This window comes from Balearica regulorum, chromosome 4 (assembly GCF_011004875.1).
Source record: "Balearica regulorum gibbericeps isolate bBalReg1 chromosome 4, bBalReg1.pri, whole genome shotgun sequence".
Lineage (NCBI taxonomy): Eukaryota > Metazoa > Chordata > Aves > Gruiformes > Gruidae > Balearica > Balearica regulorum.
Window position 1 is genome coordinate 80,275,598 of NC_046187.1, and position 234,268 is coordinate 80,509,865.

At 47.2% G+C, this 234,268-nt stretch overlaps 3 protein-coding genes across 10 annotated transcripts; 1 reads left to right on the top strand and 2 right to left on the bottom strand.

The window, feature by feature from the left end:
• Positions 1-84,644: 84,644 nt before the first annotated feature.
• ADAM33 (ADAM metallopeptidase domain 33) lies at positions 84,645-115,294 on the bottom strand. 2 transcript variants are annotated; one of them, XM_075752835.1, is made up of 24 exons: positions 114,955-115,294; positions 112,060-112,142; positions 104,836-104,912; positions 101,208-101,283; positions 100,657-100,733; positions 99,922-100,108; positions 99,435-99,500; positions 99,250-99,321; positions 98,586-98,752; positions 98,388-98,472; positions 97,555-97,697; positions 95,138-95,315; positions 94,680-94,769; positions 94,122-94,317; positions 92,911-93,019; positions 92,164-92,368; positions 91,138-91,215; positions 90,573-90,681; positions 90,082-90,232; positions 89,390-89,480; positions 88,394-88,639; positions 87,929-88,092; positions 87,131-87,148; positions 85,630-85,833 (listed from the first exon to the last, which is right to left on the bottom strand). In XM_075752835.1, exons 1-24 carry the CDS (start codon positions 115,082-115,084, stop codon positions 85,782-85,784), a joined length of 2,850 nt encoding a protein of 949 aa, XP_075608950.1. In that variant the 5' UTR covers positions 115,085-115,294; the 3' UTR covers positions 85,630-85,781. The 2 variants fall into 2 exon arrangements, with proteins under 2 accessions (XP_075608951.1, XP_075608950.1); XM_075752836.1 differs by lacking the exon at positions 87,131-87,148 and having other exon boundaries at positions 84,645-85,833.
• Positions 115,295-122,216: 6,922 nt separating this feature from the next.
• ALMS1 (ALMS1 centrosome and basal body associated protein) lies at positions 122,217-200,705 on the bottom strand. Of its 7 annotated transcripts, none has more exons than XM_075752854.1 (19): positions 200,537-200,705; positions 184,949-185,083; positions 183,203-183,398; positions 172,551-172,668; positions 168,012-170,238; positions 164,670-164,829; positions 160,093-161,328; positions 159,338-159,468; positions 149,730-151,476; positions 148,519-148,644; positions 146,593-146,763; positions 141,238-142,433; positions 137,630-137,744; positions 136,170-136,424; positions 134,223-134,467; positions 132,941-133,124; positions 132,640-132,703; positions 128,895-128,994; positions 122,217-122,708 (listed from the first exon to the last, which is right to left on the bottom strand). In XM_075752854.1, the coding sequence occupies exons 1-19, from the start codon at positions 200,588-200,590 to the stop codon at positions 122,664-122,666; spliced, it is 8,505 nt and encodes a 2,834-aa protein (XP_075608969.1). In that variant the 5' UTR covers positions 200,591-200,705; the 3' UTR covers positions 122,217-122,663. The 7 variants fall into 7 exon arrangements, with proteins under 7 accessions (XP_075608969.1, XP_075608972.1, XP_075608971.1 ...); XM_075752857.1 differs by lacking the exon at positions 122,217-122,708 and adding an exon at positions 123,546-124,004 and having other exon boundaries at positions 149,994-151,476; XM_075752856.1 differs by lacking the exon at positions 122,217-122,708 and adding an exon at positions 123,547-124,004 and having other exon boundaries at positions 141,454-142,433.
• Positions 200,706-229,379: 28,674 nt separating this feature from the next.
• EGR4 (early growth response 4) lies at positions 229,380-232,127 on the top strand. The gene is made up of 2 exons (XM_075750764.1): positions 229,380-229,884; positions 230,219-232,127. The coding sequence occupies exons 1-2, from the start codon at positions 229,746-229,748 to the stop codon at positions 231,544-231,546; spliced, it is 1,467 nt and encodes a 488-aa protein (XP_075606879.1). The 5' UTR covers positions 229,380-229,745; the 3' UTR covers positions 231,547-232,127.
• The last annotated feature ends 2,141 nt before the right edge of the window (positions 232,128-234,268 follow it).

Consider the following 234,268-nt stretch of genomic DNA (forward strand, 5'->3'; position numbering starts at 1 on the left):
AGTTCTCTACCTTAAAAATAGGTCCTTTGCTTTGGTTTTAAAAGTTTGAAACCCTAAAAAAAAAAGTTTCCTAAATGAGGAGTCAATCTTTACTTTGTCTTCAGCAAAGTGCTCCTTTCCTGTACATGGTAGTCCCTGTGCTGCAGCTGCTGGGACGGAAACTTATGAATGCTTCTAGCCTTGCCCATGCAAAATCAACCTTTCTAATGCAAGCTGGCACTGGAGATGGTTCAAATCAATACGGCTGGTCTTCCACCAAGGCAGGCAGGGCCATGACACACACTGCTGGTGCCCAGCTCCCTCCCTCTGAATCACGGTGTTCAGCCATTGAGCAGAGAGATTTACTGAGCAGCTCTACGTCTCTCTCTCTTACTGTAGAAAAGGATGCTTTCACGCCAGCCTGCCACTTCTCTGCTCGTTGGCCAATTGAGCCAGGGATCATTTTTTTCAGCCATAATGTTTTTGCAGCATGGGAGGGCCACAGGAACTATGTAGCATCCTAGCCGTAGCAAATGGCATGAAGCTGGGTTTGTGTTAGCTAATGAGAGATCTTCCTGATGTTGGACACGCTCCATTTCTGACTGGGCAACTCATTCTGGCTCCCAACAGTGATCTGTCAGGGCTGCCTCTTCCTGTACTCACAGCTGGCTACTGTCATGGAGGGAAAATGCCCTCCAGTCTCATTTCATTCAGTTCCACCTTGTTTGCTGTAGTCACAGGCCCTAGTCTTCCTCTTCCAAAGCAGCAACTGAGCTGTACTCTTCCAAAAACACAAAGCAGCTGCACAGCTGAAACCTCCCTGAGGGTGCCAGTTCCCCACTTGCTAGCAGAAGGGCTCTGCTCCTGACTGCAGTGGGCTGTTTCTTTGCTTTCCCACATGCCTTGGTCCCAAGTCTTTGTTTTGAGATTGATCAGATGGAAATCAGTAATTAATTGTCTATCTTCTGCTGAAGATGGAGTTACATGAGTCCAGGAACAGGATACCGGCTTGTACCAAGGGGGTAATTTGAAGTGAGAGGAGGGGACTGCACATGTCAGCTGCAGAGCTGATTTATCTCCAGTCCTTTCTGCACTACATGAACTCCTTTCTGCTTTCCAGAGGTTGTTCTTCCCCTTGGACCGGGGATTTGGAAAGCCAAGTCAGAAGATGGAGATTATATTGAAGCCATTTATATATACTGCTTCCCTCTGGCTTTGCGCTTCTTTTGTGTTTACTCCATTCTTCTCAGGGATGAGCCTGGGGCCCTCACCTTGGTGATATCTCACCCCACAGAGACGAGGTCGTAGGCATTTCACAAAGTGATTTATAAGAGTGCACCTCGCGCAGTGTTTTAATACAGCCAGATCCGGGGTAGAGCACGTGTTTGGCAGCACCAGGGTATCAGGAAAGGACAGCAGTGAAGAAGGTGCCACATGCCTGTTTGTTTGTTAACAGTAGTGCTGGCTTATTTCTTTGCTTTCCTGACCTAGTTACTCTATCCTTCTCTGCATCATCCTACAAAAATATTTTGGAAGGGGCCTCATGTTGAACTGCCAAGTAAAGATCTGGCTCAGAGCATCGCCTTGGAGCCTGCTAAGTGGGCAGAAGCAGGAGTGGGGCAGCACGTGCAGGAGTGAAAGGAAGAAGCAGGGAGCTTTGCAGAGGAGAGAGGGAAGGCAGGCATCCCCTAATCCAGTATCCCTCCATGGACCATGTACTATCAACAACCACCTGAGAAAGGTACAAACATGGTGTTACTAGCGTACGATTTGGGCGAAGGGGCACTGCCATTAACCCACTGTGCAGGACCAGGTGTTATTGCAAGGCAACAGAACATATGGCCAGACTGATGTGAGAAAAGATCTGGTTTAAATAACCTATTGTTTCCCTTTCCTTTTTCAAGACTACTTTATATATACATGTTAAATCATCTTACAGATCTGGTTTAGAGCACAGGGCCCTAAGAGTTCAGCCAGTGCTGCTGGGGTGTAGCCATGGAGAGGGGAAGGATGGGCAGTGGTGGCAGGGTGGAGAAGGAGTGAAGATAAATCTCAAGCCATTTCCATCCTCACAATATGACTGCAACTGTAGTTCCCCATGGCAGACATGGGAGGAAAAAAGTGGTTTAGCTTAAGCTTTTAAAAACAATTCTCCCACAAACAAAATATGCAAAAAAAAATTTAAAAGGCATTAAATTGTGGGTTGAACCAAACCTGGAATAAACCCTTTGTTTCCTTGTTTCAGCTTTTTCCAAAAATAAAGGCTAACAGAGGTCAATTTTGAAACATCACTTCAAACCTCCAAAAAGGAAGTATTTTCTGCTGAAATTGGCAATCAAAAACCATTTCACATCCTCCAAAAAAAAAATCCCAAACTCTTTGTTATGTGCTTTTAACCAAAATGTTTTGCTAAGTCCAGCCAGAATGCACAAGCATTTCTGGTCAGCCTGAATAGATTAATTTTTTTTTTTTTTTTTCCAGGGAGATAAAATAGTCTACCAAATGTATGCATTTATTTATTATGCATTTTGGCTGTAAATACAAATACCGCTTTATGCCCACAAAATGCACAAGCTATCATTTAAAAAAATGTTTATATTAACACTGGAAGTTGGGCGTACTGCCTAGCAGAGAAAATAATGTCAATTACCCACACAAATAGCTTTCCAAATCTCTCAGTGCCTGCTTTCTGCATGAGCAGTTAGATTCATAGAAATTAGAGATGGGAAAAGATCTTATTAGCGTATCTCATCTACCTCACTGCTAGCAAAGGTTTGTCCCCCACTGTGTGTTTTCTAGTTAGGTTTGCCCAGCCTAGATTTAAAATGACGGGGGTCTCTAGGGCAGCCTGGCTTTTTATATATATATATATCTTCATTAGCAAGCAGAAATATTGAAATTCTGCTGTAGAAAACAGTGACTTGGAGTGTGGTGGCTGTATAAAAGTCTCTCATCTGTAGTCAACATGGAAGAACCAAGAGCGAGCACTCCCCTGGGCTTAGCTTTGCAGAGGTAATGGACCCTGGAGATGATGTTTCCATCACCCCTTGATGGCCTGGCAGCACTGTGATGGACAGGGATGGAAGCTTGGTTAGACAGGGTTGCTCCTCTTCCTCCAGCCTTTGCTCCCCCTGCACTGCTCCAGTACTGACAAATCTTTTTCCTCGTGGGAACCTGCAGAGCAGTTTCCATCCATGGGCTCTCTGACCATGTCCCTGCTCAGCCATTCTCTTGCAGCCCAGTGGGATTTGTAGGCAGACGGGTGCTCTCTGTCAGAAGCTGCTTTGGCATGGGCTGGACTCTGTGACCTGCTGAGTTCCCCAGCTGAGCTGTTCTCTTGGTGCATTGGCATCCATGGGCACTGCATCCAGACAGAAAGGAAAAATATCCAGAACAGGGCACGCAACCTCCACCAGCGCACAGGCAATCTTCAACACGAGAGCCACATGCAGTTTCCTGGGGTCGTCTGAGATCTGCACTATCCATAGCTCCCTGAGCTCCTCTGCACTGAAAGGCACTTGCTAACATGGACAAGAACAGCTCAAGGAGACTGCAAAACTCCGGGAAGTCCCAGGTCAATCTCTTGGGCTACTTATGCAGTTGCTCAGCAAAAGGGGACAATACATCTCACTTGTCCTCCTCCCATAGTAACCTTTGGTTGTTCCATGGGTTGGTTTCTGGTGTAACTCCCTTGCTGACATTCAGCCTAGAGCAGGGGAGCTTTATACATGTAGAAGTATGGTCACTGCTGAGACTGGACTTGCAGGAAGGTCCCAAATCTGGGATGTGGCTGCAGCGGCTGCTGAAGGCTGCTCCACGCTGCATGTGGCGCTGATTCTGCACACCCAGATGGACACAGCCCACTGCCTCTAGCAGCCCTGTTCCTTTTCCACCTTGGAGTAGCCCTGCCATCCCTGCAAGCAAGACACTGCAGGTTGCAACACTGGAGAGAAGAAAAACACAAGATGATGGTGCGGTCTCCAGTTCTGGGACTTTCTTGTCCAAGCTCAGCTCGATGGGTGCCAAGTGGAGAAGAGGGGAAATGTGCTAAAGCTTTGTTTACCCGCCAGCTCTCTCCAGATCTCAGCAATCAGCTTTTGAATTTGATAGCAACTGCATGCCTGTGGCTCACATCCAGCCAAAACAATTTTGACAGTGAAACCCTGTCATATTCTTTTTAAAGGTCACCGTAAGCAAGCTGGGCTCTTTCTATCAACTTATCAATTCTTTACTTAAACCAGCTTAAAGAGAAACTTCCCATGGTGAATTATAGTTTAACAGCATGCTATTCTGTGATAAGCACAATCCATGGGACCCGAGACACTCTCTACTCTGGAAATGGCTGATTAACAACACGCCTCTTTGGTGAGGTACGACGTTATCTGCCATAATCATAATGCACCTTCTCCTCCATCTAGACACTGGGCACATAAGTGACTGCTGGGGCAAACAAGATTTCCTGGGCTGGATTTCTAGTTTTTGCCAAAAAATTAGCTAATTCATTGCTGCTTTTAGGCAGTACCTTTAGCAATACCCATGTATTCTTCAAAGCCTGTCTTGTTATCTCAGTCCTGACGATGCTCTGATCTGTCTGTGTGCACCTGACTCTGTGTCCTCCAAGCTCAGCATCAACACATGTCATGTATGTGTCATCTCTCCTGTCCCACAGACCAGGCGTGGGTCAGTTCAGCTATTAGCAGCAGTAAACCCCCAGCAGAATTAAACTTTCCTGGAAGTTGTTCTTCCAAGCTTGTGCTTTCAGTGGTTGCAGACATTGCCAAACTCGAACAGTTCAGCCTGAAATTTTTGGCATATTGGGTATCCAGCCCAGGCTGTGTGGTCTTGGAAAGCTTTAACTGATATATGGCAGATATCTCTGATTAGAGAAAATTTGTGTTGTTAAAAACAAAATTATAACAACAGTGATCCTTCCCACATGGTGTGGGTAGGGGTTCCCAGCATGCTTTTTCTGAGAAGCAAGAAATTGGGTTGCACCAGTACCAAAGGTGAAAATACTTTGAAAGCTTGTAGACTATGCTTTGCTGGCGGCTCTCAGTGCGATTGAAACAGCTGGCTTCAGAGACGGATCTGCTACTCAGAAAGTGAACTATCTCTTACCCTTCCCTCCCACTCCTGTCCCCAGGGCAACTCAGTGCCAGCCAGAAATGACAGAACAGATTTCCAAGACACATCAGTAATGTAAGCAAGATGGTGACTTGCACCCAGCTTGGAACAGGGGGCTGACCCATGGCTCCCTGAGGGGACAACAGTCTTTGCCTCTTTCTGCTGCTAAATCTGGGTCCCCACCAGTGGTACCCTCATAGGAGGGTGGAAGTTAGTAAAACCACTTCTGATATCATTTGTGCTAGATAGATAGACCACATGTACATGGTGGTTGGGAGCGCGATGGGATGATGCCCCCTTTTCCTTAGTGCATTGCTGGAAATTCTCTAGGACACAACCATGCCTGCACTCCATGGTTCAAGTGACCGTCCTCTTCCCAGACATCAGGCTATTCACACAAGTGGGGGTTTGTGCCTTTAGGTGTATAAAGGCATCCTGAAGACCCTGTCCATGCCAGGCAGTGTTTCATCCTAGAGACATAAGAAGGGACCAGCTGTCCCCAGCTCAGTTTCAGGACTGCTGCAAGCTGGGTTAGATGTCAGTCTGAGACCATCCAACTACAAGGTTTGTGCAATTGAAAATCATAACTGGTCACAGAGATGCCGTCTGCTCCAGGTTGAACCTCAAAAGCTGGGTATTGGAGCAGTGGCATGCCTGATGGAGAGTAAGTGGGATCTTTTGCCAGACTGGGAAGCCTGAATCCAACCACAATAAAGGGGCAATAACATGGTTCCTGGGAGGTAATAATTTGTCATGTCCCTCAGAACTTCACCTCAAGCTTGCTCCTTCCCCTATCTTTTGCAAGTGCATGTCCAAAAGGCATTCTCAGATCTCACACAACCACTCTTAGTTTGGACTAATACTGATGGTTCTAATAACTTTAATCAAGTTCAAATTCAGTGCAAGCAAGTCTTGCATGTCCTGCCTCCTGCACTTGGATGGGGCTGGCTAGGAGTGCAGGACACCCACCCTGGCAATGGTGCTCCTCTCAGCCTCTCTGAAACCATCTCACCAACACTCACAAGATTACACGTTGTCTATACAAAGACTTTCACGCAGTATCACTGGCTAATTCTCTGTTAAAGCGATGCAGATTTCCATCATGTTAGTGTAAGTATAGAGCAACAGTACTGGTCCAGTCACTCCAGATTTTGTGGATGCAGCAGGGGCAAAATTCATCCCTTCACTGGTTTGGCTGGACCTCACCTGATCTACGCTCGGTCCATAACATGCACAGGCTATTGGAGGTGTCATTTGGCTTCTTCCATATCACACATCTCATTAACCCTCACACTTCTACGGACTGCTGCTCGTGGTCCTATATTACCCAGCCATGCACAATGCTGCACCAGAAGTTCATAACTGACCTTCACCACAGGGAATGTTACAGCTCCTGTCAAATGAGTCATCTGTTCTTAAAGCTTTTGTTACCAAAACATGGTGCAAGAATGATTGACAGGGAGCTGGAGTCCTTCCCTGGCCCCTTCACATGGTTGTAGTGTGCTTCATCTCCTGCTGTCAGGAAGCATCTCTGGGGCCAAAGGACTGTTCAGTCTCCAGGAGCATTTATTTCTTAACCTTGCTGTAGACACAGATCCATGGGGCTTTAGTTGCCCCATCAGCAGGAAGGTGTTGGATCACCAGGGAGCAGAACCTGTGTAGATCTGACAACTGTGATATTTTTTTAAAAAAACAAACCAAACTGGCTCAGTTCCCTAAAGCTCCAGCTCCCCTGCCCTGATCCTAAGTCCTTGTAGCACCAACAGTGCCCACTCAGCAAGGGCAATATGTGTCCCTTCCTCCACATCACAGGCTTGGCTTAACCATCATCCAGCTCTTCTCAGAAGAATTAAAAGCCTGAACAGCGCCTGTACTTCAGAGGCAGAAATAAATACAGCATATCTAATCCTAGGACCTATTCCAAGCTCTCTTTGTCACTTCTCTGCTGCGAAACCTTGGGGAAATCAGTCCTTTCCTCTTCTCCCCTCAGCATCTACTATAATACAGATAAAACTTGGTTGAGGTTTTGGGGCTCTTTTGTAGGTAAATGGTGATTCTCAGGCGCCTCAAAAATATTGATGAATTTAGCATGACCCTGAGGAAGATTTACACAGTGGTGGGGCAGATATTGCAACCAGCTGCCCTTGACTCAAAACTGGCATCTCCTCTACAAGGTCACTTTTAACCTCTTGAATGTCTCTAAATACCCCACGTCCCTTTGACACCTTGGCAAGGTTGGAGAAGCAAGCGTGTCTCTTCCCACCTCCTGATCATCTTTCCCTAACCACTCATTTACCATTGTTTATATTGCTCTCCAATTAATTCCTATCCTTCACTTGGTTTCACTTTTTAATTCTCTTCTTCCTTTGTAATAACTTATAGTCTTACTATAGCAACAGTAATTGACCAAGGAATTCAGGGATAGAAGCATTTTTCTTGAATAATTCATTTTATTACTGCTCTTCATTTCCTATGGTCTTGCATACTGCCTCTCTGATGTAACCCAGGAGTGGATTTTCTCATTTCCAATCCCCTGCTTGCAGCCAAGTTTCACAAGTATGAGAAGGAAAATTAAAATTGTAATAATAATAGTAGTAATAATAATAATAATAACAACAGCAGTGGATAAGGATGAAACTGTTGCAGTCTAAAGGCAGATAAGTGGTCATTAACCCTAGCTAGCCCTGAAGGATGATGTCATGCCATGGATTGATCCAGAGGTTCATAAACATGAACATGCTCCATTGGACTCTGGAGGAGTCTTTAGTAAAGCCTCTAAATTTTAGGCACCTGACCTCGTCTGCATAGACAACGCCCCCAGTACCTGATGGGAGAGATTTGGGCCAGCATCCAAGCATCTGTTTCAAGACTTGGAAACCAGGGGCATGCCATCAGGCTTCACACTGTAGAGGGGAACTGATGACCCCCAACCACCCAGTCCTTCTCCACTGCATCATCTTCCTTCAAAACACCTCCTAAATGTCTACGCTGACCTACAAGTCAAGGGACAAACTTCCAGCATGGAAATGTTTGCCATCAACCCACAAATGGAGTGAAATCCAGACCCAAGAGGCTTCTTGCATCTGACCACAATGCAGAATAACCCTGACCACTGCTCCCTCCAGATGCAGTGCCTTTAAACACCTTTCTGCAGCTGTGTTCGAGCGTTGTTGGACATCTTTTTCCCTGCTTCTTCCTGCGAGAGCTGCTAACAGGGTTAATGCCTGGGTGGAAAGGAGCCTGGGAACATTTCTGAGAATATCACAGGTACCTCTGTTTTTTATGACTTCTATTATTATGCCCATTATTCTGCTCAAATATGGTTATTGGCTCATTAGTATTTAAATCAGCTGATAATACGTGGAGAGATATTCCTTCTGACACAGGCTTTACAGCTGGTCTCTGTAGTGTGGAGGTTATAACGGTGCCAGTTGATGCCATTTATGTCAAACAAGCTTTGATTTTTAGCCTGCAGTAGTGATAGAGCAGGGCCATGCAATTTGGTAAGATTAGCATTTTGCCGTCCACAAAGGGAGGATTACGGAGCTTATTGTGGACTGCGAAAATGAGTTGTGAGGGAGCAACACCCGGTGGTTTGCTTTCTTTATGGACAATATAGCCCTGTGGCAGTGTCGAGGGAGTAGCAGAGGGGATGCGTTTTAAGCAGCTTTGATGGCTGCAGCATTCCAGTTGCTGCCACTATGTAGGCTGGATAATGAACCAAATCTCACAACTCACCTGGTAAAAAAAGGGGCGAAAGAGGCAGGATGGGGAGAGAAGAGCAGAAAGCGGGGAGATGGGGCTGTTTAGCAAGGGAAGGATGAGAGTTGGGGCAGACAGAGAAGGTGGTTGTCCTCTCCCTCCCCACACATATGTGTCCTCTATTTAGACGCTTGTTTTGGCCCCTTGCAAGGAGAAAAGAAAATAGCACAATTACAGACTTCTATGTCCTTGGAGATCTTGCTTGTAATTTTGCCACCTTTTGCATGGACTTGGGAACTTTCAGATCTTTGCTTTGGAAATAAAAAATTAGCCTAGTTTTCTCTACCTGGCAGGTAGTTGCAGCCCAAGTGGTTTCTTATTTAAGCAATGAATGCATACATGCATGTTGGAGGTGCCTAAATGTACATAAATGGCTCTGAGCAAGTCTGTCAGATACATGGGTTAGTGTGAGGATCCTTCTGGGGAAGATGGAGACCCTGTCGACTTCGCCTGGGGGACATCTCTTGTTGAATGCCCCAACTCCAAATCCCATATTCGTGGTACACTAAGGGGGGGTCAGCACTGCTCCCTGTCTACCCTTCCCCAAAGGACTTGGGAGTTTACCTGGTTTCCAGCTGGATATTCGACACAGGAGCCCCAAACGTCCAGAGACTGGATGACACAAAAATTCTGGAACTCAGCCCAGAACTGGAGATCTTCATGGGTCCTCACTGAGAAGAAGACCCCAAAGAGCACAAGCCCTCCTGTGCCCTCTGACACACAGCAGGGTTGTTCCCACACATTGGAACAGCTGCTGGGACTAATTGGACTTGGGACTTCTTGGGTTAGGAAACAAGAAATGCCTTCAGCAGTGTTGGTGTCCCTCATGAAGGCCACTCAGATGATTAAATGCTTGTGCACAGGAGCTCAGGCATGTTCCTCATATTTTTTCCATTGCAAGTGGGAGAGAAGCAGTGAGTGAGAGTCCTAAACAGAGCCCTAATTTCACCCAGCCGCTACCCAAAATTGCTAGTACGCATTTCCTCTCCTGCACTAGGAAGGTAAACCATCTCTTCCTACACCATGCACAGGGCTGGGGCTGAAAACCCAACACCAATCCTGTGTGGGAGGAAGGTACATAATCATGGAGGTGCTTGTGTGCACGGCGTGCAAGAAAAAAACGCCCCTGGGAAGTGGCCAGGATCCCACTTGTTGCAGCTGTTGAACTATCCACCTGCCTCTCCAGCTAACGAATCTACTTCGTTATTTATGTCACATCCCAGCCACTATCTGTAAGCACTTTAACAGGTTCCCTAAAAGGAGCACACACGTTCTTGGATTCCTCCTCTCTCCCAGCTGGGGAAAAGAGATGCGCGTGTGTGTAGGGTTAACAGAGGAAAACTGCTCTCTGTTTTCTCCAGTGGTGTGGCCCCATGAAGGAAAAAAGAAAACCAGCAACAACAAAAAATTAGCAAAAAAAAAAAAAAAAAAGAAAAAAATAACCTCCCAGAAATCCCAACCTCAAACCCTCTGTGCAATTCTTCATGACAAAACACAAGCTCATCGTTTTCTTGTGCACTGTGATAACACAACTTTATTTCACCTATGCCAGGACAGTGAAGAGCAGCAGTCTGAATGAGCTATCTCCTCCCAAAAAAAAGCGCCACTAATAAAATTAGTATTAAGGAAAGAGGACTATTTTGCTGCTGCAGTCAGAGCCTGGAGGCATCGTGCTTTTCCAGGCCTTGACGGCAGAGAGCTGTGCTGCTGCAGTCACAGAGCCACTTGCATGTCATTATTTTATTCTTGCAAGGAAAGCAGTTGTCACAACTAATTATAACTGTGGTGGAGGAGGTGTTCTCCAGCTATTGAAAGCACTTCTGGAAAGAGCTTCCACACCGAGAAGGATGGTCAGGTGTCTGGGCATCTGCCTGAGGACTTTCATGTCCCAGACAGCCTACAGCTTTCTTGGGCAACCTTAGCCAAGACGGGTGCAGCCTGCCGATGGTGCTGAGCGAGGTGATTCCTCTTGACAACCCAGTCTGCGGCCCCTCAGCACCTTACTTACCTGTTTGTGAAATGGGGAGGGTGGTCTTCTGGTCCCCCAGGGCAGGAGATTTCCCATTTACTGCCAAAGAGACTTCCCACCCACCCTCTACCTCTCTGCTCTTTGGTGGCCCTGCCCCAGGGGACGTAAAGGACAGTGGGGACAGCAGTGGAAAAAGCCAGACCAAAGGGATGATCAACCTCTTCTCTTGCACCTGAAGCCTGTCTAAAGCAGGGATGGCACAGCAGGGAGTCTTCACCTCTCGATGATGCTTGAGAGGGAAACAAGCACAGCCTCTTCCCAGCCCCGGAGCGGCAGAGGGATGGTACCAACCTCGCGCATTCAGCAGCTGTTTTTCCTGAGGCTGGAAGGCAGCTATCAGTCAAAATTAACACTGCACGAATGCCTGTGGTAAGGGTTTTTCACTGCCGAACGGTAACAGGACAGGAAAGGAGAAAAGTTAGCTGGAGAGAACAGCCTCATGCAGGGGATGAGGGCAAAGGGGGAATTTCACCTCTCTTCTTAGTTGGGGTTTGGGAACATCTGTGTTTAAAACCCTGCTCTGCCATAGGTTTACTGTATTAGCATGGACCAGAGTCTTACAGCTAGATTGAGGTTTCGTCGCTTCTGTTCCAGAGCATGAGACCCATACGCTACGCCAGCCGATGTGGGACATTTGTCCATCCACGTCACAGAAATAGCTGGGAGCAGGTCTTGCAAAGAGTTCTTCTGAGCGTGGATGCACCCATGCCACTTCTCTCCTGCTTCCTGGCTCCAGGTTGAAATAATTGTCAGGTACGTCATTCCAGTTCAGAGATAGTTTGTCCTGCAAGGGAGCCCTACACCCTGAGGTGGGTCCACTGTCTCTCCCCTCCTACCAGCATAAGTACACATTGCTCCCTATCTACCTGTGTTGGTTTTGCGTGGCAAGGTTTTGGTAGCGGGGGGGGCTACAGGGGTGGCTTCTGTGAGAAGCTGCTAGAAGCTTCCCCTGTGTCTGACAGAGCCAATGCCAGCCGGCTCCAAGACGGACCCGCCGCTGGCCAAGGCCAAGCCAATCAGCGCCTCTGTGATAACATATTTAAGAAAGACAAAAACAGTTAGAGGGAGCTTTTGCAGCCAGAGAGAGGAGTGAGAAGATGTAAGAACATCTGCAGACACCAAGGTCAGTGAAGAAGGAGGGGGAGGAGGTGCTCCAGGCGCCGGAGCAAGATTCCCCTGCAGCCCGTGGTGAAGACCGTGGTGAAGCAGGCTGTCCCCCTGCAGCCCATGGAGGGAGGATGAGGGGGTGTAGCGATTCCACCTGCAGCCCGTGGAGGACCCCATGCCGGAGCAGGTGGAGACACCTGAAGGAGGCTGTGACCCCGTGGGAAGCCCGCGCTGGAGCAAGTTCCTGGCAGGACCTGTGGAGCCGTGGAGAGAGGAGCCCACGCCAGAGCAGGTTTGCTGACAGGACTTGTGACCCCGTGGGGGACCCACGCTGGAGCAGTTTGCTCCTGAAGGTCTGCACCCCGTGGAGGAGACTCACGTTGGAGAAGGCCGTGAAGGACTGTCTCCCGTGAGAGGGACTCCATGCTGGAGCAGGGGAATGATAAGAGGAGTCCTCCCCCTGAGGAAGATGAAGCGGCAGAAACACCGCATGATGAACTGACCGTAACCCCCACTCCCCGTCCCCCTGTGCCGCTGGGGGGGGCGGAGGTTGAAGCCGGGAGTGAAGTTGAGCCCGGGAAGATGGGAGGGGTGGGGGGAGGTGTTTTTAAGATTTGGTTTTATTTCTCATTCCTCTACTCTGTTTTGCTTAGTAATAAATAAGATGAATTCCCTCTCTAAGTTTGGTCTGTTTTGCTCATGATGATAATTAGAGAATGATCTCTCCCTGTCCTTATCTCGACCCGTAAGTTTTTTTTTTTTTCATTGTACCTTTTCTCCCCTGTCTAATGAAAGAGGGGAGTGATAGAGCGGCTCTGGTGGGCACCTGGCCCTCAGCCAGGGTCAACCCACCACAGTCTTTTTTGGCGCCCAACGTGGGGCACGAGAAAATCGAGATAAGGATAGTAATGGGAAGAGGTAACGGGCAAAACATTGACTGAACGTAACTTGAGAGTGATACAGTGGTGAAGGGATTAGAGGTAGATTTTGTGTGTAGATTGTCCACTCCTGTTTGGTGTTGTGATAGTGTTGTTTTGATGTTGGTGTGTGGAATTCTTTTTTCTTTTCCTTTGTTGATGTGATTAGTGTTTGTGAAGTTTTGTGTTGAATGTATATTTTAATGGTAATTCTTAAATATGTGATTCACAGAGGCGAGGGGTGGAATGTGTTGGTTTTGCGTGGCAAGGTTTTGGTAGCGGGGGGGGCTACAGGGGTGGCTTCTGTGAGAAGCTGCTAGAAGCTTCCCCTGTGTCTGACAGAGCCAATGCCAGCCGGCTCCAAGACGGACCCGCCGCTGGCCAAGGCCAAGCCAATCAGCGCCTCTGTGATAACATATTTAAGAAAGACAAAAACAGTTAGAGGGAGCTTTTGCAGCCAGAGAGAGGAGTGAGAAGATGTAAGAACATCTGCAGACACCAAGGTCAGTGAAGAAGGAGGGGGAGGAGGTGCTCCAGGCGCCGGAGCAAGATTCCCCTGCAGCCCGTGGTGAAGACCGTGGTGAAGCAGGCTGTCCCCCTGCAGCCCATGGAGGGAGGATGAGGGGGTGTAGCGATTCCACCTGCAGCCCGTGGAGGACCCCATGCCGGAGCAGGTGGAGACACCTGAAGGAGGCTGTGACCCCGTGGGAAGCCCGCGCTGGAGCAAGTTCCTGGCAGGACCTGTGGAGCCGTGGAGAGAGGAGCCCACGCCAGAGCAGGTTTGCTGACAGGACTTGTGACCCCGTGGGGGACCCACGCTGGAGCAGTTTGCTCCTGAAGGTCTGCACCCCGTGGAGGAGACTCACGTTGGAGAAGGCCGTGAAGGACTGTCTCCCGTGAGAGGGACTCCATGCTGGAGCAGGGGAATGATAAGAGGAGTCCTCCCCCTGAGGAAGATGAAGCGGCAGAAACACCGCATGATGAACTGACCGTAACCCCCACTCCCCGTCCCCCTGTGCCGCTGGGGGGGGCGGAGGTTGAAGCCGGGAGTGAAGTTGAGCCCGGGAAGATGGGAGGGGTGGGGGGAGGTGTTTTTAAGATTTGGTTTTATTTCTCATTCCTCTACTCTGTTTTGCTTAGTAATAAATAAGATGAATTCCCTCTCTAAGTTTGGTCTGTTTTGCTCATGATGATAATTAGAGAATGATCTCTCCCTGTCCTTATCTCGACCCGTAAGTTTTTTTTTTTTTCATTGTACCTTTTCTCCCCTGTCTAATGAAAGAGGGGAGTGATAGAGCGGCTCTGGTGGGCACCTGGCCCTCAGCCAGGGTCAACCCACCACACTACCCTATCACGCAACCAGCATGAGCACATAGGAGTTTTTGCTCCAGCAGGCTTTTCACCTCTTGCACCTCCTTTGGACCAGCACATCTCAAAACCCCTTACTGATCTCCCCTGTGGGCAGCCACCCCATGCCAACCTGAGGTTGGGGACAAGGTGCTCTGCCAGGTAAGGAAACAAGGGGAAACTCTCTTTCCCTCATGAAGGAGTTGAATCTGAATCACGATTTATGGTCCTGCATTATTGTCAAAAAAAAAAAAAAAAAGACAGTGTTTCCACCACAAACAGACCCTGTTCTTTTCCACAGCGGGTCTGATGCTATACCCTCTTTTTTGGGGCATTGCAAGGGTCACATCATTCAGGGTCTGGCTGACTCCGGATCCACCAGGAGAGGCCCTAGAGAAAGAAAATGGATGTCCTGCAGGGTGACCGATGTGACAAGAGTTGGCTAGCTTCACTGCTGTTCCCCGCAAAGAGACATTCCTCACCTCTTTGCCATCCCCAGACTAATGCTGTAATGAGCACACATCGTCCTCAAGGTGCCACAAAATCTGTGTGAACCCTGCAGCTATGCTGCTTTGCTACGACAGGGAGGGGACAGAGACATGTCTGATGCTTTGGGCTCCACAGAAAATCAGAGCAAGAGAGTTTCTCTGTGTTCTCTTCTTCAGACTAATGCCTGAGTCTGAATCTCCTTTTTTTTCCATTTTAATGTGGTGATATTTTTTTCCCTTCTGAACTCAGCAGAACAAGCTCCCCGCTTTGCTTCACTGCAGGATCTCAGCCCAACATTTCAAAGCTCTTTCCTCTCTCTGGACAGAGCCTTAGCAAACAATATTGATGATCTAAGTTTCTCTCCAAAACGAAAGAGGAATATGCTCCCTGGTGCTCTTGTGTACGGTGTGAAAGCGATCCCCACAGAGAAGAGTTTGCAAATGAAAAGTGACAGTCACTTCCCACGATGGTATCGCTTCCCTAATCGCCTTTGGCAGCGCGGGCTGCAGCCCCCCTTCTGCTTCCTCTACTTATTCTGCTAGGACCGATGTGGCCCCACAGTCCTCCCATTTCCAGGGCTGGAAGAGGCCAGCAGTATTTTGGGGTCTGAGACAGTATTTTGTGAATAGCCAATTTTCCTCAGTAAAACCCGAGCCCAGTGATGCTCAGCTTGCTGTCCCCTGCACAGTAAGGGGAACCCCCCTCATCCGGAAAGGGAGTCACTGCTGGGTGATGTCCTCCACCATGCCCACTCCTCCCATCTTCTCCACAGGGCTCTCTCGTCGAACCACGCTGTGCATGGTGTGAAAGGCTCGTGTCAAATATGATAACAGGGATTTGGATGAGCAAAATCAATGGCTTAGAAAGTGCTTTCACATCTCAACATGAGACTGGATGTGCCTCCATCACCAGGCAGCAGAGACCTTTCTTCTGCCATGGATGGTGGCAGTTCTGGGCACACAAAGGGTAGAGGCCACAGCCACAGACCATGGTGCATCCCCCTAAGGAGCCCCATAGGTGAATCACACTCTCCCTGCAGAGTGAAATATCACTGCATCAGTCAAAATGAAAAAAAAAAAAAAAAATTAAAAACGACCATGCCCAAAGCAAATCAGCAATCAGCTTTCAGGCTGGAAACCTATGCATTTTCATAAGAAAGGCTCCTGTTCCTCCTAATTCCTCGTGATTCTATTTGCAGCCTTTTCTATGCTGTGGGAAATAAGCTGTTTCATTTTAATTGGGAGAATTGCAGCAATAGCTTGTTTAAATGCATTTTGGGCCCACCCAGAATAAAACCCAAAGAATAGAACAAAATTAAAAATGCAGCTTTACCCCTGCCCCTCCCTTTAACTCAGAGAAAAAAAAAATAATAATTTACGGATGCATGGTGATAGGATATTATTTTTTTCCCATCTCAAAGGAAAGGTTTCAGTTTGTTGCTCTCCCCCCTCATTTTACTTGTAGAGTAATCACTGCATTTTGCTAAATTTTGAAATGGGGCAGCACTGGAAAATGAAAAATCAAAACATTCCATGTGACAAAATTATTAAAATTGAACTGCTGCGACTGTTCTCCAGCAGAAAAATTTTTAAAAGCAACTCCCCCCCCAAAAAAGCCTATAAGTGGCTTTTGACCAAATGACTGGAAAATTAGTTCACTGAGAGTTTCGCTCAAGCCAAATTTGCATTTTCCAGCATAATAAACTATTTGACCAAACATCATTTCATGTGCTAGAGTGGCCTCTCTGCTACACATCAATACGAAGGCTTTAAGAAAGAGTATGCCCAGCTGGATGCACTGTTAATGGGTCAATTTGCTGCTCATTTTCCATTATCATATGGTATGGGAGACAAGCTGCTCCGTGTTAACTGGGAACCCTGCAGGGACAATGGGTTTCAACAGGTTTTATTCCCCTCACCATCCCTGAACTTGCCTTTGCCTCCCGTTGTTCCAAGAAATCTTTCTGAGCTCACATTGCGTGCGCTGATGTTCTCACAGGAGTGTGCGGTGGAGTGGGTTGGTGCATCAGGTCCGAGGGTCTGCAACCTCACTTAACCTCACAACCAGCCCATCCACGACCCACCACCCTGCAGCATCCAAGACCTTCCATGCAATCGACTCATTCCTGCAAGGACATCTTGCAGGAAGAAACATCTATGGCCATAGAGATTTTTTCCCATAAAAGGGCCAAGGAGCACACTGAAGACTTGATGAACCTGGGGACAGGAGGTGAGATGCTGGCCAGAGGGAGGGATGGTGCAGCAGAGCTGCAGAGTGGGGTAGGGAGCTTCCCTTCAAGGAGGCACAAGCAGCTCTGGCCTCCAGACTCCCACCCAGAGCAGGCAGGGTGGGTGGGATGCAGTAAACGAGCTCGTTTGCCAACAAGAAGGAGCCTTTGATTGCCCACATTCCTACAGAAAGATAAAGTGGATAAAGTAATGGGTATTTACTCTTCTCCGCCTGTGTACACAACAGAATTGTGTTTCTTTTAATGGGAGTACTATTCTAATTGCAGTCATTATCGAAGTGAGACTTTAAGCTCAACACCATCTTTCTATTACCTCTGTGTGCGATGTGCTGCATTTCTGGTCTGCTCTCTTAAATATCCCCCTCCTTTGACATGATCTGAGCCACGGTCCAGAAAACCCTCCCAAAATTTTTTTTTGTTTTTTTTGGCATCCCTTCTGAAGTGTCCCCAGAGCCAGACATGTTCACAGCTCCGCAGGATCCAAAAGATCCTGGTGACGTTTCATTAATGGAGCTCGTCTACCCGCAGATCCAATTTTGTCTGCTCATCAATGCAGTCGGCATGTCGTGTGAACAGCATATGCCACAGCAGATGGCACGGACTCAATTCCAGTGAACAGCACTGGAGTGAAATCACTCATCTGCTCTCCCCTGCTTTGGATAGGCCAGGGGTGTTGCTGGGAGACAGGTTTGAGCTGAAAGGGGAGAAGGAGCAATGATGGAAAATTAGCTGAACTCTGGGTCAGTATCTCCATCGCCTGGATCCTGGGAAGGACTCACAGCTGAGCAGTCCCTGATTTTGCTCTGCAGCAGGTCACCAGCTGCTGCACCACTCCCGGCAGCCAGCAACAATGCATTTTCTCCTGGTCAGCCCCACAGAGGAGGATCTTGAGGGCTCACGTAGGAGGTGAGGACATATTTAAACCCCAGCACTGGGCACAACAAGTTGTGCGCATCTCAAGGTGCTTCTGTGTTGCCTTCCTTACTTGCTAATCTCTGCTCCTACCTGCCCATGCCATGTTGTTTGGATGCTCCTTGGTGCTTGGGTTGTGCTTTCTCCTGATTCTGCCTATGTTACACTTCCTGTAGAATTAAAGACGCCCTTGATCATGAGTCCTACCTGAGAGCAGACATTTCAAGAGACATCCCAGTTTCTCTCCCTCTTCTGCTTGTTGACTGGGTACCTGTGGGGTAACTTGGGCTTATTGTTCTTCCACACTAGATCTTTAAACGCAAGCACAGTCCTGTCCAGAGCCTCAACAGCAGTCATGTACCCTTGACCATCTGGCTTTCTTGGTCATCAGGAAGGAAGTTGGGAAGATGGACTTTGAAAACAAACTAATGAGCAAAATGGACCGGGCCATTGAATTCTGTAAGTGTCCTACTTGGGTGACGGTGTGTGGCTTAGTCCAGCCACCTCCTACGATCCAAAGTCATTGTCTGAATAAAAGTGGTGTCTTTGGTGTAGCCATCGATGACCTGCCTCTGAGCACCTCAGAGCTTCCTCAGCCTTCATTTTTATCAGTGCTTTGCCTCCAGTGCTGAATTGTTAAGCTGGTTTGGGCTGCATACCTATATATTGCCATCCTGGGCTTTCTGCTTTCCCAAGTGGATGGTCTTCATTTCCAATATAGTTTCCCAAGCAGAGTTTTCCCATGAACTTTCTCCAATCATCCATTGATTAAAGAGCTTGGTCACAGCTCCTACCCAGGCCTCCAAGTGTTTCCTGCACTAGAGCACTCCATCCCCAGCAGGGATATGTACTGCCACATGAAGCACAAATTCATCCCTGCATCCCATTTTCCACCGTGGCTGTTTTGTCTTCATGAAATTCGATGGTGGGAGAGATTACCTTGATTCCTGAGAGCATTAAGGCTGCAACAGCATAGAATTCAGACCTATCCCACCCTGCATATTAATTGGGTCAATTAATTTGGAAAGTTTCTGTGCTCCTGGTTTGAGTCTGTGTCCCGGTGACTTCCACACCTCTGCACTCTGCAAAGAGCAGAAGAAGCCTGGTTTTGCACAAGGTTTTCCTTGGCCCTTCTTCACTCACAATCATGCAGGAGATTGCACCACCTCTTACACCCCCAGCTGGTACCTCCACATGTCAACTGAGCGAGGAGTAAGGATCTTGCTCCTGAAACAAAGCCTACAACAAAGCAAAACATAGTTCTTGAGTGAGGTCTGCAGATAAGCTTTTCTCTGGTTCCTGGGGTTTGTAGATCAGATCATTAACATTCTCTACCATTCTGGTCAAAGATTTGGATGGTGATCAGACAATAGTTCAATGCATTCAATTTACAATGCAATTACATTTTAATAAGTTGTGACCCTTGAGGCAGGACCTGCCACCTGTCAGCTGAGATCCAGCAGCTGACCTAATCCAACCACGGATGGATGTGCTGCAGCTGAGTAGGTGGCAGTGTAGTAAAATATAATCTGTGGTAATTGTCCAGCCAGACCCTTGCTGTCTGACCTTGGCAAACACTGGGAACCAGATGCCTCAATTTTCCTTTTGGTATAATAGAGGTCTTATTTCTGGCCTCATGAAGATGCTACAGAGCCTTGGAAAGTCCTTTGGCTCCCCTCCCACCAGCCTGGCAGGGAAGACTCTTTGGGGGAAGGGGAAAGTGAGCAAAAGCAAAATGTTATGTACCCTCACCTCCCCCTTGCACTGAGCTGGGCTGAGAGCAGCCCCAAATGGGCATCACCCAGCTCTGACCGCAACTAAAAGACTGTCACTGGCTGCAACCATTAAAAAAAAAAAAAAATCATCCATAATCCCAGATGACAAATTCCAGAGAGGGTCAAATTCCTTTATGAGGATGAGATGAGAGGTTTTATGATCACACTGCCTTATTATATCCGGCTCCCTGTAGTGTCATATGCATCCTAAGAACCAATTTACTATGTGTCTCCCTCTCTCTCCAGCAACATTAGGAACAAAACAACTTCTAAATATCCTTCCACAGCCATAGGTGTTGTTTTTTCAGTAAACATTTGCTTAGTGGTATTCAGGGACCCAATCCTTGCAGAAGGGCCACAGCATCCAAGCATTGCTGAGGAGATAAATGGGTTTTTGTGGTCCTTCCCTGGGAATAAAGGCTGAATGGCTCATTTTCTTTGTGACAGAAAAGGGTACAGAGTCTCCTGAGCATGCTGGCTACAGCAAGGATTACATGAGGTTTTTACCTTACTTTTCTCAAGTGACTTCCATCAGCAGAAGTGAAGAGTCTCTGGCTTAAAGGGAGAGAGCCAATCGAGGAGTCACAAGAGAATGATAATCTGGAGAGAACCCTCTCATGCCTTTTTTTCTAGAATATGAGGGGTTTGGGTATTTAGGGTTGTTTTTTTCTTAAACATGCATGGTACGTTATCCGTTCCTTGAGACAGAGGAATTAATATCACCTGGAAGAATAACAGTGAGACTCAATTTAGGCACTGTACTTTGGGTGCTGCTGCAGTTGAGAGATGCTGGGCTGCAATGACAGTGGCAGCTTCTGCATTCAGTTAGATGCTTCAGTGTCTTTATGGGTGACAGCAGCATTCAGACATCCCTGTGATAGCTGGATCCATGTTGTTTAAGCACTGCACCCAAGGTAACAACCCCACTGAGGACCTGGCTAATCAGCATGAACACAGCATCCTGCAAATCAGGGGGCTCTGCCTCGTTACAGAGCTCATGGCTCCACTCCACATCTCCACGTTGGTGCTTTCCAAGGGAGCTGAGAACTGCAAATCAGTGGAAAGTCTGTCTCTGAAGGTCACAATAGCCTGTGCTTAAGAGAGAGCTTTAAGAAGAGGGGGTGTGTGGAATGATACCTTTTTGCATAAAAACCCCTTCCATTTAGGGACTTTCTGAGCCAGATTATATTCGCTGTGCTGCTTTTCATTGCTTTTGTGCATTACTCTTCCTTGTCTTCAGCCCATAGGAAGCAGCAGTGCTGAGCTGTTTAGACACTGGAAACTGCTATGTCAGAATATCTTTGATGTAATCCCTGACTATGGATGTGTAGAGGGTTGTTACAACGGGCTCCAGGGGACTATGTGGTGGAAGGTAACGAGGAGGTTTTTCCTCTCCTGGCTCTTAAGGAGAGGATAGGTCACCTGGCGTCAAACGCGAATGTCGCAAAGCACTTCAGTGCAGCAAATTCAGTTCATCTGTGAACAAGTCACAAAGTCAATGCTGAGAAATGAAGGGAGCACCAGCAAAACCCAGAGCCGGGTGGAAGAGCACTGGAACACCTTTCATCCCAGTGACCTTTATTTCAATCATGCAGCCTGTCATGGTTTAATCCCAGCCAGCAACTAAGCACCACATGGCCGCTCGCTCACTCCCATCTGGTGGGATGGGGGGGAGAGAATCAGGAGGGTAAAAGTGAGAAAACTTGTGGGCTGAGACAAAGACAGTTTAATAGGTAAAGCAAAAGCCGTGCACAAGCAAAGCAAACCAAGGAATTCATTCCCCACTTCCCATGGCAGGCAGGTGTTTGGCCATCCCCAGGAAAGCAGGGCCCCATCACGCGTAACGGTGACTTGGGAAGACAAACGCCATCACTCCGAACATCCCTCCCTTCCTCCTCCTTCCCCCTAGTTTTATTGCTGAGCATGGTGCCATATGGTATGGAATATCCCTTTGGTCCCGGCTGTGCCCCCTCCCAACTCTTTGTGCACCCCCAGCCCACTCGCTGGTGGGGTGGTGTGAGGAGCAGAACAGCCCTTGGCTCTGGGTGAGCACTGCTCAGCAGGAACGAAAACACCCCTGTGTTACCAGCACTGTTTCCAGCACAAATCCAACACACAGCCCCGTACCAGCTACTGTGAAGAAAAACATCCCAGCCAAAACATACTTGGAGCTTGAAATTTTTCTTGAAAGAAGGACAAACGATATATAGGGAAAGAGGATTCTTCCCGGGATCTCTCTGGCCAGGAGAGAGCTTCAAGCAGTAAACTCTGAGCTCTTAAACCATCCTGGAAGGACACATTTCACTTGCCTTTTGTATTCCCTCCCTTTGGCTTTATTTATTTGTTTTATCTCCCCTTCTCCTTTCTTGTAGTGCTCCCAGTCTCCTCTTTCTTCCTTTTCTTCCTTCTTTTCTAATTCTTGCTTTCAAAGACATCCTTGGCAGAAAGGAGGGGGAGAGCGGAGAAAACCAACCCCATGGAAACTTTCCTCTACTTTATTTTCAAGCTTGTTCAGAAGAGAAACGGATGGGGGAGAAAGAAGAAAACACACGGTGTTAAAAACCCTGGAAATATGCTCCTGCTGCTTTCCTGAATGTCAGGGGAGCGTTATCTGGCCTTGCACGCAAGGAAGGAGAACTTGCACCTTGTGAAGTGTAATAAGGAACGCAGAGCCTAATGGAAAAATCATTTGCTTGTGGCATTTAATTAAATATGTAAATTTATGAACGGCCCTGAAATCATCAAATGAAAAGGCAGAGCTGTCGTGAATTTTGATTTGATTTCCTCCACGGGCTTTCCCTGCATCCTCCCCCACTCCCCTTCCCTTTAATCAAAGAGGTGGCACGTGGGGATGGCTGGGTTGCTGCCAGGCCTGTCCTTAGGGTTTCCCCAGGAGTGACGCACACACGAGGTGGTTTTATTCCCTTCACATCAGCCTCTGGTCCAAGAAGATGGCAGATGGGTATGTAGCTTTTGGCTGCAGGGGATCCAGGGTGCAGACCGTGAAGACACACGTGGTTCTCACCACCTGGTCCTGGAGCTCGGTGGGGTGGTATCACATCCCTGGAGATCTGATACAACAACTGGTCCCTTACAATTTCAACGTCCGCAAACATGCCCATCCACAAACCCACTCTGCATCTGGAGGACTGGCATTGCCTTGTGCCCTCTGCTATCCCTTGCAGACAGCACAGTCACATCACCTCTTACCTGATGCACAACCCCCAGCGCTGCCATCAGAAGAAAACCCTCCAGCAAAGGAGCTTCAGTCCCTTGCTGTGCTCCAAAATCTACTCTGGACTTGAAGGTACCATGGTTCACATCATTTAGTGCTACTGTGGCATCAGGACTTCTGATGTGATGAACTCACAGCTTCAATCTTTTCCCACAGACTCAGACATTTGGGACATTGGGACCGGTGGCATAGCATGCATTTCTCTAGGGGCCCATCCTTGCTCAGTGTGAATCGCTGGCCACCTTCTAAGAAGCCACCATCCGTCTTCAGAGCTGAGATGCCCAGGGAGGTGACTTTGTCAGACCCAAGCTACTAAATTGGCCCTTTTGACTTGCAGCGGGCCAGGCAGAATCTGGAGCTGCCTCCACCTTCCCATGCCCAGCTCAGCTTTTGGGTCTGATGCATGGGCTATAGGGTTTAGGGTGAACAGTTTCTGCTGATCCTTTTACCCTTGTGCAGTCCCAGTTGTTGTGGTGCATCAAAGACTCTTTCTCAGTGCAAACTTCATGACAACTCGCGTTTATTTCTGACCTGTTATCTGCCAAGCAGCTGCAATGGGTGTTCAGCTGACAGAGCAGAATTGCTTTTCCTCAGCTCACCGTGGTCACCAGCCTGCTTCGTAGGGTCCATCCAGGCAGGAGTGCAGAACTCAATGGGCTTGTGTGGGTAACACCAGCCAAAAACAGAGAGGGCAGAGAGCAGCAGGGAAGGTTAGAGACATCACAGGGACAGCAGAGCCCCATGGCAGCCAAAAATGAGTATTGAGCTCCAGAGGAAAGAATAGCATGGAAAAGGAAAAAATCGGGTAAGAGAAGGTGGAGTTTGTGATGAAAAGGCCATTACTTGATGGTTGCACAAGCCAGCAGTAAGACTGAAGCTATGTCCATGATGGCATAGCCATGGCTTTCTCCATCACAGCAAATCTTGCGGGGGGGCATGGAGGTCTGACCCTTTCTATGATATTTTTCCTGAATGCTCTCAGCTGGAGTGGCAGATGTGCCTGTAAGGTGGCCTCATTCCCCCAACCACCCTGAAGCCACCTGTGCCACCACAGCAGTGCCACCTCTGCCTGTGGATTGTGAGCCAGCAGCCAGAAAAATACTGAGATTTGAGCAAGTTTCTTTTAAAAGACCCCAGTGTTTAATTAAAATACGTTGCCTTTTCACTGAGTGGCCACAGGATATCCCTGCAACAGGTTCATCAGCACTCCCACCAGCTTCATGCTTTCCCCTCTCGGGATGCAATGACAAACCCAAACCATGGGGTCACTTCACAGGGACCACCCAGGTTTCCAGGGATTAGGATTGAGCTCCTTATTTGCATACGTGTTTAGGAAAGGTTGGACATCTTTTGCTACCTTCCCAGGCTGCTTTAGATGTGGGGTGAACAGGTCTTGAGGTGCAAAATCTGTCTTGATTTGGCACCGACAGCTGCGACATTATGCGAGCACAACCCCCAGAGTAAGCGATGCACCTCGCTTTCCACTTACAGCTTCTAGCAGGAGATGCTGAGAGTGGATTGTCGACTCCCCAGGTACGCCACCCATTATCCGTTCAGTTTATTTATACGTCTGTCTGAAGTGAGGAGAAGAAATCTATCGTGTGTCATGCAGGGACACATTTATCCTGCCGAGATGCTGCGCTGATACACTTGGAAAACAGCAAGCAGTGAAGGTGTGTCCTTTCTCTCAGCCCACTCCTATTGCTGGTTCTCTGAAGAGATCAGGGACAGCTCCAGCTGTGCAAATGAAATTCAAGAGATTTAATAACATTTTAATGCATGCTCTTAGCATTGAGGGTTGGGGTTTTTTTCCCCCTTCTTGCTTTCCCTTTGATGGTTATAAATGGAGGGGATGTCATTTGCTTGTACAGCTGCAAGGCCAGGTCTTTGGAGAAGGTAGGGAGGAGGAGGGAGATGATTTTATCAGGAACTTGAAAGAAGGCATAAAACAGTAATATGCAGGTGTGCTGATTTCCCAGAGAGCTCTAATCAGCTAATAATCTAATCTGTCAGCCTGTCTCAGCAGTGATAAAAGTCTTCACGGCTCCTGGGATGAAACTGCACTGCCCATTATCCCAGTCCCAACACTGAGCCATTTGGGTTATTGCTGGAGAAGACAGAAATGTGGTCATGAGCATCTGCCCGGGAGCTTCCAGTGGGAATTGTCCACCCAAGGCCTTTACCTTCACATGGTCATGATCTCCAGGAGAGGTGAAGGACTGTTGAGGCTATAGGAGATGGTTGTGAAGCATAGCTTGCTATTCTTTTGTCTACAGAACAGCCAACATCCACCGCCCAAATATTCCCAGGGAGTTGCAATACCTCTGAATTTGTGGTCAGGACTGAAAACCCCAGCCTGTGGGGTTCAAAGTTTGTCCAGGTGGTACCTTCCTGTGGTGGCTGATGGTTAGTGGTACAATGGTCCTTACTGTTGTCCTGTCCCATAGAAGTACTTTTGGGAACTCCAAGACGCGCGCTACACTCTTGATGGAACATTGCCATTGAGGATGTACAGGTTTTGCAGTCTTCCTGTTAGTGAGCATAGAATCACAGAAGGGTTGAATTCACCAGTAATATATCCACAGGCGTTCATGCTACATCAGATTCATTATCACCTTTTGGATATCAGGGTGACATCGCTCAGAGCTAGTTGTCTTTGTTGGGATGAAGAATGTGTTCTTAGTCTGCTAGCCAAGGTACAGCATTGTTTACCATGGTTTTTTCCCCTATGACGTGTTCATTCCCCATGGAAGACGAAGGGTAGACAGAGCTGGCAATGGACAAATGACATATAGGAAAATTCCTGGATGCACCTATAGCTGTGGCATCCATGTCTGCTCTCCTCTGTACCACCCTGGGCAGACAAACCCACAGCTCACAGGGTGGTGCTGAGCTTCTGTCCTTTCCACCCAGGGCACCTGAGGCCCTGATACCTGCACAGCCTCTCTGATCCAGACACGGAGCAGTGAGAGACAGGAGCTGGAGGTTTGCTGTGCTCTCCTTCCCCTCCTGGCCCATCAGCAGAGATTGTCCATTTCTTCACCCTCCTGGCTGGGACAGAAAGAAGGGAAGTCTTCCCAGTATCCTCAAATATCTGGGCTAAACACAGCAAAAACAACACAAGCAAAGAAGCCATTTCTTCCTACATGTCGAGGAATGGAGCAGACACAGGTGACCATGACGAACATCCTGGGACTCACCATGCCCATACTGAGCTTGGCCTATCCACAGACAATGGACAACAGTTTGGAGTGATGTTAAGGCAGAAAATGCTGGATTTGTGCAATCCACAGTTAGGTTCCTGCTGCAACTCTCTTGGGGGGCATGCTGCACCCTCCCAGTGGAGCGAGCTCTCTGGAGGTGGCATGTCTATGAAAACACAGCCATGCTGGAGATGTTGCACAGCTGGCTGAAATGGGGTCTGACTGACTACAGGGGGGGAATAACTGCTGCAGGAATTATCATGGAATGGCCTGTTGGCATAATGAGCACATCTTTCTCTTTAATAAATCAGTAGAATTACTGTTCGGAAATCTGTCATGACTAAAAAAATATCTGCTGTCAAGAAAATGTTTGCTTTTGCAGCACGGGGCTGGAGACAAAGGTATCGTGTTAGGAGCAGCATACAGTGAGGCAAGGAGCCATGGCACAGGAGACAAGGGGAAAGTGGTTGGGTCCGTCTTAGTCTGGAGTCGAGCAAAACCTCTGGTACACCCATGCGCACAGACATAGAATGTAGCCCAAATGCCACCAGACTTTTCCCAAGCCATCTTCACTCATCTTCTCATCAGAGAAATGGAACCAAATGGGTTGCAAACATTTTTCATGCCCAGAACCAACCAATCTGTTCAGGCTAGGGCACAGGTTCCCTGCCCTAAACATCACCCTCCAGCCCTCAGCAAAAAGTCAGTGCTACGTCCAGGTCATTCTGCTAAGCAAAGATTTGCAAAAGCTCCCAGGAATGATGGGAAGAATGTTTCTCTGATTCAGGGGGATCACAGGAGTAGTCCACATCCTGGGCATGAGCCTCACTGCCTTTGGCATCCCTCAGCCTATCTTTGAACAGACTGAGGACAGCAGAGCGTAACCAAGACACCTGTCAGCTCTCTGGGGATCTCTGATCAAGAAAGACAGCAAAGTTTTACAGACAAATTGAATTTCTCTCCAAAATACAGACCAGGCCCTTCGAACTAAACTAAATGGAGTGTCTCTGTGGGTCTGTATCTAGAACATCATGCTAGAAAAATTTCTCTGTCCTTTAGATACCATTGACCCCCACGCAAACACACGTTTTCCCCTGCATGGGGCTCTCGGAGAGCACATGTTATGCATTAATATATCCCCCCCTCCAAACAAAATGTCTTCTCTCAGTCAGGCTCTGCACAGTTCATTTTCTAGAGCTCTTGCTGGTTTTGTTTGTTTGGGGCATTGCTGGATGGTGCCATCAGGGAAAAATGACACCGCCCACATCCCATGAACTCAGTAGCAGCACTTTGAAAATGCGAACAGTCAGGACAGTCTGCCAGGAAGGGCCTTTGTTTGACTTTGCAGCCAGATCTCTGAATTTCTCTAAGTTCAGCCCAGGAACTGGCTCACAACATTCCTGTATGTAACTACTTTGCTGCTGTTGCATTGCTCTTCTCACATTTGGGAGCTGCTGCACCAAATGTGTGGGTCTGGCCCCAGAGCAATTCTGTAGGATGTGTTGAAGATGCAAAAATGCTCAGAATTTGACTAAAGCAAGGTGTGAACATGTAGAGCATGTTCATTTCTCTGTTTGGAGCAGACTCTCACATCAAAAAGTGCAGGACCTTTGAGAAATGCTAGTGCGTTACAATCAGGGGCTCTCCTAGGATCCACCCCAGCCTGTAAAACCCAGCCTGGTTTTCACACCCTTGCAGTGTGATGCTGCATGCTGAGCTGCTGAAAACTAGTCCTTTCTTCCTCCTGGACTGGCTTCCTCCTAGCTAAGCTAAGCTTAATGGCTACTAAATGTGATAGATGCTCCCCTAAGAGTTTTGGGAAACGAAGCCCTACCCATGCTCTGGGAATTAGGGCAATAAATGTTAAAACTCTGAACAGTTTCCTAATTCCTGAGGGTGTTTGCTGCCACTCTTACCCACTGTGCTTCTAAACTCGCTTCTGAAGCTACCCAGATCTGTAGATTTTCAAGGTGGTCTCCTAATTTTGGAACACGAGCTACACTGGAATGCAAAAAAAAAAAAAAAAAAAATTTCTTTTTTTTATCTCTCTCTCCAAAAAAAGCTTTCATTGCTTCCAGCAAAGAGAAGGTGGCAGAGGGTTTCTAATTCTAAAGCTGTCAGCTCATTTATTTCTGTGGCAGCTGGAACAAGCCAAAATGACGAGGATCTGGAAATCGGTGTGTCTGAAAGCTGTGCCTGAGCCAGCAGTTTCTATCTGGCTAATAATATTTATAATTGGTTGACTTTTATTAGAGGGAGGGGGAAAAAAATCAGAAGCTTGAAAATCTTCTCTGGAGATTTTAACTCTGTCAGGTACCAGGGTTTTTTTCTCCATGGCCAGCATCCCAAATTTTACTGTGTCTTTCTTGAGTGGAGTTGTCTAGTGAAATCAGTGTTTGTCTTTCACTAGGGCACATGGGCACTGGCTGGCTCTTGCAATGGCTGTTGTTATTTTCACTGATGCTGAGACAGGACCACATCAAAGTGGTTGCTTGGGAAGGAGGAACCCACCTTTCATCATTCCCTAGGGCTAGAAGTGTTCATCAGACCTGGTGTCCCCCCACTTCAGTCATGGACCTGGACATCTGGTGAGTGGGGGAGCACAGACCTAGTGGCTAGGAAGACCAAGGCTGTATCTCGGTGCAACCTTTGTAGAGAATGGACTGTGGACAGAAGTCTTGAGACCCTCTCAAGGATCCAAATCCTCTCATTTGGACCTCATTCTGCCATCCATGAAAAGGAGATGAACTCATAGCATGCTATGAGAGCTTGAGCTTTAGTCCTCCTAACTGCATCTCCCCATAAAACCTGCACATGGCAGCCAGTTCGCCTTTTCCTTTCATTGGTGATGCCTGGATTCCCAGCACTGGGAGAGGTCACCAAAGGCCTGGAGGTCTCAGGGGACATGATGCTCAGACCACATCCAGTATTCCCAGAGCCTGAGGCATACCCTGCTCAAGGTCAGGCTGGTGGCTGGCTCTCTAGGCAGGACATTGAGCAGCTTGGGGGATTGGTCGGCAAAACCCAAAGGACAGACAGATCAGGGACGGACGGCCACAGCCAACTGGTAACAGCTCCACATCCTGGTAGCTCAAGACCCTACAGGTCAGCAAACCAAAGCCCAACTTCTCCTGTGACTGAAAAAATAAATTTAAAAAAATTGGCCTTTCAGAGTAACTCAAGTTTCTAAGACAACTCAGTGCAACAAGGGTTTCCTCTCTTTTTGTAAAGTTTGCTCCTTGAAGTTTTCATGCAGAAGTGTGGAAGCTTGCAAGGGACGTGCAGCCCAGAGAGGAGAGGAGCTGGCGGGTGAGACTGGCAGGGTTCACCCTTCAAACTCCTCGCCCTGCTTTTCAGCAGCCTGCGCTTGGCAGGTCAGTTCAAAGCCCACAGCATCTGCACCGCGCATGATCAGCTGCGGGAGTCCCCACTCGCCGTCCCAGGAATTGCAGCGCATTGTCACGCGGGGGAACGGGGCCAGCGCTGCCCGAGGTGGGTCAGGGACGAACGGGAATCAAAGGGAGCTGTGCAGCGGGGAGCCTGGCAGGCATGAAAGCCTCCCTTTGAAGAGTATATTTAGGACTTCAAGGATACCCAGTGTGCTGGTCTCCTTAGCAACAAAGCATCCTTTGCCCCCAAAGCGGACAAAGCTGAGGACATACCCCACATGCCTTCCTGTGTGCTGTGCACAAGATGGAAGGAGGGGTGACCTTGTCCCTGCCTGACTCATGGCAGCCATGGAGGTGCCTTCTCTCCCTATATGCCAAACTGCAAGTGACACTGGAAAAACAGAATGGCCACAGTGAAGTACTGGGGATGGCTAAAAATTTTCTTGAGCCAAACCACTGGAAAGGGAGTGGAGAGCCCACGTCCAAACCGAAAGGATCTTCACCCCATATTCCAGTTAGTGAACAACAGTTCTGCAACTCTTTTCCACCCTTCTGCTTCCCTGGTGGGTCACTCAGGAGACATAGAGCAAAGCTCACCTCTAGCCTATCTCAGGTCTGCTGCAGGCAGGGAGATCACTGGGCTTGCTGGGCCACTGGACAGGCTTTACCTGGGCAAGCCCGAAGTCTTAAGAGCTGGTCTTGCCTTAGCTGGCAACCAGGAGGCTCAGAGCATGGTAGGTGACAATTTGCAGCAGCCTGGACCCCTTTCTGTCTCAGGTTTGGGGGCTGTTAATTTGTTCTTTCCCCATAGACACAATTCTTTTGAGGGAGCTGAAAAGGGTTGAGAGACAGAGACTTTTCTTCCCAGAAATGAAATCAAGCTGACAATTGTAGGATGCAGCCTGACCCGGATGATAAGCAGACAGGTTTGCTCCCTATCACCTGGGCAGAAACCCAGACCTATGTCTGTCCATCACAGGCAGACAGATGCTGTCTGACTGTGTGTAATGCTGCCAGGATTGCCAGACCACCAAGAACAGAGTGGAGGAGACAGTTTCTCTGCTTACTGCTTATCCCTATCAATGCAGGGTCTCAGGTCTTTGGCTGGTCATTGATGTCCTTCCTATCTACAAATTTGCTCAGACCAAGGGATACCATGGCTGGTACCTCCCACTGACCCGAAAATAAACCCTCAGAAGAAAATCAATGCCCAAAAAGAGGCATGTTGCCACCATGTAGATCCGGACACCACAGATGACCACAAGGATCAAGTTCATTATGAATCCAAAAGCATCTCCCTCCTGAGACAGAGGAGAAATCCCCTGGTAGATGAAAAACCAACCAAAGGAGGCAACTCTTCACTCATTACCCAACTGAGCTGCAAAACTCCGTGACACAGGAGACTGCAGATGCTATTCCAGGGGTTCAGAAAGGGGCCAGAAGGAGATGCAACAAGAGCTATTAAATACAAAAAGGCCATCTCTGCCTCTGGAGGGAAGGTTGAAGGTGGCTACTTAGCATGACAGGCCTGCGTAATGCTTTCATAGCCAGGAGCTGGGGTGTCTCTGAACACACCCCGTGTCTAATGCAGCAACCCTAAAGGTCATTCTCTGCTTGTTTTAATCTTCCTCCTTATTCAGCTGCTGGTCAGAGACACTACTCTGTCTTAGAGGCACCTTTGATTGACCCCAGAGAGCTATTTCACTTTCTCAGGGCACCCAAAATCAATTAAGTAAGAGGATGAAGGCAGAAGAAGCTCTTAGATGGATCCAGGCTGACCACAAAGCTACCTGGGACGCTGGTCACTGGTGCCTGGGAAAGGCTGCATGTCCTCCACCATGCAGGACCCCTTGCTGCTCATTGTAAAGCCTGTGCTTGCTCCAAGGACTGCTTGCTCTTCTCCAGCCTGGACAAACCCAGGTAGGTATTATGGCAGGAAACAAAGCTCAGCAGAGTCCTTCCATCATCCTGCCTTGCCCCATTCCCACCCCAGCCTCAGTTAGGAACCAGCAGAGACTCACATGGGCTAATTAAACACCAGTTTGTTCTTTATCATCACTTGTCTCTGTCAACGACAGCAACAGCCTTTGATGGCAACGACTGGGTCACTCTTAATTAGCCGTGAGATGAAGTGATAACCTTGAGGGCCATGGCAGACCTAAGCAAGGCTAATACTCCCTGTCAAACCTGCGGCATTTCAAAGGCTGTCAGCTGAGATGTGCACGAACCAGGGAAATCAAACCCGCTCACCTGGGCTCCTGCGTCGTCTCAGAAGCAGGGAGGGACGATGGAAGGGAGAGGAGCGTGTGTCCCGATGCCTGGTTCCCTAAAGCAGGGCAAGCTTTGCCTTTGAGCCATCGCTGTGGACAGATGTGCAAACAGCTGGCACCAGGCTGATAGGATAGCTGGAGGACGGGGAGCAAGGTGGGACCCCCACCGCCCAGCAGTAAATGAAGTCTGTTGCTCCAAGGCTTCGCCTCACTGCAGCTGTAGATAGGGGGAGGTGGGCAATCGCACACGGAGACATGGAAGATAATCACCAACACTCATTTCCTATGGAAAACAAGCTGTCAAGTCTCCCTGAGTCAAGCTGGCTCTGTTTGAGTTCCCACTGCCACAGGAACACAGCCATGTCCCTACCACACTCCCAGCATCCCAAAATCCTTCCATTCCCAGCTCGGCCTCGCACTTTGGAGACAGCAGTTCAGCCAGGGATGTCTCTGCCTCTCTGCCCCCGCGGGCAGTCAAGTGGCCCTTTTGGCCTGAAAGCTTTGTGCAGCAGGAGATGCCTCCATGAGAGCGCTGCTTCAACGCTGTTAAAAAGCATCTGTAAATTTTCATGGAGATTAGCGAGCCTTTTTTGTAGAGGCCTGGGCAGACCTCTTGCTGCCCAGGTTCATGAGACTGGCCATGGAAATTGCAGCCATTTCCAGAGACAGCTGTTGAAACTTGCCTCTGGGCATCCTTCTGCTGCTTCCCTCTGTCCTCACAGCCAAATTGCTTCACTGGCATCTCCTTCTGCTTCTCTCACACTTGCTGGGGACCTGGATACCAGATGTGAGCTGGGGTCCAGCCTGTCACAGCATCCTCACCTCAAAGCCCAGAGTGGAAAGGAGACCGTGTCTGTGTCTTTTTGGCTCCAGAGCTTTTGGCTTGTTTGCTTCTAGCTCCTTCCCCATGATCCTGATTGCATATCCACCCATGACTGTCTAGAGCAGGGATACGTGGCACCTGAAGGAGGAAGTTCTGCCCTGCATGGTGCAGAGCCAGAGTGGGGTCCCCTTGCTCCAGCCCCAAGCTCTTCCCATGAGCCAACACCAGAGATCATAACAAGAAATAACAAACCAGAATCTGGATGAGTCACATCTTCCTTTGCAAGTCATCTTATGTTGGGAGACCCAGTCTCTACAAACGTAGACCTTGACAAAACATCTAATGCAAACAGAGTATTTTCCACCTGACAAGGCTCTGGTGTACAACTATCATTGCTGTTTTAGACTTTAGGAATGCCACCTCTGTACACACACACATGGAGACGCACAGGCAGGCCCATGACACCCTCTCCTTTCTCTTATACCCTGCTCAGCTTTTCCCAGGCAGCTCCAGCTGGTCTCACTCACTGGAAACCAGTGTGATGCAAGTGGTCCTGCCAACCTGGGACACATCAGTCCAAGGTGGGAGGGGAGGAGGGGGGGAGCATAGGGATGTGATGTGCTGCAGACAGCTGAGGTAAGAGACATGTTTCCTTCCCTGCACGGTGCTGGAGAAGAGATCTGGGGCTGGTGACCACGGCTGATCCAATTTGCCAGGCTGGGCCAGCTCCTCCTGCCTCCTGTACAACCAAGGCCCTTAATGAACGGGCAGGTGCCAAATTCTGTTCAGCTTTCATCCTCCAGTTCCACCCTGTCCCTTGCAGCTATGCCCATATGAGGACTTTATAGACTTTTATCCATGGTCATGTATCCAGGAGGAGGCCATGGGAACATGGTTCAGACTGTTAGGATTTTGGGTTGTACCATATAGCACCCTCCCAGACAATGATCTGGCATGACTGAAACTGCCACAGATGTTCCTCCCCATGGAGAAAAAGATTGCAATCTCCTTTCTAAGCCATTTGAGATCCCCTGAAGGAGGAATGCCTTATGAGAGCAAGACCTTATTATCCTTCTGCATTTACAGAGATGCAAACCAGAAATATAGTCATATTAAAGGACTTTTCCAAAGCTGCAAGCTGGATGGTCCTAGGAGAACCAGAAATGAGCCCCAAGCACATGAATTACAGTCCAAATAGTAACTAGTCCTGGTTAATTGGTGCTTTCACTGCTTAAAGCATGCTGTACCCTAGAGAGTCAGACCAGCAGTTCACCTAGCTCAGCGCATTGCCTCCCTTGGCACCAATAACAGACACAGTTTAGCCAGATGATGTGAACCAGGATCCTTTTCGTCAATTCTTCTCCCATACTCCCCCAGCATCCCCATTTGTTCTATTAAGAATATTAAAGGGACATCCCTGCCCCTCTCGTATCTTTGTTTATGGACCTGCTGTCCATGAAATTATCTAATCCCTGGTCGGCTTTGATGTGCCATGTTCTTGACTACCTCGGAAGGAAGTTGGGGCATAAGCTGGGGTTGCAGTGCCAGCCCGGACTAGTCTCTACCCACCATTATAAATAAAGCCAGCAGCACTCCAGGCACTGGGCTCTTTTCACAGCCCATGAGGCAAAGCCCAGAGGCAGCTTTCCCTACACAAGCACCTACAGATTCCTGCTAGCCAGAATCTAGCATTTCAACACGGTATGTTCTACCTAAATCGATGGGTTTTTTTTTTCTTTTTGTGTGCAGTCTTGCACCCCAGCTAGGAGCAAACGCTGCTTATTTAAGACATACTACTTTCCATTTCAAATCACAGATCTTATAAATCACTTGGGAGGAGAGGGACAAGTGAGAGGCAGGGAAGAGGGAATCTCTGCAATTTACTGGCCTCCTCTGATCATCTCAAAAGTAGAGAAGGGAGGGAAACATAACGCCATCCCTCTGTTTGCTGTGCTGCCACTCCAAAGCATTTCCACTGCTTCCTCATCACTGCTAATAACTGTCAGCGATGGCTGTGATTGACAAATGTCACTATCTCTATTCTCACTCCCAAAGCACCAGGACAAACACTGTCTGTCTGTCTTGCAGCTCTGCACATGTTACCATTTCTCCTGGAGCTGTTGTGAAGCCTGGTCCATCTCAGTCACCATAGGCTGTAAGATGGAGCATTGTGCAGCCCTGTCATTAAGGGGCTCAAATGTCTCTATTCATAAAGGTCTTCTAGCAAACAAACTTATGGATGCCGGGATTAACTTAACGAAGGCAATGGACTGAAACAGTTAAGCGAGGCGGGGGGATGTGCCAGGGGTTAATCCATCTGGGGCTCTGACCATTAAAGACATGGTCTCAATATTTAAGATCTTCCAGACACGCCTGGTCAGTGGGGAAAGGCAGCAGCCCCCCATCCCACAGGAATGAACTGAAGTCTGGGAGCTAGCCCTTGCAGCTCCCGGCTCCCAGCACACCACAGTTCTTTAACTCCTGTGAGTCCAAGCACGTCCTGCCACTGTCAGGATGACTGGGTGGTTTCTGATGGAAAACAAGCATGGGAGATGCTTTCTCATGCCTGACTTGCAGGTGTGAGCCCCTTGGCCCTGCAGAGCCACAAACTCTGACTCCTCATCTGTTTTTTGATCCCTATGGATGGGATATGCATGATTCAGCCTCTCCATAGCAGAGGAATAATATCCTATTCCTATTGACAAAGACACAGAGGTATCACATCCAGGCTCCACACTGTCCTGAGTCCAGTCCCTCTGCAGGGTAAGACCCAGTGGCATTTAGCAGTGACAGGGGTTGGCAGGAGGTCGATGTGTGCCCAGGAAGGGCAGGGATGAGACCAGCTGCCTTCCCCAGGAAAGGCGCCAGCCCCTTCTCCTGCAAATATCTGCACAGTCACTGCATGCCTATCTCCAGCCAGAAACCAGAGAGGGATGGTGATCCCCATGGGCATGTCCCACCCTCTGGTAGAATGCTTGGCTTCACATCAGGCAGCTCTCCTAGCCATCTCCAGAATGCTCGCCTCTCCCAGCTGGATCTCCGGAGGGGTGTAGATCTCTTCTGTTTTTCAGCTTCTGTGACCAAGGTCCTTTTTTCCAACAAAACAAATGCACAGCGGGTCTCAGTATCCACTTCCCAAAAACAAACAACACGTGTGAATAGCCAGTGTTCAGCCTGAGCTGTGGCTTTTGTGCAAAACGGGCGCTGGGGCATTTCAATACACCCCACCAACTCCAAATGCTGTAAAAGCAGCAGCTCACATTTCAACAAATCCACAGACTGCCATCTTCCCCATCATCACATTATTATCATTATTGTTGCAATTATTGTAAATAAAACAGTAAACGCCCACTCCAAGTCTTACAGAGGGGAGCAGCAATTTCTTGCACAGGCTGGGGAGGTCATGTAGGAACTGCTGCATATAATAAGAGCCACGATCCTCCCATGCTGTCATCCAGTTCTGAGAACATCTAGTTGGAGATGGTTCAGAGGATGGAAGGAGCCTTTTCTCCCTTCATGGGCAGTTTGCAGCCAGAACAGTCCCTGGGAGGAAATCCATCTGGGAACCCACCTCCCTCCACCTCCCAGCAAACAGCAAGTCTGTGGTGGAGCTGGGAATGGGTTCAAGGTGTTGCAAGGCCAGGTGTCTGGCTCAGCCATGGAGCTTGCGGAGGAAGAGTGCGCCGGGAGGGGACGAAGGGCTGCCTTTGATGGGTGCAGCCACCCGCAGAGCAGCAATGGGGTCTGCTCTCGACAGATGGAGGGGAAGGTCAGCTGGCCTGAGGCAAAGCAATTGAGGGATTCAAATGTTTAAGAGATTTTCTGCAAAGGTTTTCACTTCGATTGAACTTTAAAAGGCCAATTCTGTTGCCTTTGTAGTTAAAGCTGATCAGTGGGGGACATTGTTAGCGCTTACTTACTTTATTTTTTATTTTTTTTACCCATGGTTTTCCAAAATGACAGCAAACTCTCTAATCCCAGCCTTACTTAACCATCTGGAAAAAACAGGTCAGCAAGTCAGAAGTTACTTTTTTTCATGCACGTACTCTTGGTCCAGCTTGCCTCCATCCCCTTGGTCCTGCAGAGCCACAAACACGGACTCCTCAGCCAGTGTCCCTTTCTTACCAGCAGACCACGTGCCAGGCTCATGTCCAGCACCTGCTGGCTCCCAAACCACCCCCATTGAAGCACAAGCCCTCCATGATTCCCCCCCTCCTCACCAGCACCCAAAATCACCATCTTGCCAGACAGGTTCAATACAGTGCCAGGAGCTGTGTCCTGGTGATGGTGGCACTGCTCCTCAGAGGAACGGGTTGTAGGGCAGGAGCAATTGGTGCCTCTCGGTTGAGCATTTAATGTAATTCTTACTTGCAGCACAAGTAAGATGTGATGGCCCAGTATATGGGACCCAGAGACTTTGCTATCTTCTGTGCCAGGGCTTCCCCAAATGAACTTGCTGGTTCCCCCCAACATTTAAGTACAGTGGTAGCATTGGCTGATGTGTTTTGAGATGCAGCAGCAGAACCACATCTTCATCCTCTGCTCTTTCTGCTCTGATAACCACCTGTCGGCCTTGAAACTTTACATCCACATCCCTCACATCCCCTGCCTCTTGCCACATCCTGGTGGCATGAACCATCTCTTAGATGATGGAGGTTTCTCTGAAAAATCCTCCTTGTAGCATCACCCAGCAAGGCTTTGTAGGGCTTAAAACAAAATTGGCAGCAGGGCTCTGGTTGAGCCCTCTGTAGTTGAGGCCTCTGTAGTTGAGGCCAGCTGCACCCTGAGGATGGTGCAAGGCACCTGGCAGCATTGTGGTGTTGATCTGAGCCATGGAAGATGTCAATTCACAGGTATTTCTGAATTTCAGGGGTGTCCAAGCTAAGTTCTTGCCTCACGGCACAAGCCCCTCATCCAGGTGGCTGGAAGTAGTTGATGGTCACAGCTTGGGGACTTGTGTCCCTCTGGCAAGAATTGCATTGGTTTGGTGACAGTACCAGGTCTTGTACCTGGGAAAGGATAAGATGTGGTCTTACTGATGATGAGGGAGGATATACAACAGCAGCAAGATCAAGCCAGATCACAGGCTCACCTGGGCCAGTGGCCACCAGCAGCTGCCAAAAGAAGAGTGTGAAAACCAGCCAGCTCATAGTGATCATTTCCAGATTAATCTTCCTGCTCTTTGCATCTCAGGCTTTCCACAGAAGTAATGCTTTCATTTAATTTATCACATGTGATATCTTTTCTTCCTTGATTTTTTCCCCGGTTACTCCCACGTAACCTCTTGTTATCCACAACATCCTGCAGAAAAGAGTCATCAACTCAACCACCTGTTGCATGGGGCCACATGCTTTGTCTATGTGGAGGCCGTCACCTGTTACATCCTGGTTTTCATCCTGGAGAAGACCCTGAATGGTCAATCTTTTCCATCTTCTCTGTGTGCATCATGATTTTATAGACCACCCTCATGGTCGATACTGTCTGTGTGTATTTGTATATATATTTATACATGAATAGAGGATGAAAATTTCCTTCCTTATAGCCTAAAGTGCTCCACAAATAGCTTCTCCCATCCTACTGGTTTGTTCACATTGTACCTCTGCTAATGAATTAAGGCTTTTATAGATTAAAAGGGCAGAAGTATTGCCACCAAGTAAATTACCTTCTCTTCCCCAGCTGCGAGGCAGTGTAAAGAGAGCACAAAGAACAGGTGAGCTGTGGAAAATCATACAAAAGATGTATTGATTTCTTTTTTTTTTTTTTAATTTCCCTTCCCTCTCCCCACCTCCCAGCTAGTGCCAAAGAGGGGATAAGAGCTACCAGGACTTCTAAGGGGATGAGTCATCTTCTTTCAAGCCCCTGTGACTTGACTTAAAAAAGTCAATGAAAGAAAAGCCTCAGCAAAGCGAAAACTAGAGTCAATGAAAGAAAAGCCTCCACAAAGTCAAAACTGGAAGACCCACCAACCCAGTGCAAAGGAGGAATTGTCCAAGGAAGGTCTGTTAATGGGAGCAGGAAGGGGAGGTAAGGAGTTTTGTGTGCAGTAGTTTAAAACGTGTCTCTGCCCCAGACTGCTGGTCCAACCCTGGGTCAGCCTGGTGGGGTGAGGCATCCCCTTAATACCCTGTAATCTTGTATTTCTGCAGCCTGAAAGGATGGGCCATGAACTAAAGCCCCACACAGCTCAGCCCCTCCTGAGCAGGACACAGGTGTTTTCTGTACTAGCTGCAAATGAAAAATGCACACAGCAGGTTCACGATGGGGAAGCAACCACCCCAGCCCAGGCATCCCCTGCAAGGTGGTAAGAGCCCAGTGCGAGGGTGCTACGTGCCCTTGTGGCAGGAATAAAAAAAGAAGGGAGGTGATAGAGAAATTTTTAAGTCATCTCACCTAACAGGAGGAGCTTGCAATGATTTCCAGGGCAGGGAGCTTGTGAAAAAGGCCGCCAGCAGAGAGGACACAGAAAGGACGTTTGTTCCCTTTGCCTTCATCCTCCATCACTTCAAAGTGTCCCAATCATCAGTTCAGTGGCAGGCCTGACTCACAGGAGGCTTCAAGGAGGTATTTTCCCTCTCTGAGGGCTCTGGTGACTCATGGGGGCCTTTGAGCACACTGGCTCCCTGCCCTGCTTTGCCCCTTGGGAAGGACAAGGGAAGGATGCTGCCTTCAGCCTGCATCCCTCATGCCACCCTGGTCCATGCATTGCACAGTGACCTTGGTTGCTTTGAACCATCCTGTTGCCAGTTCCTCACGAGTCTCATCTCATTTCCTTCAACAGCTGCCCAAAGCAAACTGCTAGACACGATCGATCCTTGCTCAAAATCACCCAGCCCTCTGCTGTACCACTGGTGGCTGGGCCATGGTTCCTTCTCAGCTGTCCTTGGCTTTCCCAGTACCAGGGCTCAGCCCGAAGCTTTCTGGTTTCATGGGGCTCAGCGTGTCTTTGCTGCTGGATTTTTGCCTGTATGTGTATAAGTGTGTACGCCATGACACAGACAGCTACAGGTATAGGATGATGTGACATTTCCACCCCTTCCCAAGAGCTGTGCATCACTTGGAGTAATCAAGCTTCCCAGGTGCTCCCCAAGCAAACTCGATGGCTTCGTCTCCCCTTGTGCAGGATGTAGCACCAGGATTCCTCTACCATACAACTGTACAAACCCTGCTGAGGACACTGAGTCCCAAACCCAGCAGGACAGTTATAGGATATCTGCTGTAAATTAAGAATCTGTCTCATACACAGACATGCCAACATTTTCAGTTATGGTTTCGGGGGAGGCTCTAATCCATTTCCAAAGCACAGTACTGAAATCCCCGTACAGGCAACAGAAAGGGGTGGAAAGCTCACATGGCCTCAGGGACTGATCCCGTCCCCCAGGTTAGCTATCTAAATAAAATACACTGAACCAGAGCCTTAATCACAGATTTCCTAGCAGTGCTCATTATCACAGCATCAGAGTATGTCACAACCCATTAATTAACTAATCTTTGCATCCTTTGAGTACATTATCAGTACTTACAAATGGAGAATTGAGGTTAAGAGAGCTTAAAACCAAAAGTTTCCAGGAATGCTTATTGCTCCATATCATGCATGATGTGGAGCGCTTGCCGGTGCTGGCAGAGAGCTAAGCGATGCACAATGGAGGTGGTGCCTTCTTCCCCCTTTGTTGTACCAATTATTATACTTCCCATTTCTCCACTTTTCCATTTTTCTTTCTGACCCCTTTTTCCATCCACCTCTTTCCCTGCATTAGATCTTTGAGATCTAATACCCCCTGCCTCCCGCATCCTTACAGCATTTGTGGCCCCTAAGTTTGTGTTGAAAGATGGGATGTGGCAGGTCCTGGTTGATCCAGGTCCACCGGTGGTCATAGCTCAGCCCTCACTTCTGGTAAGGTGTTTCACTCTCTTCACATTAAGACTTGCCTTAGCCCTGGGTCAAACACCTCCAATGGTCACTGAAAACCATTGACATTTAAAGCCATTCCCTGATGTGGCAGAGAGAAGGGAAGAGGAGAAGTTTGCAGCCTGCCTCCATGCACAGCGATCAGGAGGGGGGACGCATGCCAGCCCGGGGCAGCCCACGGCCACCCACCCCTCGTAGTGCTGCAGAGCCTCCAACCATTGGTCTGAAACAGCATGAAGCAATGGCCTCCACCATCTCCAGATCTTCCCGCCATTCCTCACCGCTGCCCCTGACATGTCTCTTCAGCAGGCTGGTTTCTGAAAGCCGGAATTGGCCTCATTGCAGACTTCATGGAGAGTTATTTCTAGCTTAGGAAAAGCAGTCTGAGAGACAGTAATGCCATCTCCCGATAAACGCTAAGAATACAAGAGTGAACCTCTTTATGTGTGCTTGTTTGTACATGCCATCTGCCACATTCACAGGTAAGAGAAGTCCTACAGAGGAGTAACGCCTTTGGCTATGAAATGAGACCCCCAACTGCTGCGTATCAACAGAGCTGCTCCAAGCTGCCCCCGTTTATCTGAGCATCCCTTCCCCAGGTGATGTTACATCCCACGAAGGTGGTGTTATCCAATAGCAATCATCAGCTATACAGCTTCAATTGACTAAGAAATGGAGAAATTCCCAAAAGGGAGTGCAATCTGTGAAGCAGTTTTTGATGGATGTTTAATGTGAATATTGACTATCTGGGCTTTTCTGTGTAATAAGTGGAGTGGATTTATGTGAAGGCTCATTGTTCAGCTTTCAGTGTCATCAGGCAGCTCTGTTTTGATTATGGTGATTTATTCTGCTCTGCTGCACTATCTGTAACAGCTTATAACTGATTCAATTCCCTATTACCTCCCCTCCCCAAAAAATCCAGCTGCATTTGGGACTTCACAGATTTTTCAGAAAAGCATGAAAAAATCCATCGCGATAATTTTCTCTGCCCTGCTGGTCAGCCTAGCCCATGAGCTTTGTGCACTAATTCCCACCTCAGATCCAATGACTGTGATCAAATGAGAATCCCTCCTTTTGAAACACAGCCCGCCTCAGTACAAATATCTCTAGTGATAGAGAATGCAACACGGCCTTTGTCTGCTGCTCCTACGATCAATTATCCTCGTCGTTAAAAAAGTTGCATCTTTTTCTGGTCTGATTTGTCTAGTTCGTACTTCCAGTCACTCACTCTTGTTTCACTTTTGTCTGCAGGACCAGAAAGCCTCTGTCATCGATTTCTGTTCTCCATGCAGACATTCATGGACTGGCATAAAGTCACTCCTTAATCCTCTCTTTGTTAAGCTAAACACAGTGAGATCCTGGAGCTTCTCACAATAAGCAGGTTCCCAATCCTTTGAGCATTTTCTTGGCTCTTCTCTGAACCTTCTCCAGTCAACTGTTGATCCCACAGTCTTCCCGCAGGTTTTGCAGTGCTGCCAAAAGCAGAGGTGATACACACAGCCTCCTTTTGCTCACTGAAACATCCGTTGTTTATAAGGCCAAGAATGGCATAAGCCTATTTATCCCCAGGCAGAGAGAGTCCTGTTCAGCTCGCTATCTATTGTGCTTTTTAGGTCTTTTGCAACCTCTGCTTCTCGGAAAACAGTGTGGCAGCCTGTGAGTATGGACAGATCCCAGGACCTGGAGCTCAGATCCTGCCCAGGCCCTCAGCAGGTCTGACACCCAGTGTGTCAATTCATGTTGAGTGGCTGTACTGCGTCTGGTCCCTCTATACATGCTGTGTGGGTTATGTCTGCCAAGACATTTAGCTGGCTTTCCAGATCCAGAGGTGTTTTAAGACGTCCATGTGTCCATATCGCTAAGCCAGAGTCCCACATTCAGGTTCTGCTCCTCCATGACCAGCAGCAAAGACCACAGTCCTGACGCAGCACCCGGTGCTGTGCAGAGAAGCGCACTAGCCCAGAATGTATCCCACGCAGGAGCATCTCCTCATAAAAGTCCATATAAAAGTTAAGTGAGAGGTAGCCACCATTTCATTCCTCTTAGCCAGTAAGTTGAACTGGCTGTAAACGAGCCTTCTCCCCATTTCACCCTTGCCCCCACCACCCCCGCCCTGGCACCACCGTAGACAGTGAGTTAAACCTCTTGCAAAACTGCCTTTCCTTGCCAAGCCTGGATCAACCAGGCAGCTAGTGACAGTGCTCCCATTCAGCTGTCACACACCAGATGAGACCATCTTCTGCAACACTGCCAGAGAGTCTCTTTTTCCTAAGGGTTCGAGTGCTTTAAATCCTTGTTACACTTTTGATATCATCATATTTTAAAAGACCATTAGGAATGTAGGTCAGAGATTCACGATGGATGTAGAGGATGTAGATGTGATGTAGAGCAGTGAATTTGTGATGCAGGAATAGCACTTGTTGTCTGGACTAGCTTAACAAGAAGTCTGGACATCAGTCTATGGTTCATAAAAGGAGGACTCAAACCCACTTGAGAGCAGAAAGAGCGCTCAGCCTACTTTTGCACATCATCGCCTACAGAGGTGGTTCCCAGATTTCCGGTCTGTTACCCTTTATTGATTTCAAAGTCCAGAATCGATGGCAAGCCAGCAGACATCTCGTTACCAGAATCCGTCCATTCGCCACTTTAAAATATTGGTGCTCTTGCTTTCTCCTTGTCTTCCAGAAGCTTCAAGACTTAAGGAAAACCAGCTCAAAAGTGAGGGCTCACTTGATCAATTTTTTGCCACCTCAAAGTCCAGAATACAGTATAAAATAGTGTAAACTCCATCTCTAGTCATCGGAGGGAGATCAGCACCTTCAGGAGAGATGGGTAAGGCTGGATGAGATGAGGTTGGGTCTAGGAAGCATCCTGTCCAGCACCTTCAAAACTCTTCCAGCAAATGTTCCTCACCTGCTAGTGACGTATAAGGTGCCTTCACCAGCAGAAGAGATCTCTTACATACGCCACTTCCCAAGCTACTGCTTGGGCAGGGCCGATTTCCCCATCTATCCCCTTCCCCAAGGTAGTCAGGCCTTTGGAAATCAATCTTCCCGAGGAGACATCTTTTCCTCTCCTTCAGCCATTAGACTTGGGAAGAAGTTTCAAAACTTGGCTCTGTCTCAGGCTGTCCATGTGATTTTTTAACAAGTTAGATCAGGCCAGAGATTTCAAAGAGCTCAGCTCCTGTTAGAAACCAAAAAAAAAAAAAAAAAAAGAAAAAAGCCAGATTTGCTCCTGACCACGAGGCATCTGGCAACTCCCACTGTGACACGAAGAGCCAGATCTTCAAACGGGCTGGTTGAAATACAGCCCTTATTCACCCTGGGGCTTCTCTTTCCTCGTCCAAAAGGAGGATGCTGCCTCAGATCACCGAGGTGTTTCGAGGCCAGACTCGCTAATATCCATGGGCAGCATTTCAGTGAAGGAAGGAAAGGCAGATAAGATATTTGGCTGGACAGATGGAGTGATTTTCCTGTTGCAGTCCTTGTAGAGATGGCAAAAGAATTTTGCTCTGAGCAAGAAATATTCCTCTCAGCATCTTTCCTTTCAAAGTCTGCAGGAACTTGGCAATACCATGACAAGACCTCTCCTGAGCACAATCCCAGTGTCCAGCCCCTTGGGGCTTCCCAAACCAGGCAGAGTTTCCATACATTTAACAACTCTCAGCACATCTCTTCTCAAGGAACATCTCCATTTTTCCTTCCCTGTTAATTTTTATCCAGCACCATGCTGAAAGTAAAGTGAAGGAGGTCCAACGCATTAGGACCTGCTATGTGAAGACCTTCTGCTCTTGGTTGTTGCAAGCCTGTCATGGGCTAGCTGACTCCCAAGCACGATAAACCATCCCTTGGCCACCAAAAGGGCATCCTGCGGCATGTCAAGGCCATTCCTCTCACCAAACAGGATGGGAACAGAAAAGGATCTGTCTTAGGAAACAAAAAATTGCCTTGTAATGCTCCAATTAAGCTAGAGGTTGATGAAGGCAAAAAAAATCACTCAATTTCAAGGATCTGATTATGGATTGTGATTTCACCAGTGAAGAGCTGCTTTAATAAATTCTTAAACAATTGTTGAGGAGGCTGAGAAGTTGATCTATGCTGTGTAAACATGGATTTTATGCACAGAGCAAGCACAAATACCTATAGTTTAGGCTGCCTGACACTTTCCACTATAAGATCTTATTTGCAGTAACATAACTTTGTAAAACCAGATAGTCTAAAATTTTCTACGCAGGATGCTTTAACTCAGATCGACCTCATCTACCGAAATTGTTCATCTGTTTCCAAGAATAAGGTTAAGGGAATATCTACTGGTTTGCCTGTATTCATCAATTTGTGGTAAGGCTTTTGTTCTGGAAATTCTCGTGCTGTGGTACTCTACAATAGGGAGTAAATGGAAAAAGCAGTGTGTGATCAGCAGTTTGTATCGTATGTAGTGGAGGGGGGGGATGCAGACTACACGGCCAGCCTTGCAGGCAGCATTTCCCAGTTTTGTTCTTTACAACCTTAACACTATTTCATCTGGTGCTTATGTCAGGTTTTATTTTTGTCAGGAGAGAGGTGGAAGGGGAAAGGAAGGAGTCCCGTGTAACACTTATAAGCCCTCCTGCTGATGTTGGTGTCATGACCTACAGGGACTGCAATACTCCTGACCTCTAAAGGAGTTTACCTTTTCAGATAAAATCTTAGTGCTTTGTTTTGGCAAGTCTAAAATTACTTGCTGGCTTTAGCTTCTTTGCAGCGTGCTGGGGGTCAGAAAGTTACCCGGCACGGGGAGCCAGGTATCGACCACGGGCTCGGCAGCAGCGCGGGACGGGTTTTTGTGGCAAACCGGGATGTGCATCAGCAACCTGAGCCGAGGAGGATGTGGTTGTCCATGCTGGCAGTACTGCTTGCCCAAAAAGCCTGCCAGCAGTTGGTGCCCGGGAGCCAGTTTTTATCCCTACAGCTGGCCACCTCTGGTCAGAGTGTTGTTTGATGGTGTTTTACCTTCCCTGTCTGCCAGGTCCTAAACACCAGCCCGGTTTTGGGTCTTCCATGCTATCTGCATACAAAAGCCTGGATCTAAAAGCCTGCTGCTGGTTTTCTGCCCCTACACCCTGCTTTTTGACTCATTCTAACTTTCTGCAGCACTTCAACTTTTGGGTTTGCACATCAGCAGCAGTTGCCCAGTCTGCTAAACAGCGATACGAGTTTTGCTGAGGTCTACTGAACATTTCTCCTCAGTATCCTGCCACTCACACCACCGATATTTCTGCTGCAAAGGGGAGAGGCAGGCAGGATTTTAATGGAAACATCCTCTAATCCATCTGCATGAGGATTTCCAGCTCTGTATTATTCGGCAGCCCAGCTCTCCCTACCACGGGCAGCCCAATACTCAGCACCTCCCACGCAGAGGCTGAAAGCCAGAATAACAATCCCAGACAGCCAAATGCCAAGAAACGGGGCATTTGTAATGGGAACAGAGAGGAAAAACTGCTCCTGTCAGAAACAATCCAGCCGCCCTTCCCATCTTCAGTGTAGCAAGGCTTCAACAGCAAAATGAAGGTAGGTGCCCAGAATGAAGTCACCGACGATGCCTTGCCACGAGTAGTTCTCTGTATATTACTCAGGAGTGATAAAGCTCTCAGCAAGGGACAGCAGAGTAGAGCCCAGTGCAAGGAGCTGTGGGTTAATACATGGTGGCTCTGGAGCAAATGGTCCTCCCTGGCGTGGAGGCAGGACAAGGCGCCATGTCGCTGTTACCTCGGTGTACTGGGGAATGGGGATGCTGGTGATGCATGAGATGGATTTTCAGCTGTGAACGTCTGGAATCAGGGGAAGATGTCCAGAAGGATCCACAGGCTACTCACCCTGTATCCCTAATGACATGGGTCCCAAATCCCAAATCCCTTATGCATTCAGCCTCCCAAGAGGAGTTCATCACACCCTCTCTGTCCTCAGAGGTGCCCAGCAGATCAGCTTGGAGTTGGCACACCTTTGCAATGGGCGAGGGGAGATGCCTCCATGGGTCTGACCCAGTCATTTATCCAAAGGCTGTCATACCTACCTGCAGCTACTGAAAAAGTCCCATTAGTTTCCATGGATCAGCCCTAATCAAATATCCTCACAAGTTACTGATGCAGCCTTAAGAAGGCCGTTGGAGATATCTCAGGATCTGCCATCCCTTCTTCCCTTGTTTGAGAGACAAGCTCCCAGAGAGCCACCCAGGTAATAAAACCAGAAAAAAGCCAGAGACATCTCCAGCCACTACTGCCCACTTTTGATTCTCACAGTAACCTGGACTATCTCCACTTTGAATGTCACCAAACTCAGCTAATTCCCTAAATTCCAAATTGCTGGAGGCTGGGACAGCCTTTGAGGGCATACCATTTCATTCTAGACCTGTCCTGCAAGACTTCTCAGTCTTAGCCATCCATTGGGACAGTGGATAGGCAAAGCTATTTGGTCTGACCCAGGACACTTGTTCTCATCAGCACTGAGTTCCTCTTGTGCCAAAAATGCCCAACCAACCCACCTACAGAGGTACCATTGTTACAGGGCAGCTCTACAGGCTTGGACAGATAGCTGAGGATTTTGGATGTTATTCAGAAGAAAGCTTTTTTCCTGGTATCACACATTACAGCTAATTCAGTGGTACTTTTTCCTATGAAGCACTTACAAAAACAGCAATGACAAAAGATATCCCAACCCAGCCATTTCAAAATCCTGCGCTCTCACTGCTATTAAATGAATATCTGAAAGGTCTGAATTGTATAAAGTAAAGAGAATATGGAGACCAGATCCTCAGGTGGTGTAAGAGGGCATCCCACCAAGGGAATCAAACAACTCTTACTGATTTTTAGCCCAACCAAACGCCTTTAAAACTCAGCAGAGAAGATTGCATTGCTATTGATCAGATACCAGCTATCACCAACGCAGGGGGAGATTTGTGCTTCTTGGGATGCAATAGAACAGACTCCCAGGCCCTGCTGAGAGAAACAGCAATTTAATAAGTGTTGAAACATGCTGTCCACTGAAAGGAAATGGAATAATCATGCAGACTGTTGAGAAGCAGAACATGATTCCTACAGAGGGGAGGTTTCTTTGTAAGAAGAGGATTAGCAGCCGGAGTCCAAATCCCAGTGGCTCGGCTTTGGACCAGTAGCCCCTGTCTTTCACAAATCTCCCTGTAATGGAGAAGGAGTCACTTAAAATAACATTAGGGCAGCAGCATCCACACCAATTTGCCTGATAAAGCCTTTATCCTAATCTTAATAGGAGCTGACAATTGTTGTCATCATGAGTTAGCAGCTCTGAGCTGCAGCTCCTGAAGGGTTTTTTTACTGCGTTGGAAGTATGTACAAAATACAGACCGAGGGCTCAATTCATCTCTCCCTTTCTCCAGCGTCTTGCCTTTGTGGACATCCTGGAAGCATGAGAGAGGCTGCAGGTGAGACCAAGCTCATCTCCTCCTGATGCAATGCCTGTGCAGGCAGCATCAAGGCTCCAGCTCTGGTGCAAAGCTTGCTCGTGCAGACCAGGCTGTGAAAAACCAGGAAAACCCTCCAGGAGTCTTCTGGGCCCGCTTCGGCACCAAAATAGCATTCAACAGGCACAGGGAAGGCCTGAGAGAAAGCCAAATCTATGTGGTAGGGCGGTGGATGCAGGTGCATCCATGGGGCCATGGGGACAAAAAGAAAACGCAGGGAAACAGGATGGCTCCTGCTCCGTAAATGAACCTCTCCAGGTGTAATGATGTGAACCACTGATCTGTTCATGTTCTCCTATCACCTCTATTTCTGTCTCGCAGCTCTGATAACTTCAGATATTTACAACACACATATCCATTTGTCTCACCTCTCTTTCCAAGCTGCAGTTCATCTTATTGCAGGTAGACATCTGAAAGTAGGTCATATTAATCTAAATGTGGACAAATGAATCCTACCCTAAGTGACAACTTCTGTCATGAGCAATTCACCCTTCTCCCCTTTTTGTCTCAGACAGAGTAAGTGTGTGGATCCAGACAGTGTTATTCTGTAGGAATTGTTTAATTTTTTTGTTTTGTGGGGGTTTTTTGGCTGTCACTACGGATGTCATAGACAGGGAGCTGCACCAGAAAAGTGTCCTGTCTGATGTTGACAGGCCACAGTAGGCAGACCACAAAAATATCCCACTTCTACAGTATTTTCAGCCAAATTGAAAGCTTGACAACAGAGTGAGGGTGCCTTTCAAAAGACTTAGAGGGTCCTCCAAGCTCCACAGTCTGAGGAGACCACTGCTCTACGCGGTCCTGGCTGTACCTATCTGGTCACTGGTAAGAGACTGGACGTGCCAATGTCTTAGCCGAGAAGACCTAGATCTGTTTGGTTTTACTAATTCTGGCCTGGAAGTCTTATAGGGATTTATCAAGTGTCACACCAGGATTTTTTCCCCCTAAATCCCTGCTGGAAGTGGCAGGAGGGCAGGAATTTGGGAGGTTGTGGTCAGGACCCAGCAAATGGAGAGACCACACACCCTGTCCCACCTCTCATTCACAGCTCTTAGTGGCAGGCTGTCCTGGGGGACACTAAACACAAGAGGGGAATGTTTTTCCCCCATCCCACCCAAGAGAGGTGCTGATTTTTTGAGTCAAAAGCTCCCATGCACGTCTCCCAAGATGACAGGTAACCAGACTGCAAAACTCCTTCCACACCTCATTGCTTCTTGCCTCTGTGCAGAACTGGAAAAATGCACAGGAAAGATGCAACATTATTGCCATCACCCTCTTAAAAAGACCTTTGGTGGCAAATATTTCCACTCTGTTTTGTCTTCTCTTGAAAGATTAACGACTTAATTTTGCAGCTGTCCCAGCCTCTGCCTCCCAACCCTCCCTCTTTTCAGGACAAAAAACGATTGATGTTTTTTTGTTGTGACATTTCCAGGCATTTTCCTGCCTATGAAAACTGAAAACTGACCAGCACAGATTTAATTGTCTTAGTGGGCAGGTCTTATACAAAGGCCTAAACTGTCTTCACACTGTGCTTCAAAAGGCTTTGTGGGGGGCACAGTGAGCTTTGCAAAGGGTACTTAAGGGCTTAGTGCTCACTGCCCTATTACTGTAGCAAGGGGCAACATCTGGCTTCGCATCATGGCGTGCTCAGAAAACTTTTCCAGGTCCATTTTCTTTTTTCTCTGAATTGCTCCCTAAAATCGTTGATGGTAGATGCTGTGCAGGACACAGGTGTTATTGCTCTTCAGGATTTTATGGCAACTGGTTTCTGCCTCTTCCCTGTGCACTTTCTGCTGTCATTAAGGTGTTTCTCTAATTGCAGAAATAAGCCATTATCGCATACATCCTCTTCAAACTGTATAACTGAGACGCAATACTGCTTCAACTCCCTTGTTTCTAAAGCGATGTCTATGAAGTGAAGCAGAGGTGCACTTGGGTCCTAAAAAGGACTTTTCAATAAAAAAGACCCAAGCAGATCATGTGCTGGGGAAGACAGTGCCATCAGCAGTAAAAAAAAAAAGCAGAAGTCTGACCCACCCTCCTCTCCCAAATCACCAGCTTTAGGTTAAACTTCTTTTTTTAGCAAGATCCCGACTGTGTGCTTCTGATCAGCCTGCTCACGTTTCAGGTGCTTGAGGTCTCGCTTTTCAGCTTTCCTCCTTAATGACAAGAGTTTCTACAAATTAGTTTCAGAGTGGGAAGAAAAAAAATAGCATGATCATGTAACTCCTGAAATTGGAACTTTAAAAGTGACCTTTTTAAACGTCTTTTTAAAAAACCTTAGTACATTGCCTCAGTATCTTCCCCCTTTTCATGTGCCTTACAGCATCCATACCTGCCCTTTGGTCAGTACCTGGCCAAGGGGGACAGACACACTCTGTGCTTTCTCCCAGAAGCCAAGTTTTACTCATGTACTTGTATTTTTATATAATTTTTAACTACAGTTTTAAATGAAATTAAGAGTATTGTGGTGTCTGGATGGCTGAGTGGGCTGCTCTTCCCACCTGCCAGGGATGGATGGACATGGGGCTTCAGAAAAGCAGAGCCACTTCCCTGGTGGCTGATGCTCTTTGCACCGCTCCGAGCTTCCCGGCACTGGTGACTTTACCATAATCCTCCTGGCAGAAACCAGGACCTGCAGACATGCCATGGCAGGGGACTGCAGTTCATCGCATCAGATCAGATAAGACATGACTCCACGCCTTCCCATCACATCTCCACCCGGAGACAAGCACACGTACTGCTGTGCAGCAGGGGATGCTAGGTGCTGCAGATTGCTTATCAAAGGCATTTGCCAACCTTTGGAGGGCAAGAGGGAACAACCCAAGGCAGGGAAAGCTGTGCACGCTCAGGGCACGATATGTCAAACACTTTACATTGGGCTGGCAGAGCTTGCAGCCAGGCTGACACACAAGGGAGAAGGAGGAGGGGATATTGGAGAGGCAGCCCTACTCATGAGCAATGCTTTGCTCCAGATTATTCTCTGTTTTGGTAACTGTGTGCAAAAGTCTGGGTGTTAAGGCAGTCTGTAACCAAATTAAAACCAGCTGATGGAGACGTATCTTTTTTGGCAGCTTTCTGCGTATGTATAGGAAAGGTAGGACAGGGCTTGGGAGGCCTCAATTACCACTGTGGTTAAAAGCAATGTTGCTTGTTTAGCATACTCCTGCAAGATATCAGATTTTCCACCCCACAGCCCTTTGATGGACAGGTAGGGTGATCTAAAATGAACATGGCACATGTTAAAGGCATCCAAAGCCCTTGACTGACCTCAGCTTGTGCTGACAGATGGGAAACATTTGCAAGGAAGGTGTGGTGCCCAGGAGATCGGTGGACTCTCTTCATAACTATCAGTGACCCGCAAGGAAACCCCAAGGCCTCACCAGTGAAGTCTACAGAAGAAACAAGACCCTAGAAGAATATATTGCTGATACAAGGCGGCCTAGATGATATGGTGAGAAGGACACGAGCAATCAGTGAGCGTGATGACACCATCCAAAGTATAATCAGTACCAAGGCTCATGTTGTGATGATGAAGATGGTGTGGAGTTTAGATGTATAAGCCACTGATTTTGCAAGGAGAGGTCCAAGTATCACATCCGTATGTAGCAGTAGGGCCACTGTGACTGGGACATTGCATCTTATTCTGGTATTTACATTGAAAGCAAGAGCAGAGAAAGAGATGAATGATTGGAAAGTCTGAGTTAACCTGAGAGGATCCGGGAGTTCAAGTTGTTTTGTTATGAAAGACGAAGGCCAAGGGGTGGATGGAGCACAGTCTGCAAGACCCCTCATTAAGTGCAGAAATCTGGCATCACTTGTCAGTCTGTCAAAGAGATAACAAGATCCTGAGGCTAGATGTTAAAGAAGGACAAAATCAAACAAGAAATTACATCCAGCTGCTCTTTTACTAGGAAGGGTAAATAAAAGTGGAACAACTTATCAATGGCTGTGCTGGATTGCCCATTGCTTGGAAAGACTTTAAAAACGGTCCTCTGTGGGTTTTGTACTTTTCTCCCAAATCTACCCTCATCCCATTAAATAGGAGGGGGACAATGTCTTTCTGACCTAACAAATCTCTGAAGTCTGCATGTGATCTGCAGGGCAGTTTCCACATCCACTGAAAAACCCAGTAGAGCGAGGGAGCTGCAGAAGTTCCTTCTAGGCAAGAAGTTGCAACAGCTCCCTGGGGTCCCTTTGTTTCTTTTGCAGGATGGAGATGCACTGAGCACACATCCTCAGTTCCTGGGCTGCTGTGCACATGTTCATCCTTTCTCCCTTCTGGGGAAGAGTTTCTAACCTTTCCCTGGGGCATTGGCAAATTCAGTTGAAGGCAGTGCCACCTTGGGAATCTGGAGAGCAGAAGGTAAGTAGCTCTTCTTGCCTTGCAGTCCCTACGAGGATCATCAGGTGGTGGAATCACTGTCCTTTCAGGGCCTTTCCCAAATCCCCTTCTGCTTTCCTGAGGTTGGGGGAGTTCATCAATACCTTCTCCTCTCTCTAACAGCAAGGGGGACAACCCAGGAGACCACACAGGGCTCAGCGTAGCAAAGGGAAGCCAGTGTCTGCAGGGAGCAGATGCCTAGGAATCACCCAGTCACAGTCCTGAGCTGTTAGGTGCTATTAGGTGTGTCCTTGATTAGCAATAGTGATGAAAATGTACAGTAAAAAATAATAATAGTAATAATTAGAAAAAAAAAAAAGAGAGAAGAGACAGAGAAAGAAAATACAGCAGCCTTTAAAATCAATGAGCCATTAAACAGGTGATGATCATTTCCAGAGAAGTTTCAAATATTTAATTAGAACAAACCTGGGGGGGAAAGGTAAAAATAAAACACTTGTCTGGCCTCCAGACCAGCCCCCAATGTTGTTGCTCCCCAGCACTGGGGACAAAAATAGCACCTTTCTCTCCAAGGGGTTGGGGATAAAAGGGATGAGCCCAAAAGGAATGAACAGGCCCAACTCCAGCTCCCCGTATTAGCTTCTCTCTGCAGGGAACATGGTAAAGAAGAGACCCCAGAAAGGGTTTCCAGCAAATGATGGTGTGAATTACTTGGGTCAGGACCAAGTCGGTGAGACCAGGACTGCTCTTTGCTCTCTGCAAGGGCACTAGACTGGGTAACACCACCACAGGGGACTGGCCCTGTTCTTCTTCACATAATTGATCCACTGAAGCATTAAAGCCTTTTTGCCATCCTTCTCCTGGCTGTGTTGCCTTTTTCATCTCTCCCAGCTTACCCAGAACAGTACCCAGTCTACGAGATGGCCAAAGGACAGTGTCTGGCTTTTTGCATTGCTCCTTGACCCAAGTTTTGCTCCACTCCAACTAGTCTAGCAAAACCATGCTGCTCACCTGCCTTACACCTCCTTGGACTAGTGGATGGGGTCCTGTCTGGTCCCATCCCACCCTATGAGGAAATTCCTTTCTTGCTGGTGAAGACCAGAACTACCAGGAAAAAGGTGCTGACACAATTTCTGAAGTAATAAAGAACTGGGGGCCTCCAGTAAACCAGCTGCAGTGGGTAGAGGAACTGGTTGCAGTGGGTAGAGTTCCCATCCAGAATGTTTTTCACTGAGCTGGCCTAAGAAGTAGGCCAGGACTTCTCTAAGGACAGATAAACCACCTATCAGAGGTGCCAGTCACTCTCTATTGTCCAACTCTGGAGTCTAGAGGGCCATCCTACATCAGATCCGTGTGTAGACTGTTAACATTAGGCAAGACAAATTGAACCCTAAGGCCTGGAAATGGTTTTAACATCATCCCACAGATGGTGTGAACCGCTGCTCAAATCATAGCCTGTCCCCAGGTCATGATGAATCTTGGCAGCACTGTGATTGGTCATGTCCTGCCTCCTTGCCATGACCCCAGGAGCAATCCCAAGCAAACTGATGCTCCTCCAAGCCTGCTTGCTTTTTAGACCAATAAAAAGCAAAATCTAGGTGTCCGTTATTGGAAGATCATCCCCTGCCCCCACCAGATCACAGTGGTCTGCCTTCTCATTAACAGTTTCAACACCTCCAGAGAGCTTTTTAAGTGCAATTTATTTTCCCTTCAGATGAACACAGGTCTGAATATTGGAACAAGAGGAGGAGGTTGGGAGGGAGCAAGGGGTGTAATCTGCAAGCAAATTCCCATTGGCCCTGTCTGTTATGTTGAATTGGGCTGTATCTCTCACATCTGATTAGATTGTGTTGTCCTTTTTTATCTCCCTGATCTAAGCTATGATTCTTCCGTTTTTATGTGACATTTCCTTGGCAATATAACTGCTTGGATTATATATTCAGAATGTTTCCCAAACCATAAAACATCCAGATTGCAAAGGGTATTTATTTGCACAGTTATGTTTTGCTTTGTTTTTTGTTGTGGTTTTTTTTTTAATGTTGCTTTTTTTGTGTGTGTGCTGATGCTGCTTGTAAAGACGATCCATGAGGCTTTTGCATTAAATAGTATCAATGAGTTAAATTTAGAGCAAAGCTATCTGTATCATACTTGGGCAAGGATGGGACTTCTCAGTTTCAAGAACTGTGTCTCTCTTCTGTTGATCTGGTGTCAGGGCAGAGTAAATCCGTGAAGTCTTTTAGGTCTACAAAGGTTTAGGGGAGGTGACAATCTCACCCAAAATGATCATATCTACACTTGGCTTTGGTGGGAAGACCCTCTACTGTATCATCACTTGTACAAACCATGATTGTTGGGAATAGTGACAAAAATAGGGATCAGGGGCTGACATTTTTCAAGCTGTTATATCTCCAAGACCCATCAGTTGCACAGTGGGCTGAACTAGTAGCAGAGGAGCCAGTATCCCAGCTAAGTCCCTCTCCAGTTATGAATATGCCTGCAAGTCTGGGAGCAGACAGTGACAAACCTAATCCTTCCATGTGCTTAGCTGGAAACAGGTATGATGAGCCCAGGTCCACCATCCAGAAGATCTCAGCCACCGCACAGGTCCATCTAGCCTCATCTGGTGCCTTGCTCATGAGCAATGCCTAAGGAGAAAGCATAAGAAAGAGGACAAGGATGGGGAGATCTTTCTCCTCTCTCCCTCCGGCACAGAGCATCCATCTCTTCTTGTGTATGGCTGAATGTGCTTCAGGTTGTAATGGGATCTTAAAACCACTCTGGCCTGCGAGAACAAGCTGCCCCAGAGGGCTAAAGGATTGTGCCTCTTATCAGAGGGGATTCTTCCACACATATCTTCTTCCCTGATGGGACTGTTTCATCCCCTCCTTCCACTTCCTTAGAATGGGAGTCAGCCCTGAAAGGACACAACTGTACCCAGCTCTGACAATTTCCCGGCCACCCTGGCCCCAACAAGCCCACATGCAAGGTTGTCCCAGCCTTGCACAGCCCTTGCAGTTGGTGGAGGATCAGGCAGGAAAGGTTGTTTTCAGGAGAATGTTGGACCCAAGTAGACCAAGGCACACCACCCCGCTCTCTCAGACTTGTAGACTTCAGGGCCAGATATTGACCTGTGAAAAACATCTGATACAGCTCTCCATCAACCTGGTTCCATCTCACTAAACCTGGTCACATCTTTGTGCCAACATAATCTTTCCTCATTTTCGTCCTTTATCAGCAGGGGCTGAAAGAGTCCTATTAAAAAGCAACTTTGTGCGTGTGTGTGTGTGTGCTCAGAAGATAAATATAATCACTGGGACTGATTGACTAATAAACTCCTTTCTAGAGTCTGCTGATTATTCCTATGGAGGCAAAACCATGCTGATGAATTAGCAATGGATTATTAGAGTAGTCCTGTGTCCTGTCTGCAGGGCTAATTTTCCTGCTGAGGTAACGTGTGTTTACCAAGCCAAATATTCGACTGTCTTATCTTTGTCTCCTTGTTTGCAAGAAAATTATTCAAATCTTCCTCACCAAACTGTGGTCATGGATAGGGGAATGATTGAAAGGCTGAGCTGGTTTGACAGACTGGGAAAAGAGGTTGTGTAAAGAATTGCATCTCAGCTCAAACACTAGACACTTATTAAATAAACCACCAACAAGGATAGACAAACCAGCTCCCACAAAGCTCGAGTGCCAGCTTTGGCTCTTGTGTTTACCGAGGAGACATGTAGGTCAGGGATGTCACCTGGGCATTTGATACACTGGCAAGGAAGCACAGCACCAGAAGGGTGGTTAACTCAGGTGCCAAGGCTGTTGGGAGCTCCATGACACAGCTAAGTGAACCAAGAGAAAGATTCATACGCAGGTGAGACTTTGGGATTAGTGCAAGTAACATTTTCTTCTGAGGACAACAGGCTCATACAACTACATTCCTCTGCTCTAGTTCTTCAAGGATAATGAGATGGATGGACCACAGACAACCAGCCATGAGTGGACAGGAGCAGAATAGCCAGGAGGACAAGGCTGGGTAGGGAAGGAGCTGAAGATCAATTTGGCAGTGTACATTATACTTGTGGGGCCATGGAAAACAACAGGGCAAAGGCCACAGCCACCAAGTTCCTGCTTGCACGCAGGCTTGAAATGGAGTTCCTGCCCCAGGACTGAGCACACCCTGCTCCACCTCCAGAGATGAGCAAATCAAGGGAAATTCAAACACTTTCCATTGGAAAGACCCTTTTTCTGAGCCATGTCTGGCTCTGAGCTCATGATACTGGAACTGTTTAATGGATGTTGTGGGTGAGTCATTGAAGCAATATTTTACAGAAGGTTTTTTTCCCCACTCAACAAATTCTCTGCCTTTGTAAGGTCCTAAATCAATGCTGAAGCCATTCAGTCTCTTTTCTTGTCTTTCCAAAGTATGTTGAAAGCTTTTCAGGCTGTATCCATCTCAATCTCAGTTCTGTCATTGGTGTTGCAATGCTTGAACAGGCTATGCCATGTGTGACCACCTGGACCTATCCTCAGCCAAGCAGTTACACAGGACAGTGATGGGGCCAGACTGAATGGCTCAAATCACCTATGGTGGCCTGGCATGTGTCTAAAAGTGTCAAATTCCCCCTTGGAATTTTTCCGCAGCCCAGTCTCTCAGCTCTGGAGTTAGAGGCGGCTCCCCAAAGCAGGAGGACAAACGAGAAGACAAATTATAGAGAACATGATGTGGGGAATAGCTGTATAATCCCATTCTGGATCTACCTGGGCTGACTGTGTGGAAGGACCAGGATGCCCCAGGCACTGAGCCAGGGTATGCACCATCCCCTCGCTAGCCCATGAACATGACAGTATTTGCATTTAGATGGGAACAGTTATGAACTCAAATGGCCTTTTGTCACCACACAGCTGCTGCACACAGCTGCTCCTTGATGCAAAAAGGTCCCTTATGGTTGTTACACATCGGAGCCCTGCAGTCCTTTGGTGTCTTCCCCCCTTCATCTGAATAAAAACGCTGGGTGGAAATGCTAGAAAGCAGCGAGATTTCCCTGCGGAGTCCTCCCTTGGGTCTGGTAACACACCACACTGCGTTGGAGGGGGAGACTGCTCACAGAGTCAGACACCTAAACGTAAGCATTTCTGTGTCATCTGGGTGCTTGATTCAGTTCCCTAAACTTGACATATAACATGAAAAATGCTGTAGGTTATCCGTAGTGTCACTATCCTACAAAGGTGCAAGTCTCCCATGGCCTGCAAACTCCATGCAGGCATCTCAGACACCCCTGGGCATCTCAAATACTGTTAGGCAGCTGTCTGTAAAAAAATTAGTCAAGCCCCTAATAAATAACCACTTGAGCTTGGAGAGAAACTCAGCTGAGCCTGTGTCTGCTCCAGAGGGAGCAGAACTGCCCTCCAGACTCCTTGGAATATACTTAGTACTTCCACCAAATTACAACACGAGCTCCCATGCCTTGCTCCTAAGAGGCATCTGCAAGTACAGAGCTAAGGCCAGCGTGTGAACCTGGAACTGAATCTCTCCTGGAATGCTTTTGGCATTAAATAAATAAATAAATAAATAAATTATTGGTCTAAAACCATATTGCTTTTATGATATAGCAGCAGAAACAGCCTTTTCTGTAATGTTCTGGGAATTGGAGTGACATTGTGCAGAGAGAAAGCCCCCAGAAAGCGTAGATCTGATCTCCCTAACTATCACATCACTCCCTTGATGTCAGTGGCTGCGATTTCACATTCATCTGCTGCGATGTCCTGAGGTTTCCAACGAGCTCTGTGATTCAACAGGACTTCAGGATTATTGCCCTCACCAAAAAACACTGATTCACTGCAACTGAAGTGTTTTGCTGAAACACGATGGTTTAGGAGAGGTCAGTGACTCATGGGTATGTGGGAGCGCACGCTGTCCACTCTTGGAGATGGGGATGGGATAAAAGTTAAGCATCTAACACAGGACTTTATTAGGGCCCATGAACCCTGTGAGTCCCCAGTGGCTGTAAAACAAATCCTTCTCCTCGTCAATTCACGAGGTGTACATTTCCACCTCAGAAGCAGCAAGGAGGTAGGCTAGACTTAGGAGAGACAGTATTCAAGATATCTGGACTTTGGATGATGAAAATCAGGGGTTAGTTACAAAACTGCAATAAAGATCTCATCTGAATGTTGAGGTTTTTACGTATGCAAGTTCAGCTGAAATCCTTCTGAATCTGGCTGCTTTTCCTTTCTGGAAACTGAACCCTTTGTAATGGAAGATTTCCCCTCTCTAGGAAGTGCCCCCCTGCCCCTTGCAAATGCACTGTCTATTTGTTTACCAACCTTATTTTAGAACTAATATTAACCAGTACTGCTCTCTTGGCAGGGATGTCTTTTTCCCCCTCAATGGTGAAATTGCATGTGAATTCTGAATTTTCCAGTTAATTGAGCAAGATAAGCACTGGCAATGCAACAGGCCCCTGTAACGTACATATGCTTTATTCCACTTTTCCTCAAGGGGTCCATATTAGAATATTCATAAGGAAAAGAAAAGAAAAGAGAAAAAATAAAAAAGACATTCGCTGTAACTTGCAGGGTCATTTCTTGGGGGGTCTCTGAAATCCTTTCCAGCTTATTTTCTCTGCATCTTGGGGGTTATCTCAGGACACCCCAGAAGCAGTGATGCCTTTATGAGTGATTGGTTTGAGGGGAAAAGGGCTCAGAGCTGGCAGGAGCAGAGGTAATTGGAAATGAGACCCTTGTTCAGCAGCAAACACCAGGAAATGGACATTCTGGGATGGAAATTACAGCCTTTCCCAGGAATCTGGAAGTACTGGGTCAGGTTTAGGAGTTAAAGTGCAATGTTGGCAGCTCGGCTATCGGAGGGGTCCATGGCAAGCTCAAGGCTCAGACCTGCAGTGGGTTAACCTGGAAAATCCCTCTCCAGCACAATCAACCTACCGCAAAGCCAACCCCATCCCAAGGAGCACTTCAGTGCTGATGGCTGGGGCTTTCCCACCAGGGAAAGACAGTCCATCAGTTCTACAATACAAAACCCATCAGCTCCAAGGCGAAGTGTAATTGAGGGCCAGTTCCTTTCCTGGTGTAAAGCATTGTGGCTCCACCAACACCCAGCAGCAGAAAGCCGGTGGGACAATGCCAATTTACAGCCAGCAGGAAGCTGGCCCTGTATCCAAACATGCATTAAATCTCCATTTGGGTGATAGGATTTTATTTAACATATGTTCCTCATTGACACAGTTTGGTTTATGTGAAAAAGGGTTCACATTAGGAGCATTGGTGAGAGCAGCAGATGGATGTAAACAGCACGCTCAGCAATGGGTCTGCTCCCCGTGCTGAAGGGGACAAGACGGGTGAGGTCCCTGGGCTGAGTATAGCTCCATATTTTGCAGACAGGGCTTGCTTTCTCCTCCAGGTTTGGGACTGAGTTGCCAGTCAAAATACAAGTCAGCTATGACTTCCACTGCTGGTATTAGTGCAGAAAATTCCTTCCCTTTTCACAAAAACAAAAAAAAATATTATCCCCTGTTTGAATAGGGGCTTTGCAGGAGCTCTTCTTCCAGCAGCTGAAAGCCAGGAATGGAAAGTCCACATGCTCCACCTTCACGGGTTCGGGATGTCCTTGTAACAGAGAGAGACTGATTTCCAGCCCCCTATTTCTAACCTCAATTTTAAGGCCCAAAGAAGAGTTCTTAAATGCTCCACTTAAGTTTCCCAAGACATTTCTTTCTGTCCTTATGGCCACTAGAAACCAAGATTTAGCCATTTCCAGGTCTCCTCAGTTCATTTCCTGCCTCATACTGGAGATTCAGGAAACTAACTCTATTTTACCCCTTCCCCGTCTTCCCTCTCAACCAGCTCTCCCATTGTCTTTTCTTTCACCGCTCCTAGCTCAGACATCCCCTATGATTCTTTTTTTCATCTTCCCTTCCAAGGGTTAAGAATAAACCACCTCCAAGCAGCCCAGCCAGTTACTCCCAGAAACCCATTCAAGTGGGACCTGCTGCCAATGCCGGAACATATTTGTATCCCACTGTTCCCAGCCATGTGGCAGGTGATTCTTAGTCACAACAAATTTTCTTTGCTCCTGCAGGACTGTCATCTAGTGTTTACTCCGGGACCGCAGGAAAAATCGCTGGTCTGAGGCAAGGCTTGAACAAGGGAGCTACTCATTTACCGTCTTGCACAGGGTGTCATAATTTTATTAAAACCCAGACAAGCCTGACACCTTGGTGACAGAATATAATTTCCCTAACCAAATGCCTTGACACCAAAAATTAGGCTAAATGGCATTATTTTAAAGGAGCAGATGGGAATGCTAAACATTTACCCAGGGAAACGCTTAGATTGCCACAGTCCATTACTGCCACAGCACGGCAGGGTACCTAATGGCCTCCATTAGCGAGTGTAGAGCAGAAGCCACAGGTAAAAGTCCATCCCTGGGTGGTCATGTTCCTTCACAAGGAATAGCTTTGCTCCTCTGCAAACACAGCAGGCCTGGAGATGCTGGCGTAGAAGATCAGGTTTATAGTGAGGCTGTGAAAGTAAAAGGATAAGGGGTTAAGGCATGACCCATGGGGTACCTCTCCTTCCCATCCACACAGGTCCTGCAGCTGAAAGTGTCAGAGATGACTGCTTGGCCAGCTACTTCTTCAAAAAACTTGCAATTGCCCTTGACTGAACCCTTCACAAGCGAATCCTCCCTGTGCAGTTCAAGTAGAGGACAACAGCAATGGGACTCCTGACCCACACAGTGTTTGCAGCTTTTGTTCAAGCTGGGGTGACAGCACAGACCCCAGGAGAGAGAATTACCACCTTTCCAAGCTGTATATGGCCAAGCAAGCCAGGAGACATGCTTGTGTCCTTGTCCCAGATGTCAGTAGCAGGTCCTCACTCTGGACCTTATCTTCCCCATCTCCAAAGAGCAGGATCGACACATGGATTTAGAAGCATCTAGATGGATGGGAGATACCTCCTGGAGGCTGGCTGAGCATTTGGGATCTTCAGCTGAGAACAGCTGGTTGCTTGTATTAAACCATGGCATTGACTTTTTGCATGGGAAGCCATCAGAGCTGCCCTTTCATGACTTAGAGCCATCAATACGTCACAGCAAAAGTCATACATCCAGAAAGCAAATCAAGCTTTATGCATAGGGCATTTACCTCTCACAATTTAGCCCCCAGGTAGTTAGCAAAACAACCAAAACTCTACATGTGTGAAGGAGAACTGCTTCATCTCTCACATCCTTGGAATTTCTTGGGTGGAGGTAGAGAAGACGCAGGTCAGTCCAGGCTGTTAATGTCAGGGCTGTACACCATAGCTTCTGTTTCCTATGGTGTTTCTGGAGAGCATGCAGCTCCCTTTGTCCCTAATGACAGATTTGGAGACATATTCATGGAAGAAAACTCCATCAGGTAGATGTCAAGGCCACATTTTGGCTCGGAAAGGTCCTGATCTACAGCCCGCTGGTGACTGGCGACTTGCTGGAGTCTTTTTGGAAAAGTGTCACTGTGTGCTTGTGTTGTCCTTTACCTTCGACATCTACTACCAACCACTCTCAGAGGCAGGATATATGGTGACCTGGTGTAGACAGCCTTCTCTCATGCTGAACATGCCAAGGTGCAAAGAAAGGAGGACTGGTTGGTCCTGAGTTAAGGAACATGAAATGTTGCCTTCAGCTTTGCACAACAGCTTTGCTCCCACAAGAAAAGCAAGCTGTTGTGCAAAGATCTTACCGGTTGTTGTCTTGCTGTTGCTGGACTGAAAACACTTCCAAATGCTGGATGGAGGCATCAAACCAGCCCACAGTTACCCCTGTGCATTGCAAACCTCCAAGAGCTTGCACCGCACAGGCACTTCAGTGGGGTAAAACAGGGGAGGGAGGCAGGACTGCTGCTCCTGTGGGGTCAGCCACATCTGCCCACATTTCTCAGGCAGGCAGTAGCAGAAAGGCAATGTCCCCGGGGAAGGAGATGGAGGAAAGCAAGGAGGAGAGTGTGAGAAATCTTCTTCACCCAGCCCCAGGAGCTGGAGAGGGATCTGCAGATCCCAGCAGAGCCACAGCGTAGGGAAGGCAAGGTCAAGGGCTGGAAGTCCTCTGCCCAGGGCTCTCTGCCACCACTGGCAGACCTGCAGGTTTGGTTTTGTTCTCAAGGCACAGCTGAGCTCATTGTGTCCGTATTCAGCACAGCTGCCCAAGCAAGGTCTGACCCAAGTGATAGCTTGTTTTGAGCACTGCTGAGCTTTGATAACCTGAGAAAGCCATTGTGCTTGCCAAATCTCCTTCATTTCTGCCTCAGAGCTCTCTTGCAATTGGTTCCAACGATGGGCAGAGTGAAATCCATGCTGACATGTTAACCCATGTCTTTCCCTGGAAAGCAAGTTTGCCACAATTCGGACCTTTCTAGTGGTACTTTTCGGAATGCTTTCTGAATGGTCAATGTGCTTTTTGAATCAAGGACTCCATATTCAACTACCTATGTCAACAGTTTTGGAGAAGGATGGACTATTCAACCTTCCGGATTCTCTCGTTACATGTCCCTTAGGACTTGCCTCCCCACCACTGATCTGAAACGCCATTGGCTAGAAGTCTCTGTAAAAATAAAACAACCCAGAAAACCCAGGGCAATTTCTAGAAATGCAAACCCAAGTCCAAATTGGAGTAAAATGGACAATTTCTGCACACTCTTGACGCAGAAATGTAAGGAGTGTTTAAGAAACAGCTGGGGAGAAAGCAATCAAGAGGACAACAACAAGAAAAAAGGGAAGTAGATGTGGGGGAAAGAAAAATCTCCTCGGTGTGCTGGAAACAGCAGTGGTTTAGCTGGAAAGAGACCCCCCCAAGAGAGCAAACAGATGATGTTGGAGGGGAAGAGAGGGGAGGAAGCAGCATCAGAGAAAAAATATAGCAAAGAGACTGAGCTCAGGAAAGAGAGTGAGAGCCACAAAACAAGCAGAGAGAACACAAAGCAGTCATTAATTAGCAGAGGGAAAAGAAATAATGTGCAACAAATTGCAGAGAGCATTGGCAATTAGCGGCAAGGAATCCATTCCCTTCTGCACACAATAGACGCCAGATAAGAACATCCATTTCAGGATGTTTTGCTCAAGTATTGCTGGAGGGCAAGTAGCTAATACCAGTGCGGGCATTTGTGCTGGCACTGCCTGTGCAAAGGGAGGAAAGATTTGTCATGAGAGGGAACAGCTGGCAGGGGAGAACCCAAAGAGATTGAAAAAGTGTGGGTGACAAAGGATTTCAGAAAAGCATTCCTGTTTGATAACTCTGAGTAAGCTGAAGTATGTATTTAAGACCCAGCAACATCAGGCACCTGCTTCCTCAATGGTGACCACACTCAGAGTTGATGCTACATGTCCCTAAACTTGTCTTGACATCTACAGCAGTGACCCTCCTTGCCTTGCACCATGCAGGATGATGCAGGGTTAGCTACCCATATTCCCTCTGGACTCAAGTGACTTCTTAAATAATTTCAGCAAGTGCTTTGTGCTGGAAAGCTCTACAGAGATTGAAGGAACCAGTTCTCCACCCCAGTCTTGAACCAATCCACGGTACTTTTCATAGGCATAGAGGGCTGTCCAGGTCTGTGACTCAGCATGAGCAAACTACCAACACTCCCCAGCAGCTGAAACCAGCACATCCTAAATTAACGTGTGCAAGATCAGTTACCACTGGGTGGTAGCTCTCAAAAGTACAATAGCTCAATTGTTTTTGAGTGTGTAGCAAGACTTGCTTCTGTCCAAGTTTTCTGGAAGACTCCCAGCTCCATTAGTCATTGTGGCCTGCAATGAAAGGCGGAGATGATGGAGAGGGTGTTTCTTCACTTCCCGCCTAGCAAAGGGATTGCCAAGTTACAGGTCAGGATCTGAGTGTGGATGGTCATATACAGCTCATTCCCCACTCACTGCAGGTGGGATTTAATTCAATGATCTCAATGCTCACATTTAGATGTCTCCATGTAGGTACCCAAGGGACTGAGTACCCACTGCAGACTTTGGACACCCAGTCAACACAGTCAAGGGATCCTGGAGAGCCATTCTGTTGACGGTCAACAGTCAGCTCTTGGGGAGGTGAGTGGCTCTGTAGGTCTCCAGTGGTTAGATAGGAGCTTGAATATTTTTTGTTCAGTTGGGCACCTACTAGGCAGGATGCCCTAGGGTATTCAATGGTTGTAGAAATTTTTAGACAACTGAACCGAGCACCACATGAGCTCACTCCCCACCCAGGGCAACCAGTGCCGTTGGAAATGGTGTCCTATCTGCTCTCCAGCAACTCCTCTAAAATGAGTGACTCCTTGTCCCGTGTCATATCAGCCACCCTTGAGCCTTGGAAATCTTAGAGAGTCTGAATGGTGGGAAGTGCCCACATATTGGGAAATGGGGATGACAGGGATGGGGTGGTGGGAGGCATGGAGGAGGAAGAGGAGATGAAATAAAAGAACAGGCAGTGTTGGGGTATGTGGGTTGTACCTGCGGACAGTGGAGGAAGTAGCAAGCATTGATGGCTGAAGAGCTGTCGTGGGGCTCCAGGGGTGACAGGGACATAAGGGATGGGGGAGACGGTAGACAGGTCCTAGATACCCAGAGAGTTTGGTAACCCTGCGGCCAGTAGGAAAGGTTAAACCCATTCTGCTCTCCTCCCAGACCTGTTGTCCTCTCCAGTGTAGACATCATTCTTAAGCGAAATAAATAATCCACCTCCCTCACTTTTCAGAACACACCTCTCAGTTGCGTTCAGCAAGTTAAACACCACTGAAAGCCATGCTGACCCTGGAAAAGCCAGATAAAACCCTGCCCTGACTAAAGACAGCAGACCGAGCACAAGGACGAGAGGTCTCATTTAGGTGATTTGTCAAACTTCTTTGAAGACATCACTGCTGCAGTATTGGAAGAAAATTACTCTCTCAGCCTGTGATTTTTTTCAAAGAGCATCTCAGAAGGTTTCATCTGTGAGATAAATGGTTGAAGCAAAGGGTTGGGGAGTGAGGGGAAGGAAGGAAAAACAGAGTCTGGAGCACGAACCAGTTAGAGAATGGGCAAGAAAGCAATGTGAGAGGCAGAAACCATCTGAGCTTGGAAACACACCGTGGGACAGGCTGCGGGGCCGTTGTGATTTATAATGGGTAGACAGCAAAAGAATGCAACGCAAAAGACTGGGCAAAGCACAGAAATTACCTTAGGAGCCTCAATGTCTTCTTAAAATAGACATAGGCGCCTACAATGTTTTTCCCTTCAAATTTTAAAGACCTTTTTCACTAGCTTTCAACAGTGCAGGCGCATGCCACAGCACAACCTTTAGCTCCTGCAGCGCTGAAGGAAAACAAACCAAACAAATCAAAGTCCCTTTGAAACTCATTGGTTTGGGATATAACCAAGTACAATATTTATCCTCCAAAAGGGGAAAAGGGAAGCGTGAACTGAAGCAAGGGGGAAAGGAGTGGACACAGGATCTGTCCGTTTGGTAGGCCAAAGAGGATTTCAGATCCAAATATGCTGGTGTTCGAAAATTAACATCTCACTGCAATTTTGTTTTCTAGGGAGAGCTCTCTTGTTGCATCTTTTCTTATTCTCATGCTGGGAATTAATGAAATATCCAGGAAAACTCTTGCATTTCAATTATGTGTCTTATGCCTTTCACTTTCCAAAAACACAACTTTTCAACAATTAAAAATTAGGAGAATCCAACTCAAGCCAAACTGAACATTTTATTTTGTTTCTAAAGCCAAACAAAATTTTATTTTGTTTCTAAATTTCTTGGCAAAAAAATCAAGTCTTTCCATTTAAAGTTTAATTCTACTTTTGTATCAGTATTATTCTGGGAGGAGAGTGTTTGGAAACCAGAGTTTTGTCAAACAGCCCCTGCTACTGGGAAATTATTCCTTCTGCGCAGCTAGAGCAGCACGCTGATGCTGAGAAAACCTCCTACATTAGATATTAGAAAATTAACCTCACGCATGTACTAGGTATCTGGTTACCATGCATCTTTTTACCTCTTTTCCTGAATTTTTTTCAACTCCTCTATCAGAGATGCCATTCACTTTTCAGCTAAATATTTCATTCAGGAGCATTGGATTCTTTTTTTGGATAAATATCTGTCACTGCCTCCTATCAGCAGTAATTAAAGTCATATGATGCAGCCTTCAGCGTCACAGGTGATGAGCGGTTCGTGGCTGCTGCTGATGGGTAACAAATTCTTTTGGGGAAGGAGCTGACAGTCACTGTACTGACATAAACCACCACCAGCTCCTGGATCCTCCCAGGATGGAGAGGCAACTGGGACACACCATCACGTTGTTCTTGGGATGCAGCAACTCATTCGCTTCAGCAGGAGACATTGATGCTGGAGCTGGCAACGCAACCTGGCTTACTAAGGTCACCCTCACCCTCAGGGCCGTCTTTCCCCAGCCCCAGCCTCCTTCACTCAGCACTGAGTTCAGAAAAGCTCTGGGTTTTTTTCTTGTTCAAAGGTCCTGTGACCTTCCAGCTCCATCTCGCTGATCTCCCACCCTGACTACCTCATGCACCCCCATCCAACACAACCCATCTCCCTCTGCCCAGATTGCTTATCCCTTGGCTCTAGCTCTGTATTGGACACATATATATCTGTCCTAAATATATATATATAGGGCAGATATAAATAAGCTTAATTGCCATACATATTCATACAGAAGAGAAGGTGGCTGTAACACCCAGGCATTTCACCACAGCTCAGCCCTCTGTTATCCTATAAGTCCCCAAAACACCATGTCCCTGGGACTGCCAAAAAGAAACTTTAGGCCTCAAAAATTCCCACTCCCCCAGTGAGAGGAAAACCTGAATGCAGCTCCATCACTGTTTCTCAGACTGACATCCCATCCCCTCTCCCTCCTGCTGCACCTAAGCTCCTCCAGCACTCAGGAATGGATAGACCTTATCTTCACCCGTATCCTACTCCTGTTGGCAGCATAGACTTGCCTTAGGTATGTCCACAGGTCATGGTAAGGAGGTGGAGAGGGTCCATCTGCTTTTTATCTCAAAGCATGTGAGACTCCCCATCCCCAGGAGACTGAGGGGAAGGGGATGAAGTGGCATTCCTGGGTCACCCTACAAACAGTACATATTAAACTTACAGTGCAGCCAAGGAGACTGGAAGGAGACTGGAAATTTATTACCTGCATTTCCTTCGCTCTGCACCATACACCATCACATGCACCAGACACCCCTCCACCCCCAGACACGCATGCACAAGCCACACAAACCACAGACGCACTCCTGCTCTCTGCCCCCAGCACCGCTAAAGACCCCAGCCCTGCCTCCAGAGCTAAACCGTGCGTCAGAGCGTGGAGGCCAAGCAGCAGGGATGGTAGTTCTCATTTTCATTCCAGTTCACTTCAGCATCCTCAAGAAGCAAAGCCACGCACAGGCACTGATAGTGGATTTCATACAAAGTAATCAGAAGGCAATAATATTCTCCCCAGTAACCGTCCTGGCGAAAGCCTGGGAGATGTTGACATTATTTGCATCTTTATTGTTCCTGAGCACTAGAGCAATGATGTTGCCGTGTTTTGACTAAATAGACGAAGAGAGATGTTTTGTTGCTTCCTTGAGTGTGGAAAGATTAAGCCCAATTACACATTCGCTCCATCTCCCCCCGTTCACACATACAGATTCCGCCTTTGCCGAAATTGCAGAACCGCCCTGCGAGTTATTTAAGGCGGGCATTAACGGAGAACGAGTATCATCTGCACAAAATGGAGAGCAATGCCACCCGCCAAGGAGGTTTATAATGATTTTGTCTAGATGGGCTGAGAGTGGTGGTGCACAGGAGGTTCATGCCATCCCAGGAGGCCCCACGGTCCTGGTCCCAGCCCCAAACAAGTGCAGCGTGCCAGCATTAGCACACCCAACCTGTGGGCAGTCTGGCAGAGGGTGTTTGCATGCCCCATTGCACCCTCTTTTGCACTGTTGGAAAAGAGAGGACACCATCTCGTCCCCAAGCTGCAGGAACATCCAAGCAGGGCTCGCAGGACTCCATGAACCACCTCCCCATGGAGATCACGTGTGGGGCTGCAGCACGGCTGCGTCTGCAGCACCTCCAGGGAGGACATGGCAAAGACAGGGGCAGTACTGGTCACCCAAAGATGAGCATCCATCACCAAATCTGCTGCCTTCCAGTCCGGAGGGAACCACAATCCAGTACAGCCCTTGGGCAGATCAAACCCCTCCTTCCGAAATTTCAGAGAGCTTTACAAGCAAATCCCATCCTCCCTTCCCCCCATTTTTGCCGTGCATGTCCTCAGCCAACCCAGACCGCTGCAGTTCCCTTGCCAAGGAGAAAATTACGATGTCATTTTGGCCGTCAGGATTCTGGCGTGGCATTGGCAAACGGCCGGAGGAGGAGGAGGAGGAGGAGAAGGAGGAAGGGCAGGGGGAGCAGGGAGGGGAGGGTGAAGGGGGAGAAGAGGAAGGCGAGCACAGGTTTGTGCAGTAAAGTGGGCAACAGCTGCTGCTGCGAAATACAAATGGCAAGGGGCCAGCACGAAGGATGGATGTTGTTCTCTGGCCTTCCCACCTGGAGGAAAGAAGGAAATGTTGGTTGAGGATCTGGAAGAGAAAATTAAAGTCCAGGTGTCAAGGCTAACTGAAGGCAGCCTGCATTAACTGGCCAAAGGTGCCACCTAGTCTTCCCCCGCTTCCTAAGAAAACTAACCATCCTTCGTCACCCTTAAACCTAGTTTTGGGGTTGCTGAGCTGTGAAGTCAGCAGCTACACACAGCCTAAAGCTGGGGTTGCAATAGGGTGGGATGGGTGGACTTAGTAGGACCATCCTGGGCTCAGGAAACTGATTACCACCCCGCATGGTACCTTTCCGCCTTTCTCTAACCCTTCAAGATGGGCATTTGTGGCAGGTCGTGCCCCAGGCAGCACTGATTAAGAGCACAACCCTCACATGAACACAGAGAATACCAAGGGATGGTGCAAGGTGGGATGACAGCTCCTCATCCCACCTTTGCAGGGGCTGATGGCGCAGAGGACCTCCCTCGCTAACCTGCTCCTCCATCTCTCTGCTGATGCTCTCCCCAAAGGACCTTTCCTACCGTCCCGGTGAGCTTCCCCTCTGCCAGCTGCAGCTCCCCAGCCTTGCTGGACAGAGATTACTCGACCCGCTGTGTAAACAGCTTTCTCCTGCCCGCGCATCATGAATCTCTCTCACATCGAGCAAGGTAAACCACAGTCCCACTTCTTTCCAGCCTTCCAGGTGATTTATTTAAGCTCCTGTCATCCCACTAGGAAAGGGGCTTTGCTAAGGCTTAATGCATGGCAACAGCTGCTCCTTTTTCCACATTTAGTCTTCTCCTTCCAATTTGCCCTGCAAGTTTCTCTCTGTCCCTCTCTCTGTGTCCTCCAGAGGTTTTCAACCTACAGATTCCCCAGGGACCTGTGGTTTTCTAGGGATCTGGTCAAGAGGCCCAAGAAAAGTAGGTTCAAATGGGAGGGCTTTATGGGTTTGCCTTTTTATTGTAACATATAGGGGATTCACAAAGAAAAGGATGGAAAACTGCAGGTGTAGATGATTCCTTCTTGTCTTCTTTCACATACCTCAAAACCACCAGGTTTTCAGTGAAGCTTCCTAAACCCACTTGTGCACAGACAGGTTTACCTTGTCCTCATCCCTCAGGTATCAGCTTGGCCTCTCTCCCTTCTTTCGCCACTGTGGTAGGCTAGGTAGGAAATAAAATGAAATTCACGTATATTCCCCATGATACTTCCTCCAGAACTTGGTCCTATCTGAGTTGCATCCCACCATTTTTCAAACACCCTGCAAAACAACAAGAAACTCCATTTTCTCAGGGTCAGAACTGCATTTATCTGCTGTGTCCACTCTTTGCTCCACCCTGACATGAGAAGTCAAAGACAATTAAGGGTAGTTAATGGCTCTCCAGGCAGTGTGGCCACATGCTGCCAGGGTTACTTTGGTTTTTTCTCTCTCCACCTTGGAGGAACTGAGCTGTCACCCATTGACACTCATTTTCTCACACTTCCCCCCCAACTTCAGTAAGAGCAGGAACAGATACTGTTGAGTTTGTTTTTCGCATTCAGACAAAGAGTGCTAAACTCTCCCAATCACAGCCACATCCACAGCTTAGCGAGTTGATCTGATTTTCCACAAATGGACAGAAATGTGGCTGAAAGTGAAAAGAGAAGTTTGCCATCACTTAGCAAGGAGGTATAAAGTCAAGGACCAGCTTTAGTTCCCCCTCACATCAGCTTCTTCATAATCCAAAAAAATAACAGTAGGGTGATATTTGCTGGATGGCTTTGGCTTTGGGCCTTCCAAGGGTCTCCATTCATCAAGCAACGTGTTCCCATGTAGGGGAGGAACCCAGCTCCAAACATGAAGCTGGTGAGGAACCTGGAAGTGCAGTGGCGATCACTTGATACAGCCCGGTTGGAATGACTGCAGATAAATCCTCCCACAGCAGAGGGGAAAATCGGGGAGAGGGATGTGTTGCCCTGTAATAACTCACCTGCAGGATGGAAGGATTTGACGAATGGATGGATGGCGAGAAATCCAATTTTTTTGAGCACTGAGCAAATGGGAATCACTACAGAGATGGCCCTGGGGTGCCAGCTTTGGCCATGGGGTACAGCACCTCTGGAGTTAACGGTACCTGGACATTTTCTTCCTTTGGTTCAGTCCCTGAAGAAAAACCGGGAGATGAGCCCTAAGCAAGGAGTGCTGCATTTTCTGCTGCCACCAACACCACCTCCTCCCAGGATTTGAGAAGGCTTTCAAACAGCCCATTTTTGTCATTAGCCACCGAGAAAGAAAGGTTAGTTGCTTCTCTCCCTGGGTTGCCACTGCTTGAAGGCTGCACACGGAGGCAGCAGGCACAAAGCCACCGTTGACAGCAGCTGCTTTCAAGTGCCACCGAAGCTCAGCGGAAAATGGGGAATGAGACTCACTAATTAGAGAGACAGTTAACTTAAAGCCCCACCACAATCCTGCTTTGCCAGGATGCTTTTGTTGCTCTTCTCAGGTGAAGCTCACCCCTGGTGTAAAAGCCTGCATCAGGTCTGTGCACAATTTCAACCAGAATTTGAAGACATAACAAGTGCACCAGCTGTTGTGGATTTCCCTTTCTTATCTCCCAGTTTACCAAGCCCTTTAGACCTCAGCTGAACCTCTTGCCTCTGCCCAACCATTGCACCCCATCCAACAGTGAATTTTTAAATATCTGTCCCTTTTGAATCCAAGGGACAACCACATACTGCCACTCATAAATGTTTTTAAGTGTGCAAAACCCAGGCATAACGTTCCTCTTCTCTGGAGTGGGAGTTCTGTGCTTGTAAATCTTAATCTTACTAAGAGTTTTCAGGCTTCATCAGGTTTTCAGCACCTCTGCTTATGATTTCCCTGCTCTGATCCTCCTGGAGAAGAGCCCCATGCATTCCCCATGCAGACACAGGCATGGGGAGATCTCTCAGACTATCTGTTCACTTGACTTGTCTTCTGCACACTCCAAGGTGGTGCCCATATATCTCTCCAGCTCTGTTTTCTTCAGGGAGCAACTCCAGAAGCAAGTCCAAAGCTAAAATTGGGTCAGACATGCTACCTCTAATATCATAGAATCATAGGATGGTTTGGGTTGAAATGACCTCAAAGCCCATCTAGTTCCATCCTGCCATGGGAAGGGACACCCGCCACTAGACCAGGTTGCTCAAAGCTCCATCCACCTGGCCCTGAACACTTCCAGGCGAGGGGCATCCACAACTTCACTGAGGGCTTACAGTGGTTTCCCAACTCCAGACACTTGGTTTGAGAGATGCACTTGTATCCATGGCTCATGAGTTTGGATTTTTTACTTTTTGAAGCATTTCTTACCAGTAGCAACAACAACAAGGAGACCAGGGACATCTGCCCTGTGGCCCCCTGTGATCCAGAGTGGCCGGACCCCAGCCACCTCCAAACCAGTTACCCTGGCTGGTGTGACAGTTCCCACGGGACACAGCATGGATGTCTGCCCAACCACCCACCTGCCAGCAGGGTTACAGCATTGCAATGTCCTATATTTTAGGCTACTGGTTTCACACAGTCACTGCTGCACCTACTTCACAGCCAGGATAACCTGCTCTGCTTCAGGTATCTGGTGCTTCAATACTTCTGCTGAGCTGCCTGGGCTCCTGGCATCATTACTGAAGAGCACTCAGCACGGTTTAGCTCATGTTTTGGTGGGCTCAAATGAGGAAAAATAACCAGAGACATGCCTGTTTCTCCCCAGTTAAGATTAATGGACTCATGACTCCTTGACCTGCTAGAGACAGCACAAGCAACTGCCCACCCATGATCTTGGGTGAAGACACCCTGGAAGGAAGCCCTCTCCTTGCATTGCAGCTCATCTCCTCCTCAGCTCCAGAGATACATGGCAATAGGAGAACTCACACGGCTGTAACACCACTGGTTTGTGGCACAACCACTTCTGTGCCCACCAGCCACATCTGCATCTCAGTAGGAACCCATAGGATTTAGGTGCATTAGTAAAGTTGCATCCTTTTTCTTTCTGACCAAAGTTGGGGGGTTTACAAAATATTTTCTTCTGATTAGCTTTCAATATGATATTCAAAAATCCATGGGGTCCCTTGGGAAAAGGATGCTGAAACTTGCTGAATTTGAGTATCAAGCACCTTGCCCCAGGGGACTGACCCTGTTCAGGTCTCTAGAAATCTGGCTTAGTTAACACCAAACGGATTAGAAAGTCCTTCCCTGCTCAAACAAGGCTTCAATGGCGGCATTTCTGCACTTCTCAGTGACATCAGGGATGGTGATTGTGGGGCAGGAGGATGGCGAGAAAAGCTCTATGATTAAGTGATTGAACTGAAGAAAAACATTCTTTTGGACCTATCTGAAAGGTATACTTTTCAATTTTTCACTGGCAAATCATTTGAACAAAATAAGCCCATTTTGTTTACTTGGGAACGTCTTTCCATTTAAAATAAATACTTCTGTGTTTTAAGTTGAAGTGAAGCAAGTGAAATATTGTTTCAAACGGAGACATCAAACTGTTTGGGAGAAAAAAAGAAAGTAAATTGAAGCTTTTCTTTTTCAAAATTGTCTGTTTTGGTTATTTCAACCCAAACAACGAACCAAGATTGATATAAAACCACAGCATGTTGCAGATGACCTGAAAGTGTATCTTTCAGAGTAAAAAGTTCCAGGTGAAAATGTTTTCCTGGCTTCAGCAACAATTGATTCATGAGCAGAATTAGGATTTAAAGCTTGGGCCACACAGTTTAATCCACTCCCCCCAAACCCAGTGAAATCTGCTTTGAACATGACCGAGGTGGAGGAGAAGGGGGGGGAGCAGAGAAATCTGCAGGGGAACTACAAGAGCAGCCGTAGCAGGCTCTGGCATCCACTTAACTTGAAAATGAGAAAGCAAGCAGTGTACAACCATGACAATTAGATCCTGAGCAACACAGACCTTTTCCAAAAAATGAAAGACAGCAGGGGGAATTAATGGCATAAATGCAACCCAGTAATTAATTGATAAATGGCATTAGAGAGTTTTCTAAAGAGGAAGACTCCAACGTGACTTATCTTCTCAAAAGCAGAAGACAATTTCTCCCTCCTTTCACCTTGCAGATAAGGACAGAGAACAGGGATCTTTCGGTTTTGAAGCTTAAGAGGAATCTGGAAGTTGAAGACAAAAGAGAAAAGAAAAAGCCTCACGTGGCAGGAGGGAACAACACAGAGGGCTGTTGTTGTTGACTGAGCTGCTGAAGCCGGAGAAGAGCAGTCTGCAACTATTCACCACCGAATAATTCCTCTTGCAAGGGTGGGAGCAAAGTGAGGAGTAAAACGGGAGCAGGAGCAAAGTGAGTCCTGCTGCAAATACCTTGTAGGGAAAAGGGGGACCCAGGGGCTGGGCTGGTCCACAGCTTTCTGCATAAACCCCTTCGCCTTCCCCACTAGGCAACAGGGCAGGTCTGCAGCGTGGGACCACTTCTCTTTGCTGCAGCTGCAACTTCCCAGCCGGTCCCTGAAGCATGTGCATTGCCACCCCTTGGACAAGACAAAGCCCAGCTGTCAGCTCTCCATCTCCTCCCCTTGCTGCCTCCATGCCAGCTGTAAGGTCTCATCTGTGCTGCACTCCAGCGAAGATGCTCAAGCCAATGCCCCCCCACAGCTAATCCTCAGGGTCCACCATCTCCTGAGACATCCTGCAAGCAGCTCCGCCACCGCAGGTGCCCAACAGTGCAGCAGTGATTTTTTTCAAGGCTGAATAGACCTAATGAGACACTTTCCTCCTGCCCTGCTAGACACTTCTTATTAACAACCACATTGAATCCCTAGATGGAATTGATAGATGGAAACACATAAATTTCAGTGTGTAAGTGTAGCTGCCTACACTCTTGTCACAGGCAGTGGAGACCAAAGGTTCACTTACCTGAAGTTAGGCATCTTGTGCCATCCGAGATGCCCAAAGGTATGCAAGACACCTGCATCCTTCTGGAGCAGCACATAGAGGACACGAGTTACACCAGGGCATCAACATAAGACCCAGATGACTAGTCTCAGGAGACTCCAGCTTCTCAATAGAGAATGGCTGTCCCCATTAGTTTTTTTGATGTCTTGCTGAACAGTAATTCTTCTCCATGCCAACAAGGTATGTACACTGTGAATTACCCAGCTTCCTCCAAAAGACAGAGGCCCAGCTTGCTTTAAGAAGGAGAGGCAAAATTTGGGCAGAGCAGCAGAAAAGGAGTCACTCTCGCTCACAGTCAACCCAAATGCAGTGAGGAGGCACAGCTGTCTGATGGATTACTCCCAGCCTTGGGGGCAGGAGGGTAAGAGTATGGTGAGGCCAGGCCAGACGGGTCAGCAGGGATGGGACAAGAGCCAAATTCCCCTGAACAGCTGTCCATACCATGGTCCAGCTCTGTGGTTTGTGCAAAAGCCCACGGAGGCAACTCTGCACCGGTTCATAAACCCACCCATTCAGGCTGGTCCAGGAGCAAAACCATTTGCTGCCATGGTGTCATCCCAGCAGACAACTTGGTCCAGCGATTTCAGCAGAGCAGCCAGGTGAGACCCAAAGACTGGCAATTTCATAGTAGCCTCCAGAACAATCTCCAGGGTATCAGAGACCCTGTCTCTATTTCCCATCCCTTTAAAAGACTCCTTTGCAGGAGGCAAAGCACAAGCATGAGGGGTGCTGTGTGTCTGCAGGGTCTGTTCTGCTCGACTTACTTACACAGTTGAGGTGTCCAGCTGCCCCTGCCCCTAACTGAGGTCCTCCTCTGCCATTCCTGCAGGCTGTACTCACACACGGTTCCCCCCTGAACCAGGCAAGAGGCTTTTCTGTCCTTGGGAAGCAAGCTAGGACTGTGAGGTGGCAGAATGCACGCCCAGGTCTTGTTCCTACATGGACAATAAGATTTATTTAGGACATATTTCTGCTCCTGGGAACTAGGAAGACCTTGGCTTCCCCAACCCAGGCACCATCCCTAGCACCATGAGCTGGTGATGGTGAAGTAAGGTCTATGACTGAAAATGCATCATTTATCTGACACACTGACTCTTCCCAGAGCAGTTCCTCCATTCCCAGTCCTGCTGGGTAGCCTGCAGACAGAACACCTCAACAGCTATTCATTCTTGTCATGAAAATAGGTGTAATCTCCAGCCAACGTGCCAAGCCAATTCAGCAAAAACTTGCACAATTGCCCTGAACTGAATCAATAGCCCCCCCAGCTTCATCACTGGAACAGGTCACCCGCTTATCAAGGGAGAGCTGAAATCATTCATAGAACGCTTGTGGTTTTGCTGTCCTTGTGATGGCTTTCCTGAACTCTGTCCAAAGCAGAGACATGTCATTTAGATTCTATTAAAACAAAGGTACACGTCCGCACACACGGGAAGAGAAGGAGGGAAGAGAAAAGAAGGACGGAGCTGGGTGTCCTTGAGGTCATGTAATCTAACAAATCACGGAGAAGCCATTAGCACCACGAAATGACAGGAGGCAAAACAAGGCAGAACGTTAAGCGCCCGGTGCTACCAAATCCATCAGCTGCCCCTGTTATTCTGATGGTGTGTCGGTGCAGCGTATAATCATCAAAATTGGTATTCTGCTGCAAATCATCCATCCCCTGCTTTCATCCAGGCTGAGTTTTGCTGGTCATTAGGGATCAAGGAGAAAGTACGGAGTCCACCTCACATCAGTTCTTGCACAAAGTCTGCTCGGCCCTCCTTCATCAGCAGAGCGAGCAAGCAGGGTCCTAAATGCAGTAACTAACTCCCGTTGTGTGCTTGTGAGGAGGGGAAATAACTGGGAGAGAGCCTTAATCAGCCCTGGAGTCATGAAGAGGTCAAGTGTGATGTTGTTTTGGAGGTCAATTGTGGCAAAACTAGCAATGTGCTAGATCTTCAAGGCCTTGGGGCTGGGTCTGTGTTTGGCAGAGTCTTTGAGCCATTTGCACAACTGTGGTGGTGAAAAAGTGAATCACCACCATCAGAGCTGGAACAACCCAAACCTAGGAGGTGGTGTAACCCACACACGTGCACATATAGCTGTCACTCAGGGGACAGGGGCTGAAAGGGGTCCTGAGGAGTCTTGCAGGGAGGGACTGGCTCTTACTCGGCATGAGACTTGTCCCTCCAGCATAGATCAGGTTTTATAAGACTCCCTTGTTGAAGCTGGCAAGGATGTTAGCATTGACCTGACACTAAGTGCAATCACTGCTGGCCTTTTCCTGGGAAGAAGAAGAGGAAAGGCTCTGAGCAGACACTGTAGACAGCTGACTGAGGTCCTTTCCAACCATCATCTCTGTGATTCTTGGGAATGGATGAAATTCACGTTCTGCAAACCAAGAGAGGACCTTGTCCCATCTAGAGGGTCACAGAGCTTTGCAGCACCGGGGCATCTCCATCAGAGGCAGCGTTTGTCCTGGGGTGGTTGCCAGCAACCCCATGGTCATTCCCTGGCTCTCAAGGAGAGACCAGCATTGCAAGCTCTACTTGAGCTATGTCCAAGGACCTCTTCTCTCTGCAGAGTTCCAAAGGTCCAGGTAGCAGAGGTCAGACCAAGTGTGAAGCTACCAAGACCATTTCACAGCAAAAAGGGCCAGCAGATCTCAAAGCTCTTCTTACACCTAGCTTTTGCCTGAAAAGTGTTGAAGATCCAGCACATGGGCATCCAAAAGGGCAGTCATGCCACTTTTACCTGTGCCCCTCCATCTTCAAGCCCTACCATGAGACATTCCCCGTGTGCTGCAGGACAACTGAATGGGACAGCATCATCTGGATGTTTGGGATGACCCAGTCTCAGCTCTGCAAGCCCTGGAGAAGATCCTGACCTCCTGATGAAAATACAACAGAGCTTAATTTAGCTATACTCAAAGGCCTATTCTCTAACAAGACAGAGCAGAAAAGAAGAGCAGCCATTTCCCATCCCAGAAAACAATTTGGTTTTTGAAGTTTAATGGAGAAAGTTCTCCAGCCAATTGTCTGGTGTTTTGGGGGTTTTTTTTAAGTATTGTGCATGTCACTCAGTGCCAAGGATTTCAAAGTGTGTCATCACTGATTTTCTTTTGTCATTAACTGCCAGGTTTTGGGGGGTGGTTCAGAGCTGAGCCGGAGGAAGATCGGAGGCAAAGCTGACTTGATTAAGACTGTGTTTTGAAACCTTTCTGCATCTTGTTTAAATTGATTTTCTTCTGCTCTAAAAGGGAAGAAAAAAGAAAAAAAGAAAAAAAAAGTAGCTCCATCCAAGGGAACATCAAAGGGAACTGAGCTATTTTCACTGCTGGTATAAAAACGAAAAACATGCAAAGACCAAACTGCATGACTGATGCTAATACAGTGTCCGAGAACAGAGCCCTGTAGAGACAAGGCGCAAGAAGGGATGATAATACCTTCACTCAGTCCTGAGTTGCTTGCAATACAAAAGCTTCACAAGTGTCAAACCCTCCTGGGAAAGATGCTGTTGAGGAGACAGTGTGGTGAAAAAAATCATGCCAGGAATGATTTGAAACTAAAAGAATGACTAAACTTTGCCTTGCAGTCCTGTTTTTTCTTTCTGGAAAGGGCAGGCAGGGGGAGAAAACCCAACAAAACAAAGCCAAATTTTTAAAAAGTTGAAAAAGCCACCTGTTATTTTTATGCCCAGGAGAAAATTAGGCTGTTTCTCCAAACTGTGACTCATTTTGGATTCACTAAACAGAGCCAGCAGAATGGCTCGGCAGGTTGGACTCTGGCCTTTGGCCACCTCAAGGACTATTAGGTGTATGATGGTTGCTTTAGTTCAGTGGAGACCAGGTACCTCCTGTCACATGTTCCCTGGATGACACCTGCACCTCTGTCCTGCGTGTTTGACCTGATGTATATACCCAGCTCAGGTCCTGCCCCAGCGCTCCTATCTATGGCTGGAGACCTTTGCACAGTGGGAGCAGTCTTGATGGGGACACCATGGGAGAGCAGGTCTCATGCGCTGGAGACCCTCTATGCCAGTCCCACCATGGTAGGTCCTGTCCTGCAGCTGTAAGTTCTGCCTTGCCCTTCCCCTTGTGCTTTCTGCCCTTCTTCACGTTAGCAGAAGCTTGCTGTGAATCCAAAAGGGTGAATTCACACCTTGACAGAAAATTAGTCCAAAAGCTGTATCAAGTTGATCCAGCTGGGAATAGGAAGGTGGCTATTCACAAATGGAAGTGGCCGTGCAAGGGTGCAAACATTTTCTTGTTCCTCATATACACCACTGGCTGCAGGAATAACTGGCCTCTTACAATGAAAGTGGATGTTGGCACCAGGGACTCCTACATTTAGAGGTACCTCTGACATCAGTCCTTTTGCACTAATGTTGTCTGAGATGACTTAAGAACTCTCTTCTTCTGTCTTCAACCATTGCCTACCAATCACAGCCAGAAGCAGGAGGGCAAAAAATGGACCATCCTTGGTTGAGGAGAGCTACAGAGATGAAATATATTCCTTTTAACCTAGTCCCCAAAGCTGTGTCTGTACTCGTGAACTGAACAGTGGACTGAACTCAACCCGCTGAATTGTTAGCCCTTCCTGGCACACGTTTGGCCTTAGCACAAAGCACTGTATGATTCTTGCATGGGTCAGCCACTTATGTGGCCCATGAATCATCCCAGCAGACAGTTTGCTGATGGCCACTTTGTTTTGAAGGTAGGAGAATTTGATAACACAAATGAAGACTGCTCTGTGCCATTGGCCTCAGGACCCTCAAAACTTTCCCAAGCACATTTTAATCTACAGGCAGAGACATGACCAAAGCTCCTCGCTCTGCAAGCCTAGGGATCACAAAGTGCATCAAGTCCCTCAGTCAGAGAAGGCTACCTTGGACTGAAACAGCTTATTCATTTATTTTTATGCAAACCTAATAAAGGTGAAATTTCATCTCATACCTATTTCTTTAAAGCACCTTTGGGTACCAAAGAAGTGGCAGTAATAGCGATAAACAGCCCTCTGTCCCTGGGTGAGTGTCCCATCAGCTTTCCCTGTCCAGGTAGGAAGGCTGGTGAGCAACGTCCTGACCTTCAGCACTTTGCTGCAGGCAAGCACAGTGGAGGTGTGGGCTGGGGGGGTGGCAGCAAACTCAGCCATGCCCCTGGGCACTGTCAGCCCCATTCAGTCCCTGGCTAGTCATGACTGTCCTCTGCAAGCATCTCGTAGCATATCTCAGTGGCCACTGAGTGAAGGAGGCTACAAAAGACCTCTTAGATGTGTTTCTCAAGGCAGTAATTTGGTGCATCTTTGCTAATTAGGGCAGAACAGCTCTTCCTTTGACTTATATATCTCATCTGTTGACAAGAGCTGGACACTCGGGTTTCATGCAGCACATTTGAAGCCACACTGCAGTGTTTCCACCCCCATTTCTGCATTTTTCCAACTTCCTAATTTTACTTTTTTGGAATGGTTTGGTTTGATTATCTCAGTTGAGCATCTGGGACCAAAACAGGCACATTGCGGACGCTCGCTGATATCCAGGTACAGCCCTGCCACTACTCACTAATGCTCTTCAAACGACGGTGGATGGCAGCAGCAGTGTCTTTGCATGGAGATGCCACATCATCGTGAAGCCACAGGGCAGAGCTTCTCCTCAGCTCCAAACAGTGTCCAAACTTGCACTGATTTCTTCATTCTCTGAGTAAGGATTTAAAACATAGAGGAAAGTTGGAGAGGGAGACCTGCATCCTGCTTTGACACTGCTGACACAAAAGTGCTCCATCTCCAAGCTCGCTTTGTACTTCATAGCGCTGGGACTTGAAAGACACTCACTTCTTTAAGAAATACTTGGAAATTAGAGAGATAAGACATCAGCTTTAGGCAACACTTCAGTGACAGCACTCAACAGGACCTCAGTCTTTAGCATGTGTGCGTATAATATTATAAATTTATTTCTCTCCTTCTCTCCGTGTATATAGAAATGTTGACGCAGTGAATTAAAATCAAGCTGTGCTTTATACTTTCATTTTTAATGGGACCGTTCTTGGCTCCAAGGAGAGAGCTATCAGCCCCTGAACGGCAGGAACGGGTGGAGAGAGCAATCGTCTACTGCCAAAGACAAATAAAGTAAAAGGAAAGAAAAGGCACTGGAAGATGATGAATGGTTCAACTTCCTCAGCTGCAGGAGCTCTTCATTAACCGCTTCACCGCCTTTTTTTTTTTTTCTTTTTTTCTTTGTGGTTGTTGTTTCCTCTGTGCTCTGTGCATGTGCCTGTCTGCCTGCAGCTCTGTATGCTCATGAGTGTGTTGCCTGCCAGCAGCTGGTCCCTGTTCAGGTGTCCGTCCCCCTCACCTCTCCCACCTCAGGATGCAGTATTAAATGAGAAAAATAAAAAGAAGATGGTTTTACATTCCACACTAGCAATGTCACCTCGTGCTGCATCCCAGGGGACAGAGCCTGCCTTGTGCCAGGACACTCCAAAAAACTCAGTGCAAACTTGACGTACCTTGAAATTCAGGCTCCAGGGAGCCAAGGAGGGCACTTCTTGTCCCAAAGTGACTTCCCCAGTGTGCTCCAGAAACTGCTCCCCCTATTTCTGAAGCTCACTGGAAGCCATTCAATCCCTGGAGATTCTCCCCTGTGCCCTCCATTGCTTGGTCCTTCCTCTGCATCCCCCTTCAACCCTCAGAAACCCCTGCAGAGACTAAGCAGGCCAGAAGCCCATGGAGCTGCTGTGGGTCAGGATCTGGCCCCTTGCTGTGGCTCTTGCACCCCAGGGTGACCGGGCAGGACAGGGTATAGGTGGGACAGATGAAGGACCAGTGGGTCCATTTCACACCCCAAGGAAAACCAAGGGACAGAGACAGATGCAACAACTTGTCCAAGGGCAAGGAGAGACAAGATACAACAACTTGTCAGCTTCATCACAAGCATGGTGGGTGACAGCACCCCCCTGAAATGGCCAAGGAGGTACAGTCCCAGGTCCTTTTGCAACCTGGGCTGAAGAACATAAGGGCAATTATCTGGGGAAAAAGCAAAGAGCTGGCACCAGGCTCTGTCAGGGTGTCTTTCGGGTTAAAATCTGAAAAGAGCTGGGCTTTGCTCCACCTGTTTTCTGAAATGTCTGGATTTGGTTGCTTTTGGAAATTAGATAATGGACTAGGTGGACCAAGGGGATGGGTCCATCCTGTCTTCCAAGATGTTGCTGGGAATTAAAAGCATGGTTGCTCCCTCCAGCGTGTACAATGTAAGGCTGTAGAAGTTGATACAGAAGCTTTCTTCTCAGCTAGCCAGGAGGTCTTTGTCTTCCTCATTTCAATCTCACAAACACTGCCACATGGTAAGTACAAATACGATTGGATAAATGAGAAATGACTGCTCAAACCACCAGCGAACCATCAGCCTGAGCCTGAGCCTCAGCCCTTGCTCAAGAGCTCACTAGAGGTGGAGAGTTTCAGCACATATCTCCATAATCACAGTCCCGGAGGGGAAATAGTGAGGCCCAACCTCCAGGAGATGCAGCATTTTGTGGGCAATTTTGCCCCAAGAGACAACAAGCTCAATGCCAAAAAAAGCAGATGGGCTAAAGCAGGTTACAGCACTCAGTGTACTCAATGTGGTGCTGGTCTCCACCTCAAAGTACGTACAGGAATAGACGTGATATATGAGTTTGCCTACACAGCAGCAAAGCTGGGACGAGGCCCCACAAACATTGAGGTGATGATGGTAAAAGTGGTCTGATCCTCAATCCCACACCCACTCCTCCAAGCCTTGGGGAGACTGAAAGACATTTAAGCAGGAGATGCGACCGTGATGCACGTCCCAGTGCCCCCAGGTTTCAGTGAAATGACTGAGACAGGAGCTTTGAGCAAGGCTCCATCATCCAAGAAGATGCCTTTGATGCTGAAGACATGGTACGGTAAAGGGCTATGGTTTTTCTGCTCTCCTAACGTCATTTTCTAAAGGTACCCAAACTGGCAGCGGACCCCTTTATAAAGGGGAAAGCTCCATTTAGACGTACTTCCATTCAACGAGTGATCAGAGGCACTTGGCAGCTTTCATGCCCATCTCACACTTTTAAGGGGGTTGCAGATAATGGGACAGGGAAGAAAGAGCAAGGAGAAGGGCTGCACTTGAGGATCTGGTCCCTGGAAATCCCAGCAGCAATTCAGAGGTTAAGGCTGAGCAGACGATTTCATGGTCATCTGCTGCCATCTAGTGTCACCAGGACACCCAAAAGCCCACCCTGGATTCATTAATTTCTCTAACCTGGCCTCAAGTCTTGCCCGTCCCATGGACCACAGGCCACATCTTACATTTGTGGGTGCATCAGGATGGACATCATCCATCTGCACTCCCTGTGAGCATCTCAGGTTAGACAGAACCAGCAAACAGACCAGTGTGCACCATCCTAAATTACACACACACACACACACCCTCAATACCGCTGCTCTTCAGAGGGAAGCCAGCTTGCAGCTCAAGGGCAGAGGAGCTGGTTTGGTCTGGGCACGTGGACCAGGAGGGCTGTTCTCAGCTGCTGCTCTTGCCTGGGGAAAAGGGATGCGATGGGTCATTCTGCATCACGGCACAGCCAGTCTGCCTCAAGAAAAATCTGCTGGTGCATGCAAGAACATCTCCCAGGCAGAGAAAGGGTCTTTGAGAAGGGTAAAAACATCATTGTTGAGTACTTACTGTGCTGCTGAGCAGAGACCTAGACCAGTACATCTTAGCAGGATCCCTGAGATCAGAAATGGGGGTTTCTATCAATTCCTTTCTAGCCTGAATAGCTCTGATTTAGCCCCCAAATGTGCATGTCTTGGCTCTGCACTGTCAGTGAAGTTTGGATAGCTATAGAGGGTGAACTCCCCATTTCTCCCCACTGGCAACAGCAGGAGATGAAGGGAAGTGTGATGGCCAGGTAGGTGACATCAATGGGCAAGAATCCGAGCCCAGGGATATTGCATCAGCTTGACGTGATCATTCAGTTGCTGGCCCCAAAGGTGTTTTTTTGACTGCAGCACTGTCATCCCTCACTTTGCCATTAAGCTAAATGGTCCGACTCATTGGGAAAAGTTTTTCCAAACACTTCATCATTGCAATGACTCCTCCAAACCCTCTCCAACTGTTTAACCCTCTGCTAACACTACACTTGACAGTAGAAGAGAAGGCATTCACAGATGGGGAGCAGGGTTTCCCTGCTCTAGGAGCTCTGTGGGGTCTTCCTCAAGTCTGACCATGCCAGAAGTCCTTGGGAGATCACTGAAAAGAATGTGACCCTGGGAAGGGTTAGAGATAAGTTCATTTATCCTGTCCTCTGGAGGTCATCTGAGGATGATCTCAAGAGGTCCCTTTCAGCCTAACTGATTCTGTGACTTGTTATCAGAGTAAGAGAAAATGCTGGATCCTACATCCACCAACCAAGAAAGATATGGAGGTACGAGAAATGCTTCAGGGAAGACCCACATGCATGAACAAAGACTTCAGAACAAAGCCTGATCATAAGAGAGTAAGGACAGCTTAGGTTAAGTTAGCCTTAGCCACAACCTGCAATTGGCAGCCCTTTTTGCAACACTGGGGATAATGAAACACCAGAACAGTTTCCTGAGGGTTGTCCCTCAGCCTACATCATGAACATCCTTTACATTGGTTGGACACATCTCAAAAAAATTTGTCCTAGGTCAGATGGGATCTGCCCCAGGGTAGTTGACATGTCGCACACAGTTGGATCAAATGATCCCAGGTTTAAGGTCTAACAGAAGGGGCTCCAGGGATCTGCTTGCACCGATGTGGTAGGAGACCCATAGCCCTTGGTGTCTAAAGGCTCAAGGAACTTCTGAGCAAGAAAGGAGTCGGAGCCAGGGGACTGTACAAAGCCTTTGTTCTCATTTCAGACCCTGACAGAGCCGCATGTCAAGTCATAGGAAAGTGGCACGGTATAATACTGTGCAGGTCAACAGCACCTTTCATCTGAGGATTGTAAAGCCCTTTCAAGATATCAGTTTGTTAAACCTCACAACACCCCTGTGAGGTAGGTATTACCCCCCATTTTACAGACGGGGGGAACTGAGGCACAGAGAAATGCAATGGCTTGGCCAAGGCCTTTGGGCAAGCCAATGACACAGGCAGGAGGTGTTCCTGCTCTTGTTCCCGGCTTGTGGCTCCTTCCCCCTTTGGACAGCAGAGTGTTAGCAGCTCACAGAGCCACTGCTGGGCTTGTCCCATGAGCAGGGAACATCCAATGTTTATGGAGGGCTCCTGAGCCCCTTGAACGCACCCTGGTAACCAGTTGCCACCAGCACTTCAGCCATTAAACCGTTTCCCAGACAGCTTCTCCTTCCAGGTAGGACCCCAGGATTGTCACTGTTTTTTCTTGTGCAATCAGGCAGGAGGCCAGGAGGAACCTGAGAACTTGGATCCTTCATGAAAATATCCCAGCACTGTATGGCACAGTCCAAACTGGAAACCATTTTTCTCTGGTGGCAAATGTCTCCCCGGAGACAATGCCCAGCATTGAACTCTGGTGGCAGCGAGTGGTGGGGGGGGGGGGTGTCTCAACAGGCCTGGAGGAGAAGGAGGAGGTAGCTAGAAGGATATTACACGGCTTTCACTGCCACTGTCGTCAGCATCTTTCATAAGTGTTGGATGTTCACTTGACCCCAAGTCACCCCATCCCAGCCCATGTGCAATGTCAAGAAGAAACTAAAGCTGGGGAATAAATTGGCCAGGAAGCGATGCCAGGAGCTGTGGTGGAGTCTCCATCATGGTAACCCCACCACCAACCCACCACAACCCTTAGTTACGTCATGGTACCAATTTCCCCTCTCCTCCCCCCACCACTACAGTTTTTGTGCTGAATACATATTCTGTCTTATAAAAATAGTCCTCTGGTATCAAAAGACAAATAAAACAAGAGAGGAATAAAAGACCCCTGTCGCCAGCAGCAGTGCAAATCAGGAGAGCCAGCTCAGGAAGGATGGGCTTAAGGTGTCCTTGGTTTGTCACTTCTTCAAGGGGAAGGAGGTTGATTGGACTTTGATGGCTGGGACTGGCCTAGAGCAAGAAGAAAGAGAAAGGAGACAACTCATTCAAGTGCGGAGACCAAGCATCCACCACAACCATCCTTCCACAGCTTGGGGAGGACAGACCAGCTGCTGTCCCTGAGACCAGAGGGGACCTGGGACTGTCACGGTCACCCATGTCCTCCCTCAAAGATACACCCCCAAATTGTATTGCTTTGAGGTGTTCTCCTTCAGCGTACCCTCAAAACCCTGATAGGATGCAGAGTCTGCCAAAGCATGTGGTGGCACTGGGCAGTAACCAGCAGTGAGAACTGGGAGCCCACCAGCTGCAGGAGTGACATCCCCCAAGGGGTTACTGCTCTTCGCTTCCCAAAAACAGCCAAGGTGGTTTGTGCACTACCTAGAGACATCACCAAATCAACCAACCCAATATGGAACTTACAGTCCATCCTGGGAATTCATTAAATCTTTCATCTCATCCATCCAGGAAAGACCACAGTTCCCAGTCCCTCTCCTAGCATGCTGGCGGTGTCAAGTAATGAATCTGGACCAGGACACGGGCACATCCTGCACACATCCCGCTCCCTGGCACAAGTCTGGCCCTGCTAGTCAACACTTTCTGACATGGGCACCATTTCAAGAGAAGATGGCCAAGGACTCTCCTGGAGGGCAGCAAGGACTAAACCACACTGTTTGGGAAGTGAGCCAAGTTTGGCTTCCGGGATGTGCCACATCTTTCTCTTTTGGGACCACAGAAAGGCTTGGCTTATCTACTAGAAGAGATGAGCTATAGGGATTGAGTTACACTGAGAAATTTTGGGGCATATTCAGCCTCCTTGCGGTGGTAACAACAAAGACATAGGAACCTAAAATGGTCCAAGACGATCAAAGCAGTAATTAGCAAAGCAGACCATCTGGGGATGAGGGCCAACTTCAATCCAGCATGGTGCCTTCTCTCCATGGCTGGATATGGCCCACAAGCCTGGCTAGCAGGAGCGGATGCAAGCACAGTCCCCTGAGGCCCCACTGACCTATTTCCAGAGGGTTTAGCAATATAGCAAGGGCTGAAAGTAGTGGAGATATTGTAAAGGACTTGGACTGAATCTCCCAGCTCCAAACTGGAAAGCCTGTGTCCTCCATTCCCTTGGACACAGGTGGCCAAGCCCTGCTACGGTTTGGATACACAGAGAGGCTCTGTCCTGCTCATCTAAAAGCCTCTGGGAAGGGTGGCATTTAATCCCCAGTCTCTTGGGTCCCAGCCCAGTGCTTAACCAAAGGCCATGCCCCATATCAGCAAAGACCATCCCTGCACAGTGTCTGCGACTCACCTTTGAGGTGGCATCAGTCTGTAGGGAGGAAAGGTGAAACAGAGCATCAATGTACATCCCTTCGCTCCACTATCCCCCAGCAGCTCACCAACAACCCTCTCTGTCCTCTGGGACGGGGGGTCATATGCACCCCCAAAGGATGGGATCACCCTTAACCCATCAGGACCCTATAAAACCCAAAGTCCCAACCTTGGTCACCGCTGGTCAATGTTGTCCAAACCCTGCGGGCTCCTGCCAGGTGGAGACATGGCTGCAGATCCCAGACACCCACAGGTACCTTGCTCTGGTGGTCAGGCTTTTCTCCTGCACCATCCAAGAGGGAGCATAGGCACAGCGTTCCACAGAATCCCCATCTGGACAAACGCTTCGGTTGTGGTTGTTCCCCAGGTAGCAGGCTTTGGGACATCTTCTGATTTTCTTTCTACCTGTTGCTGCTGCCCCCAGACTCCCCATACCAAAGATCTCCAATGCCCTGCAGGCCAGCTACCTCAGAGACAGTGGGCTTCAGACTCCTGTGTAGCTATAGCAGCAGGTACAGACCCGCACAGCCCAGAGCACAGAGCATTTCTCCTGCTCCTCAGCAGCCTGACCTGTACACACCAGCCATACTGGGGAGGAGGAGAAACCCAGGTCACAGTGAAGACACCACGAGGGGCAGACCAGAGCACACCAGATCAGAGCACACCACAGTGATATTTGGGATGTCCCACCCAGACATGGCCCACAAGACCCCACACTGTGTCCACCTGTAGGACCCCAGCAGTGGTAGGAGATAGCTCAACTCTTCTCTCTACTTACTTTAGTGGCCTTGTGGGGTGGCTTATGGCACTTGTACCCGATGCCTTGAAGTTGGTAGGAGGGACCATGACCAGCAGGGTCTGTCCATGTGCAGGAGGCAGCTCTTTGGCCAGAAGAGGACTTCCAGGCAGAGGCCGACGGGGAGGCTGGAGCTTTGGGACGATCTGGGATCACAAAGTGTATGGAGAGAGATGACATCCTTAGAGGAGCATCCAATGACCTCCTACAAACCGCTGTCCCCTGCCGCAGAGCTGAGATGTTTTAAAGCATAAAACAACCACACCCAAACTACCTTAAAATATTATCTTTATCTAATGAGCTTTCCTCATCATTGCAACAGATTCATCTCTTAGGGTGGCATGACAGCTCCTTAATAGTGCCCAACCCAAAAGAGCCACAGGCAGCCAAAAACCAGGGAATTTTGATGAGTCTGGAAGGAAAGCACAGCCAACCAGCAAAGCTCACCAGCGGGGTCCTCACGGGGCTGCAGGGAAGAGGTTTCTTTGGAGGCGGCAGCTTAGCCTGGGAGACGACCGTTTTGGTGGGGACCATGGGTGATTTGCTGAGTGGCGGAGGTGGCCTGGCAGGCTTGGAATCTCTCGGGCGCGGAGGAATGGAGTGGGGAGCCGGGCGAAGAGGGTGGACAACGTTGACAGGCTGAGAGCCGGGCTGGTGAGTGCTGGGTTTGGGGGGGAACGCAGCCCGCGTTGCCTGCAGGGACGAGAACATCAGAAGTATGGAGAAAATCCTTAGGTGCGTTTTCTTGGGTGCCAATAAGCAGATGTCCCCTCAAGGGCTGGGTGCTAGGGAGTTGCAGGAGAAGCATTGTGTATTTATCCCACTTTCTGGGACCAACACTGTTATCATCCCACCCCAAAGTTGAACATGTTTGCTCCTCGCTAAGCATATGAGAGTACACATGGATGAGAAAGGTGCTGGGCTCAGGAGATGTGGACCAGGGCCACCTCTGGTGAATCCACACCACACTTCCATCAGGCTGAATTACAGAGATGAGAGACATCATCCCTTCTGCCTCAACCTCAGCCACTGTGGCCATGCTCAAAAAGACCATCGGTTTCTGGCTAAATTCAGCCCCAGGCTTACTCATCCCAAGGTCACCAGAGCTGACACAACCGCAGCAGAAGCATCTGCCTCCTCAGAGACCCACCACAAAGTCATCAGCAGCATTGCAGAGCCCCTGCTAAGCTTTGCCATGGTGATGGGCAATTTCCCGGCGGAGGCTCCTGGCAATCACCGGGGTCCTTCTGAGCAGGCAGAGCTCAACAGACTCACTTTAAGGAGGGATGTGTACTATTGACCAAGGGCTGACAGTGTAGACACAGTGCAAAACCAGCAGGGAGTACCAGCTGCGTGCCCATTTGCTAGAGGAAGATGTGCTCACCCACAAGTTTCAAGTCCCGGGGGGAGCAAAGCAAACCTAAAAGGTGAATTATTACTTACTTTATTAGTGTGGCTGGAGGTGGAAATGTTCCGCAAGGTGAAAGCAGCTTTGGGATGGCCACCGGGTGACTTCCGACTGAAGGTTTTGTTCCTGCCCAGGATCACAAACGTAAATCACAGATGGCAAAATAAAGCAACTATTTTTGCAACAGCTGCCTCCCAACATGCTGCACGTCAGCCAGATCCTGTCTCTGTTAACAGACAGTCTTGCAGTGCTGGGTGAGCAAGGATGACAAGTCTGTCTGGAGATAATGAGGGTAATGAAGGAGGTTGGTTGGTTCTGGATTTTTTTCCCAAATTATTGCAGGGGCTCTGAGGTGTATGTGTGTCTGTACCTGTACTGGGAGGGGAAATAATGAGAATATCTAAATTCAGCACTACTTTAGAGCCCTTCCAGCTCTCGCAGCCTGCTAGGAGCAGATGGCAAGAAAGCTCCCTGGTACCAGGCCACCTTCATCATCACTCTCTGGGGCTGTCCTGTCCTCTGCTCATGGGAGAGCTGAGAGGCTCGGATTGTCCCAGGAGAGAGGGCTCTTCGTATCTCAACCAGGTCTCATAGCAGTTTGAAACAGACCCTGTGTACCACCAGCTCCCCCACAACAGCTCCTTCCAGGCTGGATGCTGCAAGGAAACAAGGTTTCAGGGTCTTACTGGGTCCTCAAGAAAGGAGGGATTTAGAACACATCACCCACCTATAAGTCTCCTGGCTCCTCCTCCTCATCTCCTTAATCCATTTATTCAGGAGCGAGTTCTCCCGCCGGTACCAAAGGTAGATGATCATCATCAAGGCCGGGAGGAAGAGCAGGAAGATGAGCAGAAGGGTTATTAAGATGGCTTCATGATCTGGCAGGGAAAGCACAAAGATGAGTATGGGACTGTGAGAGCCAGCAGCCTCCAGCTTCAGTAGATGGAAATGTTGGTCCTGTCTGCCCATTCCCGGCCACCCAGGCTAGAGACATTGCTGATCACATCTCCAAAAAGGGAATGGTACCATCTGGTGGCCTCTGATTAAAACGGGTGGCCATCAAGCAACCAGAGCTGGGCACAGTCTACCTGAACAGACCTGACCCAGCACATCTGGGAGCACAGCTGTCAGCAGCTTTACCGCCCCATCTCCCCCTCTCGTGACATCGCTCCAGCCCCACCAGTGTCACAAGGCACCGGACGAGGAGTTGGGACTCACTGTCGCGCTGCACAGGGCCACTGTCCACGCTGCCGCCCAAGCCTGGTTTTTCGCAGTATGGGGGAGCCCAGCCGGCATCGCAGTGGCAGTTCTTGTTGCTGTTGCAGACCTGCAGAGAGAGAAGGATGGTTGGAGACCACGAGGGATGTATGGAAACGATGGTCTGTACAGTGGGGATGAAGGAGCTTAACCCCTGCCAATATCCACCCCTTGAACATCACTTAGATCATGCCGGTGTTGCCTTCAAATCTGTGATGGCAATGTACAGAGATATTTTCTTGCTGATACTTTTATTTCCCTGCTCTTTGCAGAAACTTTTAAGACAGATATCTTACACCCTCAGTTTTCACACTGCTTCACTAGACAAGCCTGATGCCCTTAATACTTCGCATTAGGCTAGAAGTTTGTTAAACATCTTCCCCTTGATGTTATAAGAGCATGAGAGTGTTATGAAAAGCAGATGCCCACTGCATTGCAAGAGTCATCCCTGTGGGAGACGCTTGGTTTTGCTTAAGAATCTGCGCTCATCTCAGGAGCCTGCTGTAGGTCTCAGGCAATAACTCACCCCATGGCTGTTGCACCGGGAAACGCACTTTTCCAGCTCAAAAAGGGAGGCATTCTGGCACCGGCGATCTTTGCAAACCTGAGAGAGAGCCAAGAAGCCGAGGTTAGGGAAAGGCCCGAGAGAGGAGGGATAGTGATCTTCTGGCTTCACAGATGGGAGTCCTCTGGAACAATGCTGTCCGCTGGAAAATGCAGGTTGGTTAAATTGTGTTGTTCCAGGTCAACACATTTCACTCCAATTTTCAGCACAGCCCAGGAAACCTCTGCCATTCCCCCATCCAGAACAGCTCAGCAGAGACCAGCCACCTCCACTCCCACTCCCCTCCCCTGACAACCCACCTGGCAGCTCCTGGAGATGGCATTTCTCATCTGGTCCTAAAAGGCAGGCACCAGCCAAGAAAACCAACACTGGATTTCAAATTCAGCCATCCTTTCTCATGAAAATGTTGACATTCTGGCCTTCCATCCCAAACGGGGATGAAAATTTCACAATTAAAATGCCAAATAGCAAAGGCTGTATCTCCCCAGCCAGCTCTGTCTGGCGTGCATCCCTGCTACCATGTTGTCAACCAGGCTTCTACCTTTTCTCAGCTGAACTGAGCCTCTGTAAAGTACTTGGGGATGCAGGGGCTGTAAAAAAACCTAATGCCCAGTTAATAGGATCTGTTTGGATCTGTCATTTTGATTCCTAACACAGCTTTCCCCTGGGGAACAGTTTATTCATAGGAGGAAGCCTCATCCATCAAGTGCTGGGGCATGCAATTCTTGTTGGGGTTGGTCCACTATTAAATCAGTAAAGAAGCATGGAGGCCAGAGAGAAGAATTTGGTGGCCTGCACACAAGCCTCTGGTGAAGTCTGGAAATGCCCCAGTTGAGATGTCATTGAGGCAACTGCAAGTGTAGGGCGAACCACATCCCATGGCCCGGCTGTAATGCAGAGAACAGCCAAAGTCTACACTAGAGCTGGGACAAGAGCCAAGGACCTGATCTCCTGGAGGAGACCCCAGCCCTAGGAAGAGGTACTCACCATTCCATCTCCACATTTCGTCCCCGTCATCACCAGCCCAGGGTCAGAGAGGTCTTCCTCATCATCCTTTGTGGTGTACATGTAGGTGCCTCGGCACTTCACCTCCCGCCCGTTGAAGCGGATGGTGGTGTCGATGGAGACGGTGTTGGTCCCCTGGGGCTTCTTAGCTGAGCTCTGGCACTGGATCTTTCCACACATAGCATCCCTAGGAGCAGAGCACAGTCAAGGTGAGGGCAGGAGATGTGGGTACCAGCCACCTCACTCTCCCTGCCCCATCACCCCCTGCCCCGCTGCCTCCTGGCTCACCTCCCCCTGAATTTATGACCACCATGTTAGGTTGTGATGGGGGAGGCTCAGATGGTTCAGAAAGGGCTTAGATAAATCATGGGCAGGACAGAGAAATGCTGGAGGGCACGGGTCAGGGGAGCCCTCTGACATCCCTGGTCTAACTGGGAACCCTGGAGAGCACATGCTCCCTAAATAGCATCTCCTGCAGATGCTGCCTTTGACTTTCCCTTCAGGCTGGGCTGGATGATGCACGGTGGGACAACCTCCCAGCAGTGATGGGGACTGAGCCCAGGAAGGACGTGGTGGCTTCCTCAGGTCCAAAACGGAGCTGGCCCAAGGGGTGATGCCAGGAGGCTGGGGCAGGACCCTTCCAGTCCCTTCGCAGGGGTGGGCGGGGGGGGGGGCTGTAGGTGTGGGAGGAGGAGATGGGGCACCCATGGGTGCCAGCGCTGCACCCACCTCTTGTCGCATTTCACATAGCGCCCTTGGCTGTCTTTGCCACAGTTGCCGTAGGTGTTGCCAGCCATGTTCACGTCCTGGAAACAGGCATCCGGGGCCGGCCAGGCACCTGCAGGGAGGGAGGAAAGGTCCCGCGTGGGATGGGGAAAGCAGCCAGCAGGGAGAAATACCAAAACCGGGAGCCACGGCTGGATGCTCGAGGAGAAAACACCATGGAAAAGTCTCCCAGAGAGCTGCTGCTGTGGGTGCCAGGTCAAGAACAGCACAAGAGGGGTGAAACCCCTTTTCCCTGGGGTCTAGCAGAGGATTTTGGCCCTGGAGGAGGATTCCCTGCCCTGTGTTTGGTGCAGCTCTCCTGGGGGTACCCACAGATGCTGGTCCCGGGGGTGGCAGCACCATGATGCAAATGGGGACCTACATGCCCTGTATAGGGTAGGAGCAGTAGCGGGGTGTACACGGGTGAGAGCGGGGTGTTGAGGGTGAGGGTATGGGGACTGTAGCGTGACGGGGCAGGCTGCAGCACGTGGCCATACGGAGTGTGGGCATCCTACGCAGCATGGGGTCGTACGCAGCTGGGGGCCATACACAGCAGAGGGTCATATGGAGCCTATGAGCTACGGGCCGTATGCAGAGTGGGGGCAATACGTATGCAGTGTATAACAACCATACAAAGCATCTGGCCATGTATACCTTATAAGCCACATCACCTATGGATCATATGCAGTATAGGGTCTATAGGCAGGGTGAGGGCCATATGCAGAATATAGGCTAACTAAAGCAAGGAGGCCATATACCGTCTGTGCTGTGCATGAGCCATATGCAGTGCTGACACCGTACGGACTGCACTACAGCGTGGAGGTCACTTGCAGCATATAGAGTCATGTGCAGCACGGGGATCATACGCAGCATGGGCGCTGCATGTAATGTATGGGCTGTATGCAGCGTGGGGACCATAGCCAGAGGGCAGGCAGGCTGTGCGCAGCACACCTGTGAGTGTGCCTGCACAGCACCCCCAGCTCTCCACGCCAACCCCACGGATGTTGACCCCAACCTGGATGGGGACAGCACAACCCCTCCATCCACCACCCCCCGCCGACCCCACGGGCAGGGGGCACGGACACCCCACGTACAGACGCAGCGCTGAGACCAGACGTGGCTCCTGCTCCGGAGATGGGTGGCAAGGAGACAGGACTGGGGCTGGTGGGACTCACCTGGTCCCCAGAGCTGGACGCACTGCTGGTGGTGGGTCATGCACATGCCGTTGCTGCAGTAAGCCTCGCCGTAGGCGCAGGACGAGCCATCCAGCAGGTATACATTGGCTGGGCAGTAGGGTGAGGCACCCGTGCAGTATTCGGGAAGATCACAGGATCCCGCCGCTTCCCTGCAGATCGTCCCAGCCACCTTTAGCTGCCACAAGAAGAGAGAGAAACATCAGCACTGAGCAGCAGCAAAGGGGCCAAGCCAGGATTGCTGCTCCTTCCCGGTACAGCTTGGGGCCATAAACCATCTATAATGTCCCCTGTGGGACTATATGGGGTTGTCAAGGTATAAAGCCAAATTCCTGGGCTGGACCCCAGCCACAAAGCAGCCAGCAGAGACTCCCCTTCAGACATGAGTTTACGTATAACCCTCCTTGTTTGGCACCGGGTGGGGGCTGACCTCAGGGACACGCGGTGTGTGAGTCCCGGGGGGGTGGGGGGGGACGTATCTCCCTGCTTAGCCCATGGGCGGGCGGGTGGGCGCAGTGGGGGGCACAGCGGGGGGCTTACCTTGCAGTTCTGGCAGCAGTCGCCGTGGGCACACTGGGCCCCCGCCTTCAGCGTGCAGTTGTGTGCGTTGCAGCACGGGTTGGTGCACTCCTGCGTGGGGAGAAGAAGACACCACCACGGTCAGTGAGTCCATCCCTTCCCCGTTGCTGCCCCCAGCCCCTTCTCCACCCATCACAGCATTGCTCTTCTCACTTTGACGACGGGGAAACTGAGGTACAGGGGGGATGAGGAAGACCTGAGCACTCTGGGGCAAAGTCAAGAAGAAAGCCAGACACAGGTTAAATGGATTTAGGAAGGTGGGACTGGGAAAAGTCCTTGAGATGGAGTCCCTGTGGTGACCAGCAAACCTCTTTCCTTTGGAAATACCCCTCTCCACGTGGTCCACGTCCTGCCACCCAGCAGCTGAGCTGAGCTGCAGAAGCCTCTGCAGGAAAGCGATGCAGAACCCAGCACCGTACCTCCACCTCCCCGCAGTCACAGTCTTCTCCTTCCTCCAAAAAGCCATTGCCACATTTCCGTCCCACCACCAGGTCCTTGGTGTCGGGCAGGTTGAAGAGACACATGCCACCTCCCTTCTGGAAGTAGTTCTCCAGCTGCCTCTTGCTGCAGGAGCTGAACACGCGAGGGAAGGGGTGTCTGCGCAGGGGACAGATGGGGAGGGATGGGAACCGGGGCGATCGGGACCAGGAGAAGTGGAAAACCACAGTCAGAGCTGGGAAATAAGGACACGGGCAAACTAGCACAAACCCTTCCAAGAGCAGAAGCCACCATCGGCCAGATGCATCAAGACCCTGAACATCCCCGACCCCAACTCGCACGGCTGAGCATCAGATTAACAACCAGGGGACACCACACCAAACCCAAATATTTTCCAGAATGGGATGAGGTGGACAAGCAGAGCTGCTATTTGCCACCCCCAGAGCATCAACCCTCCAGCAAGAAACCTCTTGGAGACTGGAGATACCCATGGTCTGAACCTCAAAGCCCAGGGAGCACCCATGCCTGCAGGCTCTGCCAGCTCTATGCAGGTGTAGGTGTCACCTCCGTGTCCCAGTCTTTTGCACCTGGGACACCACAGACACCCCCATCCTGAGCGCAAGTCAGGTCTCCACATCTGCAGCGACCCTCTGCTCAGGATGTCTGCTAAATATGTGCCTGCCACCACCAAACCGCTGATGGGAAACACCCGTTTGGGGCTATTAAAATACCTCTGAGGCTGAGATGGAGAAAAATCTTCTAAACAATTAAATAAAAATGGAAAAGAAACACAAAAATAACCCCGTATTAAATCATTCACAAGGCCTGAGCACCAAAAAAAAAAAACCCCACCAAAGTCAGAGCCTACTACATGTAAGGTTATTTCTCTAACAGCCCAGCTGGCCTTTCCTATAAGGAGCTGGAGAGAAACAGCGATTTTCTAGAGAAGTTCTGAGCATGGTTCTTCCGTAATTTTGCACAAGTTTTTGGGGTTTTTTGCGTGATGTATTAAGAAGGAGGAAGCAGAGAGTGAGAGACTGTGCCCAGCTCTCCGCTTCAGTGCTGGTTTCATTTCCTCCTATTGCTGAAAAAGAAGTTTTATTTCATATCAGAACATCTCATTTCTGAGATGACACAGAGGGCTGTTTTCTAAAAGTAATTTTGAAGGCTGGGGGAAATCTCTTGAGCTGCCAGGAAAGCTGTAAGTCCACGCAAGTTATGGAAGGGTGAGCAAATAAACATACCCATGAGCTGGTACGTGAACGTGCAAATAGGGGCAGGCTGAAGACAGCCAAAAATATGTTTCCTGCCCATTTTGGGAAAAAAAAATATTTCAGCAAAAATAAGAAGGAAAAAATGTCACGGGGAGATGTCAGCTCAGAGAGCTTTTCCTGTGGGGGTGAGCAGGGGCACAGCTGAGCTACAGCACCTGCTACCGTTTTGCACCAGTGCATACAGCTCTGGTAGGTGGGGAAGGATCATTAATTAGTAGGACAACTAAAGAAACAAGTGCACAACTGCCTCGTCCTGAAAAGCCGGTGCTTTTCCCCACCATAATCCACCTAGCCAGAGACTAAACCCCATGGGGTCAGCACCACGGTCTGACAGCCCTGAGAGCCACGGGAAAACAGCCTGGGGACACCCTGACACCACGTCACGGTTTCTGTTATTTATTCATTGGAAGAGCTGGTGGGTTCAAATAACAGGGAACGAACAGCTGCTTTTCTGCAGCACAGGGAAAACTGGGATGACTGTATCCTCGGGAGCTGGAAAACCCAGCAGAAGGACTTTGGAAGGGAAAGTAGCACCAACCGGCTGAATTTCGTACAGCTCTGGGCCGAATTAAAGGGTAAAAGCACAGGAAAACAAACCCCGGAGGGATGCCAGAGGGCACAAAGGCTAGTGACTGCCACTCCAGAGCATCCCGCATCCAGATTTAGCGGGGCTGGGGTGCGGGATGCGAGCTCACCCCACCGCAGCCCCGCAATGCCGTGAGTCCCCGCCGGCACGGCCAGGGACCAGGCACCCCTTGGACCTCTGGTCTTACAACAAAAATTAATTTCATCGTGCTGAGGTGTGCGTTAGCACAGGAAAATGCCTTGGACTCACCTAATGTGTCTAGCAGGTGACATCCATTTGCTTCCACCCTTAGCTCTTTCGGGATGGGGCTGCTACCCCTCTGCTGTCCCCCCCGGAGACCACCAGCCCTGCCTGCTCCTGGGAACTGGGATGTGCAGGGCAAACGGGGACGAGGGCAACCAGCCAGCTCCCCCTTTGCACCCACAATGGTGCAGGACAGGCCCCCCCCTCCCCGCTACCCAGCCCACCCAGACACAAACAGCATCCACAACCTGCTGGGGGGCTTCGGGGGTCGCACCCCGTTCCCACCGCCACTTACCCGGTGGCCGCTGCCATGACGCAGCCACCTTGCTCCGGGGTGGCCTCCACGCAGCAGCCCGTGCTGTCGTGGCTCATGCCGAAATTGTGGCCGATTTCGTGGGCCATAGTGGCGGCCGCTCCGACGGGCTGCTCCGAGTGGTCCTGCATAGGGATGGGGGATGTATCAGCACAGCAGCCAGGAGCGATGGAGAGGGCTGATCCCGCAGCAGGGAATGGGGCTGGGGTGATGGAGGGACCACAAAATCCCTGGGATTGCAATTGGATCCCGTGGGAGGGACAGAGAGAGGGATGGAGGGGGATTTATGGCAGAAGCAGGGTTTGGTCTCCTAAAAGTTCCACATGGGACTGGTGGGAAGCATTTTTGCTGAAGCCAACTGCTGAAAACCTGGGGTCTTGGAAGGTGCATCCCAAAAACCAGACACCTCAGTGTCCCACACTCCCACCCTGCCTAGGGACCTCAGGTCACCAGGGCCCCAGGAGAAGAGTTATCTGGGGCAACGACAACCCTACAAAACAAGAGAGCACAAGCAGGGAACAAGCAGGGACTACTCAATATGAGGGGCAGAAGCAATACAGGAGATCCCAACGCTGCTGCTAGCTGCAAGCTGGGGATGTACATGGGGTGGGAGACCTTTCGCACCCTCCTTCGTACTCGGCCAACATCTGAGAGGGGTAAGGAGCTATCAGCATCATCGTTCGCTCTCAGGCTGCATCCCAGGACCAACCCCGGACAGCTGGCCCGCCAAGCCTGTGAAGAACCCCAGCAAGATGGGGTGGCAATGAGCTCCTTCAGCCTGGGAGGAGAAGCAGGGACCCCCGTGCCCCTCTTACCATGCTGACGCCTCCGGAGTTATCCGCGCTGCACATCCCCTCCAGCGGGGCCATGCCGATGGTTGTCCCCCTGAACGTCTTCCCTCTGCCCCGAAAGAAAAACGAAGGGGCAGTTAGCACCCCAGGGGTGGTCTGGAGACCCCGCTCCAAGCTGGGAGTCCCCTGCCCCAACGTCCCCAGATCCACAGGGGTGCTCACGTCAGCAGCTGGGCGTTGTCGTGCTTCTTGCGTGACCTCAGCGCCTTCTTCCATTGCAGGAAGGACCAGAGCGTGGCGTTGGCGTCGCTGGTGACGGTGCACTGGTCCCGCTCCGTCCACACCTCCAGGCCGATCAGGGCCACCTTGATATTCAGTGACCTGTAAAACTGCAGGGAGGGGACAGGGATGGAGGGGACAGGGACTGGCATTCGCTGGACATCCTCCATCCCTGCCACGGCATTTCATCTGGTGGGTCTCCATGCTTTCCCTCCGGCTGGGTGACTTGGGGACACACTTGTCCCACATCCACCTGCAAGCATGAGCTCTACAGGCACAGGAGCCAGTCAGGGTGGCACGATGCCATCCATCAGCTGACAACACCTAAACATGTCCCTGCTCTTGTCGAGGATGCCAGCATTGATCCCCAGCGCCACAGCGGGGTGAAAACCCAGCACCTTCTTCACGGCTGCATCTCAGCCGATGGGTGGCAAAGCATTTTCCACCATGTGCTCACATCTGCCATCTAAACTCCTAGCCACAGTGACATGGGGACAGTCCCTGAGGGCCACCACCAGGCTGGCCCCGAGCTCAGCTGCTTTCACATGCACCGGGAATGATGAGGGTGGTGACAAGGGACCAGCAGGTCCCTCTTGCCAGCCATTACCTTGTCCACGTAGTTTGCGATCTCCACGATGCGCTGCTTGGTGTGGCCCAGGTTGAGGTTCTGGTTCCTGTACTGCAGAGAGACAGGGATGGGGAAGGGTGACCGGAGGAAGAGCAGGGAGGGAGACAGAGAGGGGTCCTGGCTTTTCGGCAGGGGACCAGGTTTCTGCCCCCTGTGGTGCTCACCAGTGTGTGATCAGCAACGATGAAGAGCTCCATGTACTTCATGGTCCTCCAGGCATCTCTCTTTGCCTGCAAGACAGACAGCAAGGCTCAGAGAAGCAAAGGAGTGGGCAGCCCATGGCTCTGGGCACCTCAGGCTTCCCCGACACCACAGAGCTGCTCAAGAAGGACAACTGAGAGGGGAAACCGAGGCACGGGGCGACAAGAAAAACGTGAGTGGCTACAGTACAGTTCCCAATGTCACCTCACATCATGTCCCCCACCGTATGACCCAGCACTGGTATCCAACCCTTTGAGGTCTCCTGCCCAAACTCAAACCAGGCAAGCTGCCCACGCAGACCCCTCATGTCCCATCTGCCTGTGCAACCCTGCCCAGATGCCAGGGCGATGGGCACCCCGCCACAAGCTGCAGGCATTTAGCAGGGGTGCAGACAGCCCCGCTCCCGACCCAATGCCCCTCCGTGAGCCATGGACCCCGGGATGGATTTACCCGGTTGTGCACGGGCTGGAAGAGCCGAGCGATGTCAGCAATGGTGCCCCCGAAGTCATCGCCGTGGCCGCAGGTCCCACCTTGGATGGGCAAATGTTCTGCTCGGTGGATGACGTGGTGGCCTGGCTCGGGGGTCCCCAGGGGTTTCAGGTAGTAGCTGGTGTTGCTGCTCAGCACTATCAGGCCCCTGGCAATGGAGAGCAGCCCCCGATGGCTCCTGTGGTGCTTCCACGCCAGCTCCCCCAGCCCCTGCTGAGGCCCCACAAACTCACTGCACCTCAGCTTGGTCCATACCCAGGGTGGGGGCAGAGACAAGAGATGAGTGTCTCTGTCAATACAGCCCTATGAATTAATATACCCTCAGCATTAAAACCTCCGTGCCGGTCAGACCACACCAAGGTGGGATGGCAGCTGGTGGTTGCAACAGGGCAAAGCTCCGTCCTGGGGTACCCGCTGGGCGTGCGGGATCGTGCCTCCTCCAGAGATGAACTTCCCTGAAGGCAGCTCATGCTGCCAGAAAAACGGCCTCTCCCCCCTGCCCTCCCCCAGGGTCAGGTGAAGGATGGGAGAAGGGGAACGATGGAAAATCAGCCCCACGACGAAGCACCTAGAACTGGGCTTGCAGGACCATTGGTGCTGCTCCAGGGGGGGCCCTGCAGAGAGGAAGGGGGGCAGCCGGATCCGTCCCCCTCTTTGTGAGCCCCACAAGCCCCCCCACCCCACACTTCTCCATACCGTATTCCCGAGCAGGTGCTGAGGACAACCCAGGAGCCACCGTAGCCCCGGACGTGCCCATGGTAGTAGCAGTGGTCCTGGAGAGAGGCAAGAACGAGACCTCCATTAGAAACCACCACGCTGGGCTGCACAGCAACAAATCCCGTGTGCTCGGCCCAAAAAACCACCCGTTTTGCATTTCCCGGCCAGGCAAGTGGTGTTTCTCCGCACCGGGGAACGGGAAGGATGGAGCCCGGGAGGCTGCTGGCGCTGGCAGTTCAGCCCAGGACACAGACAGCCCCGCGCCGGGCTCGGCACGCTGGAAGGGCGACAAATGGCTGGTGGGGGGACGCCGGGGAGAGCGAGGCGCTGCCTGTGTTTATTTCCCGAGGTGCTGTATCGTGGCCAAGAGATACAGGAGACGCGTGCTGCTGCATTCCTCCCGCGACAGGCGCCGGGGATGCTGCCAGCGAAAACACCGCGCCCCATCCCGGAGGGGGCTTTGGCTTCATCCCAAGTGCCAAGGCACCCCGAAAAACGGAGATGAGTTACGCCTGTCCCCCGGCACCTACCGTGTGGTTGGGGGTCACCGTCACGGGCTGCCCATCCGCGCTGTAGTGTGTCTCGGTGTAGCCCGGCGCCAGCAGCCTGTGCAGAGAGGAGAGAGGTGAGGACACCCCGGGCTGCTCCCGGCACAGGGACACCCCAAGCCTCTGTGACCAGCTCTGGGCAGCCATGGGCTGAGCCATCCACCCCCACCCCCCCTTCACAGCCCCCCTCTGCAAAGCTTTGGGCAGCAGAGCTGGCAGCGTGACCGTCACCGCTGCATCAGGGCTGGCCCCCAACCAGAGGTTGCCCACTGCCAGCAGAGACATGAATTGCAGTCCAACAAGTGAGCAAGGAAGGAGCTGCCTATTCTGCTTTGGGGTGCTCCTGGTTTGGGACAGGTGACCCACACAGGGGGAGCCCGGCTGCCCACCCACCCCCTGGCTCAGGGGCCACCTTGCCACCACCAAGGACGAGCAGCCAGGCAGGGTGACAGGTTCTCCATAGGGACCAAAGCCCTGTGGGACTACCGAAGTAGTAGTGCTTCCTGCTGGGCAAAGAAGGGGTCAACCCCATTCTTGGAGCCCAGCCGAGGACACAGGAGATTTGGGGTCTCCGACACAGCCACTCCCTCTGGCCTCGGGCATGTCACTTCGCCTCACGCACAGCACAGCGAGGGTGATGCTCCTGATGCAACACCCCAGCAACAGGGCTGGGAGTCCCCGAGAAAACGGACCTGATGGTGAGAAAGCTCTGCCCCTGCCTTCACCCCACGTGCCTCGGCTCCCCCCCAGCTGCTGGCCATCTCCCACCGAGGCCGGTCCCGCAGCTGCCCGTGACGCAGCCCTGTCCCACGCTGACAAATTGCTTCCTGCCGCAGGGAAGAGCCAGAGCTGAGTTTGCCACCAGCAAGCACATGGGGCTGGGGGGGGCTTGGGGAGCAGACGGGGGGGGATTTAGACTGAAATGACCCCACGGGTGGTGAGAGAGAAGAGAAGGGGATGGGGGTTTCCCACGCCACCCAAATCTGTGCCACCTTGCCCAGATGCCACGGTGATGGGCATCCCACCGTGAGCTTGCAGCCGCCGTGGGGATGGCAGGTCCCCCAAAGGAAGGGCAGTGACCATCCAGAGGTCTCAGCCACCCGGAGAAGGACAAAGCAGGGCTGGGCTTGCCCATGCTGGCAGTTTGGCCCTCGATTTGTGGGGTTTGGCCCCGTCCCAGAGGTTTTATTCTGCAGCAGAAGAAAATAAACCAAGCAGCCGGCCCCAGAATAGCCCTCCCGCCTCTTAGTTTCTATTTTGCAACCAGTTTGGCCCCAAAAATGTTGCTGTGGGCACGTTCCTGGCTTCCCAGCCCGCCTGTGAGTGGGCGCCTGGCACCAGTAACTCCAGTTACAGCAGTGAAAGGAGACAGGAGCTCAGCCTGGGTCCTGGAAAGGGACCCGTGGGCAGCCTGGCAAGACAAATGCCCAGCCAGCACGAGGGCAGATGGACAGCTGCCCACACAGGACGGGGACAGGGATGGGGATGGGTCGGCTGAGGACAGCAGAGAAGCAAAAACCTCCATACCATGTGTGGGGAATAGGGGGAACTGGAAGGGTTGAGCTGATCTCCCAACCAGGGTCACAGCAAGTCCCATCCACAGCACACAGCAAGTCCCAGCATGGCTCAGACCACTGGGATGTCCTCTCCAGGGCAGGCCAAGGACCAGGAGCCCCGGGGAAGGAAGGGCAAGGAGATGTGTATTCTCCTCCAGCACAAGGGAAGGTCTTATAGGAAGACGCCACAAGGGATGGTTTCAGAGGCTGACCACATCTCCCAGTACCAGAAGAAAGAAGATTTGAGGTCTAGCATGGTGTCACTGCTAAGGTAGCCCTGTACGCTGGCACAAGACAGCAACGTAGATGGCCAGGGCTGCACTGGTCTCCCCAGCAGACACAACTATCAGGCACAGCTAGTCTTGGGTGCTGTGGACTACCCTCGGTGCCATACAGACTTCCTTGGGTACTATGGATGGTCCTCACTGCCATAGATATTCTTGGGTGCTATGGACTGCCTTGGGTCCCACAGATGGTCCTGGGTGCCATGGAAGTTCTTGGGTGCCATGTCTTGGGTGTCACGGACTGTCCTGGCTGCCATGGGTGGTCCTGGGTGCCACAGATGCTCTTGGATGCCACATACTATCCCGGGTGCCATGGACAATCTTGAGTGCCATACACGGTCCTGCGTGCTATGGATGCTCATTGATGCCATGGAAAGTCCTAGGTGCCACAGACAGTTCTGGGTGTCACAGATGGTCCTGGATGCCACAGACAGTCCTGAGTGTCACCAAAAGTCCTGGGCATCATGAATGCTTTTGGGTGCCATGGATGATTCTGGGTACCACGGACTGCCCTTGGGTGCTCAGCTCCCTTTTGCTGCCACCAACCCTCTCATCTGTTTCACTGTGCCCTCATCCAGAGTTCAGCATCCTGCAATGCCCCACGCTTCTCCAGTCCTGCCAGAGGCACCACAGCCACCAGGGATGCTCTTCACCCCTCCTGGCCACAACCATCCCCTCAGCATGGCAAAGTGGTACCAAGCCAGAATTACGGTAATGAGAGGACAGACAAATATCTCCAGGCCTGGTGCACCAGCTAGAAACAAGGCTAAGCTTCTCACATGAGCTTTCAACCCCCATTGCCAACCCCCCCATTGCCCACAGTCCTAAAACACAACGTGCATGGGAACCCCCCAGTGCTCCTTCCCGCACACCAAAGGTCCCGCTGGGACCTGCTCCCTGGCAGGGCTGTTTGGGGGACACCGTGGTGGCTGCCTTTGTACCCAAACAGCAGCAAGAAGAGGGTTCTGCCAGGCACGAGCCTCCCACAGCTGCTGGTGAGAAGCAGAAGTGGAAGCAGAAGCCGTTCCTGCAGAGATCAGCTTTCTGCCCTACTGCACCACGGGGCCACCTGGCACCAGGAGGGACCTGAACCAAAAAAGGGACATATGTCATGAGGTCTCAGGGAGAGAGGCAAGGAGAGCAGGGCAGGGGATGGAGATGATTGCTCTCCTTGCTCCAGCCCGGGGCACGAGGGGACGCCAGGCTGGGTGAGTGTCACAGGGGACAGATGCTGCTGGCACCTGCATCCAAGCCAAACCGAAGAAGCCTAGAAAGGTTCGAGCAAGGTTACACGGCAAAGTCACCCAGGAATGGTGCCAGGCTGCCAACCCCAAGACCAGTCCAGCGGAAGAGCAGTAGAGGTTTCCAAATCACTGCCAGCAGTCAGCATTGCCCACCATGAGATACCTCCAAAGACCTCACAGGATTAGCCCCACCAGCGGGGTGGCAGCCCAAGAGCCCCCCCGTCCCACTGAGCCTCTGCCTGGCACATCTCCATCCCCTAAGCACCCCACACCACCTTTACCCGTGCTGGGTCCTGCACCGCAGCATGGAGCCAAGGCTGTTTCTTGCATGGGATGGGTGTGGGCAGTGGAAAAAAGGAACATTTCAGCCCAAACTGCTGCATCAGCTGCAGCCGGCAGGAAGCCACACCGGGCCGTCCCTTCCCCTCTGGACAGGAGAGCCAGGACAGGGTGGTCAAGATCCTACTGCTCCAGGTGGGACCGTGCTAGGGGCACCCCGTGCCCCTTCCCCAGCCCCGACACTTACTGGTTCCTCTCCAGCACCAGGATGAGCTCTCTGCCCTCGGCCATCACGGCCACCTTTGCCCGGGCAGGCACCGGCACCTACAGAGGAAGCAAAGGAGGGAGAGGGTTAGAAAAGACAGAGCCCAGGACGCTGCCAGCCGGGTGCCTGTCCATCCTGCTGCCTGCCTGTATTATTGTAGGACCTACTGCTCCGTTAGCAACGCAAAGGGCAGCACGTGCAATGGATTTTGAGCACCATCCCTGTTTGGAAAAGCAGGAGCTGCCTTTCCAACTGCAAAACCGCAGCAGGAGCAGTGAGAGCACAGGTGCCCCAGGGCAGGGGCGGGGGTGAGTGGGGACACGGGGGCCAGGCGGTCCCTGAGCATCCTCAGCCACTCTTCAGGGGACATCCCACAGCGACCCACACCACTCTCACCTCCCAAAAGCTCAACCCCTCAATTCAAGCTGGCAATGGACCCTGTGCTATTCCCACCAGACACCATCTCCTCTGCCCATCCCTGTCCCCAGCACCTTCCTCTGCTCCCCAGCTCAGGGCGCATCCCAGCTTCTCCTCCATGGACCTGCTCCACCTACTCCATCCCCTGCTACAAGCCCGTGGAAGGTGAGAAATAAACCCTGCTGCTTGATTTTCCATGAATAGCAGCAGATAAAAGAGGATTTGTGCTGGGATTCACCCCGCAAGAGCTGGTGAGAAAGCAAACCCCAACTCTGCTGGCAGGTCCCCCAGAAAAAGGCAGCAAGAGAGAACCGATACGGGATACAGGATCAGGAGCACTGCCCCGAGCATCCCGAACGGAGTCTCCGCATGCTCTGTCCCACCGCGGCTCCATCCCACCGGAGATCCTGAGCCGGATCCTGCGGAGGCTTGTCCCGGGGTGGGTCAGCACCTGCGTGCACCCCCGCGGGGTACAGAAATAAACAGCAACCGCCCGGGCACCGGATAAACCGCACCGTTACAAATACTGCAGGGCAGCAAGAGGAAACGATTGACTCAGCTTCCCCAGGATGCCGGCGGTTTTACTCACTCCCTCGCTTTGGAGGGTGTTAAATGGGAACCTTACGGAGGGAGCCACACCAGCACGGCTCATCTGCACGTGACGGGATGGGCTGGAGCCCAAAGTGCTGCCCTCCTCCAACGTCCCCACATCCCTTCCCCGGCTCCAGCACCGAGGACACAAAAAGCATCGCTCTGTCTCTGTTTATGGCCCGGCCGGCATGGCTGGCTCTGTCTGCCCCGCTCGGTCCCTCCCAATCCGTGGCGGATGCAGGGAGCCCGGCGGGCTGCCAGCCCTCGGCCCTGCGCTCGGGATCTGCCGCGGGGCCCCGGCACCCTGGCTGCGAGCTGGCGAGGTTTTCCCAGGAAGGAGCCGTCCCCGCAAGGCTCCAGCTCCGGCTGCTTTTAGCATCACGGGATTTTGCAGCCGGTCACTAGGAATGCAGCGGGGTGGGGGTAAAGTTGGGTGATTCCCAGCTTGGGCTAAACCAGAGGTCAAATCCTGCTGTCCCCTCTCATCCCTATGGAGATGGCCAGCAAGGCTTTGCTCCTTACGCAGCCCAGTCCTCACCCCACGCCCTGGGTACCGGGGAGATGGGGGGACCTCCAGCCTGGCAGCCCCAGGGCCACCGTCCCGGGGACCATCATGCTGATAAGGGGCAGCATGGCGGGACAAAGCGTTTCGGGGTGCAGGGCGGCCAGGCACTGCTGCACCCCAGGACACAGGGCTTGTGCTCCCAGGAAGGGTGTTCCTGCAGGTCCACCCCAAATTGAGCTCTAGGGATGGAGGAACCCCATTAAGCTGCTCAAATTGGCCATGGGGATACTTCTGGCCCCAAGGAGACCCACGGGTCTGAGCCCTTACGGCCTCATTTCCCGAGGACGGCAGCACGAGGACGTGGTGACGGAGCCAGGCCAGCCAAGCCCCCCCTCCGCTTCCAACACCATCTTCCCAGCTCCAAAAAAGGAGACCAGACACAGTGCTTTGAAATAAAAACAACAGCAAAGCAAGCCGAGTCCGAGGCCCCGCCGCTTCCCGGCGAGCCCCTTCGGCACGGCCATGGCCACGGCGCGGCCGCGGTCCCCGCTCCCGGCGAGGGGCCCTGTGCGATGCAGGGAGGAGGAAGCCGGGGCAGAGGGCTCCCCTCCTTCGGCGATGGTGGGAACGGGCTGTATTTTTAGAACATGATCTTATACAAACATCACTCCTTGGCCAAACATGGTCTGTACATTTTTCTTGCCGTTTCCCTCCTTTCCCCTGCCTCCCCCTCCCTTTTTTCAAGCCTGCTTCTCCCCGTCTCTGCCCTCCCTAACACCCTCTCCCCACAGCCCATCTCCTCTTCCTCCTCCTCCTCCTCCTCCTCCTCCCCAAGTGCCTGCCGGCTCCTTCCCAGATTTGAATTCCCCAGCAATTACTCCCTGCCTTGACTTAAGGGCCTTTACTGGCAAAATGCTCTTTCCCAGCTGCCGTCTTAAAGGGACACGTGTGCGTGCAGGGTTATCCCGGCATTTGCAGCTCCCTGTTGCAAGCACCGTCCCGTATCCCGGGCTGCCAAAGACTGGAACACAAACCGCTGCTAACGGGATCTGTGTCCAACCTCCGCGAGGTGATGCATCGCAAGCTCTCCCCTTCCCCGTGCCTCAGTTTCCCCACATGGAGAGGCACTGGGGAGCAGGGGACTGATCCTGGTTTCAGCTGGGACGGGCTGAAAGCTGCTCAGCCCCTGCAGAAAGAAGTAGCGGTAAAAAGAGGGAGAAGGAGGGTGCGAGCATCACTTGTGCCAGACAGGAGTCAAATAACCCAACTCCAAGGCCAGGAAAGGTCATTGCATTAATTAAACAGCGCTAATTTTGCCTTGAGCCTAACTGACAGGTAGTTGGGTCCCCAAGAACTGCCTGCCAAGACGCTGTGCACCTGGAATGAGTAGGGATCAGCATCATCCCACGCTCCAGCATCATCCCAGGCTCCACCATCATCCCAGGCTGCAGCATCGTCCCAGGCTCCGGCATCCTCCTGGCCTTCGGCAACATCCCAGGTTCCAATATCACCCTGGGCTCCAGCACCATCTGGGGTTCCAGTACCTTTCCAGGCTCCATCATCATCCCAGACTCCTGCACCTTTCTGGGCTGCAGCATCTTCCTCCCCCACCCAAACACCACCACCACCTTCTTTCTCCAGCAGCCACAAAAATGATTCACCAGTCCGCGCCGCAGGCTGCAGGAACCACCTTGTCTTGGACCTGGCTGGATGTGGAGGTGGTGGCCCCTCTCCAGGACATCCCAGCAAAGCCAGTCCCACCAGGGGTTGGGCTGGGAGAGGCGAAGAGCAGCTGGGATGAATCTGCCCTGGCTGGGACCCAGCCCGCGAGCAGCCCAGAAGACCCACTGGGCCGAGCTCGAGTCTATTTTTCTTTTTCAATCTGCTGATCAGAAAAAAACCGCAGCGATGTTTGCAGAGGAGCTGAGGCCAAGGGGTTTGCGTTGTTTTTCAAGGGGAAAGACGATCTTTGTTTCCCCACGGCTCCTGGCCATCCTCCTCACCCAGGCTCCCTCCTCCACCCTTGCTGGAAAGCTCCCGCTGCCCTGCGGGAGAACGGCTCGCTGGGGAACAGGCTCGGAGAGCTCTGAGCTCCTTGGGAAATCACTAGTTAAGCCAAAATCCAAAAGCCACGTTCAAATCACAACCCGGCCATCTGCTCGGGCAGGTCCCACAAGCCCTGAGTTCCTAAGTGAGCACATGCAAGCCTGGATGTAGCGAGGAAGACGAGGATCGGAGTTACCAGGAAATGGTCCGTAGAGGATTTGGTGATGGGTTTTCCAGCTGGAGCATCATGGCTGAGCCAGGTCCTCCCCAGGCAGCAGCAGAGTTGGGATTTGAAGGATCCCAGCAGCAGAGTTGGGATTTGAAGAGCACAGCTTGGGGACTGCATTGCCTTATCCTAAACGCACACTGGGATGGGGATCTGAGACCTGAAGGACAAGCCTCTCGCTCCAGCTGCTCACTGGAAAAGCATCCTGGGGGCAGCCAGCTCCAGGGCAGTCGGGGGAACCAGGGCAATCCAGGCCCTGGAGACAGAGGCAGGATTTTTGGTCATTTTGAAGCAAACTTGGCTCAGGGACCACGTCAGGGTTTGCTCAGTCCTGCCACACGTTGCCAAGGGAAAAGGGCTTCCCTGCAGGAAACAGATTGCAGGAGTGCGTGTCCTCGGCACCTGCAGCTCGCCCCAAACAACAGGTCCTTCCCTTCCCCTCCCTTCCTGCACCCGGAGCAGGGCTGTGACCCCACGTGGATGTGGTGCTCCCAGGGGAGGGGTCCGCGCTGCTGGCACGGGGGAGGGACGGGGTATCGCACCCCAACCACGACCCGCGGGGATGCTCCAAGCGTTTGTCAGAGAACGAAGGGGACAGCCATGTCCCACCCCCAGGACAGACACTGGCTGCTCCAGGGACCCAGCAGATGATCCCGTGGTGTGAGGGGAAGCGGTGGGCGGGAGGATGCTCCGTTGGTGCCAAGGTGCGTTCCCGTACAGGGACGGGGTGCCAGGAGAGACCCGGAGGGAGGTTGAGGGGCTCTTCTGCCTGGGTGCTCCTCAGTGCTCGTGATTTATAGAATCACAGAACCACAGACTGGTCTGGGTGGGCAGGGACCTCACAGCCCATCCAGTTCCACCCCCCTGCCATGGGCAGGGACACCCTCCACTAGCCCAGGTTGCCCAAAGCCCCATCCAACCTGGCCTTGAACACTGCCAGGGAGCCAGGGGCAGCCACAGCTTCTCTGGGCAACCTGGGCCAGGGCCTCAGCACCCTCATCGTAAAACATTTCTTCCTTATGTCCAATCTAAAACTTCCCTCTTTCAGTTTAAAACCATTGCAGCGAGAAACCATGCTTGGGAAAAAGCAATTTCAAAGGGAAAAAAGTAAAACAGGGAATGCCACAGGCAGCGCGACAGGCCAGGCGGGTCCCCAGGGTGGGGACAGGGGACTCCCAGACGCCTGGGCCAGGATGCTGGGCACAACCTCCATTTCCAGCTCCGAAGGGCTGGAAAAGTCCGCTCTCCGCTCTGGCAGCCTTCGCTCCGTGCCCCGAGCCGCGGCGGAGGAGCGGGAGGAGGATGCGGGCAGCAGCGGGGCAGGATCCCACCCCAAGCCGGCAGCGATGAGGGGGCTGTTTGCAATCAGGGTCCCCACGACCTCCTGCCCGGCCTCTCCGAAATCGCTTCCATGTGTGCCGGGAGCCGTGGAGCCCGCAGGGAGTTCAGCCCCGAACAATAGGAGAGAGGAGGGTGTAGAGGGGGGAGGCAGGGTCCAGCCCCCCCCCAGCGCCGTGCCAGCCCGCACACGATGGGACCGCAGAGCCACTACCCACCATCCTCCTCCTCTTCCCACCGGCTCGACCTCGCTTCTCCAGGAGGAGGGAAAGGGGACACGGTGATGTCCCCTGGGACTGTGGCACAGGCCACCCCGCAGCATCCCACCCGTGGAGGAGCATCCCCCGGGCGGTCACCACGCTCGAACCCATCATTTCATGTGCTCGGAAGTTGTCTCCTCTCAGACTCCCACCCCAAAAGCCAGCTGTGCCCGGCCAAACAGAGCGGGCTGGCGGCAATCGCGCAGCCGTATTTATTTCCAGGATCTTTGCTAGAGGGCAGGAGGAGACGGGGCGGGGATGGGGCCGACTAAATCAATCCTAAAAATACGCAGGTCAGCAGTACCAGGGCGAAAAGAGCCGCTCTGGGGCTACGTCTGCAAGCGGGGAGCCCGCTCGCCCCCACCCCATCCTTTCTCTGGCTGCCACCGTCCTTCCCCCACAAAGCCTCCCCACTCCCGGCTGCGACCACCCTCCCTCTCCCCGCCTTCCCCCCCTCCAAGGAACAGGAGCCTCCTTGTTTCGGGCTGGCTGGAGCCAGCGGAGGCAGAGCAGATGCCAGGAAACACGCCAGAACCTGCCCAGCCTCCCTGTCCCCAGCCGGTGGCCATCCAGCCCCACCATCCCGGGGTCCCCCGGTGACTCCCGAACCCCCTGCACGCCTGCGATTTGCACCCACCCAGCACAATTTCGGGCAGCAGGGTGTTAGCGAGAATATAAATAAACCTCCCGCTGCCACACATTCCCCGTCTCGAGTGCCCTCCAACCTAAATATAGACCGATCCGGCGCTGCTAGGAAGGGAGGGGACGTTTCTGCAGGCTGACCACGGCATCCCTAATGCGATGGGCTATTTCAGCTACTGGAGAACCACGATTCCCAGCAGCCGGTGTCGATGTGAGCGATGCTCCCGATTCCCCTGGGGAAAAGGCATCGTCCAGCCCCTCGGAGGAGGCAGGGCAGCACAAAGGCACCCTCCGCTTTCACTGCCGGGAAGCGGGGCTGACCACCCTGCTCAGTATCTCCTGCCTGGAGCAAGGAGGTTTAACCTGGAGGCATCTCAGGTAGCTTCAAAGCTGCATCCTCAGCCCCTGCTCCAGGGAGATGCCACCAGAGAAGGTCACTTCCAGCACTGAGTCTTCTCAGCAGCGAATCTGCCCAGCCCCAAAACACAACAGTTTCCCACAAACATCCTCATTGGTGCTTATTGTGCTGGGAAGCGATTTGATCTGCCCCGAAGGAGACCACAGCCCCCGAGACCCTCCCAGCTGCTGGGTACAAGGACCAGCTGCTGCGGCCGATGGGCAGCTGCGGAGCTGGTTGACCACAGAGCCAGGCAAGGCGCCAAACCCAGGCAAGGGTCACCACAAACATCTCATGAAGAGGATTTGGAGACTGTGGGGGCAGTGGGGAGGGTGCAACGGCCAGTAGAGCAGCCCTGGGAAGAGATGACCTCTCTGCCATGCAGCCCATGCCTGGCTTCTCTGCAGTCTTCCTAAGGACATCGCTCTTAAATCCTGCAGCACTTTCCTACTAACGAATATTGTTGGTCTGTCTGTCCTGGCCAAACCCTCAATCTGATGACTTACCTCCATGTCCTCTCTCCAAAGCGCCCAACTCCTTTCTCCTCACCACTCTTGGCCATCTTTCCTACCGCCCAATATTTAGGATGACGCTTAATTAACTCACTGTTGAACCCTCTGCTTTCCCTGTTCATTACCTGAAGAGGGTAATGAGTCCTGCAAACTCAGCATCCCGCTCACGGGTTCTGCAAACTCAACATCTCCATCCAAGTCCCACCATGAAGACCTCCAGATGCCGGACCCAGCCGTGCGGTGCCGGGGAGAGGACCCATCTCTGCTCTCACCTTTTCATCCAGGCTGACTGCTCGTCTGGTACGGCCCCTGAGGAGCCAGTGTGGGGTGACCCGCTCTCCATGGGACGGTGGCCCTGGGAAAGAGAAGACCTGGTGAGCGTGTGAACAGACCTTGCAAGTCCCTGAGAGCAGGAGCTCCTCTGCAGCCACATCAAGAGCGAAATGGGGGGAAGGGACAGAGCTGAGGACTCTGGCCAACGTCCAGCCACCTCTTAGGTGTTTCTGGGGTACGGACACCAGCATGAAACCAAAGCATCGCCCCCTCCCCAGGCCAGCACCCTCATCCCTGGCCCAGCCTTTCTCCTGGCAGCCCCCCAGGAGCGTTGCTGCCCACCCAGGTCCCAAACCAGTGGCCTGAATTCCCTGAAACCCACCCTGGAGAAGCAGCCAGTACACGGATGGCATCACCCCGGCCCCACTCGCGTCCCGGCCATCACCAACCAGCCCAGACAAACCCCACCGAGCACCCCATTGCACCCCAGGCCGGGGTGCGGGCAGGGGCTGCGCAGGCAGCACGGCAGCAGGCAGCAGCACATCCTCCTGCCCGCTCCATCTCTCCTCAATCACCCAAACAGCTTTTTTATTTTTATTTTTGGCTTTATGCGTTTACATCATAGATTGGCGTCATTTACAGGACGGGGAAGCGTGGTTCGATCACCCAGAAATCGAGCCGTCAGCTTTCCACCCAGAACTGGGCTCGAGCAGGGAGCAGAGGAGCTAAAATAGCTGCAGCACGTTACGGGTTTCTCTGAGCCATCCCAACTCCCCCGGGCAGAGCAGTACAAGCAATTCTTTGGCTCGATTAGAGACAGGCAGACTTTCTAAGATATTTTTTTTTCCCTAAACAATGTGGTTGTATTTGATTGCAGCAGAGCGAGCAGCTACTGATGACTTAAGCCTGGACAACAACAGAAAAAAAAAAAAAAAAAATCTGAAGATGCTGCAGAAAGGGGATGAGGTCTAGCAAAAATGTCAAGGGCTGGACCACCTTGCCAAGCCAAATGTTGTCAGTGAAAGGTTGGATCTAGTAACCTTCCCCAGCAAAGGGCAAAGTTATTTACTAAGGGAGTGGAATAACAGGGCTTACAGCTTTATAATTTTATATGCTTGTTTTGGTTCCCCGTGCAACGATCTGGGGGGATTTGGCTTGAGGAAAGATGAAGTTATTGAAAAGAAAAAAAAAAAAAAAAAAGAAAAAAAAAAAAGATGAAGTTATTGGTTGGGAACTGCAGATCGAGTGTTTAACCTGAGCGAGTCACCCAGCCCAGCCATGTCTATCCCGTGAGGCCCCAGGACATGCCCGGCACTATCGCACAGTGGCATTTAATCAGCCATCATTATATATAGCATTTAATCAGATTCCAGGAATAACTGCAGATAAGGTGGTGGCACGATCTGTTTCTTTCTCTTCACCTCCTCCGAAAGCGTTAGCGAGGCCCTCCAACCCCCCCAGCCATATATAAGCCTCATTTTCTGCTGGGGAAACTGAGGCACGGCCACGATGCGATTTGCGTTTAGCCAGGAAGCGTGGGCAGCTCCGGCAGGCTTTGCTGCCTTCCCATTTCAGAGGAAGGAGAACAAAACCCCTAATTTGTCTTCCCTGGCTGCCGTGGAGGGAGAAGGGCAGAGAGAGACGCTGCCTCTCCCGGCTTGCTGCAAAGCCCGTCTTTCTCCCACGTTGTCTGGGGAGAGGATGAGACACGAGGGGCAGCCGTTCTGCAGGGATCACTGTGCTGGGCTTCGGGCCACGTCATAAAAACCTCTTGGTTATTATATTAAGCCTCGTGCTGTTCTGACTATAGCTCTTGCTGGGAATCGGAGACATTCAGAGCATGAGATAGGGCCTGAAAAATCTAAGTCAAATAAACCCAAACGTAGTGCAGAAGGGGTTTCCCACGCACAGCCCCCCCTCTCTTTTTTGTCGTTTGTTTTTTTTTTTTCCTGGAAAACACACTCATTCCCAGCCCTTTCTGGGAATGCTGCATCGGGAGCAGCGTTGCTTTGGCGTTTGGGATGTTTGCACCATTGCGGCCGGGCAGCCCCGTGTTTGGGGGATGCCCAAGCCCAGAGATGAACCCCGCATCGGCTCCAGCTTTCCCGTCTGATCCTCCTCTCCTCTTTAACCCAAACAGAGTTTTCTGGCTCCCACCATCCCCCCCCGCTCCTCTCCCAGCCACACAGCTCGTACAGATCTCTCTTGGAGTTGCTCTAAAACTTATTTGCAGCAGCAGCAGAGAACCCAGCAAAGCTCAAAAGTCAAAACGAAAAACTAATAAAAATAGCGCTTTGCGTGGAAAAACATCGGCCCCAGCTTCTCGGTGGGGTTGTGGAAGGAATTAGGGATGGAGAAGAGAAAGTACAGGCGGCTGAACCCAACCTGGCAACCCCTGCACTCCTATTTGAAAAGTAGTAGGAACCTCTGGGGAAAATAATGTATTTCCTCAACAACAGAAAAAGGTAAGTTTCACCCCAAAACACGCATCAGCAGCACAAGCCACTGCCAGGTCCTTTCAAGGTGCCACCACCCGGAGCTGGGACGGTTGTGGGGACCCAGGGGATGGGGAGACGAGGGGTGTCTCTGCCGTTCGGGGGGTGCTGGGGGAGCCGAACCCATCCCCTCTCCCGGTCCCAGCCCTCCCATCCCCACCAGACCATATAGAGTCATAACGCAGAGCCCGGCCCGGGCTGCCATGGGGCTCAGGGGACCCGCCGAGAGGGGGGGGTTTGGGGGGCACGTCCCCAGCAGGACGGTGGGGCCGAAGGGAGGGAGCGCTGCCCAAGACCTCCCCCCCCCCCCCCCCGCAAACCCCGGGGTACCCCCACCCGCACCCCCCTCCCCGCGGGCTCACCCTGGGGTGCGCCTCTCCCTCACCCCCCTCCCCTTACCTCGCGGTCCAGAAGCATCCCCCCGGCCGGGGAGCAGCAGCAGCAACAACCCCAGGAAAAAGATGCGGCTCCCCCAAAAATCACCCGAGCCCCGGCGGCCGCAGGGCTTGCGGGGGGCCAGCCCGGCCATGCCGGCGCTCCCCGGGGCTGTCACCGCCTCCGCTCGCCGCCGCCGGCCCTGCCTTCCCCTCTTATGCTCTCGGGTCCCCTCCCCTCCGCCCGGCGTCCCCCCGCCAGCCCCATTCACTCGCCCCGGCCGGCCCCGCTCGCCCGCGGCCGGAGCCCCCTTTCCCAGGCGCCCGGCTGGATCCTGGGCTGGGCGGCGGGAGGGAGGGAGGGAGGGAGGGAGAGGGGACGGCATTGTTCGCCTTTATTTATTGCTGTGTTTCTTGGCCCAGCCGGGCCGCTTAATGAAAACCAGACGGGAGGAGAAGGCTGCTCCCAGGCTCCCCCCGCCGGGGCATCCCGGCCGGCAGCCGCCGAGCCCCCCGCCCCGCTCGCCCCCCCCCCCCCGGGAGGGGATGCAAGGGGGTACGGAGGGGCTGCCTGCACAGGGAGGGCAGGGGAAAAGGCAGTCAAATAACCCCATCCATCCCACGAGGCAGAGACACTTCTGCAACCCTCCATATGCTCCCCTGTCGTTAATTAATTAATTTTTTTTTCCTAACAGGAGAGGGGTGCCGGGGGTGCACGGGGTGCTGCTCGTTTTCCTTTCTGCACACACACCTTCCCCCCCCCATCCTGTCCCTGCTCTGCTTCAGCGCTTTTGGGTCCTTCTCTTGGGTCGCCTAACTCTCCTTTTAAGGATTCATCACTAGGTATTGAAGTCCTAATACTAATATTGATTAGCGCTTGTAATTAAAGCTTCGCAAATGATTTTACTCTAAAAATGGGGACAGCCGAAGTGCTCCACAGCGCTGTGGGCACGCCTGCCCAAGGTAACATTTCGGGAGAGCAAGGGACAGGGGACTTCTCTCAGGTTTCCCAGCACAAAGGGCAAATCGAAATAGCACGGCCCTGGCAGCAGCATGGTCGGAGCCCTCCTGGCACTCAAACACACGTTGAGGTCCAGTTAACAGGGCCCTCAGATGCAACCGGCAGATGCAAACATCTGGACACTGTTAGCAAGTCTTCCCCAGCTCGGCAGCACCTTCAGGGCCTCATCAGCCTCAGACGTAGTGTTTCTCAGGTGGGTTAACACCACTTAGCAACACCTCGCTTACCACAAGCTCTCCCAAGCATCTTCCACCCTTTCTGGGTCAAGCTCTGCAGAGCACCAGGAAGGACTCGGTTAAGTTTGAAGTTGGTGTCCTGCTAAGGCTCACCATGGAAGGGCTGTGCAGGTCCCATCACCTCCCCCTGCAAAAAACAGTGTCACTGCGAAGAGTAAACGCGGGCAAGTGTGGTGAGAAATGGAGGGCATTGCCCTCAGATCCAGAAGCTCAGCAGAGCAGCCATAAATCAGCAGCCTGGCACACAACTAGGAGAGGTTCAAACGCATGTCAGGGCTTTCAGCCATCAGGAAACCATCAGCAGCAAGGTCCAGAGGGACAAAGCTGCGCAGAGCTGCAGAGCACCGTGAACGTCTTTCCAAGAAAGGGCAGCGGGTGGCCAGGACTGCCGGAGGGGTGAGCCAGAGGCTGGGGCGCAGCAGGCACCGTAAGCCAGAGGAAACCCTGGGCAGCAGACAGGCCCCAGTCTTCCCCCAGCAGCCGTCACCCCAGCACGGCTTCACTATTACTACACATTATGTGACTTTTTTCCTAATTCCTCTGCTTTCTCAGCCAGTGCAAACTACTCAAAGTAGCAGTCTTGGGGGTAGGCGAAGGCAGAAGGCGCTCTGCTTCCCACCGGCACAGGGAACCTTGAGTGCAATGGTTGGCCATGGAGAAGTACACGGCCCTACGCGGGGCTGGGGATCGCAACGGCTGGTGGTTATCCAGAGCAACTCATAAAAGGCCTTTTTGTGCAAAGGAACAGGCGTTCTTCCCCTGTCTACAGCCTTGATCACTTGATAATCTCTGCTGACAAAAGCCTACAGAGGCTGTGGCACCCAACCGTGGTCTGCAGCTGGGTCACGCAGCCCGGCAGCTGAGCCCGAGATCGGGGATTTCTGCAGCCCAGTGTAAGCCAAGAGCAGCACGTGTGAAGCAGGGGTGGGGGCTCACTCACAACCGTGGAATTAAAGACAGGGGGAGCCCCTTGGTATCTGTTTTCAGCATGCTCCTCTCCTCCCAGGTGCTGGTTCTTCATAGGCATGAAGGAGGCAACCAGTACACAGAGTCAGACAAGCACAGGAGATATGCTGAGGAAGAATCTGGGCACCCACGCTTTGGGTCTTCCACCACTCCGTTGGCAGCACAAACAGCCTTAGCCTGCTATGGGTCCTTCTGCAAAGGACAAGGACAGTCGTAACGTAGTAAAAGAGCTCTATGCCATTCATAAAAACCCGACAGACAAAAAAAAAAGGTCTCCTTAGACCCAATTTCATGTAATCTCCCATTAAAATGACCGTTCAGTCTGCACGCAATGCCACAGAAACTCAAGTCCTTGCGCACAGGCGTTCGGGAGGCCATGGAGCGTAGCCGGCACGCCACCTCCTCCAGATCCAGCGGGCGAGTCTCAGGGTCCAGGAGACTTACTCTTCTCCAGGGGAAGGCCAGGGCTGGCTACTCAGCAGATGATTCAAGGAGACTTGGCAGAGGCCAGCAGCCAGCCTGCTACGGCAGAGCGATTCACGGGATGTACCGAATCCAACTCGGGTAGAGGAGCCAACACAACTTTGGGAAAGTGAGCTGGAGTCTCTCCTTTCTTTTGCATCACCAAGAAAAGTTTGAAGTAGCTTCTGATAAAGCTAGAGACAGGGCTGCAGCACATGAGTAGAAGAGTAACATCAGATTGTATTAAAAAAAAACACCAAACCAAAAACAACCTTGTCCCCTATGAAGACTTTTTACAACTGTCCTCATCACCGTGGAATTTGAGTGCCTTCCAGAAGTGTATTAATCAACATGGTTTTCATTTGTCATGCGGAGGTCATTCATCCTCCCGCAGGGTCTAATTTGGCCTGGAGAATTCAGTTTATCTACTGATGTAGGGAGAAAAATATTAATAAAAAGTTTGACTTTCAAACCTTGCTTGTGTGAAAGAATCGTGTCTTTTCCATTTACAGCAGTTCAGCTGAATTCCTTCCCCGAGCCTACGACGAGCATGTCCAATGACTTCATGTTACGCTTTTAAGCTTTACAGAAGTACAGCCGCCCAGCTGGCCAACTAATAAATACAGCACAAAGGAAGCAATATATCAAGATCTTCTTTACTGAATTAAAGTTTGACCTGGACTAATGAGCAGCCAGGCAGGAAGTATTTTCTTCATTAGGGTATTGTTTCAGGAAAAGTGAATTATAAACCAGGATGCTCTCATGGACAAGTGGAAGCGACCAGCTTACCTGCTTTTGCATGGGGCAAATCTCCTTCTTCAGTCTCCTCCTCTTCAAAGTCATTCAATTGCATTCTCCTGCAGGCACAACCACTATCAAATTCACCACCGACAAAGGCAGACACCAGAAGTCCTTCGGGAAAGCAGTCCTCCAGGAGTCAACCACTCTGGTCCAGGCCATATCTAGACAGATGTACAGATATGCGACTATATTCCACTGGGAACTTCCTTTTCCAAGCACTTCAACTAATTTTTTTTTTTTTTTTTTTTGCATCATCCTTGCAATTGGTTTCCATGGCAGTCTTTCCAGTTACCAGTGATGAGAGAACATATCCCAAACACGTTCTGCTAAAGCTCCTCAGGCATTCTTCCATGGCTGCCTGATGCGACAGACCTCTAACTTGACACTGGTTCCCCATAGAAAGGCCTCCAAGAACATCCACCAAGAACCAAAGGACTTACCACGTTAATATAAAAGGTCCATCAGGATGGAATACAAAAGGTAGGACCTGGGAGTCCTGGTGGACAGCATGAGCCAGCAGTGTGCCCTCGTGGCCAAGGCAGCCACTGGTATCCTGGGGCGCGTTAAGAAGAGTACGAACAGCAGGTCGAGGGAGGTTCTCCTCTCCCTCTACCCTGCCCTGGTGAGGCCACATCTAGAGTTCTGTGTCCAGTTCTGGGCTCCCCAGCTCAAGAAAGACAGGGAGCTACTGGAGAGAGTCCAGCCGAGCGCTACGAGGATGATGAGGGGACTGGAGCATCTCTCGTATGAGGAAAGGCTGAGAGAGCTGGGCCACCTTAGCCTGGAGAAGAGAAGACTGAGAGGGGAACTGATCAATATCTATAAATATCTAAAGGGTGGATGTCAAGAGGATGGGGCCACACTCTTCAATGGTTCCAAATGACAGGACAAGGGGCAACAGGCACAAACTGGAACACAGGAAGTTCCATCGCAATGTGAGGAAAAACTTCTTCACTCTGAGAGTGACAGAGCACTGGGACAGGCTGCCCAGAGAGGTTGTGGAGTCTCCTCCTCTGGGGAGATTCAAAACCCACCTGGGTGCGATCCTGTGCAACCTGCTTTAGCAGGAGGGTTGGACTAGATGATCTCCAGAGGTCCTTTCCAACCCCTACCAATCTGTGAATCTGTGAACTAGTGGAAATGATCATGAAAGAGGAAATGGAAGTTGTTTCTAAAGGGCAACAAGCCTCTTATTTTAAAATAAGGAACCTTTCAAAGCATAAGGTGGCTTTTTTACACCCCTTTTCTCTGCTGTTGCCTTGCCTTGCCCACCTCACCTGCGCATCCATCATGCCCACTTCAAGCTCACTTTGTAGATATTACATCTACAGGCAATCCAAAGCCAAAGACCAGTCATTCTATTTACTTGATGATGAATAAACAATGTTCAAAGGTGCTTTCAGTTTCTAGCGACAACTCAACAGACAACCGTGCTGCCCTTCCCCTTCCCAGTTTTTGCAACAGCAGCTACGATAGCCAGCCTTTCGGTGAGACTCAAACGTGCATTTGGCACCTACACAATAATCACGGTGAGGGGTGGGCACGGCAAATGCTGATCAAAGAATATTTCTGATTAACTAAGAACAAAAGCCTGCTCCTGTAGGGTTAAAAAAACCCCCAAGACTAGTTCTGCCTCCTTTAAACTTCCAAAGATTTGCACAATTTACCCTAAAAGTCTTTTTGTAGCCGTGGATTAAGAAGAGATGACTCCACTCCGGAATCAACACAAGACAAGCACAATTTCCTGAGTTTTTGGAAAGAAGTTTCGCGCGTTGGAACCAATGACTCCAAACGTCAACAATCCCCTTCCATAGAACTATAAACATTGGATGCTTTGCACCAAGCAAGAGCTTTATCTGACCTGATGACAACAAGGAATGTAGTGGAATGGGTATGAGTCAGCTTCACTAGCATCCCTCATGATGAAATCAAGAGGACGATGGATGATAACGCTGTTAGAGTGCAGGACTGAGGAGGAAACCTGGCTCCTTTCAACCTGGCCACGTGGGACCTAATTTTCAGAAGTTCTGAGAAGTTGCAGCTCCTCCCAATTTCATCTGAAATTGCAGGCGCTCGCTCCTCTGGGGAGATATGTCAAACAACCTCGCACTGTTTGCTTTATGATATTTCAGAAAGCAGAGTGTAAACTCTTTGTGCAGCCCAAGACCAGCCTAAAACATCCAAGCACAATCTTCAGATCACGCATTCTGATATACTAAAGCATGCCTGAGCGGAAAATTCTTAACAGAAGCAAACACTTCTCCCTCAGCAAAGGAGAAACGCTATAGTATTATTATCAAATGAGGAATTACAGCTACTTGTTGCTAAATCTCTCAAGCTGCAAATCTAACAACTCACAGAATGACAGCGACTGTTAGATAACTTTGGTAGTCAGTGAGCATTTTTAAGCAAGGTAAAACATTTTAAAAGCATATTTAAGAAGCTAACTGGCTTTAAATGAGCACTCAGCAAGGCAAGATCCTGTCAGGATTCCAAGACAACTGAATTTCTTGTCACAAGGCAAGAGTCTATTCATATGTATATCAGAGAATCACAAGGCAAATCTCAGTACCAGCAAGTTTGAGCACCTTCTGCTGCAGCAACACACAGAGGTGCTTTCTAGCCCTAGAAGAGCAAAAGCAAAGCAGCAACTTGCATCCACATTCATCCCAATGACAAGACAGCAGAAGGACCAAATAGGTAAAACCGGATTTTGAAAAGTGGAAAAGTGTAAAGAGGTAAAAAGGTCTGAGCTGATTTATTGCAGCCATGTGATACTGTATTATGTTTAACCTGTACTTTTAACATCAGATTTCTGAGACCAGACATGGCCTTCTGACATACTAGATCATGGTTTTGTGGTGATTGTGGTTTTTTGCATGCTATTCTGATAGGAAGAGTACATCCAGATAAATTATAAATCTTACACCCAGATTTATTCTCACACTCAACTCCAGTGTAGGATATAACAGCTGCTTTAACGGCATGTGATACCACCAGCACAGGACACTGAAGAATCTTTGTCTCGTGTAATTTAGTGTGGTTCTACTGACCTTCAAGGGAATCACATTATTTCCCATCATTTGAAAACTTGATTCACTACATCCAAGTGTGAATTCCAGGGGTAACTGGCAAAGCAGGACCGTAGCCACTGCTGGACGGCTTAGCCAAGGGGTGCAACGAGAAGTTCTGTTAAATTCTTAGTGAACACAAGAGATCAAAATCTTCAGGTTGTGACTGACTCTCTGCAGAATCGGGTGTACCGTTACAGCCGTTCCTTGAACTAAATTGCTTTGAACATCTTAAGTACAGAAAATATGAAACCGCTGTTCGTACCCACTTAGTTCTCCTCAGATGTCTTTTCCTGTTTATACATCATACGAAGTCTATTGTGATAGTAAATGAAACTGAGACTTCAGGCTTCTATCACCAAGAACCACAATCTTTACATGCCATCGTGATGCTAGTTAAGCGTACAACCAAGTATCCTGTCAGCATGCAAGCATCTAACGAAGTGAAGGGGACTCTCCTGGGCAAGGCTTAAAAATTCCCAACATCATAAAAAATTACTCTGATTAGACTCTCCTGGTTGATACAGAAAGATAGCAAACCAAGCGAAAGGTCAGTGAAGTCATGACTCCTCCACTCTTTCACTGCTAATAACGCCCAGTTTAAACAGCCCTTACAGTTACCTTGTATGTTAAGCTCAGTGTTGGGTCGACTAAGAGGTGATTGTGGCCAGATTTCTTTAAATGACGTCCATACGGACGGCAAAGATACATTTCATGATTGCTGCAATAGTTACTACAAACTGATCTGATGTTATTTATTTAAGGGTTTTTTTCCAGTACAAAATATTACAAGTAAGTTTTCTACATTGAGATAGGAAATTAAAAAAATTTTTAAAAAATCATTGCTAAAAACAATTTAAAAATAAATATATATAAAACTGCCATTCCAACCAGGTAGTTATAAATATATTATGAACTAAGTACTTCCAAACTATGTTTACTTTGAAAGTCCCTAACACCAATACAAAATCCAGCCATTTATTTAAAAACCTGTCATTCATATCAAATCATTGATTCTTAAATACTGCAAATTATATTAGTACAAAAATTACACAAGCGAATACCACAAACATACACTGCACAAGTATTTACTGCAGTATCTTTTTCACGTTACAATCTCCTTTATGCTGCAAGTTTACTAAGCACAATACACCTTCATTTGAACGGGAGATCTTGATCAGTTCCAAGGAACCTTCCTCCCTAAGACACGGTTGGTGATTTTCTGAAAGAGAAAAACAAAGTGCAAGAGATGAGTAGTATTCCTCTTAAGATTAAAAACAGTAAGCATGAAGATAGTGGAAGACACAGACAGTGTTTGCTACAATAAAAAAAATAGATAAATTGGGACTCTGCTACAGTGGGACAGATGAGCCATGACTGAAGGGGAAGAAGTGAAAGTCTCTACAATCGTCAGCAGCCTGAAGCAGGTGAAAAGGTAACGTTATTTGCAAACTCTTCCAAAAATAATGTGGGGAGGGATCATACAAAATAACTGGTAATAGATTTTAAAGAAACACACAGAGAATACTCTGTTTGAAGAGTCACAGCCTCATGCAGTTAAACTGTGGAGCCCTGCCCTGCAGTGCTGTGAACACCAGACTTCACAAAGCAAGTGGACAAATTCATGAAAAAACCCCAGCAAACCCCACCAATCTGAAGATGGTTCAAAGTCCCTCGGACATAAATCACACCAGACTGTTAGAGCATCTTCACAGTACTGCTAATGCTGGCTCTGTTATGGTATTCTTCCCCAGGCACCTGCTAGCGTGACCCCTTCTTACGGCGATGAGCAATCCAGATAACGAAACGCCACATCATTCTGCTAGCTCAGCTGGCAGATCACCGACAATTTTAAGCACGGAATAAATATTACGTGGCTTTACAGATGTGTACGATAAAGTAAGAGCTTTGAGTAACTCATATATTACTAACAGCAGTGTGAATGATACAGCCGTTACCTGATGAGACCTTTTGCATCACATAGATGAATGCAACATGCAGCTCGGCTTTTTATACACACACATACAGAGCATGCAGTGTACATGTATACAGTATATACACACAGTATATATAGTGTATATACCAGTACAGAATAGACTCTGTGTCCATACATACATATAAAAAGTAGCAAAGCTGCTGACATGAACATCAGCATGGAATCTGTCCCCACCACTTCAGTAAGCCTCAGAAGAGCTCAAAATGCCTCACACCACAAAACCTTTGAACAGCCCTTACAGCTCAGCAGCACCTTTGCAATCTAATAAACAAACCCAGCTAGCAATGAGATGCTATCTCCCATCTTCGCTCCACTTCCAGGAAGTGACTACAAAAAAAAAATAAACAACCCAGCATGTTGCTGATAGGAGGAAAAAATGTAGCCAAGGGGATGAAAAAAAACATTTAAAAAAACATTTACTGTAAAGCAGCAAGCAAAGTGCAATTCCGTTTCACACCTCTGGAAGTTAGTGCTTCTTCTGTTGGGGTAGTGACACCTTGTGGCCCCTGTCTTGCATAGGCTCTAAAGGACATGTCCCATCATAAACAAAATAAGTGTGTAGTGTTCCTGAATGCTAATATATTTTTTCTTTTTTAAGGGGTAGAGGGAAGTACTTAAATTAGTAACTTTGCTGTCCCCTTTATGGAGCTTTCTCCCATGCTCCTTATTTAGAAAAATTACAAACTCACTAGATCTAATGGAAAAGCCTCTGTAATGGAACGAATTTGTATCTGATAAACTCATAAAATTCATTTTCACTTCACTGGGGTTGAAAGAGTTCTGATTTATGCTGCCATCAGATCAGAAATGTGTCTCGACTCTATGGTTTCAAAATTAAAGGGCACGCACCATTCCCTTATCTAACTAATATAATTTTATGCTCCATTTCAAATTAAAAGTACAAAAGCAAAGAGATCCTGGGACAGAACATCAGCCCAGACCCACGTATGTCCTGCGATAAAAATAACTTTGCTATCTTAATTTTTCAAATTGTTAAATACTTATCTCTATTAAGAATGCCTGTGCAACCCTCAGTCACTTTCTAGCACAGGAATTTTGATAAGTTTCCAGTTACGTATGAGCCCACACTAGTTCCTCCTGAGGATCCCATCCTCACTCAGTGCTAACAAAACTGTTATTTCATTCTCTCTCTTCACCTCCCACTGCAGCACCTAAATAAAACAAGCACTGACAGCCCTTACTCCTCAGGTGTCCTGCATGAGTATTTTCACTTGTACTTTACAAAAGGTAAGCAAATTTTGTTCATATATATTCACTAATTTGGTGCCTTATTTTGAGCCAAATAAACTCAGTTTCATCTCATCCCTCAACCCGGACACTAAGATCATTATCCTTGGTTCCCTACAGCTAATGACGATAGAGACACTGCCTCCAGAGAGCAGTATGTCCCACACAGTAGCTGTCGTTGCTCACACTGGAAACACAATTTTGTTTGTTTTCTCCTCTCAACACATTTCTAAGAAACTGGTGTTCCTTTTTCTTCTGAAGCATCGGCCCATAAATCACATCAATATGCAGTTATACCTAATGTACCTTTAAATTCCGATGTGAGGACACTTCAGCAAACAACACTTGTCCGTGTCCATACAGATCGGAGTGTGTGCACATGTTTAATTCATTGCTTCCTCACCCAAATTTTAATCACCCCTAACCCATGAGCCCTCAACGCCCCATAGAAATGGCATGCACACTGTACTGCTAGACAATCCCATCCCCAGAGCCAGCTGAACTGCTGTTAGCGAGGTGTATGCCTCGTTTTACGTGTCTACTCCTTTGGTATCAGTGACAGAAATAGAGGCAACCAGTGTCCCGGTGCCATAATACATCGTGGTTGAGATGTAATAAACTTGGGATATCAGTATTAACATTCGCACAGCAGAAAGTCAGCCAAGAAAATACGAGTGTGAGCCTCGGACACTCCAGAACAGGATGCCTCAGCACACACTTTCACCTGCAGTTTAACCTACACTGCGGAGTGGCTGGGGCATGAGTACATCCTTTCCCCATCAAGATGTCCAGTGCTAGCCTGCCAAAATCCAGAGTGCAGGATAGAGAAGTGTCATTAGACACAGGTCACGCCACCAAGCACTGACCCGGGAGTCACAGAACATGAGTACTGTGCCCGGCGCCACCATTGCCCCAGACACAAACTTGAGCAGGGCACTTGACTGACTCTGCCTCCCTCTCCTTTCCCAAGCTTTCTCTGGACATATGCCAAACTATCTTGGAAGGAACTGTCCCTGCTAGGTTTGTATAAGGCACGACAGGACTCCTCTAGGTGACTGCGATCAAAATAAGAGTCAGATTCCAGATTACTGATCTGCTGTTCTACATCCAACATCTGACACCAAGCTGTGTGGTGTGGTTGACACACTGGAGGGAAGGGATGCCATCCAGAGGGACCTGGACAGGCTGGAGAGGTGGGCCCGCAGTTCAACAAGTTGAAGTTCAACAAGGCCAAGTGCAAGGTCCTGCACATGTGTTGGGGCAATCCCAAGCACAATTACAGGCTGGGCAGGGAACAGATTCAGAGCAGTCCCGAGGAGAAGGACTTGGGGGTGTTGGGGGATGAAAAGCTCAACATGACCCAGCAATGTGCACTTGCAGCCCAAAAAGCCAACCATGTCCTGGGCTGCGTGTCCAGCAGCGTGACCAGCAGGTCGAGGGAGGGGATTCTGCCCCTCTGCTCCGCTCTGGGGAGACTCCCCTGGAGTGCTGTGTCCAGCTCTGGGGTCCCCAGGACAAGAAGGACATGGAGCTGTGGGAGCGAGTCCAGAGGAGGCCACAGAGATGATCCGAGGGCTGGAGCACCTCTGCTATGGAGACAGGCTGAGAGAGTTGGGCTGGTTCAGCCTGGAGAAGAGAAGGCTCCGGGGAGACCTTAGAGCCCCTTCCAGTCCCTAAAGGGGCTCCAGGAGAGCTGGAGAGGGACCGTTCATCAGGGAGAGTAGTGATAGAACAAGGGTAATGGGTTTAAACTGAAAGATCAGATCTGAGGCAGAAATCCTTCCCTGTGAGGGTGCTGAGGCCCTGGCCCAGGTTGCCCAGAGAAGCTGTGGCTGCCCCTGGCTCCCTGGCAGGGTTCAAGGCCAGGTTGGATGGGGCTTTGGGCAACCTGGGCTAGTGGAGGGTGTCCCTGCCCATGGCAGGGGGTGGGACTGGATGGGCTTTGAGGTCCCTTCCCACCCAAACCAGTCTGGGATTCTATAATCAGCAGTTCACAAACTTGTCACTAGGAGAGATACAGTGCTAGAGATCGTTCCAATGATACAACCCTGGACTACATATGGTTTTTGCCTAGCTTTTGTACCAGCCATTTTCTTCTCCTAATAGTCTGTGTCATCTTTGGAGTCATTCCACAAAATCTGTGGTTCTTTTTTTCATGCACAATTGGATCCACTTAGAAACTGATGCCCTCAGCAATACATTAACCAAATTCTAAACAAGCTATTCATATTATACGGCGCCTCTCTACAGCTACTCTGCATCATCAAGGAAGACAAAAAGATTACAATATTTACTGCAATGAATCATCATCCCTCTTCCAATCAAAACCACACTCCTATATAAAACTTCTGAGCTGATTCCCTCTCTGCTTCCAGCTGACGATGCTACTTCAAGTCAATGACTGCCAGCATTCATTAACTCCTAAGACCTTACTGTACCAGCATCGGAGATTCTTAGACTGGTGAAAAAAATATGTCCTAAATATGCCCTGCAAAAGCATAGCATCAAATTCCAGTAATTCTAGTGGTAAGTACCCACAATCAGATTAGGAAGGTATTCTGGATAATACATTGTGTTACAAGCCCTGACTTTTAAAATCCAATTACTGCTGTTCCCAACAAGTAACTAACCCTATTATTCCAGCTCTGGAAGGACAACTCAGCCAGGAAAGAGTTGCAATGCTAAAACTAAAGCGTAATCTTAAGATCCAGAGGGAAAAAAAAAAAATATCAGTTTTAATTTTTATCCTTAAATCACTGAGGCTTATAATGCAGTTTATCGCCTGCTGCCACAGTTCTCCAGAAGGGCACGTTTTATGGTCCATGGGTTAGTTAAAGAGCGAGAAGAGAAGTCAGGTAGTTAGGGTGTTTGTAATGCAATCTGTTGTTTCTTATCTTTTTAGTTCTTATTAAGTCTTAAGAGAAAGCTTAAGCATATGGATGCCTAGAACAGCTCAAGAAGTGATACACTGGTCAGTTTTGGAGAGGCACTTCCCAGAGGGGACAAATGGGCCTCCTCTGTTTTATCAGGACATTTATCACATCACTATGTATACATTGATACTGCTTCTTACGCAGAAATACTAGATAATTAGGTGTGTGCACATGAGAGGGCACAGGGACAGAAGACTCTCTTCCTAGTTACTTATCATGCTTAACCCAGGCGAGTTTCTAGCACAGGGTTCTTCAATCTTTCTATCATTAATTAAACCGGTGCTTTGTGTCTGTCTGATAAGCACATGTTCCACAACTTGGACAACCTGGAGGAAGAGCATTAGCAGCAGTTGTTAGCTGGGAAAAGCAGCTCCCTGCAGGGATTCTCACTGCTTCATGGCAGAATGAGACAGGATTCAACAGATTGCTAGAGTAACCCAGCAAAATAGGCCACACAGTTTCCTTCTGCTCACCAAAATCCTGGAGTCCTCACTCCACCTTTGCGCTGCTGCTGGTTGCGTGGTAAGACCCCAGCACTGAAACTGTTCTTGAACTGCTGGAGAAGTGTTTGTGGTTCAGTTAGTCACACTCCTGCTTAGGGACACTGGTTTATTCCACAACTTGCCAGACAGAAGATCCTAGGCTGATCAGTGTCAGTGTGGTAAGACCACACTATCGGCTGAACAAACACTTAATGGTGAAATCCACAGCCCTTAAATTAACAAATTACTGCCAGGACTGCAAATTCTCCACTGGGGAAACATTATGAACGATGACTCCAGGCTTGTTAACCATAGTTGCAAAGTGAGTTGTGAATTGTGTAAGCGAAATCCAATCTACAGCAAGGGTACACAACAGCAAAACCAGCAGCCTTGAGAGCCTGTCCATGGAATACCTTCTTTAAATACGCTCCACAATCCCTCTGTTCTGCCCTCAAGACTGTACAAGACCTTTTTTGTATGCTTTAATCAGGCCCATACCTCCTTGTCATTTTTCCATACACCATGTGTAGGTACTGGAAGGATTTCAGGTTAGGTAGGGGGATTTTTTGTCCCATGTTTTCCTAAGCTTGACTGCTTTGACCCTGATTGAATGCTAATATAACCACCTTAGAAGTTGCAAAATAATACCACAGAATTAACATTTAGTAAATATTACTATAATGCTTGTGACCTCAAGAAAAAAAAAAATTCTAAATGTTCCAGTATAAATACTTGACCCAAACACCTACCGTTTTGTAAAGTTGTGCTTTCAGGCGGTATGAGTTGTATTCCATTTTTCTCTTCTCTTCCTCTCGCTTCTTCTGCACCTCTGGCAGCTGCTCATAGATCCTTAAGTGCAAATACAAAAAGTCAAAAATAGTGACTTGGAAGGAAGGAACTTATTGATATTTAAAAAAAAAAAAAAAATCCTCCATTTTATCTTCACATTCTGTTAAAGGCTACTGGCCAACCACATCAGAGAAAAAATTATTTGGGTGTTTACTAGTGTCACACAGGGAAAATGTGGAACACATAGCAGTTGTGATACCGGAAATTCCCACAGCCCATAATGCCTTGCCCTTACAAGCAGCACCCTCCTAAAAGCAATATTTATAACATTAAAATGACCATACAGCTGATATGATTACCCAGCTGTGAAAGGTGTCTTTTAGAGACTGTTTGATTCTCATGTCAGTATAATATCTTTGCATAATTACTGTTGGCACTTCAAATATTTTTAAACACATCTATGTTCAACTCCTATTATCCAAAATAATTGAGCGTTTGAACGCTGCAAAACAATACAGCCCACTAGCCAGGAGGGGCATGTTTGACAGTTGTCTTGGTACTAATTCCAGCAGGAAAATAAGAAATACTTCAGACCAGCAAGAGAAGTGAGGGAAGCAAACATGTGTCGGTTTGCACCCATTTGCTATCTAGTCAGTACAAGTTGGGTGTCACTTCCGTGTTTCAAAGGAGAGAAGGACGAGAAGTTAGCTGGAAAACAAATAGGAAGCTGTATGATAATGCAAAACTAAGTCGGCAGAATCAAGACAGCAAAGATCAGATCCAAATCTCAATCAGTACTGAATCAGTATCTTCTGTCTAATTCACCAACATCAGCTAGGGAGAGCCATACGCATTTGGAGCTCCTACAGTCCCCCGCACAAATGTGTTTACCAGTCCATCAGACTTCGCAGTGGAACTGACGAGCAAATACACATCCAACACAAAAAAAAAAGGGGGGGGGGGGAAGGGGAGGGGAAAGAGCAACTGCATTCCTAGTGACCTTTCTTGCCATGCATCCCTATTTTCCTACTCTGTCTGCAGGTGCTCTTAGAAAATCATCTTTTCTAAAAAGTCACTACCCACATTACCGCTACAGAAAAGAGGAAATAAATCACATTTTGATGTTTATTTTACTCCTCTTACGCTTTGCTGGAAGGCAGCAGAGGGTGCTAGGTCTATGCATCTGTTACCGGATGAGGGAGGGACACTGCCAAGATTTGGGGTTTTGCTTTACCACCATCTCACCATTATAGAATCATAGAATGGTTTGGGTTGGAAGGGACCTTAAAGATCATTCTCTAAAGGCTTTCGCCATTCTAGGGCTCCCCACAACCGTCACAAATCATCCACCACAAAGATGTTTAGAACAAGAAGTGGGCAATGCAGAATTGTAGATAAATTAATTGAAAATTGTTTTCATTACCTCTAGTTAATTTGCCGTGAGAATTCCATTTATATCCTCACAGAGAAAAAGAAAAAGCTTCTGCATTCATTATAGGTGTGGATTTCAAAAGAATGGTACAGAATAAATTACTTCTCAGCTCCAACTGAGAGCTGGAGTATGACAGCAGCAAGAACAAAAAAAAAAGTCACCAAGTGTGACTGCCTGAAGCAGTCTCTGTACAAGTCCTGCTGACTTCGGTGATTATGAAATCAGAGTTTCTGAAAATACACGAGTTCAGATACATCGATGTCACAGTCCAAGTGACCCAAACCCAAATCCTTCTACTTCAGCTAAAATACATGGAGATGCATTCCTTGGGGAACTGACATATTTACAGTATTACCACTTCTGCCACCTCTCCATTAATGCCCTAAAAATACTCTGAAATGCCAAAGGCTATAGACATAAAACATTCTTTTTGGACTCTCCCAGCATATATATCAAGGGGTCTATTTTATATATTGCATAATCCAGTAGGTATTTTGTGGAATCACAATGTGACTTAGGCTGGGAAGGACCTCTAGTCTAACCTCCGGCTTGAAGCAGGGCTAACGTCAAGGCTAGATCAGGTTGTTCAGGCCTCATCCCATCAATTTGTGAACTGCTTCCAAGGATGGAGATTCGACCACCTCTGTGGGCCCTGGCCCAGCACGTCACCACCCTCTCCAGGAAAAACAGATTCCCTTGTCTCCTTACTGCCACACATCACCACCACTGCTTGTCCTGTCTCTGGGCACCTCCAAGAAGACACTTCCTCTGCCTTCTCCAAATCCCTCATCTGGCAGGGAAGCACCACTGCCAGGTCCTCACCTTCAGCCTCCTCCTCCCCAGGCCAGACAAACCCAGCCTCTGCAGGTTCTCCTCATGCACCATCTGCTCCAGCCCCCTGACTGTCTTGGTGGCCTCCACCAGACTCAGGCCACTTTGTTGACCTCTCTCTTGTCCAGAACAGGAGACAGGATCCAGCTGTGGCCCCACAAGTGCCAAGCAGGGGGAATACCCACTTCACCTATGTGAAATGCAGCACGTAGCTGGCCTTCATCCCTGCAAAAGCATACTGCCAACTCATCTTCAACCTGCCGTCCATCAGCTGTCAGGCCCCCGAGGCCCTTTCCAGAAGGGCCACTCCACAGGCAGTCTGTCCTCAGACAGTGCCAAGGTGGGTGATGTTCCTTGGGGGACGGTTCTGTCCCATGGATAGACTTGATATTTGTCACTGAACTTCATGAGATTCCTCTTGGCCTCCTCCTCCAGCCTGCAGAGATCTCTACAAACTGCAGACCTACTCTCCAGCATACTGACTGGTCCTCCCAGTTTGGTGTCACCAGCAAACCTGTCAAGTTGCACTCCATCCCATTGCTACTACCGATGAAGATGCTGTGAAACAGTCCTGGCCTACAGCATTGTCCCTTTCACACAGCACAAACCCTTCCCTTCATGTAGCATGTACATTCCAAAACTTCAGTGCAACAAAGCACTTACATATACGCTGAAATCCCAACTACTTAAACGTCCCTTGCCTCAGAATATACTCTTGACCTTTGTTTTGTTTTGAATCTAAATAACTTACAGGATCATTGTATTTTTATGGAACTTTTCAAGGTATCAGACAACTTCATGAGTCTCTAATTTACTTTTTAGTATTTATGCTGTTTCTCAACTTGTACTCTTCCAAACCACCTCCTCTTGTCCCCGCTACCATTTCAGAATCCAGCTGCAGTGAACTCCATTTTTTATTATACCTTCACATGCTCTCTCTGTAGCGTAGGTATTCCAAATGTTTAATACATTGTTAGCGTGCTGTGCATTTTATATATTAATTACTTGAGTGAAAAATAAGGCAAATCCACCGTAAGGTGGTTTTCTTCAAGGGTAAAAGCCTCTGCATTCCTTTGAGGGTAATTATTTCTTACATAAAGCTACTTTCATTTGGTGAAATGGCCTCACTTCCGGCACCAATGATCTAGTTTGGTAATGTTTAAAACCACACAGATGCTCTAGCAGCCCACACCCTGCGTTTCCTCTCCTTTCGGGGTCCAGCGTTGCAGAATTTGCTGTAGTGCTTGGATGGCAGGTCCTGCAGCAGAATACTCAGGTTTAGTTAGAGAAATCCTCTTCCTCTGATGTGTCTACATCTTGCGCTAAAAAAGCTGAGTTACCCGGAACAGCCAATTCTTTGACTGCAGATACAATTCTTCCATCTTTCCTACCCATTTACTCAGATCACCTACCTACCTGAAACAAAGTTTTATTAACCTTACCGTTTGGATCTTTGAACCATTTCACTCTTTGGGATTGTTCTTCTCTTTTCTCTCATCAGAAAACCTAAATGGAAAATTGTAGACTTGTTAGTCTACTTCTCACAAAGAATACTACTGCAGCAATATGACTCCTTTATAAGTTATAGATTCTTATTCTGGACAATATTGTTATATGGATTCTTATTCTGGACAATATTGTTAAATAATTGTAATACTTTTATTGAAAATACACACACCCTTAAGTATAATATGGAAGTTCATTAATTCCTATAGAACATAAAGAGCAGAACCATGAAGGTACCTCTGTCAGACAGAATGTGACTTGCGTTCCTGTAGCCCTTCCTTTTCTCCGGAGGATTAAATAGCTCTTCTCGTTCAGACTGCAGTACACTCTGTATCCTCCTTTCCTCCATTACAAGCTTCAGATGCTTCACACGTTCTCCAGAGCGGGAGATGAAATCAGGGCGATGCAATGCAAGAGCCTCCTAAGATGGGATGACACAAAACAAAGTCTGAAGTGGCCAGACTGTCTCCCTACAGGTGGAAGGGAATAATCAAAATATCTAACACCATTACCAAAACATGGAAAAAAAAAAATCCCATCAAAGTAGTATTTGGTATAACACAAAATCTTGTATCCTTAATGCTGGGGAGATCCTCAGGGATCCTTAACAAACTATTTGTCAAGAATCAGAAAACTAACTGGCCAGAAAGAAAAAAAAAATTGCTAAAAAAATTAGCAAAAGGGACACAAACCTCTCCTCAAAACAGCACAGCAACTTTAACAAAGTTGAGCCCACGGGATAGGTGATTCTGTAACTTATTACAGTCTCCCTTGCTATAAAATCAGTTGGCACATCAACATCAGCAATTCATTTTGGATCAGAAGGGGAATTTTGAAAGCGATCTCCTGATACCTCTGCTTGCCACGCTTCAATTTCCAGCACAGGGCAGTCTCTGAGCACGTGAGCAAATGCAAGTGAACTTAAAGAAACTTCCAAAGCACACCTAAATTACTGCTTCCTAATTTAGATTTCACTTGCTGCGGATGAACTTTTTCAGAAATATTTCTGTACAGTACATCGGTATTTTTCCACAGATACCGAGTGATCACACCTGATCTAAAGTGTATACTGTACATGCATGCGTATGTATATATAGGTACACACACTGTTTACTCTGTATGAATTAGAGCCTATTTTAATCACATACTACATACATACCTCAAAATTATTTCTGCATGGAAGCAAGTAGGACTTGACACTACTTCAGCTACAATCCCTCTAGTTCCTGAAGACAAATGATTTAAGCCCTGAAATATTAGGTCAATTCAAATATATTACCATATTGTGGAAAGTCAGATAACTGAAACCAAACAGGACTGACAAATTCCTTGGTTTTCTTGGATGGTTTTGGATTTTTAAGCAGGACTAGTCTGTAACACGTTGGCTTCTACTGATTATAAAGGTGAAATAACAAAAACAACAAATAAAAAAGGAACAAACTGTGTTTCTACAAGATTCAGCATTACTCCTGAAATCCTGCTGAGATCCCAGCAGCCTGATAGTACAGCATGCCTTTACCTGTAGCGTAAGCTTCACAAACGGCCGGGAGGCCCTGTTCTCAGCATCTCTTTCTGGAACTGCTGGCTGAATCACGGTGCTGCGCTGCTGCTCCTGCCAGTTCTTCTCTCGGAGAGGCTCTCTCCAAGGCTTTGTGCTGGACAATGGTTCAAACCAAGATGGACCAGGACCAGTAAAGACATTGGAATGGTTTTCTTTTCTAGATTCAGATTTCAAGTCTTCTGCTTGGACAAACCACGAAAGCCCTGTTAAAAGACCACAGAAGAGAATAAAAATTTGTATTACACATGCGCCTATTTCCCATCCCCATCTATGGTCCTTTATGGTTGTGGTGGTTTGGGCTGGGATGGAGTTAATCTTCACAGTAGCTGGTACGGGGCTGTGTGTTGGATTTGTGCTGGAAACAGTGCTGGTAACACAGGGGTGTTTTCGTTCCTGCTGAGCAGTGCTCACCCAGAGCCAAGGGCTGTTCTGCTCCTCACACCACCCCACCAGCGAGTGGGCTGGGGGTGCACAAAGAGTTGGGAGGGGGCACAGCCGGGACCAAAGGGATATTCCATACCATATGGCGCCATGCTCAGCAATAAAACTAGGGGGAAGGAGGAGGAAGGGAGGGACGTTCGGAGTGATGGCGTTTGTCTTCCCAAGTCACCGTTACGCATGATGGAGCCCTGCTTTCCTGGGGATGGCCAAACACCTGCCTGCCATGGGAAGTGGGGAATGAATTCCTTGGTTTGCTTTGCTTGTGCACGGCTTTTGCTTTACCTATTAAACTGTCTTTATCTCAACCCAAGAGTTTTCTCACTTTTACCCTTCTTATTCTCTCCTCCATCCTGCTGCAGGGGAGCGAGCAAGTGGCTGGGTGATGCTGAGCTGCCAGCTGGGGTTAAACCACGACAATGCCCAAAGTCGAAGCTAAATTCAATCAGTGGCCTAACACTGTGGTAAATACTCACTTTGGTTTAATAACAGTGGGACTCTGTATCAGAATTCCTTTGCCAAGTGTCAGAAAACCAGCAATTCTTTATCAACACTTTTGAAAAAGCACAAAATGGCTTAGTTTGCAAGTTTCTCTCTTATAGAAAGAATAGTTATTTATCAGTAATTACAAATTTTTAAGAATCCTCTGTGCTGTCCTAAGCCCCACGGCTTTTTATAGATATTTTTGAAGATCAAATGCTTTACATCTTCCAAATGTTAAATGTGTATACAAGAATTAGATTACTCACAGTTTACATACATAATGCGATTTGAATACATCAGCTTGTACTCTGAGCAGATATTCTAAATTAAACTGGTATGAAAGATTTGTCACTACAACAACAACAATGACTAAGGAAAACATTTTTAAACATTTAATCATGACATTGTGAAGACGGACAGGAAATTTAAAAAAAAAAAAAAAAAAAGAGTCAGGAGGCTACACCATCAGTCCAAAAATGCAACTCTAGCTAAGAGAGGGAGATGAGTCTAGTTCTTCTGGTACCACAGTTCTAAGTCTAGTTCTTCTGGTACCACAATCTTAACACAAGTAGTCCTGAAAAAATACTTGTTCTTTGAAGCCTCAGTACATGAAACAGTGAGTACAACTTCCAGTGACTCAGAGTTTAACGGAACATTTTATACCTTGAAAATCAAAATTAAGTATCTACATGATTCCCATCCCATTCATCTTTCCTTGCCTTATTCATTGCTTCCTATTTACTACCTTTACTGGCTAGGTTGCATCTAACAGCTTGATTGAAAATGCCATCATAATAGAGCACTAGAGAGCTCACTTGACCCAGTGGTTTTGTTTAAAATTCCTTGATTAAAAACAGAATAAAAACTGACTGTACTAGTGACAGACTATTCTACGACCTAGCTAATCCTACTCCTGTATTTTTCTGGTTGCTGTTGAGATGTACAGCTTTTCTGCTCTGCAGAGAAAGCGTATTTTGGACTGACCTTGTGGTAAATGCACTCTGTTCCTTTTCATCCTTTTCTCCATGAAAAAACTGCCTGGCTGTCCCTTCTGCTTACCCTTGCTTCCTGCTGCCTGATGATCTGTGACCATACCATCTGACTCTCCAAAAATACCACCAACACAATGCCAGGGTTCCCGTGGTCGTTGATTTGGCTGGCTAGATCTTGGGGTAGGAAAAGTCACACCAACATCTCGAGTGTTTTTCTTAGTTGCACTGTTCACAATCTCCAAGTCTCCTGTAGTTGAAAATGAAGCAGTAACATCTTATTCCAGAGCAGCTGGAACTACTTTAACATCAGCACGTGTGACATGCATAGTTCAGGGGGCGACCCTCAATTTCTACTTTGAAGCTGAAGAACCACATTCTTTATCCAACCTTCAAAAGGCAAAATCTTTTATATTCCCACTTTCGATTCAAGGACAGTTTACAGTGACTCAGGATTGTTACTATATGATAATCTGAGTAAAATTAAATTAAAACCAAATATCCCAAGCAAAACAAGCATATATATATATATATGCTGAGTTGATTCTCTGAAGACTCAACTCCAAATATGCTGCTGAAAGACACAATGGCAGGTCAACATACAGCTTGACATTTTGGACAATGGAACTGCAGATTTTTCTAGACCTGTTACTGTATCCAGTGCATCCCATCCAAAACTATGTTTTAACTATAGAAGACTGGCTTGCTCACAGCACTACAAATATTTAACAGAAACACCACCACAAATATTTAGCAGAAACATATGAAGTGGAAGGTGTCAACTAACATTCAAAAAGTCATAACACAATCTTGAAAACAAGCCATGAAAATACTTTTCTGATTCAATCCACTTGCCCATGAAAAAAAAAGGCAGTAATAAATAAATAATTGATATGTCTGATGAATAAAACAAAGCCACTACTCAGTCTGATGATGGGAACTTGGCATGTAAATGAAAGCAATGAAGAAACTGATAATTGCCACCAGAAATACCCAAATGCAGAACTGCATCAGTCCAGGATCAGCTTCTGTTTTAAATAGAATATAACATCCAAAATATTACCAAGAAGAATATGAAACACTGTGGTTGCCTTCTGAAATAGCATATGCCTACAAAATACGTTCTGTGAGTAACAGATGTCTTGTGGAGAAAACAATATATAAAAAATTAGTTAGTCGACCTTTACCATTAAAATGGACCAAAAGCTTAGGTTAATAAAACCTATGAGTAAAAAAAACTGGCTACTACTCGAGCAGACCAAGAAAGGCAATGAAACGGCTCATTTTAATTAGAACGTAACATCTCTCTCTAAAAACATTTGAAGTGAATTTGAAGAATGCTGCGCGTACATACCCATCACCAGAAACACGCAACAGACTTTGGAGAACGGTTTCCAAAGAGATGAAAGGCAGAAGCAAATACAGAAAAGACAAGTCTGGAATTCAACAACTCACCTGCTTGGATACCTTTGTTTAACATCCGTGTCCGTCGCTTGTTACTAAGAGCAGAGCTTGGTCCCCAAGAGCTGCTGCTTGCAGAAGCTGAATCCGATGAAAGGGAGATTGCATTCTAGAAAAAAAAAAAAAAAAAAGAAAAAAAAAACCCCACACACACATGCAAGAGAACAGAAATTCCTGAGATACTAACCAAAATGAACAGAAAGCAGATTTTAAAGAGCAAAAAATGTTATAGTCATCACTCGACTTGTTGTACCTTGATTCTATTGTTATTTGGACATTTATCACAGACTGATCAGTGTCTCACTGCTACACCACACAACAGTCAGCCTCGACTTTATCCTCACGCACCAGTGCACTTTCCACATCCCATTCTAGCAAGAAGAGTGCACAGTTTCTGTGGGAAAGAGCCTGCCCTTGATCAGATTCTGTTCAGTGCTGGGCATTCTCCAAGTCATGTGTCCAAAGTTCATGAGCCAATGTGGCCTGTCAAGGCAGCCTTATAGAACCCCTTTGCTGTGGCAAGATCATTTATTGGCTGTACTTTCATGAAAGACCACAAAGTGTGAAATATTTCTGCTATGGAAAGAGGGAGAATAAACATCTAAGCTGAATCCTATACTCCTACCCTCTCAAATCAAAAGCCTTTCAAGGCTGCTGGGTTGGCTGGAGGGACAAACTGTCTTTAAAGATAAACACATTGCTTTGTAAATTCACATTGATCTCTAGTTCTGTACTACTGGCATGGAGGAGCAAAGTCCTTTCAAAACAGGGCAAGTTCTCTCACCCTGTGATCCTCATTACACAAAGTTCTCCGGGTGGAGAAAACTCAACTCAACAAAAACAAGAAAAAGGAGAGATGTGGTAAGATCACGGCTTAGGCAAAACACTAATTTCACATCTTCACCATTCACCCAAACAGAAGTTCCAGCTGCAGGGATGCAAGCAGCACAACTTTGTTATAATAAATTTGTATTTTATGACACATTATAACTTTACAGCTGTTTGAAAAAGAATATACTCTGTAAGTGTAATGCATCTAGTCCACAAGCTTTTTGGTTATATAAAATACAGAGAAGGTTAGTGCTTTATTAACAGCAATTAACTGACAGTGCTTCCCCAGGCTTCAAATCCAACAGTGCAGCACAGACCAATCTCTGCAACTCCGTTGAATTTAAACTTTAATTATGAAAGAGATTTTTATTTTTTTTCCTTGATCATAGCAATTAGTATCCCATTAGTAACTCATAACACTAGCCATGATGGAAATGAACAGAGGCTTTTTTATTACTTTTTTATTGAACCTCTGCTATCACCCCTGCAATGCAAAACAATTTCAACATTGAAAGGAGGCAATTTTTACTCTCATGCATACTGACAAGAACTGGTTTTTAGCTTCATAAAGCTATTTCAGCCCTAGTAGAGTGCACTAGACAGATGTAGTAGATATGTATCTTCTTTCAGAGAACAGAAGCAATTTGAATATGTGCCCAGCAAAAGGGAAGACAGTATAAAGTAAGGAAAAAAAATAAACCCAAGTCATTTACATGCACATGCATACCAGCCCGCAGAAATAAATATAAGCCGCCATTCAATACTGAATATTGACATGAATATTCCTATTTGGACTAGAATACTCAGTGCAGTGCTTTCAAAGCCCTTCAGCAGCTGAATAGCGCAACCTTTAGCTTTGTACCTGCTACCAGATGGCAGCTTGAAGAGCGCTTCAGAAATAACAGAAACTGGAATAGATAAAAACCTTCTGGGATGGGTTCAGCATCTATAAATAAAAAAGCTGTAACCAAGTTTTCTGGAAGCAGAGCTGACAATAGGCTCTCATAAAAAAATCTGAGCTACAAAATGCAGCACTTGCCTGAAAGATTCGTACAGCAGTCTCTCTAGGAGTAGGGCTCCTGCTATAAATAAATATCTGTCTCTGAACCACAGATATTCACAACTAAGAAAAATAAATAAATCTTGATTTCTCTTCTGCCAAGCATCACAGATATTACCAACATTTGGATTTTAAAATTCAGTTCACCATTTTGCCATCAATTTTCTTTCCTTACTTGAGGCGGGTCATGTGTCTCTCTATACATATTTAAAAATGAACACTACATCAGCAGATAAAAGATACTACTTTCTAAAGCCATACGAGTTCAATGCAACATCAGGCACCTGGAACAGTGAAGCTTTATTCTCATTTAAGTATTACTGCAGTCTGTTATCTCATGAGTGATTTTAACAGGCAAAGGACTAGATGTTGTTTTTAAGGTCCAAACAGACATTGAAAGATCAGTCTTATGCACAGAATATAGAATAAAATCATCTCCTAAATACTATAACCATAAAGAAATGTTGGATCCTAATTTCATGGTTAAATGGTCAGTGTTCTGATTAATGGTCCTAATGTTGCAAAGTTTATGATAATTATCTTTAAATAAAATATTTTTTAAACCATTCATAGTCTCGAAAAAGACTATTTCTTCCCCAAACATGTATTCATTAGCTTACTTGACATACAGACCAAGTTTGAGTTGTTTCTATTAAAAAAAAAAAAAAAAGCAAACCCTAACTCATTTCAATGAAATTTATTAGTAATGATAACACTACCACTTTCCTCTGGCAATACAAAAAAAAAGAAGTATTTCGCACTTATTCCTGTGCTTTTCAGCATTAATGCATATTACAGAACACCAAAGCTCTGTAATTTCTTACTATAATCACCAAATCCATGTCAAGGACCCCTTTCAGGAAATTAATTTCCATTTCTCTTCCAAAAGGCAATGGCCAAATTCAACTGAAGTAATCACGAAGATTTTCTCCGCTTTAAAACAGCTTGACTCCAGACTTTTCACCTAGAATCCTTAGGGCCCAGACTTGGTCTTCATACGTCTAAACTGCCAAATACAGAAACTCAAGAAGCTTACAACCAACACTCAGCAAGACAAAATAATTCCAGCATTTAAAGTAGAATCATAGAATGGTTTGAGTTGGAAGGGACCTCAAAGATCACCTAGTTCCAACCCCCCTGCTGCGGGCAGGGACACCTTCCACTAGACCATGTTCCCCAAAGCCTCATCCAACCTGGTCTTAAACACTTCCAGGGATGGGGAACCCCTCTGGGCAACCTGTTCCAGGAGACCAAGAGTAAGAAAATTCAAATAATAATTACAATTTTTATGAAGCGCTATTTATTGCTGCCCAGAGATGTTTAGGTAGCAATATGCAGTCAAAATCTACAACCTCAACTTAGCACCACTGTCTTCAGCACTGTTAAAGCACAACCTGCAGGTAACTATAAATCAGATACAGCAGGAACCTGCTTCCCGACACAAATAACGAAAGAGAAAAAAGACAAATAAGAACAAAGGTAAAGAAAGCATAATTGATGTTTTAAGATATTTTGATCTCGCCTTTTTCCTGGAAAGGCACTGAGACTTGTTTGAGCTACTTAGATCAAAGACAGAAGCCTACCATATAAACAACACACTCTGAGAAATTTTAAATGATTCTCCAACTAACCAATTCTACTATGGTACAGCAGTTTAAGAGTTCCTATAAGGATTAGTTAAAATTGTCGTTTGGTCTAACTGACCACATACCTGGATCTCTTTCCTTTTCCTGTGTCCTTCGGAAGTAACCTTTGGATATTCTACACCTGTTGCTTTGCCACTTCCCTTGTCCCACTTTCCAGAACGATTTTTCTGGTGGTTGATGGTACAATAAAGCTGGGAGAGTCTCGGTGACACCCACACTCTTTCATGCCCAAAAGCCCTAATCAGCCTGGCAGTGTCAATGGTGGAAATGGAACTGCTCACCTCAGTCTGAGTAGCAGTTTCCACCTCCATTTGGGTCACAACATCTGATTCAGAGGTGGTGGAACTGATTGTGGTGCCATGACCTCTACTAAGCCTTGTCTCTGAGGAAGTGTCACTAGGAGTTTCCAAGTACGGCTGGTGCTCCAAAATTTTCTTCATGTGGCAGATAATTTTTTCTCCTGACCTATTTTTCCTGAGCTCAGCGAAATTGTTTTTATCATGGGTGGTATGTGGTCTTTCTTCAACATGTGTTGCATTAGACTCAAAGGTACTTTCAGACATACTCTTTTCTGGCAGTCTTATTTTCTTCTGCTCTCTTCCCTTATTTTTTTTTTCAGAAACATTCTTTTCAGATTGTGTTGGTATTAGTGTATACTTAATGGGATTCTGAAGGACCCTGGCCAATCGATCGAGGCGTTCAACAAGGGACAGCTCGCCATTACTCCTACAACCATGCTGCTGATGTCTCTTCTGGCACTCCAAAAACTTAATCCAGAGTTCATCTAAGCTACCACTGGAGTAGGTTCTCTGTCTCGGTGGCAGACCTTTCTCCACATTCTCATTAAGGTGGGTGGTTTGGCTACACGGATCAGGATAATATCTAGTTGTCTTTTGTTCTGCTTCTCTTCTGCCATGTTGAAGTAGGTCCCTCCCTGATGTTTCATTCCCCAAAGATATGCTGACATTTAGATCCTCGTTCTTGCTGTTATCTGCTTCTGCAGTGAGCGGAAAGAATTCATTTTCACCATTTTTTTTATGATGAACAGAGAAAACACGTTGATGACGATGTGCTTTTTTCCTATTCTGCAGGACAGCCCTTGAGGAAGGTCTAGCATGTCCAATCCCAGAACTCTCTTCTGATAGCTCGCTGTTAGACAGGAAGTAGCTCTCACACCTGGGCACTGGATGTTGAAGGTAGAACTGGGCAGATTTGAAGACCGAATGAGTGGTTTTTACAGATTTCAGATGATCTGTGTGTTCTAGAAGAGAAGAAAACACTTTAAATTTTTGTTTCTTTACAGGGAAGTAAGTAGCAAACTGCACATCTTAGGGTGATTTTCATCCTAACATCTTCCAATCGCTTCCAAGGATTAAAAGCGGGAATCATTGTACCCACTCCCGAAATGCAACAAACTTAGAAATGAAATTTCAGCATTATTAAAAGTACATAGAATCCCAGACTGGTTTGGGTTGGAAGGGACCTCAAAGCCCATCTAGTTCCAACCCCCTGCCATGGGCAGGGACACCCTCCACTAGCCCAGGTTGCCCAAAGCCCCATCCAACCTGGCCTTGAACACTGCCAGGGAGCCAGGGGCAGCCACAGCTTCTCTGGGCAACCTGGGCCAGGGCCTCAGCACCCTCACAGGGAAGAATTGCTGCCTCACATCTCATCTCCATCTCCCCTCCTGCAGCTTCAGGCCATTCCCCTTGGCCTGTCACTCCCTGCCCTTGTCACCAGCCCCTCTCCAGCTCTCCTGGAGCCCCTTTAGATACTGGTAAGCTGCAATTAGGTCTCCCCGGAGCCTTCTCTTCTCCAGGCTGAACAACCCCAAGTCTCTCAGCCTGTCTCCAAAGCAGAGGTGCTCCAGCCCTCTGATAATCCTCGTGGCCTCCTCTGGACTTACATAAATAATATTTTCTATCGTATGCAACATGGAATCCAAGAGAATATTATATCCACCTGAACCTGAAGGAGGAATCTTGATACACCACAGGTATACAATAACAGACAAAAATTTGGACTGAGCATTTACATTTGTGGAAACTCCTAACAGGCAGCCACAACTTATTTTGCCTTTTATTCAGACAAATGCCCAGGGAGTACAATGTCCCCTAAGGCTATGTCTGAACATTACCTCTTACCTAACTCAGAATAGCACTATATGTAAGACAGCCAATACCATTTCCTGTACAGCTCCTAGAACCATCTCTGATAGCACACCGAGATGCAGTCCTGCTTTGCTTTCAAGCTCAGATGACACATTTTAGTTCACAGCAGCAGCGAAATCCCCCCAGAATACGCTACCATCTGAAATTATAAAGGACTATATGCCAAAATCCAATTATAAACTTATTTGTAATAGACATACATTAAGTATGCATGCAGTATGTGCTAGCAGGAATATACTCCAAAATAATTGTAAAGCCTTTTGTAATATACAGTAAAAAAAAAAAAAAAAACCAAACAACAACCAAATTTTAAAAAGTAAAAATGTGTTTCATGTTATGTTCTTTGTATAATGGGCTGAGTTATACAATGATCCATCAAGGCAGAAAGCAGGGATTATAGATGCTAGTGCCAGAAGCACTTCCCAAGTCTCTATGCTTACTGAAAGATATTCCCCATGCCATTTTAGCTAAGTATGTCATTTAAAGATGCCTTATAGAGAAGTAATGGCTTTAATAAAAATAAAAAAGTCAATCAAAAAAAAAGAACAGTCCATTTACTAATGATAACAGCAGTGACTAGGTAACAGGGAGCTGTCAGCAAATGCATATCAAGCTCCATTAATGGCAGGAATCACACTCACCCTAGTTTTACTCTAGCTTTCCAACATTTCTCCCAAATTTGGGTTTTTGTTGCTTTGTTTCCATGACTGTGATCTACTGATGAAAACAGAACTGGAAACTAGGTCTTCCTTTCTTCATTTGAGCAAGCTTTGCCACCAATTCAGCAAAAGGGTGGCAAGTCCCACAACCAAGCCTCTCCCTACCCTGGGAGGAAAATACCTTCCTACCTCATCAAGAATCACAAGCTATTTTTTTATAACGCCTCAATAAGGCTCAGGAAGAGTTAACGACTGTGTGAATTCATACCGTAACACTGCCTCCCAAACCTTAATTTTATTTAGTCACTTGTTTTGCTTACATTCTATACACCCCTTCCCAACAGTGTAATGTCAAGATCATGAGTAGCATAACCAGACCCGGCCTCACTAACTCTGAAACTCAAGGAATTTGTCTTTCCATACAAGGTCAATGTTTATATACTCATGTAAAAAGATTCCTCCACATCCTCCTGAGAAATGAGATCAGGTTTGGGAATACTATGCAGAATTTTTGCTATTTCTCTATTTTTAAAAAATTACCAACAAAATGGAAGGAATGCAAACAGGCAAAAAATAAAAAAAAAATTATATGGAGAAACTTTTTTTAAAAAATGCATAACTTGCATAATTTAAACTCTAGACAAGCTCTGTGGGTAGAGGTAATCTTTTATTAGACCATCTAAAAATATAGTTGAAGAAGTCAGAGAAGATTTTAGACATGCAAGCCTTTCTTCAGAAAGCTTACTTAAATTTCCAACTGTACTGGTTGGTTTAACAAAAGATTATTTCTACTTACAGTTCTTTTCTTGCCTGTGTCTTTAGACCATCACAGCTACAGAAAAATACTATTAGATAATTTTATATTAACATTTGTGTTCCCCTTTTATTTTTATCCAGGCTATTCAGCCAGACAGCTATCCCTTGATTTCTGCTCCAACATGATATTTTGTTTGTTACTGAAGATTCTTCTTCCGAGTGCTCGCTTCTATACACACGCTCTTTCTTCAGCTCTACTGCCATGACCCAGCATTCTTCTTCTGAGTTATGGTGAATGAAGAAAAGCATTTTTCCGTCTTACTCCACTTGTTTCTGTATCCCTACCTTTTACAAACACTCCCAGAGAATTATTTCTTCCATTAGAAAAATGAGGTTATGACAACATTGTCTTTATTGTTGCATTAATTAAACTATTGGCCCTATGTACATTTACCAAAAAAAAGTAAAATGAACGTAAAATAATGAAGTTCACTGTGTCATATGCAATCATTCTAAATTATCTTCTGGAAATATCAAAAACTCTCCATTCTGAAGAGAAAATCTTCAAAGAAAACCCCTTCTAAAGTAAAGAATTAAAATCATCAGAAGGAATCCCTATCAATACATCACTACAGCTCTGGGGTGACCTTACCCCAGGCATATTGAGCTGCCTGCTTCAAAAGGACAACAACAATCACCCTGAGGTACTCCATAAAAATCTGTTTCATTAAATGTCTTCATATAACAAGTTTACATGATACTAAGAAAAAAATCAATGGGCTCCCAAAAACCATGTATATGTGGCTGCCTAGAAGAGAGCAGGAACTCTCTAATTCAGAATCCATTACGCTGTTCATACATTTCAGGTCCCATCCCTCATTAACAGCCACAATTCTATTACCTCCTTGCAATTTGCTCACTCTTTGTTTAATATAGCACATGTTGCAAAATACTGTACTGTGCAATAAACAGCTTCCCCAAGGAATTAATAGCAGCATTTAGGAGAGATGGCAACTACTCAGCAATTTTCTGTTTGCAGTTACTTCCGTCCAGGAACAAGATGCAATTCTCAAACACAACGAAAATCCTCATCCCTACTCAGACTTGAGGAAGTTTATCAGCCACTCAAAATCACAAAATGAGGTTTTTGTACAAAGGACTGTCCATCAGGACTAATTTTAGCTACCGTCATGAGATACAGTGTTAAAATCATTAGTGCAGTGTAATGTCATTTTGTCAGCATTCTCAACAAATAAAAGTCTTAAAATAGGTTACTATAGTAGTAAACCCTGACCTTCATACCTCAGAGCACCATCCAACAAGGTTAATAGAAGGGAGGAAGAAAGACACATCAGTCAAATCAAATTAAAATTCATTTAAATACCAACATTACAGAGACACTTTACATGACATCACAAGACATCAGTGTATTTGTGGGCAGGAACACAACCCCAACCCAGTGTACAGAGCCATCCCGCCTGCTTTTATTTACCAGGGAATTTCTGTCATTTTCTACAATTAAAGAAGACCTTGTACTTCACAAACTTAAGAGTGCCTTAAAAAAGTGGAAAAAAACCCCAAATAAACACACCCCACAAAACCCAAAGTATCTTATAAAGGCTCCATGAGCACCGGGGCCACTGGAATGCTAGCAAATACTCAAATTCAAGTATTTGGGCAGGCAGGGAGAAGCAGAAAGATGGGGAAGAGAAAAATGAGTCAAATTCAGCATCTTCAGGCAGATCATCAGCAATACTATCCTGAAAGGAAATTCTTTTGCTCTACTTTCATGTGTATTAAAACACACATAAAATTAAACACACACTTTAACTACCTGGGGAAGCTTCCAGTGGTATCATTTGCTCCTCAGCCCAGGCTAGCTTGGGCTTGGCCCTCTCACTATAGATTCCTTTTTTATGCTTCAGAGCCGTACTGTCTGGAGGATTATCATCCCTTAAACCAAGCACATTTGCTGGAAACCTTGGAGGAAAAGCATCATTTGACCCTGCAGAGAAAGAGAGCTACAATTATGAGCAAAAAGAGGAAGCAGGAAAAACAGATACAGAAATTTCACAACAAAGACAATGTCTGAAAGAAAGCCTGTTAGCCAAGTACCAGTCTTTTCACCAACCAACAACCATGATCCCCAGTGAGCAGTTCTAGTGACTAATACAGCAACAGTAGGTATTGCGCCATATTGTTTTCCACAATCTCTGGTGACAAGGTTCTTCCCCGAGAGGGAGATAAAATTTACCTGTTCTACTAATAAGCAGAGAAGAACACAAGAAAATGAGCATTAGACATGTCTGCTAGGAAGCCAGACACAGGACTTGGAATGTCCAGACTCCCTCCTGTTCACATTAAAATTCCAGACATTTTCACCAACTGATGTAAATATCCATTTTCTGAGCTCAGAATAGCAATGGAGAAAAACTGAAAGACCTACAGTAGGTCTGTATAACCTCTAAACAAGAATACAAGACAACACCAACAGAGTTCTTACTATCATATCACTGTCCCTTAATGTTAGAAACCTAAAATGGCCCCTAACTGATTTATCGTCCTTGTCAACGCCACCCAGTTACATTCAGCAGACTTACTCAACACAGTTTCCTTCAGCAGCTACTTCTGAGCTAAGAATCCTAGCTGCAGCAGGGAGTTTAAAAAAACAAATTTATTTTTTAATTCTGCTGTACATTTTCTAGAATCTTGCACTGCTTCATATGCATATTGAATTTTTATATCTAGCATCATAGTTTCTGCAAAACAACAGACTCGCATCACATTTGTTTCTCTCGTTTTGACCATATTACAACAGACAGACTGGAAAAAGGTAATGAGCAGAGATGCATAAACAATTACAAGCACAATTTGTGGCTACAATGACTAACCTCTGCACTTACTGTCACTGTTGTATCAATCTACTCCCCTGGGGCACATCTGTCAGGAACTGGACATCTCTGTAATATTAGTTTTGTCTACAAATAACTTTGGACGTCAAAAAGCTCTGACTGAAAACAATCTGCACATAAGACCTATAACGCTTAAGTGATGCATTCTTTGCGTATAGGAGAGAACTGGAAAATAACAGCAGGCAAAGCAAAAGAACTTGATGAATCACAGACCGTCCTTTCCTCCAGTAAATGAGAAGTTTTTTACTAGGAGATGGGAGGACGTGGGGAGGAGATGAATATATATTTTAAACCACAGTTACAAGTTACATTGTTTATAGAAACACTTTCCACACTGAAATCCCCAAACACGGAGGAAAGGAATTCACTACCGGGAAAGCTATTATCTGAAATGCGTGTTGTATTATGCAGATATTTCAGAAAGCACACATACCAAATTAATAAAAAAAAGGGAGAATGTACATAAATAAGGGAACTAAAAAAAAGGAGAACTGGCAGAGATATAAAAGAGTCCAACCTGAATAGTAATTCCCAGAGGAAAGCAAAGAATTATCAAGCTGTAAAACATTGAGCCTTCTTTCTTTTCATTTCCAGAATGGAATAATACTAACATCCCTTTCATCAAAGCAATTGAAACCATAGCCTTCAGTCAGGACTCATACATCTTGGTGTTACAAAGTGGTGTGAACACGTACAAAGACATTTTTCTATTAAAATCAACACATTCATTCTAAATGGGTAGGACAGTAGAGCTCACCTGAGACAATTCTGCATACAGAATAGATATGTTTTGATCCATGAACTACAACCATTATTTTGTGTTTGGAAGACCTAAGATAAATAAGTACCTGAGCGAGAGCTCTCAACACTGGTTTCTGACCCAGTTGGAGAAATTTTGGATCCTGCCTTTATATAAGGAACATAATACATCCCGGTACTTCCAGAAGGTTTATATGGCAGCAGTAAGGGCTGATCTGTGGGGATGGAAGGCAAAGCAATTAGCAGAAGACTTTAATACTGACTTCTTTAATCCTCCTCAGGATCCAAGGAGACTGCTGAAGATGTTCACTGTGGTAAATCTGGAGAGATAGCATATTCTTTAGGAAAAGAAACTGCAATTATTAATTGTTTAATTAATACCCACCCATTGGTTAGAAAGTTGACTGTGGCTTAGCTAGAAAAAATGGCTTACCTACTCTGTATTAAACCGGTGACTAGGGTGACAAACGTTGACTTAAAAAAAAATTACTCACATACCCACATAGCTCCCAGTTGATCCATGTTTAATTAAATAATTTTAAATGAGCATGGATATCTGTCAAGTCAATAAAAACAGTGTGCTGCCATCACAGAATTCCAGCAATTGTTTGGACCAGAACCTTAGCTGACTTCTAATAGCAAAAAGAAGAAGCTGTCAGATAGCTGAAATATTTTTTGCACTCTGATACAACGAAGGAATCTGTTCTCTCAATTCATACTATTTTAAACGCCTTGAGAATAAAGATAGAAAGCCTGGAGCCCACAAAAAATTGAAAACTACACAAGTCTACACATGTAAGTAGTATAAGACACCACTGTGGGAAACTACTGTGCAACATCCACATTCCTCCACCAACAGATTTAAAAGCCCACCACATTTTCTATTTTATTCTATAGAAAACTGTGATGTGCATAGTCTCCTCTAAGCTCTTGTACTACCTTGAGTAGAGAGTAAATCAGTAATCAGCCATATCTCTTGATAAACTCTAAGAAGTGACCCAAATCATCTAGAAACAAAGGTCAGAAAATTTTCTCAAATCAGACTTGTACCCAACATATTCAGTTCCAGAAAAATCTGAACCAAACTACAACTGTATTTATACAACTCCCAACTGACAAGACTGTAAAGCCCAAGTTTAAGGGCTGGGTTTTTTCCCCACATGAGCAACATTAAATATCAAAATCATCTCAAGAACGTTACTTCCACAAAAAAGCTGGGTTTGGTTTTGGGTTATAATACCTATAAATATCTTGAATAGATGAAAGTCTACATATACATATAAGACACTAAATTGCTCACCACCCTGCCTTGGGAAAGAGGAAACCTTGTTATGAGATGAAGTTGTATTGTTGGGAAGTTCATGTGCTTTCTGGAGAGATGATTGGTGGACAGCCTTTTCACAGTCTTGTGAATTAACATAAATTTCTGCTGAAAAGGTTGTTTTTTCAGGACTTTCTGTTGTTATCTGAGTGGTAGCATCAGAAGTACTTTTCCCAGTTTTTGCAGGAACTACAGAGTTGAAGATATTCTTCAGATTATACTCCCCTGCACCCAGAACAGTACCTTGTGGTCTCTCACTGCTTTGCAGAGGCAGCTCTTGCCCTGCTGTGCTTGTAACAGAGGAAAGCACTAGGCAGGGATGTGCTGAAGGCACTGGCAGCGGGAAGGATGAAGGTCTTTGATCTTCTGGAACAGAGTCAGCAGCTGATAATTTCGAAACAGCTTCTATTAAAGTTTCTGGAGTTTTTAAAGACACTGGTTGAGTATTAACTTCAGGCTTATCCCACGATCCCATCTCATTTTCAGTATTCAAGTCACTATGCAGCTCTGAGTTATTACACTTTGAGGAAAGAGTTATGTGGACACAAGACAGTACTTTCTTAGTTGGTGATGAAGGAGATACAGACGTGGCGGATAAAATCTGATCCGTAGACGAATGGTGAGACATACTGATTTGCTCTCTTGCAACCTTTTTCTGAATGAGAGGTACTTCATCAGAAAGACTTCTCTTCTCTTCTTCCAATAATGTAGTACGGCCCTTCAGCAGATCAGTTTGTACAGCTGGATCTGAACCTTCTAAGCTCTCACACAATTGGTTGTGTCCAGGTGGGCTGCTCTTCTCCTGCTGGTAAGAGCTTATAGAATAGGGTTCATTAAATCTGTTTGTTTCTTGACTGAATTTTATATCGCAGTCAAGTCCCACAAGTCTGGCACTATGCCTGCCCAATTCAGTCACATCTTGAGGTAGAACATCAGAATTTTTTGCGCTAAGGGTCTGTCTCTTATCAGCATGGATGCTTACAGAATCCTGATCTGACAAACAGTCTGTTTCTTGATAAGCTCCAACTCTCTCACTGTCAGCAGAGACATGATGAAACCTGTCTTTCTCAGCAGTAAAAGCAATCTCGTTAGATACTGAGCCAGCAAGCATTGGACTCGATGGAGAACAGGTCTTAGATCTTTCCCAGCGTTGTTTGTCATGGCTCTGTTCCTCAGTGCTAGCAGAGTCCACCTCCAAAGGCATTATCCCATCAAGACCATCTCTAGGAAGACTGCTGCTGAGGACCATGGAAGTCAATGGCGACTGCAAACGTTTTCGGGATGAAAAGGTGATAGAAGTAATTTGCTTAGGCATTTCGTCAGAACACTCTTCCATAGACAGCTGCTTCTGAGCTAGTAAATGAACTTCTGCTGCTGCAGACCTCGTTGCATATGTGTCTCTCTCCTTCTGCATAGGCGGATGAAGTTCGACACCACCATCAGAATGACTAGTTGCAACTGTCTGATGTTGGGTGCAGATAGGTGTTTGAGTGGTACTCAAAGATTGAGACTGCGTATCCTTCAGCAGACAACTGTCAGAAAGATCAGCTCTATATAATGGCATGACTTGTTGTAAACTTGACTCTAAAAGCTCCTTAGTCTTGACTGCTTCTGTTTGTCTGTCAGTTTGAAATCTTTTGTCACTTGAAGTTTTGAAATGCTCTATGTCCTGTTCCTGATTATGGTTATACTCAGAAGCAGCTTCCAAACCGCATCCCCGTGAATCCTGAAAAATACAGAGGAATTCACATAGGTTATGTGGATAACTTCCTGCTCTCGCCAAAATCTGGAGTGCAGAATTCAAAGACAGACTAGTGCTGTCATTAATCAAAAGTCTGTCATCATGAATGAGCACACGCTTTCTCTGGAACTCATCTGTTAATTGAACTCATTAAAAATTTGTCATATTTTAAGTGCCAGCAAATTAGCTAACATGGTTTTGATGCTATAACAAACAGCAGCAGTGACATCTATAATAGAAACCTCTAGTTTTGTGAACTATAAACAAACCATAAAGTTGTAACTCTGTTACTTAGGGTAAGTTGTAAATACCTCTCAACATCACTGGAAAACAATAAAAAAAACCTTGTTCCTTTCTATCAGTTGGCTTCATACACAGTTGGACATCTGTCATAAACCTAGTTCATAATGTACTAGGGATAATGACTATCTTTTGAATGAATATCTATTCACTATCTACATTCAAAGGGATTTAGAGAGACACAAAAATACCCTGCTAAAACTTTGTGATTTCACTGATAATGTTGTTAATTAGAAATATAGCCAATTAGCCACACAAAGTCACAGAAACACTTAGGTTGGAAGACACCTCTGCAAGTCTCTAGTCTGACCTCTTGCCCAAAGTAGGTCTAACTTCAAAAGCAGAACAGGCTGGCTCAGGGCCTTGTCCCATCAAGTTTCGAAAATCTCCAAGGATGGAGATCTTGTATGCAACTTAACTACTTGTGATCTGTAAATTACTGATGAAAGGCGTCCCTTCGAAGCTCCATGGAAAAACAAAACAATGCAGAAACCCACGTTTACTTCCAGTTGTAAGTACTCAAATTTTAACCAAGTATGTGAAGTTCTGGCACCCACCAAGAAATCGGGTAGCAGACACACGCTAAAATTCTTCTGGTTTGGACCAGAGTCCAAACAACCTCCACACCATCCAAGCACTACATTACATGACATTTTAGGGTTAAAGGGATACTTCTGCATCTGACGTTTTGCTGTGCCATAACTGTTACTACATGAAACAGAATTTGATATAAAAGGTTTTCCCTTGCACTTGAATTATTTGACTCCGGTGTTTATGAAGCAGAACTAAAATAAAAGGAACTCAGTTACATGGGAACAAGTGGGAAGAAAAGCAAGCTGTTCTTTACAAAGCATAAGAAAATATTTAATTAAAAAGCTTTAATTTTCCATAATTGATATTTCTCTTTTCCCCTAAAACAAGCATAAAAATTTTCCTCTCAGACAAGAGCTGTAATAAGTCTTTTTATTTTATGGTCACCACCCGCTGCTGACAACAATTAAAAAATGACTGAAAATCATCAGAGCTTTGATTTGCTCTTTAAGGTAAATGATAACTTGTAAAAACTTTCCAGTTCTTCAGTGTAGATCATTTTCATTCTCCCATCGAAACATTGCCACAAATACTACTTTTTTGTTTGGAAAGCTGGTGACAGTGCTGCAAAAAAAGAAAAGGTATTCCTAGCAACAGATGAGACACTAATCCCACCAAACCCAAGGAAGTTCAGTGTCAGTTGCCTTTGCCCATAAAATCTTTTGAAAAATAAGTTACATTTACACCTTTGTCTGACCACGCAAACAGTCCCACATCTGTATCACCCCCCAGTCCCAGAGCCGCTATATTTAGGATTCTGCTATTTGACTACACATACTCAGGCATCTCTAGTATGTATTTTACACACTAGTATAAAATGCTGCATCTTAAATTACCTGCCTGTGGTCATTGAGGAAACTGAAACTAATAATTTTAATACTAACTTCTGTCCTGGTTTCTTTGCCTGATTTTACTAATCGTTCCCAACTTTCAGCGTGCTCTCCAGTCCTCATTACTTCATCTTCTCCTGTACCTCGAGCCCCATTTCATCGTCAAAAAAAAGTCCCAACAGCAACAATCAACAGCAATTTTTCATACCAGATAAATAAAATTAAAGCAACATATGCTATAGGCCCTCAGCAGAATCAGTCAGAAAAAAATCCCCACCCTCCTCTCTGAGCATACTCAACAGACTGGTGTTGCCTTTTGGCTGCCTATTCATGAGGTGGATTACTGACACTGCAGTTCACTGGATACCTCCCAGGGCTGCAGTCCCGGCTCGCTAAGGAACCTACACCTTCTTCTGGCATCTCAAACTGTAACCTGATTTCTCGACACACCTTTTGTAGACAAAGCACTAAATACAGAAATTAAAGGTGTGAGGAGTTCAGCAAATGGCTCGTTACTTGCCAAGCCAAGTAGAAATAAATGTGTCTAAATACTTGATAAGAGTTTGGATATTCCAAACTCTTCTTTTAACTCATTACAAACAACAGATCCTAACAAGGCACATTCGTTGTCTGCAGAGGTTTACTGGGAGCAACAAGACAGACAAACAAAATGTGATCCTCTCTCTCTGACTGGCTCACCATCCTCATTTCTCTGCCTTCTGCAACTCCCCTGTGCGTGTGGAGGGAGCAGGAGGCAGGGATGGACGGACAGGACCTTTGCTTCCAAGACTTCTCTCATTACAGCAGAAGCTCCCAAATGCTGACAGGTGATCTTTGCAGCAACTTACCTGACTGTTGTAAGGAGAAGGTAGTTTGAAAGAAAAGAAATGCAAATACCTCTAGATCAAAGACCACACTACAAACAAGTGAATAAAACATCACACTGCCAGATGCATGCAGAAAGCCTGTTACCCTAACAGCACAAAGAACAAGCCTTGCAAGTACAACTGGGAAAAACTTAAGTTACCACTCATGCTAATGTATTACTGTCAGCATTGATCAAAAAACTGCAACGGATTTTGCCCTGAAGCAAATTAAGACAACTACTCACCTGATGTGTTAACACTGCACCTCCAAGGAGGGGCAATAACAAATCAACTGAAACACTAACCTTTGGAAGTAGCTGCATCAATTCTAGAGAAACGAATGTTTATCTACAGGCTGAGCTTCCCTTCACTTAGATATGCACTAACTAAAACAGGTATCATACAGTTAGTCCCATTCCTGACACAAAATACCACACCACGCTTCACACAACATGCAGTTCCTTCTTACATTATTTCACCCCAACTCTTTTTGACAGGTCAGTTTAGCATCAGAGGCAGAATCATGGTTAGTGAATACTGGAAAGGGACAAAAGACAAATAAATTCATCAGCATCCAAACCTTACATCAAAGTGATCAGAGCTCATGTTAGTGTATGTGAAAGTACAGGCTACCAGCCTTCTGGAGAGAGAATTTAAGTGTGGACATCATTTTATTAATTTATCAATATCTACACTTACTTAAGTGTCATTAAAATTACAATACTTTCATTGAGGTGCAGGCAGCAAATCTGGGATAAAGGTACTGCCATGGAGATGGACCAGATAAGCTTATTTAAAATAAAAATAAAAATCTAGACCATACTTATTTTTGTCCTACTGATTGGAACAACTGTGGAAACAGCAGAGTATATTTCATTAATAAAGTGCAACACAGCTCCCTGGATGATTACATCCTCAGCAGCTACTTGGAATTCGGAAATAAAAATCAGTCAAAAACATTTTTGGTGTAAATCACAAAGTATAAACAAGTATTCCACAACAGATTTTCCATCCTTTCTACATCCCAGATGTCATTAGCAGGAAACTATTTTAGTGGATTATTATTCCAAAGCAGTACTTTCCTGTGGCCTTATCTAGTCTCAGCAAGTAAACTAGTTTATTTGGCTTCCTGCATTTCCTATAGCCATGAGGGACAACAAGGGACTGCAGAAAGATGCCAGGACACAGAGTGGTCCTGTGCCAGGGTAGGGGTGCTCCCCAGATCATCACTTTCCTGAACCACATACCAGTTCAAATGGCCTGAAGTAATACACAGCAACTCCTACTACTGAAAGCAAGCACAGAAGTTGCTATAAACTCATCTTCCCCAGCCTTTCACATGTTTTATTGTGCTTGTTATGTGTCATCTTTCCAAAAAAGATCTGTATGGCATATGATCCACAAGAGATTGCAGTGCAAATTTATAGCTACAACTCCGTGAACTTCCTGAAAAAGTGAGAAAGTACAAGGAGTGGAAAAATACAGCATATAGTGGAAGAATACAGCGTACAAAGGGAGAACACTCTTGGGTAAGAGATAGCTATTTAGCACCCATAAAAATACAGGTGGGGTAATAAGGTCCTCAGATTAGAAGGAAAATTCTTAAGTTTAATATGGCAAAACTTTACTTACATCTAACAGCAATTCAAAACCTCTCAAATCTCAACTGGGGGACCACAACTAATGCACATGTACAAACGGCACAAGAAGGTTAAATTTGAAAGACAACGCTCCTGGAACAGAAGACCACCTACAAGTCTTTGGCTTTTCCTCGTTACCCTTGATATTCTTCTTATCTGGAAAGACCTTAATGATTTCAGTGGAAGAACAGCAGTTTTCTTAAAAATCCCAACAACTTTCATCTCGTTCTATGGAATGTCTTGGCAACTCTCTGCCTCCCTTCATCACAAACAAGTTTCTACGAGAGTGCCAACAGCTTATCATAAGTTTCACAAGACCCATGTCTGGACAATGTGAAATGTAACTTATGCACATTTACAAAACATTTGCAATTAATAAATCCATGGCCTTTCCCTCCTTTTCCTCCTAAAGAAGCCCAACGCACTGTATGTTCTCTTTCCATCAACAGCCAATTAAGACCTTTAGGAAGAGTGATTATCAAATGGATTTCAGTATGAAATTCAGAAAAAAAAACCAAAAACCTCTATGTCAAAAGTTCCACGTTTACCACCTATTCCAAAGCATTTCTGCCAAGTTTTAGTGTTTATTATAAAACATAACAGCATGAGTAGAGTATTTGTGTCCTTGTGTAATGGAAGAACTATAAAATCACCAGGAAGAGTCCATGAATTGAGGGTACAGAAAACAGATTCACTATGCAAGGTTTGTCAATTTTACAGAAGAGAAAACAAAGCAACTAAAATTCTGAGTTACACTCATGAGCATTGCTTGCTATTAGGGACACCTCTTCAAAGTTAAATTTTCGTATTGAATGCTCCCTTTTTTGGGGCACTATTCAGCTAAGTACTTGAGTACATGTTTGGAACCCATTTATGTGCATATGTCCCAATCACCTCCTTAAACACTCTGCTCAGCTAGAACTTGAGAAATCATTATGATGCTTCTTTTTTAGAGCGTCTGTTTAACACATCACCAGTGACAAACAGCTATCAAACAGATATTTGACTATCTCAAGAGATGGAACAATCTTTAGAAGTAAAAGATCACTGAGAAGAAATCTCCCAAGCTGTCCTGCTCCTTCATTGCATTTTCTTTTCTTTTTATAGACAAGCTTCACACACTTCCTGTGGGAAACAATAAAATATCACAGTGGTACATTTTATTTCTTGAGTTGTCACCTATAAAAACGAGAGGCAGAGTCTAAAGTTTCTAAAAAGAACACCCATCATAAGCCTGCATCAGTAGCACTAAATAAAGATGACGGTCTGACGAAAGAATTGTTTGCATGAGTGCTAGGAACAGTTTGTCTTTCTCAGTCTTTAAAGTTTAGTAGAAGGAAAATATCTTTTCATAATCTTTGTTCCATTCTTTTTAAGTCAGCGCATTGCCAGCTTTGCTCTATAAATTCAACAGGTATTTTATAGAACAGTTTCCATTAAATTTATAGCAGATTATTTTGTCAGCAATAAAACTGGCTGCAATTTTTTCAGTTAAATAGTTTTCAACAATCTGTATTTTTCAGTGACATATTGTTTTGCTTGGAGGGAAAAATACATTTATCTTAAGTATAACAAAAAACCCCAGCCACCTTCATTCTGCAAATTCAAAACTATTTTTTATCTCACGTTAGAGTCATTGTAGAACAAAAATATTTTCAAGAACAAAGTAGAAAGTGTTGTGTTGACCTAAAGCAATTTATTGGAATCTTGGTTTGCAAAACTATGATTAATTTTTTCTTACTCTAAATTGGGATAAAACAATTCATAGCTGACACTGAATCATATAAAGATAAAATACTTGGTTCCGGTCTGTAACAAGTTAATGTCAAGGACAAAGCTGTGATTCTAACAAAATCTAAAAGTTCAGAAAAAAATAGCTTCGGGGCCTCTACTTTTTGATGAGTAGATTGAAGCAAAAATGTATTATTTTTTTTTTAAAGAATTGTCTGACTTTCTAAAAATAAGTAAAAATCATTAAAATGTTTGGGGTTTTTTTCAGGCTCCCTAGTCAAAGATAACATCGAAACATGAATAACTGAGAATCCTAGTCTGATGTTTTCTGGAAGCTGATGTCTATATTATCTACACTGTTCATGCCCAAGGAACTATAAACACAAACACAGCCTACTCTCAAAACACTATTTTTCATTCTTGCTGATGCAAGGCTTTTAATTAAAACAAACAAACCCCTACTGCTTTTCCTGGGAGGCAGGCAGTCTACAGAAAAGACAAAAGAAAAAAAAAAGAAGAAAAAAAGGAAGCTATTACTATAGCTAAGGGCATTTACCTGAAACACCAGATTTAGGACAGATAATGACTGTATTTTCAACTGTAATTTTTCTACATTCTCCTCAAACTGCCCCATTCTTTAGCTATGCCTAATTATCCAGCCTCTCTTCCACCAACTCAGGGTTCTCTATCCCGCACACATGAATACATCATCCAACCGCTTCTTGTTATACAAACATCTCCACATTTTTCCAGTCTGTTCTTTCAATCAAAATACCCTCTATGAATAGTGCCTATCTTGGGACACACACAGAGCCCCTAGAAATCATGACATAATTAGACCGGACACCAAATGAATGTTGAAAATAGATATTTAAAGTCAAACCAAAGGTAATATACTCCTGCTTAGATAAATTCCAATTCAGATATACTGTATGTTAATACATGAACTAGAAACGTTCCAAAGTGTTGTCCCAAAAGATTAAAAAAATTCAATGTCAAGAAAAAAATAGAGCTGTAAGAGCTTATCAAGTCCATATCCTTGCCCCAAATCAGCATTAACTACACAGATTATTCTTGCCCAACTAACTACACTAACATTATTTTTGCCCAAACTCCTCTTAAAAACATACTATGATTAACATTCCATAATCATCTTCTCATCATTCTTACCATTAAGGAGTTTCTTTTCTAATACAACTCCTTCCTCACACTTGAAGCCCATTACCTTTGAGACAGTCAACACAAAGGAGGAACAATTTACTCCCTTCTTCCCCAAAGCATCCTTTCAAAAATAAATATCACACTCCTTTGTAAACATTTCAGAACACATGGGAAGTAACACAACATATAGTACTATCACCTAGATGACAGTGCATTGTACATCAAACTTCCACAGGAGGAGGAGTTTACAAGGCGCAATCAGCACATGCGTAAGTATTTTGTGAAAAGCAGAACTCATTAAGCCAATGAAGAATCATGAGCTGTGCACACTTTCTCACCACACCACCACCAATTCTCCCATCACATCATCACTGACCACATCTGTCTCCTTCATACCTTCCTTCAGAACATCTTCAGCTGTGTGCCACCCCTCCCACCCAGGATATCTAACTACCTGGGGCAAATCAGAAACAAAAAACAAAAAAAACCCCACAACAGCACGTGCCATGGCTGCTCTAAAACATACATAGGAACTGACTAAGCCGAAACAAGCATCTCCACTAAACAGAGCTGTCATTAGTTTGCATCCCCCTCTCCCTGTCTAGCCACCAATCTTCAAAAGTATCGCAGGAATATAATTCATCATTTTAAGATTACAAGCAAAACAGTAGCATTTATCCCCACTTCAGAAATTTTCTCCGGAGCAGCTGGTTTGTCTCTTTTGTACCTTGGCTAGTGCTGATTTCTTGGCACTCAGAAGCAGCTCTGCCTTTATTTCCTCTATTCTTTGTTGGTCCTCTTCATTCAAGTCTGACACAGATTCCTGAGATCGGCTGGCCAGTTTTAGCTTCACCCATGCTAGACAAAGAACATAAAACAGAAAGCAGTCCCCTTTCCATTTTCTCACATCTTGTATGATAAAAGTTTTATAACTTAAAATCAAAACTTTGCTATGCATTTCTAGCTACCATGACTGAAGGAACAAAGACCTCTATCAAATACCAGAGCTGACAGACTGACCGGGAATACAAAAATGGTTCTTTTGAACATTTCTTTGGAAAGACGGATCCAGGACCCATTACCTGGTTCTGTCATCTTTACAGTCTCAGACTGAAGTCGACAGACACTCTTTCACACAATCCCTTCCCAAATTCTCAACCTAGTGCATGTCTGATAGCTATGCGGACAAAACACTTTCTCGTGTCAATGTTAGGCAAAAGAAGGTACTCAAATTGGAAAAGTCGAATTCTATCATGCTACATAAGATGACTGAAAAACATCAATGATTTAAGCCTTGTCCCATTAAAGCTTACCATATATAATACAAACACCTTTAAAACCAGGGGAACAACCTCAGGTCCTGTTACATCCATACCCCTTATTTCAAAGTAATTTCAAAGCAAACCCTTAAACATATACCTAAATAAAGATTTGCCATTCTAACTTAACACTTGATAAAACACAACTGAGACATGTTATTACCTCGTGCTTTCCCCTCCTCTTCATCTGCACTCTTCAGCATTTGTGTTGCATGTATCGCAGGTGATCCATTTCTCAGAAGGTTTTTGACACGGGCGGCTAGTGAACTTCCACTGCTACTGTCACCACTCTCTTGCATGCCTCCTGCCTTATTTCTTGCTGCACCAGCTTTAGACAACATGCTCTGGAAGCCTCCTGTAACATCAGTGACAGTGCCTAGAGGCTCTGAGGAAGAAGGATTCCCCAACTCTGAAGTTCTTCCAGCATTGACTTCACTACTCCCATTGCTTTGTGCAAGACCCACAAAACCAAGTTGATTCCTGTCTGTAGTTACACTACTACAACCTTCTGGCTCAGACCTTCCTACAGATTTTCCTGTCCTAAACTCTTTGGTCATTTCCTTCATTGTCTCCTCACTATTGTGCAAGTTGACTTCAAAAGAATTTTCCCATCTTAAATTGCCCGTGTTATAATTCAGAAGCTTTACTGCTGACCCCTCTTCTCGCACACTTCTTCGGGTCTTAGTCTCATCCCATGATAGTATCTTCTGAAACTGAGGGATGGTGTCTTTTACTAACTTGGAATCTTTGGGGCCATCCTCCGTTCTCATCAGCACTGGGGAAGACTCACCAGTTTCTTTAGAAGAGGCAGTGGAAAAGACAGGATCACCCCACCTACCAGCTATATCCTCTGCCTCTGCCAAAAGCTTACGTATCTCTTGCAACGTACCTGATCCAGTCAAAGAATCACTTTCTTGACCCTTACTTGTCTTACTACCTCCACTTGAAGTTTGTGATCCTCTGTCAACTTCCATTTCATTTTTAACTCCAGCCAAAGAACTGGCAGTCCCTCTCTGCGGGCTGCTATTCACATCTTTTGACTCATTTTTAACTAGCAGATCCTGAACACTTCTTGCAAGAAGCATGAGACCCTCTCTGTCAGAATGGCAGTCAGGTGAAACAGTCCACAGCTCCTGGTTTGGTTCAGCTGGTCTGGAGACAGCTAAACACTCTGCCTCCCGTCGTGTGGAAAGCGGAGCAGTTCTCTCCAGTTGGTGGCATGACATACTGCACTGACTCACTGGTTTGTCTCCAAAAGATCTTGAGAAGCGGGGAGAGGGTTCACGAGGTGACAGAATATCAGAACCAACTTCTGAATTCATTGGTATAGACATACTGAGAGTGGAAGCACTAGAGTTAAAACTTGTTTGTGCAATTTCAACTGCTGACAGCAATTCACCTACAAGGAAACAGAAGATTCATCAAGTTTAGGGCTCCAGAAAACAGCTGCATCAGTAAAGACAACTTTTTCTTGTAGTAGAGAGTTTGTAAAGGGAGGGAAGAATTCAGATATTGGAAAAAAATTAGGAAACTGTTTTTAGAATGACAATTGAACTAAGACTTCCATGAGAATTGTCCACTGAAAGAAATCTTTTAGACCATATTCGATAAATATAGAATATCAAAGAAACTGCAGAACTTGACTTAACTCACTTTTAAATAAATGCTTAAACTAGATTTCAAATAAATGTTCTTCGATAAATGACATAGTGGTGCTTGAATGTCCAAATGAACAATTGGATTATAAATGTACCCCTGCAAGAAATAGGAGGGCAGTATTTCTTTGCCTCAGTCTTCACTGACAATTGCTTGAGCCACACTGCCCAGGTCACAGAAGGCAGGGACTGGGAGAATGCAGAACTGCCCACTGTAGGAGAAGATCAGGTTCAAGAATATCTAAGGAACCTGAAGGTGCACAAGTCCATGGGACCTGATGAGATGCATCTGCAGGTCTTGAGGGAACTGGCAGATGAAGTGGCGAGGCCACTCGCCATCATATTTGAGAAGTCCTGGCAGTCTGGCAAAGTTCCCACTGACTGGAAAAGGGGAAATACAACCCCCATTTTTAAGAAGGGAAAAAAGGAAGACCCAGGGAACTACAGGCTGGTCAGTCTCACCTCCGTGCCCAGCAAGATCATGGAGCAGACCCTCCTGGAGACTATGCTCAGGCACATGGAAAATAAGGAGGTGATTAGTGACAGCCAGCACAGCTTCACTAAGGGCAAATCCTGCCTGACAAACTTGGTGGCCTTCTATGATGGAGTTACAGCGTCCGTGGATAAGGGAAGGGCAACTGACGTCATCTACCTGGACTTGTGCAAGGCATTTGACACTGTCCCGCACGACATCCTTGTGTCTAAATTGGAGAGACACGGATTCGATGGATGGACCACTCTGTGGATAAGGAAATGGCTGGATGGTCGCACTCAAAGAGTTGTGGTCAACGGCTCAATGTCCAAGCGGAGAACAGTGACAAGCGGTGTTCCTCAGGGGTCGGTACAGGGACTGGCACTGTTTAACATCTTTGTCGGCGACATGGACAGTGGGACTGAGTGCATCCTCAGCAAGTTTGCCGAAGACACCAAGCTGTGTGGCGCAGTCGACACGTTAGAGGGAAGGGTTGCCATCCAGAGGGACCTTGACAGGCTTGAGAAGTGGGCCCGTGCGAACTGCACGAACTTCAACAAGGCCAAGTGCAAGGTCTTGCACGTGGGTCAGCGCAAACCCAAGCACAACTATAGGCTGGGCGAGGAATGGATTGAGAGCAGCCCTGAGGAGAAGGACTTGGGGGTGTTGATTGATGAGAAGCTCAACATGAGCCGGCAGTGTGCGCCTGCAGCCCAGAAAGCCAACCGTGTCCTGGGCTGCGTGTCCAGCAGCGTGACCAGCAGGTCGAGGGAGGTGATCCTGCCCCTCTACTCCACTCTGGTGAGACCCCACCTAGAATACTGCATCCAGCTCTGGGGGCCCCAGGACAAGGACATGGAGCTCTTGGAGCGAGTCCAGAGGAGGCCACAAAGCTGATCAGAAGGCTGGAGCACCTCTGCTATGAGGACAGGCTGACAGAATTGGGATTGTTCAGCCTGGAGAAAAGAAGGCTCTGGGGAGATCTAATTGCAGCTTACCAGTACCTGAAGGGGCCTACAGGAAAGATGGTGAGGGACTGTTTATCAGGGAGTGTAGTGACAGGACAAGGGTAATGGGTTTAAGCTGAAGGAGAGTGGATTTAGATTAGATGTTAGAAAGAAATTCTTGACTGTTAGAGTGGTGAGGCACTGGAACAGGTTGCCCAAAGAGGCTGTGGAGGCCCCATCCCTGGAAGTGTTTAAGGCCAGGTTGGATGGGGCTTTGGGCAACCTGGGCTAGTGGAGGGTGTCCCTGCCCACAGCAGGGGGGTTGGAACTAGATGATCTTTAGGTCCCTTCCAATCCAAACCATTCTACGATTCTATGATCTCCAAAACATCCTTTTGGAAAGAGGCAATGGATACACTACGGATAAGCTTGTTTCCCACTACCTGTTAGAAAGGTCCAAAAGCAGACAAAATGCACTTTTAGCATTTGGATATATAATATATAATTGCTTTTTTAAAAAAAAGTGCCAAACTTAAGTGCATATGCTGCTCTTAAATCCCTGCTGGCAGGTACACACAACAGTGAAGAGCCAGGTCCTAACTGTGCCTGCCAGTAGCTGTTTTATTTGGTTTAAATGCAATTTTGTTTCATGGCCCGACCACTGATATTTTTAAGTACGGCAAGTAGTCCAGAGCCCAGTTGAACAATATTTCTGTTGAGGACAACTCTGCCCCTCTACCAATTGCCAAGTTGTTTCAGTTTCCAGGTCTCCCATAATGCTTAAGGAAGGAAAGAACAAACAAAAAAAAAAGAAAATAAGCAAGCCCAAGAGGCATAAGAAGAGATGCATTGAATCACTTCTGGTTCGAAAGACAGGTTAGTGCAGGATTCTTGAAGTCACAGATATTCAAAGGGTTAGACAGGTACTTGTTGTGAAGAGCCTTGAGATCTGCTCTTCCCCATTGGGTACGAGATGCAAATGCCAAAACAGAACATGCTAAGGAAAATACACATTTGAACTAGTTGCAACGCACATTTTCACATTTTAATGATACGCTACATGGGCATGCCACTGAAGAACATCTTAACCCTAACTGAGCACACTCTGTTCTTCACATAGAAACGATTCAACACTTGTTAAGGTTGTATTGATTTTTTTTTTTTTTTCTGTTGAGATGGATGGATTGATGAACTGATCTGGTCAGTTATAAAATGCGTATGACTTTTTGTCACACTGAACACATCAAGAAGTCTCAGAAAGAAAGAGAAACCAAGACTTATTTCTCTCACAGGAAGAAAAAGTCTGGTAATATTTATTTAATTATCAGATACAATGCATTTCCTTCTTAAGAACTCTTGCAAAAAGAGAAATAGTAAAAATAAAAAATAAAAAAAAATTTAAAAATGCCACTGCACTGGCTAGAAGATGCCATGACTCCTTAGTGAGAAGGCATGTTTTCAAAGGTTTTAGTGCTTACTTTTTCAATGCCAAATATCTCACATTTGAGATGGGAGAAGATATTCATAACTCATATGAATGAAACAGCATAACACGAGAAGAAACACACTTGACACTACCAGGCCAAAAGCAACCTCCCAGGTGAGTCTGGAGTTCTGCATTCTCTCAGACTTGCACAGCACAAATTCTTCCTTCCCTTCCTCATACCTTGTGGCTGCAGAACAGTCCTCGCCAGCGTGTCAGTGGAGTCCTTCAGCGTTCTAAGCTCTGAAGGGGAAAATTCAACTTCCCTGATGGGTCCTCGGGGTACAAACGGTGTCAGTATAGTTCCAGGTGACTGATCAATGCCAAGGTTGCGAAGGTATATCTGGCAAAAGTAGAAATAAGTCATGCATATGGCAGCCTTACAGAATGACAACGGATTCTGAAGTGGCATGTTTTCCACGTCATCCTAAATGCAAACAACTGGCTTTAAGACATCTTGAGCCCCAGTCTTGTTCAACTCGCACTAACAGGTCACCCAAAACACTAAAGCAGTCATATATGAGACAACATTTCCAGCTTATTCTATTCTCTGGACCATGAATGACAATCCTTTTTTCTAGCTAGTACAACTAGGCCTGCGTAGTGGACACCTCACAAGCCACATGTAGCCCAGCAGAACAACTGACATATCCTGCAAACTCTTCTTCATTAATTTATGTTTGGTAGGAATTCAGAAGTAAGTTGCAAGAACTGTTCTGGTGGTGACAGCTTGTGCTCACCAACAGGGTTTTTTTTCCCGGGGTTTTCCTGACCTTTTCTTCATCACATGCCAAAGATGGCAACTGGCAGTAACCAGTGCCCAGCCCTTTCCACAGAATCCAGAAACATTGGAAAAGTTCAGCAAAGAAGAGGCCACATATCTTGTTCTTGTGACTGCTTCTAGCCTTTTTACTCAAATGCGTGCTCTGTACACTGCACATGCAAGAAGTCTGGTACTTCAGAGGAGACTGGTACGCTTCAGCCTCACCTGTTTAAAATGACATTTGCCAGCTGGAAGGAGAACACAAAGGTTTGGTTTAAAAACATTTTTCTCCCTGTATGACTGCTGCACAGAAAACATTATCAGACTTTGAAATGCAAGCTAGGCAGCAGGAAAGTTCCTCACTCTTAAGGACAAGTTAAATATGAGCTAGTCTTCAAGGCAATTGGTTGGGAAGCCTTTTGTCAGAGCCAGTTAAAAAACATCATGAAATAGCTTTTATGACATTGCTGTAAGGAATACACTTGTACTGGCCAAGAAGTAGAATCACTTTCTGCTATTGACAGTTTTACAAAGAAACACAGGTAGTCTAATATAATATTGCCCATCTACTTAACGGGCTAGTGTGCAATGAACAAATTTCAGCAGTAAAAAAACTCCCTGGCTATGAAACCATTTCTGGATACAACCTGCTACTCTGGTTTAAGTCTATAAAACGTAGGATACTCAAATGTACAAATTCCATATACAGCCAAGACTTAGTTTTACTATCGCAGCTAAAGCAATAACCCCTTCTCAGTAAAGGTAGCATAAAATGCATGTCCTTTTCCGTAAGCACAGAACAAATACACACAAGCACTATTTGTACACCAAATATATATATATATATAAATCGCTATCCAAGTATAACTTCATTAACATTAAACAAAGCAGTTAGAGAAGCCAAAAGAACATCAGACTCAAAACCTAAAACTCTGTGATATACTGGAGGAAAACATAATGAGGATGAGACCAACTCTCCCTCTGCAACATCCAGGAGATTGTCAGTTCAGACACAGAGCATCATTCTCTGTATTAATATATTTTGAAATCTGGTGGAATCTCACAGAGGTAAAAGCCTACCAAAGGCCATCTAGGATCTCCTGAGCAAGTAATTTCTTCCCTTTTAACAAAGCATCTAAGTTTACATGCAGACATTATACACAGAAAAAAACAACAACAAAATTTGCCTTGACTTAATCACTTGTAGGGGCAACTTAAATCCAACTGACCTATACTATGTCCTAAACTAGCCAAAGTTAAATAAATTACCTTACAGATCTTAGCCAACTTTAATTCCTATGATTTTATTACAAATCTACATATTAATAGCTGTATATGTGACCTAATCTCCTTTACCTTGTCAGTGATTTATGAGAACAGAGTTCCTCAGAACTAAGGCTGGAGAACATGCCTAATTATAGTAATTTAAAAAAGGAGGTAACAGACAACCTTTACATCTCATTAATTTCATTTAAAATACCCTCCCTACAACATTTATATTTGTTTCAACACATATTTGCAGAGACAACTCAGAGAAGAGTGCTTCTAAAACACAGTTCCAAAGACCTAATGATTATAGGAGTCATCTTGTGAGAGGAACAGCCACTTACTCAGACGATAATTACATGTTTATCATTAACATAAATCTGCATTTAATTTTCTCTAACACTCAACAGCTATTAGTCTAGTTAACATGGCTGCCACAATCTGCCCTCCACTCTCACCGACCATTCCCAAACGGGGAAGGGAGGAAAGAAATCTGCATTTGCCAAATAAGATATAAAGGAGGAAAGGTACGTTGAGGCTTCAAACATCCTTTATGAGCAATATACAAAGAATCAAGAATTTGTGCCTTAGATACTGGAACAAAGTGAACAAGCAGAAAGAGCATTTATAGGAAAAAAAAGTAATTTGATTTGCCAAGGAGTTCTGTGTTGGTTTTGCTATTATTGCAGATCCGTGGGTGTGTGAAGTTCATCTCTCTCTTTGCAGCCTAGCATTTCCTTAGTCAGCAGTTGAGTCTCAACCTCATGTTTGGATAATTATAACCTGATATTTTGAACAAATCTGGAAGATCAGAAATGGCTTATCAACGCTCTGCTAAAAGAGCTATACCTAATTTGTTTACAAGTCATATCAAACAGATTTCACTTTTTACCACTAAAAATATGACCTGTTCTTGTGTCCTTTATGTTCCACCACCATTAGCCACCAATCTTTACATTTCTCTTCCATTCTGTTACCAGAATCTATACCTGGAATAAACAAACAAAAGTCCTTCCCATATCCAACCCTTTCTTCGCCCATATTAACTATTATCTAACAGTTATTTCTTCCACCTCTGTATTTAAGATAAGCTGAATTTCATCCACCAGTAGCACAGACCAATATAAAACTATTTCATTTAGTCCATAGTGATGTAGACTCTACCGGAGTCTCCTAAAAGAACAGTGAGGAAAAAAAATTGTCATACCCCTGAAAGAAGCATTTAAAATTAGAATCAGTTATAAAGGGTTCTTTAAGATTTTTTTAGGCTTACATAAAACACATATTCGCTCGTATTTCTAAAAGATGAACTATCACATGAGCTGTTCCCAACATGACTGGATATTGAAAACTAACTATAAGCATGCTAGTGTCTCACTCCTGTGATACCTTCTGCACTTCTGTCCTACTCACTCTATGACAGCCAAGTGTACTCTGATCTCTTCATAACCAAAAGGTAAAGAAGAGTTAAAAATTTTTGTTAGAAACTAACTTACTGGGATCCTTTCTTCAATATTAAGCTCTTCTTTTTCTGGAGTTTCCAAAGAAGTTGCTCCAATGGGGATGAAGTTATCGTCTTTTGCGCTGGTGAAGTGGTGCCTGGAAACCACTGAAGAGCATTCTGCAGACCCCAAACCCCCATGACTACTTTCCCCAGAACTAACAGGAAGATTCAAACTGTCTGGGGAAATATCACCAAAATTGTCCGTGCTGACATGGCCAGTAGGAATATCTAAGTTGTGAGACTGTCTTTTATTTTCAAGAGCATCAGAATTCTTCTGGTCATCAGTTGGACAGTTTCCATCCTCTCTAAGGAACTGAGCAACTCCTTCACCGGAAACTAAAACATTTGAGTCTGGACTTTGTCCTGCACTATTACTTTCTGCATCTTCACCACCAGATCCCAAAACAATCTCATCTGTAAGCTTTTGTATCATGGAGCCTCCTGAACTATTTTCAGACACTCCTAAAACATTACTTTTTTCTTCTACAGGCTGCAGTGCCTCTGTCAAGTTTCCTGGCGGAGTAACTTCAACCAAGGATGTGTTCCTACTGGAAACATTTACCACGTTGTCAGACTGAGATCTAGTAAGAGGGTGCAAAAGCAGCAAGTTTTTGTTATGAAAATGCAAACTTCCCAGGGAACCTGTCTCCAGAGAGGAAGCACCAACATAAACTTTGGGGTCTCTACTGCTTTTTTGTATTGACAAAATATTGTTTGAAGAACTGGCAATTGCACTGTGGGCTTTCCTTCTAGAAGAAGCTCCACCTGGGTCACATGAAGTCAACACATCAGGTATCTCCTCTGGCTGGCTCACGTTCCAAGCCTCTACCTTCTCCATGAAACTCAGTGATGGGAGAGACTGAATTCTTCCAGTGTGGGGATATTTCAGTTTTAAGGATTCAAAATGTTCATTGTTTTCTTTCTGAGCACATTGGCGTGAATGTTGCTTCTCAACAGATACCGGTGTACTGGCAGAAGAGTTCCCTGAAGTTTCTTCATTTAAGCATGAAGGAGAGGTCTGAATATCTGATTTTATCATAAGGACACCAAGTTCTTCTGCCTTTGCATTTTTGTTTATAAGTATCCCTGGAGTAGACTGGTAGCTTGGATGAGCAAAGTATCTAGAGAATGAGCCATCACCTACAAGAAGATTAAATGAAGGGGAAATGTCTGTAACTTTATGTCCCCTTTCAATGGAAAAATCTGAAACAGTTAATTCACTCCTGTTTACTCCAGGTTCTACTTCCACTGGAGCATTCTCACTGCATGAAGAAGGAGTTTCCATGTCAGTCACAACTAGTTGTTTAGGCGAACAATCACTGGTGCTTGTCACAGTAGGAATAAACTCTTTCTCAGATCTCACTGCAGGAGATAGTCGTTTCCACTGATGATCAAGGAAAGCTCCCTGGAGTTCCTCAGTAACAGCCACGAACTTCATGCTTTCAGAGCTATTTAAGTCCACTATATGTTCCTTTGACAGTTTGGCTATTTCAGAAATCTTTGCAGAAAAAACATCTTGTGCAACCAAATGTTTACAGTTCTCTTGCCTCAAATAATCAGATAAATTATTAGACAAATCAAGCTCAGAAACCTTATCTTTTTCCAGCTTCTCTAGCTGCCTCATGCACCCTTCTGACTCCCTGTCAACCATTTTTACCTTTTCCTTTTGCACCTCTCTTTCACTTTTTTCCGAATTCTTAGTCAGTGCTGTTTTACAAGAGGAGTTTTCTGAAGATGAGAACTCATCATGCCTCAATGACTCTTTTTCCTTCTCCAAAAGCTCAAAACCAGTAGCTGGCACATCGCTGTCAGGGCAGAAATGTTCCTCTTTTACAGACGTGCTACAGGTCAGCTTTGCAGGAGAAGCTTTCATTTGGCTCAGTCTATTTCCCTTGGTTAGCATCACCTTTGACGTGGAGTTTGCTAAATTATCACTCGTTTGGCGAGTTAACACCTTCTCATTAGTATCATTTTTACAGTCTTCATTTGCCTCCTTGTTCACGCGTAGCTGTCCAGAAAAAGAGGTTTCCTGAGATAAACCACCACTACAATTGGCATCACAGGGTTCCACGTGCCCAAATGAAAGAGGATGCTGGGACAAAGTAAAGCAGTCACTAGGGGCATCAGAGAGAGATTCTGCATCTGTCGGTGACACAGCTTCAAAGATGTGCGAAGGCTTTGAACGCTCCTCAGATGCACCAGAAACATCAGGGACTCCCCTATAAGAAGCAAGAAAAGTAAGTGAATTTCTGATCATACTTTTTACTTCAACATCCACATTCTCTGCTTTAATATTAGAGGCAAAAGTAGAGCTTCACTCAAACAAATAATTGGGATTAGCAATATAAACATCAATACATTCCCTAAACAGGCCAAAATGTGAAGAAATTCTTTACATCTTTCTTGACATTTAGCAAAGTCTAAAAAATACCAAAAAGCCCTACTATTTGAAAATATTAGTTGCTACTTAGTATGTCAATATTTTTCAATCAATTTGGACTGAAGCATTTTTATTAACAGGATGTTTATTAGTTAAGCTTTTTCCTTTTTCATCAGATCACACACTGGTTTGGGTTGGAAGGCACCTCAAAGACCGTGTAGTTCCAACCCCCTGCCATGGGCAGGGACACCCTCCACTAGCCCAGGTTGCCCAAAGCCCCATCCAACCTGGCCTTGAACACTGCCAGGGAGCCAGGGGCAGCCACAGCTTCTCTGGGCAACCTGGGCCAGGGCCTCAGCACCCTCACAGGGAAGGATTTCTGCCTCCCATCTCATCTCCATCTCCCCTCCTGCAGCTTCAGGCCATTCCCCTTGGCCTGTCACTCCCTGCCCTTGTCACCAGTCCCTCTCCAGCTTTCCTGGAGCCCCTGTAGGGACTGGAAGGGGCTCTAAGGTCCCCCCGGAGCCTTCTCTTCTCCAGGCTGAACAAGCCCCAACTCTCTCAGCCTGTCTCCATAGCAGAGGTGCTCCAGCCCTCTGATTATCTCCGTGGCCTCCTCTGGACTTGCTCCCACAGCTCCATGTCCTTCTTGTGCTGGGGACCCCAGAGCTGGACACAGCACTGCAGGGGGGTCTCACCAGAGCAGAGTAGAGGGGCAGAATCCCCTCCCTCGACCTGCTGGTCACGCTGCTGGACACGCAGCCCAGGACACGGTTGGCTTTCTGGGCTGCAGGCGCACATTGATGGGTCATGTTGAGCTTCTCATCCCCCAACACCCCCAAGTCCTTCTCCTCAGGGCTGCTTTCAATCCATTCTCTGCCCAGCCTGTAGTTGTGCTTGGGATTGCGCCGACCCATGTGCAAGACCTTCCACTTGGCCTTGTTGAACTTCATGCGGTTCACAGGTTCCCACCTCTCCAGCCTGTTGAGGTCCCTCAGGAAGGCATCCCTTCCCTCCAGCGTGTCAACCGCACCACACAGCTTGCTGTTGTCACCAAACTTGCTGAGGGTGCACTCAATCCCACTGTCCATGTCGCCGACAAAGAAGTGAAACAGTGCTGGTCCCAGTACTGACCCCTGAGGAACGCCACTCCTCACGGGTCTCAGTAAAGGGCAGAGGATTTCTTCCCTTCTTTGCACAAAAGAAATCATTCGTCACGCCTTGAAATGAAGGCTTGGACAAAGATTTTTACCAAAATAACTATTTCTTTATGTATTCATGCTTTATATAAAAGTATGTATTCTAAATTACACATAACATATATTACTGTAGTATATACAAAGCACAATATTATTACACGTATACATATGCATGTATTTACCACGGTAAATATAAGTTGTATCTGATCAAGCGGTGTTCCTCAGGGGTCGGTACTGGGACCGGCGCTGTTTAACATCTTTGTTGGCGACACAGACAGTGGGATCGAGTGCATCCTCAGCAAGGTTGCCAAGAACACCGAGCTGTGTGGCAGGTCAACATACTGGAGGGAAGGGATTTAAACTAAAAGAGGGTAGATTTATATTAGATGTTAGGAAGAAATCCTTCCCTGTGAGGGTGCTGAGGCCCTGGCCCAGGCTGCCCAGAGAAGCTGTGGCTGCCCCTGGCTCCCTGGCAGTGTTCAAGGCCAGGTTGGATGGGGCTTTGGGCAACCTGGGCTAGTGGAGGGTGTCCCTGCCCACGGCAGGGAGGATGGGGCTACACGGTCTTTGAGGTGCCTTCCAACTCAAACCATTCTATGATTCTACGATTTTTGTCCCCAAAATTTCACAAGGTTTATTTCAGAGTCTAAGAAAGCTAGAAGGATGTCTCAGAGGGTGGAGTTCCTCATTTTCCCATTTTCTTCAGGGACATTAGGATGACAAGTTCAGAAGAGTCTTGTTCTGTTCCATGGTTCAAACTCTTTTTAAGGCAAAATAAAAAGATGAGTAGAACTCTGACAATGCCTTCTCTTTATATAACACAAAGAGTAAACCACACTTTTGTCTTATTTCTGTGACCATTACTGTAATTATTTAATTATCAAATGTAGGACAATTCACGGCCACTCAGGAAAAAAGGTTTGCGTTCTGACACCAGGTAACTTTATCCTACCTTAAGGGAATAAAATCCATTTCTGATTGCTGGAGAAGCATCTCGTCTGAGAACCTCTGGCCTTGTGTTGAATACATCAGCAGTGGAAGACAAGGAGAGGACTGACTGTCCTGAATATCTGTTAAAAATAACAATAACACAGTAACAAAACCTTGCCAGGCAATCTCTCTTTAAACTGCTCTGCCAACTAATATAGCCTTCAAAATTTAAAAACATGCCAACCACAGTGAAAATGATGTAATCCCATCATTTAAATCCTCTGCTGAAGCATGTTCCCTCATGTATTAAATTCTGCTGATCACATATCAAATTCAGGTTTCTTCTCGTCAATCTCAACGTATGTGACACTGACATCTCTAACGTACCCGCTTAGCTTTAAACTTCTTTCTGCACACATCTCTCATTTTCCACTTACTAGTCAGCACCCTCCCTCGTGATTCCATGCAGCCTGTATACATCGGAGAACATCCACAGGGCTGTTACCCAGATGACCATTTACTCCTTTAAAAACCAAGAATCCCCACTCATGCCTTTCTTGGTCTCCATTTTTTCCATAAACTTTGATTATAGCAAAGGCTGTGTATGCTGGGTTTTTTTAAGGTTTCAAGATGCGAGTAATAATAAAACTTAGTCATCACAATTATACTAGTACCACTGTCTACTACCATAGCAATAAATTTTAGTTTCTATCATATATTTCTTTGTTCTTTGAGGTAGTTGGCACAGTTTTCAGTTCACTGCTTACAAAAACGAACAGAAATGTTTTATCCCACAAGAATAAGAACAACTATAAGCTGGTATCTGAGAGGTGTAAGTGACTACATACACGTTTGATGGATGCAAAAAAAAAAAATTACTTCCAATATTTTGACAAGCTTTTTTTTAAAGCAAAAAAAGCTACTTTTCATGAAGAGTATGATTTCAGAACCAGAATTCACATTCATTTAATTTAGGTTCATTAGTTTTCAACTCTCTCAGACAAGCTATACTCTGTATCGCTTACAGAAGCATAATCATATCAGATAAGATGACCATTACATACCAAAAATCAAGTTCACATTACATCAGCGTTATCCTGATGCTTTCCACAGCCTGTATTACATCACCTGATGAGTGGTATCCAACCACAAGATGACCTTTCTGATTCATTTTTAATTTAATACTTCCAATTAACATTTATTTAATTACTTTAGAACTCTACGTAGTGAGAGGATAATTATATGGATAGAAATAATTCCACATCGCACAGCAAAGCTGGCTCAAAATTTGGATGCCCCCTACTCCACCCCCATCAGCAGCTAGAAAAATAATAATATGATTGCTATACAGTTCCAAAGATTCCCTTCTACCTCAGCAGCTGACTCTACCACATGGCCAGCCTAATGTCTCCTAGAAGAAGCCAAATTTATACTTCAGCATCTGTAGTACAGATGGCACAAACATGCTAGAGCAACTTAAGTGGGGAGTCTTTGTTTTTCTAGCACCCAGTACCTCTTTAAAGCTAAACTCTCCTCATTACATTATTAAATGCACCGTACTAGTCGCCACTCCTTTTCACTTTTGTCTTCACTATTTGCAATGCCAAACATAAATGAAAAGTAAAAAAAGCCACCTGCTTTTTTTGGAAGCGTATAGGAAAGGAAACGATACACATCTTCAAAAAATAGGTATGAATAGCTACTCCTGAGCAACTTGACAAGAGGCTCCAATACAGACTGATAAGTGCCTGTGCAAAGCTGGATGAAAAAATAACACCACCACACATAGAAGTGTAAAAAAAGTAGAACGGAAAATGGCAGCATCAGCACAGAGGGAGCAGGAGCCAAGAAAATAAGGAACAAGGTCAGGGATGTCTCATTTATAATATAATAGCACTTCAGGGCTCTGTCATAGCAAGGGCACAAGCAAGATTGTGGTCTAATGTACCGAACTGATTGGCACTTAGGTGATTTTAAACACAATTTGAATCGTGATTTAGAATCATGGAACAGGAGACTAATCTAATTCACTGTAATCTCCTCAGCATTTATTTGAAATGTACTTTACAGAAAACAAAGAGGTTTGCTTTCAGTGGCTGATACTTAGAACCAAATACATCTTGCACGTTAGATTCCTTATTCCCAACCACTAACTGCGAGTAGACAGTACTGACAATGCGTTTACTCAAACATTTATTCTGTTTGGTGTACATTTACTCAAACAATTTTTTTTGTTGTTATACTTGAAAATGCCGAGTAGATTAACCACAGCTAGCTTGGATACAGATTTGCATTAAAGATGCAAACACACATATTTTAAGAAATATTAAACAAGTTGGAATCTAAATTATCTTAGCTGTGTTAGATGTACTTTCTTCCTCCCAAATCTTGTTTTACATTTAAAATTATATTAGTGAACAAAGGCAACAGTAATTGCAGTTATCGAATTAGACTTGTCATTTCACATCATGATACACTTAATGTTTTCAGAACTGGCATCTCATTTTTATTCATGCAATAGAAGAGGAAAATAAGCTTTCCTGATTTTCAGCTTAACTTCTTCACTTTGAATGAAAACGTGTTTTCAAGCTAAACTAAAAGTCAGGAGCGATTAAAGAAAAAGCTTTTCCACACAATAAAGACTGGGTGTGCTGTCTTTGTAAATTAAGAAACAAGAAAGACTGTGGGAGGGAACTAAAAAACAATTGGAAAAAAGCTGTTAAATGCTGTCAAAAATAGATCTCGCCAAACAGTTTTAATGCATCTACACAGGTATTGATAAAAATGAATGTGTATATACACATGCACACAACACAAGTCACAACATTTGGCTGATAAATCAATGCTTTAAAAGATGGATTATATCAACACAAATTTAACTACCACTCAACATTTGTATCAAGAAAGTCAGCCCAGCACTCAAACAGATGAAAAATGATTTTGCATTCTCCAAGCAGAATTATAAACAGGAAATCCTCACTGCGTGGGTACGTATCTAGTCAGTTCCTTCAACAGCCATTCTTGTCCCTGCTCTACCTGAAACTTCAGAAATCCCTACGTTCTTACAGAGAAGGCACAAAGAGGCTCAGAGATGAGGTAGGTATTTGCCAAGCAATAAATATCCCAACTGCACAGAGCATCGATACAGGGCAGTCTGGGTCACCTGACATCACAGCACGGCAAAGGACACAAGTTTTAGTACAACTAGAGTCCAGCCATACGTTGGTTGGAACAAAGCACCCCAGTGAATCTAAGAGCGTCGAGGACTGAAAGCAACAACTTGGACAAGGACTTGGGGTCACGATGAACAAAGCACCAACAGGAGATTAGTGCAATACTGTATCCAAAATGGCAAGCAATTTTTTCATGTATAATAAGAAGAATAGTGAATAAGTAGTAACAAGGACTATTCTTTCCAACTTTTTACTGAAACTACTATTGAAATTTGCAGGTTCCAAGGATTATAACTCCATCTTCGTTAGTATCACAGGAGGAACAGAGAAAACAACTAAAAGATTGGAGAAACATGCCTCATTGCGAGAGCCTCCTGGAACTAGATCTGTTTAGTATAATCAAAGAGAAGATTAAGGGAGACTCAATTGCATTTGTATATATGCATGCAAGACCAGAAATTCAGTCATTAAGAACATTCCAGTTGAGATAATACATAACAAGAATACAACTTAAAACACAGAAGCTATGCAAACCTAGACAACAAAAAAGACCACCTGAGTCCATCAATGATATAACAACGTAGCTGGCTCTCTACAAAACGTGCAAGGCAGTTTAGATAGATCATTAATGGCTTCAACAGTTACTTGAACAGCACAAATAAGTCTTGCTACAATTCTCCCTTACCTCCCTCCTCAGCCTCTTACACACAGTCCTGAACAAGACCCCCTGTGTTCTCCATCTCCATCTGAAGCAGTAAGACTACACCTCAGCAAGAAGGGATGGACCCAGTCTCTCCCTTCCAGCCCAGAAATGTGTTTTCCCCTTCTTTTTTTTGCACAGGCAAGAGAACTCTGACCCAGCTGAAACATAACCATCTCCATTTCCAACTCTACAATTCCATTTCAGTCTGAACAGCAAGCTGATCTGATTGTACCAATCCACCTAGTGGGCTTAGCACAGGGCATGCAGCAGGAATAATTATGCAGAACGAGGAAAAGCCAGACTCTTCCTTTACAGAAGCACTCTTTAGCTGACTAAATAGACTGCAAAACTGTACCCTCAGACTAGCCTGCATTTCGGGCAGTCTTACTCCCCTGACTGCTCCGAAGAGCATTCTGGTTTTGGTGTGTAGCAGAAATCTGCCTTAGGCTGACAGTACCCTACCTTCCCCAGAGGTTTCCAGTCGAAGGAACTGTGGTGGTGATCACTGACTTGAAGCAGCAGATGACTGACAAGGCCAGGAAAGATGAGTGAGGGAAAAAAAGGGAACAGAGGGGAAAAAAAAAAAAAGGAAGAAAGAATAGTCGAGATCCACTGCAGCCACATCCTCGGTGGAAACCCTCTCTTCCAGCTCACCCCCTGCAGCAACCTGCAGAGATGACCTATAGAAGCACCTTTACGGAGCTCAACAGATGACATTTAACCAGGGCTACAAAACCAATTTTTTTTATATATATAATTCCAGCTATGTCGCATGTTCTACCTCCTCCGGCTGTTTTGAATGTTTTCTAATCTTACAGCACACGAACTCTAATGCTTTCAGTAACTTACTTTCTTCAGGAGGCAGAAAGATCATCACTATCATGTTTTGGACGCTTGTGATGATTTAGGGGCTCATTACGCTCAGACATAACCTAGGTTTTGCAGGCAGAAAAGCAGGTGCTCGACGCTTAAAGCAGCAAGTGACGTCAGTACAACACTCTTTGAACATCTTGTGTCAAAACAGTAATTCTTCCCACTGTCGCTCTGAAGGTCAAAAGCTTCCTCACAGTTGAATTCACTGAGCAAGCAAAGCTGGGCATGCTACTTTATCTTACAGCCTGCTGACAATTCTGAATGCCAGAGTCAAATTGCCATTTGTGGGAGATAAAAAAGGAAGGCAAAACAAAAACAAAACCTTCTTGGCTTTGTCAATCTGTTCCACAGTGTAGCAGGAATGATTTCAATACAACTGTCATTGTGATCCCCCCCCCCCCCCCCCAAATTAAATTCAAAACATTTTTTGAAGAGAAGGAGGAATAAATTAGTATTATAGCTTATGGTCCTCCCTTTGCTCTCACCTTTCCTCCCATAACTGGAGATTTAAGTGCATATACAAAAAGGCTGTAGTTACTGGCACACTCACTACAGAGCAACAAATAAAATACCAGCAGTATGCAGAATTCTTACATCTTTGTATGGTATTAAAAAGCCTTATGCTTTCTCTTTAATTCCAGTTGCATTTAAAAAGCAAACTTTGACAAATATCAGGAAATTTTTCGTGATGAAACGGGTTCCAGTTCTGCAAACCACAATAACGTGGACAAAATGCTATAAAATATACTAAATGCAACAATCTTACATGGAGGACGTAGGCAAAACCAAAGCATGCCTAACCTACCATGTCCTTCTACTTTTTAAAATCTGTCTTACCTGGATTTCCTACATGGCAAAACAACAAAAAATGGGGTTTTATTCAATATTAACCAACTCTAGCCAGACAGTCATGCACATACGGCATTTAATTACAAAGCTGTCTGTAGACCCAAACATGAGATAGTCAAGAGTGGTTTTTTAATTCATAAAGGAGAAAAAGCTCTTCAAAAACATCTCAGAAGTAATTCCAAATCCACAGCAGCCAGCAATTAATTCAGCCACACCAAGCTTGTCTGCCTGTGTTATGCTAGAATAAAATCTCACTTCATCTTCCTAACATGTTGTCTACAAAAAATAAAAAAGGCTTAGAGCAGCAGGGGACGGGGCTTAGTGTTCAGTGTAGACTAAAAGCAACATATTAATATGGGCAAATGTTTGGGTTCTCCAGTAAATTACCTCAAGTTTCTAAGAAACAAACAAACAAAAAAAAAAGTGCTGGTCTTTCCTTTCATGCTTTTGTAACACACATAGGATTTTAAAAGTTCCTTCAGCAGATGGATTACCTCCACCAAAGCTAACCTCATCCCAGATTCTGCATTTACAGACAGAAGTCATCTTCTGTCTTGTTTTCCTTCATAGAAATCCATGTATATTCACCACCATAAAGTTAACAGAGAACCACACACAAGAATCCCTGAACAAGTGAAACAAGAGGTTCAAGCAGAGAAACAGAATTTTTTTAAATCAGATAATCTAAGTCACCAAAATCAAATTCAATCTTTGTAGAAAGCACAACAGGAGACAGAAGGCATAGTTCCAGCCATGACTGCGAGACCTAGAGTGGAAGGCATTGGGCCTTGGGCCCCAGAGGGGTTCAGTACGAACCAGAACCTCTGGATCCAGATCCACCAGACACAGATGTTCTCTCTCTCTCTCCCCCCCCATCACAGGCTCCTTCACAAAGGATGGAGCAAAGCATTATCAAAATAATCACCAAAACTGTGAAAATGAGCAAGACCTGCATATTGTAATAACAGCCAAACTCACAAAACCCTCGGGAGTTGCCATGAATGTTTACCAGGCTATTCCCAAGGCAATTTCCACTCCATCCCCTTAAGCTGTTGTTTAACTTCAGAACAAAAAAAAAAAAAAAACCCAACCCAAAAAGCAACCTACATACAAGTAAGATTGCACAAGCAGGTACAGGAATGGCAAATTGCAAGTTGAACTTGCAGTTAACTGGAAGCAATGCAGGTTTATTATTTTAAAATATCGCAAGCAATCATGTTATTTGCCTATAATAATTTTGTTTGTGAAAAAACATAGCCCAATGGTATACTGAAACCAGCCTTAGAAGCAGCTTTACTCAGCCATTTCAGTTACATCCTGGAAAAGTGAGTGACAAGTGTAACAACCCAACAGGCGGGGTAACACTTGGTTTTGCAGAGTGATCCTCTAAGGGGTATCAATACAAAAAGACACACTTTGGACTTAGTAACAGCGTTGCTAATTTATGTGTTTCCAAGGAAGTATATACAGAAAAGGAGTCTAGGTGGGGTATCGTGAAAGTAAAGAAGAAAGAAAAGCAAGCGTTATCAGCAGGTAAGAAGAAATTCACAGATGACATACCAGTCAGTTACAGAATACATACATGAAGGTTTGCACAGGAAAAATTAACAATTCAATAACAATCGAGCTAACTTTGAAAGTCAAAAGTTAACATATAGTGCCTGATTGAATTTGATGTTAGAACTAGCATTTAAGAGTTAAAAAAAATAGAAATCTATGCCTAAATGCAACAACTGCTAACTGAAGAGTGGAACCAATGGATAACAATCGTGTCTGGGGGTCTGGTGGACAGTTAATATAATAACTTGGATGCATAAGGAAGCAGAAATGCAACAAATGGAAATAACACAACTAAAGTAAGGCAAGGCAAACTTTCTAGCTTGGGTAATTAAACCAGCTCTCGGTAACAGTCTTGGCTAATTTTGTCTTCCACAGATAGCACAGAAGAGAAACTAACCACTTCAGCCATACGAGTATTATTACCCATACACGGCTTAGTTCTGCTTTTGCTGGCTTCGGCTTCATTAAATGCACATGGAGAAAAAAGGAAAGATATAATTCTTTACAGATTAATTGTCACAGCTGAAGCTTGAAGTTAAAAAACAAGGAGGAAAATATGAGCAAATAAAGGTAATAAAGAAAAATGGATGTGATAAAAGTTGGCTTTACTTCCAAGAGAAACAAGTTTATCTTGTTGGGGACAGATGTGTTTCCTGTGGTTAATACCACTGAGTGAAAAAAAGCGAGTGTCTCTGTTTCCACCATTTTGAGAGTTATTAAAAATTATTACAATGAGCCAGTAATATGGTTGGTGTCTTAAGACACAGAGAATAATGCTGCATTATAAAGAGAAGTTTTCTTTTTTAAAAATGTGCTACTACCAGTGGACTAAATATTACACCACCAGAATTGACCAGAATACTCTGACTCCACGCGGATGAAAATGAACGCAACCAAGAACAGATACAGGTGAAATATTAAATATTGGAACTTCAGCAATCCTGGCTAACCAGGGAGGTCCCAGATGACTGGAGGTTAGCAAAGGAAGGTGCTGGAAGGAGGATCCAGGAACTACATGCCTGTCAGTCTGACCTCAGTGCCAGGGAAGGTTATGGAGCAGATCATCTGGAGTGCCATCATGTGGCACATACAGGGCACCAGGTGATCAGGTCCAGTCAGCATGGGTTCATGAAAGGCAGGTCCTGCTTGACCAACCTGATCTCCTGCTATGACCTGCCTAGTGGGCGAGGGAAAGGCTGTGGATGTTGTGTACCTGGACTTTACTAAAGCCCTTGACACGGTTTCCCACAGCATTCCCCTGGAGAAACTGGCTGCTCATTGCTTGGGACGGGCATATGCTTCGCTGGGTAAAGAACTGGCTGGATGGCCGGACCCAAAGAGTTGTGGTGAATGGAGTTAAAGCCACTTGGTGGCCAGTCACAAGCGATGTTCCCCAGGGCTCAGTATTGGGGCCAGTTCTCTTTAGTATCTTTATTAATGATCTGGATGTGGGGATCGAGTGCACCCTCAGTAAGTTTGCAGATGACACCTAGCTGGGCAGGAGTGTCAATCTGCTTGAGAGTAGGAAGGCTCGAGAGAGGGATCTGGACAGGCTGGATCTATGGGCCAAGGACAGTTGTATGAGGTTCAACAAGGCTCAGTGCTGGGTCCTGCACTTGGGTCACAACAACCCCAGGCAATGCTACAGGCTTGGGGCAGAGTGGCTGGAAAGCTGCCCATCAGAAAAGGACCTGGGGATGTTGGTTGACAGCCAGCTCAATATGAGCCAGCAGTGTGCCCAGGTGGCCAAGAAGGCCAACAGCATCCTGGCTTGTATCAGAAACAGCGTGGCCAGCAGGACCAGCATGGTGATCGTCCCCCTGTACTCGGCACTGGTGAGGCCGCACCTCAAGTACTATGTTCAGTTTTGGGCCCCTCGCTACAAGAAGGACAATGAGGTGCTGGAGGGTGTCCAGAGAAGGGCAACCAAGTGATGCAGGGTCTGGAGCACAAGTCTGACGAGGAGCAGCTGAGGGACCTGGGGTTGTTTAGCCTGGGGAACAGGAGGCTGAGGGGAGACCTGATGGCTCTCTACAACTCCCTGAAAGGAGGTTGTAGACAGGTGGGGGTCAGTCTCTTCTCCCAAGTAACAAGTGATAGAACAAGAGGAAACGGCCTCCAGTTGTGCCAGAGGAGGTTTAGATTGGATATTAGGAGAAACTTCTTCACCCAAAGGGTTGTCAGTCCCTGGAACAGGCTGCCCAGGGAAGTGGTGGAGTCCCCATCCCTGGAGGGATTTAAAACACACATAGATGTGGTGCTCAGGGACATGGTTTAGTGGTGGACCTGGCAGGGTGAGGTTAACAGTTGGACTTGGTGATCTTAAAGGTCTTTTCCAACCTAAACAATTCCATGAAACCACAAGACCCAGAGATAAATGTAAGGACTTTTAACAAAGATATTAATATTGATACAAATGAAGTACAAATGTGTGTATACACTTGTGTTTAAGCACCAGAACAGAAGACTCATCAGTAGAAGGTCCTGTGCTCTGACAACCTCTGGAGGATGACAAGAAGTTTGTTGCATTTCACATACATGGCTCCTTTTCCTGTTTGCCCAATAGGATAGCAGGCTACAGCAAAGCACCACATCAGGACCTCATCGCTACTATACCTAAGCCCCTGTGTTACAGGCAAGCTATACTACTTGATGGGGGGAAAAAAGAAAAGAATACAAAAAAGAGTTGGTGCTTGTGAGTGCAACAGTGAAAGCAGGTAAACATCAACTTACTTAGACATTTTGTAAATAATTACCACCTTCCCCTTCCATGTAGTCTTTGTTATGCTAACTTCCTACATAAACAAATCCCTTTATCTGGATAGTTTGGGTTAAATCTTGCAGTAGTACAGTACTTCTAGCTCTAATTCCTCAGTTTTTCCTCTTATCTGAAAAGGAATACATATACTGATTAATTAAAGAGCAGTAACACTTAGACCTTTTCAAAGGGCTACTGAAAAGCTTTTAAAACTGTATTTGGAGATTACTTTGTCTATAAAGAAATCCTATAAAAAGCAGTGAAACAGCAGCAGTACAGAGTAGTTTTAATGTATGAGAAAGGGGTGAAACCACGGACACACTTATCAAACAGTTTTTCATGTTATCAATACAATTATATCTACTTTAGTACTGTATCTATTATTTTGAAATTAACGAAGATTTTTGACTAACCAATTAGTACAGATTTTAAGGACACAGAGGACCACCACCTCACCTAGACAGAACCCCCGTAATGTCTAACTTCACTCAGGTTTACTATTAATTCTAAAGAAAAACAAGACTACAGTTTTACCTGAGACTAAAGATAATCAGTTCACATGTTAAGAGGTCCAGGGAAGGTACACAAGCCCTCTATCTCATTTTGAAGATGGGCTTTGACAATAAAATTACACAGAATGTAGTTCGTAACCACCAGTTCTCACTAGAAGAAGTCAAATGCAGGTTAGGGATTGATTTAAAAGGAAAACTAAAATGCTAATTTTTTAGCAGTTAAACAAAAGGCAACTTTGAACATACCCAGCAGTAAGCCATGTGCTGTATCTCCAAGAGACCGCCTTCTAGATGCTTCTGCTGAAGCCAACACTCCCTCCTCCAGTGTAGGGAACTCCGTCAGGTCATTTCTACCACACGTCTGGCCAAGCTTCGTCTCCGAGGCAGCAGTTAAATGGCTGGCATCCTCTTCTGCTGGAAGTTGATACCATGACTCAATTCCCTAAGAACAGGCGGGAAGAAAAAAAGCATTCAAGCATCAAGAAAGTTTTATAAGACACATTTCCAAAGGAAATAAAGACTACATTGTGAAACAATGGAATTATTGCTTCTAAATTTTACTTCCTATACAAATCCTCTGGTTTTAATGTAAAAGAATTATGATACACTATGAACCGCTTAAGTCATCAGTTCTCACTAGTGCCCAAGTTGTCATTGCTCACTATCTGATCGCCAGCCTTCCATCGCTTGCCTGAAACTGAGCTCCATCTCCACATTCTGTCACTGCAGAAGGCTTTTTCCAAACCAGAATGAAATCTCTCACTTAGAAAGAAAAATCTTGATAAGGACAAATGCTTCGGTAGGATCCTGGGCCAGTACAGTTCCTGACACTGCGTAGTAAAGATGGTTTGCTTTGTACAACTGGGGAGTAACAAGTGGAACAGTTTCTGATTTGTCTTTAAAGAAAGTTTCTATTTACAGAAATTCTGAGTTCACAGATAATGCCTGAGAGTCCCAGCCAACTCTTTGGTATATTTTAAGAAAAAGACTTTCAGTTCATATTCAAATGGAAAGGAACATCTTTAGCTCACATAATTCATTAAAGAATTTGCATTGGGATTACTGGGGAAGTAATTAAACAGATAAGCTTTAATTATAAAAAAGGCACAGACAAGTCTTCAGTGCAGAGAATTCAGAATATCCATCATTTACAAGGCAAACCATTATTATCAGTATATATAACTTATAATTACATATATGTTAATATAAGCAAGAAAGTGTCCCAACAAATTGGTAGAAGTACAGTACTATCCCTATTGAATAGCTTCAACCTCTTCTGCCTTTTGAAACACTACTAAGGTGTTAAAAGCTACTTTTCACATCAGACTTTTGCTATATGAACTATATTTTTTGCACAAGGCTCTTATAAAAAATTTTATTTCCAAATGATTTTTAACTCAGTCTTTTCAAAAGACCTGTGGTCTTATGCAATTCTTAAAGTAATGAAATATTTGGCTGCATATCCATGAGATACAGTCATACTAGTCATGGAAAACAACATTAAAACTAAGGTCTAAAAGCAATCAGACTTCACATGAACCGAAGCATGGCTCTGTGCTAACATGTAAATTGGCGATTTTGAGGTAGACAGATCTGACAATTTAAGGGGGAGTAGCAGGACCAGGATTATAGCAAATTACAAACTGAATACCGATCAAAGATACTGTTGCAAAGAAGAAAACATTACACTGGAAAATATGTTAGGTTTATAACCAGAAAACTGAAAAGGAGGGAGGGGGGAGGAGAAAAAAAAAACAACAACAAAAATCACTGAACTACTGGGGATTCAGTTTTGAATGGTAAATGTCAGAATGGTTTGTAGCACTTGGATCAAGACTAGATTAAATGACTTGTCAGAATTCACAACAGTCCTCTTTTTATACAGTTCCAAGAGACAGAAACACAGCACTTTACAGGGTGAGGACGGTGGAGCTCTAAAGTATACGGATAAAGTACTTGATATTATTTTCAAAAAAGGCACAGTACAAATACCCAATTAATGGTAGTTTTTTGACGTATTGCTTCTCCTAGGGAGATCCCACTGGTAACTGATGCCTGGGTTTCACTACTGCTGCGGCTTAGGGATTCTTCCTTCCAGCTACGACGTGGTGGAGTTGTTGCAATAGGCTAAAAAAAACAATATGTATTTTTTAAAACAGTAAATAATTTCTTGGTATTTCAACATTTGTATATATTTATGTAATGAACAATGAAATATATAAAATACTCAAACCATCCCCAGGACTGCAAGTGAGGCATCTATCTCAACGTACTTAGGCAGTGACCTAAACTCCATCCAGAGTCCCAAAACATAACTAAAAGGCCCAGGTTCATTTACCACTTTAGATCCCAAAAAACAGCGAGCATGATTTTCTGCACATTAGCCTATCACTATTGAAGGACAGAAATTTACTTCTCATTTCCAACCCACGTACGTGCAACTCCGAGTAAATCACAAAACACCAAAAAGACTTATCACCAGATCAAAGCCAGGTTCTGGTATTCATCCTGCCTGATTTATTAACAGTGGTTGTTGAGATTTGCAATAGTAATTTTCTTATTCATTTTTTTATATTTATTTTTTATTAAAAAAACCAGAAGGTTTTTACTTTCATAAGTCGTATGCCATAAACTAAATTTTAAAAGGTATCTTATGTAAATATCTTAAGGCAAGTCTAGGTTGATTTCTGCATTATAATTCCGCAATACCTGACACACTTTGAGGGCATGAATTGAAGTTAAATTGGACTTCTGCCTAGAAAAGCAGCTGTAACGTTTTTTCCCACGAGGTAACAGAGGAAGCTGTTCTACAGTCAGAATGAAATTTCTCATCCATAATATCCCACACCTGAGGTCACAGCGACTGTAACAGCTTTCCCCAGACAAGACAGACAGCCAGGTTCAAACACAATGGTATATAATTGTGAAAATTATATTTCTGGAATACCAAGATTCAGCCCAAACAAAAATGTTTCAGGAAAGTAGCTATTGGCTTAAAAACATCAAACAAACAAACCCTAGAGACTAGCACAGGTATTATTATTAATGCAGCAATTTAACATGAAGCCTCAACTAGAAGGAGGTCTTCCAGCTCCCTCACCTCTTTCATACCCCTCCCTGCCCTCATCCTCTTCCTCATGTCAACTCTAGTTCTAATTTAACTCACTGATTTTTTTTAATTTTTTTTTTTTTTTAAAAAAGTCAAGCTGCCCTTGGAGCTATTTTCAGTGACCAAGCCAGCAAATGGTGGGATCTGAGGAACACTGCAGTGAACGCAAGTAGGGGCAGGAGGAAGTTCCCCACCACTAACTGCGGTACCGTGAATTATACATCTACTGTCTGGTGGTATCCGGCAGCGGTGAGAATTACAGCAACCCATAATGTGGGCAAGCCACACGTGAAGGGCAGAAGTAAAAGGTCACAGACCGAGAAAAGGAGAGGGTCAGTGAGGAAGAAGCAAATGATTTCCCAGAAGCCCGCCTTCCACACAAATTATTATAATAGTGCTGGACACATGCCCAAGTTATGAAGTCCTCCAGTAACAAATGCCTTTTTTTTTTTTTTTTTAATAGATTTTCTGATAAATTGGTCTACTACTCATGTAGAAGTTTCCATTCAGTAGCACAAATCTACCTTGATGGACTGAGCATACCACTTGCAACCTTTATCACAAAAAAAGCAAGCCACAACAGTTTTCACAAAGACATTAATTATATTCTAAGGGAAGAGTTCAGATACAAACTCAGAGAAAAGTCCAGAACACAGACCTGTTTCAATGTAAAAGAAACACGTAAAATTCACCATTTGAGATTGTTTCTTTAAATGTGAATATTACCTACTAGATTAGCTAAACTGACACCTGAATTCTGTTTCATTTTTCTTATGTACTAAAAAGCTGGAAAGGATGTGAATAAAAGCTTAAGAATTTTTTTTAATTTATTACAAGACTGCTAGTTCATATTTAAACTTAAGAAAGGTGAGTTCACTCTTGACTATTCATGGCACCTCAGTTGAAGGTAGTTCTCATACAAAGCATAACACCTTCAACCTACCTAAAAAAAAAATAAATTACAGCCATCACAAATGAATCTTTATCTATCTCCATATTTGTTCCTAAAAAGCCATTCGTTCTGCCACAGAGACAGTGGATTTACAAATTTCAGAGAAGCTGAGGAAAGCCCCTTCAATTCTGACTCACCTGTTCAAGAGATATCTGAAATAATCACTATCTGGTGGCTGGGTTGTCACCAACAGAGAGCGAGTTTGGTCTTCCCTCTAATTCCCAATCACCAGGCATCCGAGCTTGCAGTGAAAAGCTTATTTTCATCCTTATTAAGTCTGAGAATGTGCAGAGCTGAAGACAGGCTGAATTTCTCTTGCCTTTAAAGAGCATTTGGTCAGGAGACTGCCAAGACTCACTGGCAAAGCATCACAGGGACTCCAGTTAGCTTCAGCCCCGATTCTGCCCGTGAACAATAAGTAACCCTAAAACTCTTCGTTCCTGGAAACTGCAGCCCATTGCACTTGTAAGATGGGCTTCCAAGTCAGGATTTTCCCTTTTACTCCAGTTTTCCTTTAAAATAAGCCACTTGCTCAAGTCCAATGGCAAAGTGAAGAACATTGTTGGGGCAGCACCTCCGCATCTTTCAGGCACAGTTACAAAAACCTCAACTCTACATAGTAATCTCGCAAATTTTAGCTTTTGGAAGGACAATTTCCAGAATTTCAGTACCATATGCCATCTTAAATCCTTCCAAAAAATAGCATCACTGAAATAAAAACATGACGTAGCTTTCTATACAGGTCAGCACTGTAAAGTAAATTACTTGGAACAGCAGGAATATTTTTGTCCAAGTTTAAAAAGCTATAGCACTCAAAAGGAAGATGTTTATTACTGATGTGTGAATCAGGACTATGAAACTAGGACTCAACCAGGCAGAAACTGCTCTCCCAAATTAATTCCCTGTACAAAATAAGTTTGTTTGGGCTTTGTGTCAGGACTAAAGATAATAATTGTAGCCTGTACGCATATATTAAACCCCTATTGCATTCTCCTAGTTCCTATTGTTCATACTAATAAAGTCATTAAAAGAAGCAGCACTGAAGTGTACATGACAATAGCTCTGAAGGCAAAGCATTCCAGTAGCTATTTGGTAATTTAATTAAAGCCTATTATTGAAAATTTAGTTTTACAATATGCATCTTCAGAAAAGGGCAATTTTATTAATCCAACTGGAAATTAATAGTGCTAGGTACTGGAAATTAATAGCATTAGGTAAGGCACCCATACTGTGATTAGAAAACTAATTCCCAAAAAAAAGGTATTGATTTTATTTAGATACGCTGAGCATAGCTAATTAAGTGGGTGTTCTAGGGGATATTAGAACAGATGAGTAATGACAGCATTCAAGACGCAAACAATGAACAAAAGACTAAACAACTGAACCATGCATGTTATTCTTTATTCTCCCCTTTAAAATGACCTTCTTTAGCCTAGGTGAGCAATTCCTCTCAAAATCATTTAATTACTCATATACCTGTCAGCCACTTAAACTGAAATCCTTTTTCTATGCTGCTGCACCTCACTCTAGCCACAAGCATGCCAGAGGAACCACGTCACATGGAGAGAATTGTTCAGTTCCCAAAGTCTACTGATTAACTTGCTTTCAGGAAAAGAAAAAAAAAAAAAGTCGACTAGCAACCTAAAGAAAATACAACCAAGATAATAATTTCATTAAACCTTATAGCAGAAGTTTGAATTTGAGCCTTTTCCCCCATACAGTTTCAACACACCTAGACTGACATATTCTTTGTCACCACACTCAAGAAAAGTCATAGAATCCCAGACTGGTTGGGGTGGGAAGGGACCTCCCAGCCCATCCAGTCCCACCCCTGCCATGGGCAGGGACACCCTCCACTAGCCCAGGTTGCCCAAAGCCCCATCCAACCTGGCCTTGAACACTGCCAGGGAGCCAGGGGCAGCCACAGCTTCTCTGGGCAACCTGGGCCAGGGCCTCAGCACCCTCACGGGGAAGAATTTCTTCCTAATATCTCATCTAAATCTACCCTCCTTCAGCTTAAGTAACAAGACAAACATCATCTGAACAGGTTTCTTCCACCTGTAGCTTCATATCTTAATCTCTTACCAAAATTATATACAATTTATTATAGAATGAAAAGAAGCACAGTTCACTATCAAACGACGTCAGCCAAATCTTCCTTAGAGAGTGTTTTAACTTGAACAAGTCTTGGGCAAATGGGGATAAAATGAGAGTATAGAAGGATAAAGTACAACTGAGTTTCCACTTTGCGTAAATTTCTTTCCCAGAAGTACTTCCTCCTCCCAAACACTCCTTTAGCACTTATGGTTTTCAAAACCCATTCATTTCACATTAGAATTTGGAATAAGTTCGACCAGTCTTATTCTGGGAAAACAGAGTCAGAGATGTATCATATGCAGATTTCTCAAGAAGAAATTGGTGGAGAAATGCTAATGAGTTATGATGTGATTACTACAAATAGCAATATTCTAGAAGATTCGGAGTACAGTTATATCCGGAGCTACCAAAAGCGCAAATATTCAGTCACCCAGAAGAGCAGGAAGGAATCAAAACAGTATTAGTGTTGCTAAGAGTACTTACATAGCACCTTCCATGCAAAGATCCAAAAATGTTTCATAAACACTGATTCACAGCACTACTTTAGAATGTACATGATAAATATTTATCCTCCTTTTACTAGGCACAGAGAACTTAGTGTACAACAATAGAGCAAATCAGCAGAAGAGCAGATTCCTCAAGTAGTCTGATCTGACCATAACACTGCAAACATCTCTTATTTGATGCTCTAAAATTTCATCTGTCTTTGCCTGTTGGTTATAAGGAAGAGTCAAAAAGAACACCTACAGCATCACAAGCCAAGGAGATTAAAGCATGAATGAGAACATGAAATAAGACATGAAATAAATATTTGTATCACATTTAGATAATATGATACCTTTTATCTATTTTAATATTTCTTGTAAGTAGCTGCTATCATTGTCACAGTGATGCTATAGCATCATGAACATGAGAAGTGGTCTGCACAGTGGCAGACTGTAGAGGAAAAAAAAAAATATTAACAGAGTCAATGCCTGCTAAAACATAATTCAAATGATTTTGCAGTGTGCACCTCCCTCATATAACAAGAAACATATTTCCTTAAGCAAGCAGAAAAAATATGATGACAGAAAAGCAAGAAACAGTCATTGTTAAGTCTCCCAACCCCATCCAGATTTACCAGTTCAGATTTCCAGCTCATTGTTTGTCAACATTTCTTATCAAAATGCCCGTAAAGGATTGATCTGCCTGCAAAGCTGCTGGGAGGTGGGAGGGTGTGGTGGGTTGACGCTGGCTGAGGGCCAGGTGCCCACCAGAGCCGCTCTATCACTCCCCTCCTTCATTAGACAGGGGAGAAAAAGTACAACGAAAAGCTTATGGGTCGAGATAAGGACAGGGAGAGATCATTCTCTAATTATCATCACGAGCAAAACAGACCGAACTTAGAGAGGGAATTCATCTAATTTATTACTAGGCAAAACAGAGTAGAGGAATGAGAAATAAAATCAACTCTTAAAACACCTCCCCCCACCCCTCCCATCTTCCCAGGCTCAACTTCACTCCCAGCTTCAACCTTCCACCCCCCCTCAGCGGCACAGGGGGACGGGGAATGGGGGTTACGGTCAGTTCATCACACGGTGTTTCTGCCTTCATCCTCAGGGGGAGGAATCCTCTCATCGTTCCCTGGCTCCAGCATGGAGTCCCTCTCACAGGAGACAGTCCTTCACGAACTTGTCCAACGTGAGTCTCTCCCACGGGCTACAGTCCTTCACCAACTGCTCCAGCGTGGGTCTCTCCCACGGGGTGCAGACCTTCAGGAGCAAACTGCTCCAGCGTGGGTCCCCCACGGGGTCACAAGTCCTGCCAGCAAACCTGCTCTGGCATGGGCTCCTCTCTCCATGGGTCCACAGGTCCTGCCAGGAGCTTGCTCCAGCGTGGGCTTCCCACGGGCCACAGCCTCCTTCAGGTGTCTCCACCTGCTCCGGCGTGGGGTCCTCCACGGGCTGCAGGTGGAATCTCTACACCCCCTCATCCTTCCTCCATGGGCTGCAGGGGGACAGCCTGCTTCACCATGGTCTTCACCACAGGCTGCAGGGGGATCTCTGCTGCGGTGCCTGGAGCACCTCCTGCCCCTCCTTCTGCACTGACCTTGGTGTCTGCAGAGTTTCTCACAACTTCTCACTCCTCTCTCTGGCTGCAAAAGCTCTGTTTTTCTCTTTCTTAAATATGTTATCACAGAGGCACTGATGAGCTCAGCCTTGGCCAGCGGCAGGTCCGTCTTGGAGCCGGCTGGCATTGGCTCTGTCAGACACAGGGGAAGCTTCTAGCAGCTTCTCACAGAAGCCACCCTTGTAGCCCCCCCCGCTTCCAAAACCTTGCCACACAAACCCAACACAGAGGGGAAGAGGATTTGAATTGGGGGTGGTGGGAGGGAGATGAAGCAGGACCACCAAGAAAGGAACATATTTATAATTAGTCAGGAATTCTCCACTGAAACATGTTCCTCAGAAAACATCAGTAGTGTTCGACCCAAGAAATCTCACGTGAAAGAAAAAATTACCATCAATGACTGATTCTCCCAGGAAAGCAACCATCCTGAAAAAACAGGCACCCAATAAACCAAAAGCTCTACAAATCAAGAAGCAATCCTACCACCCCAGCTCCAGAGCAGCCCACCTAGCAAATGCACAGTGAAACCAATCCATTTACCCATTCCAATACCACTACTTCAATTGTTCGACTCTTGCACATCCTCACAAGAACCGTGTTCACGATTCTCATGTATTAGTTATACCAACGCATTTCATAAAATCTTCCCAGAAAAACCTAAGACTTCTTTGGAGTTTGTTCTTTCAAAATTTCCTTCAAAGAAAACAAAAAAAAAAAAAAAAAAAAGCAAGTTTTACACAACTGCATATACCCACAACTGCGTACATCCAAGTTTTACGTTCTGAAATCAGAGAACCAAAAGCCAATCATGCTTGAGATACTGAAGTAACAGGAGGACCTTAAGGAAAGATGATCACTTCCTGAAGTCAAATACTTCCCACACAGGTCAGTCTCCTGCTAGCACCTGAGCTTGATTTGTGTTTTCACCTAACAAATGCCCCAACTCAAAGCGGCAGGGCTTAAGGCCCACACACTCATCAGCTGCAGCTCTCATGCTTGCATACATAAGGCTGTGCTATGCATTTAGCATTGCTCTTTAATGCCGTGTCAGGTTCCTTTAACAAAACACCATAAAGGAAATAATCCCTCCTTTTCGAAGACAGCCAAGTCACTACGACCTCATAGGTTAGCAGCTGGAAGGAAGCAAACTGGCAACAGCACATTCTGTTTCACTATTTCATTTTTAAACCTCATACTAAAGAGCAATATTAAAGAAACAGCACAATGGAAGAGATCAGCCACATATTAGCGCTGTGCATACCAGGGCACAGGGTACATAACAAGGCAGTTGAAAAAAAAATAAATTAGGATCTAGTAAATGGGTATAATCATCTCTGAGGGCTTCCATATAATTAAACTCAAATGAAGAGAATTTAACAAGGTTTTTCTTCCTGAAATGCAATACAACAAAAGTTGGCTTTTGCTGCTAAATACATAACGAGAGGAAAAGACAAAAATAAAGCTGAACAACTACAACCACCCCCAGACAACACAGTGCCATTAACTTAAATGGTAGGAACAGCAGATCCTGTTTGGTATTCTTAACTGATGCTGTATTTCATAGAAAGAAAATTAAACATTTGTTCGTTTTGAACCACTGGAAGTTTGAATATCCAGGCTTAGCTCTCCTTACTTTATTCTGACCTACAGACCAGTGAAAATATCCAACAGAACACAGCACAGCAAAGAAAAAGTCTAGAGATATATGGGAAAGAGAACTACCTAGATGAGTAATTTGAACAATCTGATCTACCCAAAACATCAGAAATACACTATAATTTCTTCCAAACACTTCATCTCATTTCTCCCTCCTAAAAATCAGAGGTACATAGAATCATAGAATGGTTTGGGTGGGCAGGGACCTCACAGCCCATCCAGTGCCACCCCCTGCCATGGGCAGGGACACCCTCCACTAGCCCAGGTTGCCCAAAGCCCCATCCAACCTGGCCTTGAACACTGCCAGGGAGCCAGGGGCAGCCACAGCTTCTCTGGGCAACCTGGGCCAGGGCCTCAGCACCCTCACAGGGAAGGATTTCTGCCTCACATCCCATCTCCATCTCCCCTCCTGCAGCTTCAGGCCATTCCCCTTGGCCTGTCACTCCCTGCCCTTGTCACCAGTCCCTCTCCAGCTTTCCTGGAGCCCCTGTAGGGACTGGAAGGGGCTCTAAGGTCTCCCCGCAGCCTTCTCTTCTCCAGGCTGAACAAGCCCAACTCTCTCAGCCTGTCTCCATAGCAGAGGTGCTCCAGCCCTCGCATCATCTCCGTGGCCTCCTCTGGACTTGCTCCCACAGCTCCATGTCCTTCTTGTCCTGGGGCCCCCAGAGCTGGACGCAGCACTGCAGGGGGGTCTCACCAGAGTGCAGCAGAGGGGCAGAATCCCCTCCCTCAACCTGCTGATGATGCAGTCCAGGATACAGTTGGTTTAACGTGGCCAGGTTAATCCAGTATAAATGAGTGTTTCTGTTTCCTTATCTGAACATGCAGCTGTGAAAAATAGGCAGTGGAGTTCAGGACCAACTCCTCCAACATCAGCAAGCATTTACACCAAGTTAGGTGATCATGTAACAGTGCTAGAGGTAGATCCCACTCTGTATTTGGCTTTGCTGGATTCCATCTTGCTAAATTGAGGACTTATTTTTCCCCATTTTGTCAAGAACATTCCTGATTCTGATACCATTTTCCAAAGCACTGATCACTTTCCCCAGAATAGGCTTACCTACTTACTTTCTAGGTCTCATCATCTACTAATCACGCACTTCATCAATGAAAATACGTAACAGAAATGAGCGGAGAAAAGTGATCAAAAACTGTACCTGAAATGCCTTCCAAACTTGCTGCATATTTTCTTAGTTTGTCCCAAGATCAAAAACTCTTCCGAGGTCACGATACAATCATATGCCGCCACTCCTTTAGCTACTAGATTATCTACCCTCTCAAAGATGATAATTAAATGGGTTTGAAATAACTTGTTAACAAAGTCACACTGGCTATTTTCTTAACAATTTATTTCAAGTTGTTTCAAATAGCTTGTTCTAAATCCTTGCATTTCTGTACTTTTATCACCTACACCCAGTGGATAAACAAGCACACAATATAAAAAACACAATTAATGAATAAGTCAATAAACAACATTTTATATTTCAGATAAGCATGAATTTGACTATCTGTATACACCATTACTTCTGAATACAAGAAAAGTGCCCACCCTACAAACCCCAGGCACATTTGCTGAATAACTGGACCCAAAGGATGCGTGACTGAAATCCCTTCACTGGAGGTTTCTTCATAGCTGCACAACTTGTACTACATACTAAAAGCTTCTTGGTTTTATTTGTCCATTAGTTTATGTGGTAATAAATTTTAAAAAGGTACAAAATTTGTCACAAATAATACCTAAATCAAGCTTTCTAGCCTGTAGCATGGCTTTGACCCCAGTCTGAGTGTTCTTTCACACCAAGAAAACTCCCTCCCACCGCCTGCAAGGACAGTGCAGTGCAAGCCTCATGCCACTTGGAGTCAGCAACCCACTGCTGCAGGGCAAGGTCTTCCCCAGCTGTGGGCAAGGAACAAAGGAACGTGGAGAAACAGGAACATATTTACCTCTCAAAACGTGGAATTGACCACTGCGTCCCTCAAGATTAAAGAAACAACTCTGCCAGAACACAAAGCATGTAGGTCACGCTGTCTTACACCTACCTGCTCATTTCATGGCAGTTGTTCAGCTGGTAATGAACAGTCAAGGAAAAGCAAAGCAACTGCCGTGCAAAAGCGCTTTAGAGGCTACATGCAAACTCAGAATTCCCTTAATGCTACATAAATGCGACTGCACTTCACAATAATCCAATAATTTAATTTATCATGGCTTTATAGTCCGTATCAACCCTACTTTGCCTGTCAGAACAGTAAAAAAAAGCCTCATTCAAAATGTAGAATAAGTTTTTACATCACAGAGGGGTTTTTTGGCCAGAAGCCCAGCACCACAAGTTGTATGAAAATTGTTAGCATTTAAGTCCAGCTACTGAAATCAGTAACAAAATTCCCATTGTCTGCAAATAGTTCAGCATTAGAAGTTTGTTTATGAACATACTAGTAAATAATATAATTTCAAAAATACGATTCAGAAAAATGTAACAATGATTTGGTGCTGTCAGGTGTGAGAAACACAAATTATTTAAGTTGCACCTTGTTTTTTTCAATACAGACTGACGTGCTGGCAGTAATTTTCAGACCCACGCCATTCCCTCCTGGCAGGAGGCACCACCAACCAGTACATCAAGCACTATAAATCCAGAACTGTTTTATCAGTTCTGTGCAATGAACGTTGGGTTTCCGAATGGCCACAAGAGATCAGAACCAGCACGGCAGATCTCAAATACAAGGGAAGATTCATGACACGGTAAACTATCAGGGATGTGCTGAAAGCGTCCCTGAAAAGTAACCTGTATATTTACACAATAAATACTGACATTGCAAAGATTGCTAGTGCATCATTTTAAATCTTTTAGAAATAGTAGTTTTCACTGTCAAATTTCTAACATCAATAGCTTTATGGAGTGTCCTAAAACGACAAGTGGGAAATTAATCATTGCTGATCTGCAACAAGACTCCCTATTTTTTGCTCAGTTTCCTAAGAAAGTAAGGCTTCCAAGGCTGACAGCACTCTGTTCAGTCACACCTCAGCCGTGGGCATCGTAAGGCAATCTGAAAGCCAATTACTGTAATACACCTTAATGCCTGAAGCAGAACTTTTATTCATGTAATCAGTGTAACTAATGTTGGAAGGACCTCTGGAGGTCACCTAGTCTAACCGCTGGCTTGAAGCAGGGCTAACGTCAAGGCTAGATCAGGTTGTTCAGGCCTCATCCCATCAACTTGTGAACTGCTTCCAAGGATGGAGATTCGACCACCTCTGTGGGCCCTGGCCCAGCACATCACCACCCTCTCCAGGAAAAACACATTTCCTTGTCTCCAGTTAAAATTTCTCCTTACTGCCACACATCACCACCACTGCTTGTCCTGTCTCTGGGCACCTCCAAGAAGACACTTCCTCTGCCTTCTCCAAATCCCTCATCTGGCAGGGAAGCACCACTGCCAGGTCCTCACCAGACTCAGGCCACTTTGCTGACCTCTCTCTTGTCCAGAACAGCAGACAGGATCCAGCTGTGGCCAAGAAGAAGGAATATTCAGTTCCCTCCCAATGCCAGTTATGCTCTTACCAATGCAGCCCGATGCATGGCAGGCCTTCGTTGCTGCAAAGAGATGTCAACTCACATTCAACTTGCTGTCCACTACATCCTCAGGCATGTATGGCCTCTGAAGGGCCACCAGTTGGTACCGATGTATGGGGATTTTCTTTCTCAGTGCAAAAGATTCCGTGTTTTTCATAGGTAAAGCTCGTGAGATTCCTCTTGGGCCATTAATCCAGCTTGCCAAGGTCCCTCTGAAGGACAGTCTGTTGTGGTTTAACCCAGCAGGCAGCTAAAACAACCACACAGCCCTTCGCTCACTCGCCCCCACCAGTGGGATGGAGGGAAAGAAAAAAAAAGTAAAACTTGTGGGTTGAGGTAAAAACAGTTTAATAGGACAGAAAAGGAAGATAATAATAATAATAGAATATATAAAACAAGTGGTGCACAACACAACTGCTCACCACCCACTGACCAATGCCCAGCTAGCTCCTGAGCCACAGCATTCCCCAGCCAACTCCCCCAGCTTATATACTGAGCATGACGTCACATGGTATGGAATATCCCCTTGTCCCCTTGGGGTCAGCTGTGTCCCCTCCCAACTTCTTGTGCATTTCCTGTGGAAGGATCCTGCCTCCTGGCTGGCAGGGCCTGAGAAGCTGAAAAGTCCTTGATTTAGTTGTAAACACTGCTTAGCAACAACTAAAATATCAGTGTTTAATCAACATTATTTTCATACTAAATCCAAAATACAGCACTATATTAGCTACTAGGAAGAAAATTAACTCCTTCTCAGCTGCAACCAGGACACAGCCCTGTCCTCCAGCATATCATCCACTCCCTCCAACTTGATATCACCCAAAAACTCGATGCAAGGGCATTCACCCCATCCACCTGAGTCACCAGTGATGACATTACACAGCATTAGCACACGGACTGACCCCAGGGGAACAGCACCAGTTAAATTTTGAACAGTTTACTAGGAAAACTGGGTAGTAGTTCTTCAGCTCCTTCAGTTCTACAGCCACTTCAGCAATCTAACAGCTAATGCTCAAAACTATTCCCTTTCCTCCAAGCATTAACCTGCATCAAAGACAACATTTAATTTCACACAAGGTAGCTTAGCCACTTATTTTCATTCCTGTGCAAAAAAAACCCTTAACTGCTTGCTGTCTAAATCATAACTCCAATATCAACATTTAACAGCATTCCTGAATGCTTTTATGTAACGAGAAAGTCAGCTACTTCTTTACATTCTCAGCTTTGGACCACTGAAAAAGCACTGAGTATCCCCTGATTTTTAATTTTATTTTTTTTTTAAATCTACTTACAAGAGCTATAATTTGTACTTTACTGTCCTCTGAGTTTTAAGAAAATGCTCATTCCTTTATCTTTTCCACACTAAATTACTATTGAAATAAAAGGTACCTTTGTCAGTAGGTATCAAAACTTGATCTTCGTGGATCTCATCTGTAATACTTATGCTTAACTAAATGTAGAATCAAACAGTTTGCAGGACAGGGCTTAAATCATCTTCATAATCAAAAATAAAAGAGGAAATAGACGAAGTATTTTCACTGATAAGACAGGAAACAGCATAAAAGGTAAAAAAATATCACTATGTTGGTTACAGAATTTCTTCTCACTCTTACAGTCTGATGCCAAAAGTTCCATAATGCCTTTAAATTATCACAAACTGGCACTTTGGCTGGAAGATACAGTCCCAGTCTCTCTTCAGTAAGCAAAAACTTGAGGTAAGAGTTGAGTGGATGTTTCTTAAACCAATTTCAACCACAGTTAACAGTCCACTGCCTAGCTGTGCTGGTTTGCTGTCTATTGGAATATGTGACAAAACAACACAGAGGCAACAACAAGGAACCAGGGCACAGCAGCACAGGTCACTTTTGATAGGGCTTGCTGATTCACATGGCACTCGTGAAACTACAGCCTTGCATGTTACAAGTTACAAACATAGGTTTTCAGCGTTATTCTGTCTTTGTCAATTGAAATTATTGCTAAAATACTCTTGCAACAGAAATATACAATAAAGGTGTAAAAGCAGCCATACTACGACAGACAGAAGATCCGCCTGGCCTGCTGTCTATCTGCACCTGCATCCCCTTGAACCAGAAGAGCAGCAGTAGACTAGCAACAAGCTTGGCTCAGCTCCATCTGGTATTCCCAGAGCTGAGCTCCGGTTGTCAGAGCAGCAATTAAACCACAGTGCAAAACAAACGCAGAAGGAAGCAACGGCCACCGTAAAACAACAAAACTTGACACCCAAAAAGGATCAAAATAAACTGACCTGTGATGAATACCGTGAAGGTAAAACAAGAAGCAGGAGGCAAGTTCATTGATCTATAACATCACGTATAACTTAGAATCAAAAAGTTAACTGTGAAATTTGTCTGTAAATCAGCATTCAAATGAACTTCATTTCTACTTAAATATACACAAGAATACACAATAGCGCAAGAACTGTCCCTCCTACTCTGTGGCAAATGAAAACATATGGTGAAGGTCCTTCAGCAGGAAGCTTTTGGAAACTGAATTAAGATTATGCTGAGTTCCCATATTCCCATGTTCGTTAAGGCCAGACTTGCCTTTAACATGTCATATTTATTCACATAGCTGTTTCCATTCCTTCCTTTAGTTTCTATTACTTTTCCTGATAAGATTGAATCCTGTCCCAATCCACGGCTCTTCCCCAGGAACGTTTGTAAAAACTGATACAGCATCTACAACTGGTTGCCATTTCACAGATTCAGACTGGTCAGGGTTGGAAGGGACCTCTGGAGATCATCTGGTCCAACCCCCTGCTACAGCAGGATCACCTAGAGCAGGTCGCACAGGATCACATCCAGGTGGGCTTTGAATCTCTCCAGAGAAGGAGTCTCCACAACCTCTCTGGGCAGCCTGTCCCAGGGCTCGGTCACCCTCAGAGGGAAGAAGTTTTTCATCACATTGAGATGGAACTTCCCGTGTTCCAGTTTGTACCCATTGCCCCTTGTCCTGTCACTGGGCACCACTGAGAAGAGTCTGGCCCCATTCTCTAGACATTTATAAGTATTGATCAGATCCCCTCTCAGTCTTGTCTTCTCTTCTCCAGGCTAAACAGCCCCAGCTTTCTCAGCCTTTCCTCGTATGAGAGATGCTCCAGTCCCCTAATCATCTTCATTTGGCTGTTGCGCTTCTGTGAGTTCCTTCAGAGCTCTGGGACAAACCCCTGGGGCAACCACCAATCCTTGTAACTTTTCATTTTGGGTTGTCCTCTTGTACCCTTCTTAATACAGGACTATGGACGTGACATCCATAAACATCTCCAGACCCAAGTGTCCAGCTGTTCAAATACCCTGCACAAAGATGACTCTTGCAAACTGTTGAGAGACAGAACTTGAACAGGTTCTACAAACTCTTCACACTTCTGGAAACCAGCATGAGAACAGCGGGACAGTTTGGACCAGGGGCCAGAACAGTGCAATACCACAGGAAGGACGCTTCCCAATGCTCTCACAAGAGGCAAGCTCAGGAAGATGTTGATCCCAGAACATGGGGGTGGCAGCATGTGATGGGACACCCATGATCTCCAGAAAGCTGCTCCTCCCCTGTCTTCAGCAGTGATATGAAGACAGCAAAGTGCACAGAGCCATGTATGAGCCCTCCTAGGGTGTGAATGGCTCCTTGGGACCACTCCAGTCCCACTGGCTCCAACTTCCCAGGAGGGTTAGTGACCAAGCCAACTGCACTGGTCAAGCCAGCTGCACCCACCCCTCTCCAGAGCAGAGTAAGGCACAAATAGGACAATTACATCCTCTCCCCAGGAGGAATCAGACCAGTTACAGCCCCTCTTTTCTCCAGGGCAGAAGAGAGGCAGGTGGGGCTCAGGTCAGTTGCATCCTCCCTTTTTCTGGGACAGAACCAACCAGTGACAGCCCCTTCCTGGGGCAGAAGGCGAGATCAGGCCAGTTTCCACACACACAAAGAGAAACAGGAGCGAACCAGCCTGTCACACCCCCGTCCCCAAGGCCGGAGAAGAGCTGAGGGACTGCTCAGAGCAGTTACCGCCTCCCTGCCGCGTTGCCGCCAAAGGCCGCCTGCCCGAACTCCTCCGCAGACCCCGTACTCACAGGAACCTGCTCGTTCTCGTTGTTCTCCTCCTCCTCCTCCTCTCCCGGCTCCATAGCGGCAGGCACACGGCCCGGCTGCCCGCCAGCCCCTTCCCCTCACAAGGGCCGTCCCGGGACCGCGGGCCGGCGCGAGCCCAGCCCAGCCCAGCCCGCCCCGCCCTGCTGCGCATGCGCCGCCGCCCTACGAACCCGCCCCGTCGTTAGGGACTCGGTCCCACCCCGCGCATGCGCGGGTACCGCCCCCGGCGCGCGCCGCGAGTGGCCGTTGGAGGGCAGGGCGGGGCGGGGCCAAGCGGGCGCCGCCGAGCGGCGGTTGAGGAAGCGCGCGGGGGTGTTTTGGCGGGCAGAGTGGCGGTGAGTGCCCGGATGAAGCGCTGAGGGGTGGGTCTCCTCACACAAACCGCCTTCCCGCCTTGACCCTTTCCCTCCCGGCTCTCAGAGCCGCCCGCTGAGGTCACAGTCGTCTGGAAATAGGTGCACACTAAGGGGGAATTTCTGTAAGTGACAAGTTTTTCGAATGAGCGTGGTGGCTGTGTTCTTTTCCTGTGACAGCGAACCGTTTCTTCTGCTCTTCTGTGCCAGTCCACTTGTAGAGAGGCAATACGTGATCATTGTGAGCTTTGGGAGTTGGTGATGAGTGTACGGTAAAATCCGGCGGCAGACATTTTGCGATAGTGCAGGTGTTACCAGGGAATGAGATGTGATTTCCTAGGTGGGAAGTCTGTCCAGCTTAGTCAAAGCTCTCTGCGAGGAGAGGTGATCCCTGGTGGTCTGTCAGGGACCATCTTCCCAATCAGACTGAAGAAAGTACAGGCATTGAGTTGGGGGGAGATACTCTGCAAGGGCCCCTTTAGGCCTGGGTGCCAGCAGTCTCCCCCAAATTGTTCATTCCTTCTTTTTGGGTGCCACAAAGGAAAGAGAAGCTCCAAGTTTCCCCTGGCACAGCCACAATGCTCTCTCTGAGGCATTCGGTACAAGTCCTTACTATAATGACATTTTATGTTTCAGGTGGTTGTCAGCAAGGGCAAGGAAGGAATTTCCTCTTAAAAGCACAGTGGTCTGACTGTATTTTATTTCCTTACCTTCCTTTAAAGCACCAAGAGCAGGTGACAGTTGAAGCCGGAACAGCAGAAGACGCAGATCGTTGATTTGGCACAGTGCTGACGGTCCTTCCCCCACGTCTCCAGATGTACAGAGGAGAGAGAGGAGTCTCCAGGGTCATTGACTGCAGCTTTGTGATCTGTGTTTCACAGACAGAACATCATTTAATCTTTCATAAAGTTATTGAGCTCCTTCTCAAAAGCAATTAAGCTTCTCTGGTGTTGGTATAAGCAATATATCCAGCTGTCCATATGAATATAGCTCCAGACTGTCCACCTCTCTGATATAAGACAATAAATCACTGCACCAGTTTGTATTCTCTTAATAATCAGAGGGAAGCTGTAGCAGACTGAAAAATAAAAGTGCCTCCATAAAATTTTCTGTCCCCTGAGTTATTTATTCTCCTCGTAGCAGTTATCTGCCACGTATCCAACGCATCTCCCAAAAGGCAGTGTACGCTCGTTGATTCTGCAGTGAGTTGGGTGTTATTTTTCAGCGCTAGATAAATCAGAACACTAAAGTACGTCAAGGCAAACATTCCTTAAAATAATTAAAGTGCTGATAAGAAAATGCAGCTTTATATCCGAACCCACCTCCTATGACAAATGCAATTAAATTTGCTGGACCCAGCCTATCCTAGTCCTTGTTTATACGCATCCCCAAAAATCATCACCTAATAATTTACAGGTGAGGCTTAAGAAAATAACACGTATCGGGGTGTGAAAAAAGTACGTAACTGCTGCGAGAAGCTGAGATTCCATGCTTGCTTTCCCTGGGAAGTACAAGGAGTAGCCTGCTTAATTCCAGTGCCATTTTCCCTAATTACAGCAATGCGAGGGAGAGCAGGATTTAGCCCGTACGTTGTAGCGCTAATAGCAGTTCCAAATGTCATCTGTGAGAAAGCTTGCCATTTGCTTTTTCTCTGTTGCAAGTGACTGAAGGGCTCCTCTTGTCATACAATACAGAAATTCTGTCATTCCCTTTTATTTTTAGAAGAGCAATTCACAGGCGGAGAGGGGAGGAGGAAGGGTTTTCTGAATGTTTATCGCTTACACATCATACAGGAAGCTGTTCACATTCTTTATTAATTTTCTAACAATATCCAGAGACTTACTCAGTCTGAGATGTAATATGCTAAAATCCTTTCCAATAAAATGTCACTTGAAATTAAAATGGGAGAGGAATTTTAAAAAAGGCCATCACTGTGGAAGATTATCAGAGCCGGGCCTGAACCAGCCCTGCCTGGTTTGGCTTCCCCGAAAACTCTGTAAAGGTCTTTTAAAGGTGAAATATAACGTATGAAAATACGGCAATTGATTAACGTGCTCATTCCAGAGGAGAATATAAAATACAGGTGTCCCTGATGACTGCAAATATCTTGTAAAAAAGGAATATTTTAAAAATCAGGTCCTGGCTTGTGCCAATGATGTGTTAATTGCAAAGCGTTTGACGTAGAGATTCTTTCTACCTATGCAAAAGCACCCAGGGAACAGAGGACTCTGGATGTGACCTCGGTGGAAGTGGTTAGTAAAAGCAGATAGTACTGTGATTATTACAACCTGTTAATTAAGAACCTGTCCCTTAACACAAGTGATGGTCCTAGGCAGCCTGAGAGGACAAAAAGTGATCTGCGAATGGCTGTGATATCCCCAGCAACTGCACTTGTAAACCCACCTCTTGGCATGCCAGCAAAATATTAAACTGTTTTTCGAGTATTTTGCTGTAGATCTAATTGAGTTCTCAGGCTGTCGGCTTTGGATGCGCCGAGGTGGTTGGAAACTCAGTTATTGGGAGCTGCTCAACAAGAATCTTTAGCTGGCTTGGAAAATCTCAGTTATTGTGGTGTTGGGGTATTTTGGTATTGGGTACCACAAGAACACTTAGACCTGACGGAGCCGGCTCCAGTCTGTCTTTTCCTGGTTTGTGATTGAAAAAATTTATGTGGTTTAGTGGGAGAGACCCAGGTAATCTCTATGTCTAGACTTGGTTAAACAAAAATGAGGGGGAAAAGCAAGTTAAGTGAAGATAAAGTGCGTCAGTGGGCAGAGGGGTGGGCAGCGCAGAGAAAGAAAGCGCTCGTACACGAGAAGACTGATTAGGTGATTCAATTAGTGAAAGGACAGTGGGAGTGCTCTGTTAAAAGAAGAGCTGAAATGTGTATGTATTAGTGCAAGGGAAGGAGTTCAAACTGCAGATGCAGGACATGGAACCGGGTATTAGGATAACGACGATAATAATGAGTTAGAGCCCATGATTAGAGCACAGGCACCAAAGAGTCAGTGAATGTATGAATGAGGAGGCTGCGCTACGTGCCGTGGTTTACTAGGCTGGAGAACTAAGGGCTGGAACGGGTGGAACAGGACTGCTGTAGGTCAATGTGACTTTGAGGAAAACTGGTACAAGATTTTTGTCCTTGGTGTCAGCAGCAGCGCTAGCAATCTGCCGTAATTACTGTCAGAGAAAGCAGGAGGGTTTGTTAGTTGATTCTGTCTAAATTAGATTGAGGGATAAACAGAATCTGGGCTTAACTGCTGATTCTGATCTCAGTAAATCAGGATTAAACCTAGAAAACTGTTTAATGAGATAAAATGAGAAACTTGGGCCCAGCATCACTCCAACAAACTTCAGGCACCTAACTGGGGTATCTAAGTTGGAATGAGGGTTGCCTCACAGTCCTGACAAAGTGTTGGATCCCAGACTGGTTTGGGTGGGAAGGGACCTCCCAGCCCATCCAGTGCCACCCCCTGCCATGGGCAGGGACACCCTCCACTAGCCCAGGTTGCCCAAAGCCCCATCCAACCTGGCCTTGAACACTGCCAGGGAGCCAGGGGCAGCCACAGCTTCTCTGGGCAACCTGGGCCAGGGCCTCAGCACCCTCATCTTAAAAAAATGATTCAGCATGCCTAAAATCTTCTCTCTGAGGGTACATGGTTCCTTCCAGTGACCCCAGAAGGTACCTAGGATAACTAAACACCTAAGTTAGGTACTCTGGTAAGATACCCAAAATTAGGTTAAATAGACTCAAGTTTTGAGGACCTGAACATGGAGAAAGCTTGAAAATTCTTTCTGTCAGTGGTGCATGAGTTGTTTAAAGTTTTATTCCATACACAGGAGGGAAGACCCTGCGTCGAAAGGCTCTGGACCTGGGTGAGAAACAACCTCCGAGAGGCTACTGGGAATAAACAGGGACCCTAAGAGAGTGATCAAGAGCACTCATCGCCAAAGAAAGCTTGATCTCCGGGGTGAGAAAGCTTAGGAAGCAATTAGGTGTGTGGAAGGCTAAGCTGGGATGATAAAAGGAACAACCTCGATGCCTTCCTCCCAAAGAGGAACGCTGAGCCCCCGATTTCAAGCACAAGGAGAACATTTTAGTCCGCCTTTCTCCAGTGACCCAAAGCAGGCTGATATCGCTGCTGCAACGCGTGCTGTTTATTAACATCCCAACCGACAAGCAGACAGTGCAGCTCCTGCAAGTATCGCAGTCACAGATTCAGGGCTGGTGTCTTGACTCACATCTTATGCAATCCTTCTCACCAGGAAGCGAGAAAGAACCTATTAAATCTGCCCACACAGCGCCTCTAATGCCTGCGCTGAAAGTGGTAGGAAATTATGATAGATGTACGGAGCCCTTCCCCAGGTTTCAGGCAAATCAAGGGAAAGTTCCTTCGAAAAAATGTACAACTAATTATGGATTTTCCAGCTGTGATAATGTTTGGAGGTCTAAGTCTTTTTTTAATTAAATCGGAGGTTTACGACTGAACACTTCCATTTCTGGTAGGAGTCTGTAGGGAGTAGCCTTTGAATTGGTAAATCAGCTGCCTGAATAAACCACTTGTCAAGCTAAAATGTTACGTTCTTTGAGTTATGTGCTAAGTTTAAACAAGAAAATAAATAAGTGAATTTAGCGGAGATGAAAAATGACAAACTGGCAGTGCTGGAAACTGGGGTCTTTCTTCTACCCGCAGGATCAGAACAGCTCCTGCAGTACACTTTCTGTCTGTGCCATCCCATCAGCGTGCTTCTGCTCTGGCAGCGGAATAGTTTGCACTCCATCACCCATTCAGACCTCGTTTTCTGTGCTGCACAGGGCTGCCAGAAATACATTCATTTCTGCTGATTGGACTGGTGGCTTTTAGACACTTTGGACCTGGTTGCGCCAGGGCTACCTAGTTCTTCAGACTGATCTCCCTGATCTCCCTCCCTCAGCTCCAGGGCTCTGAGACTGTGCCTGGGGAAGCCAAGACATCCGGTTTATGCTTGAAATATTGAGGAGTCTCTTTAAGTTTTCTGTCTGTCTTCTTCAGTAGCATACTCCTGAGTTGGTCCACCACACCAGTGCCCTCACGTGTTGGCATCCAGGGTATCTGAATTACAGACCAAGGGTGGAGTTTTGTTGACAGATAAAAAAACATCTGAGTTTAAGTCTCTAAACAGAGATTTCTACACGTGAAATGCGGGTTTAAACCCCTCTACAATCTGTGGCAATGCAGGATAGGATACAGTTGCCTAAAACTAAAACCTAGTTCAGTCTGAGATACTTCCACACCTGCCCGGAGCTGGGGGGGGAAGGCCCTCACCCTTCTGCAATAGCAGCTTTCGATGATTCCTGAGGCATTCAACTGCAAAATGTGGGTATCTGCTCTGGGGTCAGTTGAATCGCTCCTACACTTCACTGAGCTCAACTCTTGTTACCTACCCACAGACATCTAGTGCTACCTGAGATGTGGCAGAGTGCCCAAGACATCCATGCAGAGCTGGTGAATCTGACACCAGACCTATGGAAGACCTGTGCACTCATGGAAATGGAGATGTGATACCACTGGGCATCTCAAGTAGCACTTGATGGCTGTGTTTGGGCAACAGAATTGATCCTCAGATTTTAATTGACCACAAAGGGAGCTTAGACACCTCATTCAGATGCAGATGTTCACGTGTTCGCGTCCTTCTCTTTCAGGAGCCCCAGTCTTGTACTTGGAACTCTTAGTCAACTTTCACACTTTGGAGAGGAGTCACTCACTCAATACTCTGACACCTTTTCTCTGATGGCATTTTCTGAAGCAACCTGCTCTCTTTCAGCATTGACCATAAACCCATAGAGAGTTTTTCCACGACATCCAGATGACCAGTATTGATTGTCTATTGTACTCAGCCATCTCACCTCTATCTTGTTTCCACTCTTCAGTCTCTTCTACCTTTGACTCTTCTGCCCTTCTTTCCCGCCGCAAGGTTGCCCAGTCGTAGCTCATCACTGATACCAGACTGCAGAGTGTTTAGGGTGGACTGACAGGTATCTAAAGTTATAGTCCTACAGTACAGACTTCTAATCTGAACTCAGGTGTGTAAGCTCCCTTCATAATCCATGGGGAAAAATCATATTCTTTTAGGGCATGAGTCAGCTGATCTGTTTTAGATCTCTATTTTAGGATGAGATGAAGCATGCCCTCAAAGTTTCTGTTCTTCTGTGTTGACTTTAAAGGGAACCCAGGGTGACTTGCTCAAATGGAGCTATCTGTGCTACGAAAGTCTATCTTTGGTCTGATGAATCGGAACAATGAAGAGCAAGGGTGACTTCATCCATTATATATTCATTCTTTTGAGTGGATTCACTCAATCTCGAGTTCTGCCACCTGGCTAATACACTGTTAGACTCTTGCACTGTTCACTCCTTGAGGTTCCTTTTCTTCTTTGCTCTGCCTCTCTTCCAGGACAGGATCTTGCCTAATACTCCCAAGAGCTTATTGTCAACATATGTTGTGACCCTACCTCTGTGCTTCCCTGCCCTCCATCTGCAGTTCATTCTCCTCCGTGGTCACCAGTGTAGAATTTTCTTGATTGTCTCCACACTTGCCTCAAATATTTCATGCCATCTCCTTTGCACTCACTTTTATCCTATCCCCTACTCTCTCCTTACACCCTTGTTCTTGACTGCTAATTTCTCCTCACAGTACAATCAGGCGTTAGGTTCTGTCATCTCCAAAAACTCTCACTCTGAAACCCATTTGCTACCTCCATTCCTGCCCCACCTTGCCTCCTCTCTCCACATCTAAGCTCATTCATCACACCACAATTGCTGTCACAGATTCATAGAGCAGTTCAGGGCTGGAAGGGACTTAGCAGATCTGACTAAATCAGGTTACTCAGGACTTTGCCCAGTGAAGTTCTGAATATCTCCAGGGATATTGGATTCATCCAGTGTCCACCCCTTTCAGTACCTAAGAAATGCTCATTCCAGAGTCCATCATGACTTCTTTAAAGTTAAATCTCAAAACCAATACTTCATCCTCACCTTCCCTGACTTGTCAATCAATTCCAGCAGTTACACTGATCTTCCTGAAGTCTTGTCCTTCATTGGCATCTTCCTGTTTCTCCAGTGGATCCTTCAGTATGGACTTTGGAGAATATTTCTCTTCTTGCTCCCAGGCGCTCTGTGTAGGTCTCAGAGGGCTCTTTATGCTGTGTGCTGTATGGTCTCCTTGTTACATCTCCTCTGGGAGACTCTCAGAGACACAAACCCAGGTACTGCCTCTGTGGTAGCAACTCGCAGGTGCAGCCCTTTACTCCAGCTGCCCTCCTCAGCCTGGAGCAGAAGCCCAGCCTGTGTTTGGTATCCTCACATTATGGATGTCAATTCAAGCTCCGAATGGCTTCCGCCAGCCCTCCTCTGCTTTTCTTAGCAGACTACCACTCAGACCTTTCATGTGGGCCCCACCTTTGGCTTGGGTCTTCCTCTTGGTCCCTTCACTCAAGCTGTCCAAATGTCTCTGACTCTTTCCACCTGAAGGCTCAGAGGTGCAGCCATCCATCTCCCATCCCAAACGCTGCCATATCCCCTTCTCTGGACTTCACAGCCTAACCCCAGGGGCAGTTACCCCAGGGGCAGCTGCAAAAGCTAACGTTTTGCTTCTGTTGCCCTGTATCCTCTGGCTCCTTCCCCCCATTGCCTCCAACTCAAAAGCTTGCTCCTCATTTCCAAGACCCTTTTTACGTACGCTCGGCGCATCCCTCACCTTTCATCAGCACGAGGAAACCAGCTCTCTCCACCAGTGGTGCCGGCCTCCGTTACCTCCGTGCTAGCATGCGGGCAAGCACCTTCATGCTCTTTCCCATGCCACTCCTCGTATTTTGCTGCGATTCCTGCAAAAAGCTGCCTAACAGACTACTGGGGTGCTGAGCTGACTTCCCGTCATGCTGGCTGACATTGTATCATTGTTTTCTTGCTTTCCTCCATCTGTCTGTTTCCATCTGTTATATCTTGCCTTATCCTTAGACCGTAGCCTTTGCGAGACAGAGACTGTCCTTTTTATTTCTGTGTCTGTGCAACGCGTGGTACAGCCTGGCCCTTGTCTGTGAGTAGGGCTGCAAGACACACTAATGATACACATCTGATAAAATAATAGTTTGTTTTATTGAACCCACAGCAATGGTTGCCTGGCCTTCGACTCTCACGAGGAAGAACAGAGGCCTTGAATTTGTACGAGACTCGACCTCCCCAGATCCTCTTCAGGGGTAATGGGAGACTACCTCAGTTTTAACCATCTGATCATCCTTAAATTACTTACGTTATAATTATAAACCTCCAAAGTAAGACTAATAACATGCAACTGTAGTTCATTTTCAGACTTGGCTAAGAAAAGGCTGTAACCAGACTGAGCAATTTTAATTTAAGCAAATTAAGGATTTAAATTTAGCACGGTAACTAAAATGCTACGAGTCATAAACCATCACCCCATGTTAACGGCATGATCATCTTCTTCTCATGGTTTGATGTTATATCGCACCCTTATTTCTTGGTTTCTGACCAATCTGAAATCATCGTTACAGTATTAGTCATGCAACGAATGTCTGGGAACTTACAATGCTTAACATTTTGTTTCTTTCTTACTTCATGGAAGGGTTTTTTATTATTATTACTTTACTATTAAAGTACAGTACAGTACTATTTTTGGATAGAAATCTTTAAAATTAACTGAGTTTTTATACTTTGTAAAAATAAGAGACCTACATGAGAAGCTGTCTATTTAAATCCTCATTCTTCAATTTAATATTGAGTACCAGAAGCAGTAAAAGATTTTGCTCTTAATCATATTAATGAACTTAATTATTTTAGGAATACATGCTGCCAAGCAGGTTATCTATTTTAGAATGTAATAACATCATAAATTAAATGTAGCAATTAAAAGAAAATGCATAGCAAATAACAGATACACTTTTGATGTAAATAAGATAAGTTTTGACAGATGGGATGGTTGGCCATGGGGAGAACAGTATAAAGGCAGTCTAGTCCCCAGTATGTGTTTTATAGGATCCAGTGGTCCCAGTTGGTCATTGCCAGTACAGTCAAGAAAGAAACAGGATTTCCTTGAACAGAAATTAGAATTATGTTATCAGTAGATATTTTCTCCACAGCCTCCCTTTTTTTTTTTTTTTTTAGCCTCGATACATACCCCAGAAACTTTTTGGATCCTGGATACAGAATCACTCTGGGGAAATCTAATAATAAAAAGAAATATTTATGTCTTGTCATTTTAGAAGCCCCAGCCAGAAACAAAGTGCTAGGCACTGTCCAAGTGGAGGAAGGAGATCTTTGCTATACAGAGCTACCCACCAAAGTCTGAGACAAGAAGTAATTACCAAAACTGCACTGTTTTGGGGGCAGTCATCTCTTCAGGGGCTTTGACTGTTGAAAAGTCCTGTGAACCTTTGCTTCACTACCAACCTACTGGAAGGAGCTTTCTCTGGAGTTCCCACCATGAGAGCAGTTGCAAGCACTTCCTAATCATCCTCCCAAATTCTGCTCCCAGCTCCTCTTTGCAACGGGTCACCCATGAGTTGGAGACAGCACGTTCTCATGGAGGATAGAGCAGAGCCTCATCTGTGCCGCTTCCCATCGTGCGTAACCCTGCCTCGAAGACATGCACTGATCGGTAGCTCTCTGGAAGGAGAGTTTATGTGATAGCGCCATTGACTTCCCAACATCTCAAAAAGATAAGAGAGAAAATTAGCCTTCGCTATCACAGCAGTTTGCCAATTCTAGTGAAGAACAATTACTGCTGGGGAATAGTAAATGTTTCCCATTGGCAGATTTCCTTCCTGCAGCCCACAGCTCCCCGTCAGGGTGGCAGCCACTTGCTTTGCCTAAGCTCAGAGCCAGCCTTGGTGAGAGAAATGATATTCAGGTCTCAGCTATCGTCGGTTCTAATTCATTTGTGCCCGTTTCAACCCACAGATGGATTCTGGTTAGTTTTACAACATGGTCTCTTCATCGCTTACTCATCTGTGCCATTAAGAACCATCCGGTGATGCACCGTTCAATAGGCTGTCCGTTTAGACTGTGTTAGGACTGCCAGCCTAGAGCTGAAGGGTGATAAAAGAAAGATGAGATGAAACGAAATGAAAGATGATTGATAAAAATATAATTCCGCTGATAATTCCATCTGTCAGTCTAATAACTCGCTCGTAATGTTTTTTTAATAATAATAACTTGTGCTTACATAACAGCTCCTATATGTGGCTTCTTAAGCAGTTTGTAAGTATTAATTAAAGCCCAAAACAGCCGTGTGAGGCAGGTGGGAATTCACATCGAATATCGCTATCATCACTCCCTCATTCCACAGGCAGACAAGTTGGCAGAGCTGGCTGGAGGCTTTGCAGCGCTGCAGGCAAAATTCAGTTTGCTCCGAACAAACTAGTTCCCCTCCACGGTCTGCAGAGACGCAGGCATGGAGCAAGGTGAGATGAACAGGCAGGAGGGTTTGGGCCACCTCTTGCCAGCACCACTGCATTCAGACTTCAGATCCAGGAGTCCCTGGGTGGAATCTCTGCTGTCGTGAGCTGGGCAGAGCTGTGGTTGCTGCTGTGACGTTCAGAATGGTCTTCGTCTTGCTCAAAGTTCAGCTTCTGCTGCTCTAGGTAACCACCCATTTTGTCTGTGTCTAAAGACATTGCTGGCAACTGGGCAGAAGTGCTGGGCAATAAATCTGTAATCAACCCAGAAAAAGAGCGGGGTCTCTTCATACATCCCTGAGTTACAGGTAACCTTCCTCCCCACTGCCATCCTCCGGAGTGGACAAGAAAAATGCAGCTGGCCTTGAGGTGGATGCTTGGACAATCAGTTCTTGGTGACTACCATGCATTTGAAGCCAAGTCCTGTAAATCCTCACTTGCAGTCCCTGGACTCCCTGTGATGACTTAGAAATCACAGTATGCGGTGTTATCTGAATCAGTCCTTTGTTATTATTCTTTTTTAGCTATTATTGTTGATATTGTTATTTGGATCCTGGCTGTAGTCCACAAAGAAATGGTTCCCCTTGGGCTTCAAGCTGCAGAAACACAACTCCAAAGCATTTGGTCTAAGCTGAAAGAAAATAGACACGCAAGATGGCTCTATTTTACATGTCTACACATGGGTGCCCACTTGTACAACTGGCATCCAGGCTCCCATGCAGTCGATGGAGATCAGGCAATGGGCCTAGGGACTGATTCACATCCCCGAGAATGCGTGCTTATCTTTGCTCTGCTCTTCTTAATACCATCTGAGCAGATCAGGTGTATGTGGGACCACAGACAAAAAGCCTGTTTATGTCAGTGTAGAACTTCTACTTATTTGCTGAACCAAACATCTACCATGTGTTCTTTCTCAGGTTTTAAGCTGTAATTTTTAGTTGCAAAGACAAAATGAAAACCCACAACACAGCCTTAGGAGGGGCCACACATCCACATATGCTGCAGAGAGCTGTCAGCTCCTCATTTATATCCCTGAAAGCCTGGCACAGAGATGAAATGTATGGCCTGTCCCCACCTATTGACCCTTGCTTTCCTGGTGAATCACTTTGTCTATACTACCTCAACCTTTTCATGTTCTCCCCCGCTCCTTTCAATATAGAAACAAATCTAAAATGGCGATTGATTTTAGAAGTGCATTTTGTTCCCTTTCATGCTTGTTCGGATGTTGCCAGGCTGGTATTTCGCACACGCGCGCATTGTCAGAGCCTGTTACCAAGAAAGCATGACGTTGACTTTTGTCTGTCAGGTCACTCCTCGTGTGGGGGTTTATGAATCAACACTTGAGAGGTGTAAGATGTCCATCCTAATTCCTCAGACATCTATGAGCCTGGCTTCCTTGGAAACAGGGCTTAGGTGACTGCGTGCATCCATCTGTCTGTTCATCTTCCTAATTTTAAAGGAATAAGGTAATAACTGGCTGATAGCCATTGGACAGCTTCAACCAAATGTTGTGAATGTCCCAACCATGGAAGGATTTTTATAGAGTCTGTTAATTAAAGCATTACGAGACACCAGGGGACCCAATTAAGAGCTACAGCTCTGTGGGACATCAGGTTCTACTTATCACTGCCCACCTTGTTCACATAGGTGGTTCATCACACTTTGCGGGTAAAGCTCACCACGTGTGGAGGCCTCGCTTTCCCAGCATTATACTCAAACCTGAGTAAACTTGAGTTACCCATCAGGCAAAGAAGTGAAGCAATACTCTGTGCCCCACTGTAGCTCGCTCTTTCCCATCCGCAGCCAGCACATGTTTGTCTATGCTTAGTGTTAGGCGTTGGGCAACTCCGCCCCCCAGAAAGAGAGCCTCTGCACTTTTGGGAAGGACCATGCTCCCGGTTCATGTTCTCCAAGCAGAGTATGAGACCAAATAGCCAGCTGCCTCCTCAGCAGATACCCAAACAGAACTCATCCCAAGCTGGAACAGCCATTCAGCCGAAGCTACAGCCCACAGTGGGAAAGAAGAGGTGGGAGATCTTGGCGTGCATAAGGCTAATTTTGAGCTTGCTTCAGCAACTGGTGCAGAGGGTTTGGTGACCTACAGTTGCATGTCAGATCTAAGAGGGCAGTGCCTGCTCATGGATTTAAATTCAGAAATGCTGGGCTGAGGATGCAGGGTAACCCATCTGTGGGCACTGATGTGTTGTGCAAAACACATTCCTCTTTGCCAGCTTAGCTTTGTTACAGATACCCTTCATCTGAGCTCCAACACAGGCTACCACGCCACCCCATCCATGACCTGCCTGTATTGGCACTACTCTCATCTTCCAGAGTCATCTTTATTCGAGAAGTTACCCCTTCCACCTCCATCTCCTTCTCAGCTTCTCTTCCATTATATTACCCTTTTCCCTATTTGGTTTTCGTTTCTCCTTGACATGCCCACGATATGCCAACACTAACTTCTTGATCTTTCACAGTGACTAACGCTTCCGTTTTGCCAACCATTCTGAATCATTCTGGCTGGTTCAGCACATATCCACAGAACTGACACACATCATTATTCTTGGATGCAAACTTATATGAAGGAATTGCGTCCCCTCAGGTTGCTTTTCTAGTTGCCGTTTTTGGCTACAGGATCACCCGGAATTTGCATGCAAAAAAATTATGGTAGCCTTTGTGTTGTGGGTGTGTTACAGTTTTCAGTAATTTTATCAGCATGATTTCTGTATCTTTCCATCTGTGAAGCAAGATGCCCTTGGCTTATATATTTGTCATCCGCTCTACTAAGATTTTAGAAGCTCCTTTGAATATCCATGCAACCCAAGTTCAAGATTTTCTATTGCAAAACAGCCTGCTGTGGCCAACCACAGAGCTCTAGAAGACCCTGGAACCAGCTCCTCAGAAAGAGAAGACACCTGCTTTTTGACTTCATTCACTGTTGAAATGGAGTTCAATCATAAAGGCCACAATATCCATGTTTTTTGACCTCGGGGTGGGGCAATCATCAGGAAGCAAGAGTAGGAAGGGCAGGAAGGTTCTACAGAGGGATCTGGACAGGCTGGATCAATGGGCCAAGGTAACTGTATGAGGTTCAACAAGGCTCAGTGCTGGGTCCTGCACTTGGGTCACAACAACCCCAGGCAACGCTACAGGCTTGGGGCAGAGTGGCTGGAAAGCTGCCCATCAGAAAAGGACCTGGGGATGTTGGTTGACAGCCAGCTCAATATGAGCCAGCAGTGTGCCCAGGTGGCCAAGAAGGCCAACAGCATCCTGGCTTGTATCAGAAACAGCGTGGCCAGCAGGACCAGCATGGTGATCGTCCCCCTGTACTCGGCACTGGTGAGGCTGCACCTTGAGTGCTGTGTTCAGTTTTGGGCCCCTCGCTACAAGAAGGACAATGAGGTGCTGGAGCGTGTCCAGAGAAGGGCAACCAAGTGGTACAGGGTCTGGAGCACAAGTCTGACGAGGAGCGGCTGAGGGACCTGGGGTTGTTTAGCCTGGGGAACAGGAGGCTGAGGGGAGACCTGATGGCTCTCTACAACTCCCTGAAAGGAGGTTGTAGCCAGGTGGGGGTTGGTGTCTTCTCCCAAGTAACAAGTTGATAGGACAAGAGGAAACAGCCTCCAGTTGTGCCAGGGGAGGTTTAGATTGGGTATCAGGGAAAATTTCTTCACCCAAAGGGTTGTCAGTCCCTGGAACAGGCTGCCCAGGGAAGTGGTGGAGTCCCCATCCCTGGAGGGATTTAAAACACACATAGATGTGGTGCTCAGGGACATGGTTTAGTGGTGGACCTGGCAGGGTGAGGTTAACAGTTGGACTTGGTGATCTCAAAGGTCTTTTCCAACCTAAACGATTCTATGATTCTAAGAAGCAAGACTCCACGCAGTGCAGGCAAATAGTAAGTGCACTTGTGTTATAACATTTTGCCAAGGTTAGTCTTGCTGTTACGGAAACCAAACATTTAAAATTAAATTTGTTTCATGGATGCAAAACTAAAGAAACTGTAGATAGCATATACAGTCAGTTGCTGGTTCCTCTTGCTCCAGCTGCTCTGCTCATTAAGGCAGCCCGGCTTTTCCCATTTCCAACACTCGCTTTCAGTTGCTCAGAACTTTTGCCAAACTGTAATTGTTTGGACACGAATTTTCTGGGATAAATGTCCCTCTCCAGCTGAGATTTTGTGTAAAGTTTCAGATGAAACAGTTCTGTGGTTTTCAGGAATGAGAGGAGGAGAAAAATACGTTGTTCTGCCAGATTAGAAAATGTTTTGGAGTGTTATAAAGTGTGTTATAAAATAATCAAGGAGATACCTGTCCCAGGAAAATCCACCTGAACATGCTTATTTCACCTTTGACAAAATCTGGCTTTTTTCCTTGTGTTCAGCAAGATTTATAGCAAATTTGCAGGCATGTTCTGTGAACGTAGATGAGTCTATCTCACCCCTCCTCAGCTCCTAGATGTGAACAGCACGTGCTCTGCTGCCTGTTCCTACAGCACATGGGACATGTGTTAGGAATATAGTACCTCGGGAGAACTTTCCCGGCCAGTGCCAAGTATGATACGGGCAAGAACTGACATGAATAGCAGAAGCCTGTCTGCCTCTTCCCAAGGCACACGGAGCGGTGAGGTACGTGTCTCTCACACAGGATGACCAAAGGTAGGGAGGAAAGGAGACTGGGAGAAAGGAAAGAGAAGGAAGACGAGCTGGACAGAAATGGAGTAGGTAATAGAAGAGACTAGGGCAGGAATCAGGAGCTTAAACCTTGCCATTTGGTGTCGTGAGAGGGTGTCCTGCTTGAGCTCCACCTGATCGGGAGGGTCCAGGTCTTCTGCAGACAGATCGTCATTTCTGGAGGTGTCAGGGGACACCTCTGATGACTCCAGATGCTGACGTTTGGGCTGCTCAGTCCTTCTCGAGGAGCAAGCAGCTCAGGTGCATGAGGCAGAAGGGAGGTACGGCTCACCGTAGCCTCATCTTTGACACAGATAACTTGGGGACAAGGCATGCTGCACCCGTTTTGACATGGTCTCATGTCACTCTGCGAAGGACCTCACAGGTGACCTTACTTCCGGCATTCCCAGTTTGGGACAATCTGTTCTCCAAGGTCGTGTGTTGTGCGTGCTGTAAGCAGAGAGTGTTTGCATCGCCGGAGGAAATATCTCTGTGAATGGTGGAATAACAGGATTGGAAGCACTTAATTTACACGTTGCCTAATTTTCCTTCCAAATTACCCTAACGAGTGCTGGGGGTAATAATGAAAAAGCGAATACAGACATTCTGGCAAAGAGCATGATAGGATTTTGAGCATCGCTGGGGAGTTAAAGCCTCAGCTTTCGGTCTTCTCTGGAAGAGTAATTCAACACCAGCCAATTTCATGAGTCAGCTCCTCGGTTAGTGTCGGTTGGCTCCAGTGACTGCTTTGGCCCTGTGATTCAATGGAAATCGAAATGTAATGCCTGTTTTTCATGAACTTAAATATGACAAAGGGGAAGCGAAACCTGACAGTCAGAAACAAACATTCCAGGCTCAGTTCAGGCAAGAGCCTGACATTTGCAAAACAGCGCGGTATTTTATTTAACACATCAGAGAAGTATCAAATATTATTAATCACCTTATTCCGTGACTGCAGAGGAAGCTGGAGCAATGAAAGGTTATAATCACCGAAGAGAACGAGGAGAAAGTGCCGAACCACCGTCTCTGATGTAATACACCTTCAAAGCTTTTCACCACGGGAAAGTCACAGCAGTGCCAATGAATCGTGGCCTCATTTCATCTCCTGGAAACAACAGGCATGTTTCTTCCTCTGAAACCTTTGAGCTGCCAGTGCTTTGCGGTTTTTAGACCTTTTACTATCGCTATCTGAAGCTGAAGTCTAAAAAGAGGTGGGGGAAAAAAAGTAAGAAAATGCCATGTGGAAGTTAAAATAGAAAATACTAGCACGTTCTGTACCAAAACTGGTTGCATTTCAGGGCTAAGAGTAAATACTTGTGATCATATTCAGACCCTGAGGACAGCTGGATTATGCCTAGGACAAATCAGGAAACGGGTATTTCCTGAGAAATCAGCTTTATTTATTTCATCAGGAGAGGAGGAAAGGAGAATTTAGACCAAACAGTCATGAAACAAACAAAACTGTATATAGCATCAAATGTCTCTGCACACGTGAAGTTCAAGGTAGGGTGGAAACCTTCCAGAAATGTTGGTGCCCTTGAAGTCAACAGCAAAATTCCCACCGGCAGGTTCCTGCAGAAGCCGGGTCTCACTCCTCAGGTCCTTTTAGTTACAGCTCTGCAGGTGGCTGCCTGCGTGTGTGACCTCGGGCGGAGGATTTTCACCTCGTAGTCCCTACTAAAACACTTCTCAAACATTAATGAATTAAATCTCGCAACGTTGCATCGGGCCATTATTGTTACGATGGCAAATCCACTCCCTTGGCAAGCGCTTCATCCTCTCCACGTTACAGTAAGCAGTAATGTTTCCCAGCCTGGTCTCAAAGGGAGTATGGGGCTGTAGCTCTGCTCTTTCCTCCTGCTTGGATTTATTAACACAGGAAACAACAATCAAATAAATCTTCTTGGGTTTGGCTCCTCTCTGAGTTAGCCCAGGTTGGGAACTGGGCCAGGGACCGTTCCCAGGAGGCAGCTTGCAGGAACCCCACGTGTTTTGAAGGATAAGGAGTTTATTAACCAGCTGGCCTCGGTGCCCAGGTTCCCAGGCAAGTTTAAATTCACTAATGTGTGTCATACGAGTCGGCTCCGGAGTCCCCGAGGCTCAGCCAGTCGGGCTGGGTAACCTCATGGCTGTGGAGCACCTACGTGTGTTTCCTCTCTCTAGGTGACCAGGGCATGGAGGGGAGGGATGATGTATAACCAGGTCTTTTCCCATCAGGCGCCATCAAGGAACAAAACGAACCTAGTCTAATTAGCAGAGACTGAAAGGTTGCGGAGGGAGTGGGGTTCTGACCTGCTGGGAGAGGGACGCACCCCAGCTAACTTTGGGCAATTAAATATTTGATTGGGAGCTCAAATCTTCCTGTTCAGCTGGTAGGAAAAGCTGCCAATACCGGGCGGCAATTCAAAGTGCCCAAATTTGCAACTGAACTCGCTGGATTATTTTTTTTATCGTGAGATCCTGATCTCCCCCCATCACCTAAGCTGCGCAGGCAGAGCTCCCTGCAGCTCAGTGACCTTTCTGGTGTAGCCAGGCTCAGGGAATGAAGAGGAGAAGAGGGGTCGGTCAGTGTGTGCCCAGGGTTTGCCTTGATATGGAGCTGGGATGGACCCAGAGTGGGAGAGATCGGACTCAGGACTTCCAGTGACTTTCCCGGTTAAAATATAACCTCGACTCGGTGCATAGGTGCTGTCTAAACCTGGGTTCTTCCAATCACAGCGGTCAGAGACAAGTGTGAGCACTGCCTCAAGACCCAAAAGCAGAAAGTGAATTTTTTAAAAAAAAAGAAATCAAAACTTTATCTCTGTGTCCAGATCTAGCAGTCTGGGGAGTCACCTTTGTGTTTCCTGAATACTTTGGGTCCGCAGTTCAGACTGCATCCTCCTCTCTGGGTGTTTTTCCTGGCTCTATGGGAAGGGAATGTTTATTTTTCACAGGAACGCATTGATTTGGTGATTTTTCCTAGACAGAGGTTTAAAGGGCCAGAACTGAAGGAGATGATCTAGCTTTAGAAATGTCTCCACTCAGGAACATTGCTCTTTATTTTTATTTATCTATTGCCCCACAATTCCTTGAAGCAGACTCAGCTCCTTCTTCTGCTTATTTTTAGTTGTGAACTGGAGCAGCGAAGGAGAAATCAGTACGAGCTGAGCATGCATCTGTCATCACTAGCTGTCACAACACCAGAGACGCCGTGTCCGTCCCTTGCCTTGCATCCGACGATTACATCCCACTTTCCTTTTTTTTTTAAAAAAAAAAAAAAAAGACAGATTAAACGAGGAAGTTTTCAACATCAACAGGCTACAGCATTATTCCTGCCATCGTTAAATTAACGTCAGGTTCTCTTGTCGGGGGTTTCTATGGAGACATTGCACTGTCCTGGCAGGCAGTTTATGCTTCATGCCAGTTATATTTATTTGTATTTGTCAGCGAGCCAGAGTGGGCCAAGCCCTGCTCTGCGCATTTGGAGTAACACAGGATTCCCACTGGCTCCGTCCAGCAGAGCTCTGGGCACCGAGAAAGGAAACATGCCGTTGTTTTCTACTAATGCTTTCTTGTATGGTTTATTTAATTCTTTTGCAGCTGTCGGCCGAGTCTTCTGCAAAGAGCGAAGAGCCCTGGACGAACAGCTGGCTGCAAACCTGTCCCACAGCAGAGCTGCATTTGGTGCTGTGCTGGATGCATCGGGGCTGCGGGAATAAGGGGCGGATGAGTTGTTTGGGATGGTTGGACACGTCCCATAGGCTGCAAGTGGGATGTCCCTGCTCCAGGACAACCTGTGTGCTTTTTGGTTTTTTTGTTAGTGACTGCCTGCAAACCACCCTGTTACGTCCCAGTTTTAGATCACTAGTCATTTCTCAACTGTGGTGCTTCTTTATAGCTGGATGTAAACTGCATAACTGATGTTAATGGTTGTAGTCATTAACTGAGGTGGCCTTCCACGCAAATGAGCTGCCATCAACTAATCCCAGATGGCACCACCAGCTTCAGGGGATGGTGGGAACAGGACAAGCATCATGGAAGGCTTGAGGACCAGGAGGGAGCTGAAAGGTGCCATGAGATCACTAGCTGATGGCTAAAGAAGAGTTAAGACAAGAGGAGACTTGTTCATCATGTGAACTTGCAGAGTAAGGAGTGTCCTGGGGCCACCATTAAATGGACTGCTCTGTTCCCTGCAGCTTCTTGATGGAGACAGCAGGAGTTTTTACTGATGTACGAGTGTGCAGGACTGACCGATGCTGTCTTCGTCTGCCTGTCCATCTCCCCACCCCACTGCTGACAAATGCAAAGCCCTCCTTTTGGGTGAGGGGAATGAGCAGGGAATGGAGACAAAGGTGGATGCAAGCCAATGAGTCAGGAGAGATCCATCAGGAGTACAACCAGTGGGCAAATACAATGTTCGGAGTCAGGACGTGAGCCGCCTTGCAAGAAGCTCCATGATGTCCTCATCCTGCTGGCTCCTGCATCAAGGTGGGATGTTCAGAATTGCTCGAATCCCTCTTCCACCAGATCCAAGGGAATGAAAAGCCCATTCTTTAACTTCAGAGAGGAGCTGAAATCCCTCCCATGAACACCCTCGGAGGACCCCTGTGAAATCATCTTGAGATGCTTCTTACTTCTGACTCTCAGGCTACACAAGTAAATACTCTCACAGATGTGTGACATCCATATGTTAACAGGAAAGTTTCAACCCCTGTCCCCCACTTTCCAGATCAGACTAATGCTCGTATATGGCTTCCTCACCACGTTATTTAACGATCTGTTCCCAGCTCCAGCTGATCCTAGTGAAAAGGTGATGTCTGGCCCAGAAAGCATGGGCCAGCCACTGGCATGGTGTTCTCATCTGGGCTCTGCACCCGAAAATTTCCAGGTTGCTCTAGAAGGAGCTGCTCTGGCCTTTCTTTCCCGTCTCATGCAGAAAGTGGTGTCTCAGTTGTGCGTTTGAGTGCAAATATAGCCAGACGTGATGCAGCCAATTTATTCCCCTCAAAACACTCTGTTACACCTTAACCACAGTAGCCCACGTTGTTCTCTGAGGGTCAAACCGTGGACTGGAGAATTATCTTCTTCGCAGGAACAAACAGGACTCCAACTGGATGATGCGCCAAAGTCCAGATGCTACCACGTGTGTGACCTCAGCAGGAGACGCTGGACTGTCACGACACAACGCAGGGAGGTATCCTTCCTCCCGCACCATAGCGATGGGATGATGTCCTGGAGCAGGAACGTAGGGTCGGTCGCTCTGGGGCGAGCTGAAGACCAATCTACCATGTACTTCATCCCTTGACAGTGGCCGCTGATGGATGCCTAGAGGAAGGTACAAGGGGACCTCCATCGTATTGCCTTCGTGTGTCCTTCCAGGTTCTGGCAATCTGTAGCAACTGACTGCAAAACGCAGCTTCAGACATTTTTAAGAGTAGGTAAAATCAGCGTTCTCCCATGGTATTTTGGGGTAAAAAATGCACTCTAGCATATACGTTTTAGAGTGACGCTTTTTCCATTTATAACTGAGTTGGGCAACCTGATTCCTGCAAGTGAGATGGCAAATTCTGCTCCTCTCATAGCTGAACTATATAATAGATATAACTTGTATTAATTTACTTACCATACTATATTTAATAGTTTTCCTAATTATATGCCGAGAGACCAGAGCAGTTAATTTGAAGAGTTCCATGAATTTCCACATGCTTACAACCTTTGGCATGAATCTTATTAAGTTTTATTAACATAATTAATACTAATGGCAAAAAAAGGACTGCTATCATTTCGCTTTTGTATTTTGAATGTGAGTCGAGATCACGATACTGTAACCACAAGCAACAAATCAGAACTTGATAGATGGATTTGCCTTCGTTAGCAGCTGACGGTGACAGCCTTTAAATTTACTTGGGAGGAAGAATTGATGGCATAGAAAGCTGACTTCAGAGGCTGATGGTTTTATTTCGTGGAAAGGAGACTTAATAAATCTTCATGATGCTCTGATTAATGATTCTGGAGAGCGTCTCTCCGGATTCTTGGAAACTTTCCTGAAAAGGAGCAGTGAGCTGGTCAAGGAAGGAAATAACACTCACAAATGAAAAGCTGTCAGATAAATTCATCTCCGAGCAGGCAGCGGGCCAGGTGTGTGTCCCCCCCTCTTTGCAATCAGAGGGGTAAGTACTTGAGCATGGTTCATGGGCACGATTTGCTGTAGGTGGTTAGAGAAGTAACACGGGCTGCAGGGAGCAGGGGTTTAGCTCCAATCTCTGCAACAGGCTCTCTGCAACGTCCTTGGCCAACTCACTTAGTTTGCACCAGTGGGTACAAAACCAGCTCTTTTTAACTCTGAACCTCTTCAGGAAGCCTCCTGCCCGTTCCCAGGGTCGACCCCAGTTCCCAGTAATCCCTGTGGACATTGGGAAACTGGGGCTCGAAACTGGCCGGGTGCCTGGGGAGGGAGGGACGGGTGGAGGTGAAGCAACCTCGAGGCTTTCTTCCTTTCCCTGGGTGAGGAAACACGCTCCTCCCTCTCCAGCCGGCTTAGTTTTTCTTACCTGTCCTTCTCAAAAGGGATTTTATTCTAATGGTTTGTTAATGAACGCCTTTATCTGATTGCAAGGCAGCTCTCTTTCGGGTTGATGACACCGGAGGTAAAGGGGCCGACATTCGTTTGCGTCCCAGCACACCTCCGCTATATCGCTTGCGAAGCCGGAGCCCCGGGGCTGCTGGGCGCCGTGCGAGTCTCTGCCTGCCCTAACGAAACCTGCCTGGGCTGCGGGACCACGGCGAGACCAGAGGAGACAAACAACCCTCTTGGTTTTCACCTTCGATGGGGGTTGAGATGTCCTGCAACCTAATGAGGATAGAGCCTAACGATGCTCAGGACGCATTTCAGAGCTCCTGATCAAAGCCTCCTGGAAACCAAATATAAAAGTCCAAATGTTTTTCTTCAGGCTTTTTCTAAATAAAAGTCTGATCATTTGCTTTAAAGAATGCCTTGTTTTAAAAATATACATAATTTTTTTAGAGGTGATTAAAACCAGTGTGAGAATGAGTGGAGAAGGACTTATTTGGTGCTCATTGAATCATTTCATTCAAACTGGAAGGCAAGCTTGCTTGGAAATGTTTGCAGCTTCCCAGTCAATACATCAAGGCAGACAGACTTTTAGAAAAAAAAATGTGAATTTGGAAAGAAGTTGAGAAAATTGTGTCCTCCTACTTTATTACAGCCAAATCATTGTGTTCCTGACAGCCCCAGCCTCAGCCCTGTGCTTATACTGAGCCCAATTAATCTTCCAGCCCCTGACCAGTGCATGCAAAAGCACATGCTAAAAATATTGTGATAAGGACGCATGATGAAAGAGAGAATAGAAATACCACTTGTGCTCTCCGCCGGCTTCTCCGAGAGCTCGCAGCTTTACCACTTTGCCTCTAGTATTGGGTTTGATTTTATTATTCGGGGGGCAGGGGGGAGCAGGAGATGAGATTATTTCTGACTCTAGCCTATTTTTAGGAGGCGACGCGATCGCAGGCGCTGCAGCGACCTCTCCGCTTTGGCAAGCTGCTCTGCCGTCCCCATACGCAGTCGCTCCCGGGCTGTAATTGCCCTTGGCTAAACTGCAGGTAGCAGCCAAATTTGAGGGATTTTTACCCCAAAGCTCAGCTGCTTGTGATAAAAAAACAAGGATGCAGGAGAAGTGATCTGTAAATTTTAAGGGCAGGAAGAGCTGTTATCACTAGCTGAGCACCCGGAGAAGATGGTGATGTGCAGCAACATAAAACCTGGAGCGAGATAGCCATCCACTCTGACCTCCCGCGGCGCCCAGGCTCTGAAATTCCAGCCAGCGATTCCTCCCTCATGCTCAGTAATTTAAAAAAAAAAAAAAAGAAAAATCCCTTTTTGGCAGGCATTTCGTAGAGCCTCACGTGCTGTTTAAATCTGCTGAGGCCACCTGGGCATGCCTGAGGAAAGATGCTCTTCAGCAAAGGTCCTCAGAGCATCCCTTCGCCACCGCCCCGGGGTTGGCAGCACGGCCGGGAGGTGGTGGTGATCTCCTTCTCGACCTCTCCAGCTTGTCTCCTCTGTCACGCGAGCATCCTCTCCACGGCACCAGGAATAGGTACGCGGTGGAGACGGCACCGCTGGTCGCGTGCCAGTTGCCATGGAAATGCAGAGCGATGTATTCTAGAAGTTTTCCTGGAAGGGGAGATGGTTGGAGCGATCGGAGGGGGAAGTGGAGGGCAAAGAGATGAGATCCAGCGGCTGGGTTGTGACCCATCGACGTGCCATCTCCAGCGGCCGTCCCAGGAGGAGTCACTGCTGTGTCGCATCGTGCCATCCACCCCTCCGTGAATTCCGTTGCCAGCTTCAAGAGTTTGGGATGGCGCTCCCTTCTCCATCTCAGAGGCCTGGCAGAGGGAGGTTTGGGGTGGTTTATAAAAGAATCCGGGCTTTGTGGTTGGCTTTTGGTGTGGTTTTTGGTGGGGGTTGTTTAGAGATGGGAGTCACGAAAGGTAATTCAGGGGTTTGTGTGGAGCATGGGGTGGCACTGGCAGCTCCCGCGCACCCAAATGGCACCTTGTGAGCCGTGGGTGCTGGTGGGGCAGCTGCCCTTTGGATGCCCACCTCTGTCCCTGCCCCTAACACCATGGGGGGAAGCAGCAGCACTTCCTGGGGGGGTTGTTCTTTCAAATACCCAACTCCTGCTGCTGCTCAGCCCCATCTGCAGAGCAAACCTGAACAACAAGCAGCAAATCCAAGGGACATCATTGGCCATAAGAGGTGGAAATGCTGGGGAGGAAGAGGAGGCAGGCAGTGCTGCAGGGTTGTTGTCTTTTCCCCAGCTTCCAGGGAAAAGAAAAAACCACTTTTGAATCACAGAAGCATCATCTTGAATGCTAACCTCTTCCAAGGGCTTCTCTCATGGGCGAGAAAGTGGTTCTGTTGACTCTGAGCCTCTGGTCCTCAATATTGAATATCCCCGCAGGGAATTTCCCAGCTCTACCCATCACCACAGAGAGGTTTTGATCACCAAAAGGAGGGAATTTGTCGCCCTGTGTGAGCAGCCGGCAGATTTATTGCATGCACATCTCTTTGCTTGGAGGCTCTTCTGAAGCTGCAAGCGTGGAGGTGGTGGGCATACTCCAAACAAACAGAAAGAGGGAATTTTTTTCACCTAAAACTTAGCTCATCTCACAGCACAGAGGATTCTAAGGGCTCAAAAAGGAATCAGACAGTGGAGAAATCCACTGAGGACTATTAAATACAGGGCATCAGGTCGAACGCAGAAGATACATGAGCCATGAATACTTGGGGCTTGGAGGAGACACATGGAAATTACAGTTTTCCATAGATATCTATCGGCTTTGGGCACACGAGCCCAAGTTTGGCTGCCAAAGTAGTATTCCATGAACCAATACTTGGCCCATCCCTTTGGAAAAATGAATTCCAGCCTCAGATCGGTGCTGCCCATCTCTACCCTTGCCAGCGGCTCCGGGGCTGCCTCTTCTTGCCCAGCCTGGGTGCTGGGGTGGGGAAGGTGCCTCCCAGACCTTCCCCCAGCTCCTTGCTGGCTTGTGGCAAGGCAAGGCAGGAGGAAGAGGATGATTTGCCTCCTCTCCGTAGCAGTTTGTCCCTTAAATAGAGCTGGGAGTTTGGGGAGCACCCAACCCCCTGCCAAAATCTCCCCAGGCTATAGGGAAGAACACAGACCAAGCCCTCAGAGATGAAAGCCAGGGGAAAAACATGGCACAAAGCCAAGAATTAAGGCTTGATTTCCATGCTAGAACCCCAACTGGGAGCACAAACTGGGAAACTGGGGAGAAAGGAAGGCCCATGTGCCGTTGCAATGGATTGCATACAGCGTGGTGGGACGGTGACCCCTGGGACCAAGCTGGCCCCTGGCTCTGCAGAGGAAACATCTGGGTGGATCAGCAGGAGCCAGCGAGGAGCTCACCAAGCAAGGGCTCGCCCTGGCTGGCAGAGGCAGGCAGGCGCCCCGGGGACGGTGGCTTGTGCCAGCCGGTTCCAGATGGCCGGTGACTGGGGGAGCCCCGGGCTGGCAGCCTGTGCGCTGCGGCACGCTTGGAGGGCTGCAGTCCTGGGCGAGCGTGGGGACAAGCTTGGGGCTGAGCAACCTGCACCCTGCCAGAAAGCTCAGAGATGCCTTCCAGGCTCCCGGCATCACCGGAGCAAAACCACTCCTTCCTTTGGGGTCGTCATTTGCTGCCCCGAGGATACTCCCACCGCACAGAGGGTGCACGGAGGGAGCAGGAGCCCGAAGCCCTTCTGCCTGGGTGAACCTTTGCTGCGAGATGCCCCATGGATGCACACAGGGTTACCACAGCACCATTCCAAACCACTTCAGCTCTTAAAGACCTTAAGCAAAGCTTCCCGCAGCATCTCAGGGACCAGAGAAAGAGAGAGAAGACCCAAACACCGAGGCAGAACCTGAGCTGCGGTACCTCCCCGGGGTGCCCGTGTGCGGCGGGGGCGACCTGGCTGCTGCACGGATTTCCTCCCTGTATTTTTATGACGACACGTTTCACCCCAGGAAGGCTATCCCGCCTCCTCGCCAGCCAAGTGCCCCTTCTGGGAAGGGAAACGCTGTGCCAGCACCCGGTCCCGGAGTTTGGCTTTGGTCGTGGTCACGTTTTCCCATTACCTCATGCGTCGTGTCACCTCCGCAGTCGGAGCTAACACAGCCACGCTCCTCCCATGGAAACTACCATCCAAAAGGGTCACTTTACACTGGTTTTTTTAATAGAAGTGGGTCTCTATTTATCTCAGGCTTGAAAGAAAAAAGCATTCATCCAGAGGAAGAGGGCACATTAGACAGTACCTGTACAGCCACCCCTGTATAGTCAGCAGCGCTCTCCCAGGCAGACGAGGCGTATATAAACCATGCGATAATTGTTTATTTTCTTGTCTGGGGAACCAAAATGTCGCCACTATTTTAGGATCATCTCTGAGGCTGGAGAGAGGTTTATGAGAGCTGCCTCTGCCCTGCGGCAGTAGCAGGGGCCCTTCCCATGGCACGTTAGGCTGGCGTCATGTAAAAGGTGGGACAGTTTTTTCCATCTCCAGGAGGAAAGGAGAGCTGCTTGTCCTGGCAGCAGTTGTTCCAGGGATGTGCACGGCAGCAGGCGAGAGCTCAGAGACTGGAGGCCCTACACATCCGAGAGCACATCCCAGTTAAAACGTGGCACAGCCAAATAAAATAAGAGCTACCAAGGTCTGATGGGTCCATCTAACACAGCCAAGGAGAGGTGAAGAAGAGACAAGGACCCTAAGGACCATCCCTTGGTTGTATCCCACCGGCATCCAGCAGATCCCCTATGCAGCAGGTTGGGGTTGTGTCCAGTAGCCACAGATGGACAATTTTGAATGAGTTTATCATCTTGGTCCCCGTGATGTCCTGAAGCGCTGAGTTCCAGTTTCATCGCGCACTGCAGGGCTAAGTATTGCCTTTGGTTTGCCTGAAACCCACTTTCTGGCCATTGCACTGGGCTCCCCCGGCTCCTGTGAGATCAGAAATGATGAATAATTGGATCCCACTCACCATTTCCACACTCTGATAATTTTCTGGATCTCTCTCCATGCCCTCTTCTATTTCCAACCTGAACCTTACAGCTCATTCCCTGACACTCCCTGAATCACCAGCAGGGCTTAATGCTCCTTTGCACCTCTTCGCCAGCGATCTCGGTGCGTTTTGCAGAGACAACGACGAACGGCCTGCCCCCAACGTGGGGAAGCGCTGCTAGACACATTTCAGAGTCATTTGCCCAAGGTAACGCAGTGACTCATTGCTGGAGCCAGGAATAGCACCGGAGCAGGGTCCGGCTTCAGCCGCTGTGCCCCGGCTCGAGCATCGCTTGGCCCCGTGGACGTGGGTGTGGGCACTGCTGCACATCCCCAACGGATCCTCCTTTGCACCCTGCAGCTTTTCTCCTGCAGAGCCCGTTGTGGAGGTAACCTTCTCACCGGCCGCCTTGCACTCAGAAACGGCGGGTTTGTACCTGTAAAGATTTTTATGGATGTGTTTTATAGTGGGCTCTGAACCCAAGAGCCAGCTTGCCCAGAGAAAACCTTCCCTTCCCCATCCAAACTGCCTGTGTTGGATGCTGGTGGTGATCCGCTCCCCAAAGCATTGCTGCTCATCCAGGATCGGCTCCAAATGGAAATCTCCAAATAACCAAGCAGGGAAAGCAACAGCCTCCAGCCTTGCTTCACTGGAGGCTTCACCCCACCGCAGCAGCTGGAGGGGGTCGGGAGGATGCTCAGGGCACTGCGGCAGGGGAGAAAGCACTGCCAGCATCCTTCCCAATCACTGCTTGTGTTGAGTCCGCTCCTAAAACATCCCCCTTCGACGAGCCGGTGGGATTTGCAGCATGGATCTGCCCTCTCCCAGCCCAAATCCGTGCCTATCGCACGCCAGCCTGGGTGGGAGCCATGAACTCGGATGACTGAAACGCGGCGAGGGAGCTGGCTGCAGCGTTTGCCTTCTCTTTTTGGCCGTTTGCTAGATCACAGGAGGAGCCGGCATCCACTTCACGGCTCCAAATCAAAGCAAATACGAAATGCCAGCAGAAAGTATTGCAAAATCAGGAATGGAAAGAAGGGAAGGGGGGGGGGGAATAGCAAACCCAGCACCTTTCACGCTTCTAGAAGGAACAAGAGCAACAAAAGGCATTCACAGGGAAAAAATAGCATAAGGCGAATAAGAGCCTGGGGAGATGTAAATCTGGAAGAACAGCAGCCCACGTTGGGAGGGGAGCCAAAGCCCCAGTGCATTGCTGCGGCGCAAGGGCCGGATCCGGAGGGGTGCCCAGCATCCACCACCCCCCCCGGCCCAGCCGTGGGAACTGCAGGGGCAAAGCTGAACCTGGTGGAAAGCAAAAGGCTGCGTGCACACGCTTGTGCTTGCACACGCGTGTGTGCACATGCATGTGCCTGGGTGTGTTGATGCAGAAGGTGCGATGGGGGGGGGGGGGATGCGGGCAGGGATGCGAGGGGAGGGGGGGGGGGGTGCTGTGCACACACACACAGAGCAGCAGCCGCGGGCCCTGCAGCGATTTGTTAAAAATATCGCGATTATTAGTTAAAAAGAGAGAGATGGAAGGAGGGGAGGGGGGAAAAAAAACCCACAGAGGGAGAGAAAAGGGGGAGGGGAAAGGAGGGGGAGGGGGAGGGAGGGGGCAGCGCGTCACGGGAGAGATTTCCTTATTGGGACTCCCTAGCCTACATCCTGAGTCCATATATGGGCATTTACGTCACGGCGGCCTCACTGGGGACTCCAGAAATGGCTGCGGCGGAAGGTCGGAGCAGCCCCGCTGCAGCTATAAAGGGGGCGGCGGGGAGGGAGAGCCGGGTGTTCGCACGGGCTGCCGCTGCTGCCTGCCCCTGCCTGCCCCTGCCTGCCCCTGCCTGCGCCCCCCTCCCCGCGGGACCTGCCCCCCCCCCCCCCCGCGACTCCACCCCCACCCCCCCTCCCCCGGGGCACAGCACCCCCGGATCGCTCCCGGCACCCAACCCCGAGCATCACTCGGATTGCCCCAGGCACCCCGGTCCCTGGCACCTAACCCGAGCATCCCCCGGCTCGGCCCGGGCCCCCCCGCAGCATCCCCCGGCTCGGCTCGGCCCGGGCACCCCCGCAGCATCCCCCGGCTCTCCCTGAGCCATCCCCCGGTTCGCCCCAGCCCGGCCCCGCCGCTCCGGCCGTGCCTTCAGGGGAGATGCTCAACGTTATGGATTTCTCCTGCCCGGACCCGCTTTACTCCAAGTACGAGGAGAGCTGCGAGATGAAAACCGGAGACCTGCAGGGCTTGGGGCAACCTGAGCAGCAACTTCTGGCAGAGGCGGATTTCCTCGGAGGTAAGGGCAGGGGGGAGCTGGGCAGGGATGAGGGACCCCGCTGGGAGTGATAGCTGCAGCCAGGAATCGGGCATCTTCCCTCTCCTCTTCTCCCAGCCCCGGGCTGGGGGGTTCCATAGCCCCCCGCTAGCCCAGGGTGGGGATCCTGGGGGGTCCTTCTGGGCAAGCGGGGTGAAGCTCAGGGCTCGCTGTGCGGTCCCAGGGACCCGGCTAAGACGGGGACCTCGCAGTGACGCAACATCAGCCTCCCGCTGTTCCCCCGTAACCCGCCCCCCCCCCCCCCCATCTCTGCATCCCTCCGTCCCTCTAACCACCGTCCCCTCTGCCTCCCCAGGTGAGCTGCTGGGCACCCCGATGGGCGGCGGGGCGGTGGATTACTCCCTCCTGGGCAGCCAGCCCTCTCCTTCGCTCAGCTACACCGGCAGCTTCTTCATCAAGGCGGTACCGGAGCATCCCCAGGACCAGGAATCCCTCTTCAACCTGATGTCGGGGATCCTGGGCATCTCCCCCTTCGCCTCCTCCGAGAGCCACCAAAGGCACCTGGATGCTCTTTACCCCTGTCCCGAGGCGGCTCAGAGCCAGCTGGACCTTTACGCCGCCTGCCAGCCCGAAATGAACGGATCCCCCCAAGCCCCCTTCCCGGAGCAGGGCTACGGCAGCTTCCCCACGGCGGAGGGTGCTCAACCCCTCCAGGCTCAACCCACCTTAGGAAACACCTCACAGTGCTTCTTCCAGCCCAAGCTCCTGGACAACAAGCAGGACATCAAGCTGCCCTCTGATTCCCCACCCCTGGACAAATTTAAAGCCTCCTGTGCCCAGTGGGAGCCTGTCACCCAGCATCAGGCCTACCTGCCTGCTGGCTACCATTCTCCTGAAGCCTTCCCGGCTGGGGAGAGCGGCCAGGGGCTGTTCCACCCGCTGGGCTCCAAGATGGAGAGCGTCTTGTCCGTCAGCTGCCAGTCGGAGCTCAGCAGCCTGGCGGAGGACGCTGCCTGCTTCGGCACCCATCTGGGCTTCGGCTGCGAGCCAGAAAACTTCCCGGCCCGCGGGGACTTTGCCGACACCAAGATCCACAACCTCCCTCCTCCGTTAATGCCGGAGTTCGACACCTCCTTGGCCCAGCCTGAAGTGCTCCCGGGTCTGATGAGCTCTGCCGACCTCCTCCATCCTCACCCCTCACCCTCTGTCCCCCCCACGGACTTTTTGGGCCACCCCACCTCTTCCTCCCTCCCTTCCCTGCTGCCCGCCAACCCTCCTGCCTTGGCCGAGCCCAAGAAGAAGACCCGCCGGACCAAGTGCTCTTCCAAATGCTTCTGCCCAAAACCCCATGAGAAGGCTTTCGCCTGCCCGGTGGAGAACTGCATCCGGAGCTTCGCCCGCTCCGATGAGCTCAACAGGCACCTCCGCATCCATACGGGCCACAAACCCTTCCAGTGCCGCATCTGCCTGAGGAACTTCAGCCGCAGTGACCACCTCACCACCCACATCCGCACCCACACCGGCGAGAAGCCCTTCTCCTGTGACACCTGTGGCCGCCGCTTCGCCAGGAGCGACGAGAAGAAGCGCCACAGCAAGGTCCACCTGAAGCAGAAAGCCCGGACCGAGGAGAAGCTCAAAGGTTTGGGGTTCTTCTCGGTGGGTCTCTCCTTCGGGACACTGTGAAAGCCCAACCTGAACACTGGGAGACGGCGTTTCCCGAGGTCCCCCCGAGCATCTCACGGGAGAGCCGGGGTGGGAATACCCTCCTGGGGTGGCCCCGGAGAAGATGACGGCAGATCGGGCTGGGCCAGGGAGGAGAGGAGCACGCGGGACGCAGAGGCGATGCCGCGGCGCTGGACCGCTCGCTGCGGAGGTGGGATGTGGCAGCTCCGGCCACCCGGAGCCATCTCCAAACTGCAGGGACTGAGTCATTTTTATAGCTCCTGTTCCAAGGACGGGAAAGGGAAAAAAAAAAAAACAAACCATGTACAGAAAGAAATCACCACCAAGATGTTTTCTGGTTTTTTTTTAATACCCAAACCCATGGACATCCTGCATTTGTAGCGACCTGACTGTGATTTCACCTGCCAGCACTTTACATGATGCTCCCGACCGGTTGTTTACTGGACGGCACGGTCGGGGCTGCGGCTGCACCGGTCCTTTCTCCTGAAGGAGAGAGATGCCACCGGGGCTCCAGCAACTGGTGCGTAATGGTCCCTTTGGAAAGGTGATGTTGTTATTATTATTATTTTCCTGTTTGCAAAAAAAAAAAAGCAGCCCTATCAGAACTATTAGAAAATTGTGTCTATTTTTCTAATTAAAGATTTGAGCTAATCTAAGACCTTGCTGGGGTTGCTCTCTGCCTTTCAATCCCGTATAGCAGCCGACACCAGAGGTATTTCTGTTGCGTTTTTGTCCTCTAGCTGCTGCGTATGAGGGAAAAGGTGCTTAAATAATTAGCAAGGAGAGAAAAATCAACCAGTGCAGCAGCGACCCTCCTCTTGAGCATCCCCAAACCCCCAGGGTGGGCGGCTTATCCTGGGAGAAGGATCTCATCCCGGGACAGAGCAGGGAACAGGTCCCTGCTCCCCACCAGTGAGTTCCCTCTCTGGAAAGGGGGATGTGGCTCCGGGTTTATTCCGATGGGGCCAAGCCCTGGAGGGATCTGCCCTACTTGGATCCAGGGACCCAAAAGCCCAGCCCAGACCCCCCCCCCACGCTGGGTTCCTGGTTCCCCCGTGGGCTGTGGGTGCCCCACACACCCTAGCAGGCTTCACCTACAAGAACCGGGGTGAAATACAGCCCTGCTCCCCATCTTCAACCTGGCCCATCCCCAGGGCTGGAGAAGATCCAAGCACCATCAGGCAGAGGCAGGCAGGCAGGATGTGGCCCCCTGCGAAGCCAAGGGGGCTGTTTGCTCCCTCCCTTTCAGCGTTTTAGATGGCTGAGAGATGCCGTTTCCCTTCTCCTGGGACCAGCCAGCAGCCGGATGGCTCAGGAGGAGATTTTGCAGCCTGGAAGGTGCTGCTGAGAGCAGAGCCTCCCTCCTCCAGCACTTAAAAATCAGCCAAAACCATATATCCCCAAAATCTCATCCTTCTAACAGGAGATGCTCACTCAGATAGGGCATGCTGGTCTTTGATTTTAATTAATTGGGAGGAGGAGGTGCCTGTGGGAATGGAGGGAGCCAGGCAGTGGGGATAGGGTGGCGTATCCCTGGCTCAGAGATTGGCATCAACGCTCAGGCGTTTTGGGGATTATTGGCCTTTTCTTGCAGAGGGGGAAACTGAGGCAGGGAAGGGGCACTGAGCATGGCTGCAAATCTGCCCTCTCCAGCAGATTTTTGTCCCCTCCACCAGCCCTGGAGAGGGGGGGGGATCTGCCCCCCAACTGTGCTATGGAGGAGAGACATCTCCCTCCCCAGTCGCCTCATGTCCCCCAGCCCTTTGCTGACACACGGGCTGGAGCATCCCAGGGCTAAGCCCCAGTTATCCCATTATCCCGGCAAAATCCACTGCCCCGCTCTGAGCTTGCTGTGGGGTGGGAGGACACCGTGGAGATGGGGCGGGGGGGAGGCTGGATGGGGGATGTGGGATCTCTGAGGACTGCTAGCAGGGATGGGAAGGGGCGAGGGGCCAGAAGGAAACCTGGTTGAGGGGGAGATCCTACATGTCCCCTCGGACCTATCCCTAAGAGCTCACACCTCTGATGGCACCCAAGGGTGCTCATCCTCCTCGGGTGGGCACCCACCAGACCCAAGCGCTGCTGGCCCCAGCAGCTGAACCATCCCATGTGTGTGGGAGCCTGATCCTGAGCGAGGACCTCTCTGTGGGAGGCAGATTGCCCCAGGCACCAGAGAAAAAAACCTTTTTTGGGCGGGACACCACATATATGTTATCAAGGACCTCAGCACCCGGGTTTGCTTCGGGAAGAGGCGTCTTTCGGGCACCCCTCCGCAGGACGTCAGCTCTCGCCGGGCAGTAAGCAGCTCTGCTTTCTCCTGCGCCGCTGGCCGTGCGTGATGCATGAGGCCATGATTAATACCCCTCCCAAAGCTCTGCAGAAGCACCCAGGCTTGAGCCTTCACCCTCTGCTCGCCCGGCCGGCGCTGCCAAGGAGGGTGGGAGGGAGGGGGGGCACCCACCACGGCAGCTGCTTCTGGGGTGCAGTGGACCAAGCGCACGTGCTTGTGTTTATAGGAGAGGAGAAGCGGTTGCACCCCAAAACCTGGGGCTACTCAGGGATGGGACAACCAGTCACCCCCAGGCCGGCAGCATCCTGGTCCCAAGGCTGCCGTCTTCCCTCTCTCCACATCAGAGACAAAGAAAACGTGTCAGTGCTGGGTGTCTTCAGTGCTGAGGACCAAGCCAGGGAGCTCGGGGACTGGATCAGGGCCAAGCCAGGG

What these genes read in the sequence shown, in the direction of transcription:
- EGR4 (XM_075750764.1), top strand. Translation starts at nt 229,746, where the DNA reads ATGCTCAACGTTATGGATTTCTCCTGCCCGGACCCGCTTTACTCCAAG. An exon ending in AGAGGCGGATTTCCTCGGAG is followed by an intron (nt 229,885 to 230,218) that starts GTAAGGGCAGGG and finishes CTGCCTCCCCAG; the next exon opens with GTGAGCTGCTGGGCACCCCG.
- ALMS1 (XM_075752852.1), bottom strand. Translation starts at nt 200,590, where the DNA reads ATGGAGCCGGGAGAGGAGGAGGAGGAGGAGAACAACGAGAACGAGCAG. An exon ending in ATGGATTTTATTCCCTTAAG is followed by an intron (nt 170,239 to 172,550) that starts GTAGGATAAAGT and finishes TGCTTCTTATAG; the next exon opens with GGGAGTCCCTGATGTTTCTG. An exon ending in GACTGTTCTGCAGCCACAAG is followed by an intron (nt 161,329 to 164,669) that starts GTATGAGGAAGG and finishes GTTTCCTTGTAG; the next exon opens with GTGAATTGCTGTCAGCAGTT.
- ADAM33 (XM_075752835.1), bottom strand. Translation starts at nt 115,084, where the DNA reads ATGGCCGGGCTGGCCCCCCGCAAGCCCTGCGGCCGCCGGGGCTCGGGT. An exon ending in CTGGTGCTGGAGAGGAACCA is followed by an intron (nt 101,284 to 104,835) that starts GTAAGTGTCGGG and finishes CTCTCTGCACAG; the next exon opens with GCTGCTGGCGCCGGGCTACA. An exon ending in CGAAATGTGGAGATGGAATG is followed by an intron (nt 91,216 to 92,163) that starts GTGAGTACCTCT and finishes GCTCTCTCTCAG; the next exon opens with GTTTGCAAAGATCGCCGGTG.